The sequence below is a fragment of the Moschus berezovskii genome, chromosome 11 (genome assembly GCF_049115385.1).
Source record: "Moschus berezovskii isolate FMDL1 chromosome 11, NW_MosBer_1.0, whole genome shotgun sequence".
In the NCBI taxonomy this organism is placed as follows: Eukaryota; Metazoa; Chordata; class Mammalia; order Artiodactyla; family Moschidae; genus Moschus; species Moschus berezovskii.
In genome coordinates this window covers 34,581,297-34,821,588 of record NC_142470.1, presented here as the reverse complement: position 1 = coordinate 34,821,588, position 240,292 = coordinate 34,581,297, and the positions used below count along the sequence as shown (strand labels likewise).

At 46.6% G+C, this 240,292-nt stretch overlaps 14 protein-coding genes and 1 pseudogene across 39 annotated transcripts; 9 read left to right on the top strand and 6 right to left on the bottom strand.

Moving 5' to 3' along the window:
* Positions 1-37,493: 37,493 nt before the first annotated feature.
* On the top strand, positions 37,494-40,817 carry FNDC4 (fibronectin type III domain containing 4). Its single transcript, XM_055399912.2, has 7 exons — positions 37,494-37,866; positions 38,052-38,196; positions 38,283-38,398; positions 38,644-38,848; positions 39,328-39,417; positions 39,743-39,867; positions 40,027-40,817. The coding sequence occupies exons 2-7, from the start codon at positions 38,076-38,078 to the stop codon at positions 40,060-40,062; spliced, it is 693 nt and encodes a 230-aa protein (XP_055255887.1). The 5' UTR covers positions 37,494-37,866; positions 38,052-38,075; the 3' UTR covers positions 40,063-40,817.
* A 1,424-nt stretch (positions 40,818-42,241) lies between these two features.
* On the top strand, positions 42,242-80,872 carry IFT172 (intraflagellar transport 172). Its single transcript, XM_088841259.1, has 48 exons — positions 42,242-42,422; positions 45,701-45,844; positions 46,063-46,175; positions 46,604-46,643; positions 46,948-47,013; positions 47,227-47,306; positions 47,526-47,613; positions 48,617-48,831; positions 49,722-49,845; positions 50,261-50,356; positions 51,248-51,409; positions 51,769-51,822; positions 52,048-52,151; positions 52,327-52,412; positions 58,749-58,861; positions 59,716-59,883; positions 62,808-62,944; positions 63,182-63,289; positions 65,080-65,168; positions 65,441-65,553; positions 66,045-66,122; positions 66,362-66,610; positions 66,791-66,869; positions 67,033-67,153; positions 67,344-67,488; positions 68,608-68,697; positions 69,291-69,388; positions 69,553-69,688; positions 69,775-69,891; positions 70,229-70,371; positions 72,489-72,582; positions 72,744-72,808; positions 73,001-73,181; positions 73,413-73,522; positions 73,676-73,805; positions 76,416-76,514; positions 76,692-76,801; positions 76,928-76,991; positions 77,090-77,176; positions 77,476-77,592; positions 78,150-78,260; positions 78,526-78,645; positions 79,150-79,245; positions 79,467-79,526; positions 79,612-79,710; positions 80,014-80,167; positions 80,371-80,462; positions 80,684-80,872. Exons 1-48 carry the CDS (start codon positions 42,384-42,386, stop codon positions 80,771-80,773), a joined length of 5,274 nt encoding a protein of 1,757 aa, XP_088697385.1. The 5' UTR covers positions 42,242-42,383; the 3' UTR covers positions 80,774-80,872.
* LOC148776118 (small ribosomal subunit protein eS25 pseudogene) lies at positions 54,617-55,512 on the bottom strand (annotated as a pseudogene).
* Positions 80,873-80,902: 30 nt separating the features above from the next.
* Positions 80,903-82,623, bottom strand: KRTCAP3 (keratinocyte associated protein 3). Of its 4 annotated transcripts, none has more exons than XM_055399467.2 (7): positions 82,473-82,618; positions 82,148-82,332; positions 81,994-82,053; positions 81,598-81,804; positions 81,336-81,470; positions 81,118-81,231; positions 80,903-80,999 (listed from the first exon to the last, which is right to left on the bottom strand). In XM_055399467.2, exons 1-6 carry the CDS (start codon positions 82,498-82,500, stop codon positions 81,124-81,126), a joined length of 723 nt encoding a protein of 240 aa, XP_055255442.1. In that variant the 5' UTR covers positions 82,501-82,618; the 3' UTR covers positions 80,903-80,999; positions 81,118-81,123. The 4 variants fall into 4 exon arrangements, 2 of the variants coding, with proteins under 2 accessions (XP_055255442.1, XP_055255441.1); XM_055399466.2 differs by having other exon boundaries at positions 80,903-80,996; positions 82,473-82,617; XR_016038552.1 differs by having other exon boundaries at positions 81,336-81,804; positions 82,473-82,623.
* Positions 82,624-82,657: 34 nt separating this feature from the next.
* NRBP1 (nuclear receptor binding protein 1) lies at positions 82,658-94,276 on the bottom strand. The gene is made up of 18 exons (XM_088841258.1): positions 94,129-94,276; positions 91,085-91,314; positions 90,421-90,543; positions 90,130-90,231; positions 89,123-89,212; positions 88,940-88,980; positions 88,468-88,562; positions 86,897-86,980; positions 86,681-86,739; positions 86,421-86,519; positions 84,686-84,818; positions 84,395-84,500; positions 84,202-84,252; positions 83,970-84,105; positions 83,739-83,792; positions 83,594-83,657; positions 83,277-83,332; positions 82,658-83,199 (listed from the first exon to the last, which is right to left on the bottom strand). The coding sequence occupies exons 2-18, from the start codon at positions 91,292-91,294 to the stop codon at positions 83,095-83,097; spliced, it is 1,608 nt and encodes a 535-aa protein (XP_088697384.1). The 5' UTR covers positions 91,295-91,314; positions 94,129-94,276; the 3' UTR covers positions 82,658-83,094.
* A 17,645-nt stretch (positions 94,277-111,921) lies between these two features.
* On the top strand, positions 111,922-132,574 carry PPM1G (protein phosphatase, Mg2+/Mn2+ dependent 1G). Its single transcript, XM_055399026.2, has 10 exons — positions 111,922-112,239; positions 127,007-127,076; positions 127,553-127,638; positions 128,007-128,139; positions 128,835-129,250; positions 129,832-129,966; positions 130,304-130,538; positions 130,904-131,033; positions 131,545-131,647; positions 131,959-132,574. Exons 1-10 carry the CDS (start codon positions 112,120-112,122, stop codon positions 132,160-132,162), a joined length of 1,632 nt encoding a protein of 543 aa, XP_055255001.2. The 5' UTR covers positions 111,922-112,119; the 3' UTR covers positions 132,163-132,574.
* A 406-nt stretch (positions 132,575-132,980) lies between these two features.
* On the top strand, positions 132,981-136,513 carry ZNF513 (zinc finger protein 513). 4 transcript variants are annotated; one of them, XM_088841255.1, is made up of 5 exons: positions 133,094-133,351; positions 133,585-133,746; positions 134,650-135,237; positions 135,328-136,004; positions 136,216-136,513. In XM_088841255.1, exons 1-5 carry the CDS (start codon positions 133,297-133,299, stop codon positions 136,267-136,269), a joined length of 1,536 nt encoding a protein of 511 aa, XP_088697381.1. In that variant the 5' UTR covers positions 133,094-133,296; the 3' UTR covers positions 136,270-136,513. The 4 variants fall into 4 exon arrangements, with proteins under 4 accessions (XP_088697383.1, XP_088697381.1, XP_055255002.2 ...); XM_088841257.1 differs by lacking the exon at positions 133,094-133,351 and adding an exon at positions 132,981-133,067 and having other exon boundaries at positions 135,328-136,511; XM_055399027.2 differs by having other exon boundaries at positions 133,096-133,351; positions 135,328-136,511.
* Positions 136,514-136,598: 85 nt separating this feature from the next.
* SNX17 (sorting nexin 17) lies at positions 136,599-142,396 on the bottom strand. Of its 2 annotated transcripts, XM_055399028.2 has the most exons (15): positions 142,198-142,396; positions 141,661-141,735; positions 140,540-140,657; positions 139,852-139,916; positions 139,458-139,568; positions 139,250-139,340; positions 139,008-139,095; positions 138,687-138,756; positions 138,302-138,394; positions 138,003-138,206; positions 137,734-137,859; positions 137,539-137,616; positions 137,338-137,412; positions 137,205-137,246; positions 136,599-137,111 (listed from the first exon to the last, which is right to left on the bottom strand). In XM_055399028.2, the coding sequence occupies exons 1-15, from the start codon at positions 142,258-142,260 to the stop codon at positions 136,998-137,000; spliced, it is 1,413 nt and encodes a 470-aa protein (XP_055255003.1). In that variant the 5' UTR covers positions 142,261-142,396; the 3' UTR covers positions 136,599-136,997. The 2 variants fall into 2 exon arrangements, with proteins under 2 accessions (XP_055255003.1, XP_055255004.1); XM_055399029.2 differs by lacking the exon at positions 141,661-141,735.
* Positions 142,397-142,446: 50 nt separating this feature from the next.
* EIF2B4 (eukaryotic translation initiation factor 2B subunit delta) lies at positions 142,447-148,931 on the top strand. Of its 9 annotated transcripts, none has more exons than XM_055399022.2 (13): positions 142,447-142,667; positions 143,049-143,092; positions 143,418-143,553; positions 143,734-143,937; positions 144,202-144,284; positions 144,483-144,574; positions 144,809-144,923; positions 145,131-145,207; positions 145,398-145,500; positions 145,699-145,826; positions 145,965-146,142; positions 146,546-146,726; positions 146,853-148,928. In XM_055399022.2, exons 1-13 carry the CDS (start codon positions 142,637-142,639, stop codon positions 147,050-147,052), a joined length of 1,572 nt encoding a protein of 523 aa, XP_055254997.1. In that variant the 5' UTR covers positions 142,447-142,636; the 3' UTR covers positions 147,053-148,928. The 9 variants fall into 9 exon arrangements, 7 of the variants coding, with proteins under 7 accessions (XP_055254997.1, XP_055254996.1, XP_055254999.1 ...); XM_055399021.2 differs by having other exon boundaries at positions 142,456-142,667; positions 143,731-143,937; positions 146,853-148,926; XM_055399023.2 differs by lacking the exon at positions 142,447-142,667 and adding an exon at positions 142,768-142,843 and having other exon boundaries at positions 143,731-143,937; positions 146,853-148,926.
* A 2,107-nt stretch (positions 148,932-151,038) lies between these two features.
* Positions 151,039-171,032, top strand: GTF3C2 (general transcription factor IIIC subunit 2). Of its 2 annotated transcripts, none has more exons than XM_055399017.2 (19): positions 151,039-151,182; positions 158,825-159,095; positions 159,258-159,579; positions 160,171-160,450; positions 162,193-162,287; positions 162,709-162,786; positions 162,936-163,034; positions 164,150-164,377; positions 164,550-164,661; positions 164,875-164,983; positions 166,256-166,281; positions 166,466-166,595; positions 168,416-168,560; positions 168,659-168,820; positions 168,997-169,084; positions 169,343-169,471; positions 169,759-169,911; positions 170,062-170,169; positions 170,466-171,032. In XM_055399017.2, the coding sequence occupies exons 2-19, from the start codon at positions 158,849-158,851 to the stop codon at positions 170,682-170,684; spliced, it is 2,730 nt and encodes a 909-aa protein (XP_055254992.2). In that variant the 5' UTR covers positions 151,039-151,182; positions 158,825-158,848; the 3' UTR covers positions 170,685-171,032. The 2 variants fall into 2 exon arrangements, with proteins under 2 accessions (XP_055254992.2, XP_055254991.2); XM_055399016.2 differs by lacking the exon at positions 151,039-151,182 and adding an exon at positions 151,300-151,654.
* A 3,841-nt stretch (positions 171,033-174,873) lies between these two features.
* Positions 174,874-184,817, top strand: MPV17 (mitochondrial inner membrane protein MPV17). Of its 4 annotated transcripts, none has more exons than XM_055400572.2 (8): positions 174,874-174,923; positions 175,384-175,456; positions 181,668-181,783; positions 182,001-182,093; positions 182,188-182,283; positions 182,536-182,568; positions 182,825-182,877; positions 183,888-184,817. In XM_055400572.2, the coding sequence occupies exons 2-8, from the start codon at positions 175,387-175,389 to the stop codon at positions 183,955-183,957; spliced, it is 531 nt and encodes a 176-aa protein (XP_055256547.1). In that variant the 5' UTR covers positions 174,874-174,923; positions 175,384-175,386; the 3' UTR covers positions 183,958-184,817. The 4 variants fall into 4 exon arrangements, with proteins under 4 accessions (XP_055256547.1, XP_055256548.1, XP_055256549.1 ...); XM_055400573.2 differs by lacking the exon at positions 174,874-174,923 and adding an exon at positions 174,979-175,002; XM_055400574.2 differs by lacking the exons at positions 174,874-174,923; positions 175,384-175,456 and adding an exon at positions 176,124-176,213.
* A 1,198-nt stretch (positions 184,818-186,015) lies between these two features.
* Positions 186,016-186,405, top strand: UCN (urocortin). The gene has a single exon (XM_055400278.2). The coding sequence runs from the start codon at positions 186,016-186,018 to the stop codon at positions 186,403-186,405; it is 390 nt and encodes a 129-aa protein (XP_055256253.2).
* Positions 186,406-186,952: 547 nt separating this feature from the next.
* TRIM54 (tripartite motif containing 54) lies at positions 186,953-207,881 on the bottom strand. Of its 3 annotated transcripts, none has more exons than XM_055400276.2 (9): positions 207,340-207,881; positions 191,929-192,101; positions 191,245-191,416; positions 189,125-189,220; positions 188,199-188,432; positions 187,907-187,926; positions 187,650-187,774; positions 187,423-187,515; positions 186,953-187,086 (listed from the first exon to the last, which is right to left on the bottom strand). In XM_055400276.2, the coding sequence occupies exons 1-9, from the start codon at positions 207,505-207,507 to the stop codon at positions 186,977-186,979; spliced, it is 1,191 nt and encodes a 396-aa protein (XP_055256251.2). In that variant the 5' UTR covers positions 207,508-207,881; the 3' UTR covers positions 186,953-186,976. The 3 variants fall into 3 exon arrangements, with proteins under 3 accessions (XP_055256251.2, XP_055256250.2, XP_055256252.2); XM_055400275.2 differs by having other exon boundaries at positions 186,954-187,086; positions 187,907-187,929; XM_055400277.2 differs by having other exon boundaries at positions 186,960-187,119; positions 187,907-187,929; positions 207,340-207,880.
* Positions 207,882-209,710: 1,829 nt separating this feature from the next.
* Positions 209,711-218,726, bottom strand: DNAJC5G (DnaJ heat shock protein family (Hsp40) member C5 gamma). Its single transcript, XM_055400670.2, has 5 exons — positions 218,703-218,726; positions 211,804-211,919; positions 211,087-211,300; positions 210,744-210,888; positions 209,711-209,778 (listed from the first exon to the last, which is right to left on the bottom strand). The coding sequence occupies exons 1-5, from the start codon at positions 218,724-218,726 to the stop codon at positions 209,711-209,713; spliced, it is 567 nt and encodes a 188-aa protein (XP_055256645.2).
* Positions 218,727-227,308: 8,582 nt separating this feature from the next.
* On the top strand, positions 227,309-239,936 carry SLC30A3 (solute carrier family 30 member 3). Of its 5 annotated transcripts, none has more exons than XM_055400665.2 (11): positions 227,309-227,562; positions 231,032-231,213; positions 231,808-231,954; positions 232,051-232,204; positions 232,893-233,091; positions 233,319-233,424; positions 233,672-233,806; positions 234,977-237,011; positions 237,464-237,614; positions 237,994-238,210; positions 238,735-239,936. In XM_055400665.2, the coding sequence occupies exons 1-8, from the start codon at positions 227,468-227,470 to the stop codon at positions 235,123-235,125; spliced, it is 1,167 nt and encodes a 388-aa protein (XP_055256640.1). In that variant the 5' UTR covers positions 227,309-227,467; the 3' UTR covers positions 235,126-237,011; positions 237,464-237,614; positions 237,994-238,210; positions 238,735-239,936. The 5 variants fall into 5 exon arrangements, with proteins under 5 accessions (XP_055256640.1, XP_055256641.1, XP_055256642.1 ...); XM_055400666.2 differs by having other exon boundaries at positions 237,525-237,614; positions 238,735-239,935; XM_055400667.2 differs by having other exon boundaries at positions 238,148-238,210; positions 238,735-239,935.
* Positions 239,937-240,292: the final 356 nt, after the last annotated feature.

The window sequence follows — 240,292 nt, the reverse complement described above, 5'->3', positions numbered from 1 at the left end:
GGTCTTGATCCCTGTCTCCTATACAATGTCACGAACCTCCGTCCATAGTTCATCAGGCACTCTATCTATCAGATCTAGTCCCTTAAATCTATTTCTCACTTCCACTGTATAATCATAAGGGATTTGATTTAGGTCATACCTGAATGGTCTTCCAAGGAGTAAGCGTCTTTTAATTTCCTGGCTGCAATCAGCATCTGCAGTGATTTTGGAGCCCAAAAAAATAAAGTCTGACACTGTTTCCACTGTTTCCCCATCTATTTCCCATTAGGTAATGGGACCAGATGCCATGATCTTCGTTTTCTGAATGTTGGGCTTCAAGCATATTAAAAAGCAGAGACATTACTTTGCCAACAAAGGTCCGTCTAGTCAAGGCTATGGTTTTTCCTGTGGTCATGTATGGATGTGAGAGTTGGACTGTGAAGAAAGCTGATTGCCAAAGAATTGATGCTTTTGAACTGTGGTGCTGGAGAAGACTCTTGAGAGTCCCTTGGACTGCAAGGAGATCCAACCAGTCCATTCTAAAGGAGATCAATCCTGGGTGTTCATTGGAAGGACTGATGCTGAAGCTGAAACTGCAATACTTTGGCCACCTCATGCGACGAGTTGACTCACTGGAAAAGACTCTGATGCTAGGAAGGATTGGGGGTGGGAGGAGACGGGGGCGACAGAGAATGAGATGGCTGGATGGCATCACCGACTCGATGGACATGAGTTTGAGTGAACTCCAGGAGTTGGTGATGGACAGGGAGTCCTGGCGTGCTGTGATTCATGGGGTCGCAAAGAGTCGGACACGACTGAGCGACTGAACTGAACTGAATGGTCTAGTAGATAACAAAGATAAATAAAACTGGCCAGGGCATTTTTTTCTTAAAGGAAAATTCATTTGGAAAAACAATGCAAAACTGTTGAATAGTAGGCACTGTCTTAAAAGAAGACAGACATGGTCTCTCACCTCATAGAATTTTCAGTCTATTGAGGCAGCCAAAATAATATTCTTGAAAAGCCCATCAACAAGGACCTGGTTAAGTAAATGTGATATATCCGTATTATGAAATACTCTGCAGTCACCATAAAGATTATAAGGAATGAAGCCTGTCATAAGAGCACACATTACGTGACAGGTACTACATTTCTAAAAAAAAAAATATTAGGGGTGGAGGTACAGTTTTGGGGTCTTAACACATGTATATATTTCAACAAGAACTTTTTTCTACATAAATATATTATTATAAAAATATTTTTGTGTCTTAAATATTCACTCACCATTTTGAGTCATTCATGCTATTTTGTAAAGCTGATATTCATTCACATTATTATTGCATTGCATTATATAGCTAATATATATAGCATTATATAGCTATTCCATAATTTTTTAATCCATTTTGATGTTGATGGACATTTGGCTTGTTTTCCATTTTGGCCATTATCAACAATGCTATTAAAAACATCCTTGTCCATGTGTCTTAGTGAACATATATTTCTATTTCTCTATGGCAGTGGTTTAACATGTATCAGAATCATCTGAAGGGCTTGTTAAACCACAGATTCTGTGACACTGACTGCTGATTGAGTTGGACTGGAGCCCAGGAATTTCGCATTTCTAATAAGTTTCCAGGCGATGTTGGTCCAAACACTATACTTTGAGGATCTCTGATTGGAGGGACTGATGCTAAAGCTGAAGCTGCAATACTTTGGCCACCTCATGCGACGAGTTGACTCACTGGAAAAGACTCTGATGCTGGGAAAGGTTGGGGGTGGGAGGAGAAGGGGACGACAGAGAATGAGATGGCTGGATGGCATCACCGACTCTGTGGACATGAGTTTGAGTGAACTCAGGGAGTTGGTGATGGACAGGGAGGCCTGGCGTGCTGTGATTCATGGGGTCGCGGAGAGTCGGACACGACTGAGCGACTGAACTGAACTGATCAAAGCATAGATCTAGGAATGAAATTGCTAGTTTATGGTGTAGGTATAACTCAACCTTGTAGACATTGCCAAACTGTCTTTCCTAAGTGATTATGTAAATTAATAGTTCCACCAGTGGTGAATGGCAGTTCTTCTTGCTCTTTTTCATGACAACATGTGGTATTGTCAGGCTGTTTTTGTTTTGTGTCCTCAATCATGTTCAACCCTTTGTGGTACTGTGGACTGTAGCCCGCCAGGCTTCTCTGTCCATGGGATTGTCAGTCAGGCTGTTCCAGCTCATTTCAGTTGCTCAGTCATGTCTGACTCTTTGTGACTGTCAGGCTGTTTAATTTTGGCCATTTAGGTATATATGGTAATGATATTTCATAGTGGTTATAACATAAATATTTCTGATTACTAGTAATTACTAACTTGTGAACACATCTTCATGAGTAAATTGAGCATTCTGTCTTTAAATGCACTGCTGCATTCCAGTTGAATTTGTTTAGGATTTTTGTGACCTATTTGCAAGGATGAGGCCAGCCTGTGATTTTCTTCTCTTGTTCTGTCTCTGTCAGGCTTTTGATATCAAGGTTATGCTAGACTTATGAGTTGGAAAATGTTTCCTTTTTCTTTATACTGTGAAAGAATTTGTATGAGATGGAACTATTTGATACTTCAGTGATTGTACAACTTGTCAGCAAAGCCATACAAGCCTGGAGTTTTCTGTGAGTGAGGATTTTTGACTACAGATTCAATTTATTTGAAAGTTATAATACAACTGATAATTTGTTTGGGGATTTTTTTTTTTTTTTACTGAGCTTTGGAGAGCTGTTCATTTCAGTTCAGTTCAGTCACTCAGTTGTGTCCGACTCTTTGCAACCCCATGGACTTCAGCACGCTAGGCTTACCTGTCCATCACCAACTGCCGGAGCCTACTCAAACTTATATCCATCATGTCGGTGATGCCATCCAACCATCTCATCCTCTGTCATCCCCTTCTCTTCCTGCCCTCAATCTTTCCCAGCATAAGGCTCTTTTCCAATGAGTCAGTTCTTCACATCAGATAGCCAAAGTATGGAGTTTCAGCTTCAGCATCAGTCCTTCCAGTGAATATTAAGGACTGATTTTCTTTAGGACAGACAAGTTGGATCTCCTTGTAGTCCAAGGGGCTCTCAAGAGTCTTCTCCAACACCACAGTTCAAAAGCATCAATTATTCGGCGCTCAGCTTTCTTTATAGTCCAACTCTCACATCCATACATGACTACTGGAAAAACCATTGCTGTATTTTCTAGCAATTTTTCTATTTAATTTTCTCTTTCAAATGTATTGACATACAAGCTATTCAAATATAATACTGTCTCCTTTGTGTTTCTGATATTAGTTATTTGTACCTCCTATCCCTCTTCCTTTTCCTGTATCTATCTTGCTAGAAATTTGTCAAGTGATCTCTTCAAAGAACCAACTCTTCTGAATGTTTGTATTCTATTTCTGTATTTTGTGCTTTTGTCATTATTATTTCCTTACTTCTACTTTCTGCCACTCACCCCTCCCCAGCCTTGTTAAGATATAACTGACATATAATTACTTCTTTGTTCCTTGAATGTATTTTGCTGGATTTTTTTTCTAACTTGCTTCTTAAGATAAATGACTTGGTCATTCACTTTTAGCCCCTTTCCTCTAATTGTGCATATGAAGATACAAATTTCCTCCTACTTACTACTTTAGCTTCATGCCACAAGTTATGATATATAGAATTTTTTTTATCATCCTGTTCTATTTTCTAATTTCCATCATGATTTCTTATTTCATCCATGGATTATTTAGTAGTTTATTTAAACATTTCTAAACAAAGGGGAATTTTCTAGTTATCTAACAGCTGCATTGTGGTCAGAATATGTACTTTAATTCAATCCTTTGAAATGTTTTAAGACTTTATGATTTTATATATATATATAAGACTTATGATTATACAGTGGAAGTGAGAAATAGATTTAAGGGACTAGATCTGATAGATAGAGTGCCTGATGAACTATGTACGGAGGTTTGTAACATTGTACAGGAGACAGGGACCAAGACCATTCCCATGGAAAAGAAATGCAAAAAAGCAAAATGGCTGTCTGAGGAGGCCTTACAAATAGGTGTGAAAAGAAGAGAAGCGAAAAGCAAAGGAGAAAAGGAAAGATATACCCATTTGAATACAGAGTTCCAAAGAATAGCAAGGAGAGATAAGAAAGCCTTCCTCAGCAGTCAATGCAAAGAAATAGGGGAAAACAACAGAATAGGAAAGACAAGAGATATCTTTAAGAAAATTAGAGATACCAAGAGAACATTTCATGCAAAGAGGGGCTCGATAAAGGACAGAAATGGTATGGACCTAACAGAAGCAGAAGATATTAAGAAGAGGTGGCAAGAATACACAGAAGAACTGTACGAAAAAGATCTTCATGACCCAGATAATCACAATGGTGTGATCACTCACCTAGAGCCAGACATCTTAGAATGTGAAGTCAAGTGGGCCTTAGAAAGCATCACTACGAACAAAACTAGTGGAGGTGATGGAATTCCAGTTGAGCTATTTCAAATCCTGAAAGATGATGCTGTGAAAGTGCTGCACTCAATATGCCAGCAAATCTGGAAAACTCAGCAGTGGCCACAGTACTGGAAAAGGTCAGTCTTCATCCCAATCCCAAAGAAAGGGAATGGCAAAGAATGCTCAAACTACCGCACAATTGCACTCATCTCACACGCTAGTAAAGTCATGCTCAAAATTCTCCAAGCCAGGCTTCAGCAATACGTGAATCTTGAACTTCTAGATGTTCAGGATGGTTTTAGAAAAGGCAGAGGAACCAGAGATCAAATTGCCAACATCTGCTGGATCATGGAAAAAGCAAGAGAGTTCCAGAAAAACATCTATTTCTGCTTCATTGACGATGCCAAAGCCTTTGACTCTGTGGATCACAACAAACTGTGGAAAACTCTGAAAGAGACAGTAATACCAGACCACCTGACCTGCCTCTTGAGAAACCTATATGCAGGTCAGGAAGCAACAGTCAGAACTGTACATGGAAACAGACTGGTTCCAAATAGGAAAAGGAGTACATCAAGGCTGTATATTGTCACCCTGCTTATTTAACTTATATGCAGAGTACATCATGAGGAATGCTGGGCTGGAAGAAGCACAAGCTGGAATCAAGATTGCCGGGAGAAATATCAATAACCTCAGATATGCAGATGACACCACCCTTATGGCAGAAAGTGAAGAGGAACGCAAAAGCCTCTTGATGAAAGTGAAAGAGGAGAGTGAAAAGTTGGCTTAAAGCTCAACTTTCAGAAAACTAAGATCATGGCATCTGGTCCCATGACTTCATGGGAAATAGATGGGGAAACGGTGGAAACTGTGTCAGACTTTATTTTCTTGGGCTCCAAAATCACTGCGGATGCTGATTGCAGCCATAAAATTAAAAGATGCTTACTCCTTGGAAGGAAAGTTATGACCAACCTAGATAGCATATTAAAAAGCAGAGACATTACTTTGCCAACAAAGGTCCATCTAGTCAAGGCTATGGTTTTTCCAGTGGTCATGTATGGATGTGAGAGTTGGACTATGAAGAAAGCTAATCACCAAAGAATTGATGCTTTTGAACTGTGGTGTTGGAGAACACTCTTGAGAGTCTCTTGTTCTGTAAGGAGATCCAACCAGTCCATTCTAAAGGAGATCAGTCCTGGGTGTTCATTGGAAGGACGGATGCTAAAGCTGAAGCTCCAATACTTTGGCCACCTCATGCAAAGAGTTGACTCACTGGAAAAGACTCTGATGCTGGGAGGGATTGGGGGCAGGAGGAGAAGGGGACGACAGAGAATGAGATGGCTGGATGGCATCACCGACTCGATGGACATGAGTTTGAGTGAACTCCGGGAGTTGGTGATGGACAGGGAGGCCTGGCGTGCTGTGATTCATGGGGTCGCAGAGAGTCGGACACAACTGAGCAACTGAACTGAACTGAACTGAACTGAAGACTTTATTCCCAGTTTATGGTCAATTTTAAAATTTCTTTATGTGCCTAAAGATAAGATATATTCTGCAATTGTTAAAAATAGTGTCTCTCTAGAGCTTCCTCTTCTGCATATGAGACAAGGGGTAGGGTGGGAGGTGGTGAGGGTAGTGTCCCTCTGTGTCCATTTGGTCAATTCTGCTAATCTTAATGTTCAAATCCATATTATTCCTAAGCTTTTGGCTGCTATTTTCCACCACCTACTGAGACAAGGGGCTTCCCTGGTGGCTTAGGGGTAAAATTCACCCTGCCAATGCAGGAGACATGGGTTTAGTCTCTGGGTCAGATCCCCTGGAGAAGAGAATGGCAACCCACTCCAATAATTCTTGCCTGGGAAATCTCATGGACAGAGGAGCCTGGTGGGCTATAGTCTATGGGATTGTAAAGGGTCAGACACAACTTAGTCAATAAAAACAACTGAGACAAATGTGTGCAATTTCTTGTTGTGATTGTGAATCTGTTTCCTTTGAGTACTGTTCAGTCGCTCAGTCATGTCTGACTCTTTGCAGCCCCATGGACTGCAGCACACCAGGTTTCCCTATCCATCACCAACTCCTGGAGCTTGCTCAAACTCGTCCATTGAGTCGGTGATGCCATCCAACCATCTCATCCTCTGTTGTACTGTACTTTTTTTGAGTACTATAGTTTTTGCTCTAAATATTTTTTAATTGTTATTTAAAATCATAACTTATTCAGGGTGAATTATTTTATCACTATGGAGACCCTCTACTTCTAGTAATGCTTTTTGCCTTAAGTTATTGGGTCTGCTATTAATATTTCTATAGCAGTTTTATTTTGGTTGATATTTGCATGGTAATTCTGCATCCACTCTTTTACTTTCAACCTTTCTATATCCCTTTGTTGTAATATTGGATATAAAATAAACCAAAATATGAATATGCTACTTGTTACTCCATTTATATGTGGCATCTATTAATAAAATATGATACAAATGGACTTTCTGTGAAACAGAAACAGACTTACAGATATAGAGAACAGACTTGTGGTTTCTGGGGGAGGGAGAACAGGAGGAATGGAGTGGGAGTTTGGGATTGACATGTATACACTGCTATATTCAAAACATATAGCCAACACAGAAAAGAATAATAATATATTACAAATAATTTTATGACGATAAATTTGACCTTAAAAGAAAAAACACTTTATTTTGGAAATTTTAAATTTACAGAAAGGTTGCAAAGATAGAACAGTGAGTTCTTGTATGGCATTTATCCAGCTTCATTGAATGTTAACATCTCATCTAACTTCGGTATATTCAAAAATCTATGTGATTTGGTACATTCACTATTAACTAAACTCCAAACTTCATTTGAATTTCATCAGTTTTTCCACTAATGCCCCTTTTCTGCCCAGGATACAACCAAGGCATTATATTTTATTAACTTGTCATGCCCCCTTTACCTCTTCTGGCCTTGTGATGGACTTTATTTTTTCTGATAGTTTACATTCTTATTTCTTTTTTTAAAATTTTTGTTTTATTGAGGTATAGTTGATTTAAAATATGTTAATCATGAGTTCTATTTTTAAATATATTAAATATGAAGTGTATGCAATGTCCAGATATATTTTGCCTCTTCACCTCTTACTTTTGATCTAGCAAATGGATGTAGTGGGAAGTTGTTTCCATCATCTTTCACAATCCAACCCAGTCTTCTGGGATAGACTTTTAGTCATTTCAGGATAAATTACTGCCCTGTGTTATAGATTACTCTCCAGCTGTTCCTGACCTCAGAAATTTGCTTTTTTAAAATATAGTGGTAAAAATTATCATCTTTTGTTTCTGGATAGTTCTAAAAAAGATCTTTGAATCTCTTTAGCTCTTCCTAGAACTCAGGTTCCACTGACAATGACCTGACTCTCTGATGCTGGATCCACACACCCATGCAAGTCTCCAGACATTCCTAGGTTTTCTTTGAATGTTCCCTCACCCCACCCCAATCTTCTTTCAAAATTGTCCCTGACTCTTGGCCTACTCTGTAATCTCCTCAGGATAATTCTGGCAGTTCTCCGTACCTAGCCTGGTATTCTAATCCACTTCAGTGATCTCTGCCCTATACTGGAATTGCTCATATATGCTTGTGAGTTCCTATAGGGTAGGGATCAGATCTTAGTCATTTTTGTCTGCCTCTACAATGCCAGAGTATAGCCAAGCCACTAAATTTCCCAAGGTGAGTCATCAGTTCAGTTCAGTTCAGTTCAGTCGCTCAGTCGTGTCCAACTCTCTGCGACCCCATGAATCACAGCACGCCAGGCCTCCCTGTCCATCACCAACTCCCGGAGTTCACTCAAACTCATGTCCACAGAGTCGGTGATGCCATCCAGCCATCTCATTCTCTGTCGTCCCCTTCTCCTCCTGCCCCCAACCTTTCCCAGCATCAGAGTCTTTTCCAGTGAGTCAACTTGTCGCATGAGGTGGCCAAAGTATTGGAGTTTCAGCTTTAGCATCAGTCCCTCCAATGAACACCTAGGATTGATCTCCTTTAAAATGGACTAGTTGGATCTCCTTGCAGTCTAAGGGACTCTCAAGAGTCTTCTCCAGCACCACAGTTCAAAAGCATCAAATCTTCGGCGATCAGCTTTCTTCACAGTCCAACTCTCACATCCATACATGACCACGGGAAAAACCATAGCCTTGACTAGACGGACCTTGGTTGGCAAAGTAATGTCTCTGCTTTTTAATATACTATCTAGGTGGGTCATAACTTTCCTTCCAAGGAGTAAGCATCTTTTAATTTTATGGCTGCAATCAGCATCCACAGTGATTTTGGAGCCCAAGAAAATAAAGTCTGACACTGTTTCCACTGTTTTTCCATCTATCTCCTATGAAGTGATGGGACCAGATGCCATGATCTTTGTTTTCTGAATGTTGAGCTTCAAGCCAACCTTTTCACTCTCCTCTTTCACTTTCATCAAGAGGCTTTTGCGTTCCTCTTCACTTTCTGCCATAAGGGTGGTGTCATCTGCATATCTGAGGTTATTGATATTTCTCCCAGCAATCTTGATTCCAGCTTGTGCTTCTTCCAGCCCAGCGTTCCTCATGATGTACTCTGCATAGAAGTTAAATAAGCAAGGTGACAATATACAACCTTGACGTACTCCTTTTCCTATTTGGAACCAGTCTGTTGTTTCATGTACAGTTCTGACTGTTGCTTCCTGACCTGCATACAGGTTTCTCAAGAGGCAGGTCAGGTGGTCTGGGATTCCCATCTCTTTCAGAATTTTCCACAGTTTATTGTGATCCACAGAGTCAAAGGCTTTGGCATAGTCAATGAAGCAGAAATAGATGTTTTTCTGGAACTCTCTTGCTTTCTCCATGATCCAGCAGATGTTGGCAATTTGATCTCTGGTGCCTCTGCCTTTTCTAAAACCTGCTTGAACATCTGGGAGTTCACGGTTCGCATAACACGTGTCACATGCAACTGCACATGTAATGAATTCACTTGCTGTCTTTGCATCATCCAAGTACTTGGCAAGTAAACTAAAAACACAAAAAGGAAAACTTTCTAGACTTCCAGAGTAGTCCTGCATTCAGCCTTGGGGAAATCTGACCCTGTACTCTATCCATTCCACATGTGGGAGGAGGCCTACTGTACATGTTGGATTTGCCTCCTCCAGTCCTGGAAAGCTGGGTATCTTCTCTGACCTGACCCTGCTCATGAGGCCAAGAGGAGAGAAGAATTTACCCAACAGAGTGCATGGGAAAGCTGTGGGTAAAGAGAAACTGAAAGCCTTTGCAGGGCCTTTTCCTGACTTTACCAATCTTGACTTGTAGGGTTAGGAAAAGGTGTTTGTGGAGGATAAAAACCAAATGGATGATCATCAGAAGGCCCTATAGGAATGATGTTGAGGAAGGGGACATTGTTTAAAGACCTGAGGTAGCCACATAAATGTAGATGTAGAACAAGAAAAGGGAGTTCAAATAGACGCTGGAGGCCCAGCAGTATAGAGAGGGCCCTTATGGCTGTCTTTAAAGGGTTGAATACTCTATTCTCATAAAACTGAAATCTATTTGGCTCCTTAGCCAAAAGTTGTACCAAAAGTTTCAAGTGAGAGTTCCTGGGTATCTAGCGCCAAGGTACTCTCTGGCCACAAGGGGGAGCCAGCTCTCTATTACAGGGATCATACCTCATAGGCACTGAAAAGTTGGCAGGGGTCTAGGATGGGCCAGGGTGTCTCTGATTTGTCAAAACAGGTAGAGGTCTAAAATGTACTGGGGTTTCTAGTGTATGTTGGGTCCACCATCGAAAGGTGTTCAGCACTGCCAGAGTTCCCTACATTCCTTTGCAAACACTGCCTAGGAGATGCAATGCTCACTTCATGCTAAAATGTGTGGATGTAGCATTCATTATAGTGATGAGGATCCTGTTGTGCCTAACTAGGGTTGTTATTTTCTGGATGTCCTCTGTTGGGGACACAATTTCCTCTGCCTTTCCTTGGAATTATCTAAGTTCCTACTGCTTCTTCCTTGTGTGAGCCTGTGTAGGAATGAAATATGTGTGTGTGTGTGTGTATGTGTATGTGTGCGTGCACGCACATTTGTACCTACATGTTGGAGACAGGGGGATATAAAGAAGCTGGAATAAGATCTGGGTCAGTGGCCACTGAAAATGGAATTGTGAGGTAGGTGGAGAAGTACAGAAACAGCCTGTTGTTGGGACCAACACATGCCATTCTTCCTGTTCCCCTCTGATCTATTGACTCTGATTAACTGAGATGGAAAGTTAACTTTTCAGAAGAAGACATTCAGTTTTACTTCTGAAATTGGAATATGCCAGGGGAAGTGGAGACCACTGGCTGCAGAGCAAGCTCTCCCCAAAGGAGAGAAACCGTCTCCCCACCCCGGACAGCTGGTGTTCCTGAAGAGTGGGCCTCTCCTCCCACCACACTTGCTGCTGGCCCAGCAAGTCTCTAAGGGATGAACTGGGCTGGGCTGGCCCCCTCCACGCGCCCAGAAACACCAGTTCACGGCAGGGCAGGTGTTAGGGTCTCCAGGGGGTCCGCCTTGCGCTTCCGACTTGGCCCTGAGAGAGGGCGCTCCTGACAGCCCCACAGACGGAGCTGCAGGCAGGTGTGCCTGGGCCTCGGGGATGGAGCACTGGAGCACTGGAAGAGAGGCTCAGCAAGGCTATGGGGATCACCTGTAGGGAAGAGGCAGGGAGAACTGAAGCCTGGAAGAACCCTGGAGGAGCTTGCGTATTCAGTGTGGGAGTCAGAAGCTACTACGTTGGATATTCAGTGCGGGAGTCAGAAGCTACTACGTTGGATATTCAGTGCGGGAGTCAGAAGCTACCAGGTTGGATGAAAGAATAGAAGGGAGTTTCCAAAGATTAGAAGTTAGAATGAGGTGGGTCAAGAGCAGAGAGAAGCCTTCATCCTGACCCAGAAAACTCCTATTAATCCAGGCCTGGTTCATGACCCAGTTCAAAGACCCCTTCTCCCTCTCTTTCCTAACTCCCCTCCAGGCAAAACTGAAGACCCCTTTTCTGTACTCCTGTAGTACCTGTTTCACACTTCTGTGATACTTGTCACAGCCCATGTTGCCTCCATGAACAGGGAACTCCTGGCAGAGTGTCACTGAGCTTTGTAAATTCAGTGCCAAGTCAAGTTCCTGACACACCATAAGCACTCAGAAAAGTGAAAGTGAAGTTGCTTAGTTGTGTCTGGCTCTTTCTGACCCCAAGGACTGCAGCCTGCCACATTCCTCTGTCCATGGGATTCTCCAGGGAAGAATACTAGAGTGGGTTGCCATTGGTGTTTCCTAAATGATTAGCAGTTGGCGAGTTACCTGTTCCTTCTCGTGTGCAACCTGGATGTGGAAGATGAGAGCTTCCTGCATATCATCCAACAGTGGCTGAGGGAAGTGGATCACCTGAAGGAGGCTCTCAAACCATCATGCTTGGGCTGTCTGGAGAACCACTGTGGAAGAAGCGGTATGGTCAATGTTGGGCTAGAAGGCCAGGGGAGCTGAGAATGGGGTCAAGGAAGGAAAAGCAATCAGGAGATGGGGTGGCTGGGATCTCAAAGACCAGTCATAGAGAATTCATCCCTGTAAGCAATCCCAAACTCAAATCCCCAGATATAAAGGAAAATTGGGCTAAAAGCGGTGGTGGTGGGCCTTGATTGCTGGGTTAAACTGGAGAATTAATAGCAAATTGATCACATTTTTGGCCACGTCCCACCAACCCCAAAGGCTGGTCATCTTAAACTGAACTTATTCCCTCTGGTTTCTGCCCAAACCACATCCATCTTTTATGCTGCTGTAAGACTGTTCATCTGCAAACTTTGCTTCTGTTTTTTTTCACCACTCTTCTCCTCTCTATGTAGTTTAGCTCTGTTCAATAGAAATAAAATGTGAGTCACATATGTAATTTAAAATTTTATAGTACTGCATTAAAAAAGGAACAGGTGAAATAAATTTTGGTCATTTTATTTCATCCAATATATCAAAAATATTATTTCAACATGTAAACAGTATTAAAAATTAACTATGAGTGATATTTTATAATATTTTTGTACCATGTCTTTGAAATTCAGTTTTCATTTTACAATCACAGCACATTTCAGTTCAGGTGCTGAATTTCAATGCAAAAGTGAAATATAGTCCTACCAAAAGAATAAAGCTGTATTTAATGAAAACAATTACACTACTTCACTTTTTAAACAAAATGTAGAGTTCAGTTCAATTCAAGGGCTCCAATAGTCACATATGACCAGTGGCTGCCATCTTGGACAGCACAGATCTAGCTACATTTGGCAAGTCTAAAGTCCTGTCTGGTTTTCCACAATTTATCGCCTTCCTGCTCCCACATCACCCCTCACCACTCTGTGAAAATGACTCCAATCTGTTTCTCCCACATATCATGCCTAATCCCCATTCTGGGCCTTGGCTAATATTCCTTCTCACAAGAATGCCCTTCTGCCTTTCACCTCTCCCGAGCCATAACCTGTAGGCCTAGCTCAAACATCACTTCTTCTGTGAAACCTTCTGCTTTGCTGTAGTGCCTAGATTCTACTTTCTCTGACATTCCATTGGACTTCAGTAAGGATCATGCAATTTGACACTTAATTGTTCTCTGTTTCAAGTGTTGGCTTTGGCTCTCCTCTATTAGCTGGGCCATACTGGGGTGGCAAGGATTGGATCATATATACTCTGGCCCCCCTGACCTGCCCCAAATTTGGAAACGACAAAAGCATGAAGGATTTTTTTTTCCCAGTTGACTGGTTGGTTTTACTCATTTAAAAAAGTTGTTTTGGGGCCCTGGTGGTTGCTCACTAAATGACCGTTGATTGATTCCTTTCATGTAGAGTTACCAGATTTAGAATATTAAAATGTTGGATATCCAGCTAAATGGAATTTCAGATGGATAATAATAAATAAATAAATATATATATATATATATATATAGTGTAAGTATGTCTCAAATATTGCATGGAATATACTTACACTAAAAATTATTCTTTATTTATCTGAAATTCAAATTTAACCAGTGTCCTGTACTTTTCTTTGCTATATCTAGCAACCCTACTTTCAGGACCATCTGTTGTGCTATCTGCTCAGCATCCGTTTCTCCTCCTCCTGGCATCAGCACCTTGATTTTCCTCTGGGGAATTATTGTTCCCCCACTCTCATAGCCACGTGTGACCTATGTTTAATTGATGCTCACTTCCTGCCCCTTCCTCCACTGGAACACATGACCCAGGCCTGGGCAGAGGGCTGCTTTCCCCTAAAGAACAGTGAGTGATTGGCTAAGGGACAGGCATGTGAACCAAAACAAGTCGATGAGAACCCTCCCCCAGGTATTTGCAGGAATCACAGGGACAGATAAACTCTCCTTCCACCAGGGTTGCTGGATTGGTAGGATGTTAGGCTGGCACTGCAGGTGGCCAGTTTGCCACCTAGTGGAGAACACCTGCCTGAGAATAAGAATGACCCAGAGGAAAGCAGAGCTAAGGGCTGAAAGTTCTAGAGCACATCATTTTGCATATATGGATCTAGCTACCTTGGGACTCTTGCCTAATAGTTATAATTTCACACAGACTTCTTAGAGAGGAGGATGGACTTGAAAGAAGGAGGAGGAGAGGCACAGAAGAAAAGTCAGCCCTCACAACTACACAACTCCATACCTCTGAAATATGCTTCCTATGGCAGCCTAGGCACTGGGGCCAGGCCCCAACCAGCCCTACCCCATCACCTGCAGCATGGCCAGGGCTCACCAGAAGAGCTTGGAGTTATGAATGAGGAGGTCCAACATGTGGTTTTGGAGGATCTGCCCAAGAAGCACGTAGGCCCCTATACTCTTTGTATTCAGCACCCACTTGGTGCTTAGCTCATGCTGGAACTTCTAAATAGGGCAGATATATGGGGATATCGAAAATGAGGGATCAGTAAAGCAGCAGAATAAACAGGGCTTTATTATAAGACAGGAATCCAGGGATCAGAAGTGCAGACAAAATTTGCTTTGGTAGTGGCTGATACATGGTTACTGATTAATACCATGGTTGCTGTGATGTTTATTGAAAAATTAATTCAATTCTTAAAACAATCCTATGAAATAGATTTTTTCCTATACCCATTTCTACATATATGGAAACTAGAAGTCAGAAGTAAAATAACTCAATAGTGAAACAGAATCAGGACCTAAATCCAGGTCTTCTGATTTAGTGATGAGCCACAGTCATTTCCTGGATATGAAATCACAATGGAAATTGAAAAGTTGTACAAATACATGGGACTGTATTAATTATCACCTGTTCCTGGCCCTCATATCTTGCATTTGTAACATCTTTGAGGATACCGGGAGTCCAGTTAAGGAACTGAGGGGATTAAGTACTTGGTTCTAACCAGGCTGAGGAAACAGGCTACTACTACTACCTCCTTATTCTGTAACTCTATAAATAGCTGGTCACACAAACCCCTGGCAAGGCCTATACTGAAAATACTTAACAAGTGATCAACACTCTTGAGTTTAAGAACAGAAATCTGACCAATCAGAATAAAGCTGGCCAGTATGAACTACTGATGCTATTGGCTACATGTCAGACTATGCAGCTGGGGAGATATCAGTCAAATCTGAGTTAACCATTTGGAATAGGAAATGGCAACCCACTCTAGAATTCTTGCCTGGGAAATTCCATGGACAGAGGAGCCCGGACGGCTACAGTCCATGGGGTCGCAAAAAGTCCGACAGGACTGAGCACACACAAACAAACATAAAAATATTTTAACTTTTACATATTTGGACCTAGACAGGTTCATTTTATAGTTCATGTGGAGGGCTTCCCTGTAGGTCCAGTGGTTAAGAATCTGCCTCGCAATGCAAGGGATGCTAGTTTGATCCCTGGTCCAGGAAGATCCCACACACTAATCAGCTAAGTCCATGTGCCACAACTACTAAGCCTGTGCTCTAGAGCCCATGCTCGGCAACAAGAGAAACCACCAAAATGAGAAGCCCGTGCACTGCAACAAAGAGTAGCCCCAGCTTGCCGCAACTAGGGAAAGCGTGCAAATAGCAGCAAGGACCCACCATAGCCAAAAATAATAAAAATAAATAAATCTTCCAAAAAACTAAGTTCAGTGAAAAAAGGGCAGTAGTTATACAGAAGAGTATTGAAGGAAAGGACTAGCCCTTACAGACATTAAATATATCATAAAGTATCTATATTTAAACTATGATATCAGCACATCAATAGACAGACACAAATTTCCAGAAATAAACCATTGCACCTGGGAACTGAGTGTTTGATACAGATAGCACCTCAAATCACTTAGGAAAAGATTAACTTTAAAAATATATACTGGGACAATTGGATAGTCATTCAGAAAAATATAAAATTGAGTCTATACCTCACCCTATACACAAGAATAAGCTCCTAATGATAGTTTGAGATTAACATTTAGGCATGTCTATATATAAAGCAGATAAGCAACAGGGACCTACTGTATAGCACAGGGAACTACATTCAATATCTTTTAATGACCTATAATGGAAAAGAATATGAAAAGTAATTATATATACTATATAATCACTTTGTTGTATACCCAAAACTAACAAAACATTGTAAAATAAACAGACTTCCATTTAAAAAAATGATTTTGATAAAAGAGAGCAAGAGAAAGACCATTTTTACTAGAAGAAAACACATACTAAAAGAAAACACAAATGGAGTTCCTTTCTAGTCTGGGGTTGGGGGTAGGGTGAGGGGTGCTTTCTGTTCCTCAAGATACAGATTCAACAAAAGATAGATTGATAAGTTTTACCCCAGAAATATTAAAGCAAAGACTTTTGTATTGTTAAAACTCATAGAAAATATATAGAGCCCCTTGAACAACATGGGTTTAAACTTCAAGGGCCCACTTATACGCGCATTGTTTCAATGGTAAATACACAGTCCTACAATGTTCCTATCCCAGGAATGTGGATAAGGAGAAATCATGGATACACATAGTCGACTATAAGTTATACCATTTTCCACTGTACAGAGGGTCAGTGCCCCTAACCACGGCCTTGTTCAATTGTTAACTGTATATCAGAAGTAAAAGACTAACATCTCTAATTTAAAAAGAATTTACAATCAAGGGATCATCAAGACCACCATATCATTAGAAAATGAGTGTGTTTCATATATTTATAGGGCTTTCCAAGTGGCACTAGTGGTAAAGAACCTGCCTGCCAATGCAGCAGACAAAAGAGACTCCCTGGGTGGGGAAATCCCCTGAAGGAGGGCATAGCAACCCACTCCAGTATTCTTGCCTGGAGAACCCCATGGACAGAGGAGCCTGACAGGCTACTGTCCATAGGGTAGCAAAGAGTCAGACAGGACTAAAGTGACCTAGCAGCAGCAGCATGTATAGACATAAACACACAGTTCAAATACCCTGCAGAAGAGACTACCCGAGTAACCTTGCACATGTAGAGCACACCTGAATGTGAAAAGTAATGAGGAAGAGTTCTATGGGAACTTCCCTGGGAGTCCAGTAGTTAGGACTCCATGCTTTTCACTGCTAAGGGCCCGGGTTCAATCTCTGGTCTGAGAACTAACATCCCACAAGCCATACAGCATGGCCAAAATAGTTAAAAAATAAATTTATAAATAAACCACTTTCTTTTAAAAAATAAAAATAGAGATGCTTTTCAGAAAAGAGTTCTATAAACCAAAGTGCAGTTATTTTCAGTATGCCTCGCAAAAGCACAAAAGAGTATATATAGTAAGCTGCTTCCTGTATAAGAAAGAAGTGCAAAGCATACATGCACACACACACTTTTTTGGTAAAAACGACACAGGAGAAGTCAGTCACAAATGAAATTGTTACTTTCAGGGATGAGTGGGAATGGGAGGGAAGGAATAGAGAAGAAGACAACTTTTTAAGTTCCGACTTTTAAATCATGTTATATTTCCTTTGTGGCTCAGCTGGTAAAGAATCTGCCTGCAATGCAGGAGACCTGGGTTCAGTCCCTGGGTTGTGACGATCCCCTGGAGAAGGGAATAGCTACCCACTCCAGTATTCTGGCCTGGAGAATTCCATGGACTGTATAGTCCATGTGGGCGCAAAGAGTCAGACACAACTGAGTGACTTTTACTTTCACATTTTACGTATTCAAAAGACAAAATTAGATCAAACACTGAAAAAAATTTGAAATTGAAAACAAATAAAAACAAATGAACCTAACTGTATCTCACATTAATAACATAACCACAAAGAAAAAAAATTAATACAAGTGACTTTTGAACACTTTATCTATCTTAAGTGGATGTGACCAAAGGATAAAAAGAACTGCAAAAACCTTGACCACTTTTTGGTAAGTTTGCTAATGACAGTGGTATGAGGGTAGCAGTTCCAAAACTGGTATTCACTGCAGGACTGAACAGATGCATAAATATGCTGATGATGTTGGAGCAGAGTACATGTATATATATGTGTCTTTGAAAACATATGTCTTTATATATTTCCTTTTCTTTCTACTGAAAGGGCTTGGAGGCAAAACAAGCCAGGAGCAGTGAGCATACCAAGTACCTAGCTCTCTAAATATCAATTTCTACTAACAATCAGGGTTCCTTGGAAAATGATTGATTCCACGGCTGGAACCAGGGAAAGTATAAGGTGAACTTGGGCCAACATTTTTGTGCCCCTACATTTTGTGCTCCTACATGCGGAGAGGGGCTTTCCTGGTTGCTCATTGGTAAAGAATCTGCCTGCTAATGCAGGAGATGTGAGTTTGATCCCTGGGTTGGGAAGATCCCCCGGAGAAGGAAATGGCAACCCACTTCAGTATTCTTGTTTGGCAAATCCTGTGGACAGAGGAGCCTGGTGGGCTACAGTCCATAGGATCACAAAAGAGTCGGACACGACTAAGTTACTAACAACAACATGTGGGTAGGGAGAAACCATGGATACAGAGAGTCAACTGTAAGTTATACTATTCTCCCCTGGGTACATAAACACACACACACAAATGTAAATAATGAAGAAGAGATTTATAAACTGGAGAGATTTTCAGTATATCTTGTTAAGCAAAAATGCAAGGCATAAAAGAGTATGTATGTTGCATAAGAGAACAGGAAAAAATTTTTTTTGCAAAAAGCAGCACAGTAGAGTGTTTAAATGCTAATGTGGATAGATATGTCATAAGAACACAAGGGCCAGCTTGAATGAGCTCGCATTTTGAGCACTGAAATGAGTAATAACAGGAATAGATTAAAACACACTGAGCAACAAAAATTCATGAGTTCATATCAATACTAAACAAATGTAGATAAGATGGGGAGAGAAGAGAGATTTTCTTCACAGAAGAATGCCAACTAATAAATGTAGTCAGAAGGGTAGAAATAGAAAAATCACCATTTGAAAACTGTCAAAGTAATAATTGATTCAACCAAGAATCATCAGTGGATGCTAAAGTCATGGGTGAAAGATGCTGAGAAATAAGATAAAAAGAAACCTAACAGACGATCAAACAGCACCACCAAACAAAGGGACAAACTGATATCAGCAACCTCCCCAAGTGATACAGTGTTAAAGGAGCAGCCACATCTATGCAGGATTCCTGCCCCCAAATTTAAGGTGAATGTAATGAAAAAACAATCAGGCAAATCCAAAGTGAGGCACACCCTGGGAAACAATTGGTCTAGATTTCTAAAACATCACTGTTTTGATGAAAAACATAAAAAATGACTGAGGGACTCAGCCAGATTAAAGGAAACTAAAGAAACATAATGAAATGCAATGCAATGCATTGTTCTTGATCAGATCCTGGATCCGGAAGATAAAAACAATACAAGAATAATTGGGGGAATCTGAATATAGTCTGTATATGAGATAATCATGTTGTATTAATTGTCATTTTCTCAAGCAATAATTATGTGGTAATTATGGAGACAAATGCCCTTTGTTCTTAGGGAACACAGTAATTTGTGTCAAGCATCATATCTCCAATTACATTTCAAATGATTCAGGGGAAAAAAGAGATGAAGCAGATGTGGCAAAATGTTAATGACTGGTAATCTAGCGAAAAGCATATGGGTGTTCATTGTACTATTCTTGCAATTTTTATGCAGATTTGAAAGTTTTCAAAATAAAAGTGTGGGCAGATTTTACATCAAAAATATTTCTACAACTAAGATTTATAAGCTTTAAAAGAAGCCTCCTTATTTTAAACAATGTCAGCACATTTAAAAGATAAAAAACCAGAATCAAGCAAAAGACAAAAAACACACGAACACATAGAAAAAAACTGATAGATCTGATTATGTAAAAAAGTGTAAATAAAATGTCTCTACATTAGAAACATAGAAATTAAAGATAATAAACCAGGGGAAAATATAGAATGGGAAAAAAGGGCTACCATCCTTGCAATATACTCCCTCTTATAAATTAGTAAGAAAAAAATACCCTAAAAAAGAATGGGTGAATATGCCCAACGGATATGAAGAAGCAATACAAAAAGATAAAAATATTCAGGAAGCAATAAAAATTGCTTCTAATGCAGGGGGCGTGGGTTCAATCGCGGGTCTAGGAACTAAAATCCCACATGCTGCAGAGTGCAGTCAAAAAAAAAAAATACATATATACATATATATATATATATATATATATATTCAAAGGTCAACAGATATCTTCAAGCAGCCAATCTCCATAGTAATGAAATATAAATTCACACTTCAATGCCTTTTGTTTTTTCCTTTGCTGATTAGTGAAGGTTAAAAAGAACAATGCTACCCAGTATTTTAAGGGTGTGGGGGAACAACCAATTGTACCCTCTGTTTATAAACCTTTTTGGAGGTACCAATATGCATCAAAAAGCCTTAAAATTTTAGACATACTTTAACCCAGTGATTCCTCTTTTGGAAGTTTACACTAATGAGAGTCAAAACAGTGTCAGACTTTATTTTTGGGGGGCTCCAAAATCACTGTGGATGCTGATTGCAGCCAGGAAATTAAAAGACGCTTACTCCTTGAAAGGAAAGTTATGACCCAGCACAGCCATAAATAACTAAATAAGTAAATAAATACATTTTTAAATGATGAGGTAGGGACTTCCCTGGTGGTGCAGTGGATAAGAATCTGCCTGTCAAGGCAGGGGACACAGGTTCAAACCCTGGTCCGGGAAGATTCATGTGCCATGGATGCAGCTGGGCCCGTGGGCCACAACTATTGAGCCTGTGCTCTATAATCTCCACAAAAGGAGAGGCCACCACAATGAGAAGCTCATGCCCCACAACAAAGAGTGGCCCCGACTCGCCGCAACCGAGAAAACTCGTGCAAAGGAAACAAGACCCAGAACAGCCATAAATAGGTAAAGAAATAAAACTATGAGGTAAATAACATTAGTACAGAAAGGTGTTTATGATTTTAAATAAAGAGAAGCAAGTTAAAAACAGCATGCCGAGTATACTCAGTTCAGTTCAGTTGCTCAGTCGTGTCCGACTCTTTGCGACCCCATGAATCGCAGCACACCAGGCCTCCCTGTCCATCACCAACTCCCGGAGTTCACTCAAACTCATGTCCATCGAGTCGGTGATGCCATCCAGCCATCTCATTCTCTGTTGTCCCCTTCTCCTCCTGCCCCCAATCCCTCCCAGCATCAGGATCTTTTCCAATGAGTCAACTCTTCGCATGAGGCCGAGTATACTATTTTTATATAAATATTTTACATATGCACTAAAAAATAGAGGGATATTCTCTAAAATTTGTCTGAGGGGTTTTCCTGGAAGAAGATGGATTATGGATGGTTTCTTTCCTCTTTGATTTCTGTATTTCTGAAAGTTTTGACAATAAAAAAATATACTGCTATCATAGTTATAATTTTCTTTAAAAATATAGTTCCTTAAAATATCAGATTATCATTCCCTACTATATCTCCCACCCCTGGGATAGTACCTGGTATGTGACAGGTACTCTAAAACTATTTGCTGAATGAATGAATAAAAGAATCTCACACAACTCATAAACATGGTTGAAATTTATACCATATGGTGAAATAAACCATTAGATTTAGAGTCACAAAACCTGGGTTCAAACTGGGTTCAAATTCTGACTCCTGGACTTCCCTGATGGTGCAGTGGATAAGAATCCACCTGCCAGTGTAGGGTACATGGGTTTGATCCCTGGTCCAGGAAGATTCCACATGCTGTACAGCTTCTAAGCCCTCGCATCACGACTACTGAGCCTGCACTCTAGAGCCCACATGCTGCAACTACTGAGGCCTATAAGCCCAGATCCTGTGCTACACAACAAGAGAAGCCACAGCAATGAGAAAGCTGGATATCACAATGAAGAGTAGGCCCCACACGCCACAACTAGAGAAAGCCCACCTGCAGCAATGAAGACCCAGTGCAGCAAAAAACAAGAATAATTAATTTTTAAAAAGCCTGATTCCTGTCTTAGTTGTGTAGTCATGATTACAATCCCTTAATGTCTTCACTTCAGCTTTCTCATTTGGGAAATGGGGACATTGAACACACAATCCTTAGGAGGTTGTTAAGAGAATTGAAATAACATACATGAAATATTTTGTAAACTGCAGAGGCCTCTGTGCATGAGGTATTATGACTATGCAATGGAACCTATAAGTGTGAAGACGTATATAACATAAAAGGAAGGGGTCTAGACAAGGTGGGTGTAATTGGGAAAGACTTCCGAGAGATGTGACAGCTCAAAAGCAAAGTGAATGTGGAAAGAATGCCAACAGAAATAGGGACATGATAATGAAGGAAAGACAAAGATACACTCTGAAAGGAGTGTGGATTCCCTGATCACGGGGAGAGGGACTTCCTTTGAGTTCTGAGGGCAGGTAAGGAGCATGCCAGCTGTTTTCTGGTCAAGTTGGGAAGCTTCCTGGAGGAAGTGGTTTGAATAATGGATGAGACCACATCTCTCCAGCGCCACCCTTCAGGGGCCTGATTCTGCCCTCTGGAGGATAAGGGATGTTGTGTGCGAAAACTGAGGACCAGAGATATGTAAAACTGCTTTATCTTTTGGGCCACAAAGCAGAGCTGAAGTGGCATCCAGCCATCCTGGTGCTCACTCCAAACCCTAAACTGCAAAGTGATTATTATTTCTACAGTTACTACCAATGCTTGTACTGATCGTAATGTCATTAGTGAGCAGGGACTGTATCAGTGTACTGTTATCTACAGTGAACTCATAGGACAACTTGCAAAAAAATTATGCCTCAAAGGCTTCTGCATAGTGTAGATGACTTTAGTATTGATAATTAACCTGTGAAAAAGGACAAAAGAGTATCTGTCAGCTGATTGGTGGCCCATCCTGTATTTTTGCATTTTTCTCAAAAGAACTAAATGCAGCAGCCCATTGACTTGAAAACTCTGCTTAGTGACCTGGTAACATAAGAACTTGCCCAGCTGGCTTTGTGGAAGTCAAACAGCCCTTTCTACCCTCCAGCCCTGGGTTTTCCTTGTTTTTTTTTTTTTTGGCCATTCTACACAGCATAAGTAAGTGTTAATGGCTCAGTCATGTCTGACTCTTTGCAACCCCATGGACTGTAGCCCACCAGGCTCTCCTGTCCATGGGATTCTCCAGGCAAGCATACTGGAGTAGATTTCCATGTCGATTCCCCAGAGGATTTGCCTAACCCAGAGGTCAAACCCACATATCTTACGTCTCCTGTGTTGGCAGGTGGGTTCTTTACCACTAGGACCACCTACATGGCATGTGGGATCTTAATTCCTCAACCAGGGATTGAACCTGTGCTCTGCAGTAGAAGAGCAGAGTCTTAGCCACTGGACTGCCAGGGAAGTCCCAGCCCTGGGTTTTCTAATTCCTGGGATCCCTCCTTTTCTGTGCCCCTCACTGTAGACGTTACCTCTTCATCCCCCATACCTGGATGAAGTTCCCTTCATATGTGAAGAAAAGCCATGGCCATGTGATACTGATGATGGAGGGGAAGAGCTTCTTCAGAGGGAGCTGGAGAGAGAGAGAGGAACAGGAGCAGCATCTCCAGGAAGACCTGGCTGTCACTGTTCCCCGGGGTCTCCTCCTCAAGGCTGGTCCCTCACCGGCAGGGACTGCCCCACGGTGCTGTGTGCCAAGGCCTGGATGTTGGAGGTCTTCTCTTTCACCTGCTCCACCAGTGTCTGCACCTCCATGAGGCTGTGTAAGGAGAGGGAGAGGCCATCAGAGTGGAAGGGCTGGCTCTCTGGCAGTTATTCCTCCTCCCCTGGGCCCCAGTCAGGATATATACTGCTGCCCCCATCTCTGAGCAGGCACCCAAAGACCTGGAAAAATGACAGTTCCTCTGAGTCACTCTGCTGCCTCCAGCCCCTCACTCCACCATTCCCATCTTCCCTCTCACCACCCAGGGTGGAAATGAAGAGCACAGTGTCAGTTTCTGTGAGGGATGGCAGGATGGAAGTCAGGAAGTCTTCCTGGGAGAAGGAGAAAGGGGGACCCTGGGGCAGAAAAAGAGGAGAGAATCCCTCCCATGAAAAACTCTGGCACACAGACTTGGAGACCAAAGAGGCCCTTAGAGGACATTGAGTCCAGAGCTTTTATCTACAGATGTACAATAAAATACCAAGACTCAAAAAAGTAAAAAGTGTTTTGCCCAAGATAACGCAGCTGATGGAAGAGCACTGGACTAAAGCCAGGTTAGGGGGATGAATTCAGAGCTTCCCACACTGTCTCCATGTTGCCCCAAAGCCTCATGACCTTTGACTCATTTTCCCTTCTCTAGACAGGAATCCCATAGTATTCGCCTATCTGTTTCCACCTTCCTCTTTTCTCCCACCCTCTGCACACTAGTTATCTTCCCAACTTCCCCACATCCCATCATCTTTCAACCTGGTTGATAAGCTCAGCCTCCTGGTTAAATATGCCACTGTGATCAGCAATGAGAAAGCCATGGACATCTCGGAAATCTAGGAAGTTAGGGAGAGAGGAGGCTTCATAGGAGAGGAAGGTTCTAGGCTTGGGAAGGTGTTAGTGGGACTGGGAGGAAAGTGGCAAGTGGGTACAAAGTGTGGAGTGACACACATGGGAGGCCATAGCTAAGCAGGGATCAAGGACTGAGTGAAGTTTCAAAAGAAGGAGCGTCTGACTGAATGCCTATCTAGATAGAGCAGGATGGACACTGAATAAGGCGCCCCGCCATGGGTTGTAGCAGGAAAAAATTTGGATAGCAGACCGATTGGTTTGGATCAGGAAGAATCAGGAGGAAAGTCTGGACAGGAGTCCCATTGGCACCAAAGGTACGCATGCACTCTACTCCGTCCAGGATGGCAATGATGCCCAGGGTCTGCCAGCCAACCAGGTACACTCAGCCTTTCTCACCAAGCTGAGGATGGGTCAGAGGTCAGGACGTGAGAGGAGAGATTACGGTGAAAAAAATCCAGAGATCAGAGAAAAATACACCTGGAAGAGCACAGGAATAAATGAACCAAAAGCCTATCTTGACCCTCTAACACACAGGCCCCCATCCCCAGACCTTTCTATATTAACATATCCCATAGAGTCTCCCATGCTTTCAGAACATTCTCTGCCCAGGCCACTTTCTCCCTCCAAATATACATCTTCATACCTGGTGCTGGCCTGTTTCATCAGGGTGGTGATCTTGGGGCTTTGACCATAGGTCAACCTGATAAGCCCGCTCAAATGTCTGCAGGATTTCCAAAAGGCATCTGGGAGAAAGGTGACCATCTCCCAGGGCAGGCCCAATGCACCCTTCAGAAAACCTAGGTCCCTCCCACCCAATTCAAAGGAAGGCACAATTCCCTTGAAACTAAGTTCTGCTGGTCCCTGGTGGAGGTGCAGGAAGAAGGGCCAGACTGCATTCAAGAAGGGCAGGAAGGGCTTTGGTGGGAAGAAGACTAAAAAGCAGAGAGTGGGAGAGAGCATCCAGAGTGCTGAGAGGAGGATGGGATCAGAGAGTTGATGAGGAGGTAAGTGAACCACGTGGAAACCAGGCAAGAGACCCTGGGGAGGGGAGCAGGCACACAGCAATATGACCTCTACCCGACATGGCCTGGTCCATCCCCACAGCAAAGACTCTCAGAAGCCATGTTAGCTTTGGATGTCCCAGGTGGGCACAGGGATCAGGTCTGGACATGAAGAACCCAGGGTCCATTGGGAACAAGCCAGATGCTGTGACTGTGTCATGGGACCACCAGTGTCCCCAGCCAGCTCCCTTCTCAGGGAAGGACAAGCAGGGCCTCGGTCTTGCTGCTAAGCCCAGTCTCCAGGTATGGATCTGCCATTCCTCCACCTGCACTGTCCCCCCAGCTGCCTGACTCTGATCTCTCTCTGGTCCAGATCCTCCCTACCTTGGAGATGCTGCAATGCCCCATCTACAATGGTCCCATGGTCCTCATGCTACAATGGTCCACAGTCTTGTGAGCTGCTGGCAACAGGGCTTCCAGGAGGATCTTGGTGGCTCTTCAACCTTTCATCCAGAAGGAGTCACTGAGGCCCTCAGGTTGGGAAGTGATGATGACTCCCAGGAGAATCCGGGAGTGGAAAGAGGGTCCTGGAGTTCATTAGTTAGTGACCACTGTGCATGCAGGCTTGTTACAGTGGCTCTTGGACATGTGCTGTGGTTAGTGGCCACTGCACAGGTATTTGTAGGACTAGTGGCCCCCAGTGTGCTGTGAGGAGGAACGCTGGGTTGAGAGCTTAACTGAGAGAAGAGAAGAGACAGAGAAAGAGCCCCCCTTTGGTCATTTCCATGGTACATTCAGGACTTTGGAGATAAAGTCAGAATAATGGGTCTTCCATTACTTGGGGATAAGGGTTTTCAGAGAGGGTTTTTCTTTTTCCCAAGAACTTTCTCCCCCCTACATCCTTCCCTTTTTAAATCCCAGTTTACTAATCCAGACACCACATTTCCTGTTCTTTGGATAGACCAATGAAGCAGCCATAACATGATATGTAACATGACACACCAAACAGATAAAGAGATAACAGCAAAGAGAATGATAAAAAGCAGTGTTTGAGAAAAGGAGGTTAAAAGTAAGTAACTGCAGAGAGGAGGAGAAGTGAGTCCCTGGGAGATGAAAGATACAGAACTTGTAGGTGATATGGAATTCCTGCCTTCCAGTCTCGAAGAAGGAAGGTCAAGGAAATGTCACAGATGTGCCCATCCCTGGCAGAGAGGATCAGGGATTTGGTTAAAGTACTTTGTAAGGTGAAAAGAAGAGAAGATGATGCTAGTGAGATGCAGTCACAATCCAGAGACAAAAGGAACAGGAGCACAGGAGGCTTAGAAAGCCCAAGTCAATTTTGGAGACTTTTAGAAAGGCAGAAGAATGAAACTGCATCCTATTGTTTTTAAAATCCCATATTTGAAATTTAAACATATAAAAGAGACATAAAGCAGTTCACCAGTCTACTTGATACTTTCTATACGGTAAGATCCCCTGGAGAAGGAAACGGCAACTTAGTCCAGTATTTCTGTCTGAAGAATACCCACAGAGGAACCTGGCAGGTAACAACCACAAGGTTGCAAAGAGTTGGACATGACTGAAAGAACTTGGCAAAACAACACTCACACACACAGATGCAAAAGAATGTCTTTAAATAGAAACTTCCCCTAGACCATTTAGGTATTTAACAATTACTGATTTAAGAGACGGGGCCAGAATGGAAATAACACATCTTAAGATGAAAAACAAAATGAGAAAATAGGATGTGATTTACAACATTTCAGTAGACACACAATGCCAGGAATTCAGACAAGATGTAACGGAAACTAAAATCAGAGGCCCTCAATGGCAAACCATCCTGAGTTGGGGGAGGGTAGGGGCAGTGGCAGGTCTCACCCCAATTGCAGGATTGAGCACAAAAGATTCCTGTTTCTCTTGCAGTTTCTGCATCCGCTCCTCCGCTATTTGTCGGAATGTTGAACTCCAGTCTTCAATGGGATCATTTCTAGGGCCCAAAGAGAGACAGAGGGGGGATTGTCTGTAAGAACTTAAAGGAAGGCCCTCAGATGGGAGTTGAGATCAAAGACCACGTTGGGATTGGGGTCAGAGGTCTACAATTTCCTAGAAAGATGTGCTTTGATGCCCACAGGAGCACTGTGTCCCTGAACCTCAAGGATGAGTGTTAATAAAACATTCAGCAATTGAAGCCCAGAGCAAAACCGACACTCAAGTGTAAAGTTCCAGCCTGAGACCAGAACTTCCTCATGACCTGGTCCTTGCACAGGTCTCGTTGCCATGACCACACTAGCTATACCCTCTGCAGGTACCTGAGGGAATGGCCAACAACCAAATGTCAAAATCACCACCTATTCAGTTTTAGGGTCTGTCAGAAGCTTTTCCCATTCCTGGAAATGTATTCTGGAAATCTCTCCAAATAGTGAACCCCTCACTAGCTGAAGTTCCTACTGAGAGAATCAAGCTAGAAGATCTGAAGTGTAGCACCTAACAGCTGGGAATCTCCCTTGAATAAGTTAATCAGGAACAAGACAGAGTGTGATGAGGAGAGCAGCAGGTTTGTTATCTGCTTAGGTGCAACCACGGAATCTCAAAGAATGGGGATCTTCTGTGGTTGGCTCTCCAGGCTTTAAAAGGGGATAATTTGGGAATTACTCACCATGGCAAGAACTCAAAAAGTTATTTCTGTCTGTGGCTTCCCTAACTTCCTCTTATCATTGCATTCCTACAAAGGTTCCATCCCTTCTTGAACTATTTTAATATTTTTTTAATCTGCGTTACTTCTGGGTCAAACAAGTTTCATATGTTACATACCTACTGGGTAAAGTGTTTTCTATAACTTGTCCTCAAACTACTTCTGAAACTTTCTAGAGACCTCAGACAGAGTAGACCTAAGCAGAGAGAGGAGACAGTGTTTACTGTGTGGTTGAAAACTGAGATTCCCAGACTTGGCTGATCATCAAAATCACCTGGGGAGGTTTGTCTTTTTTAAAAAAAAAAAATAATAATTACCCATTTCTGGGTTCCATGCCCACTCTGAGAATATGCTTCAGAAGTTCTGGAGTGGAGCCCCCAAATCTGTATTTTTAAAAAGCTTCCCAGACGACTCTGAAGATCAGCCAAGTTTGGGAGCCACTGATTTAAGGAACAACTGGAAGATCTCCACGCCTACATTGTTTGAAATCCTTCATTTCACTTAGTCACAGTGCCTGAAATTAGCATCCACTGCAGCAGAAACATTTTTGGTTAAGGAAGGTCCTCCATTAAAAGAGATCATTTATACCTTCATATGAATTACACCACATGCCTGGAATCTGAGAGTTGAAAAAGTCTCCAAAAGAACTCAGCTGTCCCTCTCCCTAAGACCACCACCAGATACACAAAGCAGCTGCTGAGTAATCAACAAGCCTTTGCTGAAATACCTCCAGCAACAGGAAACCCTCCACTTCTTCAGGAGGCCCACTCCAATGGTTTATTTAGCAGAGTTTCCCCAGCCTGGCTGTACATCAGAATCTCCAAGGATGCTTCCAAAATTTAGATATTTCAGGACCTTACCTCAAGCCTACATCAGACCTCTCCTACAAAAATCTTTCTTACGTTTATTTAATACTCTCATGGTACTGCATCCACAGAATTACAATTAAGCATTATTGGTTTAATATGCTGACATTCTTGAGGTCAAAGTGGCCGTTTAGACAGAGAATAGGAGGGAGGTCATTTGGAAGCACAGGGATCTCAGGAAAGGGGAACAAGATGGGGATGTGAGTAGCCAGAGAGGGACCCAAGGGGCTCATGGAATGAAGGAGAAAGGGCTCTGAAATAAGAAAAATAGGCAAAGGAGAGAGAGTAGGAGGCCAGTCAGCACTCACTATTTCTTCTTTGAAAAGAGGCTCGGGGCCCACAGCGGATGAAAGTACTGGTGTTTGTGGGATCATTTTCCTGAGCTCATTCTGTCCTCTGACCTGTGTTTTTCTTGCCTCTTCACTCTGCTTTCAATGTATGCTTTCTTATATTTTATCCATCCTTTGTATCCTTTCTGAAATAAGAGAACAAACCAACCAACCAACCAAAAGCTTTCTAAGCTAGAAACACCCTTTATTTACTTTTTTATTCTGAGATTTTTCTCTTTTGTGATCGTCCTGTAATTTTCACAGGTTCCCTCCCAAACTCCCCCGGGGCTCTGGACAGGACTTTTCAATACAGAAGTCTCACCTGGCCATAGTCAATGGGTTGAAACCAACCAGGACTGACAAAAAAAGACGGCTGGGTTATCCATGCAGTAGTCCATCTGGCCTGCCACAAAGGGAGCCTAGAGAGGGAGGAGGGCACAATGAGGGGGTTACTCTAGTGCTGCCCGGGGCCCATGTGCATCAGAATACCCCCAAATGCTTGTTTAAATGCCATTTCCTGGGCCCAGTTAAAATCTACTGGATCTGAATTTGAAGGGGAGAACCCCATGAACCTACATTTTTTTGTATTATTATTTTTTATTTTTGGCTGCACTATGTAGCTTGCGGAATCTTAGTTCCCCAACCAAGGATGGAACTGTGGCCCCCAGCAATGGAAGCACTGAATCCTAACCACTGGACCACCAGGTAATCCCTGGTACTTACGTTTTTTAAATTTTCTTTTTCTTTTAAATTTTACTTATTTATTTTGGGCTGTGCTGGGTCTTTGTTGTTGTGAGGGCTTTTCTCCAGCCGCAGCAAGCAGCGGCTACTCTAGTTGTGGTGCGCAGGCCTCTTACCATGGTGGCTTCTCCCACTGGGGAGCACGGGCTCCAGGGCTCGCAGGCCTCAGTAATTGCAGCAAACGAGTTCAGCACCTGCGGCTCCCAGGCTCCAGAGCACAGGCTTGACAGTTATGGTGCACAAGCCCAGCCTCTCCACTGCATGTGGGATCCTCCCTGATCAGGGATCAAACCCACGGCTCCTGCGTTGGTAGGCTGATTCTTCACCACTGAGCCACCAGGGAAGCCCTGGACTTTATTTTTTAACAAGTTCCCCTGAGGAATCTGGAGGAAAGCTTGAAAATACTGAACTGAAAGCTCCATGAGGCCAGTGTCCTGCTCTCCTCATGTACCTCATTTCACATCCAGCCCTTGCTGGGGTCCAGGCTCTGCTGAGTGAATTCTGAGCCAGAGTCAGAGCTGTGGAGCTGAGAGAAAACTCAGGGTCCTCTAGGCCAGTGCTTCTCAAACTACCTGGGAATCTTGTTAAAATGTAGATTCAGGCTCAGTAAATCCCAGGTGGGGAGGCCTGATATTCTGCATTTCTAACAAACCCTGGGTAATACTGATGCTGCTGGTGTAAGGACCACACTTTAAGTAGCAAGGGACTAGTCCTGGGTCAGCTTTTTCTGTAAAGAGCCAGAAGGCAAATTTTTTTAGGCTTTATGGGCCCTATGACCTCTGTTCCACAACTCAGTCTTTAAGCATGAGAGTGGCCATAGACAATACGTAAACAAAAATGGCTGTTTCAATAAAACTTTATTTACAAAAACAGGCAGCAGTTGGACTGACCTACCAACATAGTTGGCTGACCCCTGGACTTCTCTGTTTTGGTTGTGAAATGGATTGGTACACAGTTATTCTAATATAGGATCCCTTCCCCTTGATCCACATTCATACAACTGGATCCTAATTAATCATAAAATCAAACTTCCTTACGTAAATCCTTTCTGTTTTCAAGCTAAATCTACATAAATCTTGTCACTATCTCTTCCATGCTATTCCACTTCTATGCCTGCCTTCCTGTAAAATTGATCCACACAACCCATCTTCATACTCACAGAGTCCCACCGAAACGCCAATAACAATCACCCTCTTCTTCCCAGCAGCAACCTAGGAGGGGAGGCCACCAAGAGGATTCCAGATCCAAACCTACTGTGAGGATGTCAGGGCAGGGATTTGGGGTGGGGAGGTGGGGGAGTGGTGGGGGAGGGGCTTTGGCTGGATGTTGGGGGTTTGATGTTCCCAGGAGAAGGAATGGACAGAGGTCTCTGGCTGAGTGTCAGTGGAAAACACAGACCTTCTTCAGTTCCTCAATCCTGTCCAGGGCACTATCTTCTGTCCCCTCCCTAGAGGCCACCACAGACCTAAAAGAACACATGCAAGGTCAGTGGCACTGCTTGAGAAGCAGAAGCCTATGGTTTATTAAGGCTGCTCATGAGGGGAGGAAATGAAGGGAGACTATCGCTGAAGAGCACCTATTTGTTGGGCACCATGATAAACACTCAGTAGGTCTGAAAAACTTGAAATACCCAAGAGGGTTAGTCAGGCAACATAAGAATGCAAAATGGAAAGCAGACTGACACAATCTCCACCCAAGAGCATTCAAATTCAATTTCTAAAGGACGTTATTCAGGTCAAGCACAGTAGTCATAGGCCAACTTGGCTTCCCTGTCGCTTTCGGCAATGAGGTAGGTTTCTGTCCTAGACCTTTCATCAGCTGGTTAAAGGAGACCTGCCAAGGGGGAGAGAACAACAGGGAAGGAACAATTATCTTGGATTTTCAACACCTGGAAAGGAGAGGTTGTATAATGCTTCTCTTAGGTTATCGTTTAGCCAGTACTGCTTGGAATCTGACACTTAAAGACACTGCTTGGAGATGACTGACTGGGGGTGTGTGGGCCATAGAGACACTGACAATAGACTGGTGGGGCTCAGATGGGCTTGGAAGAAATGGGGCTCCATAGTAAGATCTAGCTTTCAGAGAAGAAAGAGAGTCAGAGCTGGAGGGGGTCTGCCTGGGAGCTGAGCCATGATGAGCTTTATGGTCCTGAGGGTCACCCCAAGAAGGCAGAGAGAGCAAAACCGGGGACTGAAATACTCATGGACATGAGGAATGCCATCCTGCCAGAGGTGCCCCCTCCACTCAGCACCACCAGCCCCCCACCCCGCCCCAGGCTCCTGAGAAAAGAAAAATATCTAGGTCTCCAGGCCCCAGCCCAATGGGAAAAGTATGCTTTTTTCTTTGTCGGTAAGAGAACTCTCCTGTTATCACAAAAGTGAACAGAACACAGAGAGTGCAGTGCAGTAGAGAGAACCTCGGATTTGAGAAATTTCATTCTGACCCAAACTCTCGCTTAGCTACTTATTCAAACCCTTACTTAACCCAAAAAAGGACTGAAAGCAGCTTTGTCCTAGATAGGTAGATAGATAGACAGAAGTGCATTATCCAGCAATTATTAGCTGGGTGTATTTGGGCAAGCTACTATGGGCATCCCTGGTAGCTCAGTTGGTAAAGAATCTGCCTGCAGTGCAGGAAACCTGGGTTCAATCCCTGTGATGGGAAGATTCCCCTGGAGAAGGGAATGGCAATCCACTCCAGCATTCTTGCTTGGAAAATCCTATGGACAGAATCCTATGGACAGAGAAGCCTGGCGAGCTACAGTCCAAGAGGTCGCAAGAGTTGGCCGTGTCTTAGAGACTAACCACTACCACTATGATTATCGTAAGTCTTCGTTTTCCCATCTGAAAAAAAAATGGAGACAATAACACCAATTTCACAGGTTTTTGTGAGGGTAATGGATGTGAAAGTGCATGGTCAATCATAAAGTAGTATGCAATAATATTTATTATAATTACTATTAATTGATAAGATGACAATAAGGATCCAAGAGGGAGGACTGGAAGAAAGGAGGACTAAAATCTATAAAAGTGAAACATAGAGACCAAGAAAATAGAAATGTAGAGGGAAACGCAGGGAGGAGATGGAGAGCTGGTACCTTCAGCACTTTCTGAACTTTTTCAGCTACTTGTTCCATGGTGGTCAGAGTTGACTCATTGTAGAGTTGCTGGAGGCAACAGGTAGGCATCAGCAGCCAAGGAAAGGACAGTGGATTGGGGGTGGGGGGTGGAGAGGCTCTCAGAGTTTCAAAAATAAGGAACCATGGCCTGAGAGGGCAGAGGCTGAGCTGGGGTTGGGGTTGGCGTCTTTATTTGCAGTGTCCAGGGGATGGGTCTGGGTCATCTGGTATGTGGGCATGACCTGCCCCTCCTCCTGGAAGAGCTCAGCATCACATTGCCCCAGCAATCGAACAATTTGCTCAGCATCAGCTTTGTCCAGATCCTGGGTCAATGATTTGACTTCACTGTGATTGGCAGGGCTGCCTCATACCCAGACAAGGAGGGGAAGCGGGGACAAGGGTAAGGGCAGGGAGCCAAAGCTTCATTCACGCCTGCTGAACTGGAGGTGGGAGTGGCTGCAGGCACAGTGTTGAGGCAAACATACACACATGCGCACACACACACACGCACACAGCATTTAGCCTGCAGTTGGTACTCTGGGCCTATCAACGAAAGAAAATCAGGAAGGAAGATAGGAAGGAGGGCAGGAACAGCAGAAACTCAGGGGGAAGGGAAGCCTAGAACAGACAGGATTCTAGGAATCAGCACAGAAGGCCAACATGGAGAAAGTGTCTCACCTCCCACTTGCCAGGCTCCGGGGTCTCGATTACAAGTTGAAACCGTTTTGTGCCTGGCATGGTCTGATGCTGTGGACACACTGTCTTGCGTGCCTTTTCAGCCACACAACCCCTTGTGTCACATTAACTGTTCTTCCAGTTGGCAGGGCCTTACCTGAGGCACAGACAGTTCAGTCGCTCAGTGGAGTCCAACTCTTTGCGACCCCATGGACTGCAGCATGCCAGCCTTCCCTGTCCATCACTAAGTCCCAGAGGTTGCTCAAACTCAGGTCCATTGAGTCGGTGATGCCATCCGACCATCTCATCAAGCACAGTGATAATGAGGCACAGTGATGATTAACCCAAGTATCCTGGTCTGAACACCACCCCCTCTGAACACCTCTGCCTGCACCCTTTCCTGATCACTAGTCCCCCAGCCTTCTGGTCACCCCCAGGGAGCTCCCCAGGTCCCTCTCTAGAGGCACCCGGAGTCCCCAGCCTCTGCTTTGCTCCTGAAGAGGAAGACCCAAGGTTCATTACTCTCGCCCTTCAGACAATGGCCTCTTCTCTGGGAGGGCCTGGAGCCTGGAAGGACAATACACAGGCCCAGGGCAGAGAGAATCCCTGGGCATCAGTGCTCTGGAACTAGGATGCATCAGGAAGCCAGAGATCAGGGGCCTCAGGGTCAGCAAAGGTCAGAAGACCAGGTCACACAGTCTTCCCTGATCACAGAGTCCTCCCTGCCCCACATAACCCATTTCACTCTCCTCTCAGAAAGAAGGCAACAGAAGCTTCTGAGCCCCAGGGGTGCACACACTGAACTGGATATTACAAGGGAAAGGGCCACAGAAATAGAAGTACTGCAGTGAGAATTAGAAACCAAAGTATCTGCCCTAAATACAAGTTTAGCCAACATTTATTTACACTGAACAATGCACTTTTCACATACAGTATCTCACTTGATACATTAAGAAGTGATATTGAAAAGAATGAAATAATGTCATTTGCATCTAGAGATTATCTTACTAAGTGAAGTAAGTCAGACAAAGACAGATATCATATGATATCACTTATGCATGGAATCTAAAAAGAAAATGATACAAATGAACTTACAAAATGGAGACTCACAGATGTAGAAAACAAACTTACATGCTTGGGGCTGGTGCACAGGGATGACCTGGAGGGAGGATATGGGGAAGAGGGAGGTGGGAGGGGGGTTCAAGAAAGGGAACACGTGTACACCCGGGGCGGATTCGTGTCAATGTATGGCAAAACCAACCAATATATTAATGTAAGGTAATTTGCCTCCAATAAAATAAGTTAAAAAATTAAAAAAAAAAAAGAAAGAAAACAAACTTACGGTTACCAAAGGGGAGGGGAGGGATAAATTAGGAGTTTGGGATTAACAGACACACACTACTGTATATAAAATAGAAAAATAATAAAGACCTACTATATAGCACAGGGAACTATATTCAATATCTTTTGATAACCTATAAAGGAATATATATTAACGTGACACACACAGTGAAGTTGCTCAGTCGTGTCTGACTCTCTGTGACACCATGGACTGTAGCCTGTCAGGCTCCTCTCTCCATGGAATTTTCCAGGCAAGAATACTGGAGTGGGTTGCTGTTTCCTTCTCCTGGCAACCCACTGCAGTACTCTTGCTTGGGACAATTCCATGGAGAGAGGAGCCTGACAGGCTACAGTCCATGGGATCACAGAGAGACAGACACGACTTGACTGAGTGACTGAGCACACTGGCTCATATACATATATATATATATGAATCACTTTGTTGTACACCTGAAACTAACACATTGTAAGTCAACTATAATTCATTTTAAAAAAAAGATGATGATTTTATTATATGTCAAGGCTGTATATTGTCACCCTGCTTATTTAACTTATATGCAGAGTACATCATGTGAAATGCTGGGCTGGATGAAGCACAAGCTAGAATCAAGATTGCTGGGAGAAATATCAATAACCTCAGATATGCAGACAATACCACCCTCATGGCAGAAAGCGAAGCACTAAAGAGCCTCTTGATGAAAGTGAAAGAGGAGAGTGAAAAAGTTGGCTTAAAACTCAGCATTCAGAAAACTAAGATCATGGCATCTGGCCCCATCACTTCATGGCAAATAGTTGGAGAAACAATGGAAACAGTTACAGACTTTATTTTTAGGGGCTCCAAAATCACTGCAGATGGTGACTGTAGCTATGAAATCAAGAAACGCTTGCTCCATGAAAGAAAAGCTATGACCAACCTAGACAGCAAATTAAAAAGCTTAGACATTACTTTGCCAGCAAAGGTCCACCCAGTCAAAGCTATGGATTTTCCAGTAGTCATGTATGGATGTGAGAGTTGGACTATAAAGAAAGCTGAGCACCAAAGAACTGATGCTTTTGAACTGTGGTGTTGGAGAAGACTCTTGAGGGTCCCTTGGACTGCAAGGAGATCCAACCAGTCCATCCTAAAGAAAATCAGTCCTGAATATTCATTGAAAAACTGATGCTGAAGCTGAAACTCCAATACTTTGGCCACCAGATACAAAGAACTGACTCATTGGAAAAGACCCTGATGCTGGGAAAGATTGAAGGCTGCGGAGAAGGGGATTACAGAGGATGAGATGTGTGGATGGTATCACCAACTAGATGGACATGAGTTTCAGCAAGTTCCAGGAGTTGGTGATGGAAAGGGAAGCCTGGCGTGCTGCAGTCCATGGGGTCGAAAAGAGTAGGATACAACTCACCTATTGAACTGAACTGATAATTCAATTTTAAAAAAAGGTGATATTGACACGCTCATTTTTCAGATGATGAAACTGAAGCTCAGAGAAGTTAAGTTAGTTGCTAAAGATTACACAGCAGAGAGAACTGGGACTCACACCCAGGTTCTCACTTCAGGTCTCATGCTCAACCAAAGCACGAAATAACTTAAGGATTTACATGATTATTGAATAAATGAAGTAACTAACAAACTGGTGCAAATTAAGAATAATCTCTCTTCATACAGTGTTGTGAGATTTTTAAAGATCGTTCCCCAATATTGTGTCGTTTGATCCTCACAGCAGCCCTGTGAGGTTTTGCATGCCCTGATTTACAGGTGGGAAACCTGAAACTTAGATTAACCTATTGGCCTAAGGCCACACAGTAAGTCGCAGAGCTGAGACAGATCGTTGCTCTTTAAATTTCCCCTATAAACCCAGAACCCTTAATAATCGCTGTATCTCCAGCTATTAACATGTCAGACACATAGAGAAAACTCTATAAATATTTGCCTAATAAGTGGAAGAATGAATGAGAGAAGAAAGAGAATAAATATCAGATCATGAATGGGGAAGAGACTTAAAAGCTGACGCAGTCTACAAGTAGGAGATTGTCAAAATAATTATTATCTCCATGACTGTCCCCTCGCGCACCGGAGGTGGAATTTCTCTTCCCAACTTGGCTAATTCCATCTGGGGAGGAGGGGCCTCTCAGATCCCGAGACCCTCGCACCTGAGCCTCTCCGGACGTTCCTTCCCCCCACCCCCCTGCGGGGGCTCAGCAGACGGGAGCCGGGATCAGGAGGGATGGGGGGCCCTGGAGGCCGCCAATGAGAGGGTCGTGGGAGGAGCCCCGAAAGAACCGGGTTGGGGGGGCGGTGATGACGGCGGCGAGAACCCCAGCGGGGCGGGGCGGGCCCGCACGTCCCGGCCCGGCTGCGGCTGAGCGACTGAGGCCAGCTCTGCAGAAGACGGCGGCTGGCGCGCCGGGACGGTCACATCGCGCTGCAGGGGCCGGCGGGAGCAGCCGCACTGCCTCGCGCCCCGGGGACCCAGGCCAGCCGCCAGGCCGCGCGGGCACCGCCCCCTGCTCCCGGACAGACTGCGCGGCCGGTCCGAGCTCTGGGGGCTCCGGGGCCCCGCGGCCCGCACCCGCTACGCCTCCGCTCTCTGCCCGCAGCTCGGTCCCGCGCTGCCCGCCTGGCCGGGCCCGCGCCGGGATGGGGTAGGGACAGCACCACGGAGTCGGCGATGGGCCGCCCTCTGGGCACCGAGCAGCCCCCCGAGGCCTGACCCACCGCGAGGACCGGCGGAGGTGGGTGTGGGCAGAGCAGAGGCGCGAACTGAGGGCGCCGGGGTGCTGGTGGGGTGGACAAGGCAAGGGGAAAGCGGGGTTCTGGGGCTGCTGTGGGGTGTGGGGAGCAGGGAGAGCGGCTGCCCGCTTGTGCTTAGTGGCAAGTCCTTGACCCCCGCCCCCCCCACAACTCCTGCCACCTCCAGGAGCCCCGCCTGGATGTCAAACGGATGCCCGGGTGCCTCCCAGCGGACTCGGTGGGGACCATGGCTTCGCTAATGCCCCTCTCCCCATATCTAAGCCCCACGGTCCTCCTGCTGGTCAGTTGTGACCTGGGCTTTGTGCGAGCAGGTGAGTAAAAAGGGAGCAGGTGAGGAGTCACCAGAGCTAGTCTGGGGGTGGACCCTGGTAACCTGTTCACACACTGGCGCCCGCAGACCGGCCTCCGTCTCCTGTGAATGTGACAGTCACTCACCTCAGAGCCAACTCGGCCACTGTGTCCTGGGACGTCCCAGAAGGCAACATCGTCATTGGCTACTCCATTTCCCAGCAAGTATGAATCACCCTTCTGCTGCCCCAACCTGTGTCCTTGGATCTCTGAACATTCCCTCTGGTCGCCACCCCCCACCCCCCATCAGCTCCCCTCCCTGCCCTGGGAGACAGGTAGCTGGGGTTCCCTGGCTCAAGCTACCCTTTCCACCCCAGTCCTCCGGAGTGCTTGGGTGTTCAAGAAACCCGGGCTAAGCCTTGTGGCGTGGGACCAGGGTGAGGCTGTCCTCTCTCATCATCTCCCTGCAGCGACAGAATGGCCCTGGGCAACGTGTGATCCGAGAGGTGAACACCACGACTCGGGCCTGTGCTCTCTGGGGCCTGGCTGAAGACAGTGACTACACAGTGCAGGTCAGGAGCATCGGCCTCCGGGGAGAAAGCCCCCCAGGGCCACGGGTGCACTTCCGAACTCTCAAGGGGTCTGACCGGCTACCCTCCAACAGCTCAAACCCAGGTGAGAGTCTCGATTATCCCTCACTCCCTAAAGCTTTGGATTCTCTGACTGTTTACCTGGTCTTTGGTCTCCTGTTTACTTCTGCAAAGCAAGCAGCAGTCTAGCTTAGATGAATAGAAGGATGATATAATTCATTGTACTGCCAGGAAAGGAAGGAAAGCAGGTTGGCAGGAGACTGAGTATAGACAGACTGGTAAGGAATTGTTTGGGGGGAAGGGCTTTAAAGCTTCCTTTTACCCAGCCTCAGTTCATAGCAGCTGCAGCCTGCATGAGCGAGCACCTGACCTGCAGCCCTCCTGCTGTTTGGTCTCTAACCACCTGTCCACCAACAGCTTCCCAGAGAGGGGGCTACCAGCAACAGTGCTGCGACAGGTCTACACTGGCTCTAGTCCCTAGCATCTCCATCCTGAACTGTCTGCACAGGCATAGCTCTCTAGTTGCTCCCCAGAACCAGGGGTCTGTCTTCTTTTCCTTCTCAGGTGACATCACAGTGGAGGGTCTGGATGGAGAGCGACCACTGCAGACGGGGGAGGTGGTCATCATTGTGGTGGTGTTGCTCATGTGGGCTGGTGAGTAAGCAGCTGGACAGGGGACCGTGGATTGAGTGGGGCTGAGTGAAGGTGGGAGTTGGTGAAGGTTGTCGGGAGAAAACAGAGTGAGAACAACGGTGTGGGAGATGTTCAGCTGCAGGAGATAAGCAGGAAAAGTTTGAAGAAAGGGAGAGGAGGCTGTTGGGAGCCCAAAGAGGATGATGAAGAATGTAATGTGCATGGGAAACAGGAATTCAAAGATTTTCTTCTTTGATTTTCTAGAAACAGCGGGTATCTCACTGCCCTTCAGGGCTATGAGTGGGGAGGTCAAGATTAAGGCTCAGATTGTATGATTGTGTTTCAGCTGTAATCGGGCTATTCTGCCGTCAGTATGACATCATCAAGGACAATGACTCCAACAACAACCCCAAGGAGAAGGGGAAGGGACCGGAGCAGAGTCCTCAGGGAAGGCCAGTGGGGACAAGACAGGTGATGTGCTGCCAGTGAGGGCGGGAAGGGGAGGGGTGTGTCCAGAAGTGTCGAGGGAAAGGGAGAAGGGTCACAGGGGGGCAAGAGAAGAGGGAGAATGGAAATTTGGGAAACTATCACTTTCCTGAAATTAGAGACTCAGGCCATCTTCTTTCACAGAAAAAGTCACCATCCATCAATACTATTGACATATGAGTGAAGAAGCAGAACCAGAAGACGGATGCACTAATAATCTGGGGCTGGGGCTGGGGTCAGGGAGAGCCCAAGATGGTGATCTGCCCAAGACTGAAGGATCCCACAGTCTCCCAGATGGTAATGGCACTCCCACAATCTCAGGCCTGGTATCCATCCTCTTTCCACTGTGAGCAGAGCCAGAAGGTAGGTCTGTTAGGCTCTGAGCCCCTGGACTTGGGGAGTGGATATCAGATGGGACATATCCTTCCACCCCCCAGGTCCAGAGGAGAGTCACTTGTTCAACGCTATTCCATTAGGTCCCAAATGGGGCCCCCATTTCACCTGCATCAGGACCCTTGGCATCCCCAGCTACCCCCACTTCTTGCCTCCGGGTCTCAGAGAGCAGTATTTCTGTGGGTACTCCTCCTCCCCCAGAAAATAAAAGGAACTGCCTGGATCTGGAGGCAGACGCTGCACTGCACTACTCCAACGTCTTCCACGGAGCCTCAGGTGCTCCCCCTCTCACAGGCAGCCCCTCCAGCTGCTGGTGGTCTCACCCCTTGGACATTTTTCCAATAAAGGTTCTTGGACAAACTGCAGCTGACTGTATGCGATACTGTCTAGTATGCTGAAGACACTTCACTGCCTCTCCCCTGACCACAAGGGCCTCTCACACCGCCACTACCAACTTGACAGGAGCAGACTCTTATCTGAAAATGTTTGCTTTGATTCTTCAGTCTAGAATGGGTGGAGAGGGGCCAGAAAGGGGCACAGAAAACTAGGGCCCTTGATTCTTTTGCTTTGTTGGGTAAGAAGGAGGAGCAGGGGGAAAAAATGGAGGATATAAATTCTTTGTACACCAGTGGAAAATAAAGTTATGTTACATGAGAGGGCCAGGAGCCTTTTTATCTTCACTGCCCACATTAGCAGCCCAACTCTTCATCATTTATTCCACTGACTTCATCAACCCTGAGCTAGTAATCAGTAAAGGACTGAACAGGATTTTGGAACAAATGATAGATTAATGGATCCCCAGGGGGGCCAAGTGTTCCTCTCCTGTGCATTTCTGTGCCTATTCTTCCCTGTCCTTGCTTTCCCTTTTCTCTGTCTGTATGTCTCTCTGTTCATTCAGTCAAAGCCAATAATAATTATAAAGAATAAATGAGTTTATATTTACTCTCTGCCATTATATCCAGAGGAACATTCTAGAAATAAAACTGGGGTTGGAACTTTCCTGTCAAAAGAATTATAATTTGGGCTCTGGGGGCTACTTGTTTCCTGTGAAAATAGGGACTGTCCTCCACTTTTTCCCAAGTTCCAAGGGGAGGTTAGTGCCAGTGAAAGAAATACCTGTTGACATCTGTAACCACTAAGGGGGAAAGACTTCAGAACCCAGAATCTCTCTGGACAGCACAAGCTACACTGTCTGGAAGGTAACAGTCTTTGTGTGATCAGTCAAGGTATGACCCTCCCAGCGGAAACTTATGAATAACTTCCCTTTTCTGCATCTTGATCACTCTACTTTGTTATAAGAAATTACATCAATAACTCTGAAAGGGACCCCAATCCAAAGTCAAGAAGTATCTGGATACATCATTTCTGGGGATGAGAGTGTGACACGATATATAGTAGCATGGCACGGAGATAGGGAGCTAGACACTGAGAAGGAATCCAAACGTACCAGCTCTGGCTTGAATCCCAGTTCGTCCTTAACCCGCTGCGTTAGGTTAGACAAGTGAGCCCTCTAATCTTGAGTCTCCTGTTATGTAAAGTGGGACTAATAATGCTATCCCCGTCAAAAGGTGGCTTTGAGATTAAGTGAGACATGTACAGCACTTCGCACGGTACCTAGCAGACACATACTGAGTATTCATTATCAGCCTTGTGATCCTGTGCAAGTTATATAACCTATTTGGGTTCAATTCTGTCAACTGTAAAAGGCCTATAAGAGCAGCTGCCCTGCTTTCCTCCAGGGTTGTGAGGATTAAAAGAAAGCGCTCAGCCGCGTTTACGTACATCAAACACCGAGAGAGACTACGATTACGTAGGACCCCGGAGTTTGCGGAAGGCTTGTGGGCGTGGCTGGAGTTTGAGTTTGCATGCCGCGACGGGATTGGTCGAGGAGAGAATTCAGCAAACCCTTTCAGGGTCCCGCCCTAGATCTCAACGCGCCTGCGCGCGCTCTGTTTGCTAGGCTGCGAAACTGCGTGGTGACCTTGCGACGCGTGTCGCGCTCAGGTCGCTAGTGCGTCAGCGGCCGTCGCTGCGGCTGCGTGGCGGGTTGTCCAGGTAACCACGGGAGTTGTCGCTGTCTGTAGGCATCTGAGAGACAGGTGTTCGTCATGCAGTTGAAGCACCTGAGAACGCTGCTGAGCCCTCAGGTGAGGAGTCGCGTGCCTCTTCCCTTCCTCGCCCGGCTTAGTGTTCCACGAAAAGTGGGGGATTGAAGTTCAAAAACGGTGAGCGCCTACTGTGTGCAGAAGACCGAAGGCTTTAGCGGTGATACGGACTCTGCTCCGTCGATAGAGTGTGAAGTAGGCGAGATGGGCTGCTGAGCACCGTAGCTTTCATTTCATTTAACGGATTAGTTGTGTACCAGTTCCCATGCTGGGGCTCCAGGGGCTCCAGAACTTCCTCATTTGTTGCCTTTGCCTTCGAGAGGCTCGTACTAGAGGAAAGGCGCTTGTGTAAACAACTAACAATAATCTGCATCGCTTAAATGAGCGCTCTAGGTGCATGTCCCACCGAGGGGAGTGCAGGCGACCACACCGTTCGTTCTGATGGTGAAAATCTCAGATTCAGAAGAAGCTGGGTACTAGGGATGTAACTCTAGAACAACATGTTGAAGAAAGGCTGGGTTTTGGAGTTAGGAGACCAGAATTCAAGTCCTAGTGCACTTTAAATAAATGACCAGATACCCCTGACTTTAGCCTTTCTCGCACAGGCTCTTTAAGCACTCATCCAAACTTATACATTTGGAAAATGGGAATAATATTAATCGCAGCTTTAGGGGATTAGGGGAAAGAGTTAAAGGCAGTAGTATACACAAGGGCTTCCCTGGTGGCTCAGAGGTTAAGGCATCAGGAGACCCGGGTTCGATCCCTGGGTCGGGAAGATCCCCTGGTTTAGGAAATGGCAACCCACTCCATTATTCTTGCCTGGAGAATCCTATGGATAGAGGAACCTGGTGGGCTACAGTCCACGGGGTCGCAAAGAGTCGGACACGACTGAGCGACTTCACTCACTCACTCACTCACTCAGTATACACAAGAGAACCTTGTAAACTAAAAAGCAGTGTGAAAACTGTTAGACAAGAGAGAACGATATTCAAAATTCAAAGGACAAAAAAAATTCAAAGGACAAAATAATACAAAGCAAGAATATCTGCCATTACTGAATGTTTAATGTGTACCAGGGCGGCATAAATAAAGAAGTTGGGGTTGTGGATTATAGAATCAGATACACTTGGATTTAAATCTTGATACTGCCACTTAAACTATGTTTGTAAACTTGAGCAAATTACTTAGACTTTCTGTGCTTCCATCTGGAAAAGATGCATAAGAGTAGCATCTACCTCAGTAATGAGATAAACTGGGATAAGTGCCTAATCTGTAGTGCTCATTAAAACTTATCCTCTTCTCTACCTCATTTAATCCTCACAACAGTCCTGTGAGGTACATATTGTAGAAAAAGGAGAATTGATTGATTGTGGGAATCAGGAAGGCTTCACAGAGCATGTGGCTTTAGGAAAATAGAAGGAAACTAGAACAAAGGAGAGGTGTACTCATTGCTTTGAATCTGTATTTTGAAAAGTCCTTTACCCTAATGGAATAATTGGAAATGAAATCTCCCTTCAATCTTTCAAAATAAGATGATGTCAGATGCAGGAAAGGACTGAGTGCCCAGTCTGGGGCAAAATGATGAAGGAAGATGGTCAGCAACAATTGATGAGGAGCCCTCAACACTCCTAACCTAATTTAGTCAAGAGTTGGAAAGGTTAAAGGTGGTGGGGTGACTATTTTCTGATTCTGGTTTGAGGATTTTGATGGAAAAAAGGCCCTTTTAACCTCTGACGTTGAAAGTGGGTAGGTTAGGAGTAAAAATTAACAATGTTTTAAACCAGGGCTCTACAGCCCAAGTAGTTAATCAAATGGAGAAGAAGCTAGATTTTTTTTTATTTCTAGGAGGGAAATCCTTAGTGCAGAACCTGCTGCATAGACCACCAGGGCTGGTGGTGGAAGGGACAGACATGGCAAGAATAATTCACCAGGAGTTGATCACTTCTAATTTGGGCCTCTGTGAAGTGAATTGTTAAGGGAAAAAACAACAATGACAGAAATAAAAATAAAAAACAAAGGCATTTTTTCAATCCTAAGTCTCAACAGTGATTATTTTACTTCCCATTCCAGAACTTTTACTCTCTCCCTTTCCTCCCAAATAAGTCCAAACTCAGCCTAGCTTCAAAGAACCTTCCTGAACTGGCCTCCATCTGTTTTTCCTGCCTTACCCCTTCTGTTCTGCTATTAACAATATAGTGTCAGCTAAATTAAATGACTGTTTATTCACCAGAACTTGTTACCGCTCATGCCATTTCTTCTACCTCAGAGAATTTCCCTCCTTAACTATATCCATTCTTCAAAGCTTACAGTTGATCTTTTTTTTTTTTTTCTGAACAACTTGTATAACTTTATTCATTTCCATAGATTTTAATTTCTTTTTTTTTTTTACGGTATCTTTGTGTTTTTTTTTTGGTAATTAATTTATTTTTTATTGGAGGCAAATTATTTTACAATATTATATTGGTTGGTTTTGCCATACATTGACATGAATTCGCCCCGGGTTTACATAAGTTCCCCCTCCTGAACCCCCCTCCCACCTCCCTCCTCCCTTTATCCTCCCTCTGGGTCATCCCCGCATGCTAGCCCCGAGCATCCTGTAACATGCATTGACCCTGAACTAGTGATTCGTTTCACATATGACAACATACGTGTTTCAATGCCATTCTCCCAAATCATCCCACCCTCACCCTCTCCCACAGAGTCCCAAAGACTGTTCTATACATCTGTGTCTCTTTTGCTGTCTCGAATACAGGGTTATCATTTGTATCTTTCTAAATTCCATATATATGCGTTAGTACTGTTGATCTTTTAAATGGAAAATTATCTCAGGCTTTTCCAAACTGTTGTAATGCTTTGTATATGCTGCCCTTATGGGACTTTTTCCATTTTTAGATCTTTGGGCAGGGACAACGTTTTGCTCTTTGTCTCTATCTCTCAGCCCTTGGCCACTTGCCTTTTTCAGTATGGTACTCAAAAACATTAATTGAATTAATGGCTAAAGACCAAAACTTAATCAGACCAGTTGCATTTATTTCAGTAGCAGAATGAGGGAATAAGAAGGCCACTGTAGGAACACACGGGTACTTACTTACTGTGTCACCTCCTAGTGCGTTTGCATTATGGTTTCTAGAAGCAGTTTGTTCTCACCATCCAGGGCTCTGAGGCCTCAGAGACCTGGATAGATCATGGGCATCTCTTTGTTTTAAGGACTGTGCTAGAAGGAAAATTGACCAAAGTCACACTAGAAGTAATGGAACTAGAAATGCTAATGGCATTCTCCGCCAGCATCTGGATTATTTTTGTCCCCTTTACCTCTGCAGGATGGAGCTGCAAAGGTCACCTGCATGGCATGGTCCCAGAACAATGCCAAATTTGCTGTCTGCACAGTGGACCGTGTGGTCTTACTGTATGATGAACATGGGGAGCGAAGAGATAAATTCTCCACCAAACCAGCTGACATGAAGGTGAAGAGAATACTCATGTATACCTTAATCTGTTAATGGGACCTTATAAACCTGGAAGGCTTCCTAGCCACATGCATAGGAAATGGCCCGCCCTTCCTTTTCTCAATACAAAGCCCCTCAAGCCCACTACCATCACACATGCACCTTTTCAGTATGCTCATTACTTCTTTTTTCTGTCCTTTTCTTTCTTTTTTAATTTTTTCTTTTTTGACTCTTAGTATGGCAGGAAGAGCTATATGGTGAAGGGCATGGCTTTTTCTCCTGATTCCACTAAGATTGCCATAGGACAAACTGACAACATCATCTATGTCTACAAGATTGGAGAAGACTGGTGAGGATAGAGATTGGGAGATGGGGTGTTCCAGAGAAGAAGGGAAATGCGGGAAGAAATGCCTCACTGGGAAGGGGGAATGGAGAGGATAAGGAGCCGAGCTGGGGCTTGGAAGGCAGGGGCCTTCTGGAGTCTGTTGCTGTTGTGGCCCTCCCTTTGCTTGCACTGTGTTTCCAGTGATCCCATCCCTGGAAGAATCAGTCTTAGATCACAAGGAGGCCCTCTGAGATCCTGGGGGGCCAGGAGTGATGTTCTGTTTTTATTGTTCTTCCAAAGCTACTATGGCTCCTTCTTATGCCTCCTCTGAGAGCTTCCGTGGAGTGACAGGCAACACTGGTGGGCCAAGGATGGTGTCTGCAACTCCTTCCCCTCCCCCAGCATCATTTGTGGATGTGGTTTTTAATATGCTTCTCTCCTTTATTTGGCAGGGGTGACAAGAAAGTCATTTGTAACAAGTTCATCCAGACGGTAATGTTCTAACCAGTCCCTGAGAGATTAGGAGGAACAAACGTATCAGTATATCTGCTTATAAATACAGCCAGAAGTTGACATTTGTTAATATGTGGCTCTGACTTTTCCTGTTGCGTGAATGGTGCTGCCTGGCTGCTTACCCCCTGTGCCTTCCTCCTTAGAGCCCAGTCATGTCCCCTCCTCTCCTTCCCTATGGGCGGTTGGGGTGGTGGCATGTGATAGGCTGTTCAGGATTAGATTATCTATCTGTGTGGTCATATACATAGACAGGCTTATCCTTTTCCTTCTTGCTTTCTTCTAGAGTGCTGTTACTTGCCTGCAGTGGCCAGCAGAATACATCATTGTCTTTGGACTGGCTGAAGGAAAGGTAGAGGAGGGAAGAGAAACACAGGAGAGGTTGTAGATGGGGATAATGGCTCTGGAAAGAGGTATATGGTTAATCTTCTCCCTGAGGGTCAGGTTATGTACTGGGGAGAGACCACACAGGGAACAGTTTTTGTGTTTTTATTTCTCGTTCCTTAGGTCCTGGATAAAGTTGAAAGTAGCCTAACCAGACTTGTGTCCACTCTCCCATTTTCAGGTTCGTTTAGCAAACACCAAAACTAACAAATCATCTACCATCTATGGGACAGATTCTTATGTGGTGTCCTTGACAACAAAGTGAGTAAGGAAGAATGGTATCCCAGGAGCTTGGAAATGGTAGGAAAAACTCTAGGGGAGTCTTGGCTTGGGGGACCATAGAGTGAACGATGGAGAGGGCTGGGAGCGGGAACCACAGGTAGAGTAGTGTCTAATGAGGAAGGGGACTTTCTTGGGGAGACAGGATGTTCTCACTGCTTCCTTTCTGTCTCTCCTTTCTTCCTTTTCCCCTTTTTTTAGTTACTCTGGGAAAGGGATTCTCTCTGGTCATGCAGATGGCACCATTGTTAGGTATTTCTTTGATGACGAAGGCTCAGGAGAGTCACAGGTATGAATAAAGGGTGCTCTGGGAGAGGGGAGAAGGAAATCCCAAGCACTGTCCTAGGGGAGGTTGGACATCTAAGGAATTTAGGTTATGGTGCTCAGGGAGAAGGCTGGAAGGGTGAGGCCTCAGGCAGAGACACCTGGATGTGGCCACAGAAGAGGATTTGTTTTCAGGAGGCCAGAGCTTAATAGTTATAGTAAAGGATGAATCAAGTGCAAGGGACCTTGAGGCAAAGGGAAATAAAGACTCTGAGATAAATGAAAATTGAAAATTATTCTCATTTATGTAAAATGTTTTACATATGTATATAAACTCAAAGAAAAAAAGGGTTGTTTATGCTTGAAAGGGAAAATATAGAGGAATAAAGGAAAGTTCATGTTTTAATCCTCTATTGTTTGAATCATTTACAATAAGAATTAATGGTATAATAATTAAATGTGCCCTTCCTAAAATAAAGGAGTCATATATTCCCTGTGGGCCTATACAGTGTTGGTTGATGTATAGGTCAGCTTCCTTTGGGGGCCTTATTAGGTGAGTATTGAAGATCTCCAAACAAGTATTTTGAGGTTTCCTTTTGAACATAAGGGCTTCCCTTGTGGCTTCTCTGGTAAAGAATCTGCCTGCAATGTGGGAGACCTGGGTTCAGTCACTGGGTTGGGAAGATCCCCTGGAGAAGGGGAAGGCTACCCACTCTGGTATTCTGGCCTGGAAAATTCCATGGACTATGTAGTTCATAGGGTCGTAAAGAGTCAGACATGACTGAGCGACTTTCACTTTGAACATAAAATTGATTAGTGCATATATATTAAAATGTCATAGAGGATGTGTGTGTGAGTATAATACAGATAATTTGTGAAGTCTTCAGATTAGGATGTGTTATGGCAGGAAAATGTTGGGGAAAAGATTTCCTCGAGTAGACTGATCCAAGGGAGTGTGTCAGATGCTAGGAATGAGAAACTTCTGAGGTGGTGTCCTCAGAGTGACGGAAATCCTCTTCTACTCTTAGGGAAAGTTGGTGAACCATCCGTGCCCACCCTATGCCTTGGCTTGGGCAACCAACAGCATTGTGGCTGCAGGCTGTGACCGGAGGATTGTGGCCTATGGAAAGGAAGGCCATGTGCTACAAACTTTTGATTACAGCCGTGACCCTCTGGAGCGGGAGTTCACCACAGCTGCAGCAAGTCCTGGGGGCCAGTCGGTTGTGCTGGGAAGCTATGACAGGTGGGTCCCTGTCCAGCTGTGGCTTCTGCCTACCTTCCCTGTGTACACTCTTCTTTAGCCCAGTTTTGCTTCCCAACCAGAGCAGAAGAATGGTTGAGCGTCAGAATCAAGTGATTCTCAAGTTTTAATTCATGTACATTTACTCCCACCATCCATCAGCATGCCAGCAGTTCCAAGATGCACCGTGCTCTGGTTGTGTGTCTCTGTCTCTCCCCAGGACTCCACAGCAGACTTCATCTCTACTTACTTTGTATTCCCGTTGCGCCTTTTCAGACTACTGGCTTTGTGTTTATCACACTATATTATCCTTTGGTGTTTGTATCTAACCGGCTAATTTGAAGAGCCCTTAAGAAGAGAGTCTCTATTATTTTTTTTTTTTTAAGTCTCCAGAACCTTGATTAGCATCTAGTGTATCACAGGTGCTCATCTGTTCGTGAATGAATGCATGAATGGTGGAGCGGAGCATAAACAGCTGGAGTCTGGGTCCCATCTCTTCCTGGAGTGCTTTTAACCGCAGCTTTGTCCGTGCTGTCTTTGTCCCTTTCAGTCTCATGTATGTCTCTTCCTTTCTTTCTTCTCTGACTCCTAGCAATTCTCTTTTCTTTTTCTGTATTTCTCTATACTAACAGCTCATTTTTCTAAATATCCACAATCTTTCTTTTTCACTCCTATCTCTCTTACTCTATTTTACTTTTGACTTGATTTTCCCAGTTTACTTCCCTCGAACATTTTTGTCCTCTCCTACTAGACACCCCACCCTCGCCACCTTGTCTGTTCTCTTTTATTTCCTCTGTTCTCTGATAGAGCAAAACTCATTTCCTTCCATTACAAGCCCATTTTCACTTTTTCTCAGCCTCCATCTCTTCTGAAAGCCACATACTTAATTTCAGACTTCGGGTGCTCAATTGGAGTCCTCGGAGAAACATCTGGGAAGAGGCAAAGCCCAAGGAGATTGCCAACTTATACACCATCACTGCCTTGGCCTGGAAGCGGGATGGCTCACGACTCTGTGCGGTATGCAACTAGTAACCCCTTTCTGCTTTGGTGACTTTCTTCAAATTAAGAAAAATCCCACCTATTCTGAAGCACTCTCCTAACACTGGAGAATCTCCTTTTCTCTTTTGATCACAGTCTAAAACTCCGATGTTCCAGGCAGGAAAGAGAAATCCATACTTTATTGGAGGTCACATGGTTAAGAGTTTTATAGGCAGGGCTAGTTTCTCGCTCATATCCCATCACTAACTATGTGATGCTCTTGAGTCCTGCAAGTGCCACCTCTTTTCTGCTGGTACTTCCAAAAACTACCAGCCCTTTCACTGCCAACTCTTCTGTAGATTCTAGAACCTAGGGTTTGAGAGTATCTCTAAATACCCTCTTCACACCTCTATACTGTGTGTATTACCCTTTATACGGCCACTTTCCCTTCCAGGGCACACTCTGTGGTGGAGTGGAGCAGTTTGACTGCTGCCTCCGAAGGAGCATTTACAAGAATAAGTTTGAATTGACGTATGTGGGACCTAGCCAGGTAAGCAGTTGATAGCCTACCACACTGAGGTCATGCCATGGCTCAGTCATCCTTGCAGTACTGCCCTGTGGTCTGGCCACAACAGAGACTCAAATTTAACCTCTGGCAGAGCTGTTCCGAGGAACAGAATGTGTCTGACAACTCTCCCACTGTAGTTCTTCCAGCTTATTGTAAGAGGAGGATTAAATAATCCTAGATTTAAGGGGTACAGAGATTGCTATTTACGTCTTCCTGGTTTAAAACTTGACTCCCTATAGGATGTCAACTGGGGAAGTTGACAAATAGGATTATAATTCTGAATTCCTTTGTTTTAGGGCCTCTGAACTCACTGTGTATGGTGTTGCAAGCTCATGCCTTAGTTCCTGAACCCAGTTTTATCTTTTCTCTATCTCGACCCGCCTTTCCTTCATTTATTATTCGTTGATTCCTTCAGTCTTTCAGTTTCTCCAGAAATATTTGTCCTTTCTTTATCTGTCAGCACTGTTAGGCGTTGAGAATTCAAAGATGGTTATCTGTAATACATTGTCCCTTAATCGAGAAGATCATTCTAGTGAAGGAGACACATGTATCAAAAAATAATATAGCACACATGGTAAAGTTATAAAAGTTTGCACAGAGAGAGAGCTACAGGAACATAGGGTGAGTGATTAGTTTAACCCAGTGGAACTTTCAGAATCATTTGTATTATAAGCATCAAAAGAGATAATAGATGAAAGCGTTTTATAAATAGTAAAAGCATTAGAAATATGAGATGTCCTTTTTACCAAGAATATCCCAGGCCAGGCAAGGAAACAAGATGTGCTTTTGGTTAGCAGTGTGGCGGTAGGCAAAGGGCACAGCCCATTCTCCCCACTTTCGGACTGGGGGAGCTGAGACTCATGTCCTACCAAGGTGATTGTGAAGAACCTCTCATCGGGGACCCGAGTGGTACTCAAGTCACACTATGGCTACGAGGTGGAAGAAGTGAAAATCCTGGGAAAGGAACGCTACCTGGTAGCCCATACGTCAGACACACTGCTGCTGGGGGACCTGAACACAAATCGCCTTAGTGAGGTAGGAACCAAACATGGAGAGGTGGGGAATGGGGCATCATGAGGTGCTGCCCAGGTGAGCCAGGGTCCCTGGGGAAGGTCTCCATGGGATGCTCTAACATTCCTGTGTTGGGGACCTGGTTTCAGGGAGTGAGACCCAGGAGGTTTAGAATCCTGGAATATGAATCACCGCTGTTGGACTTTTTTTTTTAACACCTTCTCCCAGAAGCACAGGGACCAAGGCAGACTCTGACATAGCGTCTCTCTTGTGCAGTGTCAAACCTCTCCAGGTCGATCTCTCTGTGTCCCACCCTGTTGTTCTTGCAGCATTGCCTCGGGTGGTTATCCACAGCTTCCTTATGTCTTCTTCCCCCTTAACAGGTTGCTTGGCAGGGATCTGGTGGCAATGAGAAGTATTTCTTTGAAAATGAAAATGTGAGTAGAGCTTGATTCACCATAAACCTCCTTCTAGCTTCTGTGTCATAGGATGGCAAGTGGCAAGGGGTTGAGGAAACAGCAGATAAAATGGGAGGGTGAAATAGAGGAACAGAGTAAAGAGAAAAGTGGGCTTTGCTGTAAACTCACAATGTACCTCCCTCGACTGTTTGTCTCTTTCTTCATGCAATCTTTCTGCCATATAACAATCCCATTCATCCCCAGGTGTGCATGATCTTCAATGCTGGAGAGCTCACCCTGGTGGAATATGGGAGTAATGATACCCTGGGTTCTGTGCGTACTGAATTCATGAACCCCCATCTCATCAGGTAACCCCACCTAGTTCTCTAAATTTTTGAAACCCAAAAGAATTCCTTTTTGACTTCTAACTCCTGTATCCTCGACTTAATCTAAAACCTTCATCCCATGTCTTGTTTCAGAGCTCTTGTTAAACATCCTAGCTACCTAAGCCCATTTTGCCTTACCTGACCTTTCATATTTCAGTGTCCGTATTAATGAGAGGCGTCAGCGAGGAATGGAGGATAATAAGAAATTGGCTTATCTTGTTGATATCAAGACTATTGCTATAGGTGAGTAAGACTCCCTCATAATTGTAATAACAAAATTGATGTTTATAAAGCACTTCCATATCACAGGATTGTGTGCAGTGGAGAATCCAAAACTCTGAGAGACAGCAGGTAAATGTGTGTCTTCCTTCTTACAGTGGATATGTGAAATGTTTGAATTCACGTGTGTATCTGTGTCTAGAAATCTAGATATAGATACCTTGATGTGTATAGGTCTGCCCATATAATTATTCATGTTCTCTAGGCATTTATCTTAGGGCTGGAAAATTGTGAATTGTAGAGAAGAACCATTAGAAAATTTAGGAATTTTCCCGTATAGACTTCATAAGATCACAGATTCTTAGAACTGGTAAGTCCCCTCAGGAAGGCGGGCACTATACTTTCTGTATAGTTTGTCATTAATAAGTAGTGATGACAAATTTTATGTACATGTCACAAGTGTTCACATTTATAAATTGTACTTTATACATTAATAGTTTTGTATCATGAAATGTTTCAAACATAGGGAAAAAGTATAACAAATAGCATGATAGTCTCTAAAAAGCTCATTCAGTTCAGTTCAGTCGCTCAGTCGTGTCCGACTCTCCGCGACCCCATGAATCACAGCACGCCAGGCCTCCCTGTCCATCACCAACTCCCGGAGTACACTCAAACTCATGTCCACAGAGTCGGTGATGCCATCCAGCCATCTCATTCTCCGTCGTCCCCTTCTCCTCCCGCCCCCAACCTTTCCCAGCATCAGAGTCTTTTCCAGTGAGTCAACTCGTCTCATGAGGTGGCCAAAGTATTGGAGTTTCAGCTTTAGCATCAGTCCCTCCAATGAACATCCAGGATTGATCTCTTTTAGAATGGACTGGTTGGATCTCCTTGCAGTATAAGGGACTCTCAAGAGTCTTCTCCAACACCACAGTTCAAAAGCATCGATTCTTCGGCGATCAGCTTTCTTCACAGTCCAACTCTCACATCCATACATGACCACGGGAAAAACCATTGCCTTGACTAGACGGACCTTGGTCGGCAAAGTAATGTCTCTGCTTTTTAATATACTATCAAGGTTGGTCATAACTTTCCTTCCAAGGAGCAAGCGTCTTTTAATTTCATGGCTGCAATCAGCATCTGCAGTGATTTTGGAGCCCAAAAAAACAAAGTCTGACACTGTTTCCACTGTTTTTCCATCTATTTCCCATGAAGTGATGGGACCAGATGCCATGATCTTTGTTTTCTGAATGTTGAGCTTCAAGCCAACCTTTTCACTCTCCTCTTTCACTTTCATCAAGAGGCTTTTGAGTTCCTCTTCACTTTCTGCCATAAGGGTAGTGTCATCTGCATATCTGAGGTTATTGATATTTCTCCCAGCAATCATTAGAAAATACCATAGCCAGGTAGTGTAGTTGTTAACAGCAGAGCTCTGGAGTCAAACCTCCCCACTTCTCTACTTACTACCTGTGTGATCTTCAGGTAACTTACTTATCCTTTCTGTATCTCAAATTCCTCATCTACAGAGTGGGGATAAAAATAGCACATAATTCATATGAAAAGCACTTAGACTAGTGCCTGGTATATGATAAGTGCTTAATAAATGTTAGCTATTCATAATAATAACATTATTATTACTTGTATACCCATAATAATATCTCTATTATGAATAGCTAACATTTGTGACATACTTATTATATACCAAGCAGTAGTCTAAGTGCTTTTCTTATTATTATTACTTGTACACCCATGGGCTTCCCTGATGGCTGAGTGGGTGAAGAATCTGCCTGCAGTGCAGGAGCCATAGGAGACAGGGTTCAATCCCTATGTTGGGAAGATTCCCTGGAGAAGGAAATGGCAACCCACTCTAGTATTCTTGCCTGGAAACTCCCATGGACAGAGGAGCCTGACAGGCTACAGTCCATGGGGTAGCAGAAGGGTCAGATATGACTTAGTGACAGGCAAGAGCTCTATACTCCTACCAAATTCTGTCAAATCCTTAACGTTCCATTATATTTTCTTTGGTTTTGGTTCTTTTATCTCTTCTTTTATTGGTGGACATTTAAGTTGTTGGTTTTTCCCTGATGCAGTATTTTAGTTCTCTAAGGTTTACACCCAGCATGGAATTGCTGAATCGTAAAAGAGGTGCATCCTCAATTTCACTAAATATTTCCAAATTGCTCTGTGAAGAGGTTGTACCAATTTACAGTCCCACCAGCAGTTACAGTTCCACATCCTCTCCAATGCCTGAAATTGCCTGACTTCGTAATTGGCTCAATCTGATGTATTCAATATATGAAAATATTTTTCATTGTATTAATTTTTTGTTCATTTGTTTGTTGGCATTTTGGATTTCTTCTTCTGTTAATTGCCAGTTTATATCCATTGCCTCTTTTTAAAATTAGATTGTCTTTTCCTTGTTTGGGCTTCCCTTGTGGCTCAGCTGGTAAAGAATCCACCTGAAATGCGGGAGACCTGGGTTCGATCACTGGGTTGGGAAGATCCCCTGGAGAAGGGAAAGGCTACCCACTCTAGTGTGCTGGCCTGGATAATTCCATGGACTGTATAGTCCATGGGGTTGCAAAGAGTCGGACATGACTGAGTGACTTTCACTTACTTTCCTGGTTACTTGAAGGAGTTCTGTGTGTGTACAGGTATAGACTTTGATGGTTATTTGCATTGCAGTTATTATTTTTTTTTCAATTTAATAAAGTTTTATTTTTCAAAATATACATCTGGTGGGACCTGTTCATGCATCTTCACCAGCAGCTGGGGCATCTCCACCCTTGGTGTTTCTGGTGTAAATCACTTGAGCTCTGTGCTTTGAAACCAATTTAATAAGTCCTTTACTAAGGAGTTCCTGAAGGGCTGCTCTGGCCAGGGAACCACGAATCTTCAGTCTCTCAGAGACGACAGCTGGAGTTATAAGCTTATAGTTGGAAACTTCTTTACAGAGTTTGTCATATGTTGCTTTGTCAAACAAGACTAGGTTATTGAGCTTGTCCCGAACTTTGCCTTTGGACCACTTCTTCTTTTTGGCCTTGTCCCCAGATTTGTTCACTGGATCCTTGTCTTTCTTGGCCGACTTTCCAGCATCTTTCTTTTTCTTGTCATCCTTGGGTGGCATAGCGAAGCCCGGAGAGAAGCTGCGACCACTGCTGCCTTGCTAAGATGTCGGACACAAAGCTGCATTACAGTTATTTTGTCTCAACCTTTGGCTTGTATTTTCTCTCCTTGTCAGCATCTTTTAGTGTTTAGACATTTTTAAGTTTAATGTAATTCATTTCATCACTTTTTAAAAACTGAAGTATAGTTGATTTACAGTGTTGTGTTATCACTTTTTAATAAATAGTTTGTGGGTTTTGAGGTCTTATTTAGGAAATCCCTTTCTACTCCCTCCTGTATTTTGGCACTTAAAATTTTTGCCTTTTACCTGAAATTTATTTTTGTGCATAATATAAGTAGGAATCTAATTTTATTTTTCCGTATATGTAACCGTTTATTGAAAAGCCATTCTTCACCTAATAATATATTATGTCATCTCTCATAAATCAAATTTCCATATACATATGGGTCTGTCCTTAAGATATTTTTACATTTCAAGAATTTTATATTTCATACGAGGTTTCTGAGCTCAGAAATATAAGTATAATGCAAATAATAACACAGTCCACTGGCCTAAGTTCTAATAGCAATAGTGAGCCATATGACTTTGGACAAGTCACCTCACTCTGTAGGTCTCATCTTCAGTGTACATTGACAGAGTTTATCTCTTAACTTTTCTGGGTCACCAACCCCTTTGAGTATCTAATTAAAAGCATAAATCCTTTCCCAGAAAAATATCTACACACATAATTTTGTATGTAATTTCAGGGTGCTCATAGAAATAGGGTCCCCACAGCTTCAGCATTTTCTAATTGTACTTATAATTGAGGTGTTAAAACATGGATTTACTATTTTGCTTTTGAATTAAAGAAAAATTCATTTTTAAGTTGGTCTTCCCAGTTGTGGATATCAGCTGGCATTTGATCTTTAGCTTAAGCATATATAACAAAAGCAGGCACATTGCTCATTGATAATGTATAAGATAATTGACAATGTACTGCTGCTGCTAAGTCGCTTCAGTCATGTCCAACTCTGTGCAACCCCATAGAAGGCAGCCAACCAGGCTCCCCAATCCCTGGGATTCTCCAGGCAAGAACACTGGAGTGGGTTGCAATTGCCTTCTCCGGAATTGACAATGTATCAGTTCAGTTCAGTCGCTCAGTCGTGTCCGACTCTTTGTGACCCCATGAACCGCAGCACACCAGGCCTCCCTGTCCATCACCAACCCCTGGAGTCCACCCAAACCCATGTCCATTGAGTTGGTGATGCCACCCAACCATCTTATCCTCTGTCATCCCCTTCTCCTCCTGCCCTCAATCTTTCCCAGCATCATGGTCTTTTCAAATGAGTCAGCTCTTTGCATCAGGTGGCCAAAGTATTGGACTTTCAGCTTCAAATCAGTCCTTCCAATGAACACCCAGGACTGATCTCCTTTAGGATGGACTGGTTGGATCTCCTTGCAGTCCAAGGGACTCTCAAAAGTCTTCTCCTACACCACAGTTCAAAAGCATCAATTCTTCAGTGAAAGCTTTCTTTATAGTCCAACTGTCACATCCATACATGATCACTGGAAAAACCGTAGCCTTGACTGGATGGACCTTTGTTGACAAAGTAATGTCTGCTTTTTCATATGCTATCTAGGTTGGTCATAACTTTCCTTCCAAGGAGTAAGCGTCTTTTAATTTCATGGCTGCAGTCACCATCTGCAGTGATTTTGGAGCCCAGAAAAATAAAGTCAGCCACTGTTTCCACTGTTTCCCCATCTATTTGCCATGAAATGATGGGACCAGATGTCATGATTTTAGTTTTATGAATGTTGTTTTAAGCCAACTTTTTCACTGTCCTCTTCCAATTTCATCAAGAGGCTCTTTAGTTCTTCTTCACTTTCGGCCTTAAGGGTGGTATCATCTGCGTACCTGAGGTTATTGATATTTCTCCCAGCAATCTTATCTTGATTCCAGCTTGTGCTTCCTCCAGCCCAGCGTTTCTCATGATGTACTCTGCATATAAGTTAAATAAGCAGGGTGACAATATACAGCCTTGACGTACTCCTTTTCCTATTTGGAACCAGTCTGTTGTTCCATGTCCAGTTCTAACTGTTGCTTCCTGACCTGCATACAGGTTTCTCAAGAGGCAGGTCAGGTGGTCTGGTAGTCCCATCTCTTTCAGAATTTTCCACAGTTTATTGTGATCCACACAGTCAAAGGTTTTGGCATGATCAATAAAGCAGAAATGATGCTGTGAAAGCGCTGCACTCAATATGCCAGCAAATTTGGAAAACTCAGCAGTGGCCACAAGACTGGAAAAGGTCAGTTTTCATTCCAATCTCAAAGAAAGGCAATGCCAAAGAATGCTCAAACTACTGCAGAATTGCACTCTTCTCACACGCTAGTAAAGTGATGCTTAAAATTCTCCAAGCCAGGCTTCAGCAATATGTGAACTGTGAACTTCCACATGTTCAAGCTGGTTTGAGAAAAGGCAAAGGAACCAGAGATCAAATTGCCATCATCCGCTGGATCATTGAAAAAGCAAGAGAGTTCCAGAAAACATCTATTTCTGCTTTATTGATTATGCCAAAGCCTTTGACTGTGTGGGTCACAATGTATAAGATAGTATATAAGAGCTGTGAATGGGCTTTGTTCAGGAGACTCCCTGAAAGCATCCTAGCCAACCTTGAGTGGTCTGTTCTAAGCATGATTGTTTCTTAATGTTGTCTACAAAATTCAGACCCAACTAATATTTATCCTCTTCACTTACCCACCTAACTTTAGCCAGAGGTTCCTCCTATTATGTCTGTGCACCTTCAGCACTGATGGACCCTCTGTGTTTTTATGTCGTCTGTACACTCAGGTGTACAGGTAACTCCTTGGAGGACCTGTGATCACTGAGGTCATTTCATTCATCAGCTTTCTCTCATTGGTATGCTTGCTGTAACTGGGGCTTATCATGAGTAACAGAAGCCATAGTTCTGACCTGCTATGAGACAAGTCCCAGAGGCCCAGAGAGGAATCAGATTTCTTGGTGGGTCTGGATCTTCTAACTTAACTGTGGAGTTAAATGAAATCTCTGTAAATTTAGAAGAAACACAGCATCTGAAACAACTTAGCAAAATTATATTATACTGATCATTTGTGCTCCTGAGTGACGTGCTCTAGGCTAATACAACATTCTTAAAACCAAACTTTCATAAGCCACCTCATGCTTGGGACGTGATTATGTGGACTCTCCCTTTTTCACCCTGTTTCCTTTACTCTCTAGTGGACCTGATTGGCGGCTACAACATTGGCACCATCAGCCATGAGAGCCGTGTGGATTGGCTGGAACTTAATGAGACTGGGCACAAGCTTCTCTTCAGGGACCGGAAACTTCGTGTGAGAAGGCTTACTAAGGCCTTAACCACTGACTGGTCCATAAAGGATGTGGTACTAGCTGCCACCAGGGACGGTGGGAGGCAGAACGGGACAAGATTTCTTGGGGCTGTGCCATAAGCATAGTGAACAGCACAGAAGGATCAACATTTTTTACATCTAATATCACCACCCATCCCATTTTACCCTGAGAGATTGTATCACGCAGGCACCAAAGTCACGAGGGGAATTTGGGAGTTGGTGTGTCTCTTACTATTCACAAATCTGTGACTTCATGAACCATCCTCACCCCTGCAGTCCTATTCCTCAACGCCCAGCTGACCTTCCCACACCTACTGTTCCAGCGCTCTTCGGCCACACTTACCTGACAGCGCTGACACTGACTTGAGGACAGTGTCCCCAGCCCTTTATTGATTCTGATCTCAGTGTGGTATCACCAATGAGTTCGACCTCAGGGACTGCCTGGTGATTTTTCATTTCATTTTCACTATGATGTAAAAGCCACATCACATATTTTCAGGCCATTTAATTTGTCTCATGACCTTATTTTTGTAATCCAGACCGATAACCCGATAACTCTGGCCCAGAGTTATTCTAGGAATGAAAGTCTGACCTTCACCTAACTTAAATTCCTAGGGTGTAGCCCTTTGCTCTTTTGGTCATCTCTTATTTGGCCAGTGTCAGAATATACCAACTGAGCATGAACTTGAAGGGTTTATGGTTGAAGTTCAGTAAGCTTTGAAATTCAGCATGTACCTGACTAGTGGGCTAGCTCACCATATTTCCCCATTAGGAAATGGTCCAGATGGGAAGACACCCACATCTTTTCTTAATTGTGTATCTACTTCCTCCTCCAGTTGCATCTATATGATATTGAAAGCTGCTCTAAGACGATGATCCTCAACTTCTGCTCCTACGTGCAGTGGGTCCCAGGAAGTGATGTGCTGGTGGCTCAGAACCGAAACAACTTGTGTGTGTGGTACAACATTGAGGCACCTGAGAGGGTCACCACGTCCTCTATCAGGGTATGTCAACATCAGGGCACCTCACACGTAGTGTCAAGCTGATTAATCGGAACCCAAGGAAACTCTAAAGGCTGCTTGGCTTCTCTGCCTGCCACCCATAACCTCTCTGATGGAGTTGGCAGGTGACACTTAGACTGCTTCCCACAGTGGTCTGGGCCCCAGAACCATCCTTGTTCAAATTCCTGACATTAGACCCTCAGAGTACTGGTCCCTATTGTAGTGGGAATTCACCAAGTCAAACTGTGGAGTTCCCTTAGCCTGGAAGATCCCCAATTGAGGAGGAGTTCCATATCACACCTCCTTATGTGCTGTTTCTCTGTTACAAGCCATTCGGAATTCTGTTTTTTTAAGACTGCTGATCACACTCTGTCCTACCCCATGACAACATCACACACACAGTAATATCCCAAATCTGGGAGGAGCCTAGGAAACAGAAAAGAGGCCCCTGTGCTAGGCTAGGATGACTGCCACAGGTGTATGTAGAGCACTTGATGCTTTCTTTTTATTCTTATCTCAGTCTCTTTTTTTCCCTTCCTTTTTTGCTTCATTTTAGACTGATTAAGGTTGGATTGGGGGAGTGGGGAGCTTGTGCTTTTCTAAATACCTTTTTTTTGGTTTGAAGATTATATATCCTGTTTCTATAGTAATTACCCTTAAAAGTTCACTATGTATTTAAATTAGCAAAGCCTGAAGTTAAGCAGCATCCACCCACCCTCCACTGCACTGCAGACAAGGATCATAAAAGGCTTCAACTTTGATTGCCTCCCCTTTGCCATTGTTGTTTAGTGTTGCTGTTATTTTCAATGTTTATTTTATTTACTTATTTGGCTGCGCCAGGTCTTGGTTGTGGCATCTTTTGGTTGCAGCATGTGAACTATTAATTATGGCATGTGGGATCTAGTTCCCTGACCGGGGATCAAACCCAGGCACTCTGCACTGGGAGTGTGGAGTCTTAGCCACTGGACCACCAGGGAAGACCTTGTTGTCTAGTATTCTGTTCCTTTCTGTCATCCCCAAAGCTAGACATTATTGTTTTACACAGACAGAATTTGTTTAGATTTACCATTATAGTGCCAGTTTCCCCATTCACCTTTTCCTTGTTGATCTTCCCTCGGGAGTTATTTTTCTTCCTCTTCTTGAAGAGTAACATTTAGAAGATTCTTTAAAGTCTTTTGATGATAAAATGATCAGGTTTTGATTATCTGAAATTATCTTTACTTAGAGCTTTGCCTTTGAAAGATACTTGGACTCACTACCCAATTCTAGATTGACAGTTAATGTTCCTTAACCTTTTGCAAATGTTGTCCCATTGATTGACTTCTTTTGTTCTGGCAGGTTTACTAATAGCCCTTTCTGTATAGGGAGTCTGTCTTTTCTCTCTGGTTGCTTTTAAAATCTTTCTTTTTTAACCTTTTTTTTTTTTTTGATGTGTTAAAATTTCACTACAATATGTCTGGATATAAATTTCTTTTTATTTACCTTGCTTGGTGTATATTGTGCTTCCTGTATTTGTAAGTACACATATTTACATCAGTCTTGGAAATTTCTCAACCATAATCTCCTTAAACATTGCTGCTTCTCTCATATTCTCTAGTTTCTCCATCAAAACTCTAATTCGGCATATGTTAGATTTCTTGTCCTGTCTTCTGTGCTTTTCTAACCTCTCTTTCATGCTAAATTTTTTTTTAGCTCCATGCTAAATTCTGGATAATTAAAAAAAAAAAAAACTTTTTACTTTATATTGGATTACAGCTGATGAACCATGTTGTGATTGTTTCAGGTGTATAGCAAAGCCATACAAATATAAACATCCATTCTCCCCCAAACTCCCCTCCCATTCTGGATAATTTCTTAAGATATATCTTTCAGTTCATCAATTCACTTTCATCATTGTCTAATCTACTATTTAAACCATCTATATTGTATTGTTTTTCCACTTCAAAAATTAAAGGCTTTACTTGGTTCTTTCTCCAACCTGCCTATTTTTTGATAGTCTCTTGTTCCTGACTTAATATTTCATCTTTTGGGTCTCTAATGTTTCACACATAATTATTTTATATTCCATAACTGTCTTTTTTCCTATTATTTTTTATATCCTAGATCCATGGAGGTCTGAAACTGTTGTCTGTGGTTATTGTTTACTCCCTGCTAGTGGTTTGTTAAGTGGTATTTTGGTAGTTATTAATTGTGAGCTCATGTTACATTGAATGTCATCTTTTGGAATCCTGAGGGCCTTAGTTGGACGTGCTTTCCTCCAGGGATGATCTGTATTTGCTTATGCAGGAATCAGGCATGTTAATGATCTATATACTCCTTCGATTTCCTTTACTGAATCGAGGATCCACGTTTAATGAGAAATCCTCAGATTTGGCCTCCCCATTCTGCTGAAGGACCCAAAGTTTACTCTCCTAATACTATGTTTGCCTTAGGGCAACTATAGTTTTCCCATTTGCTCACCTTCCATTTTTTCCTGCTCTTTTTTTTGTTTGTTTGTTTTTAACTTACTTTTTCTTTTGTGGAGGGGAAGGGTGGGAGAGGGAGCAGGAAGCTTTCCTAGTGATTTCTTCAGTTGAACTCAGCAATACATTAAAAAGGATGTTCCAGGTTCAAGTTGAATTTTAGCTGGAGAATCTTTACGAATACCGAGTCATGGTACTGCTGGCAGCAGAAGTGGATACCACACTTTGTCAACTTATCCCTAGCCACTGGTGCTATCATAGCTATGGTGTACTTTAACCTAAGGATATTACCATAGATGGGGAATTTTTATCTGCCTGAGAGAAGTGTCAGAAAAACAGAGAGTACAGTCATTCCCTCAGGGTGTGAGCAGTAGGGTTGGATGAAGGTGGGTCTTTTCTTCAGTTGAGCCTGTGTCAACACTCACCTGGAATTCCGGTGGGGTTGGGGGGATTGAATTTTTACAGGGTGATGTTGTAGGTCTGGAGCGAGGTGGGGGAAAGACAGAGGTGATGGTGACTGAAGGTGTGACTACAGTTGCCTACACGCTGGATGAGGGCCTTATTGAGTTTGGAACAGCCATTGATGACGGCAACTACACCCGGTGAGACACGAGGCTGATAACCAGCATGGTGGTGGGAAAGTCTGGGTCTGAGGACCTGCCTGAGGTGGGTAGTAAAACCAGCCATGTTTGAAAAGGACCTGGTGGTCCTGGGAGGAGATTAGACAAAAAGGGCAAATAATTGCCTCCCCCATCCTCTTCCTGCCCCATCAACAATATTCCTTAGTGTCTTCCTGACCTTGGATTCATTCCTAGTGCTTTGCTTCCTTCCCTCTGCAGGGCCACAGCCTTCTTGGAAACACTGGAAATGACCCCAGAAACAGAAGCAATGTGGAAAACCTTGAGTAAGCTGTCACTGGAAGCAAAGCAGCTACACATTGCTGAGAGGTGAGCCGGGCTGTGGAACCCAGGTGCCAGGCAGCTCGGAGGGAGAAATGGCCACACAGTGTCTTCCCCGTGGGCTGCTCCTCCTCAGGGTTAGGGCACCTCTTGCCTTCCCATGCCAACAGATGTCATAGAACCCTTCCACAGAGCAGTTATTCCAAACATCCTTCCATCCTAGAGTATGAGTATGGCTTTTATCTATTTTTAAAAATTTTTATTGGACTATAGTTGCTTTACAATGTTGTGTTAGTTTCTTGCTGTACAGCAAAGTGAATCAGGTATTCATATACATATTTCCCCTCTTTTTTAGATTTCCTTCCCATTTAGGTCACCACAGAACACTGAGTAGAGTTCCCTGTGCTATACAGTGGGCTCTCATTAGTTATCTGTTTGATTGGGTACATTAGTAGTGTATATATGTCAATCCCAATCTCCCAATTCATCCCATCCCCTCTTCTTCCTTTGGTAACCATAAGTTTGTTCTCTGCAACTGAGACTGTATTTCTGCTTTGCAAATAAGTTCATCTCTGCCATTTTCTAGATTCTATATATAAGCAATATTATATATATGTTTTTCTCTGACTTCCTATAAGAGTCTGTCTTTTATTGTTTTCACTCCCCCACCTTGTAACTAGGTGCTGCTTCCAAGTGTTTAACGCTCCTACCCTACAATCTATGTGTCGATGTGTAAAATCCAATAATGGTATAGGAGTGTAATTAACAGGAAAAACATGGGACTCCAGACTCTCCTATTTCACATCCTGATTCCATTTACCAACTGTGTAACTTTAGAGAGATTAACTTAACCTTCTCAAGCCTTGGCTTCTCCATTTTCTCTATGAAATGAGGATAATAACAGCATTCACCTTGCAGGATGATAAAGAAGAGTGGCAGAGTGGCAGTGATAGGGGAGACTTAATGAAAGGATCTGTGCAAAGAGCACAGACCAGAAGTGCTAATTAAACATCAGCTGCTGTGGCTTTGGCAAGGATTCATCCTTGGTCCCTTTTATCCCATCCCCCCACAGCTAGACTCAGTGCAAGTCATAGGGACAGTGAGCCAGGGTCTTTATAACATACCCCAAATCTCTTATTTGTTCAACCCTACTGTCTCCACCCTAGAACAGACCACCACCACCTCTTGTATACAGTGGTGCAAAAACCTCTTAATTAGTCTCTTAATTAGTTAGAAACTGCTACTTAGACCCCTATAATCCTTACAAACTATACAGCTGTTGAAATTTTTTAAAAACATAGATTAAATCATTTTCTTGCTTTTGTGCTTTGTATAAAACACAAACTCCTAAGGCCCCACAAGATTTGACCCCGCTTCCTTCTCATATCAGGTACTTGCCCATTAGTCTCCAGCCACACAGGCATCCTTTGTCCCTTTGAGCACACCAAGCTCACTCCTGCCTTGGCCCCTTTATACTAGCTTCTCCCTCTGCCTGGAATAATTTTCCTCCATCTTTCCATGATTGGCTCTTTCTTGGATTCAGGTCTCAGCTCAGATGACAGCTCCTGGAACAGGCCTTCTCTGACAACCAACTTAAATAGTCCCCTTAGTTTCATTTTCCATTATTTCAATTAATCTTTGTTTATTTGTTTGCTAATTATCTGTTTCCACTAGAAAGTAAGTTCCCTGAGAGCCAGGCCCTCATCTTTGTTTTTGTGTCCCCAGTGGCAAGAACAAGTGCCTGGCATATAATGGATGCTCATCATATATCTGCTAAATCAATGAATTAATGATGATTCTATAATAATATTATTATTGTTATTGCTTCCATACTTTAGGTGCTTTTCTGCTTTGGGACATGTTGCAAAAGCTCGGTTCCTCCATGAAACCAATGAGATTGCAGATCAAGTGTCTTGGGAATATGCAAGTATTCTCCTGATTCGTTCACTTTTTGAGCTGAGATTTCTCTTGGCACTCAGACCCATGACTTAGCTTTCCAGCCATGGCTAATTTCCTCTACCGTGCCTTCCCCATTGCCACTTTGAAGTCAGGCCATTTTGGAGTTGTTTGCCAAACCTCAAGCCTCTAAGCCCCAAGAAGTTTTTCAGCTTCCTAAGCCTTTAGCCTCCACATCTCTCTGACCTTCCTGTCTCCGCTTACACAGACAGAATTGTTCCTGGGCACCAACAGAACAACCAGAACCTTCTTTTTTTCCACAGGGTGGAGAGGGAACAGACTTTTATCAGGTCCGAGCGCGACTAGCCATGCTGGAGAAGAACTACAAGCTGGCAGAAATGATCTTCTTAGAACAGGTAATAGGAGCAGAGGAGCTGGATGGAAGTGGGGATCAGAGAGGAAAAAAGTGAGGCAAACTCAAAGGAAGAATGAGCGCTGGTCAACTGGGCTATCAGAGGCCTGGAGAGAAACTTTAAAAAGGTTTATACAGTGAATTTCACTGCTCCATAATTTCCTCCTCTGGGTTCGTTCTGACAATCACTTCTTTACTTCACAGAAAGTCTACCATCTCCCTCTATTCCCCACAATTCTTGTGCATGGAGGTAGATCCCAATTTTGTGAGGCCCAAAGCTTATTCAGTTTGAGGAGCCCTCTTTAAGAAAAGTTGCTTTGGAAGGAGCCTGTGCAAATAAGGTGCCCTGAAGTTTAAGCTTCTTTTAGTTTCATTCTAAGGATGAGGCTTTCAACCCACACAGGCTGGCATCTCAGCCAGGCTGAGGAGAGCTTGCTAATTTCTGATCCTCGTGTCTTCCTGGTGTCCCTCCTCCCTCTGCCCGGCCTCCCCTAGAATGCTGTTGAGGAGGCCATGGACATGTACCAGGAACTACACCGCTGGGATGAATGTATCGCTGTGGCTGAGGCCAAGGTACTGGTTCTGTCTTCCCCACAGTTGTTCAGAACTAGGGCCCCCCAGTATCAGAAACCCCTTCTTGTCAAGGAGGCTGCAGGAGCTGGAACAGTGTTGGGGCTGGACCTCATAGTGTGGGGAGTTGGGCCGCTGGTGACTGGGAGGATTTTGGCTGTTATAGTGGGATTGGACATGATGGGAAGCAGCGGGGCAGGAAGGAAGGGCATGACTCCTGGTTCTGTTCTGCTGCATGTCAGGGGCACCCGGCCCTAGAGAAGCTGCGCCGGGGTTACTACCAGTGGCTGATGGACACACAGCAAGAGGAGCGAGCAGGCGAACTTCAGGAGAGCCAAGGGGATGGACTAGCAGCCATCAGCCTCTACCTCAAAGCTGGGCTCCCCGCCAAGGCTGCTCGGCTGGTGCTGAACCGAGAGGAATTGCTGGCCAACACAGAGCTGGTGGAGCACATCACCACTGCCCTGATCAAGGGCGAGCTGTATGAACGGGTACCCTGGCTTCCAGTTCCCATCCCTTAGCCCCCAGAGCTCAGTGCCCTCTCCTATCCAACGGTGTCTTGGAGTGCACAGCCCTCCCTGACTGCTGGCTGAATCCCCCACCTTGGGGGGCTGAGAGTTGATTTTTGTGTAGTTGGGGTATCTTTTAAGTTACATGGAATGTGTTAACAGGCAGGTGATCTCTTTGAGAAGATTCGAAATCCACAGCGGGCCCTGGAGTGCTACTGTAAAGGCAGCGCATTCATGAAAGGTACTGGTCAGTCCACAGTGTTGCAGACTTCTGCCCTAGCAGTCCCCCGACACCTGGCTTCAGGGGTCCCCCACCCCTCCACTTCTCCCTTGTACTCCATGCCTCACTTCTCTGCCTCACTGTGCCCGAAGCCTGCACTGAGTGCCCTCTCTGTCTCTGGCAGCGGTGGAGCTGGCTCGGTTGGCATTCCCAGTGGAAGTGGTGAGACTAGAGGAGGCGTGGGGGGACCACTTGGTACAGCAGAAGCAGCTCGACGCGGCTATTAATCACTACATCGAAGCCAGGTGTGGTGGTCCAGGGGTGCAGAGGGCATTTGGGCATGAGGTGAGAGGTGATGGGACAGGCAAGGGCACCAAGGCCTTACTAAAACAAGGGAAACCTCCGAATTTGGGCTGAAGTATACTTGAGCTATCTCTGCCTCCATCCATTTTCCTCTTTCCTCATACACATTTACCCCTTTTCCAACTATGCCAGGTGCTCCATTAAGGCAATTGAGGCTGCCCTGGGTGCCCGCCAGTGGAAGAAGGCAATTTATATATTAGATCTGCAGGACCAGAACACTGCGTCCAAATACTATCCTCGCGTGGCCCAACACTACGCATCTCTGCAGGAGTATGAGGTGAGGAGAGAGCCCAGAAGAGGGAGTGGGGGCCACCTCACCAGATCCTTCTTACTGGGGCCCAACAGTGTCACCACCCTAAATGAAACATACCACCATTTCATTCTGACATGACACAGAACCCTCTCCCAGACATATAAAGCAGGTCTGTAGCATGAGAGATGCTTCAAGAATAACTTCAACATTAGCATATACAATATAGGATGGATAAACAAGGTCCTATTGTATAGCACAGGGAACTACATTCAATATCCTGTAATAAACCATAATGGAAAAGAATATATATATCTATATATATAACTGAAGAAGTTAATACAACATTGTAAATTAACTATACCTCAGTACAATTTTTTTTAATTAAAAAAAAAAAGAGTATTGCCAACATATTTACAGTATAGAATCATCATGGACTGCAAAAACATGAGGCCATCTTAAATTCAGTTCAGCCGCTCAGTCGTGTCCAACTCTTTGCAACCCCATAGACTGCAGCATGCCAGGCCTCCCTGTCCATCACCAACTCCCGGAGTTTACTCAAAACTCATGTTCATTAAGTTGGTGATGCCATCCAACCATCTCATCCCCTTCTCCTCATGCCTTCAATCTTTCCCAGCATCAGGGTCTTTTCCAGTGAGTCAGTTCTTTGCATCAGGTGGCCAAAGTATTGGAGTTTCAGCTTCAACATCAGTCCTTCCAATGAATATTCATGACTGATTTCCTTTAGGATTGACTGCTTGGATCTCCTTGCAGTCCAAGGGAATCTCAAGAGTCTTCTCCAACACCACAGTTGAAAAGCATCAAAGAAAGTTCAAAAACTTTCTTTGTAGTCCAACTCTCACATCCATACATGACTGCTGGAAAAACCATAGCTTTGACTATACAGACCTTTGTTGGCAAAGTAATCTTAAACTCCCATTGTATTGTCCTCATACTGTTTGGGGCTGGTTTTTTATCAAAACAGAAGAAAGCCTGAGACACCTACAGTCACCTTGTCTTCTCTGTGACTGTACGCTAATGGAGTCCCAGGCTCTGCTCCCTCCCAGCTGAGGTTTGTTCTTTCCTCCTCCAGGCTGCTTCCACTCTGTCACTCTGACCTTTTGCCTGTCCCTGTCTCACCCGCAGATTGCAGAAGAGCTCTACACTAAGGGAGACCGGACGAAAGACGCCATAGACATGTACACCCAGGCTGGCCGCTGGGAGCAAGCCCACAAGGTGGGCACCAGGTGACATTGATGAGAAGAGAATGCCACCTTTGTAGCTGTGTTGTCCCTTCCCCTAGTCGCCAATCTCCCCACTTCACTGGGCTCCCTGGAAGCCGAGGAAGAGTACGAGTATGGTCTGGGTAACTGATGCCTAGCCAAAAGGAAAGGCAAGGATCGTGAGAGGCTCTAGTTCCCAAACCTGCAATTCTGAAGAGAGCAGATGGCCTTGGGAGCTGGGTATCTGAAATACCTCTGCTGGAGCTCTAGTCACACTGGTAACTGTTCTCGTTTGTGCTCCCAGAGCCTAGTGGGTGCAGTAGGAGTAAGTTAGTGGGATCGGGTGCCCCCACCCAGCACAGGGCATCTCTGACCCTCCTGCCTTAGCAGAATGTAGTTCTTACTCTGCTCCTCATGGACTTGGGATCCCTGAGCTGAGTAGGAGAGTGGCAGTAACCAAACTCCTGTGCTTATTGGGAAAGTTCAGAGTTCCTGTGAAAACAGGCTTCCTTGAAGAAACCCCACTTCCCTGTCCGCTCTGTGTTGCCCTCTGCTTCCCTTGGGAATTAGTGCCTGAGGCCGCCCTGACCCTGTGTGTCTGCACAGCTGGCCATGAAGTGCATGAGACCAGAAGACGTCTCGGTGCTGTACATTACTCAGGCTCAGGAGATGGAGAAACAGGGCAAGTACCGAGAGGCTGAAAGGTGAGCCGTGGCCCCAGGGGAGGTGTAGCGGGATATGGGGCTTGAGGACTGGGATCTGCAGATATGTGCCCTCTGCCCAGAAGACAGAGACAGAATTCCTTAGGAACAACTCTCACAGCAGGAATCTGGGTCTAGGAGGCCACAGGTGTTTCTCCTGTCCCCAGGCTATATGTGACCGTGGAAGAGCCTGATCTTGCCATCACCATGTTCAAAAAGCACAAGTTGTATGATGATATGATCCGCTTAGTAGGGAAGCACCACCCAGATCTCCTCAGCGACACACACCTGCACCTGGGCAAGGTGAGTCCTTCTGCTGCTGCCCATCTCTCCCCCAAAGAGGCGCCATCTGCCCCTCTCCCCATCCTGACTTGCCTCTCCCTCCCCAGGAGCTGGAGGCTGAGGGCCGACTCCAGGAGGCTGAGTATCACTACCTTGAGGCCCAGGAGTGGAAGGCGACAGTGAACATGTACCGGTCCAATGGGCTTTGGGAGGAGGCTTACCGGGTAAGGAGGCCTTCCCCTTACTGGGTAAGGATGCACAGGGTCTGTCCATCCTGCTTTCCCATGCTGAAGTAACCGTCTAATTTTAAACTGGTTATGGGTGTCTTTGAAAAAAGTCCACACCTACACACAAAATTTCACATGCAATTTTAATGGTTTGTGAATGACTTGAAATCCATCCTTGGACCCTAATCAGGTTAATAAGGCTGAAATTTACCCCTCTTCCTACTGCTCTGGAGAGGTACCTGATCTTTTTCCAAGCTGAGATCAAGTCAGAGATGACAAGGGAGCAGCCATGTACCCCTGTGTGGGACAGTTGCCAAGGGGCTTTGCCTTTCAGGTGGCCAAGGCTCATGGAGGAGCTAATGCCCACAAACACGTGGCCTATCTGTGGGCCAAGAGCCTAGGAGGAGAGGCTGCCGTTAGACTGCTCAACAAGCTGGGACTCCTGGAAGCTGCTGTTGACCATGCTGCTGACAACTGGTGAGGCCCCAAGCCTTCTCTCTGGGGGCCCCATTCCAGACATCCTCTATATAGAGAAAGAAAATTGATGTATAGCTGAAAAGCATTTCTAGAGGCAGAAGCAAGAATGAAGAAATGTGGTAAGGAGAGATCCTTGGAAGAGCTTGATAGAGAGGCAAGAATGAATTAGTAATTCTGTTCCTGTTCCCCCGAGGGCTCAGGAGGGTGTTTAATCTTTGGCTGTTCTAAGGAGAAAGGAGGAAAGAGAACAATTTTTAAAGCTAAAATGCTCTAAGCCAGTAATTTACTGCTGAGTAATGTAGTCCATTCTAAAGGAGATCAATCCTGGGTGTTCATTGGAAGGACTGATGCTAAAGCTGAAACTACAATACTTTGGCCACCTCATGCGACAAGTTGACTCACTGGAAAAGACTCTGATGCTGGGAAAGGTTGGGGGTGGGAGGAGAAGGGGACGACAGAGAATGAGATGGCTGGATGGCATCACCGACTCTGTGGACATGAGTTTGAGTGAACTCCGGGAGTTGGTGATGGACAGGGAGGCCTGGCGTGCTGTGATTCATGGGGTCGTGGAGAGTCGGACACGACTGAGCGACTGAACTGAACTGAATGTGTGATGTGAGTAAAGTGTGGGTCTCTCCAGTGGTTCAGATGGTAAAGAATCTACCTGCAATGCAGGAGACTTGGTTTTGATCCCTGAGTTGGGAAGATTCCCCTGGAGAAGAAAATGGCAACCTACTCCAATATTCTTGCCCAGAGAATCCTATGGACAGAGGAGCCTAGTGGGCTGCAGTCTGTAGGGTCAGCAAGAGTTGGACATGACTGAGCAACTAAGCACATACACACACAATGGAAATGTGATTCCATTAAATGCAAAATAAGCTTTTCTTTTTTTTAATTAAGTTAAATTATTAATTTTTTGAAGTGTAGTTGATTTACAATATTAAGTTTCAGGTGTCCAACATGGTGATTCAATATTTTTTATATATTATATTCCATTTAAGGTTATTATAAAACACTGGCTGTATTCCCTGTGCTGTGTAATGTATCCTTGTAGTTTATTTATACCGAGTAGTTTGTGCCTCTTAATCTCCTATCCCTGTCTTGCCCTTTCCCCTTTTCCTCTCCTCACTGATAACTACTGGTTTGTTCTCTATATCTGTGAGTCTGTTTCTGTTTTGTTATATTCATTTGTTTGTTTCATTTTTTAGATTTCATATATAAGTAATAACCTATAGTATTTGTCTTTATCTGACTTATTTTACTAAGCATAATACCCTCCTGGTCCATCCATGTTGTTGGAAATGGCAAAATTTTCATTTTTTATGACTGAGTAATATTCATGTGTGTGTGTGTGACATCTTTATTAATTTATCTGTTGATGGACACTTGGTTGCCTCCATATCTTGGCTATTCTAAATAATGCTACCATGAACATTGGAGTTCCTGTATCTTTAGTGTTTTTGTTTTCTTCAGCTATATACCCAGGAGTGTAATTGTTGGATCTTACGGTAGTTCTGTTTTTCAGTTTTCTGAGGAACCTCCATACTGTATTCCATAGTGGCTACACCAAATTACATTCCCACCAACATTGCATAAGGTTTCCCTTCTCTCCACATCCTCACCAGCATTTGTTATTTGTAGGTCTTTTTTGATGATAGCCATGCTGACAGATGTGAGTTGTTATCTCGTTGTGGTTTTGACTTGCATTTCTCCGATGATTATTGCTGTTAAGCATCTTTTCATGTTTTCATGTTAGCCATCTGTATATCCTCTTTTGGAAAACATCTATTCAAGACTTATGCCTAAAAGTGAGGTTTTCTTAAGCAAATGTTAAGAACACCAGTAGGAATCCTGCAGTGAGTCAGTTTGCTATGGGTGGTTTTACTTGTTTCCGGAAGATTATTTCCTGCTAGTGCAGATGTGGCTCTGTGGGAGGTGGTGGAAGCACCAGGGGTCCTTCCTGCCTGTTGGTATAGTGCCCTCTCTGCTTCTCTTATCATTTCATTGATTTTTAAAAATCTGTCCCTTTTCTTCCCCTCAATCCTTGCCCTCTGTTTCTCTTCTCTTATAAAACGAAGTACAGTGTAGACAAACCTTGTTTGCACCTCCCATTTCAGCTCCTTTGAATTTGCTTTTGAACTCTCTCGGCTGGCCCTCAAGCACAAAACCCCTGAGATCCATCTCCGATACGCTATGTACCTGGAGGATGAGGTATGGATGTGGTTCTTCCCCATTGCTTTTGACTCTGACCACAGAGCCCTCCTTCCCATGCCCTGGTCCACTGCTGCCAGGCATTCAGACCTCCTGTCTCACGGCTGCCTGGGGTGCCAGTCTCTTCCTCATTGTGTATGACTGTTTCCCTCTCCCTCTAGGGAAAATTTGAAGAGGCTGAAGCTGAATTTATCAAGGCCGGTAAACCCAAGGAAGCAGTCCTCATGTGAGTTACCCCATAAATTCCCTAATCTTGTCCTCCCAGACTCAGCCCCAGGACCTCTCATTGTCATTTTCACCTTCATCTAAACCTAGTACCAATAACTCTTATCCCCCCTCAGTGACACAGTGGTTTGCCTCTCATCATTGAGGCCTCAGTCCTATACTCAGCCTCCTCTCTGTCCTCATCTGGGAACAGGTTTGTCCATAACCAGGACTGGGAGGCAGCTCAGCGTGTGGCCGAGGCCCATGACCCTGACAGTGTCGCTGAGGTGCTCGTGGGGCAGGCTCGGGGGGCCTTGGAGGAGAAGGACTTCCAGAAAGCAGAAGGGCTGCTGCTTCGGGCCCAGAGACCAGGCCTGGCCCTCAATTACTATAAGGTGGGGCAGCAGATTCAGGGGAGGAATCCTATGAGGGAGGGTGAGAGGTAAGAGAGCCCATAGCACACTACACTGAACCCTTGTTTTGAGAAGGTTAACCCTGGGGAAGGGGGAGGAGCAGAGAGAAGGAGGAAAAGAGGTCCAAGGACCCAGGGACCAATGGGCTATAGTGATGGGCCTGTGTGCAGTGGGAAGCTGTCATGCTATCCTGATACCTGGAAATCTGAGCAGGAGGCTGGACTATGGAGCGATGCCCTGCGGATCTGCAAGGACTACGTGCCCGGCCAGCTGGAGGCACTGCAGGAAGAGTATGAACGGGAAGCTACCAAGAAGGGGGCCAGGTATGAAGCCAGGGCTCCAGGAAAGAAGGGGCCAGGTATGAAGCCAGGGGACCAGGAAATGTTGGCAGGACTGGGGGTGGGTCAGAAGGTGCATACCGGCTCAGCCACACTGCCCCTCCCGTGTCCTGCTCACAAGGGCTCTCGTCCACACAGGGGCATGGAGGGTCTGGTGGAACAGGCTCGACAGTGGGAACAGGCTGGAGAGTACAGCCGTGCAGTCGACTGCTACCTCAAAGTGCAGGACGCAGGAAGCAGCAGCCTGGTGGAGAAGTGCTGGCTGAAGGTGAGGTGCCACACCCGCCGGGCTCCCCGCCTCCATTCACACCCAGCATTCCTTCTCAGACATTCAGCGTTTTCCTCCTGTGTCTTTGTTTTCAGTCAGGTAGCAGGTGTCTACTGAGTGCCTGATGGATGCTAGACCAGAATCTATGAAGGCTATAAAAAGGGATATAAGTCAGAACCCGGAGAGGTGGAAATTGGGGGAAGGTAGACTAACATGTGGCTCAGTTGGTTAATATTGCAACTTTGTGAAGACGGAAGTTCACTAGTGAAGTTCAAGTAGAGTTCAGAGAAGGGCGAGATCTCTGTGGCCTGGAGGGGTCAGGGAGGCCTTGTGAGGGCAGAGTAGGCCTAAGTCCAGAGTTGGAAGGGCAAATCCAGACCCTGAAAGTGGGCCAGATGGAGGCCATGAGAAAAGCAGAGGCCCCTCCTCCACTCAGCAGCTTCTGAAAAAAAGCCTCTGGCAGATTAAGCCAAGCTAGTATGTTTCATCAATTCTAAGATGGATTCTTAGGGTCTTTGTGATGGGGATACATGTATATTTTAATGATGTGCCTCAGACGCAGGGAAATAGGGTATTAGAAGTTATGAAGGTGTGAGACTGATCAGCCCCTGAATAAAATGTTGTGCAGATGCCCCTGCAGAATTTCCCAAAGGTTTGTGAGGCCTTGTCATTGAATAGCCTCTTGAAGTTTGAAGGGAAGGAAGTAGAAAGGACTGAGGTTGGTTATGAGAGTTTAGCAAGTTTTATTAGGTATTAAGCATCTGCAAGCTGGAATCAAGATTGCTGGGAGAAATATCAATAACCTCAGATATACAGATGACACCACCCTTGTGGCAGAAAGTGAAGAACTATACAGCCTTTTGATGAAAGTGAAGGAAGAGAGTGAAAAATCTGGCTAACACTCAACATTCAGAAAACTAAGATCATGGCATCTGGTCCCATCACTTCATGGCCAATAGATGGGGAAACAATGGAAACAGTGACAGACTTTATTTTGGGGGGCTCCAAAATCACTGCAGCCATGAAATTAAAAGATGCTTGCTCCTTGGAAGAAAAACTATGACCCACCTAGACAGCATTAAAAAGCAGAGACATTACTTGGCCAACAAAGGTCCATCTAGTCAAAGCTATGGTTTTTCTAGTAGTCATGTATGGATGTGAGAGTTGGACTACAAAGAAAGCTCTGGAACTTTCTTTGATGCTTTTGAACTGTGGTGTTGGAGAAGACTCTTGAGAATCCCTTGGACTGCAAGGAGATCCAAGCAGTCAATCCTAAAGGAAATCAGTCGTGAATATTCATTGGAAGGACTGATGTTGAAGCTGAAACTCTAATACTTTGGCTACCTGATGTGAAGAACTGACTCATTGGAAAAGAGCCTGATGCTGGGAAAGATTGAAGGCGGGAAGAGAAGGGGATGACAGAGGATGAGATGGTTGGATGGCATCACTGACTCGATGTACATGAGTTTGAGCAAGCTCTCGGAGTTGGTGAAGGACAGGGAAGCCTGGTGTGCTGCAGTCCATGGGGTTGCAAAGAGTTGGACGTGACTGAGTGACTGAACTGAACTGAAGCATCTGCTGTACCTTACTCTAGGGCATTGTTTACCCAGGTCTGTGCATGACTGTACCTTCTTTAGGTTAGTCAGAGGGTGGGCTTTCTGGATGGGAGCACTTTAAGCTCCCATGAAGGGTTTGACAGGTAAAGAAGAAAGGCAAGAACAGGTGGGGAAAGACCAGGAGGATTCACATAGACTATAGCTGAAGTGGACTCTGTAGAAGTAAGATCTGGTGAGGATGTCAGCATCACAGCATAAACAGTGAGCTCACGGAACACTTGGATTTGTAGAATTCCTGAATTTTGGAGTTGAAAGGGGTCTCCAAAGTCATCTAGACCAACACCGTCAGTAGAAATACAATGCAGTCACAAAGGTCTAAGTCATATATGTAATTTAAAAATTTTCCAGTAGCCACACTCAATTAAGTGTAAAGAAAAACGTGAAAATAATTATATTCTGCTTAACCTGTTATACCAAATCTGTTATCAATATTTCAACGCTAAATCAATGTAAAAATCTATAAAGGTAGTCTGCATTCCTTTTTTCATACTAAGTCTTTGAAATATGTCAGGCTATAGCACATCTCAGGACTAGCCACATGTGGCTCGTGGCTGCTGTTCTGGACAGTACGAATCTAGACCAACCATCACTCTGATGGGTGAAGAAACTGAAACTCAGAAATGCCCAACACAAATAGTTGCAGAATGTCCTGGGCTCCTGCTTTATTTAGGGTTTTTTTCTCTACACCATGCTACCAGGGTTCTGTTTGTGACAAAGACTTTGAGAAACCAGTTTGTGAAAGGTGACAGAACCAGATGCAGTGCTCTCAGGCAGCAGTGAGTGTCTGAAAGAGGAAGAGCTGAGAGGAACAGATAGGTCCTCTGATGGTCATGTAAAAGCTCTGATGGACCATGAGGCCGGATTTGCCCCAGAGGGCGGAAGGTGAGGGAAAAGGCAAGAAAGTTGGCATCTGGAGGTAAAAATAGAGCAGGTCGAGGACCCCTGGGCAGTATTTGTCTCTCTGCCCACTTCCATCTTCTGCTCAACCACTCAGGCAGCTGAACTCTCCATCAAGTTTCTACCTCCCCCACGCAGTCTGGAAGTAGTTCGGGCTGTGGGACCCCAGCTGATTGGAATTGGAAAGCACAGTGCAGTAAGTAGGGTCCTGGGACCGAACAGAAATAGATTCCCCAGAGATGGGTAGAAGCCGTGTGAAGTGGGGGGTGGGGGGTCTCCTGGTGGGCTTGGCATGCATTTCTGTTTCCCCAGAGTTTCCAGGAGGGAAGGAGGGGAGAGAGACATCTCCAGTCTCAGATTTTCCCCTCTGCAGGCTGCAGAGCTCTATCTGAACCTGGACCTCGTCAAGGAAGCGATCGATGCTTTCATTGAGGGTGAGGAATGGAACAAGGCCAAACGTGTAGCTAAGGAGCTAGATCCCCGGTAAGCTCATGACCCCTTCTCACTGGAAATTCTTTTACTTCCTTTTGTAAAGACTGGGAGGAAGTTCTCATGAGAAGGGTGTGCTTCTGGGGCTTTGATGTGCAAGCTTTCTGCATCCCTTCACAGGTATGAAGACTATGTGGACCAGTGTTATAAAGAGTTCCTCAAGAGCCAGGGCAAAGTGGACTCGGTGAGACTGGCACAGGCAGCAGAAGGCGAGCACAGGGAGGCTCAGAGACTTTCCCTCTTCTTCCCTCGTGTAACTCTGTCTTTTTAACTGGTCCATAGCTAGTGGGTGTGGACGTGGTGGCTGCTTTGGACCTCTATGTGGAGCAGGGCCAGTGGGACAAGTGCATTGAAACAGCCACCAAGCAGGTACTTGTCCCTTCCTCCCACACCAGTCCCTCTGGGTATTTCCTCTGACTCCCCACCTGTCCCAGAGAGTCTCTCTTCCTCCAAAGCCCAAACCCCAAAGATCCCTAATCAGCATTGGAGAGCTCAGTCTTCATGCTGTGACATCAGGTCAGAGCATGGCACGCACATGCCCTTCACCTCCTAAACACATCCATGGCCTCAAGTCAGGACCCCACCCTCAAGGACTCAAGTTATGACCCCACCCTCACAGCCTGGTCTGACCCCAACTTCCCCCTGATTTTCCTGCACCCCTCAAACAGAACTACAAGATTCTGCACAAATACGTGGCGTTGTATGCAACTCACCTGATCCGGGAGGGTGGCTGTGCCCAGGCACTGGCCCTGTATGTGCAGCACGGAGCCCCTGCCAACCCACAGGTACCAGCCTGCTCCTCAGGGTGAACGTTTCCCCAAAGAAATTCTTACCTTCTCCTCGACAGCTGCTAACCCCACTCAGGATCTGTCTTCTCAAAGGATTCCTTCATTAGAGAGTGTCATGCCCAGAGACTCCACCCAGGCTCTTCTGAACTGCACAGCCTCTCTGGAGGATTTACCCTCTGAAGGCTAACACAGGGAACAGTCTTTCAGAGCTGAGCCCTGCACACACCTCGAGGGCCTGACTAACTTCCTCTAGAGTGTGAACACCCCTCTCCTGTCTGAGCATCACAGCTCTCCGGGGTTATGCTGTTAACACTGTGACTGTGCATTCACAGTCACACATCTGCCCACACCCACAGAGCACCCGTTAGGAAGAAGTGGGTGTTTTCTTACCCTCCTCCTTTCTCTTCCCTGAAAAACAGCACTTTCTCCAGCAGCGTCCCGTAGCTCCTCCACACGCCATTTCCAGCCCAGTCTTCCTCTTTGGCCCCACTTCCCTGACTTTCTCTTGTAGTTGTATTCCTCTCGCTCAGTTCCCCTTCCCCCTCTGCCTCCAGAACTTCAACATCTACAAAAGGATCTTCACGGACATGGTGAGCTCTCCTGGGACCAACAGTGCCGAGGCCTATCACAACTGGGCTGACCTCCGGGATGTCCTCTTCAACCTGGTGAGGAAGCCGGGTGGACAGGAGTGGGAAGGCTGCTCGGTCCACCTGGGCCTGCCCTCGTCTCTCCTTTGACACCCAGAATCTTTCACCCTCAAGCTCTGCCTTCCTCTGGGCAGCTGTCCATTGACCACTCTGGCCCTCCCTGGCACTCCTCTGACCCACCCTCAGGCTCTACCTTCCTCTGTCCAGACGGCTGACTGTTGACCACTCTGGCTCTGGCACTCCTCTGACCCCTGACCCAGGCTGTGTATTCCTCCCGCTCTAGTGTGAAAACCTGGTGAAGTCCAGTGAGGCCAACTCTCCAGCCCACGAAGAGTTCGAGACCATGCTGTTGATTGCTCATTACTACGCCACCCGCTCCGCAGCCCAGAGCGTCAAAGAGCTGGTGAGATGGAGCAGGGAGGGGCACTCAGCTTCAAATGTGTGAAGCTGAATGAATACAAGTCCAGGACAGTCTCAAGCTTGGCCCACTTCTCTCCTAGTCTCTCTTCCATTTAAAGAAATCTTTAGCCCTTGCTGAGATGGTTTCCTTTCTGTATCCCTTTGACCTTCTTAGGGCTCTGTGCCCACACAGCTCCAGCCTCCTTATGCTCAAACATTCCAATTCTATGATTTCTGCATTGACCTCTTATAATAGATACCTACTTTTAGCTTATTCACGATACAATATTGAGTTACTGTAGTCGGATGATGGAATTCTAGAGGTGGGAGGAAATAACCTAGACCCAGTTCTCTTGTACAGATGAAAAAAACTCAGACCATGACCCAGAGCCATTTAATATTGATCGCTGATCTTCTGGTTCTATGGCTGCTTTAGTTATAAGATCATTGGTCTGGTAGCTCAGTCACTATAGTGCCAGAATCATAATGCTTTAACTTTAATTCACAGGAAACTGTAGCTGCCAGGCTTTCTGTTTCACTCTTGCGTCACACCCAACTACTACCTGCAGATAAGGCCTTCTATGAAGCAGGCATTGCTGCCAAGGTGAGCAATAGGGCCAACCAGGGGTGGCCGAGGAGAGAAGGAAGTAAAAGTTGGAAGGTAGACTGTCCCAGCTGCTCAAATTAGAGCAGAGCTGAGTGTGGGGCTAATGTCGTGGAGGATACCATTTTCCTCCATCTTCCTGGATTCTCCCCCCTGCATCCTGGAAAAACAACAGCCAAGGCCAGCTGCTCACTCTTACTGACAACATTTCTCTATTGCAGGCAGTTGGCTGGGAGAACATGGCCTTCATCTTCCTCAACCGCTTTTTGGATCTGACTGATGTGAGTAGGGCAGTTGTGCCCAGAAGTTGTAAGGTTTGGCCTGTCACAAGCTGTGCCCATCTCATGGCTGCCCGCTCTGCCACAGGCAATTGAAGAAGGGACCCTGGACGGCCTTGACCACTCTGACTTTCAGGACACAGACATTCCCTTTGAGGTGCCACTCCCAGCCAAGCAGCATGTCCCGGTAAGGTCACAGAAACAGGAGGCCTCAAGAGCATGCCTGCACTGGAAGGGAGGACACTCTTAAGGATGGTCCTCCCAACACTCTAATGGCATCAGAGAGCAATGTCTTTGGAAGGGCCCCAGCCCTCACTATTCCTTCAGTGAAAGTAGAAGCAGAGGAAAAAGCTAAGGCTGCGATTGGCCGCCAATGCAAGGAGTTTCATTCGTGGGTGAAAGATGGTACATGGGATGACAGCTTAGCAAACCCCTTCCTTATCACCCTCCACTTGCCCTGCCCTGTGTGAAGCTGCTCTGTCCTTCCCAGGAGGCTCAGCGAGAAGAGGTTCGAGACTGGGTTCTCACAGTCTCAATGGACCAGCGGCTGGAGCAGGTTCTACCTCGGGATGAGCGTGGGGCCTATGAGGCTTCCCTGGTGGCGGCCAGCACTGGGGTTCGGGCTCTGCCCTGCCTCATTACAGGTACAGGACCCTAGAGCACCATATTCTGTTCTGGGTGGAAAGGAGGGGGAAACAGCAGGATCCAGAAACTGTTTTACTGTGATTCAGCAAAGGATGCAGAAGACAAGAACATCCTACTTTCTACCCCCTCACTTGCTCTTTGTTATTCCCTCTCAATCCCTCTCGTACTCCAATTCATCTTTTACTCTCCTTCCAACCCCCAGGATACCCCATTCTGAGGAACAAAATTGAATTTAAGCGGCCAGGGAAGGCAGCTAACAAGAAGAACTGGAACAAGTTCCTTATGGCTATCAAGGTTAGAGAGGAAGGCTTGAGGGATGAGGGCAGGGAGAACAACACTGAAGACCAACCAGCACCAACCACTGGGGTGGTATGGGGGAGGCGGGGTGGACTGTCAAGAAGGCAGGTGCAGGCCCCACAGCCTGCTCCCCACACTGAGATGGAGCTGGTTTTCCTTATATCGGGAATGTTCTTCCCAGTACTGCTGAGTCCCTCTCGTGCTCTGTTTGCTCACAGACCTCCCACAGCCCCTTGTGCCAAGATGTGCTGAAGTTCATCAGTCAGTGGTGCGGGGGACTGCCCAGCACCAGCTTCTCTTTCCAGTAACTGGGAGAGTCAGTAGGTTCCATCCTTCATTAAAGTCTTGTAAGTAACCGAGACCACTGTATTCTTTGAACAAGGTCACCCCCAACACTAGCCCAGCACCCCTTTCCCCCAAAAGGAAACATAATCAAGTAGAAGAGATGTCCTTTTATTACAGCTGTTACTATATAAACATATCCTAGGGGTCAGTGGAAAACCCTTGTGGACGGAGCCTTCGGACCTGCACCTGCTTGACAGAAGGAAGAGCCTGGTCAGAGGGCCAGCAGCATAGCAAAGGACTCAGCCCAGTTCTAGGCATGCTCCCTACCACTGCCCTTTCCCAGACCACAGTCCTCCTGGCTCATTACCTGGCCCTAAACCCAACTCTTCTGTGAGGTCCGGATTTCTTGCGTTTGGTCCAGTAGCTGCACATTTTCCTGCCATTTACGTTTAGGAAATTCAAGTTCTGTCAGCTCCTCCAGCTACAGAAGAGGGTGGGGTTAGTGCTCCAGCCCTCAGCTATATAATCCAGCGTCTCTTCAACACAGTCTGTGTTGAATGAACCCTTCCTGTTCATCTTCCTTACCTGCTCCTGTAGCCCATCCTTCCTGCAGGGCCCTACCCCACGCAGGGTGAGCGCAGCCACACAGCAGTAACCAGAGAGAGCAGCCTCGGCTGCAGACATGAACACAGAAGGGATCCAGAGAGCCAAGGCTGTGTCCTAAAAGGTGAAGGAAGGGCGGGAGACAAGGAGAGGAAGCCAGGCAGGAGTGGCAAGTGTGGGCAATTAAAGGGCAGGACCCAGGCTCTGTGGACTGCAAAAAAGCTGGGGAGAGAACTGGACTCACATAGATTTTCGTGGGGTCAAAGGGGCAGTCAGCATGTCCAGACCCCTGGTCCAGTGGTACCAAAGGATCCAGCAGTCCTGGGTGGCAGTCGGCAATAAGACGGCGGCCGCCATTGGCCACAGTGAGGGACACAGCCAGGAGGAGGCCCAGGGAGCAGGCAGCAGACAAGAGAAGGTTCACCAGCGCTAGCGCCAGCAGGGCCCAGTGCTGGCAGGGGCAGGAGGTCAGGTTGAGCAGCCTGGGGGGTGGCTGCCTCGCCCACTGACCAGACCCCTCGATTACTCTTATTTGGGGCTCCCTCTCTCACAAAAGACGAAGCTGAATCCGCACCCCCCATCACCACCCTCCCCGCTTCCCTGCCACCAGGCCTCCTCCTTAAAGCTCCAGAAATCTCACCAGTCGTGGGCGAAAAAGATTCCTGGACGCCAAAAGGGCCACAAGTCCCAAGGAAACGCTCTGGAAGAAACGAAACCTGAGGCCCGCGCCGCCCGGCGGCCCCCACCGCCCGCGCCCGGGCCCCGTCCGCCCCGCCCCGCCCCGCCGCGCTCACCAGCAGCCCTGAGCCCACGGAGATGACATTGGCGGTGGTGTACTCCGGGGTGACGGCGCCACGGGGGTTGGCTACGTGCCGCAGGACGGTGCCGTGCAGCACGGCCCCCAGCAGCAGGTTCACGTGGCCCACCAGGATCAGCGCCAGGCCCACCCGCATGAGCCGCCGGGGGCCCCGGGCCGCGTCTGCAAGGCACGGGCGAGGGGGCGCTGAGCCGGCTGAGGAGCCGGAGGCCCCGCACGGCCACCCCAGGTCGGCCACCGACCCGAGGGCGGATCCAGGGTGGGCCCTCGGGGGAAACAGGACCGAAGGGGCCGGAAATTACCGAAAGCACAGAGGCGGCGGCACTTCATCCGGTCCGTCGGCGCTCGCCGCGGGGCAGCTCTTACCTGCCAGCCCCGGCTCCGCCCCCGCACCCCCGCGGGTTCCGCCCGCAGCACGGCACACCTGCGGCCCGGCCTCCGCGCCCCCTGGCGGACAGCGGGACACACCACACACACACTACGCGCGTAGCAAAAAGTAGACTTTTATTACAGCAGCAACTGAGGCGAATCGAATGGCCCCCCGGGGCCACCCCTGCAGCACCACCCTTCTCTCCCGCCCCGTCCGCCCCAGCGGGATGGTAGAACTCAGCTCCCCACGCCCGTGCGCCTCCTTCCACACAGGCTGGGCGGGAGCGGCATTTCGGCTACTAGCCCCCGACTAGAAGGCGGCTGCTGAGAAGGCCAAGGCCCAGGCCCACGTCTGTGCAAAACAAGTAAACAAAGTGCAGAGGGATGGAAGAGAAGGGGAGGGCTGGGGAGGGTGATGCTCAGAACCAGGGAGCCCAGAGCCCTCCTGAATAACAGAGGAGAGCGGGGCTTCACGGGGTAATACTGACTGGGGGGCGGGGCGGGAGCCACAGCCTCTCCGGAGGCCACAGCGCGGAGGGGCCGGGCCGAGTGGCTCTAAGAGGAGACGGTGACAGCGGCTGAGTTGAGGGTGCTGTTCCTGGCGAAATTGAACTTGTTCAGGGTCTCCTCCAGCAGAGAAGTCAGTCGGCTCTGGTCAGCCTGGAGGGGAAGGGTTCAGTGAGATCCGGCCAAGAGGAGACAGCGGAGGAGCCGCCCGGGGAAGGCAGACGCCTCACCTCACTAATGAAGCCCAGCTGCACCAGCTCAGCCGCCAGCTCCGGGATGTTCTCATCTGACAGAGAAACAGGAGAGGGTGAGCACTGTGCGAAACTGAGGGTCGCAGGAGCCCTTCCAACAGCCCCGGCCAGGGGACCCTGGCTAGGACACAAGCAAAACTGTCAAATCAGATCCACCCTCCAGTTTTAGGGGCGAAGATACTCATTCTAAGTGAGTCCGCGTGTTGCTGCCAGGTCACCTTCCCCACCCCTGAATGTGTCCCTCACAGATGAGGCTCACAGACTCTCCCATCCTCTGAGGGACAGGAGAGACTCACTTGGCATCAGGTCACAGCTCAGGTGCCGGTTCAGTTTGTCCTCCAGCTTCAGCAGAAGCGTCAGCTGGAGAATAGGACAGTCAGAAAATGAGGCTCCCCTTCCCCACCCTCTGGCCACCCAGCGCTACACAGCCCTGGGCCTTACGTGGTGTTTGACTCCCTCCTCCACCGACTCAATGTTGCACTGCATCAGCACTACCTAGGGAGAGGAGGCAGAGAGGGTCACAAGAGTAGAGCCCAATGAGCAAAAAGCCCCCAAGAGCTGGGGTTTCTAGCCCACAAGACACAGGTGCCAGGGAGCAGACACACATTCCTATCTTTACAGGACAAAGCCTTATTTGAGATGTCCCTCTCTGCTACACCCACACAGCTGTACCTTGCGGGTCTCCACCTCAGCCGGCTCTGGTGTTGGAGTCTTGACAGAGGGGGGCACCACAGGTGATGTCACCTCCTCCTGCTGCGGCTGCTGGGGCCGAGGCAGCCCAAAGGCAGTCAGGGGGTAGATCCCATTCCTAAATGGAGATCAGACAGGTCAGATGGGCTCTGGATGCCTTCGGACACCCACCCCTACCTTCTAAAGCAAGTATTTTTTCTTATTCTTCTCTCACCTGACATCTTCAAGGAATTTATCCAGTTCCAGAGCTGGAGACTGAGAGTACCTGGAGAAAAAAAAAAAAGAAGATGGAAGGAAAGAAGCATAATAGCAGGTTCAACCATTCCCAGAGAAAGGACAGCTGACGGAAACCGCCAGGTGGGAGTGACCCATCTGTCCCTTTCAGAACCTCTCAGCCAGTTACTCACAGAGTCTGAACTGGTTCTCTTCCTGGTCCTGCAGGGATTTCAGCCAGTACAGCACTGGTATCCATGTTTTTGGTGATCTCCTCCAGAGCATTCTCTGGGATCATGTCTGGAGGGCAAGATGGAATGGGAAGTTATGGAAGGATAGTTAAGATTAATATTATAGAAGGCACAGGGGTCCTGGGGGAGGGTGGGAAAGAATCCTTTTGGAAGTAGAAGAGGAAAAAGAACATGCCAGTGAGAGTTACAAGGCTCCAGACTGGAAAAAAATTCTTAGGAGGGTCAAGGACTCACGCTGGTGTCCCACAATGCAGTGGGCAGCAAGGAGTTTGAGCGAGGGCACTTCAAACAGTGCTGGGTGAAACAGAAGTTCTCTGGCTGTTGGTCTGCGAGCAGGCTCAGACTGCAGGCACTTTTGAATGAACTCCTAGAAAAGGGAACAAGGGAGTGGAGCAGGCATCTGGTAAGCAGCCCACTGTGTTTGTCTTTATCTCTCTCACTATATCTAGCACAAGACTTTGTTCATACTAGGTGCTCAGCAATGGCTAAGGCAACAAATTGCTAAATGCATTTGAAAAGACTTTGAAAACTATAATGTATATGAAATATCATTCACCATCTTTCTGATTTTAATTATTTTGCTTCCTAGCCACAAGCTTTCTCTTTCCTTTGCTGTTCAAACTTATGATATCTTTTTCCTTATTTTCTATCTCTCTGCTTTATTAGCCCACTCACTGTCTACCTTCTTCTCCAACTCTCGCCAAATTTACCTCTCTCTTCCCAAACTCATCCACTGTGGACAGTAATATTCACCATCTTTTTATTTCACAAGCCTACTATCACAATTTTCTTTGTCCACTACATCATTTATTCACTGGATTTCCCTATGTTTCTCTAACCCCTACTTATTTACCTCTCCTAGGTCCCATGACAATTAACCTGCTTTCCTCCTTTCCCTGTGGAAGGCCAAAAAGCCATACACCTAATCTTTTACTTGAACACTGCACCCTGAAACTGAACTAGAAACTTATTCCACACTAGCCTCAAGATCCCACTAGTCTTCCTTCTTTTCTCTTCGGTCCCTTTTAAATGCATGTAATGACGTACAGTGGCTCAGGTTAAAGCATCTGCCTCCAAGGCGGGAGACCCGGGTTCGATCCCTGGGTCGGGAAGATCCCCTGGAGAAGGAAACGGTAACCCACTCCAGTATTCTTGCCTGGAGAATCCCATGGACGGAGAAGCCTGTAGGCTACAGTCCACAAGGTCGCATAGAGTCAGACACGACTGAGTGACGGAACGGAACGGAACTGAATGGAATGACGTACAAACTAACCTCCTCTTTGGACCTTTCTTCCCAGACTCTACTCACCATATCTATTACCCAATTCAAAACCCTGATATCTTTTCAATCTCAGCTCATTTATTTCAGGATACTTTCCCTAACTGTATAAATATAAAACCCCAAATGACTGGTTTGAGCAATTCACACTGATTAATTTGTTTAAAAATATCAAGATGGTTGTTTAAGAGTATTTATCCATTACCTGAGGTAACCATCAAATCAGTTTGCCTTCATGTAGAGATACCTAAGTTAACATACAACCTTAAGACTCAACCTTATTACCCATCTTAAACCCCTGACCTGAGAGAGAGAGAGAGAATGTGTATGTGTATCAAAAACACCTAGGGAAATGCTCACTACTTTGCCTTTCTGCTTTATATTCTCTTGCTCTTAGAAGAGAGCATATTCCCAGCGGGTGAAGTCAAAGTCGCTCAGTCATGTCTTACTCTTTGCGACCCCATGGACTATACAGTGCATGGAATTCTCCAGGCCAGAATACTGGAGTAGGTAGCCTTTCCCTTCTCCAGGGGATCTTCCCAACCGAGGGATTCAACCCAGGTCTTCGGCATTACAGGCGGATTCTTTATCAGCTGAGCCACAAAGGAAGCCCGCCCAGTGGCTAGAAGGAAGAAGAACCTAAAAACATTTCAAAGTCTGTTAAGGAGAAGTGATCCTAAAGATCCTCACCCTCTGTAATGGGTCTTCTAGAAGCTGAATGGCACTGCTGATGGCTTCCTGTGGCACATATGAGGACTCTCCATTGCCCTGAATCTCCAACACTGCCATCTGCAGAGAGAGGGAATAAAAAGGAAAAAAAGAGACCTAAGAAACCTCAGTGTTTCCACAATCACTCCCCCAGACCAGTTACCTCTCTTGTCAACCCTCCATTTCCCCTTCTGACTTCTCATTTGACCCCTTCCCACTACCCAGCCTTCTGGTCTCCTCACCTCCAGTGCACACATGCCAAAGGAGTAGATGTCCACTGCTGTTGTCACATTAGTGACTTCTAGGGAAAACAGAGCAGCTTTGGTCAATCAGAGATTTGGGGCAGGGCATGCCAGTAGAGAAGGACAGCGGTTTCAGTTATGTTACCGCTGACCCTAAGGTTATAAACGGGAGAATCTGGGGGATGGGCACAGGGCAGAGAAACTGAGATGCCTCACCTCCATATTCCGGTGCAAAGAAGTGGAGGTTCTTTTGCTCTTCCCGACAAGTCTTCACATGATTGTTGATAGTGTCAGGAGCCACTGGGAGTAGGGGAGATACCCACAATCTGACCACCGTCAACAAAGCACAGCTTTGCTCCAGAGAGAGGCCCCCAAAAGACAAATTCTCTCCCAAAGTCTCTAACCCTCAACAGGCATAAACTGAGTCCTTTCCCATCAAGAAGTCCAGACTAATAAACATGAACACCACCTACCTCCCCTTTCTCAATCTACCACTTATCTAAGGTCCCTAACTCAGTAGCAGCAAAAGCTCCACACTAAACTAACAGGTACCTAGGGGCTTTGGGCTGGCAAGGTACAACACTGCCTAAGGAAAAGCTTTCACTTGTGACCTGCTTACCAGCCCCAAAGCCCAGGTACATCTAACCCCTGATCTCATGAAAATGTTTGGTCTAGTTCTTTCATCCACCCTGCATACAGCATAAAAACACTGGCAGCCCTTCCTAATCTGGAACAATTAAGAGACCTCAGAAACTAGGATGAAGATGGGCAAAAAGGATCAACATACAACCATAAGAAGGAGAGCCTCCTTCTTATCCACCTTAACTGACTGAAACTTAAAACGAGCTCAAAATTGAACCAATAAAGTTTCACTTGGAATCCACCAAAAACTTTAGACCCCTGCTCTACCCTCAACACTGCCTGCCACAGGGCGGAACGAGGAACCAGGGCCAGGCCCAGTTTGGACTCACTCGGATCATAAACAATGACTACAAGTCACAGAGGGTCTGGGAGCACAGTATGACTTAAGGAACCAGCCTGATGATAAGGGGGGAGTAAGAATCCAGGACATAAGTGACCAGCCAGGCAGAATCCAGAGGAAACAAGCGGTTATGGAAGGGCAAGCAAGCGAAGGGTTGGTAGGGCAGAAGCCAAGCAGGCATAATTAGGCAGGGGGACAGGGTTTGCTCCCACGACTGCATGCACTGGGCAGCCGCAAAGGGGAGCAGAGGAAGCACAAACAGTGCCCCACGTAGGGCAGAGGGGGCTCTCACCATTAGCAAAAATCCTATGAAAGACTGTTGGGAACAGAGCAGCCCGTAAGCGGGAGGGAGGAAAACAGAGAAAAGTTGTGAGCGATGGAGCAGCCAAGCCCCAGACAAATGGACACAAAACAACACACAGACACGGCACACAGAAATGTTAAACACTGCACACATGTACACAGCAAATGAAAGCACTCACAGCAGGCACAGCCTGGAACCTCCGTTGGTAGGTCTAGCCCCAGGGGCTCAAGTCAGACCTTACACCCAACTTTGCCCTTTCCCAACCTTCTATCGAGATCTCTGTATTAACCCCAAGTTTCCTCCAGAAAAGTTCAAGATTAGGCCCTACCCCTTTTTCCACTACTTAACTGGCCTCTCTATAAATTGCCCCTAGTAAGGTCCTTTCTCTTATCACTAGCCCACACCTCAGGATTTTGCTCTTTACCCCCATTCCTTTCATCTTACCCCCATGGTTCCCAAATTCCCGAGGCTCCCCTGCCCAGAACCTCTCCCTCCCCTCACCAGAGCCAATCTTGATGAGTCCGTTGTGCTGGATGAAGATGGTGTCACAGGTCAGGTTCCCATGGATGATGGGGGGGTCACACGAGTGCAGGTAGCTGTGGGGGCACTGGGCTGTTAGAGGGGCCAGTGGGAAATTAGGGCAGGGGGAACCCAAGGGTTAAGAAGAGCAAGGGCCTGGTCTCCTGCTGGTCATCACAAAGGTAATACCCACACTCTGAATCTCTATTATGCCTGATGAGTTAAATAGCTGGATAAGAACTAGGAGAAAGAGGTGGGAGACAGTATCATGGTCAAGGCATTGGGATGAACCCTTTAAAAGACCCATAGGGGCCTAATCTTGAGAATATGGTTCAAAGAAAGTGGGGAAGAAAAGAAGTGGGGCAGAAAAGAACGGCAGAGTATTGTCCTGAAATTTGTTTGGAGGAACTAATCAGGAATAAATATGAGAAAGACACTACCAGATCGTGCTTACCTTAGAGCAGAGAGGATTTGTGTGCACCAACGCTTCCAAGCCTGGAACAGAGTTTGATCCAAGGGTCAGCAGTTATCCACTCTCTTCACCCTCCACAGTTCCCTCCATCCCTTTCCTGATCAGCTTCATAATCTTTGTAAACTTCCAAACCAGCCTAAAGCTTTGTCTGCTCTCTCTCTGTACCTTTTCATTCATAGTCTTGTGGTTTTTTTTGGTCTTCTTCAGAAATTGCTTAAGACTCCCAGATGACATGTATTCTGTGATAAAAATGACCTGGAGAGGCAGAACACACAAATAAAGCCTTACAACAGAAATGATCTCTTATCTAGGTAACTTTTATATGACATACATGTAAAATTTGGAAGTCTGGTGTTTTTCTTTTTTCCATCTCCCATCCCATCCCACCCCTCTAGGTTGTCACAGAGCACCAGGTTGGGCTCCCTGTGTCACACAGCAAATTCCCACTGGCTATCTCTTTTATACATGATAATGTGTATGTTTCCATGCTACTCTCTCAATTCGTCCCACCCTCTCCTTCCCCTACTGTGTCCACAAGTCTGCTCTCGATGTCTGAGTGGAAGCCTTGTATTTTTAATAGTTTCTCTCTTTTGCTCTTAGTATTACTTCCTTAGATTTAATAGGGCAATGAAAATTACTGAGCAATATGAGCTATGTCAAGGAAGAAACAAAAATTCACTCATTTTTGTCCTGACTATAACCAGACAAAAGGCACAGGTAATAGTCATAGGCATACCCTTGGACTGCAAGAAGATGAAACCAATCAATCCTAAAGGAAATCAACCCTGAATATTCACTGGAAGGGCTGGTGCTGAAGCTGAAGCTCCAATACTTTGGCCACCTGATGCGAAGAGCTGACTTACTGGAAAAGACCCTGATGCTGGGAAAGACTGACGCCAAGAGAAGGAGGTGACAGAGGATGAGATGGTTGGATGGCATCACTGACTCAAAGGACGTAAGTCTGAGAAAACTTGGAGATAGTGAAGGACAGGGAAGCCTGGTGTGCTGCAGTTCATGAGGTCGCAAAGAGTCGGACACAACTTAGGGACCAAACAGCAACATCTCACCACCAGCTGATTTCAGCTCTGTTTCAATACTACCTTTTTCTGAATGTAAAAAGAACAATAAATGTAGCTAGTCTGTTTCCATTAAGCTCAGGAAAAAGTTCTTACCCTGGCCTTGTTCTCTTTAATGTCAGCCCAATACTTATGAAACTTGACAATGTTGAGATGTTCCAACTGAATCAGATTATCAAACACAGCACGGACCTTTTCCTGGAAGCAGGAGAGACACTGGGATTACAATGTTCAGAAAGCATTATCATCCTAAAAAGCCATTTCCTGTCCCCACTAAAAATGATCTAACCCCAACATACTCTTCTCCTAGTAGCTTCCCAACATCAATTCCTCTTTAACACCAGCATTCTAACAACCCACAGGCTGCATCCTTTCACCATTGCTTACCTCCTGCAGCTTGTAGTTCTTGCGCTCTGAGAACTGTACCTCATTCCACACAACCTCTACACCCTCCTCTGTATCCATGGCCAGGTATGCGCTGTCAATACCTGGTACATTCCGCTGATTAACCTGAGAAGAAATTCAAATGAAAGGGAATTAAAGTTACCACATGAACTGTCTATTGTAATACTCCATACGATCATCTTCTCCCTGCCTCTGACCTGTTCAAGTCTGGTCTGCCCCTTTGAGACTCTGTCCCTCCACTTCTCACCTCTTAGAATTCACTATGAAGTAACACTCCCACTGTGTTGTGCTGTACTTAGTTGCTCAGTCATGTCCAATTCTTTGCGACCCATGAACTGTAGCCCACCAGGCTCCTCTGTCCATGGGGATTCTCCAGGCAAGAAAACTGGAGTGGGTTGTCATGCCCTCTTCCAGGGGATCTTCCCAACCCAGGAAGCAAACCCAGGTCTCCCGCATTGCAGGCAGATTCTTTGCCATCTGAGCCAGCAGGGAAGCCCGAGAATACTGGAATGGGTAGCCTATCCCTTCTCCAGGGGATCTTCCTGACCCAGGAATCGAACCGGGGTCTCCTGCCTTGTAGGCGGATTCTTTACCAGCTGAGCTACCAGGGAAACAACACTCCTACTAAACACTCCCACTGCCTTACCTCTTCTCGCCTCTTCTGCCAGCGCCCACAGGGTGACTCTTCCAAGATCTCAGACTCATCTTCACTTTCTTCTTCTTCCTCTGGGGAAGCAGCCGAGGTTGTGGAGGTCACAGGAGGTGACACTGACGTCAAGCCAGGAGTTGAGGATGAGGATTCTACCTTTGGGTCCGAACCACTGCTGAGTACTGTCTGGGGTTCGCCTTCCGACATGCTGGAACAAACACTCAGGCCTGCATTGGTTGGAGCAAGGGTGAAGGGAGAAGGTGGAGAGGCTTAGAATAGATTCTATAAAGATTCCATCCTAACAACCTAATCTGGGGTTTAAAAGTAAATAAAACATACGCTTCCCCTGTTTCCTTTAAGTTCAAAATCAGAATTAGTCCTGTATGAACCCTAAACATTAACTACTCTCCTAGTCTGGAGAAGGGGAGCTATCTCGGCTGACGATGACTCACCCAGGTCAGTGACCAACTGAAGTATACATCAAGCTTAAAGAATATGCTGCTATGCATAAACATGTTAATAAACATATTTTATCATGTAAAAAGATGATTCACCCAAGACTGGCAAACGAAAGATTTATGGTTGTACAACTTATGTTTAGTAAGGTCCAAATGGAACAGGAAAATCAGGGGCCTCATTCCTTCTCAGCAAATACCTACCCAATAGCCTTCCCTTTGAATTCACATCTACCTCATCTGCACTATGCTCAAGAACCAAGCTACACAGGCACTATGCAGGGCAGATGACTCCAGATCCCCAAATGTTCCAATGAACCAGCTCGAGAGTTAGAGCTGTAGTATTCTCAACCAATTTGTCCAACTGAAACCCTAAAATGATTTATTCCACTTGGACTAACCCTGGCATCCACTCTCCATCCCTCCTATGCACAGAATAAGCCTGCCAGTCCATGATGAGGCTACCCTTGGGCCAGGTAACTGGCAGTGGTTAGTGACTTCATTCCTGATGACCTCACCTTCCCTGTGATGTGAGTATGGCAAATGGGTGGGTACTGGTTAGCAACATTTTTTTTCTATTCACTCATTCAACAAATGTTTATTAAGCACCTATTGTGGGCCAAGCACTTAGCTAGGTGCTTGAGATACCACAGTGAACAATATAAATAAGATGCCAACACTCATAAAGCCTAAATTTAAGGCACAGCTAAGATTTTAATCTTTCAGTTTTCATTTCATTCACATGGCTCAAAGGCTCCATCCTTTGAGGCACTGGATCTGACACAGGTATCCCTTTTAAGCACAAATAATTCAAGACAAAGCCATTACAGGAAAAGTACTATATTACACTAAATAGTGTATAGTATTATACATGGACATGGCTTCTTGAAAAAAAAGAATTCTCAAAAGCTAAATGTCACGAAATTCAGAGAGTCATAGGACAACTGCTGAATGTTATTACATATCTCTAAAAATGAAGGCTGTCAAGAAGTTGGAACCTGTGTGTGCTGGGCTCAAGGGGATGCTCCCCATGATGAAAATATCCTGTAGATTTGCTCCTGTAAGTCGGTTCAAAATACAGAAGCTTCTGATCAGGATCTTTTGAAAAGCCCTCACTTCTTTTTAAAACTCAGATGGCCTCTTCTGCTCATCTCTGCCACCAACCTACACTATGTTTAACTCAAGTCAGGAGATTTCCTTGGTCTTTTTACAAGTTTTTTTTCATTTTGGAGGAGATTTTTATTAGATGACATTCCAGTAAATATCAGAGAGCAACAAAGCACTACACAGAAAATCTGGCAAGATGCTTTTTCACCTGTTTTTTTCTCAGTCCTTGCCTATCATGGATTTCAATCAATAGTTTTAGTAATCTACCAGAAAATTCAAGTTACAGATCATTTTCCTTCTCCCCCTGAAAAGTAGCTAAAAGCTCACAGGGATTACTTTCTAGGGTAACTTTATTTATAGAATGTATACTGAATCTGAACAGCTAAGGAAAGTTCCCAGCTACATTATAAGAAATATCAGTGGAATTGTAATACAGGAAGTCTGTGGCCAGTGGGCTCTAAAGAAACTTCTGGACCCAGGGCACAGACAGTTAATCCACAGTATGGCACAAGATGCCAAACCTTCATCAGTCATAGACGCTCTTCGAATGTGCTTGTCTTCTCCCTCCCCAAACTCTCCCCAGTAGGCAAGATGATGGCAATGCCCAAGAATCTCCAGGACCCCTCCTGCTGATGAAGAAACCTTCGCAACGCTGGGAGTTTTTGTCTCAGGGTCAGTCGTTCAGAAATTTAAATGAAACCACAGACGGAAAAAGGGAATCTCCTCGCCGCCTCCAGCCACCCCAAGATGCACAGTTTTCACTTCTGAGCCGTGCAGGTAAAACACTGCAAAGTTTTTCATTTTTTGGAATGCAGCTCCTCAGCATCTCACCTTCTCAGCATCTCAACTCCTCAGCAACAGCTCGCAGGCCACACAGGCCTCTCGCCCGCTCTCATCCTGAGCGGACCGAAAAGGACCTGAGACCTGCAGGACTGACCAGTCAGATAGATATAAACTCGAGGAGGAATTTAACACTCCAACAGGTCGCCTAGCCCGCTGACTGAGAGGGAGCGTCGGGCCCCCACGCAGGCCCTGTAGCCAGCGGCGGCCACCTCACCAGAGGCCGGCCCCGCGGCGCCGTCAGGGGCGCAGGCCACGCCCCCGCGCAGTAGGCGCGCCGGCCCCGCGAGCAGGCGCGGCCCCGACGCTGCGCTTCCGCAGGCCTCCGGGCCTGCGACCGTCGCCCCCGCCCCCGCCGCCGGCCCCGCCTCTCGTCAGGCCAAGTTCTACACGAACGCCGGGGCCTCGCGCCCCGCGCCCGCAGAATTCCGGGCGCCCTGCCGCCACTCGGGGGCAGTCGGGGAGGGTCGGGCAGGAAGTGTGGGGCCGAGGCGGCCCCCCGGCTCCGGCGGACCGGGCCTTGGCCACCGAGTGAGCAGGGCCGCCTCCATACACTCGCCTGCTGGGGTCCCAGATCCGGGCCCTAGAGGCTGATCCTTCAGTCCTCTCGCTGAAACCTTCCCTCCCCTAGGCGCTCACCTCCTGACTCCGCTCCCCGCAGCCTGCGCTTCAGTTCCAGCTCGGGTTCCGTGGCCCCGGATCAGAAAGACTCGCTCACAGCTGCGCTCCGCGGCGCAACCGAACTGCGGGCCCCGCCCTCGCGGCGTCCGGACCAACAGTGGGCGGTGCCGCACTGCCGTTGCGTTTCCATTGGACAGGGCGGCCAGGGTGGGTGGTGCCCAGAGTGTACTGTCGCTCGTAGAGGTAGCCTTCAACCCGGTCTCCTCCCGCTGCGCCTGTCCGGCTGAGACCTCTCGGAGGGATCGGTATTTTCGGTCTCAATGAGGCTCGTCTCTCTGTCTATTCCTCGGTCCGGTCCTGGTGCCCCGGATGATTCTGCTGGGCGAAAGGAAGGCCTTGACCCTTTTCTTGAAGGCGCCATGACAGTTCTAGTACGACTGAAAGACAAAAGGAGCGAAAGACGTAGCCACAATCCGAGAGGAGAGCCCACCCGCTTTCAGTATTTGGGGGTGAGACTGTGCAGGACACCTATTCAGAAAACTTTCTTTAAATTACTGTGTACATTAAAACTGAAAATTAATAGTTAACGCTTCGTAAGTGAATAGTACTGACGTTGGCCAAAACTTCGCAAGAGGTTTTCACAGATGTTATCTCTTTTGGTCCTCATAAGAAATTGAAATTGTCTTTCAGCAGTAGTTGTCAAATGGAAAAATAGTGAATCAGAGGCATTAAGCTATTCACCGAAAGTTGGTAAGAACTAAATTAGGATCCGAAACAGTAAGGTTTATCACAGATTTCCTTGAAAAGATGTTTGGAAAAATTTAGATTGAAGAGAGCCCAAAGGAAAGAAGTGAACTCGGCTCTTAGACACGTATTGTGGAGGGAGAAGGGTGAATCAATCTGTACTTTGGAATGTCATAATCATCAAATTTCACTATCCTTAAAGGGCATCTGTAGTCCTGTTTAACTGATAGAAGATTGGCAAAAGTCTCATTTTCCATCTCTTCACTTCAAAATTTTTAAAATCAAACACTCTTTGTTCTTTGATGCTTTCATCTTTGAAAGAAAGGGCTCCAACACGCTTAGAAATCTGGACCTTGTTATGGATATTTTAAGAAAGCATTTGCCCACCAAATTTAGCATATAATTTCAGGGAGTTGAGGTTAAGAATCTTTGTTCTCATCTCAAAGAAAGAATGTTCCTCCTCCTACCCAGATTAATCTCTTCACTTTGTAAATTCCAAAGCACCGACTACCTGGCCCACAGTAAACATTAAATAGCAGTTGATACTACTATTGCAGTTTCCCATTATCTCCTGTCTGGGTCTTAGTATCATTGACCTTTACCTTTAAACTGTTCGTTCCGTTCCATCCCTCAGTCGTGTCCGACTCTATGCGACCCCGTGGACTGCAGCCTACCAGGCTTCTCCGTCCATGAGATTCTCCAGGCAAGAATACTGGAGTGGGTTACCGTTTCCTTCTCCAGGGGATCTTCCCGACCCAGGGATCGAACCCGGGTCTCCCGCATTGGAGGCAGACGCTTTAACCTACCTTTAAACTAGCTCCTTTCAAATCTGCATAAAGGATCTATTGGCATCCTCAAGCTTTTATTTGTTTTTAACCTTTCATTCATGTTTTCTTTTATTTTTTGCCTAGCTGCGTTCCCCACTGCCCTTGCAGTGGAATTTGAAGTCTTTACCACTAGATTGCCAGAAAAGTCCATTTTCATTCATATTTAAAATGCCCAAGGGGGCTTCTCTGCCAGACCAGGGGTTAAAACTGCCCTTCCAATTCAGGGGGCATGTGTTCCAATCCTGGTCAGGGAACTAAGATTCCCATCGTGTTGCAGCTGTGCTGCCAAAATAAAAATGGTCAAATGTTGCCCGTCTTTATACCACACTATTTTTTATTATCTCTTTTTTCTGCTTACGGAAATAATATGTTCAGTTCAGTTCAGTTCAGTCGCTCAGTCGTGTCCGACTCTCCGCGACCCCATGAATCACAGCAGGCCAGGCCTCCCTGTCCATCACCAACTCCCGGAGTACCTATTGTAAAAGACTATTTCAAAAATAACAGTGTAGAGTAACTATATGGTAACTTGTATGTGCTATATTCCACTGTTTTAATTCCTTATGACATATTAAATAATTTAATACAACTATCCTGTGAATATTGTGAATTAATTGCTATAGAAAGTGAAAACTTCTTATCTTCACTAAAATAATTAAAAGACTGATGTATATTTCTCCGTATTTATTTTCCTATGTATATATTAATATATATAGTTTAAAATAAAAGCAAGCTTATACCACATCTTTTTCAGTTTACTCTTTTTACTTTTTTTCCCCCACAGCAGCACATATAGCATTACTTTAATTTTTCAACCATTGTAGAGTATTCCATTATCCAAATATGCCACGTTTGATTAATAACTACCAGGGAATTTTCAGATTATCTCCAACATTACTTATTTTAGATAAAGCTGTAATGAACATTCTGCTACATACACGTTTGCCTACTTGCGAAAATGATTTCACTCATTCTTAAAAGGGGAAGGAAATGGCAACCCACTCCAGTATTCTTGCCTGGAGAGTCCCATGGACAGAGGAGCCTGGTAGGCTGCTGTCCATGGGTTCGCACAGAGTCGGACACGACTGAAGTGACTTAGCACGCATGCATGCATTGGAGAAGGAAATGGCAGCCCACTCCAGTGTTCTTGCCTGGAGAATCCCAGGGACGGCGGAGCCTGGTGGGCTGCCGTTTATGGGGTCGCACAGAGTCAGACATGACTGAAGTGACTTAGCAGCAGCAGCAGCATTCTTAAAAACGGAATTGCTAAGTCAAAGACTAAGAACATTTTGAGTAGATATTGCCAAGTTGCCCTTCAGAAAGATATCAAATGATAATACCACCAAGAGTATGTTAGGGTTCCTGCTTCCCACCATCCTTACCAACATTGGGTATTACTGATCTTTTCAATTTTGTCATATATTAAGGGAAAATCAGATATCTTACTTTTTGATTTGCATATAATAAGTAGTGAAGTTAAACATTCTTCTATAAAAACTTTTTAGAACAATTTTGTAACAAAATTGAGAAGAAGGTACAGAGATTGCCCACATACCCCCAATCCATTTGCACAGCTTCCCCATTATCAAATCACCAGAGTGGTATATGTTGTATCAAAGATGAATCCATCATCATCACACAAGCCCATAGAACCTTAAGGTTCTTGGTGTTGTACATTCTGTGGGTTTGGACAAGTGTCTCATGGCATACAGAGTGTTTTTACAGCCCTAAAAGTCCTCTGTGCTCTGCCTACCTATTCCTCAGTCCAGTTCAGTTCAGTCGCTCAGTCGTATCTGACTCTTTGCGGCCCCATGAATCACAGCATACCAGGCCTCCCTGTCCATCACCAACTCCTGGAGTTCACTCAAACTCATGTCCATCGAGTTGCTGATGCCATCCATCCAGCCATCTCATTCTCTGTCGTCCCCTTCTCCTCCTGCCGCCAATCCCTCCCAGCATCAGAGTCTTTTCCAGTGGTGCCCATTCCTGGCAACCACTAATCTTGTCTCCATAGTTTTGCCTTTTCCAAAATGTCATAGAGTTGGAATCATATAGTATGCAGTCTTTTCAGAATAGCTTCTTTCTCTTAGTAATACACCTTTAAGTTTCCTCCATGTCTTTTTATGGCTTGATAGAACATTCCTTTTTAGTGCTAGATAATATTCTATTGTTTGGACGAACCATAGTTTGTTTATCCATGTATCTATTGAAAGACATCTTGGTTGCTTCTTTCAAGTTCTGGCAATTATGAATAAAGCTCCTATACACATTTGTATACAGGTTTTTGTGTGGGCATAAGTTTTCATCTACCTTGAGTAGATACCAAGGAGTGCAGTTTCTGGATCATACATTAAGAGTGTGTTTAGTCTTATAAGAAACCACCAAACAGTCTTCCAAAGTGGTTGCACCATTTTGCACCTCCACCAGGAATGTATGAGAGTTCCCATTGCTCCACATTCTCACCAGCATTTGTCTTTTGTTCTATTTTTGGCCATTCCAGTAGGTGTGTAGTAGTATCGCCTTGGTTTTTGTTGTGTTGTTGTTTGGTGGTATCTCTTTAATTTTCATTTCCCTGGTGACATATGATGTGGAGTATCTTTTCATATGCTTAATTGGCATCTGTATATTTTCTTTGCTAAGGTGTCTCTTAAGATCTTTGGCCCAATTTTCAGTTGAGTTGTTTTCTTAATGTTGAGTTCCAAGGGTTCTTTGTGTATTTTGGATAACAGTCCTTTATCATATGTGTCTTTACCAAGTAATATCTTCTCCCAGTTTGTGTTGTCTTCTTACTCTCTTGACACTGTCTTTCACAGAGAAGGAATTTTTAACTTTACCGAAGTTCAGCTTATCAATTCATCTAAAAAAGGCCTCATCACACCCAAGATCATCTAGATTTTCTCCTATGTTATCTTCTAGGAGTTTTATAATTCACATTTAGGACTGTCATCCATTGTGAGTTAATTTTTGTGACGTGTATACAGCCTGGGTCTAAATTCAATTTTTTGCATGTACATGTGTATGTGAATGTCCAATTGCTCCAATACCATTGTTTTCACGCATTTACTGCCCAAAAGCATTTCATTTTCAGTTTCTTGCCTGTATATGTTCTTTGCATAGTATTTTTAACTGGGTTGATCATTTTTTTCTTATTGGCTTTTAAGAGTTCTTTGTATATTAGGAAAATCCCATTGTTTTCCCAATCTTCTACAATGTGAATCCCATCCTTTGTCTATCTCTACTGAAACTTTACACTCAGTTTATTATAAACCTCCATTCGAAAATCCCTTTCTCATTTCCCATTCTCCATAACTTCTTTGGGCTTCCCTTGTGGCTCAGCTGGTAAAGAATCCACCTGCAGTGTGGGAGGGAGAAGGCAATGGCACCCCACTCCAGTACTCTTGCCTGGAAAATCCCATGGACGGAGGAGCCTGGTAGGCTGCAGTCCATGGGGTCGCTAAGAGGTGGACATGACTGAGCGACTTCACTTTCACTTTTCAGTTTCATGGATTGGAGAAGGAAATGGCAACCCACTCCAGTGTTCTTGCCTGGAGAATCCCAGGGACTGGGGAGCCTGGTGGGCTGCTGTCTATGGGGTCGCACAGAGTTGGACACGACTGAAGTGATTTAGCAGCAGCAGCAATGTGGGAGACCTGGGTTCAATCCCTGGGTTGGGAAGATGCCCTGGAGAAGGGAAAGGCTACTCACTCCAGTATTCTGCCCTGGAGAATTTCAGTCGGACAGGACTGAGAGACTTTCACTCACATGACCTCTTTAGCATATGGGACCACTCAATAGCACATTCTTAAAATGCCTCTCTTTTCATAATACTAATTTATTTTATTTCTCTCTCAACTTCTATTGTTTTTTTCTCCTTTACTTTCTGTTCTTTCCGTTTTTTTTTTTTTTTTATTCCACACCACGTGGCTTGTGGGATCTTAGTTCCCTGATCAGGGATCAAACCTGGGGTCCTGGCAGTGAGCATGCCGAGTACTAACTACTGGATTGCCAGGAAATTCCCCCCATAACTATTAATGTGCCTATCAGTGTGTCCAAAGTTATATTTTTTGTTCTTTCTACACCATCCTTTAGAAAATACGTCCATTGATGACCTTCTAATATATCACCAGGATGACAGTTATCGTGCCCAGCCTCCAAGATAATATTGGATGCTCCACTGTTACTTAAGACTTAACTTGCCTAAAGATTTTTATTTCAGGTTAGTAATCCACCTCAAGAACTCATTTATTAGGAGTAGAAACCAGATGGCTGGGTGACAGAGTGGGAGGGAAACTTCTCGTATGGTCATTTATGCCTTTGAACTTTGCACCATATGTACTTTTTTAAGTTTATTTTTGGCTGCGCTGGCTCTTGGTTGCTGTGTGTGGGCTTCTCACTGTGGTGACTTCTCTTGTTGCAGAGCACGGGCTCTAGGACACATGGACTTCAGTAGTTGGGGCGCACAGGGTTAGCTGCCCTGCAGCATGTGGAATCTTCCTGGACCAGGGATTGAACCTGTGTCCCCTACATTGGCAAGTGGAATCTTAACCACTGAACCACCAAGGAAGTCCCCATATGTATGTCTTTTTTATTCAAAAAAGAATATTTAACAAATAATTTATTAAATAATTATGGGACAGAGAAAGACAATGCCTCTAGACTATCCATATCTAAACTTCCCAAATGACCTACTGACCTCATCTCCTAAGTGGACTATAGCTTGGATTGTAACACAATGGTTGCAAAACTCTGTACATTTACTAAAAAAGTCACTGAGTTAACAATGAGTGAATCTTGAAATGTAATAATCGTAACTCAATAAAACTGTCCAGAATCTTTCAGATATTGGTTTCCATAGATCAGGGCAATTAGAAAATCAGCTAGTTTCTGCTCAAAGCTTTTCTTCCTCAGTGTGCAACTCACCGGTCACACATCCAACCTGGTCATTCTTCTAGGGATGCGATGTGAATTCTTTCTTCCAAAACAGCCTCTTTCAGAATGAAGGCATAATCAAAGGTATAGAAATGTTCCTTTGCCTCAATCTTGGCATTTACACTTCTGTAGGACCTCTTAACTATAAACCTAGATATTGTGATAACTGAATTACCTATGGTGGTTTAAGTGGGGCTTCCCAGGTGGCTCAGCAGGTAAAGAATCCACCTGCAATGCAGGAGACACAGGACATGCGGGTTCGATCCCTGGGTAGGGAAGATCCCCTGGAGAAGAGAATGGCACCCCACTCCAGTATGCTTGCCTGGAGAATCTCATGGACAGAGGAGCCTGGTGGATTATAGTCCATAGGGTTGCAAAGAGTTGAACACGACTGAAGAGACTGAGCACACAAAAGGTGATTTAAAACATATACCTTCCCAGGACCCTACCTAAATCAACTGAATCTGAATCCAGAGGACAGGGAGGATTTGAGTATCTGTATGCCTAAGAATCTGCCCAGGTGATTCTGATGTAGGTAGCCTGGCTCATCACTAGGCTGAAGGGTGGTAACCATCATTCCAGCTCATGTTTATTCCTGTCCAGGAATGATTCCTGGAGACATTGCCTCATAACTTAGGCCTCTGAGCTTCATTATTTAAGTTATGAAATGGAAACATGATTTAGATCTACACCTTCACATCATGTCATAAGAAATTGAGTCAACTCCTAAAATAAACATAGGGCCCTGGGAAATTAAGAAAAAAAAAAACACAGCTAGCTCACCTAAATTAAGAATTCATCTGTGATTATTAGATGTCTGCAACTATATTCAATTATGTTCAAATCAAGTTTCTTTATTATTTATTTTGCTCTGTGTTTTACTGGACTAAAGGTAATACCTATTTTATCTCACAGGGATGTTGTGAGTTTAAAATAATTATCAAGTCATTCCACAGCTTTTTCTGGGCTAAAACTCCTAATGTAAACCTTTTGTTTGTTTTCATACACTTAATTTACCTTTGTTGTAGCAATAGAGAGAACTTTTCTAAATCTAAAATTATTTCCTGAAAAAAGAGATTCAGACTTTAAGGAAAGACCTTTGGAGATCCCTTTTAGCACTAATAATGAAACTAGATTTCATTATTTCACAGCTCACAATTAGGCTGGAATCAGAGAACAAAATACAATTTAACTAAGCAAATATCTATTGGCTTGTAAGAGTACATGCCAGGTGCCTAGGCAGACAAATGAATAAGACAAAGTTCCTATCTTTAAAGAGCTCAGATGTATTTAGGAAGATATCTGTGTAAATAAAAAAGTGACTACTTAACAGGTACATCAGAAGTATGTATAAAGTTCCGTAGGCTGAATAGAGAAGACCTGCTTGACTTCACAGAAGGAAAATACAGGGGAAGTTGTGGAAGGCTGAATAATGGTCCCAAAGATATCAAGGTCCTAATCCTTGGAATTTGTGAGTGTCACCTCATATGGCAAAAATTACTTTAGATGCAATTAAATGAAACATTTTGAGATGGAGAGATTATCCTGGATTATCAGGACAGGCCCTTAAATATAATCACAAGTGCCCATGAAAGAGGGTGGCAGGGGGAAATTTGACTACAGAAAAGAAAAAAATGTAACCACAGAAGCAAGAGATTGTTATTATGCCAAGGAATGCAAGCAGCCTCCAAAAGCTAGGAAAGGAGAGGAAATAGATTCTTCCCTAGAGCCCTTAGAAGGAACCAGGACTGCTGACACCTTAACTTTAAACTAGTGAAACCAGTTTCAACCATCTGACCTCCGGAACTGTAAGAAAATAAATTTGTGGGGTTTCAAGTCACCAAGTTTGTGGTAACTTGTTTCAGCTGTCAAAGGAAACTAGTACATAAGTTTTCCCAGGGAACAAGAGTGATGTCTGCCTGACCTGGGTTTTCAAGGATGAACAGGAATGTTAAAAGAAAAAAGAGAGACTTTCCTGGTGGCGCAGTGGATAAGAATCCACCTGCCAATGCAGGCTCCTGGTCTGGGTAGATTCCACATGCCAAGGAGCAACTAAGCCCGTGTGCCACAACTACTGAGACCACATGCTGCAACTACTGAAGCCTGAGTGCCTACGTTTTTGCTGCACAAGAGAAATAGAGAAATATTGCTCTCCGCAATAGAGAAAGCCCGTGCAAGACAACAAAGGCCTAGTACAACCATGAATTTTAAAAAAAGAGAGAGAAGGAAGAACAGTCCGAAGAAGACTGAACCCTCCTTTTCTCTGACTCTCCAGTCTAAGATAGGAAGTTGGACCGTAAGATTTATGATTTTCCACCCCAAGTTTTGTGACATATGCCTCATTTTTTTTTTATATGCCTCATTTTTTAGCAGTAAGAAGAATGAAAGATTTCCAACATAGATGTTATTTTTTTTCCCTTCACATCACCTCTGGCTTTTCAGTTTGAATTTTAATCTTTGTTTTTACAAAATTTCTTACATCTCAGAGAGAAGAGACTTTAGGAGAAACATTCCTCAGAGAGCAAATGAAAAGACTAGAGAATCTGATAATAATAATAATAATCCAATTGTTTATTATTGGAGAAAGCTTGGAAAGAAAGTGACAAAACGCTCTCCAAAAACAAGCAAAGAAAGAGACTCCTTGCTTCATTTGTTTGGGACTAAGAGAAACAAGATAGTGAAAATAAAAAGTTAGCAAGAGCTCTAAACTGGGTATAATTGAATAGAGAATAAGTTACCCAGAATATAGCACAGACACGAGGATATATAGTTAAGAGAGAGGGCAGATAGATGGAAAGCCCCAACATGTATATTGAGAGTTCTAGAAGAAAATAGCAGAATGATGGTGAAACAGCGTTTGAAAATGTAAGAGAGAAAATTTTTAAGTATTGATGAAAGACATCAGTCACCAAATTTTAAAAATAAGCTTTTAGTATTAATAAAACAAACACATGCTGAGGCACGTTATAGGAATATTTATACAACATTAAAGATAAAGAGAAAATTATAAAAAGCTACCAGAGAAGAGAGGGGAAAAAACAAAACAGATTATGAAACAACAGTGATGACTGATAAAGGACTTCCCTATAAACTTAGAATTTTATCCCCAGATAAGATATCATTAAAGAGTGGGAGCAAAGTACATTTTGATATACCAGAAAGAATTAACGACATTTTTTAAAACCACCCATGCAGTCTCACTGAAAAACATAAATGACAATTTATAAAACTGCTTGGGAGACTTCCCTGGTTGGGACTCTGTGCTGCCAGCGCAGGGGGTGTGGGTTCAATCCCTGTTCGGGGAACTAAGATCCCACATGTGGTGCAGCACAGCCAAAAGATTTTAAACAGAAGTTTAAAACTGCTTCGGAAACTCTCATTTATGGCCATGATGGTATTACAGGGACCACATTTACCCTCCTGCCTTAATCATCTAGAAAACTGGACAAAATATATGAAGCAACAGTTTTCAGACACTGGACAACAGGCAGCACAGGACACTGATCCCTGAGAGAAGGGAAACAAATGAAGTGAATTCTATGGGTACCCCCTCTTCAGGCTACTTTGTAGAAAGAGGAAACCCAAACAGAGCCTGACAATCTCATTGCATTGGGAAGACAGAGTTTGGAGTTCAGGGAAGCCAAGGTGGCTAACATTTTCAGAGAAGTACTTGTGCCTAAAAGCATGGAGATAAACATGGAAAGAGCTACGGAGCTCTACAGGAGCCTCCCAAGATCTTGGCTAAACATACTTATGATGAAACTATCAAGGCTGAGGAAAGAAACATTTGAAAGGAGGAGTTGGAACAATCTTCCAGTGGTGCGAAAGCCATTTTGGTGGAGAGGGTAGCAGGATTCCAACTGGCAGGTTTCCTATTACTACTGGGTGTATATGTGTGTGTCTGTTCACTCACTCAGTCATGTCCTACTCTGCGACCCCATGGACTGTAGCCCACACCAGGCTTCTCTGTCCATGCAATTTTCTAGACAAGAATACTGAAGTGGGTTGCCATTTCCTACTTCAAAGGGATCTTCCTGACCCAGGGATCAGACCCACATCTCTTGCGTCATTGGCATGTGAATTCTTTACCACTGTGCTACCTAGGAAGCCTCTTAGCAAATCACAGAACCAAGAGATTACAAACGTGAGGTCATTTGTTACTTTGCATGTGAGTCTCAGTTAAGAACTTCTGTCCTCATGGTGACTACAAGAACCAGCAGGACTTTTCTAAGTGACACTCTGGTTCTCTTGGGACAATCTGTCAGACTCAGCGTGTAAGTCCTCAGTTCTCAGTAGCCAACAGAGCAAAGGAGTTCTTTAAAGGATACTGGGGAATCTATAAGGAATGTTTAAGTGTGACAGAGATCCTCCCTGGAAATTACTATCACTTTTGCCAGCTGTCCCTGCTCCAAACCACTGTGGCTCTTAATTTTACCACCACCTCTTCAGTCTCCCCACATGGCCCCATCCCAATGAATACATATCTTCTTACTTGATTCCTCAAAGCTCAGTTTAGTCCAGACACAGAGGCACAGATACGAAACACAAAGAGTAGTCTATCACTGCCAATCAGTTCAGTTCAGTCACTCAGTCATGTCCAGCTCTTTGCAACCCCATGAACTGCAGCACGCCAGGCCTCCCTGTCCATCATCAAGTCCTGGAGTCCACCCAAACCCACGTCCATTGAGTCGGTGATGCCATCCAACCATCTCATCCTCTGTCGTCCCTTTCTCCTGCCCTCAATCTTTCCCAGCATCACGGTCTTTTCAAATAAGTCAGCTCTTCGCATCAGGCGGCCAAAGTATTGGAGTTTCAGCTTCAACATCAGTCCTACCAATGAACACCCAGGACTGATCTCCTTTAGGATGGACTGGTTGGATCTCCTTGCAGTCCAAGGGACCCTCAAGAGTCTTCTCTAACACCACAGTTCAAAAGCATCAATTCTTTGGCGCTCAGCTTTCTTTATAGTTCAACTCTCACATCCATACATGACCACTGGAAAAACCATAGCCCTTGACTAGACGGACTTTTGTTGACAAAGTAATGTCTCTGTTTTTTAATATGCTGTCTAGGTTGGTCATAACGTTCCTTCCAAGGAATAAGCCATTAGAAGTGTCTATTCTTCAAATTCCCGATAAGGCAGAGCCAGCTCAGCCTACCCATATTCCCCAACAGGAATCTTTAGATTGTGCCACATCTTGGAGTCTTCATGCAAGCAAGAGGCACGAGTCTGAAGAGAATCTTTCTTTTCCAGTTCAAGGCCTGCTTATATTCACTTTAGAATGTATGACTGAAGCACTATCCGTTTCCTTAGGGGGAAACACTCACCTCCACTTTGGCCTGGTTGACACAGTCCCAGGAATCATGGACACTTTCCAGGCTTCTGATAATCCAGCTCTACCACCACTTTGTAAGATATCAGTTGTTCAGACCAGTCTGTCCTGTGTGAGGTACAAAGAAAAGACTGGCACACTCCTCAGGGTGGCTCCAGTTTTGTGATCATCTGTGAGCAAACACTGGATAAAAACAAACAATGGTCTCCTAAGAACAAATAAGGATTTTAAGAAATGTTCCAGTCTATATTCTTATTTAGGGGGAAACAGATCTCTCTCTCTCTGCAAGTGTGCAATCCTGTGAAAGACATAATTTATAACACAAATATATTAATCCCTGCAACTCAGTCAGAAATATCTGGATTTTGGTTAATGATAATTTCATGATTTTCTTTAGGATAAAAGTGAGTATTTGTTTTACGTATGTGTAGTGGGCCCATCCTGGTGATTTTCCTAAGTAAAGGCAGACTGCTTCAAAATGAATTTACATCTTGCCTTCTAGAAATATAAAACTGAAACTGAAATTTTAAAAACTGACTTTAAAAAATGTTTCATTTATTGGGCAAATTTAAATTTATTTAAAATTTATGAGTACAATGAGGAGCATGGACTGGACCAGATCTCAGAAAATGGACTCCTTCCCTCCTCTTTTCTACTAACTTCAAAATATCTGTGTTTCTTTTTTCTTAGCCTTAAATCTTGCCCCCACACTTTTTTCCACCTCCATAGACCAATCTTTCACATTTAATCCCACATGGGGGAAAGTGGGAGGGAGGCTCAAGAAGAAGGGGATATATATATATATATATATATATATATATATACACACATATGTACTTATGCTGATTCGCACTGTTGTATAGCAGAAACAAACACAACATTGTAAAGCAATTATCTATCCTCCAGTTAAAAATTAAAAAAAAAAATCACACACAGAAAGGAATGTAGCATAAAATCTGTTGAGCTTCCAAAGGTAATATTTATCAATAGTAAATGTCATCAGAAACTGGATGTGAAGGAAGTACATGCACAGTCAAAAGTAGAATTAGAATCCCCCAGAAAAGCTTGGATGTGGGTTAGCCTGGGAGAACTTATGTCTCAACTTCTTGGTTTTTTCTAATTCTCCCCTCACTAAACATCTTTCACATGCAGGTTAAGTTTCTCAATCTGTGGTCTGTTACCATCTGGGGGTCTTGAATTTTCAAGGTACTCTGAGTCTTCTACAAGAATTTGATTTTTTTTTCTTTTTAAATTTTTATTGGAGTATAGTTGATTTACAATATTGTGTTAGTTTCTGCTGTACAGCAAAGCGAATCAGTTATACATACATCCACTACTTTTTAGATTATTTTCCCATATGGATCATCACAGAGTATTAAGTAGAGTCCCCTGTGCTATATAGTAGGTCTTTATTAGTTATCTATTTTATACATAGTAGTATGTATATGTCGGAGAAGGCAATGGCAAGCCACTCCAGTACTCTTGCCTAGAAAATCCCATGGATGGAGGAGCCTGGTAGGCTGCAGTACGTGGGGTCGCTAAGGGTCGGACATGACTGAGTGACTTCACTTTCACTTTTCACTTTCACACATTGGAGAAGGAAATGGCAACCCACTCCAGTGTTCCTGTCTGGAGAATCCCAGGGAAGGGGGAGCCTGGTGGGCTTCCGTCTATGGGGTCACACAGAGTCGGACATGACTAAAGTGACTTAGCAGCAGCAGCAGCAGCAGCAGCAGTATGTATATGTCAATCCCAATCTCCCAATTCATCCCTCCCCCCTTTCCTCTTGGTTACCATAAGTTATTTTCTATATCTGTGACTCTTTCTGTTTTATAAATAAAGTTCATTTGTACCTTTTTTAGATTCCACATATACACGAGCTCATGTGATATTTGTCTTTCTCTGACTTACTTCACTTAGTATGGTAATCTCTAGGTCCATTCATGTTGCTGCAAATTGCATTATTTCATCCTTTTTAAAGGCTGAGGACATGAGTTTGAGTGAACTCCGGGAGTTGGTGATGGACAGGGAGGCCTGGCGTGCTGTGATTCATGGGGTCGCGGAGAGTCGGACACGACTGAGCGACTGAACTGAACTGAACTGAACTGAATATTCCATCGCATATGTACCACATCTTCTTTAACTATTCCTCTGTCAATGAATATTTAGGTTGCTTCTATATCTTGACTGCTGTGAACAGTGCTTCAGTGAACATTGGGGTGCATGTAACCTTTCAGATTGTGGTTTTCTCTGGGTGTATGTTCAGGAGTGGGATTACTGTTGAAGCGAGCACTTTTATAAGAATTTCAAAACATTGTGCTTTAAGTTTACAATAAAAGCTTGTTAGCATATTTTGGATCATCTGGATTAACATCTGACATTTTTGAGTGATCCTGAATTAATGCTTAAGTTTACAGTTTAACTAGTGTCACATTATACTCTGAAATTAGCATCTAAATTTTAAGGCAATGTTGTCCAACCTTGGCAGTGTGTGTGGGGTCCCTTAAATCCCTCAAAATCTGCAGATATGTCTCTGCTGCTGCTAAGTCACTTCAGTCGTGTCCGACCCTTAGCGACCCCACAGACTGCAGCCCACCAGGCTCCTCCATCCATGGGACTTTTTAGGCAAGAGTACTGGAGTGGCTTGCCATTGCCTTCTCCGGCAGATATGTCTCAGTGGTAGACAATTACTCATGCTTGAAAAACTGGCTTAAACTACTTTCTTCTCTTTCCTTACGAGACATAACTGGAAAGAAGCTCATGAGAGGCTAACAGAAACAAACAAAAGTTTTAAAATGACAAGTATTTGTCAGTTTATTTTCAACATTTGACCAATTTGAGGGACAAGAGAATATAAGCAATCTAATTTTAAATATAAAAGTTGAGAATTCCCAGGCAGTCCAGTGGTTAGGCACCTCACTTCAGTACTCTTGCCTGGAAAATCCCATGGACGGAGGAGCCTGGTAAGCTGCAGTCCATGGGGTTGCTCAGAGTCGGACACGACTGAAGTGACTTAGCATTAGCAGCAGCCAGTGGTTAAGAACTCAGTGCTTTCAGTGCTGTGGCCAGGCTTCAATCCATCCCTGGTCAGGGAACTAAGATCCCACAGGCAGTGAAGCAAAAAACAAAACCCCAAAACCTATTATTTTAAAAAATAAGTCAAATTCAATACTGTGATACTGTGAATACGTAAAGAAATTGCCAAATTCTTAGAATTAGTTATTTTCTACCTACAACAAACTAATTCCATGCCTTTATCCCTTTTTATTGAGTGAACTTGGTATATATTTTAGAGATCTTTTTTACATTCAGGCCAGCCCCTAAAGTACATGTTCAGAAGCTGCTTCTGCTACCATGTGTGATTGGCCAGATTTTTGAGGCTCACAGTTTACGAACTCAGGTAAATCAATCTGAAAATACAGTGTTTTGGACTATTTTTGGTAAAAAAAATTTTTTTTTGCTCCCTATCAAAGCATGAAACCTTTGTGTCCTCAGAATTGTAATGTGGTGGTTTGGGTGTAAATGGAGGTGAAGGAGGGAGAAGATAATCTTCATATTCATTGCCTCTTCCCTATCTCCTTCCATGAGCCACTTAGTCTCCCCCATTTCTCCTCTCAGGGTTACCACTACCCTCCCAGTGCCTTACTTTTTCTTTGAATCATATTTTCTTTCCCACATTTTTCCTTATCTGTTTTTCTCCCATTTTGTTTCAGGCTTTCTTCTATTTTTGTAAACATAATTTAATGTTATTTCCATTCTATATTTAGCTTGTATATATGTATACTTAATAAATGGTAGATTTGGTTGACTAATAATACAACATTTATGCAAACTTGGCATTTTAAATTTGGCTCCTCTTAGCCTTAAAGCAATCTGGAAAAGTAGATACTGTATGTCTTTTACAGATGAGGAACTGAGTCTGAGACAGAATAAGTAACTAGTGAAAGACCACATAGACAGGCATTATATATCAAAACTGTTTTTTTTTTCTTTTCACAATGTCACACTCCATTCTTAGAGGAAAAAAAAAAAGAGGTTGAGTAATTTTTACATTCCCTTTACACTGCCCTAGTAAGAGACCTCATCCAGGTTCATGATGACCAACCGGCCTAATTAACATCTTCTACCCTCATAGCTTAACTTCAAGCCAATGTTTCCGAAGTTTGCATATCTAGTTGTTACCTTAAATCAAACCATTTTCTCCCCAAATTAGCACTACCCCCCCTTCCCCATCACATCATTTTCTGTTAATGGCTGCACCAATTTTTGTCATCCAGGGTCAAAACCTTGGTTATATTCATTCATTCAGTTCAGTTCAGTTCAACAACTATTTAAATGCTATTGAGCACAGATACGAAGTGTGCTAGGGATGCTGGGGTATAGAATGTCAAAAGTTTGACAAGAGTTTCTGCCTTCCTGAAGGCTTATAGTCTATCAGGAAAAGACAAGTGGGGATCCAAACCAATGTAGGGATATTAGAGAATTCCTAAAGGAAGCAAAGATGGGGGTGGGTGGGGAGGTGTATTCCATGGGTGAAAACACAGGAAGAGAAAGCATGGAGAAACCCAAAGACATACTGCTGGAGCACTGGGTGGCACAAACAGAGAGGAAGTGGGAGAGACACGCAGTAATTGAATCAAGTATGAAAGGTCTGGTAAACTATGTTAAGGCATTAGAACTTTCTGAAGAGCAGGAGGAAGCCATGATTAGTTTTTTTTTTTTTAAATAATCTGTTTCTCCTTTGAGAATTTTTCCTTTCTCTACCATCCCCTGAATCCAACCTATTACTAAATCCTGTCCATTTCTTTTTGTCTAATTTGTTTTTATCCCTGTTCCCATTGCCACCAATTTAGTCCCAGCCTTTATCTCTCACGCTTAGATTAAGAGCCCTTTAACCAGTTAGTCTCCAGGCTTTCTCTCTGCACACAAAGACTAGGCCAATAAACTCCAAAGGCTCCACCAGAATAACACCGAAGTGCAAGCCACCCATTTTGGCACTTACCACCATTCTCTATCCTATCTAATGTTACTACTTAAAATCACTCTCCAACGAGGCAAGCAGCTTCCTCAAAAACCCTCCGCAAAGCAGTTGACTTTCTTCACCCCTGTAACCCCTTAACATTTTCCCCTTCTCCCCGGGCATAATGCACGTCTGGGGCATCCTGAGGACCTCAAGCAATAGCTCTTCCACTCCCTTTTCATTTCTTCTCCACCCGCACAGGCTGGGTCAGAGAGAGGTCTTCATTTTCTTTGGTCAGAAAGACGATCTCACATCCTACTCGCATAGGCCTCACAAGGGTACTTCATGCGCTCAGAACAAATTATTAATACTAGTCCGGAGAAGGCAATGGCAAGCCACTCCAGTACTCTTGCCTGGAAAATCCCATGGATGGAGCAACCTGGTAGGCTGCAGTCCGTGGGGTCGCTAAGGGTCGGACACGACTGAGCGACTTCACTTTCACACACTGGAGAAGGAAATGGCAAAAATGGCAACCCACTCCAGTGTTCTTGCCTGGAGAATCCCAGGGACGGGGGAGCCTGGTGGGCTGCCGTCTATGGGGTCACACAGAGTCGGACACGACTGAAGTGACTTAGCAGCAGCATTAATACTAGTCAACTCTAATTGAACCGCATCGGGACGATTTGTGGGAGTTCGAGGGCGCGGCGGAGAGAGAACTGACACTTTAGAGGATGAACCGGAAATGCCCAGTCCCACACAAAAGAGCCTCAGACAAAACGCGAGAGGCCAGGCTAGGGGAACGGAGGTGGGGGACAGCAGGGAACAGTAAGACCTACTGGCTAGGAGCAACCTACCAGGCCACCCCAGGCGGGCAGCGGCCGTTGGTGGGCGTGACTACGCCAATCTCGCGGGAGCGGCGGTTGGGCGGGCCGTTGTCCCCGCGGGCGGGGCGAGTTGCTAAGGAAATGACTGCCCGCAGCGCCGCGCCGCGCCGCGCCGACCGGGCGGGGTCTGAAGCGGCGCCGTTTCCGCTTCCGCTCCCTCTCAGCTCCCGTCCCGTTACCGCCTCCTGGCCCGCCTCGCGCCTTTCACCGGCACCTTGCGTCGGCCGCGCAGTTCAGCTAGCTCTTGCCACGCGCGCACCCGGGGCCCCGGCTCCGGCGCCGGCACGGGTCGCGCTTCGTTCGCCTGCCCCTGAGGCCGCCGGTCAGCCGCCGCCATGGGTGCCTACCTCTCTCAGCCCAACACGGTGAAGTGCTCTGGGGACGGGGTCGGCGCCTCGCGCCTGCCGCTGCCGTACGGCTTCTCCGCCATGCAAGGCTGGCGCGTCTCCATGGAGGTGAGGCGGGAGGGGCCCATAGGCTGGCGGCTGCAGGGCGGGAACCCGACGGAGAAAGGGAGCGGGGGGATGGGGTCATCCCCGGGGGAGGGTCTTAAACGGGAGGCCGTGGCCGCAGCGGCAGTTTGTGAGGCGACAGCGAGAGCGGGGCCGGGGCCGAGAGCGACCTGCTGGTGCTAGGGGACCGTGTGACGGTGGCCAGCTTGGCGGCGAGCGCTCAGCCATGTGGGGAGAGGCACCTTCCGCCAACTGACCGACCTCCCCGTGCCTTCGCGCCATCCTCTCGTGCCAACCCAGCTTTCCAGGCTCGTAAACGGCGTGAGGTTTAGTGTAGGAGTAAAGAAGAGAGGGACTATTTATCCATTGACTTGCTCGAGAGAGGCGGATAGATGTGAATGACTGTACTTTAAGAAAAAAATGTATGAGAGCTCTTTCTGGACGAGAAGTTTGACAGTGAAAGGAAGCCAGGCAAATAGTCTGTTTCAAATTCATATTACCTAGTTGCCTGGTTCTGGGCACCACCACTTGTTAATTTCAGAGGTTTGACTAGACCTCCAAGAATTGTCACTCGTTTGTTTTTTCCCTCAGGGCCTTTCCTAGCCTTTGGAAAACTTGAATTGTGTCAGTCACTCTAATTTCTTTTAAAATTATGCCTAATTATTTTTTTCTTACTCGGAATTCCTCTACAGCTTAGTAGTTGTCATTTGCCTGTGCTTGTTGTAGTTTATAATTTCCTTGATTTTCAATCAAAAGTTTTTTTTAATCTTAATCTATAGAAAACTTATTATCCTTTTATAGAAAATTGCACTGTTGATAAAATGGAAAAATTCTGGATTAAAAGGAATAGTGTTGGGCAAATGGATATAAAAGTACAAAGGAGAATAGAGAAAACTGTGGCAGGAGGGAAAGGGAGAAAGACATGTGTAAGATCTGTTTTTGTGAAGAGTATTGTGAGGTCTAGGCAGAGGAGCCAGGGAAATGCTCTAATTATGTCTGGGATGGAGGGTTTAACCACTTAAACTAGGTGGGCTTCAGGTAGCAGCCAAATACTGTCTCCCTTGGGAATTTCTTCAAATCCCTCGCTCCTCCCTGTGGTTAGCTCTGGAATGACAGTATAAATGGTTTGTTCTCAGACTCAAATTTTATACCTCTAGGAGACTTTATCATTAGGCATAAAATCGTGAAAAACAGAGAGGATCCTATAGTTCATCTCACCAAATTTGGCTCCCACATTTTACAGCTTAGAGGAATTGAGGCCCAAAAAAATTAGGATAGCTGTGCCTTGGTGGAAAGAATCTGTAGGATAGAAATTGTTCGAGACACTGTTTTCATCTGTGTCAACCTGAAATGAAGCATTTATGTTTCTCTATGGTACGGGGAAACAGTGGAAACAGTGTCAGACTTTATTTTGGGGGGCTCCAAAATCACTGCAGATGCTGATTGCAGCCATGAAATTAGAAGACGCTTGCTCCTTGGAAGGAAAGTTATGACCAACCTAGACAGCATATGAAAAAGCAAAGACATTCCTTTGCCAACCAAGGTCCGTCTAGTCAAGGCTATGTTTCTTCCCGTGGTCATGTATGGATGTGAGAGTTGGACTGTGAAGAAAGCTGATCGCTGAAGAATTGATGCTTTTGAACTGTGGTGCTGGAGAAGACTCTTGAGAGTCCCTTGGACTGCAAGGAGATCCAACCAGTCCATTCTAGAGGAGATCAATCTTGGGTGTTCATTGGAAGGACTGATGCTAAAGCTGAAACTCCAATACTTTGGCCATCTCATGCGACAAGTTGACTCAATGGAAAAGAGTCTGATGCTGGGAGGGATTGGGGGTGGGAGGAGACGGGGACGACAGAGAATGAGATGGCTGGATGGCATCACCGACTCGGTGGACATGAGTTTGTGTGAACTCCGGGAGTTGGTGATGGACAGGGAGGCCTGGCGTGCTGTGATTCATGGGGTCGCAAGGAGTCGGACACGACTGAGCCACTGAACTGAACTGAACTGATGGTGCACTGTATGGAGCTTACCAATTCAGCCGGGTGCTTGGAAAATGTAATTATCTGGCTGGTGGAAATATCTTGATGGAGCTTAAGGAAAGGCTTAATGTCAATCTTGTTTTTGGGTTAGTTGGTAATTTGGAGGTTCCAGTTCTATGGCATATTGTAAGATTTGAGGTGACTGTCTCAGGGTAAGGCTTTTCCTTTGAGTTTCTTATTCCATAGTTTCCACTTTTCCTCTCTGCTGTGGTTTTTTCCCACTTCTTTGATATTCTTTCTAGTTTTCTTTATGAATTGAGTTGCTTGGATATTCTGTTTTCCAAGTCATTTGCCCAGTGATTCTGTACTATTTGCTTCTCTGTAGGGCATTTCCTTTTATTTTTGGTTTCTCCTCTGGTAATTGGAATGTAAGTGTTTCATGAGAGGCTGTTTGGTTTGTAGAAATCTTGCTAGACTATTCCTTATATCCTAACCTTCCTCCTGAGAGATAACCACTTATGGTTTTAAAATCGTATTATGCTGTTTCTGAATTTTCCTTTGGTTGAATAGTTAAATATACCTAATCAAATCCTGCTGAAGTCCTGTTTGGGATCCTGTTCTGCATCCATAACATTTGCTTCTGGCCTTGTTTCCTTTCTCCCTGAAGTATAATAGTTTCTTTGCTATGGCAAGAAAAGAAGTTTGACTTCAACCTCTTGAGTGAAGCGCTACCTCTTAGCTTTTCAGAAAGTATACTCCTGTTCCTCTTAACCTTTGGGGCTTAATTCCACCAGTTTATTAATTCTGTTGACCTTATTTGCTTAGTCCTAATGATTTAGTTGAGGTAAGTTTATCATAGCGGCACATATAATAAAGGTTACTGAAATCCTGATTGATGCATAGATTCAGCCTTAAAGAGTACTATTTATCCCTTCTCTTGAGGCAAGATGGCAACTACCAGTAGCTGGCATTTTATACTTTCTGCCCCTCTCTAGCCCCTCTTGCTGTGGAACCAGGGTGTTTTGAGGAGGGGTAATGAGATTATTACAGTTCATGTTCCCTTCCCGTCTTCCTTCTCCATGATTTGGAGGGACCCTTAAGCTGGTGGTGGTGGTGGTGGTGGTGGTGGTTGTTCAGTCACGTCCAACTCTTTGCGACTGCATGGACTGCAGCACTCCAGGCTTCCCTGTCCATCATCTCACGGAATTTGCTCAAACTCATGTCCATTGAGTCGGTGATGCCATCCAACCATCTCATCATCTGTCATCCCCGTCTCTTCTGTCTTCAATCTTTTCCAGCATCAGAATCTTTTCCAATGAGTCGGCCGTTCACATCAGGTGGCCAGAGTATTGGACCATCAGCTTCAGTATCAGTCCTTCCAGTGAATATTCAGGGTTGATTTCCTTTAGGATTGACTGTTTTGATCTTCCTGCTGTCCAGGGGACTCTCAAGAGTCTTCTCCAACACCATGATTCGAAAGCATCAATTCTTTGGCACTCAGCCTTTTTTATTGTCCAGCTCTCACATCTGTACATGACTACTGGAAAAATCATAGCTTTAACTATACGGGCCTTTGTGGCAAAGTAATATCTCTGCTTTTTAATATACTGTCTAGGTTTGTCATTGGTTTTCTTCCAAGGAGCAAGCGTCTTTTAATTTCATGGCTGCAATCACTGTCCGCAGTGATTTTGGAGCCCAAGAAAAGAAAGTCTGTCACTGTCTTCATTGGTTCCCCATCTATTTGCCATGAAGTGATGGGACCGGATGCCATGATCTTAGTTTTTTGAATATTGAGTTTTGGTGTTTTTTCTTTAATTCTACCAGTTTATTGCTACCAGTCCGTCTCCCTCCACCCTCATGCATGCGTGTTCAGTCATGTAACCCCACGGACTGTATCCCGCCAGGCAAGAATACTGGGAGTGGGTTACCATTTCCTTCTCTAGGGTGAATATTGAGTTTTAAGCCAGCTTTTTCACACTCTTCTTTCACTTTCATCAAGAGGCTCTTTGATTCCTGTTCGCTTTCTGCCATAAGGGTGGTGTCATCTGCATATCTGAGATTATTGATATTACTCCCTGCAACCTTGATTCCAGCTTGTATTTTGGGAGTTAACAGGTATGTTGTGGAAGGGTGCCTGAGAAATATTTATGGAAAGGCTCTTGAGTTTCCGGTGTCAAAGAGACTAGGGTAATTTTAGTTTTTGGTTATGAGGGTTTCTGAAGTGACAAGATTGTTTCCAGTTAGGAAGTTAAGATGTATATGTTTATATATGTGTGTATGTGTATATTATAAACGCTTATATTTACCCCCTTTTAAAGGCAGCATCAATGCATAACGTATAATTTTGAGTGGGATAGCTCTTGCCATATAGAAGCTGGCTTATTAACGGTCAGAGTGGGTCATCTAGAATTGAATGTACATAATGTTGAGCATAAAGTATCTTAAGATACATGCATGACAGTTTCAATCATTATATTAATAGGGGGAATGTAAAGTGAAATATCACAGGCATGCTATGGGGTTCCACTGGAGAGCAGGCATCTGAAGCTGAGGAGCATTTATTGTTTGATCCTCAGATTAGTGTCTCATCTCTGTGACTTAAAGCACTTTTTACTTATTGAACCAGATCAGAATTCCTTTGTCTAGGACATGGTTAAGCAACTTAAATAAAAGGGCATTCTTTTCATTTGATCAGCAGGCAGTACCTATTCTTCACAATTCAAAGATAGTATGAAATGATTTAAAATGTATGCCCTTGAGTACAGAGAAGTTGTTTCCTACTATTCCTTTATAAGTTTTCAAACAGTTGTAAGTTACAATCAGAATGTATTTCTCAAGATTTCAAGAATATTTTACATAAATTATTTCTATTGCCCAGTCCTCTAGCAATTAATACTTCTCTCAACCCCTGACCACCCTTTATTGCGTTACCTGCTTAGAATTGTACGGCTTGAATCTGAGTGTAGAAATTAGATCGGATCAGTAGTGCTTGCCATTATTAGCAATCATTAAATTTGTGCTGTCTGGAAGGACTGTTCTTTCGAACTGAACTAATAGCATCTCTGATGTTTAATGACACATTGTCATCTCAGTACCAATTACAGTGGAGTTTTCTGTTTCTCTCTAGATCTAGTTCAAAGATGGAATATATCAGCTTTAATCATGTGTAATCCTTGAAAATGTATATTCAGGTTCTTTTTAAACAACTTTATTGTGCCATGTCCATTTAAAGTATACATTTCAAGGATCATTCAGGTTGTACATGGATCAATCACTACTTCATTCCTTTTTATGGCTGAATCATCTTCCATTGTATGCACATTTTGTTTATTCATCAGTTGATGGACATTGGGATTTCCACATTTTTACTTTTTTGAATAATGATGCTATGAAAATCATGTTCCAACTTTTGTGTGGAAATAGGTTTTATTTCTTTTGAATGTATCCCTAGGAGTTGAATTGCTGGGTCATATAGTAACTCTCATGTTTAACATTTTGAGGAACTGCCTAACTATTTTCCAAAGTGGTGGTTCTGTTTACATTTCTACCAGCAATATATGAGGGTGTCAGTTTCTCTACCTCCTCCTTATACCTGTTGCCCTTTTTTCCCCTGATTATAGCCATTCTTATGGGTGTAAAATGATATTCCATTGTGATTTTGATTGTATTTCTGTGACGGCTAATGATGTTTGACATTTTCCTTGAGCTTATTGGCCATTTAGATATCCTTGGAGAAATGTCTATTCATATCCTTTGTCTTTTTTTTTTTGCCATGCTTAGTGGCATGTGGGCATTCAGGATCTTAGTTCCCTGACCAGGGATCAAACCTTTGCCCTGTGGAAGCACGCAGAGTCTTAACCACTGGACCACCAAGGAAGTCCCTGTTGGTGGCCTTTTAGGCACCAGAGTTGTTAATTTTGATGAAGTCCATTTAGGTAATCCATTTTGAGTTAATTCTTGTGTATGGTGTAAAGAAGGGGTCCAACTTCATACTTTTGTATCTGGATATGTGTTTGTCCCAGCATGATTTATTTAGGATCCTATTCTTTTCCCTCTTTGAGTTATCTTGGCATAGAATGGACTGGTTGGATCTCCTTGCAGTCCAAGGGACCCTCAGGAGTCTTCTCCAACACCACAGTTCAAAAGCATCAATTCTTCGGCGCTCAGCTTTCTTCACAGTCCAACTCTCACATCCATACATGACCACTGGAAAAACTATAGCTTTGACTAGACGGACCTTTGTTGGCAAAGCAGTGTCTCTGCTTTTAATATGCTATCTAGGTTGGTCATAACTTTCCTTCCAAGGAGTAAGCATCTTTTAATTTCATGGCTGCAGTCACCATTTGGAGTGATTTTGGAGCCCAAAGAAATAAAGTCTGCCACTGTTTTCCACCGTTTTCCCCATCTATTTCCCATGAAGTGATGGGACCAGATGCCATGATCTTAGTTTTCTGAATGTTGAGCTTTTTAAGTCAACTTTTTCATTCTCTTCTTTCATCAAGAGGCTCTTTAGTTCTTCTTCACTTTATGCCATAAGGGTGGTGTCGTCTGCATATCTGAGGTTATTGATATTTCTCCCGGCAATCTTGATTCCATCTTGTGCTTCTTCCAGCCCAGCGTTTCTCATGATGTACTCTGCATGTAAGTTGAATAAGCAGGGTGACAATATACAGCCTTGACGTACTCCTTTTACTATTTGGAACCAGTTTGTTGTTCCATGTCCAGTTCTGATTGTTGCTTCCTGACCTGCATATAGGTTTCTCAAGAGGCACAGTTGACCATAAATATGAGGGTTTATTTCTGGACTCTTCATTCCATTCCATTGATCTGTGTACCACACTGTCTTGGTTACTATAGCTATTTTTTTTCATTTCGTCTTTTTGAGTCCCTTGTATATCTGTATGAACTTTAGGATCAGTTTGTCAGTTTCACTGCAAAAGGCACCAGGGATTTTGATAGGGCTTATTCTGAATTTGTGTATCAGTTCATGAGTCTTGCTGTCTAAAGAGCCTCTTGATGAAAGTGAAAGAGGAGAGTGAAAAAGCTGGCTTAAAACTCAACATTCAAAACACTTAAGATCATGACATCCGGTCCCATCACTTCATGGCAAATAGATGGGGAACCAATGGAAACAGAGACAGACTATTTTCTTGGGCTCCAAAATCACTGCAGATGGTGACTGCAGCCATGAAATTAAAAAACAGTTGCTCTTGACAAACCCAGACAGCATATTAAAAAGCAGAGACATTACTTTACTGACAAAGGTCTGTATAGTCAAAGCTGATTTTTCTGGTAGTCATGTATGTATGGAAGTGAGAGTTGGAGCATAAAGAAGGTTGAGTGCCAAAGAATTGATGCTTTTGAACTGTGGTGTTGGAGAAAACTCTTGAGAGTCCCTTGGACTGCTAGGACATCCAACCAGTCAATCATAAAGGAAGTCAGTCCAGAATATTCATTGGAAGGACTGATGCTGAAACTGAAGCTTCAATACTTTGGCCACCTGATGCAAAGAACTGACTCATGAGTAAAGACCCTCATGCTGGGAAAGATTGAAGGCAGGAGGAGAAGGGGATGACAGAGGACGAGATGGTTGGATGGCATCACCAACTCGATGGACATGAGTTTGAGCAAGCTCCGGGAGTTGGTGATGGACAGGGAAGCATAGTCCATGGGGTTGCAAAGAGTCGGATATGACTGAGTTTCTGAACTGAACTATCTTAATGATATTAAGCCTATAGTTTTCTTGTGATGTCTGTCTGGTTTTGGTATCAGAATAATGTTGGCCTCATAGAATGAGTTGGGAAGTGTTATCCTTTCTTCTTTATTTTGGAAGAGTTTGTGAAGAATTCATACTAATTTTTTAAATATTTGGTAGAGCTCACTGGTGATGCCATCTGAGCCTGGGCTCTTGGTAGGAAGTTTGTTTTTCTGGTAAACTACACATAACATGAAATTTGCCATCTTAACCATTTAAAACGTACAGATCAGTAGTGTTAAGTAAATTCACTTTGTTGTGCAACCAATCTCCAGAACTCTTTTCATCCTCCTCCCACCCTGTACCTGGCTGCTAGCAATCACTACTATTCTACTTTCTGTCTATGAATTTGACTGCTCTGGATACCAAAGTACTGGCTGGCTTATTTCACTTAGCATCATGTTCTCAAGGTTCATCCATGTTGTAGCATGTGTCAGAATTTCCTTTTTAAAGCTGAATGATATTCCTTGGCCCATATATATCACATTTTTAAAATTCATTCCTCTGTTGGTGAACACATGAGTTTTTCTACTTTTGGGCTATTGTGAACAAAGCTGCTATGAACACAGGTGTGTCAATACCTCTTTGAGACCCTAATGGGAAGATTAAGATCAAGTTGTCTGGAGAAGGCCCACTTGGTGCTAGTTCACAGTGGCTGTGTTTAGGTGTGTCCTCACAAGGCAAAGGACTCCGCTGGTGTCTCTTATTATAAGAGTACTAATCTCATTCAGGAGAGCTCCTTCCTCATGACTTAATTGCCTCTCAAAGCCTGCACCTCTAAATACCATCACATTGGCAATGAAGCTTCAATATATGAATGTTGGAGGGACATAAAACATTCAGTCTGTAACACAGTGGTAATACATGCATATGATTTTTAAAATCAGACAGTAATACATGACTTTTAAAAATAAAAAATGTAGTTCTTTTTCCAACCACTTTCAAAATTTTTTCCTTGAATTGCAAAGATTTAGATAAATTTAAGTATCAGAAATCTAAATGGTTGATCCAGTAACAAAGGAGCGTTCATGATTGTATTTGTAACCTTAGGAGATTGACATCAGGAATAATAAAGTGAAAGTGAAAATTGCTGAGTCGTCTCGGACTCTTTGCAACCACGTGGACTGTAGCCTGCCAGGCTCCTCTGTCCATGGAATTCTCCAGGCAGTTCTGCTGGAGTGGGTAGCCATTCCCTTCTCCAAGGGTCTTTCCAACCCAGGGATTGAACCAGCTCTCCCACATGCAGGTGGATTCTTTACTGTCTGAGCCACTAGGGAAGCCCACAGGAAAGGTAAGCAGTTTATTAATAACAGATCCATTGTTTGTCTAGATGGTCAGAGGGGCTTTGTGATCTATGATCTAATAAGGCAAGACCTGAGAGTCCTGATTCAGGTGACCTGTGTATTCTACATCATTTCTTTCAGATCATCTCGGTTATTGTGTTATGACATATCTCTAGGTTTAGAGTAGTAAACGAAGGAGGAGTTATCCCTAAGATATTTGTAAAACAGCGTGTTTTCATGCTGTTTTGGACCTACGACACTTTTCCCCTATGGGATTTGGATAATAATACAGGATAATATATGCTGAATGCCAAATTACTGGTACGGACAGTCAATATTAAGAGTTCAGAAGGGGAATGATCACAGAGTGTTGGTGTGATTGAGAACGATCTCTTGGAGGTGGTGAGACTAACTGGACCTTTAGAAAACAGTATAAATGGTAACAAATGGGGAGGCGAAAAATGAGAGACGGAAAAATACTAGAAGAGATAAGAGGAAAGATTGAGGTAGGCATGCTTACTATGCCAGGGTAGAGTGTTTTAGTATCAAGAGTGCCAAGAGTAGTTTCTTTTGGGGAATGGCATGAGTTAAAGAGATTATAGGTTATGGAGATGGATAGAAATGATTATTGAGTGCCTTTAATTGCCAGTAAGTTGTATGGACAGGGAGGCCTGGCGTGCTGTGCTTCATGGGGTCGCGGAGAGTTGGACACGACTGAACTGAACTGAACTGAAGTTGTATGGAATTAATCTAATGCAGTAGGGAATTAATCTCACCACCTCCAAGAGATCACTGAAGGGCCTGACAGTAAAACGTCATATTAGGGAGATTAATCTGGCAACTGGATGTTTGTGGGCTGGATTACAGGAGATAGAGAGTAGAGACAGGAGAGGAGTTAAAATATTGAATAAAGTAATCCAGGATCATAGTTATGAGGGAAAAGTTAGCAGGATTCAGTGATAGATGTTGATAGATGGAAGTCAGGGAGGACTGATACTAGGTGTTGTCTAGGAGAGAGTTAAGATTCCATCCACAGGAATAAGACATGTAGGAGAAGCTGTGATTTTTTTGGGGGGGTGTGGGGCAGGGGGAGACTGCTAAATTCCTGTTTACATACATTAAGTTTCAGGTGGAGAAGGGACATCCTGTGGAAACAGACAATTGGAGGTATAGGATTACAGTTCTTCACAGAACCCAGGAGAACTTTTGAGAAAGCTGACATGGTTTGCACTATTTAATTTCATACAGTGGTTGGGGAGAATGAAGCCTGCAAAATGGCTGATTTGGTTACTGTTATGGTTATTGCCTGTTCTGTGACGTATGATCTTGAGGGAGAAGGGTTTGTGTTTGAGAGAAAATGTTAATCTAGAAAGAGAAGAAATATGCTGCTGAGGAAGACGTGAAGAAGAGGTTAGACACTGCTATGGAGAAATTAGAAGTCTTCCTAGGGAAGATGAGATATATCTTGAAATAAGACCTCAATCTAAGTAAAGTAAGAGGTTAGCTCATCTGCTAAGTTGTTGTTTTGTCGCTAAGTTCCATCTGACTCTTTGCAACCCTGTGGACTGTATCCCACCCACCAGGCTCCTCTCTCCATGGAATTTCCCGGGCAAGAATACTGGAGTGGGTTGCCATTTCCTTCTCTAGGGGACCTTCTCCACCCAGAGATCAAACCTGTGTCTCCTGCATTGGCGGGCAGATTCTTTACTGCTGAGCCACCAGGGAAGCCTTTTTTCTGCTAAGAGTGAACAGAAAATGTCCATGAGAACTTCAGTAGTGTGGAAAAGGTTTGTGACTAACTGTGGTTCATATGTTTAAGAGTCAGTGCAGAATAGAGAAAAAAATTCTAAATGGAAATAGTCACTGCAGTCAACATGATTTCATGACATTTTTATGACTAGCAATACTTAGTGGCTCAGATTCAAGGGTAAAGAAAGCAGTTGGTCGGGTTATACAAGGATGGATGAGTTTTTCTAGATCGCTAAGAGACAGTGTTGAAATGCTTCACTCTGACTCAGAAAGGGACAGAAAGACAAGGGTAAAGGTAGGGAGGCTATGGTTGAAGACACAAGGGGGGAATTGAAGTGCTTAGAGAAGGTAGAACAGTTCCAAGTGACATAGATGCAAAGCTCTACCAAAAAGTGGAGGGGAATATAGTGTGGAGAGTTCTAGGAACTGAAACCTCAAGGCAGGAAATGAATCTTTATTGTGGGCATTCCTTTTTGAGAAAAAGGGTAGAGAAGACAAATGTGAACCGGTACAACATTTCAGAGCAGAATATGTGTATATACTTACGTACTATGTACCAATTTTCAAAGAATTTTTACGCATTTTACATCATCCTCATGATTGTCCTGTGAGGATATGAATAATGCAGATACTCTCATTCCATATTATAGAAACAATTATTACCCAAATTTCACCTTCCACTGTTTGATATGCGATCTTACAGATTTCTTACATACAGATAATTTATGTTTTGCTTTTTATCACTTAATATGTTGTGAACTCATTTCTAAATGAACACATATTCATCATTTCTAACAACTGCATATATTCCGTTGGAGAGATGTACTGTTTGTGATCTATTCATGGAAATTTAGATGGTTATAATTTTTTTATTGTAAGTAATGCTATAATGAGCATTCTTTGTATCTTTTTATCCTTATGTTAGTACTCCCATAAGATAAATCTAGAAGTCAAATTTCTAGATCAAAAGACATGCACATTTTAATACATATTACCAAATTGCCGTCCAGGAAAAGTGCTAATTTATATTCTTGTTGATCAGAGTATGAGAATGTGTTTTTATCTTCACTGTTATTACTACTGGATACTGTTAATCTTTTTCATCATTCTAATTTGCACAAAAAGATAATTCCTTTTTTTTTTTTTAATGTCCATTTGATTACTGTAGAGGGTAATTATTTTTCCAGTGTTCACTGATGGCTAGATCTTCTGCTTCGAAATCACATGATCTTGTGAAGAGCGATGAGAAGTCAGAGATTTTTTAAATAGAAGTGTGGGTTCAAAAGAGACAACACAGCTGTGATTTATTAGAGTGGTGTTGCAGGACAGAGAAAGACCAGTTGATTCTCTTGTCCACTGGGAAGTAGTGGACAGGAAGAGTGCTACGCTCCTCTACCAAAAAAGTGCAATTAAAAGACATTTAATTTACTTTTGAAAAGCTAAACGTTCCCATGGTTCCCTCTTGCTCCCATTCATCTGTTTGCACCCTCATGCCCTCCCACAGTTTATTTTTATTAGTTTTCTGTGTGTCCTTGTAGTATTAAAGTATGAGAAGACAAATGTCTATTCCTGTACTCCCTCTTACACAAAAAACGGCTTACTAAATAAATATGTTATTATATGCTTTGCTTGCTTTATTTAACAAAATACCTTGGAGATTGTCCATGGATTTTTTTTTTTTTTTTTATAAGGAAAGCAGTATTTGTGGGTCTCTGATGCTGGGAAAGGTTGGGGGCGGGAGGAGAAGGGGACGACCGAGAATGAGATGGCTGGATGGCATCACCGACTCTGTGGACATGAGTTTGAGTGAACTCCGGGAGTTGGTGATGGACAGGGAGGCCTGGTGTTCTGTGATTCATGGGGTTGCGGAGAGTCGGATACGACTGAGCGACTGAACTGAACTGAACTGAAGTATTCACTAACATGATTTTAATTTACTGTTACTTCAGTGTGTACAAACATAGACCTGGACATAAATTCCATGCCAACAAACCAAACTGCAAAATCAGCGGAACTGAAATCAACATTAATGTGACACAGCTGTATTGCTGAAACTAATCAGACAGAGCACATCTTGGCACATAATGGATACTCAGATATTTGAATGAACGAACGAATGAATGAATTCTTAGGCATGTTAAAGTCTGAGAACCACTGTAAAGACAATCATGAAAGGCAAGAAAGATGTTGGTGAAAGGAGAGGAGGGGGCAGTATGATAAACCCTGGCTTAGAGGGATGGTAGTTCAGCATGTCTGGTGGTAGAGTCATTGGTAAAGTGGGGGAGAGGAGGAAGATGACTTTGGTGTGGGGTTCTCTAGATCTCAGGGATGAGGCTAAGAGGCAGTTCTGTAGATGACCACACAGGCCATCAAAGGCCTTCTGAGGATGCCCATTAGCTTCTGGGGCCCTTTCTCCTGGAGACAATCAGAGGGAAATAAAAGAGTACCTCCTTTTCAGTGCTCTTTGCCTATCTTAAAACCCTAAGTTTAATTTTCTAGCAGACTTGTATAATGACAGCATAGTCTTATTTTAGGGACAGCAGAACTGATACATTCAGATTTCCTCTAACAATATAATTTTTAAAATGTAAGTACTAAATACCTGAAAGATGAGAACTATTAACTTTACTGATTAAACAATAAATAGTTACATCCTTTTTGTCTGTAGAGAATATACCTATAAGACCATTGCAAATTTCTTTTCAGATGTGCTGTGCCTTCAGAATTAGATGGTGTCTCAGTTTCAGCTGGGGGTGGGAGGTGGGACGACTCTTTGCGACCCCATGGACTATAGCCCTCCATGCTCCTCTGTCCATGGGATTATCTACGCAAGAATACTGGAGTGGATTGCCATTTCCTTCTCCATGGGATCTTCCCGATAAAGGGATCTAGCCTACGTCTCCTCCATCAGCAGGCGGATTCTTTACCGCTGAGCTGCCTGGGAAGTGGCTGATTTAATTGTAAATTCCAGTTAACAAGTACTGCACACAGTGTAGTTTAATAACTGTTTGTTGGAAAGATTATCTTTTGTAACTGTATTCTCCACCTGTATTACTGTATTACTCCAGCCTGGTGGGGTAATCTGTTTTGGTGGTGCTTTTCTGGGGTTGGGGGTGGGGTGGGGATGCTTCCACTCAGGCTGTCTTAGGATTCTCCTAGAAATTTTGCAGGTAGGAGAAGACTCTCGAGAGTCCCTTGGACTGCAGGGAGATCCAACCAGTCCGTTCTAAAGGAGATCGATCCTGGGTGTTCATTGGAAGGACTGATGCTAAAGCTGAAATTCCAATACTTTGGCCACCTTATGCGACGAGTTGACTCACTGGAAAAGAGTCTGATGCTGGGAGGGATTGGGGGTGGGAGGAGACGGGGACGACAGAGAATGAGATGGCTGGATGGCATCACCGACTCGATGGACATGAGTCTGAGTGAACTCCGGGAGTTGGTGATGGACAGGGAGGCCTGGCGTGCTGTGATTCATGGGGTCGCAAGGAATCGGACACGACTGAGCAACTGAACTGAACTGAAGGCTCTCGGGTCACTTTGTCACCTTTTGCTATCTTCCCTAGCATTTTCTCTCTTAAAGTTCACTGATTTCATAGAATGGGTCTGGAAGTGACTTTAAAGATCCTTTATTCTGGTTCTTCCCATAGTTGCCACAAATCCAAAAGGGTCAGGTCTAGAGTTCCAACAGCCAAACATTCTGCCATCTGGACTGAGATCTTCTAGGCTGAGGCTGCTAGACTGCAGAGGTAGTGACCTGATTCATCTCTTCCCTTCTTCCCTCCCGCCTTCCTTTCCTTTTGCTCTCTCCCTCCCTTCCCTCCTTCCTCCCACCCTTGTGCTGTTCTTATCATCCCATCTTCCTTTCTTATTTCTAGGCCATGTAGGTCAGCCAGGGAAGGGTTTAGTGAGATTAAGATGTGAAGGTGATCCTTCTGACCTGAGATGCACAAGGAAGAATATCCTTTGACCTTAAGAAATGCTAATTATGCTCTTTTTCGTAGGATGCTCACAACTGTATTCCTGAGCTGGACAGTGAGACAGCCATGTTTTCTGTCTATGATGGACATGGAGGTAACTTTAGCAGATCATATTGGTAACATTCTGGGAACCCCAATTCCAGGTCCTTTGTTCTTTTCTTTTCCAGAGTTCTGGTCCTCAGATACCATTTCCTGCCTAGTGCTGTTTTTCTATATTCTGTCATTCCTTCCCCCAGTAGGATATTTTGATTTGTTCTTAATCTCACCAGGCCTTGTTTTAATACAAGAAGCCTTTCCCTATATTAGCATTTGTCTCTTTTTCACTGAAAACTAAGTATACACTAAGTATACAGTGAGAAAACACCTGGGCAGTATTAACATAGCCCTGAGAGAGGTGATGGTGAAATCAATTTTCTTGGTCAAAACTTCCCAAAACATTGTCGTTCAGATAGGTTTCTGATATGCTAAGATATTCATCTCCTTAAGCTTTGGGAGTCACTGGTATGTTGATATTATATCACTTTATGTGTGTGCAAAGCTGTGCTCTGGATGATTTTACCTTTATTCTAGGGGAGGAAGTTGCCTTGTACTGTGCCAAATATCTTCCTGATATCATCAAAGATCAGAAGGCCTACAAAGAAGGCAAGCTACAGAAGGTCTGTCTTCCCACACTGTTCATTCTCCACTTCTGCAGACTTTCTGTTTTTCTCCCCCCTCCGCCAATCCTTGGCTTTTCTTTTTTGATTGCCACCCAGCTGCTTCTTACTATATTTCTTAAAGAATTCTGTACCTAATTTCTTAAAAGAATTCTGTACCTAAAATGAGCGTATTCCCACTTGGTCCTTTTTAGAGTGTCTTATTGATTCCCAAGTTCCTGAACTGTTTGTCTCTGAGTTATCGCACAGCTTGGTGGATCACTCTGATTTGCATCCCATCCTTGTGCCCAGGATTGTGTACAGGCAATTCATTTTGTACCTGCATAGTTTTTCCTACACTTTCTTTATACTGTTTTGCTTATATTTAGGCTTTGGAAGATGCCTTCTTGGCTATTGATGCCAAACTAACCACTGAGGAAGTCATTAAGGAGCTGGCACAGATTGCAGGGCGACCCACTGAAGATGAGGATGAAAAAGAAAAAGTTGCTGATGAAGATGATGGTGAGTGTGGCACCTTTTGTTTGAGAGGAAATTGGCATATTAAAGAACTGTTTAATAGACATATAAATTATGTGTCAACTCTGAGAGAAGATGGTTTCCTCGGGACCTGGGAAATCCCCTGTACGTTAAGAATCCCCTGTACTACAGGTGGTAATGAACAGGAGAGAGAGGATTAACCTTTGCTGAGTCCATAGTGTTGTAAGCATTTTTGTATACATTATCTTTTGTCATTGTGATGGGGTCTTTCTGGTTGCTTTTAATGTTTATGTGATCTTTTTTTTTTTTAAGATTGGAACTGCTGTTAGCCATACCAGCCAGTCATTAAGCCTAGGCCCTAGGCCTGGACTGGCATTGTGGACTTCCTGGGTCCTCAGTCAGAATAGGGTTTCCAGCTTACCCATAAAACATGAGAGGTGATAGGCGACACATACAGTGACTAGTATTCCTTTGACTAAGAAGGGAGTGAAACACAAAGACCAAAGGAAATAATCTGGAGGCTGATGTTGCTTGAGGAAAAGGAAGCAAAGGGCTGTTTTTCTGTTTTTCTGAGTTGTGATAAGAGACAGGAGCTACTTGAGAAGGGGAGGTGGTGGGCAAGTAAGTCGGAACTCAGGTCACAAGGGCTGTGGAGGTAGTAAGGGACTGCTTCCCGGAGAAGTCTGGCATGGGGCGCTGATGTAGCATCTCCCCTGCAGTGGACAATGAGGAGGCTGCACTGCTGCATGAAGAGGCTACCATGACTATTGAAGAGCTGCTGACACGCTACGGGCAGAACTGTCACAAGGGTGCTCCCCACAGCAAATCTGGAGCTGGGACAGGCGAGGAACCAGGGTCCCAGGGCCTCAATGGGGAGGCAGGACCTGAGGACCCATCTAGGGAAACTTCTGCAGAGGAAAATGGCCCCACAGCCAAGGCTCACACAGGCCTTTCCTCCAACTCGGAATGTGGGACTGAGGCAGGCCAAGGTGGGGAGCCTGGCACTCCCACTGGTGAGGCTGGGCCTTCCTGCTCTTCAGCCTCCGACAAGCTGCCTCGAGTTGCTAAGTCCAAGTTCTTTGAGGACAGTGAGGATGAGTCAGATGAGGCGGAGGAGGAAGAGGAAGACAGCGAGGTAAGGGCCCATGGGGTCAGACAGATGCTGAAGTTGTAGAGAGGGCCTGGTTGATCGCAGTGCATAATTGCTTTCTATTCTTTTCTGTCTCCTATTTTTGACAGCATCCTGCAAATATAGTTTAAGCTTTTTAAAAATTCATTATCTCTGCTAACACAGGTACCATTAGAGCCCTCTTACCTCTTCTTTTGTTGACATTGTAACAAATAGATCTAGTTCTAGCCTTTCAGAGTCTGTCTCCTAGAGAAATAACAAGATGGTGTTCCTTTTGGATAGTTGGGTGTTTCTTTTTTCTGGGCAGCTTATTCTCTGGTCATGTTGCTGGAAGGTGCATTTGGCTAGCAGCCCTGGCCTTCCCCAAGGTTTCCTTCTAGTGACCACTGAACCTAGTTCAGGAAACCAGTATATCCACGCTAGCCCTCTCTCCCTTCCGCCACATTTTTCCATCAGGATCTTATATGCATCTACTAGTGGTTTGAGAATCTGTGTTCAGTAAAGGCCTCTTGGTTCTGAGTGTGAGTTAGGGGGAGGGGCAAGGGGGTCACCCCAGCCTCAGTAGCCTGGGGTCGTCCCTCTGGCAGGAATGCAGTGAGGAGGAAGATGGCTACAGCAGTGAAGAGGCAGAGAATGAGGAAGACGAGGATGACACTGAGGAGGCGGAAGAGGATGACGAAGAAGAAGAGATGATGGTGCCTGGGATGGAAGGCAAAGAGGAGGTGTGTGGGGAAAGGGTGGGCAATGAGTCTGAGAAAGCCAAGAGTCTAGGTGTGGGGAATTCTCTGATAGTGATTATGGGAGAAGGATCCCCTTTCTATCTTCTCACTGAAGTCAGTGGTCATGGGGGGGATTTACTCTACAAGGGGAACTAGGTCTTTTGGGTAGAATTGTCTCAGAAAAGGGGGAGAGCATGCTGTAGTTTCTGGAAAGATTAAATCTGTGTTCCTCCTGTCTGTTAAAACCCTCTTGGTGGTCCTAGTGAGAGGAGAAAATATAGGAGAATGATGAGAACTGTTACCCAGGAGCTCCTATGATGCCCCCTTTCTTCCTTTTAAGCCTGGCTCTGACAGTGGTACAACAGCGGTGGTGGCTCTGATACGAGGGAAGCAGTTGATTGTAGCCAATGCAGGAGACTCCCGCTGTGTGGTGTCTGAGGCTGGCAAAGCTTTAGACATGTCCTATGACCACAAACCGGAGGATGAAGTGGAGCTAGCACGCATCAAGAATGCTGGGGGCAAGGTTACCATGGATGGGCGAGTCAATGGTGGCCTCAACCTCTCCAGAGCCATTGGTAAGGGCCAAGAAACTATGGGGAAGACTTCTGGGGTCTTGTTTTCTGTTCCAGATGCTTATAGCAAACTTTAATCTTCGTAGCCCTTTTATTTTTCAAACTACTTTTGTATCTACTACCTCTGTCCCTTAAACATCTCTGTGAAATAGGTAAGATAGGTATTGAAAAAGACAGGTTAGTGACTGACCTAAAGTTCAACAACCCAAAGACCAGGCTGAAACCAGAAAAATTAGAACTCACTTCATCCCACCAGAATGGAACTTTGTAAAGAATAGAAATGAACGGCAGGGTTTGACTGGCCTCAAACACAAATCTGGGAGGTGCTCAGACTACTTACTCATCAACCAGCCATTCCTTTACTTCAGGAGACCACTTTTACAAGAGAAACAAGAACTTGCCACCAGAGGAACAGATGATTTCGGCCCTTCCTGACATCAAGGTGCTGACTCTCACAGACGATCATGAATTCATGGTCATTGCCTGTGATGGCATATGGTGAGCACTGGCAGAACACCCTAAAATTCCCTTTTTCTCCTGCAGCATTACTTCTTCTGTGGGGCTCTGAGCTTCTTTATCTTCTTACCAATGACTGTAGTCAGCCCCTTTTCTCGGGTTGCTCTAACATTAGAGCCTATATAGGCAACTTGGTGTCAAGATCCCCAAGCAGAAGGCAGAGCTGACAGCAGTCTCTGTGGGTGTTTACATTGGCCTGGGGCTTCTGTCGGGCTTCCCAGGTGGCGCAGTGGTCAAGAATACACCGGTCAGTGCAGGAGATGGGTTCAATCCCTTGTTTGGGAAGATCCTCCTGGAAGAGATATTGGCAGCCCACTCTAGTATTCTTGCCTGGAGAATGCCATGGACAGAGGAGCCTGGTGGGTCCATAAGAGTTGGACACACTTGAGCAATTGAGCATGCACACATGGGGCATTTGTCACCTCTATCCATATTCTTCTACTCTGCCTTGGTGGGACTAAAAAAGATTCTTAACTGTTGTTTATGAACCCAGGAATGTGATGAGCAGCCAGGAAGTTATAGACTTTATTCAATCGAAGATCAGCCAGCGCGATGAAAATGGGGAGCTTCGGTTATTGTCATCCATTGTGGAAGAGGTAAGTCCCAGGATGGAAAGAGGGTGTCTGGTTTGTGTATCCAAAATTTTCTCTTTTAGCCTGAATTAAAATCAGAGCCTGGGAATATCACTATTTACTGACATACTGAACTCTGACTAGAAAGATCCACTTTCCCTCATTTCCCTGACTTATCCTTATGCCTTATGGACTAGCATGTAGCCTGTTTTGTGGCACCTGTTGCCTGTTCCCTTCCTTCTGCCACCCTGTCTCAGCAAGGCCAGCCCTCTAAGACTTTAGGTTCCCAGGAAGTTTTCAAACCCTGCAGCTGAGCTACCCCTTCCCTTTTGTAGCTGCTGGATCAATGCCTGGCACCAGACACTTCTGGGGACGGTACAGGGTGTGACAACATGACCTGCATCATCATTTGCTTCAAGCCCCGAAACACAGCAGCGCCTCAGCCAGAGAGTGGCAAGCGGAAACTGGAGGAGGTGCTGTCTACCGAGGGGGCTGAAGAAAATGGCAACAGCGACAAGAAGAAGGCCAAGCGGGACTAGCAGTTGTCCAGATCTCTGCCCACCTAGACTGTTTTCTGAGCCCTCCAGACTGAGAATGACTGAGTTTTGTCTTTTTCCTTTAGCCTTAGCAGTGGTTATCAGGTGTGCAGGGGGAGCTGGGTGGCTTGGCTCAGCCCATTCCAAAGAGGGCTCTCCCTCCACACAGCAGCCTGGGAGCCTCTGCTGTCCTCCCCAGCCTCCTCCTTGCTCCTTGGGGCTCATCACCGGTTCTGTGCCTGTGCTCTGTTGTGTTGGAGGGAAGGACTGGTGGCTCTGGTTTTTACTCTGTGAACTTTATTTAAGGACATTCTTTTTTATTGGCGGCTCCATGGCCCCTAGCCGCTTGCACCTGCTCTCTGTTGTACACTTTCAGTCAACACTTTTTCAGACTAAAGGCCAAAACCTAATTGTGCCCATGGTGTCCTTTTTTTTCTCTACTGCCATCTTCATTCACCCAGGGTGCCCTGGCTCCGTACTTATTCCCACCAGAGTAGCTTCTACGTAGCCCTTTTCCTGCGCGCTTGATTGTGTGTGTGTGCGTGTTTGCCTGCCTGTAGTAGTGTAAGTTGGGGAGAAGGGGCCTGGGTATTGTAACTCCCTGAGCTGCTGACAGGCTGGCCTGGCGTCGCAGCTCATTCTTACCCCCTCTTAGAGTTAGGAATGATTTCCTTGTTCCTCCTGCGAGGAGTCAAGATCGGGCTGGTGGCCTTTTAAGTCTAAAGCCGGGGCAGGGTTAGACCTGCCTTCCTTGCCGGCCAGGTTCCATCTGATTCCTAATTGGCTCTTCCGCTTGCTTTCGTCACAATCACTTCCTGGTCACACTGGACGCTTTAGCTTCTTCTACTTTTCACGGACTACGCGTCCCGTGTGGCTCTGCGGCAGCGGAAGCGGAAGCGAGTACGGAGGTACCAGCTGGTCTCCGTAGGGGGGTAGGGGGCTCCATGAATGGACGCGGCGGTGGCGGCGGGAGCGGCCTGAGCTGGGCGCTGGGGCCAGGGCAGGGGGCTGCCCGGGGCCCGCGCCGCTGTATGGGGGCTGCCTGCGGGCCCTGAGAGGAAGGGCGGGCGGGCCGAATTGGGAGGGCGGGGCCGGGCGGCCGCAGGCCGGAGGCGCGTCGGGCTGGAGCCGGTCACGATGCCCCGAAGGAAGCAAAGCCACCCGCAGCCCGTGAAATGCGAGGGGGTCAAAGGTCAGGGGTTAGGGGCCGTGAGGTGGGGAGGAGTGGGGGTGGGGTCAGTGTCGAGGGTTCAGGTCTGGGTGGAGGGCGACTCCTGAGGGATGGGGTGGACTCCTAGCTTCCCATCAAGGTACGCGAGAGGGTCTGCGAGTGAGGGAAGTACGGTCTGCGAGGGTTGGCTCCCCGGGTGCGGATGATGGGCACGGTTCCTGAGGGAGAAGCTACAAGCCCCCTCCCCTCTTCAGTGGATACGGAAGACTCCCTCGACGAAGGACCCGGGGCCCTGGTATTGGAGAGTGATTTGCTACTAGGCCAGGATCTGGAGTTTGAAGAAGAGGAGGAAGAGGAAGAGGAGGAAGGTGACCGCAACAACGACCAGCTCATGGGCTTCGAGAGAGACTCTGAAGGTGGGTTTGGGGGCACTTACTTAAAAAAGTGACCATTGGAACCCCAACCTTTAGAAGGCGGCTTAGGTTTAGTGCTTGTGAGCAAAACAAGCTTTCCTGCCAGTGCGACTGGTTTAGTGTAAGTTTAGATTTGAGCTAGATTTCATTTGTCTGATGGTCCTTCACTTTGTTGAGGTGAAGTTTTGGGGCCTGGTTCAAAGATGTTATGAATAATACAGTGGAGGAATCACAGAGCAACTGATCACAAGTAAATGCCCTTTTAATAACCTTGTCTTGCTCCCTAGCCCATTCATTCATTAAGAGTTTAAGCAACCTTATTCACGCTGGTAATTCTAACCCCGTTTCACCTGCAACATAAACTCCTTTTGCACTGAGGTTTTAATCTCTACCCTCAAATACCCTTCCACAGTCTTCCCTGCGATCTTAGCCTCACCCCATCCTAAGTTGCTGCACTACCTATCCACTTAATGCCACTTCTGGAAGATGCTTTTGAAAGTCATTGAAGGGATCCACTTAAAAGGGAATCCATCCTTTAGGCTTAGAAGTGGTATTACATGCATTACTTTGTTTCTTCCCTCCAAATTTTGCCTCTTGAGGTAGTATGGAGCTGATTATAAATTAAAAACAGTCCTCCCTGATGGAGGAATTAGAAAAAGGTCTCAGGCCTCTGCCTTGTCTATTTTTGCTTTCTTATCCCAAGAATTACTTGATTGATTTCAATCTGTGGTCCACTGTGAACCACACATTGTTTTCCATTCCATGAACCTATATACAACTCTGTCATCACTGGGTTAGTTCAGGCTCAGAGGTAGCTAATTCATGTTGAGGCCAAAGTGAGAAAAAGGGAGTTTTGAGTCTGGTTTTGCCCTGTGTTGATGTCTCTTCTCATGTCTGTCTCACCAGGAGACTCTCTGGGGGCCAGGCCTGGGCTTCCCTACGGGCTGAGCGACGAGGAGTCTGGGGGCGGCCGCGCACTAAGTGCGGAGAGTGAAGTTGAGGAGCCAGCCAGGGGTCCAGGGGAGGCCAGGGGTGAGAGGCCAGGCCCAGCCTGCCAGCTGTGTGGGGGGCCCACAGGTGAGGGGCCGTGTTGTGGGGCAGGAGGACCGGGTGGGGGGCCCCCGCTGCCCCCACGGCTACTGTACTCATGCCGCCTCTGCGCCTTCGTGTCCCACTACTCGAGCCACCTGAAGCGGCACATGCAGACACACAGCGGGGAGAAGCCGTTCCGCTGTGGCCGCTGCCCCTACGCCTCAGCCCAGCTCGTCAACCTGACACGACACACCCGCACCCACACTGGCGAGAAGCCCTACCGCTGTCCCCACTGCCCCTTTGCCTGCAGCAGCCTGGGCAACCTGAGGCGGCATCAGCGCACCCATGCAGGGCCCCCCACTCCTCCCTGCCCGACCTGTGGCTTCCGCTGCTGTGCTCCACGTCCTGCCCAGCCTCCCAGCCCCACAGAGCAGGAGGGGGCAGTGCCTCGGCGACCCGAAGGTAAAAAGCCAGGACTAAAGAACCTGGGACGTGGGTGGGTGGCCTTAGGGGGTACCTGCGTTCATAGCCCAGGTCTCACTGTCCCCACAGATGCCCTGCTGCTTCCAGATCTAAGCCTCCATGTGTCACCAGGCGGTGCCAGCTTCCTGCCGGACTGTGGGCAGCTGCGGGGTGAAGGGGAAGGCCTATGTGGGACTGGGTCAGAACCACTGCCAGAGCTGCTATTCCCTTGGACCTGCCGGAACTGTGGGCAAGAGCTGGAGGAGGGGGAGGGCAGTCGGCTGGGAGCAGCCACATGTGGGCGCTGCATGCGAGGAGAGACTGGAGGTGGTGCCAGTGGGGGACCCCAGGGCCCCAGTGACAAAGGCTTCGCCTGCAGTCTCTGCCCCTTTGCCACTCATTATCCCAACCACTTGGCTCGGCACATGAAGACGCACAGCGGTGAGAAGCCCTTCCGCTGTGCCCGCTGTCCCTACGCCTCTGCTCACCTGGACAACCTGAAACGGCACCAGCGCGTCCACACGGGAGAGAAACCCTACAAGTGCCCCCTCTGCCCCTATGCCTGTGGTAACCTGGCCAACCTCAAACGTCATGGTCGGATCCACTCTGGGGACAAACCTTTTCGGTGTAGCCTTTGCAACTACAGCTGCAATCAGAGTATGAACCTCAAACGCCACATGCTGCGGCATACAGGCGAGAAGCCCTTCCGCTGTGCCACCTGCGCCTATACCACGGGCCACTGGGACAACTACAAGCGCCACCAAAAGGTGCATGGTCACGGCGGGGCGGGAGGGCCTGGCCTCTCTGCCTCTGAGGGCTGGGCCCCACCTCACAGTCCTCCCCCTGTTTTGAGCTCTCGGGGCCCAACAGCCCTGGGTGCCACCAGTAGCCGAGCTCTCCATACAGACTCACCCTGAACTAGGTCCTTCTGTCTCAGGGCTCCATGCAATAGTCCTGACCCTCCTGTGTTTTATACAGACGGACCAGAAGCCACCTCCTTTCTCCCCCGCTGGCCAGGGGGTTCCACACTGACTCACCTAGGCACTGTATGGACCAGCCCAAACGCCATGGGCAGGGGACCCATATGGACCAGGGGGCCTTGCCTTGACTGATGCACTTCATAAGATCAGTATGAGGGGCCCTGTATTCATCTCCACTGCTCCCAGGGGCAGTGGAGGAACTGGCTGGGGGACTGTCCAGCCTTGCACCTGTTTAACTTATTTCAGTGCTTTATAATAAAGGAAACACTAACAAAGCCATGTCTATGCTGAGTTGGCAGCGACAAGCACGGCTCAGGCTCACCCTTAGCACAGCAGTGCGTGCTGTGATGGGGGGAGCAGGGGCAGAGAGGGAACCAGAGGTAGGCAGCAATCAGGCTGAGTTTAATGATGGGGAACTGGGCCAGACCATACACAGACCTCTGCCCATCCCCTTGGCTCATGGCCCTGAGAAGCCAGAAGCAGCCTGGAGGGAACTGTGGTTCCTCCCCAGGCAGGTAGCCATGGTCCCGTGGACTTTGTGCAAAATACTAAATGCTAATTTGGCATTGAGGGCCAGCTCTGGGTGATCCTTTGTGTAGCCAGCCCCACGATGGGGGGGGAGGGGTGGGAGAGGTGGGTTAAGAGGCCCCTGGCTGAGAGGAGAAAAGGGGATAAGAGAAAGGAAAATGCCCCCAGTTTGGGGGCAGGGCGGGATACAGGCACAGGGCAAGTTTCTGAACATTCTCCCAAGGCAGAGGGCAGACATCTGAGCACTGGAGATCACAGGTCCTCGTCTCCAATGCCCTCAAAGGCAAAATTGCCATGGACGTCACTGGCACTGGCATCTGTACCGGGAGTGCCAATCCCCCGCAGGCTCACAGCACTCAGCTTGCTCTGGAATAAAGGCAGGGTTGGGGGTCAGAGGGCTTGAGCCTCCCTGAGGTCCCCTACGAACACCAACCTCACCAAGCCTCGTGGGAAACTCACTGAGAGTTTGACCATGGACTCCCGGCTGGTGTCCGGTGACTCCTGGGGAAGAGGAGGCAGCAGCATCAGAGACCTCGTGGGGAGGTGAGGCAAGGGCTGAGGGCTGGGGCACCGATCAGGGAGCAGTACTTACAAGCAACGGTGGTGACTTCACGGCTTGCTGGCTGTCTGAGCGTCTCAGGCTGCCCCCCACCCGCCGGCGCAGCATCTGGGGATGGACATGTGAGGCACTGGTAAGGGCATGATCACTCCCATGGGAATCCTGAGCCTTTCCCCTCCCTCTCAGAAGCGTCAGCCCTAGGGCAAAAGGCAGGGAAAGCACAGCCACACATACCTTCCTGATACTGCCGCCAGATTTCTTCACCATCAGTTCATCTACCATGGACTGCAAGCAGATACTCATCATGATAGCCTGAGGGCAAGGGGAGAGCTCAGCCTGACTAGAGTGGTCACCCTGAGCCCAGCACCCCTAGGACAAGGGCTCCCACTCACAATGGGCTCCAGAGGAGGCCTGAGGGTAGGCTCACACCTGGGGGCTGGAGATGGTGACCCACTGCAGCCGGTCCTTGCTCATGAGGTATTCAAAAGCCAGTTCCAGGCGCACCTCGCCCCGGGCCCGGCCGGGGCTGCTTGCGCCTCCACTGGGCAGTGGCACCTGGAGAGGAATTAGAACCAGATTGAGTTCGTTCTCAGCCCGAGAGGCTGTGCCTCTTGCCTTGACCTACTCCAGCCCATTCCCAAAGCTCAACGCTTGCCAGGCCTCCATCCCGAAGGCTTCCCCCTCCTACCCCAACTCACAGAGGAGGTGACCCGCCAGCACCGCATGCGGGTGACCCGGAAGGAGCCTTCACGGAGTTGCTGGCCAGGCAGGCGGAGCTGGAGGCTGAGCTCACTGTTGCCTGCGCTCACCACCACCGGACAGTCCTTCTCTGGGAAGTCAGCCACACAGGCATCGAAGCGCAAGTAGCCATAGTGCCGCAGTGTCTGGGCCAGTCGCAGGAACTGAAACCCAGTCACCATGTGGGCGAGTCAGGAGGGGAAGTAGGACAGCCCAGAGGAAGCAACCCCTTGGAGGGAGATGGGGAGGCAAGGCTCACCTCCTTCTTGGAGACCTTCTCCTGCAGTGATTTGAGCTGCCGGTGCTGCTCCTTGGTGACCAGGATCCATCCACGCTCAATGTCTGCTACCGTCTAGAGTGGAGACATGGTATGAGGGGCTGCTCCCAGTCAGAGGTCCAAAGAAAGTGTCCAGTTACCTCTGTCCAGCCTGACCCCTAGCCCCACATCTGAGCCAGCTCTTTGCAATGAGTCTTCTTGACCAATCGGCTTACAATGCAGGGAGAGTACAGGCTGTGCCAGATGCCCTCAGAGTATGCTAGGAATATCCCCGTGAACTGGCAGTAAAGACACGAAAGTTTTCTCGGCAGAGTGGGACACTAGAGCCATTTTCAGGGGAAGGGTTCTGAGGCAGCTCCAAGCTCACCTGAGCATAAAGCAGGTTCAGGCCAACCCGGTTCTCCATGACATCGTCATCATAGGCAGAGTCCCAGTAACTGTGAGGCCAAGGGGTGGAAAGGGGTAGGTAATGGGGCTAAGCTGAGGGAAGGCAAGAGGTAGAAAGGAAGGTGGGGGGCAAAACGGAAGCAATCTGGAACTATGGGGTGAACGGTGATAAAGTCGGAAGAAGCTTGGGAGGCCTCGTAGAAAAACCCAGCACTAACCCCTTACCCAGGTCACTCTGTCTCATTACATGGCCCCATAATCCAACCCAGCACTCTCCCCCTCCTCCCAGCCCACCCCTGACCTCTTCCTTAGCACAATCTTATACTCTTGACTCCGAAGACTGGTAACAGACACATAAGGCAGCTCAAACTCTTGCAACTTCCGTACAACTATGGGTTTTAAAAAAAAATGAAAATGTCAGACTCAGGGGAGGGAAAGCAAGAGGGAAGCCCTGGGGAAATGCCTGCCACATTCTTAGGGGAGACAGGGAGACAAATTCACTACTTGAAACAGAGGGAAGTTGTAAAGTCCAGAGAAACTCACATGAAAAGGCTCCATCCTCTTTTTCTCGAACTAGAAAAAGACTGAAGTAGCCAATCAAGTCATCTGGAAGATCCAGCTTTGCAGCCACAGCCTGGGGACAAGGAAGGAAGTACAGCTCATCAAATCAGGTGGTTCCAATCACCTCAAACCTGGGAAGGAGTGCAGGGGGCACAGGGGAAGGAAGACCAGTGCAGAACAAGTGCCTCACCTCCAGGACATCCTCAGTCTGATCTGAAGTTAGGACGTTGACCAGAACTTTCTGTCCGTTGCTGAGCAGCACTTCCAAAGAGACCTCTTCTGTGGGGACCTGCTGTGTCTCCTGGTAGTGAACAAACATGGGAATGGAAAGGGAGCACCTCCTTGTTAACCACATGCCCGGCATCCAGCTGTGACCCCTTCCCAACTATGTATTTCTAGGTCCCTCCAGTGCCTTTATTCTCAGCTGCTTAATTATAAGCTGTTTCCTTGATTTCACTGGTACAGCAGAAGCCCCCTTCCATGAAGAAAGGTGCCAGAATAACTCCTCTGTACCGACCTGATTAAAATGATGTGGCCCTACAGGAAGGTGCTTAACCTTAAATCTTGGTCCCCCAAAGCCTTACCTGCTGTGCCCGACGCAGGAAACTATTGAAGGTCTCACTGCTCCCAAGCAATGGGTCTTGCCGAACTGTGGGGACAAGAGAATGATGTTCTAGTAACTTACGGTTCCCTCTTGGCTCCCTCCAGCTCTCTTCTTGGTAGGCTCCCTATCCTTGGCTGATGGTGGCCTATCACATCTCCCAGCTGGCCTCACCCCACTCACTGTTTGCATTATTTTTTTAACTTAATTTTTATTTTTGGCTGACCGTGTAGTATGTGGGATCTTGGGTTCCCAACCAGGGATAAAACCAGAACCCCCAGCCTTGGAAGTGCAGTCTTAACCACTGGATTGCCAGGGAAGTCCCCTGCATAAACTCACCAGCCCTACCCTTAGCTACCATCTAGTTAAGTACTGTTTATAGAACTTAATGTTCATCTAAAGCACATCAGACACAAATGAAGTATGAAGTTCTCCCCACTAACTGAAAATGCTTTAAGACTGTTTAATGCCGTCTTAGTACTTCTTATAGATGTCAGGGCCAAAACTGCTTTTCTGGTACCCAGATGCTAAAGCATCCTTGCATGTTATTTACTTTTGCTTATTAAATCAAACAAGAGGCTTCCCAGCAGGGACTTCTACAGAATCAGCTGTTTTGATTCTCTCCCCATAATCCTCTATAGAGTCAGCCTCTGTTCCCTCGAGCCACTCACCAGCTTGCATGTACTTCTCTAACTGCTCTCTCCTCTGTTCCACCTCAGCAGGTGTCAGAGAGAAAAGCTTCTTTGGGGGAAATGCAGGAAGCACATTCGCCCCATATTCCTTCCGAAGCTATTTGGAGAAAGAGATACAACTCTTTACATAAACATCACAAGTGACAATAGGCAATCCACATTCATAATGTTCTCTTGGGCTACCCTTCCTTTTCCTTAATCCCTGCTCCCCTACTGGCCCTGGTCACCCAGGAAATGATTCCTTTGGCAGGGGCAGCCATTCCTTTATCCTAGATATATGTCCTTTCCAATCTTACAGTGTGTGAATCAGCTCCTTCACAGGGTGGGAAGGGTTTATATAGGGCCAGGGCCTAGTGAGCCCCTTGATTATCTAGCAAGGCTGTATTCACTGAACCCCTACAGGAAGCAAAGGGTTTTGTAAGGAGAGTTTATGTGCACAGTGAAGTAATTACGAAGTATATTCACGAAGCATCTTAGGACTTAAAGGGACACTGCAGATCAATGAATCCATTTTTCAGTTGGAGTAGCTGAGGCCCAAAGAAATCAGGCAGCTTGCTCAGGGTTGCACAACTGGTTATCAGTAGAATCAAGACTCTACTGAATTAAATACAGAGCTCACAATCTGGTGAAAACAGAAACATTACATCATAAGACATAGGATAACTGGAACAGCTACACCTACTCAGGTGCGTCAAGGAACACAGACCCAAACTGATGAATGGTTTGTATGAACCGGGAAAAGAATTTCAAGTTGCAGCTCAGCTGACAGAAGGAAAGTGCTTTGGCAGCGGAGGGGGAAGGGTGGGCGATCTCTCCATGCACAGGCACAGGCAGTGTACAGGCTGTGTAAGACGGGGCCAGAGAAGCAGGAAGGAGAATGTGAGTACAGACAGGGGTAGTTAGAGTGGCAGACATTAAGCTTCCTAGGGAGTTCCCCGGAAATGTCACAAGACCAGATAAAGCACTAAATCCTCCCCTGCGGCTGTGATTAAAAGGGAACTACAGCCTACGGATAAGCGACGAGGCGGGAAATGGAGATGCTGGTGCCCAGGTGGAGGAAAGGGCTTGACGCTGCCTCAAGGCAGGGGTGCCAGTCCCACCTGCTCGTGCAGCCCCAGGAGCTGGCTGTAGCGCACCCGACAGTGCAGGACTCCATTCACGTGAATGTTATAGGCCTGAGGACACAAAAGCAGGCAAGCATTTTAGGGCTGCGGTCTGGGCGGTCCCCTTGCGAACCCTGGCCGGAAGTGGCCTGGCACAGTTGCGCTGAGGAACGCGCCGAGGTCTTCCGAGGATTGCCAGTCTATCTCACCCAGAGCCTGGTCCCAAAGCAGAAGGACCAGTCTGGGCAAACTCGGGCGCTCGGGCTGCAGTCTTCTTCCCCAAGAGGCCAGTGACGCCCACCAGAGTAGCCGCGGCCCAGCCGAGGGAGGCGATGCGGCCGAACAAAGAACCTACAAGAGCTGGGGCGACCTCTGGACGAATCTCAGACGTAATATAAGCTCCCAGCGAGGCCGTCGGGAGTCGGCGGCCTGTCACCAGGCCTGAAAGGTGGCAGCCAGACCTCGGGGGCCGCTCGGAGAGGCTCCGGCCCGTTATCCCCGCCCCTGCCCGATCGGGCTCCGGCCGCTCCTCACCACGTAGGCGGAGCCGCCGCTGTCCCCGCTGCGGGACTCGGTTTCAGGAATGGAAAAGTGCATATTCCCTGCAGCAGGGCCCGGCCGGGCTCCGGACTATGAATGCCGCAGCGGCTTTGCACGCTCGCCTCCGCTTCTCAGCGCGTCCCCGCAGCCTCGCTCGCCATTTTGGGGGGTGGAGGGTGGGCGCTAGACCGGCGGTGGGAAGGGCTTGGAACGTCCGCTCTGGGACGCAGCGCCGCCTGGCATCCTGGGAACTGTAGTCTAAGGGATTAGGAGGCTAAAATTGAGATGGCCCTTACCGCGACCCGTAGTCCGGGGCGGGGCCCCAGTGCTCGCAGGGGTTTGTAGTCGGCCTGGGGCTTCGCGCCTCGGCTCTCTACCCAGGGGGCGCTCTAGTCGCGGTGACCCCGGCGGGCGGAGCCTAGAACGGAGGGTGATGGCTACCGTAGCTGTGGCTGTTCGTGAGGGTGAGTGAAGCGCCGGGCGTACAAATAAGTACATGAGCCAACGGGCTCCAGACGGCTATTGCTGGGCCCTGGGTCCCTCTGGGCCCCGTCATTTGTCTCCCGCGCCACGACGGACTCTGGTCGGCACTGCCTCGGACGCATTCTGCGCCGCGCACCGGCTTGTTTCTCCGGGAAGAGTGCGTGCTCGCTTCTTTACCCCGCCCGGCTTCCCTTTGATCCGGCCGCGCACTGCGTCCCCACGCGGATCCCAGGCTCATCCCGCCTGGTGGCGGAGCCGAGCTCCGGTCATGCCGAGCCAGCAGCCAGCTGTGCCGAGTACGAGTCCCCCCAAACCCTCCCGGAGCCTCTCTAGTTCACTTTGTGCCCTGTTTTCTGATGCAGACTCGGGATCTGGGATGAAGGCGGAGCTTGCTCCTCGGCCTGGGGTAAGTGAGGGCGCCCGCACAAGCTACCCTGTCAGGCGGTACGCAGGAGCCTGTATCAACTTCATTCCGCCCCAGCCTCCATCCTCGTTAAACTTCATTTTTCGGTAAAGCCAGGAGATTTTTACAGAGTTTTGTCAGCCTTAATGGTAGTGTGACTCTGACTTGAGGGAGAAACTTCTTTCCCTGTGGGCTCTTAGCTTGTAACAGGGAGCTGGTGAGACTCAGGAAGGATTAGTATACTTACTGGATACTAGTAATTATCCAGTAGTGTTTATTCATTTTTGGAATTATTGGGGAAGAGCAGTATTGTGTGTCTGTGTCTTAGGCAGGGGGGAGGGAGATGACCCAAGAAGAAAAGCTGCAGCTTCGGAAGGAAAAGAAACAGCAGAAGAAGAAACGGAAGGAGGAAAAGGGGGCAGAAGCAGAAACTGGCTCCGCTGTGTCTGCAGCCCAGTGTCAAGGTGCGGGGGCTTTTCAGAGGGCTGGGGTGTGAAGCTGGTAAAGGGATGTGGTGGGGGGAAAGGGGAAGACAGGACAAAGTTGGTTTGAACAATTGAAAAGGAAAAGAGGCTTTGGTTGGGGCATAGCTATTACTTACCTGCCCAAGAGGCTTGGGCACCTCCTTCTTCTACCTTTAGTAGGCCCAGCCAAACACCTGGCAGGACCAGACAGTCAGTTGGGCACTGCCAAGGAGAAAGTTCCAGCAGGTAGGAGTAAAGCTGAACTTCGAGCTGAACGGCGGGCCAAGCAAGAGGCTGAGCGGGCCCTGAAGCAGGCAAGAAAAGGGGACCAAGGAGGGTCACCTCCTCAAGCCTGTCCCAGCACAGCTGGAGAAACCCCCTCAGGTATTGTCCCTTCATTTCAAGATCTCCGGTGATTCAAAGGCCTATATTAGCTCAGTCTTTCCCACCAGAGAACAGCTGCCAGTTTTTACCTTGGTTCCCAGAGTTCACAGTTCTGTCAGCCTCTTCCTACCCCTGTTTCTTCATCTACGTTTTTTCTCTGATTTTCTACCCTGCCTCAAATTTCTCTTGATGTCCCTTATGCCCTGAAAGCAGATTTCTCTTTATCACCTTCAGTGTCTTGAGGACACGATTGTTATCTTCTAGGAGTGAAGCGTCTACCTGAGCATAGTCAGGTTGATGACCCCACACTTCTGAGAAAACTTGTGAAAAAACCAGAGCGACAGCAGGTAAGAAGTGGGTTTGGAGTATGGCCAGAAAGAGCCTAGGGAGATGGAATAGAGGGAGGAAAGTTGCTCAGGGCAAAGTGAGACCTTGGAAAAGGATGAGTATCTGGGTCAAAGCGGGCTCACTGTCTTCTTCCTTCCCAGCATCATCCTACAGTTTTAAACTCTGGGCCCTTTGTCCTATCTCCTTGTTTTGTCAAGGTTCCTACACGAAAGGATTATGGATCCAAAGTCAGTCTCTTCTCCCACCTACCCCAGTACAGCAGACAGAACTCTTTGACCCAGTTTATGAGGTAGGATTTTAGAAGCTGTCATAACTTTTAAGTCTGAGGAGTTTTAGTAATTCTGTTTTCAAAATGACTGGAAACTGGAGGTTGGATCTGTGGAAAGAAGTATGAACACAAGGCAGAACTCTTGAGGAAATGGGGGTGTCTTTGCTAGTGAAGGAAGTTCATTTTCATCAGGGGCAGGTGGGCGGTAGGTGCTCAAGTTCCCTTGCAAAGTGTGTGACACTGCCATCCCATCAGCATCCCATCCTCTGTGATCCACCCAGCCATGGTGCGGCTCGGCCTGCAGTACTCCCAGGGCCTGGTCAGTGGCTCCAATGCCCGGTGCATCACCCTGCTTCGTGCCTTGCAGCAGGTATGTCCCATCTTATTCCCTCTTATGACCTAGCCTCACCTTCCCCAACACTACCCCAGCTTCTCTCAGCCAGTCATCTCTAGGGGAAGATGAAATGACATCATCCTAGAAGACTCTCCTCAGAGAAGCTTACTCTATCCCCCTTTCAGAGACTTTTGTTGCGGGGGCGGGGGGGGCATTGTGCCAATCAACTTGTATACCCTATAGGTGATTCAGGACTACACAACACCTCCCAATGAAGAATTGTCAAGGGACCTAGTGAATAAACTAAAACCCTACTTCAGGTAAGGATGACCACTGCACGTCTGCTCCCACTCTTTACCTTGCTCCGTCCTTTTCTTGAATCTTTTTCTTGCTCTTCTATCTCTGTTTTTAAACTTTCTGTCTTCTCTTTCAAAAGATGTTTTTAAATATAAAAGCTTTGTGAGCTGTGAAGCGTTGCACGGATGCAAGATGTTGTTGTTGTTGTTGTAGTTTCCTGACTCAGTGCCGTCCCCTGTCAGCGAGCATGTACAACGCCATCAAGTTCCTTAACAAGGAGATCACGGGTGTGAGCACCTCCAAGCGGGAAGAGGAGGTGATGAGTATGAGGCATGAGCAAGGCATGCATGGGAGGATGGAGCTGGAAACATATTTGGGACTCCCAGGAAGGACAACTATCTGGTCTACTTGGGCCCCCTTTAGTCTCATTGTTATACACATGTTCAAGTATCTGGCATGATAATCAAAGGAAAAAATGTCCATTTCTTGTTCCTTAAGTGTCTTACTCTATTAGGCCAAGTCAGAACTACGGGCAGCTGTTGACAGATATATAAAAGAGAAGATTGTGCTTGCAGCTCAGGCAATCTCACGCTTTGCTTATGAGAAGATCAGTAATGGAGATGTGATCCTGGTATATGGATGGTATGGGCCAGACCCTATGACTGAGAAAACTGGGAAGTGAAATGATCTGAAGAAGGGACTGCCCCTTTGCCCTTTAGCAATGAGCTGACCATCAGTCAGTGACATTTATAACTGAATCCTCCTCTCCCTTCGCTCCAGCTCATCTCTGGTATCACAAATTCTTCAGGAGGCTTGGGCTAAGGGCCGGCAATTTCGCGTGGTAGTGGTGGACAGCCGGCCACGGCTGGAGGGGAAGCACACACTACGTTCTCTGGTCCGTGCTGGGGTCCCTGCCTCCTACCTGCTGATTCCTGCAGCTTCCTATGTGCTCCCAGAGGTGAGGGCAGAGTAAAGGGACTCCAAAGTGGAGTAAAAGGGTACAGTAGTATAGACATAATCTCACCTTCCCCACATTGCAGTTACCTAGAAATCCTAAAACTCTGTAACCTTGTTGATAGCTAATAGGAAGAACATCTCCAGCACATTACACAACACGTCTAGCTATGACAGGAACTTTGTATTAAACTAGCAGCCACCAGGAGGGAACCAGACAAAAATAACTTCATAGTTTATTCTTCCTGTGGGTGGTGTGTGAATCAGTGGTCAGGTGTTTTCCAAGGGCCATTACTAGGATTTGTTACTCATTGTCTTAATGTTGCTATCCTGGGTAGGAGTTGAAAACTTTATTCTGCATTGGTCACACATGATTTTTTTTTCCTTCTCTCTACTCTTCAAAATAGGTTTCTAAGGTGCTATTGGGAGCTCATGCTCTCCTGGCGAACGGGTCTGTGATGTCCCGGGTAGGGACAGCACAGCTGGCCCTGGTGGCACGGGCCCATAATGTACCAGTGCTGGTCTGCTGTGAAACATACAAGTTCTGTGAGCGTGTGCAGACTGATGCCTTTGTTTCTAATGAGCTAGGTAAGGAGGCCCAGGCGGGCAGAAGAGGGAGTTCCGGGGACCTGAGAAGATTTGGGAGGGAGAAGGGAGGTTGAACTACCAACTTATTTTTTAAAAGTACATAAAAGGGTGCACCTCTCATTGCAGATGACCCTGACGACCTGCTGTGTGAGCGAGGAGAACATGTGGCCCTGGCTAACTGGCAGAACCACTCGTCCCTGCGGTTGTTGAATCTGGTCTATGATGTGACCCCTCCAGAACTGGTGGACCTGGTGATCACAGAGCTGGGGATGATCCCTTGCAGTTCTGTACCTGTTGTCCTACGAGTCAAGAGTAGTGACCAGTGAGTGGCGGAACAAGGGTCAATAAATGACATACTCCCTACACTCAGCAACTCTGCTGCCTGTTATACCTCTTTTAGCATCACTACCACCTAGGGGTCCAGATTCCCCAGTCCCTCTTAGCACCCTCTGTGAACCTCTAGACAAACCTTTATGGAAATGTTCTCAGGTGATTAGGTCCATGCCAGTGCTTTGGGGCCAAAGTGAAGGTCATTATGGAGACCAAAAATTATCCCAAGTCATCAACCATTTATTGAGCATCTATGTGCCAGACACCGAGCTAGATAGGAGCAGTACAATAAGGACAAGTAAGAGTCCTATCCTTAGTATTTAGTGTTATTATTATATTAATGTTAAGTGAATACAATGATATTTGTATTAAATAATGTTACACATTAATACATTAATATTTTGTATTCTTAGTACTCAGTACTTAACGTGTTGGAAACTGTTGGCCCTTTCTTGTCATTTACAGAGATTAATACCATCCTATGAAGTGAGATTTTACAGATGAGAAAACTGAGGCACAGAGAGTTGAAGTTACTTGCCGAATGTAATGCTAAGTAGACTGGCATGCGATCTCAGGCATTCTGGATCTAGAGTCTGTGCCTTTAATTTTTGTGCTGTGTGCTGTTAGGGAGTACTCATCATGATGGAGGAAGACAGACAGTATCTACAGTATGAGATAAATTCTACTAGTAGTAATGAACAGAGTTCATTGGAAGCAACTCAGGAGATCTAGTGAGGTTGGGCAAGACTTCATAGCTAACATCTGAGCTAGGCCTTGAAGGAGAAGAGATTTCCCAATTTTAAAAAGGATGAGAAGGCAGATCAGCAGAGGAAATAACTTAGACTACAGAATAGGCCTTAAAATGATCAGCCAGTTGCAAAGTGTCAAATCATGTGGTAAAGCTAGAATGGAGGCTTATGTGGAGAATTAGTGATAAAGCTGTTAACATAGGTTGGATTAGGTTCAGATTGTGAGAGTCTGATCATTATGGTTAGCCTAAAAAAACAGAAGTCATCCATTTTGTGTGTGTATATGTGTGTGTTTTATTGAAAAATTTCAAGCAGCATAGAAGTACAGTGAACTATACAAAGAATCCCCCTCACCAAATGCAGTAATTATCAAGATTTCCCATGAATGCTTTCTTTTTGTTTCCCTTTTTTTTTCCTTGCCAAAGATGCATTAGAGCAAATCCAATTCATTATATCATTTTACTCCTTCAAATATCAGCATATCTCTAAAAATTATAGAAACTTACCATGTTATTACACTTATTAAATTCTTATCTTTGTCTAATCCATAATCAAATTTCCTTGATTGTCTCAAAAGTGACTTTTTACAGTTGAATCAGGATCCATACATTACCTGTGGTTACTATGTCTTGAATTTTTTGTAATCAAAAGCAGTCTCCTCAGCCTTCCTTCTTTTCTCATGACATTTAACTTGTTCCAGGAACCAGGCTGATTATGTTTCATACTGCCTCACATCAGGTTGGTTAGTCCATTTTCAGTGATGAATGGATCCGTTTTTGATTGTTGCCTGAATTATTTCATTAGAGGATGCAACATGGTAAATTTTTTTTCCTAATTACATCATTCCACGCTTAGTAGCTGATAATCTTCTATAAAGAACTCTCTCATCAGTTCATTTCAGTTGCTAAGTCGTGTCTAAAGTTGTTGAACCCATGGACTGCAGCATGCCAGGCTTCCCTGTCCATCACCAACTCCTGGAACTTCCTCAAACTCATGTTCATTGAGTCGGTGATGCCATCCAACCATCTCATCCTCTGTCTGTCATCCCCTTTTCCTCCTGCCTTCAATCTTTCCCAGCATCAGGGTCTTTTCCAATGAGTCACTTCTTTGCATCAAGTGGCCAAAGAATTGGAGCTTCAGCATTAGTCATCAGTTACTATTCTGAATTACTAATTCATACTGGAAAGGCAAATAAAGGCTTAATTTTTTTAATTGTCAATTTTCAGGAATTGATCACTAGTTACTTCCAATGGCATGCAATGAGAAGTTGTTGAATTTTTGCTTTTTCTCTATAAAAATCATGAATTCATGTTTTTTTTTTTTATATTCAGCATAGCACTCAATCATCAAAATTAAGCATTGGTTCAACAGGATCAGCTCCGTGCTTTAGAAAGCTAACTGGTAGAGATTAGAGATGGAGAAACAGATCAGTAAAAAAGATTGCCCATCAATCAAAATCACAAGTGCGCCTAAATTTTGTTCCAGCAGTTCTAGGAATTCACACATATGAAGTAACTTAGATACAAGGTTATTTACAGCAGCATCTTCTTTTCCCCCTTTTTGGCCCCTGTGAGGCATGCCCCCTACAGTGGAAGCAGGGAGCCTTAACCACTGAACCTACAGGGAAGTCCATATGTAACAGAGCAGGACACCATGGGACCTTCCCAGACAGGCTTTCCCCTGCATCCTCTGCTTTAGCTCCTCTCTCAGATAACTCGATAGTAGTATTTGATGCACATTTCCCAAGTTGTTTCTCAGATGTAAAAAATCTTCCTTCTCCAACAGATGGAAGATGTTAACTACCATGAGCACACAGTTGGAACCTGTTGGGGCATTCAGGGCTTTTAGGCATGAGCCACTCAGCTCCTTGTATGGCCCTGCAGTAAACCTTTTGTTGTTCCAAACTCCGACATTTCAGTTTGTTTGGCTTCATTGTGTATCAGGTACATGAACTTGCACTAACATATACAGCAGCATTGTTTATAATAGCAAAAGACTGGAAACCACCTAGATACCCATTGATATAACAAGAACTAACACTACATTTATATAATTACATACTAAGCAATCAGGGGCTTCCCAGGTGACTCTGTGGTAAAGAATCTGGCTACCAATTCAGGAGACTGCAGGTTCTATCCCTGGGTCAGGAAGATTCCCTAGAGAAGGAAGTGGGAAACCCACTCAAGTATTTCTTGCCTGGGAAATCCCATGAACAGAGAAGCCTGGTGGGCTACAGTCTATGGGGTCTCGAAGAGTTGGTCACAACTTAACAACTGAGCACACACAAGAAATCATAACAATAAGGCAGGTTTTTATATATAGCAATGGAATAGTCTCCAAGGTACACTCAGTTAAAAGTAAGATGCAGGACAGCGTAGATGCTGTCTGAACTAAAATGGGGAAAGATGTATATGTATTTGCATGAATATAAATACAGAAAATGTCTTGGACCTGTAACAAGAAACTGCCTAGGTCGATGTGGTCTAGGAGACTGGAGAGAGAAATGGAAAAGACTCTTCACTATTCCCTATGCATCTTTTGAATTTCGAATCATGTGAATGTCTTATCCCTCAAATAGATACAATTATTAATATGAGAAAGATTTTGCAATAGTTGAAGTAAAAGATAATCGAATCTGAGGCAACAGGAATGGAAAAGAGTCAGGTTTGTTCATTAGAGAAATAAATGCTTAAAACAAATTTTTTAATGAAGAGAGAAATGCTTGAAATTGAGAGGAAACATTGAACATATGTATTAGAGGAACCACGGCCTCCACTGCACCCAGTTCAGCACTCTCACAAAGCCTGTCCTAAGCCACAGCACAGCCTTAGCTTGTCTTAGGCCACTTAAGACGAATGGGATGGGAGTCCCCTTGCTCTAGCTTTTAAATCTTGGCTAGCTTCTCCCTTGCTTTTCATAAATATTTTGTGTAACCAAGGGAATTTAATAGATGAGATTATCTGGGAAAAGACTGGTTTACCCCATCCTTTCCTGTCCATATTTCTACATCCTGAACTCTCCTATTCGGTATATGCAGACCTGTGTGATTTACAGCTTTAAATGCCTCAGGAAACAGCAGAAGTTTGTTACATTCTTTCTCCAACCACAACCGACCACCCAGGGAGGGAGTGGGGAGAGGCCTACGACCAAGGGGAGGGTCCAAGCCTGAGGATCATTTGAGTAGAGCGTCTCCAAGCCAGGCTTTTCTTCTGCTCCTCCCCTTCACTGTGTTTCGGTCTCGGGTCCATCCCTGGCTTCACTAGTGGCTGGATCTGCTGGGGGCTGCCCTGGGGCGGAAGCCGGAGTCGTCCCCCCGCGGCCCGAGGCACGGATTCCTTTGTCTCTCAGGCTTCCGCTCGACGGCGCAGGGGTTGCGGGTAAGTACTCTCTGGTCTGCCCGGCCCTGCCCGCCACGGGCCAGTAGTCTCCACACAAAGCCAGGATTCAGCGCTCGGGAGCGACACTCGGGCCTGGGCGCCCGCACTCTCGAGGCTCGCATAGAAGCCGCGTGGGAACCCGCGGGGGCGCGACGGCCGTCACCGCGCAGGCGCCAGTCTTCCCTTCGGGACACTGCAATTCCCATAAGGCCGTGTCGCGTCCCCCGCGCCTCGGAGGCCCGGGAGCGGCGCCCGCTGCGACGGGCTCGGGGACGCTCGCCGCACTGCATTATGGAATACATAGTCTAATAGAAAACGTCCTGGGGCACAAATTCCCGACCAAGCCCACGTGTTTACCTTGTGCACTGGGGGGGACGTCAATGAAGAGTAGCTACTAGATTTCGTCATAAAACGGCGACCAGACAGGCGGCGCCATCTTCGAACTTGGACTTCCGGAAGGACTTTGGTGAGGGTGAGTGTACCGCAGCGGGGTGTGAGGGGCCCCACGATTACTACCCCCCCTTCTTTTTTTGGTAGCACTAAGACATTGGGAACCAATTCCGGCTCCGCTTTTCCGCCTCTGCTCAGCATCGCGACTTCCAGCCCCCGAGCTCCTACGGAAACCGCCGTGCTCCCCACCTCCCTAACCCACGGTGGCAGCCCCTATCTCTGATCTCCTCGGGGTTCACCTTTCCCAGTGAGGTGTCCGTAACATCTTATCCTGTGTCCGGGCCCCGGCGCTGCGAACATTGCAAACCTCGAACTCTGCGAACCTACTGTAGTCCTCAGCCTTAGGAAACTCACGGCTCACTTCCCGAACAGGCTAGTGGTGAAAGCTGACCCCACGCCCAGGACTGAGAAAGGGCAAGCGGTCACCCCTAAAGTGGTGGCAGGCCAGTCTAATCATTGTAGTGTGTTCAGCCTCTTCCTCGGCGAGGTCCTTCTAACCCTGGGGGTTGTGCCCCGCGCGCTGCAACCCCATTGGCGCAGCCAGGGGCCAGTTATGTTTCCCAATCTAGTCCTTTTATCACGCAGCAGCTTGGCTTTCTGTTCGGGAAGGGAGAGGTGGCGACTTCAGCTTCACCCGCGAAACTCACTTTGTTAAAAGTGTGCAGGGTGCAAGCCCCATGGCCCTAGCGGCATATTGTTACACAAACGTCGTTCCTGTGCCTTCGTTCCTTTTTGCCACCCTTTCTTATCAACTGTAGTACTTTCTTAATTGTTTTCTTTAAATTGATTTAATTTTAAGGTTTAAGTGCTTTAGTCTTGATCTAACTATTCCATGGATTTCATGGACTAGTTACAGTTTTTTAAAATACAAGTTAAAATAAAAACATAATTAAATAAAATTGTTCAGTTTTGTATCAGAAGTCATCTTGCAGACCACCAGTTGTACCATAGGAATACTTTGGAAATAATGTATTAGACCATGCAGTGTGTGTAAAATAATTCCATACCTGCAGAACAGTGTTACCTAATCATTTTCTGTGGTTGGGGAAATCAGGCTGGCAGCCTTAGAGCAGCATGGGAACCAATTTGGGGTGCAGATGTAAAATTTTATAAATCCTGGTACAAATTTACTAAGCCTCTTTTGCTTGTGTCCAAAATTTGTAAAGTCAAAAATGGAAATTAACCACCACACCCTGCTGCTACCTTCTCTGAGAAGTGAATCCTTATAGAGATTCTTGGACCTTGAGAAATTAGTCCTTAAATCAACAAAGGTTAATTATTGCACTTACCATGTACCAGTTTCTGGAGACAGTAATGAATCAGACAGACAAGGTCCCTATCTTATGAAACGTATAAAGAAAATAGATATGGAATAAGTAAATATCCATATCTGTTATTAAAAAATTCCAGATGGACTAAAGAGCTACATGTAAGATCTAAAACTAGAAAAATCATTAGAAAAAAATAAAAGAAGATTTTTATATTCTTTTATTATTATCAATGGGGTAGGAAATACCTTTTTAAAGACAGAGGAATTTCCTGGTGGTTTAGTGGTTAGGACTCTCCACTTCCACTGCAGGAGGCAGGGGTTCAATCCCTGGTCTGCAGCTGAGATCCTCTGTGAGGCAGGGTGGCCACAAAGACACAGAAGCCATAAAGGAGAAGACTGAGAAATTTAACTTATAAAATTTAACCTTAGTTTTGCAAGAAACATAAAGTTTAAAAAGGTAGATACAGAGAAAATATTCACAACATAAATAACATAACTCCACAGATCAATAAGAAAATGATCAATTTGTCCTACAGAAATGGGCAATTCATAAAAGACATAGATGTCCAACATATAGAAAAGAAGTTGCTAACCTCAGTTATTATCAGGAAAATGCAAATAAATGGGCTTCCCTAGTGGGTAAAGAATCTGCCTGCAATGAGGGAGACTTCAAATGGGTTGGCCCTTGGTCAGGAAAATCCCCTGAGGGCGGGCATGGCAACCCATTCCAGTATGCTTGCCTGGAGAACCCACATGGACAGAGGAGCCTGGCAGGCTATAGTCCATGGGATCGCAAAGAGTCCGACATGACTGAGTGACTAAAAGCACACACAGGAGGAATTTTTTCACCCATCAGACTGGCAAAAATCGAAGATTGACAAGGGTAGTAAAATGGTATACCCGTTTTTACAGTTAGTGGGAGTATAAATTGATTTTCATCTTGGCGACCTATTTGGAAATATCAAATATTGAAATGTGTGTACCCTTTAACCCAGTAATGTCACTTCAGATGATTATTCTAGAAAAATAATTTCTCATTACTGAAGAGATCTATACTTGAATATTCATTGCAATAGTATTTGTAATAGTATTATAATCCAATTGTTCATTAAATGGGAAATATCCAAATAAACTATAATCCTATGGAACACCACATAGTAACCCAGAAGAATGAGATAGATGTATGTGTACAGATATGGAGAAATCTTCAAGACATGTAGTTCTCTTAACTGATCTTCATTTAACTAACTCCCTCTGTTAACTTTCTCCATTTCCTCTATAAAGCATACAAACTGATGCCCATGGCACACTGAATTCTCATAGCCTATAGGTTTTTTTCCTGTAGGTCTGATTACTCTCACTAGTTGATCTGAATGCTTGCCAAGAGTTATTGTTTCCCATCATTTTTAATGTCAGTTGATTTGTCATTATATTTATATATTTGTGACGTTTAAATTTTAAGGAAATTTGAGTATGTACAAGTTACGTTTCTATTAAAACTGAGTTGAAATATGGCAGATACACAGGTGTTTTATTGTCATTTACATTCTACACGTATTTAAAAGTATTTTGTATCAACTCAAGGTTTTATACAAACCTAAAAAAGAAAAGAAAGCAAACTAAATTGAATACTTTGGAAGGACAAAAGCAGTGAGTTTGCAAATAAGCAAAAAAGCTGCCAAGTAGGTGTCTTTACACCTACTTGGTGTAAAGAAACAAGTGAATTGTTAAATTTTGGAAGGCGTTTACTCTAGTTGAGAAGGAGGCAAGAGAAAGGAAAAGGATAAGCATCTCTAGTTCCCTTGGGTGGGCCCAGAGGGGACATGGAGCTAGAACACAACTGGAAAGCTTGACTTCAGAAAGTGGGTGAGGGACTCAGAAGCAGGGAGTGTTAAGTTATTTGACAAGAAATTGAAGTATGGCTTTTGGTTGTTTTTTCTTCTTAAATATTTATTTGACTGTGTCAGGTCTTAGTTGCAGCACACAAAATCTTCCGTGTGGTGCACAGATTCTCTAGTTGTGGCACAGGGGCTCAGTTGCTCTTTGACAGGTAGAGTCTTAGTTCCTTGACTAGGGATCGAACCTGCCCCCTCATTGCAAGGCAAGTTCTTGACCGCTGGTTTTTAGTTTTTTATTTCTTGTTTCAGAAATCTAAGACTTAGTCATTTGCTGAAGACTATGGGATTAGACACTAAAGGAGAGGGTATGGGAGCTGACAGAAAGAAAGTGTGACTTTAGTGCCCAACCAGCTTAGATGTGCTGGTTGCAATAGGTGATTGGTTCATCCAGGGTTTGAGTTTTGCCAGGCCTATGAAACAAAAAGATGAAAAGAAAGGAAGTTTGTAATATCAACAAGAATCTGACTAAAATAAAGGAGTCTAAACCGGATGGGATATGACTGACACAGGGAGAAACTGGAGTGATCAGTGGATAGTGGAGTAATTAACATGGTGAAGAGTAGATACAGTGATCATAGTTGGGCACCCTGGCTGCAATGATGGGAGGTCGTGATCAGATAGTGGGTGTCTTAGTGATTTTGGAGGTTAAAAAATGGTATTATATGTTGCAAGGTCCAGGGTGTGACAGTGGAGTGGACCAGTGATTTAGCCAAATGTTACAGGCTTAGAAGGAACAAGGTTTTACAAGATGGGGAGGACTTTTTGGTCAAGAATTGGCACTGGAGAGGAACTGAGAAAACACTGATCCCGCTTTCTACCCTGGGGTAAGTGGGATTCGAGGGAATGAGCACCCTCAACTTGAGAGCCTGGAAAGCTAGAAACTTCATTTCCTGGAATTTTTCCATTCAAGATTCTGAATATGATTTAGATCTTGCAAATCAAATGTGCTCTTGAAGAACTCAAATTTAGACTTTAATTTAGAGAGGAGGCAGGCCAGAGGGCATGCATTTTGCTATTGCAGATTGTAACAGTGACACAGTTCTGGATCTGCAAGCCAGAGAAGAGTCTGCCTGGTTACTTTCTGATTATTGCAGAGGTATGGAGCCATCACCTATGGCAGGGGCTTCTTGATTCAGCTGTGACTCCCTGCCATGGCAGAGGAGAGGCCAGGTGTTTCTTGAACCAGCAGCTATGAACCACTTCTCAGTTTGACAAGTACTTGTTCCTAAACTTTTTTTTCCCCTAACCCTTCCTCTATTCAGGGGATTACTTTTGTAATTTCTAGAAACTTGTATATTTAGAATGTCATCCTGTTACCTTTACATGAATGACAATTAAAGAATTCTCTTGATCCTTTTGTTTCTTTATCCTCTGGCATCAAAAGTTTCTAAGAACTCCCAGGCTGACTTGATTCCCTCCCACCCCAACTTGTAGGAGAAATTTAGTCTTCATTCAGATATTTCTTGATGAGTCTTTATTGACTTTTGTGTCCTTTTTATACGATAAGCCCTTTTTACTTTAGGCTGACATCTTCCTTTACTTCAGGAAAGTACACATTCTGTTTTTCATTTCAGGAAATTTTCTTTTGTTAGGTCTTTGAACTTTTTTTTCTGTTCCCATTTTTCTTCTCTGTTCTTTAGAAATAGCAATTATTCCTATATTGGCTCCCCACTTTCTCTTTTCACACATACCATCTTCTCACTGGTCACCGTTATCTATTTATAGTCTGCATGCCTGGTTTCTCTCAAATGCCTTTCATACCACTGATTGTCTTTTCAGTAGTTTCAGCATTTTGCTTCTCCTCTGATTTTCATTTCTTTGATTTTATTCTTTTATTCAGTTTCTTTCCTTATGACCACCAACTCTTTTTTTTTTTTTTTTTGCCTTGCCATTGTTTTATCTCTTCGTTGATCTCTTATTTCTTGGATTTCACAGTCTCTGGCTTTTTTGAAAGTATAGAAGTTTTTGTTGGAAAATTTCTTGTTTTCTGGAGACATTCTTTGGAACAGTACTTTTCACCTTTTTCATTTGAGTCCTTTTTATTCTTTTTGTAGCAGCTATGCATAGGTCCCATTGGATCATTTTTGCTTATTCCTGATTTTGAATGGAGTAGTTCTCTCAGGGTTTACTGTTTACCAGAGAACAATGTGGGCTTCCCTGGTGGCTCAGTGGTAAAGAACCTGCCTGCCAATGCTAGAGATGCAGGTTCAATCCCTGGGTCAGGAAGATCCACTGGAGAAGGAAATAGCAACTCACTCTGGTCTTTGGGAAATCCCAGGGAAGGAGAAGCCTGGTGGGCTACTGTCCATGGGGTTGCAAAGAACAGAATACCACTTGGCAACTAAACAGCAACAAAGAGAACAATGTAGGTGGAGTCTCATTGACCTCTGTTTACCTTGATATTGTTATATTGTATCTTTAGCATATGGTGTTATAATGTATCCTTAGCACCTGAGTTAGAGAGTTGGCTGTTGCTGCTGCTGCTGCTGCTAAGTCACTTCAGTCGTGTCCGACTCTGTGTGACCCCATAGACGGAAGCCCACCAGGCTCCCCGGTCCCTGGGATTCTCCAGGCAAGAACACTGGAGTGGGTTGCCATTTCCTTCTCCAGTGTGTGAAAGTGGAAAGTGAAAAGTGAAAGTGAAGTCGCTCAGTCGTGTCCGACCCTTAGCGACCCCACGGACTGCAGCCTACCAGGCTCCTCCATCCATGGGATTTTCTAGGCAATAATGTATCCTTAGCACCTGAGTTAGAGAGTTGGCTGTTACTATAGTTTATAAGGATATCTTCTTCAAGAGAGACAGTTGGAAATTTTAATTTGTATGATATTTCTTATGGTATTTGTATTAGCACACTTTCCACTGAGGCTGATGAATTCTTCATCCTTAAGACATATACAGATCTATGGAGGGATTCCTCCTTTGATCTGAGTTATTTCTTCCCTTTTGTCACAGACAGGTAGGTTATTCTGGATGCAAACTGAGCCCTTGCAGAGTTCTCTGTTGCTCAGGTTTTTGGTTTGGCAGTCAGTGTTTTGTTTATCTCTGTCAGTTTACTTTGGTCCGTGGTTGCATAGCTGACTTTTTGGGTTTGAAGAAAATGAAGATCCATGATTATTTTTTAGTCTATTCGTCAATGTCTAAATAGTTTCTTAATGTAGTGGGATGTTCCTTAATTGTCTCATAGGCTACCACCTCCCCCATCCAGCTGAAAGATTGCTAGCAGGACACTAGAAATTACTTATCCTTAAATAAATTACACCTTGACTAATATTCACAAAGATGGATGTTAGCTCTAGTCATCCTGTCCTCCTCCTTCTGCTGCTGCTGCTGCTAAGTCACTTCAGTCGTGTCCGACTCTGTGTGACCCCATTAAATTTTATAGTATCTGGCAGCTGTACTTTATAGTTTATTTTAGAAACTTGTGGCTCTTCCTGCATTCGTAACAGGTGATTTTTTTTCTTTCTCTTTTTTTTTTAAAGAGAGGAGTGATTCATTTCATTGGGTTTCAGGGAAAGGGGTTAAATAATTGTTCATTCACTTTAAATCATCTGAATAAAGCACTTAGAGTAGTATTTGGCACGACTGAACTGAACTGAACTGAAGCATTTACTAAATGGTAGGAGAAGGCAATGGCACCCCACTCCAGTACTCTTGCCTGGAGAATCCCATGGACGGAGGAGCCTGGTAGGCTGCAGTCCGTGAGGTCGCTAAGAGTCGGACACGACTGAAGCGACTTAGCAGCAGCAGCCTGTTTGTTCATTGTCAGTTCCATGAGGTCAGGCACCTTGTCTGCCTTGCTTATTGTCATGTTACCAGTTCTTGGAATAGTGCCTGTTATATAGAAGATGCTTAGGAATTACTGCTGAATGAATGAATGACCAGAGTTTGAGTTTCTGGTTGGTGGGGAAGGTGGGAGGAGGTTGGAGGAACAATGATAAGAAGAGAAAGACAGGAAAGTGGAAAAATCTGAGCTCTTACCAGAAGCTTTTTCTTTCTAGTCATTTGTATGTCTCTTGCATGCAGGGGCAGCCATTTTTTGGGGTGCTGATGGATACCTACGGGGTCGGCTATATGGCTCTGGAGGAGGCCGGCCCCGTGGGGAACATGACTGTGGTAGACTCTCCTGGACAAGAGGTGCTAAACCAGCTTGACGTCAAGACCTCCTCAGAAACAACCAGTGTGGAGGCTTCCATAGAGATGTCATTACCTACCCCTTTCCCTGGATATGAGGATTCTCTTGATGAGAGGAGGCTCCTTCCAGAACAGGAAAGCCTCTCCAGGCTGCACCAGCAAGGTATGTCCCTTGACCTTTCAGCCTTTTAGCCCCCCATGCTCAGCTTAAGATGAATGAGAGCAGGTCAAGCTCATAGGACTTTACAACCTGGGTATGGTGTAACCTGTTCCAAAGAAGTTTGAGCTCTGGTCCCATCTCACAGACCCATATTCTTCTCTACAGATCTTTCTTCAGAGATGTCAAAGGTCCCAAAGCCTAGGGCCTCAAAGCCTGGCCCGAAGAGAGGTGGTAGGACACGGAAAGGCCCCAAAAGGCCCCAGCAGCCTAATTCTCCATCAGCCCCTCGGGTTCCTGGTCTCTTAGATCAATCCAACCCTCTGTCCACCCCCATGCCTAAGAAACGAGGTCGAAAGTCCAAGGCAGACCTGCTACTGCTGAAGTTGTCCAAAGGCCTAGATCAGCCAGAGTCTCCACATCCAAAGATGCCCCCTGAGGACTTTGAGACCCCTCCTGGGGAACGACCCCGCCGAAGGGCTGCCCAAGTGTAAGGATTGTGGGGTGCAGCTTGGTGGAGGGGGGCTGGGGTGAAGCGGTGGGGGTGGGGCAGATGCTGGAGAGATGAGTGGACTGTGGTGAGGTGTCAGGTAAGCAGGGGTGGTGCTGGGTTCTGGGCACTTGAGCAATCTTCTAGGTCTTACAACAGCAGATTCTGTCTGTGGTTAAATTCTGTCTGTGGGCGGTTTCTTTCTGTACCTCATCCTATCACATTTTCCGCTATTTCCTCCGAGTCTCCACTGCAGTTTTACTGCACTGTATACGTCAGCATATATGTGTCCTTCCATCCTTTCCATTGTCCCTCAATGATTTCTGACTGTGGTAGAGTGTGAAGTGCTTCAGACTTGGAGTCAGAAGACCTGGGTTCAGATTCCACATATGTGATCTGAATCATCTTGGCCAAGTCACCTAACTTTCTTGGATTTCTGTTTCTACATCTGTCAAAGGGGAAGGGAAATTAATAGCCATTTCACACGGTCACTGGGAGGATCTAGTGAGATGAGAATCAGCGAAGTGTCAGGCAGAGTGGGCTCTGGGTGAAGTGGCTGTGCTGTGGCTCTGACTCTGCCCTGTCCTGCAGGGCACTTCTGTATCTGCAGGAACTAGCGGAAGAGCTCTCAACAGCCCTACCTACTCCAGTGTCTGGTCCTGAGGGCCCCCAGGTGAGCAGCCCTACCCAACCGAAGATAATCCAGCCGCAGGCAGCCAGTCTCCGTGGAGAAGGGGATAACACCACACGGGATGAAGACTTTGTTCTCCAGGTTGAGGCTGAAGAAGCAGAAGAAAGCGAGGCCCCGAGTGAGAACTCTTCTGACCCTGAGCCTGCAGCGCCCCGAAGCACTGCCCGAGGATCTACTCAGGTAACCTGAGAGGACAAGAAAGTGGAGGGGGAAATAGGAGGATTATGGGGGGATCAGCAGGGTGCCCAGAAGGAAGGCTGTAGCTTGGTAACTAGGATGGCCAAAACAGGGGAAAGTTAAGAAAGAGCAACTTCAAGCACAGTTGAGATTCTGGGAGCTGAGGGTGTAACTAATAAGATTATTTGTTCATACATTGAGCATCTCCTCTGTGCTAGGAAACACAATCTTGAATAAGACAGGGTCCTCCGTTACAAAGCTTACAGTGTAATAAATGCTGCACCAGGAGTGAGCAGAATGCTTTAGGCATATAGAGGAAGGATGGTTAACTGCTTAGACTTCATAAAGAAATGCTAGTTGAGTTAACAGAAGTTTGCCAGAGAGGATGATTTCCCAGGAATTGGTTGTGGCTGCAGCATAGGGCCTGGGTTAAAGTGGGGAAGATTAGACTAGAGAGGATGAAAGAAATGAAACTGGTAGGAGCCAACAAAGAGTATGTGCATGTATAATTATGGTAAAATAGATATAACAAAATTTACTGTTTTAAAACGTACAATTCAGTAGATTCACAATGTAGTGTAACCATCACCACTATCCATTTCTAAAACTTTTGTCATCCCAAACAAAAACTCTATATAACAATGGTTTTTAGGTAGGAAAAGAACATGATCGGTGAGGAAAATAGGTTAATTGCAGTTGACAATGAGAAGACAGCTTCAGTTCTCTCGGTGAGAGGTGGTAAGGGCCTAAACTAAGCAGTGGAGGAAGACAAGATGAGGAGACAGATGCGAGAGATGTGTAAGAGAATTAATAGCAGTTCGGAGTTGGAGACGAAAGGGTAGGAGTTTCCAACTTTGATGGTGCTCTCATACATTGAACTTGGGAACACAAAAAGGGTGGGGGATGCAGGAAGGGTGAAGGTTGGCAGGCGAAGTGATGAGTTTACTTTCTGACATGTCGAGTTGGAGGGGCCAGTGGGTCAAGGGCCATCCTTCTGGAGACATCTGGTTGCCAGTCAGATATACAGGACCAGTGCTTCACTCCTCCCAGGTGCAACATTTAAGGGAACACCAAAACCCTCTAATAAAGATAAATGTATCAACGCAACATTTTAAAAATCAAAATTAATGCAACAAATCTATGATGAAGAAAATATAAACATTTTCAATAAAGGCAGGAAGTATACTAGTGATACTCACTTTTGCCTCAAGTTCTGATATGGCTCAGCACATTGTATAAGTCTAGATTTTGTAGAAAAGTTGAGACTGAGGAAAGGTTGCACTTGCTGAGACGCAGTCAGGCATTAAGTGGGGGTCAAAGGATAAGAGTACCAGGAGTACATGTATCGAGGGTTGAGGAGACAGAGGAACTCTAGGAAATCCCGCCAGTGACTTAACATCCAAGGAGGGAGAGACTACGAAGGTATAGCAGTGGGAGGAATAGGGGGAGACTAGCCCAGGGCGGGAGCTGCAGGAAGCAAATAGGGGTGCTCTGAATTACGTGCTGTAGAGACGCACCACGGAAGAGAAACAGAAAGTGGAGAGCAGGTTTTGCTGGAGAAGTAAGAGCAAAAGATGGAGAGATCATTGTAATGGTTAAGATACAAATCTTTTAAGATGCCGATAGGGGAAAAATTAGAGAACAAGTAGTACGAGGAGAAGAAAAAGCTGGGAAAGCTCTCTCCTGGGGACTTTCTCTAGCCTGTAAAATTCTCTAACTTCCACTTTCTTCAATTTGATCCTCAGAAGCAGAAGCCACACGTCCGGGGAATGGCTCACAATGGCTTACCAAATCACATCATGGCCCCTGTTTGGAAGTGCCTTCATCTCACCAAGGATATGTGAGACTTGGGGAACGGGAGCTGGGGATGAAAGGTAGGGGTGGAGAGCAAAGGAAGACCGAGGACCCAGCCTAGCAGTGGGGCTGGGAGAAGGGGGCAGGCACCTGCAGGGTAGAACACGGGGAAGACATTTGTAACTCAAAGGTACTGCTCCAAAGGCAGAAGCTCTCAAGCTGTGCTGTCTGATATGGTAGCCACGAGCTGCACGAAGCCATTTAAATTTCATTTAAAATTAATGAAATATAATTAAAAGTCCAGTTTCTCAGTTGCTCTAGCCACATTAAGTGCCCAATAGCTACTTGCAGCTTGTGTGTTAGAGTAGCACAGAAAACAGATCGCTTCCATCCTCACAGAAAGTTATTGGGCAGCACTGCTCTGGAATTTCTCTCCTCCTTCACTAATGCTACTTCTGTTCCTCCAGCCGAGATCAGAAGCATTCATACTGGGAGTTTGCGGAATGGATTCCTTTAGCCTGGAAGTGGCGCTTGTTATCTGAACTGTAAGTTGAAGGGGCATCTTTGAAATCTAGGAGCGGGTGACAGCCTGGAGACAGAAGGGTAACTAAGAACTCTAGATTGATCATGGGAATCCCAGTATAGGTGAAACTTTTCCTCATTTAGACTGTTTGTTCCCTTTGCCATCCGCCAGTGAGGCAGCTCCCTACCTGCCCCAGGAGGAGAAGTCCCCGCTGTTTTCTGTACAACGTGAAGGACTTCCTGAAGATGGCACCCTCTATAGAATAAACAGGTAATGATCACATCTCTTTTTTCTGATTCTGGGAGACAGAAGTAGGAAAAATGGATGTCAAAAGGGATGGCAGATTGGCCCTGTTCTTCCCTGAATGCTGGTCCACTTGGTCCCAAGGCTAGGAGAGCTGCCTATATTTGCTCAGCCCCTTCTAATCTGCAGCACTTATCTCTGCTGGCCAGACTTAGGGATCCTAGGGAGGTTGAGGGTGGAACAAGTTTTCAAGGTCACATCTACTCAGCTAGACGTGGACACACTGGCCCTAGAGTGAACAATGTAGTGAACCAGAATGCGTGGCCTGTCACCTTTGAAGGTGAGCCTGGAGCTAGACAGACTTCAGGAAGGAAAGGAGGAGGATAACATGGTGGCTAGGACTGGTCTCACTTGTGGACTGTGAGTGATGTTCTGGTGCTTGCTTAAGTCAGGAGCTCCAGGTGGCACTCCCATTCTGTCTGCGTTCCTTTTTTTTTTTTCCTTTTTTAAGAGCACAACAAAACTGAGAGGGAGGTACAGAGAGTTCCCATATACTCCCTAACTCCACATCACTGCCTGCCCACCCTGCCCGCCAGCAAGCACAGCCTTCCCCATTATCAACAATCCCTCACCAGAATGGCTCATTTGTTATGATTGATGAACCTGCACCAACACATCACAATCGCTCAAAGTCCATAGTTTACCTTTGGGTTCACTCTTACTGTAGTACATTTTATGGGTTTGGTTAAAGGTTTAATGACAGGTATCCATCATTATGGTATCATACAGAGTATTTTCACTGCCCTAAAAATACTCTGTGTTCTGCCTATTCATCCCCTACCTCTCCCACCCTCAACCTCTGGTTATCACTGATCTTTTTACTGTTTCCTTAGTTTTACCTTTTCCAGAATGTCTTATAGTTGGAATCATACAGTATGTAGCCTTTTCAGGTGGGCTTCTTTCACTTAGTAATGTGCATTCAAGTTTCCTTCATGCCTTTTCATGGCTTGATAGGTCATTTTTTTTTAGTGCCAAATAATATTCCGTTGTCTGGATGTATCACAGTTTATTTATCCATTCATCTACTGAAGTCCTTACTGCCTTTTACTAGCTCCTTTTTTTCATCTTTGCCTTTTCCCTAGATTTAGCTCTATCACAGCACACCCAGAGCGCTTGGATGTGTCTTTCTTCACGGGGGGCCCACTCTGGGCTCTAGACTGGTGCCCGGTGCCAGAGGGGTCAGTAGCCTCGCAGTATGTGGCTCTTTTCTCCAGCCCTGACATGAATGAGACACACTCACTGAGCCAGCTGTATTCGGGCCCTGGGCTGCTCCAGCTCTGGGACCTTGGGACCTTGCAGCAAGAAAGCTGGTGAGGTGGGGCTGGGACACTGCCAGGGGAGAGTGGTGGAGGAGGAAAGAAGGGTGGGTCTGGGCTGGGGGCAGGGGAAGGCTCAGACTGGGTTGAGACAAGGGGAACATAGATTCTGGAAGCTCTAGACCCTTCCTTCCTACCCATTCTCTGCACATGCTCTCTCTCTCAGTCTTGGCAACAGAGCCCACTTTGTCTACGGAATAGCTTGTGACCACGGCTGCATCTGGGACCTCAAGTTCTGCCCCAGTGGAGCATGGGAGCTTCCAGGCACCCCTCGGAAGGTACTTCCCACTTGACTGTGGGATGGCCTTTGGCCTCAGCCAGAACAAAGGGGCCCTGGGTCTTCCCAGAGTTGGAGAAAGGGAAGTTGAAGAGTGGGGGTGGAGTTTTTCCAGCAACTCCATATCAGATTTTCAGGGACCAGAAGCTCACACATTTTCTGAGACATGCCTGCCAGCAGCAAGTCTCAGTGCAGATCTGGTGTCACCCTCTAGGCTCCTCTCCTGCCCCGACTGGGTCTCCTCGCTCTTGCCTGCTCAGATGGGAAGGTGCTGCTGTTCAGCCTGCCCCATCCCGAGGCCCTGCTGGCTCAGCAGCCCCTAGGTGAGTATCACAGCAAGGAGGATGGGGCTGCTGGAGTTGTGGCCAGAGCTTAGAAGGGCCTGTCCACCCCCTCCCCACACACCCCGAAGCTTCTCCAGGCCCAGTGTCTCCAGTGCAGAGCCTTATCCAGTCACTCCTCCCATTCTGACTTCACTCTTCCCCATTCTTTTACTTCTCTCGTTGGCAGCCTGCAAGCGGTCCTCTCTTTTGCAGTCTTGTAACTGCCCTCTTTCAGCACATGGTCTTTGATCTCCCCACTTCCATGCGCTCCTGTGCTCTCAGGTCTTCCCCCTCTCACTGCCCCAGTTAACTGGCTGTGTGAGGAACTGCCGCAGGCTGAGGCTGGTGCCTAGGGCTTGTCTCCTGCCATACTCCTCGTCCTCCCCCAACCCTGTCCTCACCTCTCCTACCCTCACCACCAAACATACACGAGAACATGCTCTCTTTGTTGTGAAGGGAAGGAGAATATGGCGCTGAAGGTGAGCATGAAGAGGAAGGGGCAGAGAAAGGCAGCTCCCATTTGATTAAATTTGTTTTTCAACAGTACTGCATGTTTAAAGAAGAGGGCCCCTAGGTTTGAACCCTGAGAAATCCCCTATTTAGTGGTTTCTGGTGTTAGGCATGGATTGAGGAGGGAGTGGAATTAAGGAAGTGAGGACAGAGGTGTACAGACAGTTCTTTCAGGGTGTTCGTCTGTGAAGGAGATCATAATAAATGAGGGCGGTGGCTGGAAGTGAATGAGGGGTAAAGGGGGAGGGTTCCTTTGCAGCCCAGTGGTTAAGAAGCCACCCTTCCAGTGCAAGGGGGCACAGGTTCAATCCCTGGTCAGAGAACTAAGGTCTCACATTCCATGCGGTGTGGCCAAAATAAGGGGTAAAGGAAGGCTTTGGTTTGTTCATTTGATTAACTAGAGACAAGAGTGCATGTTTTACTTCTGTGCTTGCGAGTGACCCAATAGCGGGAGAAAAAGTGGAGAGTGCAGAAGGGGAGATCAGATGAGCCACACTCTGGACAAGGAAAGAGAGGATGAGAAGAGAGCAGAGTGGAGAGATTAGCCATTCTCATAGGAGGAAGGGCACAGTCAGGTAGGACAGGAAGAAAGAAGGATCTTGGGGCAGGCAGAGGCAAATGTGCACACTGATGGTGGCAAGAGAAAAGTGAGAGGGAAGGGGCACTGTTGAGGGGGCAGGGGTGCTGGTCTGCGAGCTCAGCCTGGTTGGGACACCAGCCGTCTGGATCTGGAACTTCAGTTTCTGCTCTTTCTCCTCGCAGATGCAGTGAAGCCTGCCATCTATAAGGTGAGTGAGGAGCCTGCTCCCTTAGCCGAGGCTCCATCTTCCAGAGCCTCCCTTACCGATTCCACAGTGAGTCTCCTTCCACCTCTGGAAAATCTCCCACCCCATGCTGACTAAACACTGATTTGAGCCTTCATTCCAGATAGTAGTTATTCCTAATCCTGGTCTTGTCTCTCTGTCCCTGCAGGTTCAATGTGTGGCAACCCTCCAGGTAGGGTCTATGCAAGCTTCAGACCCCTCTGAGTGTGGTCAGTGCCTTAGCCTGGCTTGGATGCCCACCCGGCCCCACCACCACCTGGCTGCTGGATATTACAATGGTAAAAAACAAAACATAGAGAACTATTGCTCTTTAAATTTTTGTATATGCTTGTTTTTTGGTTGTTGTTTCCCTTTTGGTTCAGTGTTCAACATTATATAGTTATAAATATTCATGCTTGTAGAAAAAATACAGAGAAGAGAAAAATATCACTAGACTTTTTCCACTCAGAAAAAAATATTAAGAATAGATAAACATCATTTCTTGCTGTTCTCTATGCATGTATAAAGATAAAAAGATTAGATGGAAAGAGAAAGAATTCTATAAAAATGGGATCATAAAGATACCTTTAAGATTAAAAAGGAAAAGAATAAAAAATTATAAATAACATTAAGTAATTGGTATCATTGTTACTGTTTTTAATTTTTTGTTTGAATTAGATCTTAGTTGCATCATATGGGATCCTTCCCTGTGATGCACGGACTCTCTAGCTGTGCCACGAGGGCTCAACTAAGTTGCTGTGTGGCATGTGGTGTCTTAATTCCCCAACCAGGGGTCGAACCTGAATCCCCAGCATTGCAGAGTGAATCCTTAACCACTGGACCAGCTGGGAAGTCCCCGTTGTTGCTGTCTTTAAATAACAGTTTCACTTTTAGGTACACCAGTAGACTTTGTGCTGGGGATGAGGAAGTTAGCACTCTTACCCTGCTTCCTCTCATCCCTCTCACCATCTCCTGTGTCCCTTTTGGTGGTCTTATTCTTACATTGTCAAGGTATGTGATACTTGATGCTGTTTTGCCATCTTAAATCCCAGAATTACTTAATCTTAACTCTATATTGAAAAGAGTGTCTGTCTCCACCAGACCTTTCATCTCAGGTTCCCCCTCCATTGCTCTGTTATTTATATTGTTTAGCTGTAATTCACTGTCAAGTTTTTTTAAGAAAGGCTCATAGGTGTTACATTTACTGAGTTTCTGTATAAAAAGGGGATGTCTTTTACATTGATCAAAGTTACACTTTTGATTACCTCATCCTCTGCTAGGCTGGTCAGCTTGTTTTGAATCAGCCCAGTTTATTTGTCCCGTTGTGTTCTGTTCCTCTACATGTTGCTTTTGGCTCTTTGCCTGTTCTCTTTGCCTTAGAGTACAGTTGGCAAACATTTCTGTTCAGGTTCAGACAGTGAATATTTTATGTTTTGTGGGCTGTTTGGCCATTGTTGGAGCTATCCAACTCTGCCATTGTAAAGTGAAAGCAGTCACAGACCTCAGGGAAACAAATGGGTGTGGTCGTGTTCCAGTCAAACTTACTTACCAAAACAGGCAGCAAGCTATGTTTGGCCCACGGGCTATAGTTTGTCAACCCTTGTCCTAAAGGGTTTATCCTTAAAAAAAAAAAATACCCTTGACTTTTATTTACTGGGTGCATTCTACCTATCTTTCATTGGTAGATCTCAGACTAAGTTATTACTTGTATGTTGATGAGCACTAGAACTAAAGATATCAGGTTGAGTCTTTAAACCATGGAGGGAATGTTGGCTAGCTAATCAAGATCCCTCCAGTCTTTCATAAGGGATCCGATCTGAGAGTAGAAGACATAGATCCTAGGAGCCAGAGAAAGAAATTAGAGCAAGGAAAAGAGATTATTATGTGCTGTGCTCAGTGATGTTCAACTCTTTGCCACCCTATGGACTGTAGCCTGCCAGGCTCCTCTGTCCATGGGATTTTCCAGGCAAGAAGACGAGTCGGTTGCCATTTCTTCCTCCAGAGGGTCAAACCCATGTCACCTGCATCTTCTGCATTGGCAGGTGGATTCTTTACCACTGAGCCACCTGGGAAGCAATAACCTGACTTTAACACCTACACATTCTTTCCTGACCCTCAGGCATGGTGGTTTTATGGAACCTTCCCACGAACTCACCCCTGCAGCGGATACGGCTCTCTGATGGCTCCTTGAAGCTCTACCCCTTCCAGTGCTTCCTAGCCCATGACCAGGCTGTGCGTACTCTTCAGTGGTGCAAAGCTAACAGGTATTGAACAGGGGGGTTGCGGAGGTGGGAGGTGAGGACAGGCTGACTCTTCCAGAGTTGTTCAGATTTGATCTTCTCCTTCTCTCATCTTTCCACAGTCATTTCCTAGCCTCTGCAGGGAGTGACCGGAAAATCAAATTCTGGGACCTTCGACGACCTTATGAACCAATAAACTCTATCAAGCGCTTCTTGAGTACAGAGCTGGCCTGGCTGCTCCCCTACAATGGTGTCACTGTGGCTCAGGACAACTGCTATGCCTCGTACGGCAGGATGGAGAGAGGATGAGCTCTGGGGATGGGCCCTCAGGGTTGGAGTGCACTGTGCCAGATTGTTGTGGGGAGAGGAGGGTTGTTTCACTGAGGGAGTCTGGATTCTGGGGGAAGAAATGAGTCTAATCTTACAAAAAGGAAGATTTTCTTTTCTTATTCTCTTACAGTTATGGGCTCTGTGGAATTCACTACATTGATGCTGGTTACCTTGGTTTCAAGGCCTATTTCACTGCTCCTCGAAAAGGCACTGTCTGGGTGAGCCCCTCTCTTCCAAACCTTCAGTACACAGGCAAACAGTTCCTAGTGGTGGTCAGAAAGAGGAGATAGGTTTGGAAAGAAAGAGAAGATAGGTGTGTGGTAATTGTCATCAAGCATATGGATTATGTTAAACTTATTTATGCTTGTTTATGCGAATATGTCTCTCCCGCCTCAGACTGTGCAGTTATTACCAGTTCACAGAACTGAATTAATGAGTGAGTGAGTGAATGACAAATATCTGTCTCTTCCTATTAGAGTCTTTCAGGATCTGACTGGCTCGGGACAATAGCTGCAGGAGATATATCTGGAGAGCTCATTGCAGCTATATTGCCTGATATGGCATTGAACCCAACAAATGTCAAGCGACCTTTAGATCGAAGATTCGTACGTATATGAATATTTAATAGCACCATCTGTTGGGTCCTAATCCACCTGACCTCCCAAATTAGTGCTGCCAAGTAGCAGAAGAGTCTCCCAGCCCCAGTATTCTCCCTAGAAGTCTTCACATAGAGTTGTACATAATCTCCCCTACCCTTGTGTATCTGAACATAGGTTTAAACATACCCCTTTCTTCTACCTTAAAGTCTTTCCTGCTTTAAACTAATTTTCTCTCTTTTACTTTTATTTGCTCTTCAGTATTACAGGATCTAATCTCACATTCTTCTTTCTAGCCTATATATAAAGCAGATCTGATACCATATCAGGACAGTCCTGAAGGTCAAGACCACACTTCGGCTTCATCTGGGGCCCCCAACCCTCCCAAGGCTCGAACTTACGCTGAAACGGTCAACCATCACTACTTGCTGTTTCAAGACACAGATTTGGTAAATTGAGGCCAGGAGAATGGGTGCAGCATTAGAAAACATAGAAGATGTGAGTCCTTGTGTAGCAGGGGGTCTGGAGGAGTTGCAGCAGAAAGATGCAAAACTAAGAATCCGCTCGCTCTCTCTCTCCTCTCATACCCTCGTCCCCAGCGTTCGTTCCACGGTCTGCCCCACAGAGAACCCATGCTGCGCATGCAGGAGGGAGAGGGGCAAACGCGGCTCTGCCTGGACCGGCTGCAGCTGGAAGCTATTCATAAGGTAGGAACCTTACCTCTCTTCTTCCCATCCTTATCTCATCTCCTCCCAACTCTGAGGTTGTAAGCCATGAAATCGGAGAGGAAAAGGTAACAGAGATGGCAGAGGAGGGGAAACAGCTCCACACCCTCATCCTCCAGAGCACAACAGACACCTCATTCATGGTCTTCTCATCCTGCTTCTCACTCCATCATGGTCCTGTTCTTTCAGATTGCGGCCCTTCTTTTTGCTCTTACAGCTAGGACTCACCCTGAAGTACCAACTCTGAGCATCGCTTTTGTTTTCTGTTCTTTTCACAGGTACGTTTCAGTCCAAACCTGGACTCCTACGGATGGCTGGTCTCTGGAGGGCAGTCGGGGCTGGTTCGGATCCATTTTGTCCGTGGACTCACCTGTCCACTGGGCCACCGTATGCAGCTTGAAAGCCGAGCCCATTTCAGTGCTATGTTCCAGCTGGCCTCCCCCTCTCCAGGGCCTGGCTTTCCTCCAACCAGCCATTGCCTTCTGCCCGGTCCCTAGTCATGGTCCCCACAGGATCCTTGGAATGAAGTCTGCCGAGAACAGTTGGCTCCGAGCACACAGCCATAGGAACTGGGGCCTTCCTGGACAGTGATGCTACCAGGCCTGGATCTTTAGACCTGCCTCCCCAGGACCCCTTAGATCCCTCTCCTTCCACAGACTTCTCCTGTCATCATGGCCCCCCGCGGGCAGGGGGGTTCTCCCTCCACAAACTCTCAAGTCTCAGCATAAAACTATGACTCACAAGAAACACTCAGCCTGACCTAGGCTTGGGAGTCAAATTGCTCATATTGAGCATATTGTGAAGTGGGTAAAGCTAAGTAAAGGTACTGGGTGTTTTCGAGACCACATGTGAGTGGGTGTTTGGAGAACTGGAAAGGGTATCTGCATGAAGGCTCCTGTCTGACTATATTCTGGATCCAATATTACTGCCTTCCTAACTTCCTCTTTAGAGTACCCAACACACAGGCCCCACGAGCAGGTGATGGTAACTCATTGGACTGAAGCTGCTTATAGGACTTCCTTAACTAAGGAACACACCACAAACGCCCTGCCAATAGAAGAGTGGCTCAGATCTTACTTGCTCCTGCTTATGAAATATTCCCAGTCACTGGTCATCTGACCCTTCTTGAGCACTCCTAGACAGTCATGTTTTTAAAATCTTCCTTTATATCAAGTCAAAGAGTATACCTCTATACATTTTACCATGGGTGTTAGGAAATCTAGTCACTCTTCCCTGTGATTGCTCTTTTAAGTATTTAAAAATAGCTATCATGTGTTTCCCAAGTCTTTTCTTCTCTAGATTAAATATCATCAATTACTTTAACCATTCTTTTACACGTCATGATTTGTGATCCTTCTGTCACATTGTTGACTTATTAAACATATTTAGCTACTTTATTTCAATTCTCTGTATAGGAAGTATTTAAAATCCAAGCATAGTAGTATATTATATCTCATCTTGTTAAGAGTCCTCTTGTGGGATGTTGCAGACTCACAGTGACTGCAATATTGCCTGTTAAGCAAGGATGGACCACCCTCCCACCCCACCCCACCCCTGCCACCAAGGAGAACTAGGCAAACAATAGTCTTCGAATATATGAGTATAACCTGAGGTTTGGTTGTGGGGAGCAGGGGAAGAGTCAAATGACTTCAGGAAGTAGAGAAAAGCACACAGCCAGCTCCTACTGAAGGGAGTGGAGATTAGTTCAGTGCCTTCTTGGAACAAAACCTGCTGGCACTTTAGACTGATTGGCCAAATATCTGGGAAGAACTTTCTGCCTCTTCAGTGGAGAATTTATCACATGTCAGAAAATTTCCTTTAAGAGGAAAGGAATCAAATAGTTCAATTCCTTCCCTGTGCAGAAGAGGAAACAGACCTGGAGGCAACCCAGACCATTAGCAGCAGTGGGACCACAACTCACGTCCGTGCCAAGTATTGCACCATCCTATTGTGCTAGCTCAGATTATGCTGGTTTGTTTTTGTGACAGTTGGTAGGGAAGTGCTTTCCATTGCAGCGTTGCTTTGCTCATTCTGCACAGCAGCTCCTTGGCACTGCATCATGAGATCCCACTTTTGGTGGTAGAAAGATGGGGCCTGGGGACCCTGTCATTGAGGCTGTAGGCTGGTATTGGCAGCCCTGCCCCTGCTGCTGGTTCTGCCCTCATCTCAGCCTCCAAAAGAAAGTCAGGAAAATGCTCTCAGCCCTTGCTTGCTTTCTCTACCATAAACCATTTACTCCCCAGGCCACTCCCCTTCCAACCGTTCCTCATCCATGGGTTCCTGCACTTTTCTTCCTTTGTGCCTTTGCTCTTAGTAGTCCCTCCTCCTGGAATGTCCCTTTCCACCATCTCCATACTATTCATTGTTCAAGGTCCCAGCTCAAATTCCAACCTTCACCAAAGGGCTTCCCAGATTTTTCCAGTAAAAATTATTCTCTCCCGTGTGTTCCCAAGAGGAAGGAAACGAGTCTAAATGAATATATATTAGGCACTTGATCTATTTCAAGTATTTTAACATATATTACTTAATTTAACCCTAAAAAGTCAATATTGCCCCATTTTACTTGATAAAGATTCTGAGAGCTTAAACAGTCTGATGGAGAAGGAAACGGTAACCCACTCCAGTATTCTTGCCTGGAGAATCCCATGGACGGAGAAGCCTGGTAGGCTACAGTCCACGGGGTCGCAAAGAGTCGGACACGACTGAGCTACTGAACAGAATGGAAACAGTCTGAAGAAGGTCATAGAACTGCTAAGTGGTGGTAGTCTGACTTCAAACTACAACTTTCCAATTTGGCACATTTCGTCTCCTATTACATTTACTAGTGTAAATCTACTCCTCTAGCATGGTGTTTTGTGTATAGAAACCTTTAGTTAAAAGTTTGTGACATTGAATTCTCTTGCTTCCTAACTGCATTTCTCCAGTATATCTCTTACAGGATTCTCCCTGCCTTAATCATACAGGAATTGTGTAAATGGGGGGCTGGAGCTAGTCAGGTAAAAAGCCTGAGTCAGACAAGGCTGCCTCCTGAAGTGTGAGCTCCCTGGGGATAATTAAGCAAAGGGTGCCAGGCTGACATCTGCCAGGGATCTTGCAAAAGTTTCCACTACCCTAGAAAGAATGTTGCAGTATATTCAAAAACTGTTACAAATGTTAGAGCTGGAAAGGGATTAGGAAATCACCTAATCTCTTGGTTTCCAAACACTTAACAGTTGTGGACCCCTTTGTTTAAATGTGGGTTTTTCTAGAAATATATACATATTTTTATGTAGGTAGCCTTTCCCTTCTCCAGTGGATCTTCCCAACCCAGGAATCTAACTGGGGTATCCTGCATTGCAGGCAGATTCTTTACCAACTGAGCTATCAGGGAGGTCCTTAGAAGTATATACATATTTTTTAAAGTTGAGATAAAGAACAACCTGTGATACCCCTCTCCCCAAACATCTATAAATTCCTAAAACTGAAGAGCCCTTGGATTGCAAGGAGATCCAAGCAGTCCATCCTAAAGGAAACCAGTCCTGAATATTCATTGGAAGGGCTGATGCTGAAGCTGAAATTCCAATACTTTGGCCACCTGATGAAAAAACTGACTCATTTGAAAAGACCCTGATGCAGGGAAAGATTGAAGGTGGGAGAAGGGGTTGACAGGGTGAGATGGTTGGATGGCATCACTGACTCAATGGACACGAGTTTGAGTAAACTCTGGGAGTTGGTGGATGGACAGGGAGGCCTGGCATGCTGCAGTCCATGGGGTTGCAAAGAGTCGGACACGACTGAGTGACTGAAGTGAACTGAACTGAAGAGCCCAGTGTGAAAACCACTTCACAGATGAGGAACTTCAAGTCTAGGGATGACCAAGGCTGCAAGCCCTCTTAGTTATGAAACCAGCGCCTAAAACTGAGGTTCTGTAATCCTAATGCTTTCCATGGAAGAGTCATCTTTACGCAGCATTTCTAAAGGCTGCTGCTACTAAGTCGCTTCAGTCGTGTCCTATTCTGTGCGACCCCATAGACGACAGCCCACCAGGCTCCGCCGTCCCTGGGATTCTCCAGGCAAGAACACGAGTGGGTTGCCATTTCCTTCTCCAATGCATGAAAGTGAAAAGCAAAAGTGAAGTCGCTCAGTCGTGTCCGACTCTTAGCGACCCTGTGGACTGCAGCCTACCAGGCTCCTCCGTCCATGGGATTTTCCAGGCAAGAGGACTGGAGTGGGGTGCCATTGCCTTCTCCGTTCTAAAGGCTATTGTGGACAAAACATTGAACTAGTTGGCTAGGAGGACGACGAACCCGAAACAAGACCCAGTTTCACCCATTCAGGAGCTCACAGTTGAGGCTAGTGAAGAACTTACATTTTTCAAAAAGTAACACACACACATATAATTATGGCTAACAACTTTACAAACTCTGATTCCTGAGACCTAGAATTTCGTCTGGACCTTGGCCAGTTCCAGGACACAGGAAAGGTGAGGGTCTATTCAGGTTAAGAGGCCCTGACACAGAGGAGAGAAGAGGCAGAAGGATGTAGAGGGACCCTGGTGGGCTAGCGGGCTCAGCAGCGAGACCCGGCGCAGAAAGGGGTCTGAACCCCTCTCCGCGGTTTCAGAGGCTGGGTCCACTCCTGTTCCCGCCCTGGACGCAGGGAAAGCCTAGCAGGCAGCCGAGCGGACAGGGCGGGACTTGGGGCGGAAGTCTCTCCGCCCGCTCAGGTCACGTGGGAGAGGCCGCGCTCGCGCCCAGGTGAGTAGCTGGAGATCCTCGGTCACCGGTTCAAAGAGATGCGTCCCGCGAGCGCCCAGGGTGCCTGGGGCCGTGGCAGGTTCAGGGAGTCAGGGAGTTTATTTCCGGCGTGAAGTTGGGCTCTGGAAGGATGCGGGCTGTTGCCAACTAAGAGTCTGAATCTGAGGACCCACAAGGCTCTGGGTGAAAGTCTGAGCAGACGTGTCCTGTGTGGTCCGGACGGAGACCCCAGATAGCTCTGCTTCAGGGATGGGGGTGGCAGCCCCCGGGATTCCATAGCCGCCTATAGCTTTCTTCTCTTGCCCGATTGTCAAAGGCGACCCCTGTGACAGGAAGCTGTCCAGGAAGCCTCTGCCCCTTTAGAGCGGGAGGGAGGAGTGGGCACAAGGGAGAAACAAAAGTCTCTTTAACTGTGAGAAGGGGCAGTGGGAGTGACCCTCCTCTCCTCTCCGCTTGGCAGGAAATGGCACTTTGGCGGGCCTACCAGCGGGCTCTGACTGCTCACCCGTGGAAGGTACAGGTCCTGACAGCTGGTGAGTGTCCTGTGGGACCTACGTGATACCAGAGCAGGCTGATTTGGGAGACAGAAGCTTGCTGCACACACTCCCTCACCTCATTTCTTGCTTCTATTCAACCTCTTTGAAAGATTGACTCTCATCCCAGTCTGTTTTGGAGGTAGGGTCCCCAAGGCTGTTTATAAGGAAAGGAGTATGCATAGGTGACCTCGCTATAGCTATAACGTAGGATCTGAAAGTCCTCACAAACCTGAAGGGTCATCCCTTTAGGCAAAGGCATTGGCCCCAGGAGCCCTTAACTTAGAAAACAAACAGTAACAAAGGCTCCTTTAACAATTCACAGTGTGCAAAGCACTTACAACACACATTATCTTACAGGCTCCTCACAAAGTCAGTGTGTTAAGATTACTTGAGTCCATGTTAGATCCCACACCTGATAAGTGCTAGAATCAGACTCTTAACCCAGTTTATTTTTGTTAGTATTGTTCTTATTGGGAAATATATCTTAACACACAAAAGAATGATGAAGATATGTGTGTAGCATTTAAATAAAACTAAACTGAAAACTCCTGAATCTGTTCCCAGCTTTGAGACCCCTTGAATGCCTGTCCCTAATTCATACACCCAAGAGATAATTACTTCCCTGAATTTTGTTTAATATCACTCTTTTGCTTGTCTTATAGTTTTACTGTCTATGGATGTATCCTCAAACAATATACTAATCGAGGATTTATTATTACTCTAAATCCAGTGATTGAGTAGCGACCTCACAAAGGTAACCCAGTGATTTACTTGTATTTGTTATCATCTTTATTTTGCAGATTAGCTACCATGAGAGGTGATGTCATGAAGCTTTGTTTTATAGTGACTGTCGGGGCAGTGCAAGGGTCACAAGGTTATGGTGACATCTTGCCTGTGTTTAGAGGAAGAGAGCAAGGTTCTAATGAGGACCGTGGGCTTCTGAGAGGAAGATTGTTAAAAAGGGTTGGGGGGTGGGAGGACTGCTGAAAGCCAGAGAGCAAAAGCAGTCCTTCTACTGGAATAGCCCCACGTCAGCACTGGAAGCTTCATTGAGCGACTAGCCAAGGAGTCTTGCCCCTCCCTGGGCCCCTCTCCAGCCTCCTGTGCCCAGCTAGCCTCCATCCTGTCCTCGGAGTGTCCGTCAGCCAGCATGACTCACCTGGCTGCGCGTGTGGTGACTCATGCTGGGCCGGATGGCTGTGATGGGAACTGACACGCTGGGCCCTTTGCCCAGCCTCAGATTCCCTCGGGGACCCTAACTGCCGGAAGGAAGGTTCTCCCTCTCTCCCTCATGGCCATCGGGAATAGGGAGGGGAAGGACCGCCCTTGTGTTTCCCTCCCCAAGGGATCTGCAGCGGATCAAGGTAGGAGCTAGAGCTCCAAGAGGTCCAAGTGCAGCTGTATAGCTGAGCTGGGGGTACTGGTGGTTGGTGCTGGAGCCCTGGGGCTCCACACTCCCAGTCTTCCTGAGGCTGTACCAACATCTCAACCTGAAGCAGCCTCTAGTTAACACTTTTCTCAGACTTTCCCAAACCTTTCAGACTCTTCCTTCCCTGCCGCTCAGTGTATTCAAATCAAACTGCAAATAAAGGGGGGAGGTGGATTTAGCTCACTGAGCTGTTTTTAGATCCCAGCACAGTAGTTCCTAAGGTCCCTTGGGATAGCTCATCACCCTGGAAAACAGAGTAGAGATTTCAGACTTGGAGCTCAAAGGCCAAGATTTGAATCTCCAAGCCATAACTCTTAGTAGCTTTGTGAGTCAAGACAAGACAATAAACCTCTCTGAGCCTTCATTCCCTCGTTTAGAATTTGAATTTAGTTATATGACCTCACAGAGTCAGTGTAGGGATTATCTCTGTGAAAAGGCTTTAGAAATCAAAAAATGTTCAAGAAACTTAAAAGGTTCTAGGAGTTGGGCCTTTCTATGAGTATTGGCAAGCCAAGCACAACAAGCTCTTCTTTTTGTAGTGGTGTTTGGGTTGGGCTTGTTCCACTTGCTGTAAAGTTGGACTTGGATAGCCTTCTACCTTGGTTCTCCAGAAAGTAGGGTCTGAAGCTTCAGTGCAGGTAGTTTGGTAGGAAATAATCCCATGAGGGGAGAAGGGGAAAAGGGACAGTCAATATAAGGATGTTTTATCAAATTCTTTAGGACCCATGGCTACTCACCCCCTTAAAACTGACTGAAAGGCTGTTTTGAAATGCCTCTTAGGGTCTGTGGGTGAATAGTCTTTTCTGGAGACAAAGGAGAAACCTTTACCCACCGGCTCCATCCTACATTGGTCAGAGGTTTGCCACATGGAGTATGGATGCCCGTGTCCTGTGCTCTACCACACTGCCCAGGCATCATCCCCATCAGTAGCTCTGCCCGAGGTATGGGGCTTGTCTCAGATGTGAGCGCCTCGTCTCAGGACAAGGACCTATCAGGTGAACTGCAGTGGTGACTGAAAGAGATGATTGAATCAAAAAGATCCGAGTTGGTTCAAAAGAAGTGTCTGATACACCCAGTGTGGGCCAAGTCAGAGTCAGGAACAGGGCAGCTGGGGCAGAGTCTGAATCAACCCTCTCCCCTCCTTTTTTGAGGGTCCTTCCAGCCTCCAGTGGGCCCAGGGCCCCACTCCATCCATCTCAGGCCACTCTAGTGCTGCTGTGGAAGCTTCTGCAGACACTGGTTTCCCTGGTGTCTGAATGTGCGAGCTCAGCAGACATAAGAGACCATTAAACCCAGCCCCTGAAACCAAGAAGGAAACCGAGGCATGAGAGAGGAGTGACATGCGTTTAGGTTTGTGGTCAGTGGTAGAGCTGCCATTAGAAGCAGGGCACCCCCAGGGCACTAACCCTGCTTGGTCTGGGCTTAGGTACCTGAGAAGCTGTGGAACTCTCCGTGTTGTCTTATTTTCTAGCAGTGAGAAGGGCTCAGGCCACGGTGGGAAGAGCATTGCCCTCTCACTGCTGGGCCTCAGCTCCCTCAGGGTTCTGCCAGACCAAGCCCCTACCCCCAGGCAGCTATTTAATTGTTGGAGGAGACTTCTGGAGAGAAGTGAGACAGCCCTTGGGCCCCCTGCTGGCAGCTCTACCTGCCAACCCAGGCCTCTCATAGTCAAGGACAGCTTCCTGCTCCTTATTCCAACACCCTGCCCCTTGGTTTCTTCATTTTCCATTCATACTTTAGTTTCCTGCATCTAAGATTCTACACACAAAAGCAGGAGAGGAACAAAACAGGGGGAGTAGATAATTTACCCCGACCTGTGCCTGGGAAGAGGGCATGGGAAGTTGGGGCTTTTTCACTCGCTGGCAGAGGGTGGTCCCAGATAGATCTGTGCTCAGGCAGGCGCTCCCAACCCCTACCCCCTCACCCCACTAAATCTGATGGCGAGTGACGGCATGAGAACTGGCACCTACCCAGGGGCATGATGTCACAGCTGCGCCAGCGTCTGCCTGCTGGGCTCTGCGCCCAGCCTGGCATTGGGGCATCACTGCCCTGCAGCCCCTTGTCCTGCCCCATCGGGGCTCAGGCATTATGTCTCTGCAGGCCTCCAGCTCCAATCCCCCAGAAACAAGTCCAAGGAAAGGGAAGCCAGAGCACTGGAGGGTCCAGACTAACCAGATGAGTCCAAGAGGACACCCTGAGCCGAGGATGGTTTGGGTCTGTTTCAGTTTTGGGTTGGGGAAGGTGGGATGAGGAATCCGAAATGCCAGCCCTTCCTGCTCACACAATCACTTTGACCAGAAATGCAGGCTTAGACTAGAGCCTTAGACTGCGCTAGAGCTGCTGTTGGCCCAGGGGGCCTGATGATCTGTAGGCAGAGAAGGAACTGGGCATGGTTCTGTCTGAAATGGACAGAACAGACAGGGCTACAGGCTCTATACTACCCCCTCCTGCTGCTGCCCTTTCCCTTGGTAATATCTCAGGCCTCATGGTCATGGTTTGGGGGCCTGGAATCCACTTCTCTCCAAGGCTGCAGGCTTCGGGGACCTGGCTACAAGTCAGGGACTTTGGTTTTCACTCCTGCTGTGCCTTTAGCGTGTTGTGTGACTATGGTAAGCCATGAAGAGTGAAAACACATGTCTCTTTGCGACTCTTTCCTTCCCAAGGGTATTGCTGCTTGCCCTCCCCAAAGGGTGACAAGAGGCAGAGGTGATCACATTCTGGGGAATAGAAGACAGGAAGTGTATTAATCCAGGAAATGTCTGATATGCGGGCCTTTGGGCCCTTATTTGGGCAGGAAGCTCCTGTGAGTCGAAGCCACAGTAGCCTCTCTCTGCCCACTGGCACCCGAGCCCAGGTCTCTGCCTCTGCTGGGAATTCCTGGCCTCCCATTTCCCCTTGAGAGAAGGCCTGTGTTCAGGCCCCAGCTCCCTTCCTTACCAAGTTGCCTCATCTCTCAGACATTTAGTGGAGAGGTAACCTCTATCTTCCAGACCTTTTGTGAAGATTAAATGTGTGAGAGTCCTTTGTATATTGTAAACATCTTGCCAAAGTAAAATGTCAAACTGTTAGTCCTTTCATTTAAGCAGTGACTCTAGTCCTGTTCCACCCTCCCTGGGCCTTTTCAGGGTCACATGGCCACAGCAGCTCCCTCCTTTTCTTGAGTGTTCAGCTGGTGACCCCAAGTTGTTAGAGGGGACAGGGAGCTAAGTGCTAACTGCATGGAGGGGGAGAAACCTTCAGCCCCACTGCTTCTCACATGTTGAGCTGGTGTGCACCCTTCAGGCCAGACTTAGCATTCTCCATGTCCTTCCCAGGGTGGTCCTGTTGTCTGGGGTGGTCCATTTGATATTTCTCCTTGGCTATTCTCTGAGTCCCTGCCAGGCTTGATGTGGTGGGGGATAAAAGAACAAACACGTCTAGGATTCTGTCCCTACTAGCCATGTTTTGGGAAGAGCCTCTACCACTTCGGGAGTTTCAGGGAGAGGAGAGGCAGGGCTCCCTTGATGGGTGTGCTCAGGGTCCCAGCAGCTGAAACCAGCAGCCTCAGTCACTGTGGGTGCCCCAGCTCTCAGCCTTACTCAGCTGCCTCTGACGAGGCTGCATGGGCAGGGCTGTTCCGGGGGTGCAGGGCGAGGGGAGCAGTGAGTATGCAGCCAGCACAGACGTCAGCACCAGCTCCGGGCCAAGGAGTGGGGTTGAAGGATGAGAATGTGTTTGCCCAGGGCTAATTGAGGGCACAGGGAAAGTGGTGGCTGCGGGGCTGGATGGGGCTCTCATTACTCAGTGAGATGGACGGGCAAGCTGGAGGTCATGCGGTTGCTCGCAAGTGGCCCTAGAAGTGTGTGTTTGCTAGAAACCATCACCCACCATCACCGACGGGGGGGCTCTATAAACAGTGATGATTTCTTTGGTTTCTGGATGTAGGTGTCCAACTAGTGCTGCTTGGAGCTGGGTGTCTATGCAAGTGAGGGGAGGGCAAGCGGGTGTGAAGACCTGAGGAGAGATGGCCTTCATGCCTGTTGGCGGCTCAGTTTGAGGCTGTGAATGGGAAATCTGGGTCGACCTGCCTGTGCTGGGAGGTGACCGGACCCTTCCTTGCAAGGTCTCTTAGCAGCTCAGCCAGTCATCCCCTGCCTGGGATCTTTTGAGTACTTCAGTTTTAGAAAGAGTTATTCTTGCTGTTCTCCACAAAGAGAACTCCCAAAATCAAGATGAAGGACATTGGCCAGGGTCCTGCCTTCAGTGGAGGAGAAAAAACCTCAGGGTTCCTTACCATTCTGCACATGATCTGTTCATAGTACAGCATTCTGGAAGGAATACTGTCTAGGAAATCAAGCCACCTGGTGGTTCTTGGCTCTTCCCCTTACTGACTATGTGCCACTTCCAAGCCTCTTTAATAAGGGGTTTGCACAAAAATATCTGGAAGGCTTTTCCAGTTCTGACAGTCAGTGCTTCTCAGCCCTCAGCACCTCGGATTTCCTTCCTCTATCTGCGGTTTCTGAGGCTAACTTCCCTTCACTGCTCACTGTAGAGTTCTTGGCCCTGGCCTGCTCTAGGCTGCTCACCCCAGTTTCTAACAGGACACGTGTGAAGTGTCACCATCCTTGGGGAGGTGTCACCATCCTAGAAGCAGTGGGAAGGGACTGGCCATTTGCACCAGATTGAAGCCCTTGGCCTCAGCGTGCCAGAGCCTCATTCATTCAGTAGACTTACCTCCCTCCTCGGGATGGCAGCTTGCCCCTGGGAAGTGTCCTGATGACACCTCTGTACCCCGCACAGGGTCTCTGATGGGCCTGGGTGACGTGCTCTCACAGCAACTGGTGGAGAGGCGAGGTCTGCGGTCACACCAGGCTGGCCGGACCCTGACAATGGCCTCCTTGGGCTGTGGCTTTGTGGTAAGTTTTGCCAACAGCAGGGCTGCCGGTGGATTGGATAGCAGTCTCAGTTCCTTGTCATCCTTTGGTTTCCATTGGCCCCTCTTACATCTAAGCCAGCCTTGAGTGTCTGCTCCCCCTGGGGGCTGGTTTCTAATACTTGAGGGTGCAGCTTTGTGATATACAATCCTGGTGTCCCCTCCACATCCCTGCTCACCTTGCTGGGGGTTCCTTTCAGGGCCCAGTGGTAGGAGGCTGGTACAGAGTTTTGGACCGGCTCATTCCTGGCGCCACCAAGGCAGATGCACTGAAGAAGATGCTGCTGGATCAGGTGAGCGGAAGGAAAAGGGATTTGGGAAGGGTGAACTGTGCTGCAGGAGGGCGAGGGTTTAGATGCTCACAGCACTTTAATTTCTCTTCCCTAGGGGGGCTTTGCCCCATGTTTTCTGGGCTGTTTCCTCCCACTGGTTGGGACCCTCAATGGACTGTCAGCCCAGGACAACTGGGCCAAACTCCAGCGGGTGAGCTGGCCCAGTGTGGGGATGCTTTCTGGCTGGTGGACTGGCAGACCCGGGGGAATGAGGCAGTGAGGGGTGGAGATGAAGGCAGAGCCCAGCTCTGGAGGAGAGGAGCCGGGGGGAGCTGTGGGACGGCGCTGTCTTCTCTGAGCAGAAGTCTGTGTGTGATACTCATGCCAGTTGACAGTTGGCACCGGGAGGTCCGAGGTGCCCGGAAGTGCTGGTGTTCACTTGTTCCTTCTCTTGTCTCCTCAGGATTTTCCTGATGCTCTCATCACCAACTACTATGTAAGAGCTGGCTCCTCAGCTGCCTCTTCTGCTTTCTTGAGTCCAGAAATGCCCAGGGGTCAGGGGTCCTCCTGACACAGAAATCCCTCCATCGGGATTACTCCCTCATGCCCATGTGGGCACCGTAATCAGGAAAGCACTCACCCAGTGCCATGTGTTCCTGTCTGGAGATGCTGGAGTCAGACCAGGCAAGGCCGTGAGTCTGGCTTTGGGTGATGGAGGCAGCCCCCCAACCTTTGCCTTCTCTCTCTCGTAGCTCTGGCCTGCCGTGCAGTTGGCCAACTTCTACCTGGTTCCTCTTCATTACAGGTATGGCAGATCCCCACCCCACCCTTCAAGGAAGATGCATATTACGAACAGTTGGAGACAAAGTGATTCTCATTTTTAACCTTGAACTACCTTAGAATACCCCCCCCCCAACCCAGAAGACCCTGCCCTGGTCAGAGCTCCTCAGACTCCTGAGCACTTTGTTCAGAATCTCTTATGTTATAGAACATCCCAGAGCATCTGGCTACTGACCTCTCATCTTCCTAGGGAGGATCTTGCTCCACAGCCCTTGTCTCCATCCCACCTGGGCTCTCTGCCTTTGATGGCCTGACTGTAGGGACAGTACTACAGCCTAGGTTGTTAGGCAGAAAGGTAGACCAGAGTCAAGTAGGAACATGGTCAGGTTAGTCCACGGAAAAATATTATTTTACCCTAAATAATCAGGGTAGTGGCTGAAAACGCAATAAAAATAAATATAGTGGAAACAAGATGAGTGGTTAAAATTATTGGAGGTGAGGGGGCCCTGGGAACAGGGGAAATCATGAAACTCTTCAGAGGAGACAAGGTCAGAATGGACATGAATAGCGTAACTAAAAGGAATACAGACTTATGAACCAAATCAAACTTTAGAGTCCTGGCAATTTTCTTTGAAACTAGAGTGAATTATATGTAAAATAAAGAGAAGGAGGTACTGCTTTAAATGGCAGGCAGCACATTTTTGGAAGATGAGATCTCAGCTGTACAAGACAGATGTGTATTTAGAAGGAGCTTGGATGGAGTATGGATAAAGAGCCATGCCTGGCAAAACATATGCTGGGGGGCAGTTAACTTTGAGGCTCTTGTCCAGGCGACAGAGCTCTAGGTCAGCACAAGCACCTGAGCTGGTTGTCCTCCCATCTGAGCCACATACCCCTCCGTGGGGGCTGAAGGAAGGAGACCTACATCTGGACATTCTTGGAGATATTCGCTCTTTGTCTGCTGCACTTTCCCTCCTCTCCCCTTGGCTTCCTCCTTATACTTCCTCTTCTTCATGGCACCATCCTGTTCCTTAGGTTGGCTGTGGTCCAGTGTGTTGCTGTTATCTGGAACTCCTACCTGTCCTGGAAGGCACATCGGCTCTAAGTCGGCTTTATCACTTCCACGTTGGAGTGATGCACCTTGACCCTGGAAGGGTCAGACCACCTCCTCAAATCGGGCACATTGGTCTTCACAGGGTTCGGTGGCTGGTCAGAACTTAATGGGGTTAGCACCCTGAAATGGCCCATTTCACTCTAAAATGTAACCTGACTCCTATTGAAATGGCTAAAACCCACTACACAGTAGACACTCCATAAATATTTGTTGAAACACATCATTTTGTCAACTTTAGATTATATGCACATCCCGGCAGACGCCACTTTCCCCACTCTTCATAGACAAGTGTTTTCCTAACCCTTCCCAGCCCCAGAGTAGCTCTAATTTCGGGGAGATCCCCTCAAACTCTTTGTATGATGCCTCTGTAAATATATTTCTAAATAGGTAATCTGGAAGCTGCAGAGGCAATGAATAAGACCCAGCAGAAAATGACTGGGGAGTCTCATTTTCCAGGGTTTGGAAAGAAGTCTGGAGACCCCCAAACCCCAATCTTCTTTTACAGATGAGGACACTGAGGTCCATAGAAGTGAAGTGACCTGTCCACACTGTGAGTTAGTGGCAGAGTATAAACACAACATGTGCTATCATCATTTGAATGTTTGTATCTCCCCTAGTTCATATGGTGAAAACCTAATGCCCAAGGTGATGGTATTAGAGGTGAGACCTTTGGGAAGTGATTCAGTCATGAGGGTAAGGACCTGGTGGGATCCGTATGCTTACAAAAGAGGCCACCTGAGGAGACAGCAAGAAGCAGGTCCTCAGCAGACAGTAAACCTACTGGCACCGTGATGTTGGACTTCTCAGCCTCAAGAACTGTGAGGAAATAAATGCTTGTTGTTTATAAACCACCCAGCTTATGGTATTTTTGTTATAGCAGCTCAAACAGACTAAGAAACCAAGTTTTCTTACTTCCTACTTGTGATCTTAACCTGGGGGTCAGTGATAAAATAATATTGCTGCTGTGATTCCCAAGAGAAAATTTAACTTGGCTAAACTTCAGCTTTGAGGCAAACCAAGAAGCAGATGGACCAGCCTTTGTTATCTGAAAGCACCCTGAATCGAGAGGCCCTCTTTTTGGAGCGTCAGTCAGACAGCCCTAGGATTTAGATCCTGGGGCTGGAAGAAGATCAAGAATCCCTGCAGCTCAAACTGCCTCTTGGGTAGGGTACTATGGTGGTAGCTGAATGCCAGCAGTGCCATCCTGATTGCCTCCATTTATAGAACAGATAGCTAGGGCAAGGGACTGGATCTGAGCAGCACAGCATTTCCCCCAAGGTCTGTGGCCCTTTTCAGAGGCTGAGCACAAGGTCAGCACCACGGACAGCACCACCGTCCTGCCTCCCTTTCCTGTGCCAGAGAAGGTTGGAGGTCTGGACTAGTCAGATCTGGGGACTGGTCAGCCCCCCTAGTCCCTGCTGGCTGTTCTAAGTGAGTGAAGGACTCTCTTGGCTCCCAGTGCAATCTTTACGCCCCAGAAGGCTTCTCTTTCTCTTGAGTCCGGTGTCATTTCCAGAGACACAAAATCTGGTGTCCTCTGGCGCACTCCTGGGGTCTCGCAGCCATAGGGTCGGACTCAGAGTTGCGGCCGTCATTGCTCTACAATCAGTGCATGTTCCTCGCTGACGTCAGCCGGAGCTGTTCTGGCGCTATATAAGGCTGGCGAAGGTCCCGGGACAGACCCCGTGTTCCCCGAGGCGCCCTCAGCCATCCCCGAGGGACAGACTGGAGCTCCGTCCTGCAGGGTGCAGAGGCTCTGCTCTCCTGCGAACTGTGAGTGGCTCTGCGCGTCTGCTCATACTCCCTCAGCAAAGGACAGCGCTCAGCTCACCTAACGCGACATCCCAAGAGGGAGGCAGGGAGGGAGAAAAGGGTGGCACAGGCCTGGGAGCGGCTGGGGCTGGCGGGAAGGCTGTGGGCACCGGACGGCAGTCGCAGGGGCCGGGCAGGGTCGCTGGACGTGCTCGAGAAGGGGAGCGGCGTCCCCTGAGACTGCCCGAGGCGCACCTCACACTGCGCTGCGCCTGTGTGTCCAGGGCCGGCGGGACCATGAGGCCGGGGGGACGTGGGGCGTTGCTGGCCGCGCTGCTGCTCCTGGCACAGCTGCGCCCGGGAAGCAGCCAGTGGAGCCCGGAGGAGGAGGCGGCGGCCGCCGGGGTCCGAGATCCGAGTCTGCGATGGAGCCCCGAGACACGGAACCACGGCGGCGGGGCCCGCGCGCTCCTCTTGCTGCTGGCAGAGCGCTTCCCGCGCCGCCGGGCCGAGCAGGGCCGATGGGGATCCGGGACCGCAGGCGAGCGGCCGCGACGGGACGACCCTCCCCTGTCCATTGACCTCACCTTCCACCTGCTACGGACTCTGCTGGAACTCGCGCGGACGCAGAGCCAGAGGGAGCGCGCCGAGCAGAACCGCATCATATTCGACTCGGTGGGCAAGTGATCGGCGGGTCTGGGGCCCCGAGAATCTCAACCCCCAATGATCCACCTTAGGGTTGAGACGTGAGCGACGGGAACTGACCATGTCCTGCGGGGCTAGAGCGACCTAGGGATACCCTGAGCACTCTCCGCGTTACTGGTTTTTAATAAAAGTGCTGAAGAGCCGTTGGCCTCTGTTGTGGGGGCGCGGGGAGCCACAGCAGGGTGTGAGCTTGTGGGAAAGTGGGGTCTCCCAGGCCGGCGAGAGGGAACCAGATGCTGTGGGAGGGCTCCGTGAGAACTGCTTTCGGCCAGGGTCCTGGGGTCCCCATCGTCTCCAAGTCTCCCAGGAAGTCAAGCCCCAGTGCAGCCGCACCACCCCCGACCCTCTTCTCTTGGCACTGGGCTCGCGAATCCGTGCCTAATATCAAGGAGGTGCCCCCAAAGGGTTCGTTCTGCTTCACAGCAGCCCCCCACACCCGTCTCCGCCTCAAGAGGTCCCAGATTTGGAGAAGGGCGGGATGGATGGTGATGCTATGTCTCCGAAACACAGGCTCAGAGAGTGAGCAGTGAAAGGAGCTGCGGGTCGGGAAGCACTAGCTCTTTATTGAACCCCTCCCCCGCGGCGGGGCGCCGGGCTGGGTGGCACGGTGGTCTCTGTTCAGGTCGTTCACCATCCGAGGGCCGGGACCCGGGTGCGCAGGATCTGCAACAGGAGCGAGTCAGTGCTGGCCTGTGCCTGGGAAAGAAAGCTCAGTGGGCGGGCGCGCCCAAGAAACAAGGCAATTCCGAAGCCCAGCTCACTCGTTTCTCTAGGCAGGAGGGTTTCTCCTCCATTTCCCCACCTAACCCGGTCTCCCACCAGCCCAGAGAGATGGATCGTGTTAAAGAAAGTTGTACTTCGGCCGGCGCGCTAGGGGGCGCGCCCCTCCTGGTTGAGGTTGGGAGTAGCGGCTCCAAGCGATCCCTGATGCCCCCGAGAGTATGCTGGCCCGACGGTGGAAGGGGGTCCCCGCCAGGCCCCGCCGATGTCCACACTCACTTTCCCGCCCATCCGTCCGCTCTTCCTCTGGTCCTGCGTTGCCCTCTTCCCCTTCTACCGCGACCTCCTCATCCTCTTCCTCCCCAGAAGTGCCTAGGCCAGGAGAAGAATGGGTGAGTTGGGGTCCCTTATTCTCTGGCCGTCTTACCCCCATCCCTCCCCGACCCAGAGGGTCTGGACACCCAGTCTTAGCGGCCGGCCGCTCCCTCCCATCCTGGCTTCCTCACCTGGCTGGAAGTCGATGGTTCTCAGCATTTCGGCCACATGCTCCACGCTCACGGTGAACTGATCCATTCTTTCATAGCCCGGCTCCGGCCGGCCGGCCAGCTCCACCTTCGAAATCGTTCCGACCCTGCAGCAGCGCAGCGGCTCAGCTGGAGACTCCCAGCACCAACACCCCCGCCCCCCACCTTCCCCGCTTCCCACTCTTGTCAGTGGAGTCCCCGCCCACCCCTTCCTCTCCCTTCCCGCTCCACCTACTCACTTATTGATCAACTCCTTGGCCTGCTGCAGGGAATAAAGGAGGGTGAGAGTAAGCACTGTGCCAACCTCCAGCAATATCCCATTTCTGATGCCCACCACTGTCCTGCGGGTTAGGGGGGATGCATGTCCCAATTTGTTAAGGAAAAAAATGGATAGAGAGGGTGACTTGCCCAAAGCCATGGGGCAAGTAGGAGCCAGAGGTAAGACTTGAATCGGGCTTCCCACTGCAAAGGCCCCCACTCCAGCCACTAGGTGGCCTGCCACTGCCCGCCCCCCCTCCCCCCAGGGCCCACCTGCAGGTAGAGCGCCATCTGCGGCTCCTCCATGGACTGGATGGCAGACTCCACCAGCTTAGAGGAGGCCTCCAGGTGGTCTCCGTACTGGCGGATGAGGCCCCTGACTCGCTGCAGCTTCTCCTCCTGCTCCCGGGCCAGCGCCTGCAGCAGCTCACCCTTCCGCTCCTCCAGCACTGCACACAGGCCCTCAAATCTCTGGTTCAGCAACTGCTTCTGCCTCCGGCTGTTTTCCTGAAAAACCAGGAGTAAGCATGAGACCTCATAGCTTGGAGAGCATCAGGCTACTTGTCCCACTCCCCACTTAATGGAAGTCACCGGGAGCCAAGAAGAGATGTGACCTGTCAATTGCAACCACAAATTAGTGGCAGAGACTGGACTCCACCCAAGGGTTGCTGGTTCCCAGATCTTTTCAGTAATAATACTGATATATACTTTGTTGAGGTTTAATTGACATATAACATATTAGCTTTAGGTGTACAACATAATGATCCAATATTTGTATATATTGTGAACTGATCACCACAATATGTCTAGTTAACATTCAGCACCATACATAGTGGACCAAAATTTTTCCCTGTGATGGGAACTTTTAGGATCTAATCTCTCAGATGATAACACTATATATTTAAAGGAGTTTCATGAGTGCTGCTGCCTAATTCTCTGACTCTGGTTTTTATTTGTATTATCTCACTTAATTCTCAAAAAGATCCATGGAGGTAGCCATCATATTACTATCATCATCACTCTTTTACGTAGTTAAAAACAAGCAAACCCAAACACTGAGAAGTTAAGTCCCTGGACCAAAGTCACAGAGGAGGGCAGAGCTGGGATTCAAACCTAGCAGTCTGGGTAAGCACATTCTACTATTTGTGATTCACTTCTAGGAGCCCAGCAACTTTCCCTCCCTCCCTGTCCAGGCTCACCTCGATGGTCTGGCACACCTCCTCCATCTGTGTGATCACTGCTTGCACACGGTCATTGCCGGCCACCAGCATCGCGATGCCATCGCTGAGCTCACTCTGCCACACACAGAGGCCAGCACTGAGGGCTGGAGGACCTGGTCTGGAGCTAAGCCCCTCCCTCCCTGGCCAGGGCTACCCAGAAGAGGACTGTCCCCTCCACTCCACCATCAGGGCATCTTCAGGGCAACTCTGACAGAGATCTAGAGAGTTAGGTACCATTCAAAAAGTTTGGAAGCACAGTCTATAAAGTCTGGAAGGAAGTGGAGAGGGGAAGTCCTCCACCACCAAGTGAGAAAGAGACATTCACCAAATATCCATCAAATGCCAGGCACTGGGCTGCATGCTTTATCTTCCATCAATTTTGGAAAGGTCTTCAGGATTATCCATTAAGATAATATTGCCTCTTCTCCATTCTCTTTATTCTCTCATTCTGGGACTCTGATTAGATATATGTTAGACCTTCTCATTCCCAACCTCCTCATCTCCCAGTGCTATATCTAAGCTATTTTTTCAGTCCTCTCTTTCCCTTAAAAAATTTTTTTATGTGAAAAAAAAATGTGTTTTTTTCTGGCCATGCTGTGTGGCTTGTGGCATCTTAGTTCCCCAACTCAGGCCCTCAAGAGTGAAAGCACAGAGTGCTAACCACTGGACAGCCAGGGAATTCCCCAGTCCTCTCTTACTGAGAGAAAGTTGTCATTTAATTCGTCCCTTGAAAGTCTTGTTTTCTACAATTATATTTTCATTTCTAAAAGCTCTGTTTGGTTCTTTGTAAAATCTGTACTTTTGATAGTCTGCTGCTGCTGCTAAGTCGCTTCAGTAGTGTCCAACTCTGTGTGACCCCATAGACGGCAGCCCACCAGGCTCCCCCGTCCCTGGGATTCTCCAGGCAAGAACACTGGAGTGGGCCATTTCCTTCTCCAATGCGTGAAAGTGAAAAGTGCAAGTGAAGTCGCTCAGTCTTGTCCAACTCTTAACAACCCCATGGGCTGCAGCCCACCAGGCTCCTCCGTCCATGGGCTTTTCCAGGCAAGAGTACTGGAGTGGGGTGCCCTTGCCTTCTCCTTTGATAGTCTATTATTGCTTATTTTTAAATTCCATTTTTAAAGCATTTTATACAAAGCTGACTTTACATTCTTTAATAATTCCAGTATTTTAATTTCTTGAGGGTCTAAATCTGAAAATTTTGTTTCTGCTGACTTCACTCATGAGTACATTTCTTTGTGTATCTTCAATTGTGAGCTCATCTTATGTTGATCTTAATCTAAGAAAAACCCAAGGCCTAAACTGAGAGTTTTTACACCAGGCAGAATTTGCATTTGCTTTTGTTAAAAGCCAGGTGGCACAACTGACCACTTTAGGGATTCCTGGGATTCCAGTGTATCCTGTGATCCTCGGGGGTCTTTGTTGTAGGTCCCCCAAGTTTCAGGAGTTTGTAGGCATAGCCTCATCTGTCTAGTTCAGTAATAATTTGCCCTGTGGGAAATCCTGACGTTTCCATGCTTATCATTCAGGGTTCTGTTCACATCTCACCCCCCCTCCTTCTCTCCCTACTGTACCCACACTTGGAGCTTTCCTTTACTTTCCACCTGTCTATCAATTTAATTTTTATTTTATTTTTCAATTATTTTTTTAAAAATTAACTGATTAATTTCTTTTTTGGCCATACTGCATGGCATGTGGAATCTTGGTTCCCCAACCAGGGATTGAACCAGTGCCCCCTGCATTGGAAGCTTAACCACCAGACCTCCAGAGGAGTCCCTTAATTTTTAAATAATGTTTTATGTAGAAACTACTTGTATGACAGTGAGATGGCCTTGAGAGTTCACCATACTGCACCCGTTTCTTGTATGATCCTTACAACTCTCAAGTGTAAGCATTTTCATCCCCATTTTACAAGGGAGGAAGGACGTCAGGGCCAGAGAGGTCAAGTGACTTACCCAAGGTCACACACTGAGCTGGGACTTCAGCCCTGATCTGCCTGCCTTTGAAGTCAAGTGGAGTAAGAGGCTGCAGTTTGGGATCCCATCCTGTGTCCCCACCTCCACGCTCCCCCCCATCTTGCTCCCTCTGCTGTTTGATACCTTCTGGCGTTTGTAAATGGTGGGCAGTGGGGCCACCTCACAGTCCTTGTGGGCACCAAAGACCTTGCAGAGAGAGCAGGTGGGCACTTCACAGCTCAGACAGTAGATATTGATCTTCTCGTCTTCATGCTCCTCACACATGAGGTGCTGCTCAGCCTTGGAATGCAGTGGCCTGCAGGGAGGTGGGCAGTGTGAGAGTGGGGGTCAGGAGCCAGGTAGGGGGGCAAGCATGTGAGGCCCCCTGAGCAATTTTTCTTCAGCCTCCACCAGCCACTGCCACCCTCTGTGCCCCGACAGCTGCTGCTGTGGCTGGGCAGGCGGGTGACTTCCTCTTCACTTGAGGAAGAGCTACATACAGGATACAGGAGGCCTAGATCCAAGAGTAGCTTCTATTCCAGGGGGCAGGGAAGTCCCACAGGGAGCGAGGTCATGGGGGGTTGGCAAGGACCTTGCTGATGGATGGCCAGCCCCTCCCAGGTGAAGAGGGGGAAGCGCTGACCAGGAATCGGAGGCCGCCCAAGCTGGTGACCTACTGAACTGGGGGCAAGTCCCTCCTCCCCTCAGGTCCACTCCCCTCGTCACTAAACTGAAGAGGCAGGTTGATTGTTTCAGCTTCTCCCTGATGGGCTCCCTGGCTGTGTCCCAGGCCCTGCACTTTAGAGAAATTAGACCCTAACAGCTCACCGGGAGGACTCCTGCTTGTAAATGTCGATAATGTTCTCCACGAGCAGGTTCCGCTGCAGACCATAGACGCCATGTCGGTCCAGGACCACCTCGTGCCTGCAAGATGGGCAGCGGAAACGGCCCCCTGAAGACACAGTGGTGGAGCTCCGAGACTGCCACAGAGGGTTCGAGGCCTGTGGGTGCAGAGAGTGAGAGGAAGGCCCAGTGAGTTATGGGGGAACTGGAGGGGGCGGGAAGGAAGGTGACGGGGGCTGGGAAGTAGGACAGTGACGGAGGGGGAGGAAGCAGCTATTTTTTTTGGCCATGGTGTGCTGCGTGGCATGTGGGATCTTAGTTCCCCAAGCAGGGATTGAACCCGTGTCCCATGCACTGGGAGCACATAGTCTTAACCACTGGACCGCCAAGGAAGTTCCCACCCGCTCTTTTCTATGGCTGGGCGCTCCTCTGAGAGCAGCCCCAGGTGGGTGGCCATGGAAATCTCTCCCACCTTTGTCTCGTTACTCAGCCCAGCCCTTTGAGTGTCGCTGCATCCAGAGCCTAGCTTGATCAAGCCTTGTCAGGGCAAGACCTCCTCAAAGGGGCCCAGCTTGGAGCTGTGGGGAGACATTGGCCTCAGGAAGACCGAAAAGGGAAATGGACTCTGAGTGGTGCAGCCAATAGCCTCCAGCCTAGGGTGCTCGTGGGCCACTTGTGGGGGAGATTCTTTGCAACCCCTGGCAGGGGCACAGGGACAAATGCTGAACAACAGAGCAGACACATGGAGCCGGGTAATCCTGGGAAATCTCTCCAGGCACAGGGAATCAGGGCTCCTGGGTTCTGCTCCTGTAGTGCCTTACTGTGCATGTCTGGGCAAGCATTCAACCTCTGCACAATTAAGGACTAGACTGGATTATTCACTCTACCACAAATATTGAGTGTGCCAAGTAATTGCTAGACTCTGGGGAAAAGATGACTATCCCTGCCCTCAGGAAGAGCAAACTGACAACTCCATCCAGTGGGCTGGGTGTTACGACAGGAGGAAGCTTGGAAGGAGGACTCACCAGATGGGATCAACAGTTCCTCCCATTTATACCCCTGAGAGAATCTGCTCCATCCCATCCTAAAAGGGAGAGCCCTGCCATGGCTGCGGCCACAGAGGGTTGACTCAGAATTGAGGACATGATCGATCATCTGACCCAATAGGACCAATCAGTTTTTCTCTCTAGGAAATTGGAATGGAGACACAGAGGCTGAGGTGACTAGACCATGTGCAGCTTTTGAACTGAAAAAAGACCTGTGGAGTTGAGCTAAGAGCCGACATTGTGTCCATCCCGAAATCTGTACAAATGGGCAGTGTGAGGGGTCAGACACTGTGAACAGAGAAGCCTGGTCTGCAGGGAAGAGAAAGAATTGGTCTGGGTAGAGAAGTAGAGATGAAAGACTGGTGCAGACTGCTTGTTGTCCCTCAATATCTACCTCTTCTTCTTCTTCAATAATAAAGACCCTAGATTTTTAGTAAGACACACGGAATAAAGACCATGCAACCGAGCCTCCCTTCCAGCTGGGTGTGACGAGATGACTGTGTTCTGGCCAATGGGATATAGATAGAAATGTTTTGTGCAGTTTCTAGGAAGTATCTTCAATGTGAAAGGCATGCCCTACTTTTCCTCTTTTCTCCTTCCTGCTGACTGGAATGAAGATGAAATGGCGTTGGCTGAAGCAGCCATCTAGAGCCATGCAGTAGCCACATGCTGAGAATGGCAAGATAAAAGGAGTCTCTGATGAGGCAGGACTGGACTGCCCACTTTCACTGGAGAGAAGAAAAAATTTTACCTACTTGAATTCACTGTTATTTTTGGTTTTCTGTCTTTTACAGCTGAACCTAATTGGCTGGAAGAACACTCACTCAAGAGAGTGATGGAGAGGGTAGTTACCTGTGACTTTGTGTTTTTAGATGTATCTCCCACAGTTGGGTTCTATAAACTTTTCCAAATCCTTATCATATTTTGGCGGGATTTCTTTTTTTTAATTTTATCTGTTTATTTATTTTGGGGTTTGCTGGGTCTCTGCTGCTGTGCGGGTTTTTCTCTAGTTGTGGCAAGAGGGGCTACTCTCTAGTTGTAATGCCCAGGCTTCTCATTGCAGAAGCCTCTCTGGTTGCAGAGCACAGGCTCTAGAGTGCTTGGGCTTCAGGAGTTGTGGCTCCCGGGCTCTAGAGTACAGGCTCAGTAGTTGTGGTGCATGGGCTTAGTTGCTCGGAAGCATGTGAGATCTTCCTGGACCAGGCATTGAACCTGAGTCTCCTGCATTGGCCAGCAGATTCTTTACCACTGAGCCTTGACGGAAGCCTTTGGTGGGATTTCTTGAAAATTATAAGAAGTTAATACTTTAGCCCATCATAAAGCTAAAAAGATTAGCATGAGATTATCCCAAGGCTGTGTTTGTGTAAATAAACATAAATCCTTCTTAGTAACTGGAATTGTATGCATACTGTTAAGTTTAGCTTAAAGACTGGGTTAAAGTATGAGATCCCTGGGCTTTTGTTTGCTTGATACAATTATCTTTCAGTATTTAGAATCCAAGTGAACAAGGTGGTGTTAGGAAAACTCTAAGCCTGCAAACTCCTGGAATCGTACTTCTTTTTGATTTGCTGATGGCAAGCATTTAAATATGCTCGGTGTCTGAATGGGAGGAAAGGGGGCGTATTATTTTTTATATAATTAAATTATTTTATTTTATTTTTGGCTGTGCTCGGTCTTCACTGCTGCACTTGGGTTTTCTCTAGTTGCAGAGGGCAGAGCATTCTTCGTTGTGGTGTGTGGTCTTCTCATTTCAGCGGCTTCTCTTGTTGCGGAGCACAGGCTATTGCATGGGCCTCAGTCGTCGCAGCTCGAAGGCTCTAGAGCACAGGCTCAATAGCTGTGTTGCATGGGCCTAGTTGCCCTGTGGCGTGTGGAGTCTTCCCAGACCAGGAATCCAACCCGTGTCCCTTGCATTGGCAGGTGGATTCTTAACCACTGGACTACCAGGGAAGTCCAGGGGGCATATTCTAAAGTCTTGGCCCAGAGCAGACAGACTCCTAAAGCTTCTGCTAATTTCTGCCCCTCACAATGCACCCTTCCTCCATACTCATTATTTAACAGTCAACACATGTTTTGAGGACCTATTATGTGTCAAGCACTGTGCTAGGGGTTTTCCACACATTCTTGAATTGAACTCTCAAGAATTTCTTGTAAAGATAGTGGAAAAGGGACTTCCCTGGTGGTCCAGTGGCTAAGACTCTGAGCTCCCAAGGCAGGGGCCCAGGTTCCATCCCTGGTCAGGGAACTAGATCCTACATGCCCCAGCGAAGACTGAATGATCCCGTGTGCTGCATCTAAGACTCAGAGCAGCCAAATAAATAAATAAATATTTTTTTAAGAAGATGGTGGAGGAGATGAACATTTCCCCTATATCCTGGACTACAAGAAATATAGTAAGAAATATACAAGTCTAACACCTATCGAACACTTAGTTTATGCCAGGCTTTGCTCTAAATCCTTTTATTTGTATTAATTCATTTCATATCATTAGCTCCATTTCAAAGATGGAAACTTGTAGCCCAGAAAAGTTTAATAAATTTGCACATGGTCATCAGCCATTTGGTGGCAAAATCAATATCTGAACTCAGGCACTCTGACCTCAGGGTCAGAGTAATCATTATACTCAGAATAATCATTATACTACACTGTCAGATACAATAAAGTTTAGGTCCATTGAAGAATGATGCCCAAAACTAACATTTTTCTCTCTGAGCCTTAAGTGAAGTATTTTAGTAAAAGAGTCATGAAGGACCAAGCATCATCCTTTCATATAGAAACCTTTCACATAGGAAAGAGAGGACACCCTAAAAGTCAACTGTGCAACTGTGGATTGAAGTTATTTCAACAGAAATAAACAGAAGATGACTCATCATACCAAAACCCCTTGTGCCACAGAATGCTAGCTGGCAACCAGAGTGACCTTCTTGTCTGTGGAGAGATAGTTCAAATCTCACAGGAGAACTCCTCCCATGGCTACACATGCCCCCAGGGTAGATAATTCATCAGATTCATGTGAAAAATATTCTGAGGCAACATAACCAAGCTGAGACACTCGGCTGCCTACTAATTCAGGTCATACCCCTCTATTCATCCAAGAAGCCAAAGAGGTAAACAGAGATTACAAACCAATGACAACATTCAGAGAGCCAGTCTGCTTTTGGAAGGAAGCCAAGGTCAACAGGGTTGAGTGACGAATTTAACCTCAGTACCAGATAAAGCTACCCCTATTTAAAGAGGACTGATAAACAGAAGAGATGCAACAGGAGATGCAAGCCAAGATAATACAAAAAGGAAATGGAAAAGAAAGCATGATGAACAAGGGACAAAGATACCTTCTGGAAGAACTGCTTCAACAAACAATTCAATTTTGATTAAAGAAATGAAGAAAACAACTCTCAAATCCGTACATAAGTAGTGGAAAAATCATAGCTTTGGCTAAACAGATCTTTGTCAGTAAAGTGATGTCTCTGCTTTTAATATGCTGTCTAGGTTTGTCATAGCTTTTCTTCCAAGAAGCAAGCACCTTTTAATTTCATGGCTGCAGTTACCATCTGCAGTGATTTTGGAGCCCAAGAAAATAAAATCTGTCACTGTTTTTCCATTTCCCACACATCTATTTGCCATGAAGTAATGAGACCGGATGCCATGATCTTTGTTTTTAGAATGTTGGGTTTTAAGCCAGGTTTTTCACTCTCCTCTTTTACCCTCATCAAGAGGCTGTTTAGTTCCTCTTCACTTTCTGCCATTAGTGTGGCATCATCTGCATATGTGAGATTGTTGCTATTTCTCCCGGCAATCTTGATTCCAGCTTGTGCTTCCTCCAGTCCAGCATTTCACATGATGTACTCTGCATATTAAGTTAAATAAGCAGGGTGACACTATACAGCCTTGATTTACTCCTTTCCCAATTTTGAACCAGTCTGTTGTTCATGTCCAGTTCTAACTGTTGCTTCTTGACCTGCATACAGATTTCTTAGGAGGCAGGTAAGGTGGTCTTATATTCCCATCTCTTTAAGAATTTTCCACAGTTTGTTGTGATTCACACAGTCAAGAGCTTTAGTGTAGACAATGAAGCAGAAATAGATATTTTTTTGTAATTCCCTTGCTTTTACTGTGTCCAATGGGTGTTGGCAATTTGATCTCTAGTTCCTCTGCCTTTACTAAATCCAACTTGTACATCTGGAAGTTCTCAGTTCACATACTGTTGAAGCCTAGCTTGAAGGATTTTGAGCATTACCTTGCTAGTAAGGGAAGTGAGTAGAACTGTATGGTTCTTGGAACATTCTTTGGCATCACCTTTCTTTGGGACTGGAATGAAAACTGACCTTTTCCAGTCCTGCATCCACTGCTAAGTTTCCAAACTTGCTGGCATATTGAGTGCAGCACTTTCACAGGATTTTCGATTGCTCAGCTGGAACTCCATCACTTCTACTAGTTTTGTTCATAGTAATGCTTCCTAAGACCCACCTGACTTCACACTCCAGGATGTCTGGCTCTAGGTGAGTGACCAAACCATTATGGTTATCCAGGGCATTAAGACCTTTTTTGTATAGTTCTTCTGTGTATTCTTGCCATCTCTTCTTAATCTTTTCTGCTTCTGCTAGGTCCTTGTTTCTGTCCTTTATTGTGCCCATCTTTGCATGAAATGCCCTTGGTATCTCCAATTTTCTTGAAGAGATCTCTAGTCTTTCCCATTCTACTATTTTCCTCTATTTCTTTGCATCGTTCACTTAAGAAGAAAGCATAGTCTCCTTGATTAAAGAAGAACCAGTCACAAAAGGACAAATACTGTATGACCCCTCTTATATGAGGTACCTAGAATGGTCAAACTCACAGAGATAGAAGGGTGGTTGCCAGGGGTTGGGGGAAGGGAAATGAGGAGTTATTATTTAATAGGTACGGAGTCTCCATTTGGGATGATGAGGGTTCTGGAGATGGATAGTGGTGATGGTTGAAAACAATGTGAATATTCTTAATGCCACTGAACTGCACACTTAAGGATGGTTAAGATAGTAAATATTTACTTTATGTGTACTTTACCACAGTGCTACAAAAGAGAAGAAGTAATCAAGGGTTATCTTGGTCAAGGGTCCTACTTCAGATTCCCCACAGTGAGGACTCACCGCAGAGATTGACCTGAGGTGGGTTGGTGAGGCACGGTACCTCATCACCACTTCCACACCTGCCAAAGAAATTTCCTTGGTGGCTCATCCCACTGGCTAATCCTGGCTAAACCATGCTCCCAGGACCAGGGGCTCTGAGAAGCAATCAATGCTTAGGCAGTCAACCTCAGTCCCTTGTTTGAAGAGCAGCTTTCTTGGAAGCTGGAGAGCACCCAGGGCCACAGGCTGGTGCTGCTCCCTGGAGTAGATGCCACAGCTGAGCACAGCTTTGCCACTCATCCCCAGGTCCTGGAGTCCTCCCCTCTTCCACAGCTCAACTCCTCCTGCCATATTCTACCTCTGGTTGGCTTTCCTCCTAACCTCGAGGGCACCTCTTCCTTTTTGTAATGGCTTTAGCAATGTTTCCCCTACCCAACTCCACATCCAACTTCCTTTGCTAGAGTAGACCCTGAAGCGTATATGTGTGTGTGTGTGTGTGTGTATACAGACACATACGTGTGTGTATATATGTCCTTTGGTATTAGGGCTAAACTTGACTACTAATAAACAGTAAAGTTTTTCTTTTGGATTTTCGGAGTCTTCTAGCTCATGGCATGACATGTTGCTAGCTTATGTAGCTCAGACACCCTCACTGTGCTACCCCAGTGTGCGTTGTTTCCCAAAATGTTGTATCCATACTGGAAAGATTCCAGGCGGCATGGGGATGGTCATAAAAATTTCTTAGGTGTTTGTCGTTTAGTTGCTAAGTTGTGTCTGACTCTTTTGCGACCCCATGGACTCTAGCCCAACAGATTCCTCTGTCCATGGGATTTTAAAGGCAAGAATTCTGGAGTGGGTTGACATTTTCTTCTCCAGGGGATCTTCCCAACCCAGGGATTGAACCTGTATTGACAGGCGGGTTCTTTACCACTAAGACACCAGGGAAGCCCTCTTATGTGTTTACCTTAATGTATATTAGAAAAAAATAACCAGCCTATAAAACTGGTGATTTCTTGTGGATTTTGTCATTTAGAATTATAAATATTTCATCTTTAAAGGTGAGTTCCTTTTTACAAAATTATTTATTTGACTGTACCAGATTTTGGTTGCGGCATGCAGGTTCTTGGTACATGCAAGATCTAGTTCCCTGACCAAGGAATCCCTGCATTGGGAGCTCTGGGTCTGAACCACCATGGAAGTCCCCAAAGTGAGTTCTTTTAAGTAGAAATACTCAAGCATAGTACGGTGGTGTACACAGTTTTGGCAAAAATCAGGAAGATGACAGAGAATGAAGTTTGGGACATTTGCTCTAACCCTTTCCTAACTCCCTCCCCTAATCAAAACTTGTGTGTCTTGTGTCCTAAACGGTTTGCAAATGCCGAGTGACTACCTTGAGAAAGTCATCTGTACTAGATATGCAGATAAAATTATTCCCCATTCTTGGTAGCATCTCTGTATTTTAATTGAAAGCATTTAATGCAAGATGATATAGGGAAAGTAGCAGTGATCTGAAGATGTGGTTTGGGATTTGCCATTTATGACCTTGGGAAAATAATTTCTCTTATGGCTCAGATTTCCTCAGATCTAAAAAGAGGATTTGTACTTAGCAGTAGTTCCATTCAAAGACTGACGTTCTCTGAGCAATAAGCCTTAATGGATATATTTATGGTAAGAACACTGACCAGTGTAGGGGAAGAGCGTTGTTGGTTTTTATAGCAACCTTCTCCTCTCACATCTTGCTGGGCACCATGTCCCTGTTTTGAATCCACCATCTCTCGTTTGTGCCTTCCTCTAGCTGTCCCTGGATTGCCCTCTTCCTGTTTGGTATTGACAGTTCCTGAAATCCCATCTTCTCTGAAATAGCCCTACTGTGTTTAGATGGATTTATACATTTTACAATTTTATATTATTGATGAGGCTTAAAATTTACATAATAGGAGCTCCCTGGTGGTCCAGTGGCTAAGACTCTGAGATCCTAATGCAGGGGACTTGGGTTCCATCCCTGGTCAGGGAACTAGATCCCATATGCTGCAACTAAGCCCCAGCGCAGCCAAAAAAAAAAAAAAAATTCACAACACACCTGTATTATTTTTGTAACCAGAATAAACAGTAAAATTGTTTTTTCAGATATTAACATGCTGGTTATTTAACGCTGCTGCTTAGTTGCTTCGGTTGAGTCTGATTCCACAGACTGTAGCCTGCCAGGCTCCTCTGTCCATGGGGATTCTCCAGGCAAGAGTACTGGAGTGCGTTGTCATGCCCTCATCCTGGGGATCTTCCTGACCCAGGGATCGAACCCAGGTCTCCCGAACTGTAGGCAGATTCTTTACCACCTGAGCTACCAGGGAAGCCCAGTTATTTAATAGTAAAGACTAAATGAGCTACAATGGTATTACAATGCAACTATCTTTAACATGTTCTTAACACAGGGAGAGACTCATGAAAAAAGCAGGATGGAAGTCTATATAGACAGCAGGATCCAAATTTTGAAATGGGTGATGGGAGTTATAGGATTTTAAAATTTTTTACTTGTATTCATCTACGTTTCCCAAATTTCTTTGTATAAACCATGAATTACTTTATAAGATGCATAAAATCAAAGCTAAATATTTTTGCAAGAATTTCCACTGAGTGATAGAATTGTGGGTGATTCCTTCCTTCTTCTTTTTTTTTTAAATATAATTTTGAAATTTTGTACAAGGACCTTGTGTTTGGGGGAATAAATGTTTACTTTTTAAAAATACAGTGCTCAGTCCTGCCGTGAATGAACAGGGGGCGTTAGAGAGCCAGAAGCATTAACAGGAGAAAAGATACTAGGCAGACCTACGTTAGTTTACTCCTGAGTTCACACACTAAAGCTGCCCTGTCTGCTGGGCAGGGGATTCAGACTCCATCACTCCATTACCTCCCTAAGGGGTTCTTATGGTCAACCTCATCCCTGGGGCCATTTCCCCATTAACTACCCCTCAGCCCAAGGAAGGGTGAGGGGAGGAAGGGCTGTCAGTTATATTAACGGGGTTGTTCTTGTTGTTTTAAACAAACTGGAGAAGCATAAATAAATAAAAGGTTTATCTTAAAAAAAAAAACAACTGTGTTAGTTTAAGACAAGTGTTTAAGAAAATACCACTTGAAGACAGGGTAGACAGGAAGCAGGAGATGGTTATTAGAAAGAGTTTCAGGAAACCAAAGATACTAGAGGCATTCAAATTACAGGTAGAAGAGTGAGTCATGGGACAGAGGGAACTTGAAAGGTAGATTTTACCATGAAGGGCTTTAAAAAAAAAATTGTAAAACCTTAGAGGGTTTTGAATCCAAGGGTAAAGAGCTGAACTTAATTTTGTAGGCAAGGCTTCTAAACTGCAAGAGAAAATCAGAGTGAATATTAATCTAACAGTAGTGATTTGGATACACAGGAGAGAAGACTGGCCATTGCTTCTGATGTAAAGGCCCAGGCTTCCCTGGTGGTCCAGTGGTGAAGACTCTGCGCTTCCACTGCAGGGGGCACCCTTGGTCAGGGAAGTAAGATCTCCCACGCTTCCATGCTGCCAGATAGACACAAAGATCAGAAGCAAGTCACAAGCAAGTCACCGTCTTGCCCTCAGACAGAAGCAGAAAACCCTGCAAAGACCAGTGATGCCAGAGGTGGAATCTGGCCAATTGCGTGGATGTAAGTGGGCTGCCTGGGAGAAGAGGGAGTCAAAAAAAATTCAGACCTTCCAAGGCTGGTGCTTGCGAAGACATTGGTGCCTGTGACGCTGGAGAACTTAAACCTGGGGGCCACTGTTCCCCAAATGAGTAGAATTCAAGGGTTCTGTGAACCTTGATAGGAAAAATGACATCTTTATTTTCACTAACGTCTAGAAATTGAGCACTTTCCTTTATTATGAAGGTAGGAAGTGGGGTGTGGAATTGGGTGGGGGAAACATTGCCGAAGCCATGAGCTGTCTCTCTTTTAAGCTGTATTTCTTTGGTAATGGTCTGCAGCATCCAATGGAAACATTCCATCTAGAAAGATGCTCTGTGAATGCAGTTCCTTGATTGAATCTACACTTCTCTCAGAATGTTTTCCCTCTTTCCTGGCTACCCAGAGTGATACTGATTTGGGATACTTGCCCAGGATGTAAGGAGGGTTGTTGGCAGCTATTTCCCCTAAACTGTTGACCTGGCCAATGATGAATAGTGGACCATGCGGGTCCTCTGAGACAGAACCTCAGAATATACTAGAGAAACTGTGGGCAAACAGGGGCAGAAGACCACACATTCGAAGCAAGTTGAAGACCTTTAGAAGAATCCAGGCATTGGCAGCAAAAGCTGAGTTGTGGGTGGGGGAGGGGTTTTGAGGGGAGGGCTGCTCTGCCCAACAGAACCTAGCAGTGAGTGTGACACAGGGATTTGTGAAAGGAGGCTGGCTCAGAGGAGGACTGGTAAGCAGGAGAGTGAGCCACGGGACTTCCCTACTCGGTCCAGCAGTTAAGATGCCATGCTGCCAATACAGGGGGCGTGGGTTTGATCCCTGGTCGGGGAACTTAGATCCCACATGCCAGTGGTGCAGCCAGGAAAAACAAGAAACAAAACAAAAAGAAAGAGTGAGCCAGGATGGGCCGCTAGAAACTGAATGCAAAGTCCTGAAGGAATGGAAACACGTGATGACGTTTCTTCAGTTTGTGAAATCGGATTGCTAGAATTACAAGGATGTTAAACAGCAATTTAAAAGCCCTGTTTATCCATGTGTGTGTCAACAGGCTTGAAGAGGTGAAACAACCTGCTTTACAGTCATGGCCACTTAAGGAAGAAACTGGTAGGACTAGAGCCCAGGAGTGCTGGTCTCAGTCTATGATTTTGTTTCCCAGTAAACCCAGTTTCTTCCCTCAAATAAGATCCAAACAAGATTAACATAGTTCATAAAATTTCAATCAACCAATTTCCCGTAAAAGAGACCTGCCCAAGGCTGGGCTGGGGAGGGGACACCTCAGTGCCCTCAGTAGCAGGTGGAAGTGGCTGAAGAGGAAGGCTGTGTAGGGTTTTCACCAGCTGGCCTGTGCTTGATAACAGCAGCCCTAACAATTAGACTGTAAAGAACTGGAATTTGGGGGACTTCCCTGGCGGTCCAGTGGTTAAGAATCTGCCTTGTGATGCAGGAGTCAAGGGTTTGCTCCCTGGTCAGGGAACTAAGATCCCACACGCCATGGAGCAATTAAGTCCTGCAAACCACTGAGCCTGCGCACCACTACTGGGGAGTCTGTGCACCATATTGAAAGATCTCACATGCTGCAACTAAGACCCAAAGCAACCTAAAGACTAAAAGAAAGAAAGAAAATAAAAGAAAAAAGGAACTTGAATTTGGGATGAAATAAAAGAGGTCATTTCTTTCCCAGTTTGCCCTTTATGATAGAAGGAGGCCCCTTTCTTGCTATTCCTATCTCTGTAACTCTCTCCCTACATGGACACCCTCCAGAAAAGCTGTTTCTGAACAACCTTCTCACAAGGCCTTCTGGTTGTCTGTTAAATTACAACAGGTTGCAGCTCATAAACAAGTGCCCACAGTGAAGTGGGGGCAGGTATAAAAATAAACCGCAGGCTGTTTTAAAGCAGTTTAGGAAGGAATAGAGTTTACAAATTCAGAAACACATGGGAAGATGTTTGTGTCAAATTCCCACACCGACAGCTTTCCCCTAGCCAAAATGCTCGGTTGCTGAGTGGGTGCAAAGAGAAAGAGAGAAATTAAAGGGGGTTAATGTGGTGTTTTGGTGTTTTATTCTGTTTAAATTCAGAGAGAGAGGGAGAGAGAAAGAGAACTGTATCACAGCTCTAAAGAAAATGAGTTAAATTGTGATGGCAACTATGTAAAAATATGTATAGAGACAACCATAATATGCAAACACGAAAACAATTGCATTGGGGAAGGTGGGATTATGGATGATTTCCTCCCAAACCTTTAATACTGTTCAACGTTTTCAATGAAATTTTTTTTTTTTTTTTTGGTCCTGCCATGGGATCTTAATTCCCCATCCAGGGATTGAACCCAGGCTCTCAACAGTGAAAGAGTGGAGTCCTAGCCACCGGACCGGCAAGTAATTACCTCAAAGAAGTATTTTAATTTTTAAAATTTTGTTTCCTGACTCTTTTTGTTAACCTGATGTTCAGTTGCATCCGACTCTTTGCGACCCTATGGACTGCAGCATGCCAGGCCTCCCTGTCCAGCACCAACTCCTGGAGTTTACTCAAACTCATGTCCATGGAGTCAGTGATGCCATCCAACCATCTCATCCTCTGTCATCCCCTTCTCCTCCCACCTTCAATCTTTCTCAGCATCAGGGTCTTTTCAAATGAGTCAGTTTATATAACCTGATGTTTTAAGGTCACAATCCCTCCAAATTATTTTTTTTTCATATTTTTAAAATTATTTGGTTGTGCTGGGTCTTAGTTGTGGCATGTGGGATCTTGTTCCCTGACCAGGGACCAAATGCAGGCCCCTTGCATTGAGAGTGCAGAGTCTTAGCCACTGGACCACCAGGGAAGTTTCTCCTTCCAAATTATTTTTTGTTGTCCATGACAGTAGTTTTTTAGGACAGCAAAGCACTGAGCATCATCTAAATGCTTCAGAGTATGGGTAAAATAGACCGTGGCTCAGTCATAACAATGGACTGCTATATAGCCATTAAAAAGGAGGGTGCATGTTGGAATGTGTGGCTATGGAACGGCCAAGAAAGTAAACCAAGGCAGGTATAGGATAAATTTATCTTAAATATGTGCATAAACACACACACACACACACACACACACACACACACACACACGTGTTTACCTAACCATGGAAAATTTCTGCAAGCGTACCCAAGAAAGTTGGTAATGGCTACTTCCATCTGGAGAAGGGAATTAGAGAGGGTCCAAGGTGAAGATTCACTTTTCATAATATAAATTTCTTATAGTGTTTGAAAAAAATATGTGTGTGGGTGTGTAATATACTGGTATCACTTTTATAAGTCCTATTAACTTTCTAGGCAATGTTCTAAGTGTGTTCTTCCTAAGTAGTTTAAGATATAGAAGTCCTATTCTTGTCCCCATACTTAGAAAACAGACAATCTGATTATGCCTAGAGTTGTCAAAATGTGGAGGCAACGTGTGAAAAAACTAAATATGCTCATCTTTCAGAGGGAGGTTTGCTGAGATGTATATACATAAGTTCAGCCAAAGAACTGGGTCAGCCTCCCACCAGGCCATCCCAAATAAAGCAGCAAGGAAATGAGCTGCTTCATTCTTCTCTCCTTGGAGGGCCAGGGGTGCCCTGCACTAAAAGATACACATTAGTCCAGATCCATAGAACCATCCCGAAGCCCTGGGAATCATGTTATCTCCCAAACATTCTGCACAGGGTTCGACCCAAACAATTCCCAAGTCTCTCTGGGCTCAGATCAGCATTCCAGACCTTCAGGGAACCAAAACAGTGTGTCTGGATACAGAAGACTGACTTGAACATCTTCTGGTGATGGTTTAGTTGCTAAGTTGTGTCTGACTCTTGCAACCCTATGGACTGTAACCCGCCAGGCTCCTCTGTCCATGGGATTTTCCAGGCAAGAATACTGAAGTGGGTTGCCATTTCCTTCTCCAGGGGATCTTCCTGACCCAGGGATGCACATCTTCTAGTCTCCATATATAGGACCCCTCCCTGCATCCCTCTGCCCAGTGACACTGTGTGCCATGCACTTGAATATTCTGACCACTCTTTTATTTTACAGAACATGTTACCTTCACTTTCAAAAGTTTTCTTTGCTTTCACATATTTCAGGCTCTAATGAAAGAATGTTTAACTACGAATTCATGAGAAGGGATGGCAAAATCTTTCTGTCATTCCCTCCTGGGCATCTCAGCCTGAAGGATGTTCAGAGTTAATCAGACCAAGGGAAAACCTAAGATGTGGGTTGTGCATGACTGAATGCCTGGGATGATCAGACCCCAGAGAGGGAAAACCACTGGCTCCGAGGTTCTCTGGAGCCAAATAATGACAGGTTTGGACACTTAGAGGAATAGGAGATGGCAAAAGGCCTTGATGGGAAGATGGCAGGAGAGACCATGGAGCTCAGCGAAGGCAGCAGGCAACAAAGGGTGGGTTGTGGGCACAGCTGTAGAATGATCTGAATTAGCCAGTCCATTATTTCCCCCCAAACATGCTGCCCCAAAGAACTTAAAAGGGAAGCATTCTCTTGGTTAAGTTAAAAATCACTGTGCTCAACACGTTTCCTTATAATTTCTGATACAGATGAAGACTGCGTGTTCATGATGTTCCTTATCGCTGCCATGCCTACTAAGTCAGCCAGCTCTGGTCTATTCTGAGCTTTTACTTCACTGGTAAGCACACGTGTGTTCGTGTGTGTGTGTGTGTGTGTGTGTGCCTTTAGCCCTCACTCTCCCTGATCTTTGTTCCGTTTGAGAGATTACTAGAACCTACACCAGGGCATGGGGCAAGAAAGCAAGCCAATTTTATAAACCATTCTGATACATGCTGCTTTTAGTTCTGAAACCAGGAGCTAAAATGAGATCTGTGAATTTGATTAGCTATGCTTTGCTCCGTGACCACACACAAGCCAAAATTGGTTCCATTTGGGAGAAGTAAAATGTATTCTCTGCCTTCTCCGGCTTAAGTGACCTCGATCCATTTTAACCAGCAGGTCTCTTGACTCACCAATCTGGGGAGGGACACAAGTGTCACCTCTAGTGAGGATGAATGCCCAGTGTTCTGTCCACTAACTTTGCCTGCCACCCCCTCCAAGATGGATGTGCTCAGTCTTTTGCTTTAAATACAAATAATTTCACTGTCATCATGGACTTTTCTCACAGTCCATTTTTTAATGTTGCATTATCTCATTGCTATTTTCTCCAGATTCTCCATATTATTCTTGAAATCTCAACTCCAAGCTGGAATGCAGAGTCCAGCACAGACTGTCACACAGCCTGGTTAGAGGATCACTTCCCTGTCCAGTTTCCATGCGGGTCTCCTTTTCTCTTTAGAGACCAGCATCCCAGGGCTGTCCATGCTCAGGCTGTATGCTCGCCAGCCTGCAGAGCAGCTGCTGACTCATGCTTACTTTGGGATCTGCTAGGACCCCTGGCTCTCCTCTGCCCTTTGGCCAGGACAGCCACCACCAGCCTCCTTGTAGCGCCTTCCTCCCATCACCTTCTGGGTGCTCGGCGCTGACCTGACAAAGAAGCCTCTCACCAGCCTGCCCTGCCCCGGCCCGGCCCCGGCCCACCTGGAAGACATCGTTGGCGCACTTGCGGCACAGGTTGTGCTGGCAGGGTAGGATCACCACCGGTTTGGAGAACATCTCCAGGCAGATGGGGCAAATAAGCTGCTTCTCCAGGTTGTCCATGCTGTGTGCATCCCCTAGCAGCGGCTTGAAACCCACCGTGAAGTTCATCCCCTCAGCGATTGTGCCTACCCCGGCCTTGGCCCTGGTCTTGGCCTTCTCTCACTGCCTCTGGACCCTTCCTCGTGTACTTTCGACAGTCTTCCGACTCTGTGTGTTCCCTTCTGTTGCTCACTCCTGAAACAGCTCTGCTATGTCTCCTGTCCCTTCCTCAAGACAGTTTGCCTCGTCCTTAGATCTGTTTTCAGACACTTCTCTGCCTCGCTTTAGTTTCTGCTCTGTACCCTGGCCAGACACACGTAGCTCTTTCTCTTCCTCTCTCCCTGGCTCTGTCCCTGGAAATTTCTCCTTTTGTTTCCCAAACCCCTCTTGTCCACTCTGGGCAGTGCTGTTTGTCTCTCACTCCCCAGAGAGGATATTAGCTTTTAACGTGGGGGTGGGGAACAAGGGGCATGTGTGTGTGACATTCCAACTCCCAATTTAGCTCCTGTAAGGCGAGCCACAGCTGTCACTGGTTGAGTGACCCTGAGTCATTTGGGAACGGGTGACTCCCAAGAGCAAGAATGGGGTGAGCTTCACTGCTGTGGTGGAAGCTGAGGTGGGCAACTGAGGTGCTCTCACTCAGAGGGCTCCTGTGGGCCCCCGACCCCCATGCTTGGGACTGGGTGCCTCTTCCAGGTAGTGACACAGAATCTGAACTGGCCTGTGTGACAGGCACCATACATGGCCTGGGTGAAAGGAGAGATCCCGCTGAACCTATAGTTAGAGACAATGAAAGTTTTTGTCTCCAAGGCTTAGTCAGTGACTCTGACCATCTTCCTTTGAATCCTATGATTCAAACAAGGGCACCAGAGATGAGAGAGAGGCTCTTTTTTGTACTTGCCCAGATCTTTCTTATATCCCCCTGCCCTAGGAAAAGAAGCCCAGGAGGCTGGAGCTGGCAGGTGTGCCAGGGCCTGAAACGACCTCATGAGCATACCCCTGAGAAAACACAGGATTCTAGTCCCTGAACACATCACTGGAGCCATGCCAGAACATCTCTTGATTTGTTAGGAAATCTAGAGAGCTGAGTTGGGCAGAAAGGACCTGGATGCCAGGGACCTATTTTGGGCACCGAGGGACTCCATCTCCAGGGGAAATTTGGAGCACTGACAAAGTCGTCATCACAAGGCTCTGGGAAGCTCTGCCCCAGCTCCACACATTTCCTGATCTCTGGCTCCCTGAGGCAGGCTGGTCTCAGATATGCCCACTGGTCCTCTACCTTTTTCTCCTTCTTCTTCTCTATCCCAGGCATGATTTGTCTTTTGGGGGCCCAACATATGCACTGGGATTGGATTTTAAAAAGCTCTTTTATTCACTGACATTCCTTAGCCTTTCTCCCAGTCAGGAGAGAGAAGTTTGAGGAGTTACTAGGTTCTGACCCTGCGAAGAATGGTGTGATGAGGATACCAGACAGACAGTGCGATGAGGCACACAGGGGGAAAGGGTCTGGAAATGTTCAGTCTTTACCCGATCACATTTTTCATGCCCCTGTTTTAAGCACAAAACATCTAGTGATCAGCTTGTACAACATGAGACCAGAAGGATGAGAGCCGGCAGGCACTGCTGTGTGATGAACTTCGGTCAATCCACAGGCCCCATGCTCACGGAGGCTGTGCTAGCAGCTGCAGTCCAGGGAGAATCAAAAGGTGGGACAACCACCTCTAAGCCTCAAATGCACTTATGCTCTTCCTGAGTTGTCTCATGGTGGTACGGGATGAGGCTGGCAATGCCAAGGGCATGGGCACCAGAAGAAAATGAGATCAGCCCCCAGAAAGGTGAACTCGCTTGGGAATGAGGCTGAACGAAGAGTTCTTGGCACACAGAGTTGCAACAAAGGCGGGTCACCTGACACAGCAGCTCCAGGACAGGATCCATCCTGCTTGGTTTTCAGGATCCTGATGGAAGTTTCGTGACTGACACTACCGCTGACACTGGCTCAAATTCCAAGGAAGGCACAGGAAAAACAGTGTTCAGGAAAAGACTGTCACTCCTGCCAAAGCCCTCACAAGGGTTGTGTAGGAGGGCTGCTCTCTAACAGGTTAAAATTGGGACTAGAGCTAAAAAGAACAGCTGGGTGACCCTGTATGGCCAGGGTCAGTGACAGCATCAAGGACAAAGATGGTGTCCTCACTGGGATGGAGGCCATCAATGCTTCTGAAGACAGGAGTCTTACACATAGAAGGGGCAAATCAGGGTCAATGTCAGGACAGGGCTACTTGCTCCTCTCTTCACTGAGTCCAGTGGCCTGGGCAGCAGAAGGCACCCTCACTGGGTCAGCATCTAAGGGCAGAAGATGGCATCTTATTAACTAGAAGGAATGATCATGCAGAATTTAAAGCAAACCCCCTACAGGTAAGGATACAATACCTGTGGTCCACACTATAAAGATAAAACTTTCCATTAAAGACTCAGCTGAATTGTTTTTAGTGTGTTTTTTTTTCTTACCCTTTAATTATTGCTGCATTTCAGTTTTCATACCTCACTCTTCTTCATCTTTTACTAATTATCATCACTAGAACCATCTTCCCCTCTTCTAAAATATTCTCTGCGTCCTATGATGGATTGAAAAACACATATGTAAATATCTAGCAACAATTTTTTAGTGTGTTGTGTAGTTGCTAAGTTATGTCTGACTCTTTTGCGACACCATGGGCTGTAGCCCACCAGGTTCCTCTGCCCTTGAGATTTCCCAGGCAAGAATACTGTAGTGGGTTGACATTTCCTTCTCCAGGGGATCTTCCTGACCCAGGGATCAACCTGAATCTCCTGCCTTAGCAGGCAGATTCTTGACCACTGCGCCACCAGGGAAGCCCATTTTTTAGTCCATCAGTGAGAAAAGGGTTACCTTGAAGTTATGTATTCCTGTCACAAGATGGCACTGGTGTGAATTTCAGTCAACCCACACCTCCGCGGATAATCTCAGACACTACCTCTCTCTTGAGTAAATGCAAAGAACTGCATCCTCTAACTTGTCTTCAACTACTGCCTTTTCTAGGCAGTCTCCCACCCCATTCCTTACCTTAATGCTCACCCCATTCATTAAGCTTAACAGTCATGGAAAGCGAACATTACATTTAAACTGTCAGTTTTTGGCATAAGCCCCTCAGAAACCAAGTGTACCCTCTTGTCTTTCTTCACTTGGCCCCAATACTGACTTGAGAGTTGGGGGTTCACAGCTGAGAGTTCAGGGTCTCACCCACAACCCTAATTCAGCTCTCACCCCCGTCCATGCCTGTGGTTCTCACCTGACCTTGGAGGCTGATGCTGGACATTTGACGCATATTTTTTGTTAGTTGCTTCCTCGGGTGGTGGCTTAAGTGCTCCACAGCAAAAACAGCAGCAGCAGCAGCAACAGCAACAGGTGAGCAGAGCACACAGGAGGATAAGTGTCTACAAGGTGGGAAAGAATGGCTTCAATCCAGCAGTTCCTGTGTATTTCCATTCAAGCTCCACCCCGCCTCACTTCTTCCAGCACCCAGTATATGAGACAATAGAAGCATTTGTTCTAGGAGAGGAGAATCAGCCATCCTAAGAGTGGAGGATTGCCCCTTCTTCCTTGTTTTTAAGGGACCAGAAGGAATTGTGTACCTTGAACCAACAACTATTCATCGTAAAATAGTATGTGACGCCTTCTTCGCCAAAGTGATCGTATATATATATTCCCAATGAGCCATGCCGGTCATAAATTTTCCGCTTCTTAGGGTCACTCAGTATGGAGTGGGCTGTGTTGATCTCCTTGAAGATTTCTGCTGCTTGAGCGTCCCCTGGATTCTTGTCTGGATGATACTTCAAGGCCAGTCTCCTAGCCAGGCAATACCCAAAAGAAGTGTGGGCAGAGGATGGGAGTGGTGGGGGTGGGAGGTTTACGACGAATGACAGGGCTAAGTCTCTACAGGGTGAAGAAAGAATGCATGAGAGGATGGCGGCAAGCAGCCCAAGTCTACATTCCTTCACACGGAAGAGGATGATGGCCCTATCTGGCCCCAAAGTGGAGGTCTGGGTATTTAAAAATTGGGTCAGGGGACTTCCCTGGTGAATGAGTGGTTAAGAATCTGCTTTCCAATGCAGAGGACGTGGGTTTGATCCCTGGTCAGGGAACTAAGATCCCACATGGCACAGGGCAACTAAGCCAGTGCCTTCCAGAGCCTGCAAGCCCAAATGAAAGATCCTACATGCCACAACAAAGACCTGATGCAGCCAAATAAATAAACATTTTTTTTTTTAAAAAGGGTCAGAAAGCAAGGCAGGAGGAGAAGGGTTTAAAGAGGAGAACTGTGAGATTTAATAAGGGGCTGATGTCTGAACCTGTAGGCCTTCTTGACGTCTTCAGGTGAGGCACCCTTCTTAAGCTCCAGCACTGCATAGAGGGTTGACCCAGACTTGGACAACTGGCGGGCGGCCTCGTCCACATGAGCCATGATCTGGATGGGAGGAGGGGAAGCGTTTGTAAAAACTTCCAGGGGTGGGGGCCACAGAGAAGTGAAAGTCCAGTGACAGGAAACTCATCACCTTCAGGGGCGAGGCAGGAAAATGGCTACCATGGGACAAATATCAAACAGCGGTGAGTGGCACCTGTGACTCTCAGGAGAGCACAGGTGACAAGACATCTGAATTCAAATTTTACAGAGGAAACGTCTTCTCAGCTTCCCCAGTGTCCATCAGATACACAGAGCTCCAGACACCCCACATTCTACAGAGGTGAAGTAAGAGGAGGTCTGAACCCTGCAAAAAGATCCATTTTGTCCAGAGCTACAAGGACTGTACAGAAGAAGTCCTGAGCCTGTCCAAGCCCTTGTTGGGTCTGAAAGCCCAGCAGGATCCGTCTTGGAACAGGCTGGGTGGGGAATCCTGGCGGTCCACAATCTCCAAGGGAAGAACAAGTCAGACCAAACCATGAGCTGCCTAAGAGAAGCCAGGCATCTAGAAACCAGGCCGGAAGGCAGTGCCTGCACCCAGGCCAGACACTTTCCCCCTTCTAGCCTCCCCTCTCAAACCATCTCACCCCTGTCCCTCAGGGAGAACAGGGAGATGACTCAAGGGATGAAGGAAGAAGTGAAAACCGGGAGCTGTTGGGGCTGATCAGAGAGGTAGCAGGGAGCAGGACCCCAGGGAGTAGGAGAGAGCCTGGGAGGCCCTGTTCTGGGAGAACCAAGGTGACAGCTCAGAAGGGAGTGCTCTGGTTCCTCAGGTCCCCTCTGGCTCTGTGTGGACCCCTCATCCGGCCTGGCATCTACCTTGTAGTCACTCTATTCAGCCGGGAGGCCTCACGCAACCTCCATGAAGATGTGAAACTTCACACGGCATCGGTCCAGTGGCCGACCGAGCCTGCGCACTGCGTCAACACTACGGGTCACTTTTTGGCGCTGCCGGAAGGTCTTGGTTGGGGCTGGGGTGGGACTTATTTCGCTTGCGGGAAGCCAGAGCGTAGGGATCTGCCTGGTGCCCGCGGCCAAAGGCTGTGGGGTGTCAGTTTCTGCCCCACCCGCGGGTGCAGCCTCCAGGGGCTTCCCTTCTCCCGTGGGAGGAGGAATCATTCATCCTGATCGGGGACATGACTCATCGACTCACTTAAGGAAAGATAACAGGGCTTGCAGACCGTGGCTGTATGGTTGCTGCGAACCTTTCTCAAGAGGTGTGTTACCTTCCTAGTCTTCTTTCACAGAATTTAGAGGTCGCCACTTGGTCCTTTTTTTCTCGTCCACGGGAAACTCCTACACATGCTTTAAGATCTACATCAAATGTCAGTATTCCTAAGAGACTTTCCTTCATTCCCTCAATTGTTCCCACCTTCCTCTATAAAAGCATTTATCCTATCGTTTTGTAATTTACCTTGCATCTTCCTTTGAAATGATATCTTGAACATTTGCAAAAGTCATGCCTGTTCTTCAGAAAATTCCTTTAAATACTATTAGATAAGAAGGATGTACCATAATATAATTACATAATCCAGATTGGATAATTGTTTCTAATCATGATATTAATAGTATAATGACTTTATGAAAATTCTTATCTTTAATCTTTAAGAAAATCTTTTTCTTTTCTTTAGTGCAGATTTCTGGAAGTGGAATTATTGGGTCAAAGCGAATTTTTTTTGAGGTTTTTGATCCGTATCACTTTCTTTCCAGAAAGTTACCAAAAGTACCAATATACCTCCTTAACTAATTTACATGCCTCTTGCAGTGCATGAGGGCACCTATGGGTGCTTGGCCTCACTTCCTGTAATCTCCGACAGGCTTGCATACCCTGTAGTTTACTACTTCATGATGTTGGTTTTCATAACTAAGGAACACCCAGTGGTACCTGTAATGTGTAACTGAAAGAACTTTATTGTTTCAATACTATCTCTGTCACCTGTCTTTTGGCTTTTATTATCTCTTCCCTTTGTTGCTGTTGCTGCTGCTACTGCTGCTAAGTCACTTCAGTCGTGTCCGACTCTGTGCGACCCCATAGACGGAAGCCCACCAGGCTCCCCCGTCCCTGGGATTCTCCAGGCAAGAACACTGGAGTGGGTTGCCATTTCCCTCTCCAGTGTGTGAAAGTGAAAAGTGAAATTGAAATTGCTCGGTCGTGTCCGACTCTTACTTATGCACATTTACCTCCTCTTCTGCAGATATTAATCCAGCGGCCATTGTGCCGGTTGCACACGGATTCAGTTGCATGCCAAAGATGTGAGTCATCTGAACAAACTAGAGTCCATTTTCAACATGCACAGCTACCACTGAATTAATTTATTTCTGTAGATCTGTGATCAGTGCAGGGGTGGGGATGAAAACCTCTGGTATCATGCACCAGTTCATAGGTTCTGGGTTAGATGAGTTTAGGGGTTAGTCACCCAAAGGAGCTAAAGTTGACAATTTTTTTTTTTTACTATAGTATATTGTTTCAATATATTGTTCTATTTTATTACTGTTGTTAATTTTTTTAAAATTTAAATTCTTTTAACACTAAAAACATTTTGTATTGGGGTATAGCTGACTAACAATGTTGTGGTAGTTTCAGGAGAACAACAGAGGGACTCAGATAGACATGTACATGTATCCATTCTCCCCCAAGTCCTCCTCCCATCCAGGCTGGCACAAAACATTGATAAAGTTGGCAATTTTTTGATGGTTTGTTCTCTAACTAACCTCCAGCTTTTTGTTACCATCATGGGATGACAGAACTAGTAGAACAGCCCAAGTCGTTTCTTCACCAGTACTGAGAAGAGAGCAGAAGGCACTGGCAGTTCACTGTACTTACTCGAAATCCTTCTCTCAGTCTACAGGCCCAGTGTGGTCTGGCCCCTGCCTCTCCCTCCAGCTCCATGAGTACCACTGTCTTGCTCGCTCAGGTCACCCCTGCACCACTTCTCTGTCAGTTCTTTGAAGACATTGTGTTCCTTCCCCCTCCTCTGCATGGAGGACTCCTCCCCAGGCTACATGCATGGCTGACTTCTCATCCTTTGTGGCTCTCAGCTTCATGCCTCCTTGGAGAGTCCTTCTAAATTGAGTTCTACTTCTCTCTCCCCATCTCAAAACAACCTCACCATCCTTTGTGAATATATATTTATTTGTACGTTGATTTGTTTAAGGTCTGCCTTCACCAGTAGACAGTGAACTCCACGAGCCCAGGACCTTGTCCATTTGTTCACCATTGTGCCTCCAACACCTGGAACCATGCCCGCTCATAATAAGTGAATTAATGATTTGCGAGGGGGCATCAGAGGGCAGACACACTGAAATCATAATCACAGGAAACTAGTCGATCTGATCACATGGACCACAGCCGAATGTGGTCCACTGGAGAAGGGAATGGCAAACCACTTCAGTATACTTGCCTTGAGAACCCCATGAACAGTATCAAAGGGCAAAATGATAGGATACTGAATGAGGAATTCCCCAGGTCGGTAGGTGCCCAGTATGCTACTGGAGATCAGTGGAGAAATAACTCTAGAAGGAATGAAGGGGGAGCAAAAGCAAAACCAATACCCAGTTGTAGTTGTGACCGGTGATAGAAGCAAGGTCCAGTGCTGTAAAGAGCAATATTGCAAAGGAACCTGGAATGTTAGGTCCATGAATCAAGGCAAATTGGAAGTGGTCAAACAGGAGATGGCAAAAGTGAACATAGACATTCTAGGAATCAGTGAACTAAAATGGACTGGAATGGGTGAATTTAACTCAGATGACCATTATATCTACTACTGTGGGCAGGAATCCCTTAGAAGAAATGGAGTAGCCATCATGGTCAACAAAAGAGTCCGAAATGCAGTACTTGGATGCAATCTTAAAAATAACAGAATGATTTCTGTTCGTTTCCAACGCAAACCATTCAGTATTACAGTAATCCAGGCCTATGCCCCAACCAGTAATGCTGAAGAAGCTGAAGTTGAACGGTTCTATGAAGACCTACAAAACCTTTTAGAACTAACACCCAAAAAAGATGTCCTTTTCATTATAGGGGATGGGATGCAAAAGTAGGAAGTCAAGAAACACCTAGAGTAACAGGCAAATTTGGCCTTGGAGCACAGAATGAAGCAGGGCAAAGGCTAATAGAGTTTTGTCAAGAGAATGCACTGGTCATAGCAAACACCCTCTTCCAACAACACAAGAGAAGACTCTACACATGGACATCACCAGATGGTCAACACCGAAATCAGATTGATTATATTCTCTGCAGCCAAAGATGGAGAAGCTATATACAGTTAGCAAAAACAAGACCAGGAGCTGACTGTGGCTCAGATCATGAACTCCTTATTGCCAAATTCAGACTTAAATGAAAGAAAGTAGGGAAAACCACTAGACCATTCAGATATGACCTCAATCAAATCCCTTATGATTATACAGTGGAAGTGAGAAATAGATTTAAGGGACTAGATCTGATAGATAGAGTGCCTGATGAACTCTGGACAGAGGTTCGTGACATTGTACAGGAGACAGGGACCAAGACCATCCTCATGGAAAAGAAATGCAAAAAAGCAAAATGGCTGTCTGAGGAGGCCTTACAAATAGCTGTGAAAAGAAGAGAAGCGAAAAGCAAAGGAGAAAAGGAAAGATATAAGTATCTGAATGCAGAGTTCCAAAGAATAGCAAGGAGAGATAAGAAAGCCTTCCTCAGTGATCAATGCAAAGAAATAGAGGAAAACAACAGAATAGGAAAAACAAGAGATCTCTTCAAGAAAATTAGATTCCAAGGGAACATTTCATGCAAAGATGGGCTCGATAAAGGACAGAAATGGTATGGACTTAACAGAAGCAGAAGATATTAAGAAGAGGTGGCAAGAATACACAGAAGAACTGTACAAAAAGATCTTCATGACCAAGATAGTCACGATAATGTGATCACTGAGCTAGAGCCAGACATCTTGGAATGTGAAGTCAAGTGGGCCTTAGAAAGCATCACTACGAACAAAGCTAGTGGAGGTGATGGAATTCCAGTTGAGCTATTTCAAATCTTGAAATATGATGCTGTGAAAGTGCTGCACTCAATATGCCAGCAAATTTGGAAAACTCAGCAGTGGCCACAGGACTGGAAAAGGTCAGTCTTCATTCCAATCCCAAAGAAAGACAATGCCAAAGAATGCTCAAACTACTGCACAATTGCACTCATCTCACACGCTAGTAAAGTCATGCTCAAAATTCTCCAAGCCAGGCTTCAGCAATATGTGAACCGTGAACTCCCAGATGTTCAAGCAGGTTTTAGAAAAGGCAGAGGCACCAGAGATCAAATTGCCAACATCTGCTGGATCATGGAGAAAGCAAGAGAGTTCCAGAAAAACATCTATTTCTGCTTCATTGACTATGCCAAAGCCTTTGACTGTGTGGATCACAATAAACTGTGGAACATTCTAAAAGAGATGGGACTACCAGACCACCTGACCTGCCTCTTGAGAAACCTGTATGCAGGTCAGGAAGCAACAGTCAGAACTGGACATGGAACAACAGACTGGTTCCAAATAGGTAAAGGAGTACGTCAAGGCTGTATATTGTCACCTTGCTTATTTAACTTATATGTAGAGTACATCATGAGGAACGCTGGGCTGGAAGAAGCACAAGCTGGAATCAAGATTGCTGGGAGAAATATCAATAACCTCAGATATGCAGATGACACTACCCTTATGGCAGAAAGTGAAGAGAAACTCAAAAGCCTCTTGATGAAAGTGAAAGAGGAGAGTGAAAAGGTTGGCTTGAAGCTCAACATTCAGAAAACAAAGATCATGGCATCTGGTCCCATCACTTCATGGGAAATAGATGGAAAAACAGTGGAAACAGTGTCAGACTTTATTTTTTGGGGCTCCAAAATCACTACAGATGCTGATTGCAGCCATGAAATTAAAAGACGCTTACTCCTTGGAAGGAAAGTTATGACCAACCTTGATAGTATATTAAAAAGCAGAAACATTACCTTGCCAACAAAGGTCCGTCTATCAAGGCTATGGTTTTTCCCGTGGTCATGTATGGATGTGAGAGTTGGACTGTGAAGAAAGCTGATTGCTGAAGAATTGGTGCTTTTGAACTGTGGTGTTGGAGAAGACTCTTGAGAGTCCCTTGTACTGCAAGGAGATCCATCCAGTCCTTTCTAAAGGGAGGTCAATCCTGGGTGTTCATTGGAAGGACTGATGCTAAAGCTGAAACTGCAATACTTTGGCCACCTCATGCGACGAGTTGACTCACTGGAAAAGACTCCGATGCTGGGAAAGATTGGGGGCGGGAGGAGAAGGGGACGACTGAGAATGAGATGGCTGGATGGCATCGCCGACTCTGTGGACGTGAGTTTGAGTGAACTCCGGGAGTTGGTGATGGACAGGGAGGCCTGGCGTGCTGTGATTCATGGGGTCGCAGAGAGTCGGACACGACTGAGCGACTGAACTGAACTGAACTGAACTGAATGAGCAATAGCAGAGGGAGCCCTCTGCTGGTCCAATGGAGGTCCAGAGTTTGGGCCATAGCAAGAATTCCCTGGGACAGAAATGCTTAGCTGGGGAATTGGACGGGACTCAGAGTCAGCCTTTCCTCATACAACCTGAGACAAGGAGACAGACACATGAGGGGTAAAGAGACAGAAGCATTAGGAGAGAGAGTAACGGCAATTCTGGTCTCATTGTTTCTCGTTTGTCTTAGTTTTCCTCCAGTTCTTAACATAGTTTCTGGAATATTGTAGATGCTCAGTAAATGTTGGTTAAATTGAAAGAACAAATACACTTGTGTATCTTTTCAAAGCACTTTTACCTTATTGTCTCCTTTGATCCTCATAACCCTGGGAGGTGGTGTGATCACACCCCTGCTTTATAGAAGTGAGCCTGAGAAAGAGGACAAATTGTGTTCTGAAAAGAGTTAGTAAACATCTTTCACCTCTTGTCAGAGGCTCCAGAATGTTATTACTTCTTATCACTGCCCTCTGACATTCTAATTAATTCTAATCATAGTTTTTGGCTCTTGAAATAGCCATTATCTTTAAGCCCTCTGCTCTCAAGGAGATGACATGGCAGCCAGCAGGCTGCAGAGATGGGAACAGAGCAGTCAGGCTGCTCTGGCACTCTCTGGCCAGTGGCCCTCCCCTAGAAACAGAGCCCTTTGCACGGGGTCTCTTCTAACACCCAGCACAGAACTAGAAAGAACATTCAAGCCAGGAGTCTGAAGCCCTAGGTCTTTGTTTTGGCTCTGGCTCTAAAAGGCTGTGTGATCTTGGACAAGTCACTTAATCTCTGAGTCTCTTCCCTCTTCTGTGAAGTCCTGAGCTGTTTCACAGAGTTGAGATCAAGTCTAAGTTAAATTTGGTTGTAAAAGTAGTGGAAACAATTTAAATAACCGCTAAAGGGTGATGATGGACTCAATTTTTTTCTGAAATCATTTGCCCTCCCAACATATCTTGAGTCAATGATCTTAGAAATTTACTACCTCATAGAGTCATGTGGTCTTTCCTGGAGAAAACCAAGAAGCATCCCTTATTTACCCACAAACAACTGAAGTTTTAGTCATATAGCTGGAATATACACATACAGACAGCACACACTGGCATATTTATACCCAAAATATCACGCTCTCGAACATATGTGGTGGGAGAGAGAGATTGTAATTTGTCATACCCAATTCCCAGGTTCTAGAATTGTACAGATTTTGAGCTGGAAGGGACCTCAGAGACTTAACTCTTAACCAATGCCTTGATTTTTTAATGAGAGAAGTGTGGCCCAGAGAGGATTAACCTGTACAAGGTCAATCTGTGAGTTCTAGACCTGTCTTCTGACTCCAAGTTCAGTGCATATACCATGTCGACTCCTTATACACACCAGCTCCCTCCCCACTTTAAAATCTAGGTGTAGAAATGGACCAAAGTTGTAGTTCATGTTCACTTGCTTTCATGATGATGTTAAAGCAGGTAATGTCCTGCTTTCGCTCCCCCCAGTTGAAGGCATATGTACTACATGTGACTGAAAACACCCTTGGCCCAGTTTGTTTGCTGGTCCTCCCCAGGGCCATCTCCCATCCTCCCAACATCTCCTGGTGGGAGGTGGAGGGCTTCCAACTGGAGAAGCTGCTTTATACCCCTGTCCTCTCTGCCCTGCAGCCTCAGGCTCTGCAGACATAAGGGCAGGCTAACAGGGCACATGGACAAAGGAGCCTGGTGGGCTATAGTCCATGGGGTCGCAAAGAGTTGGATGACTGAGATACTAACACTTTCACTTTCACAGTAACAGGGCACACCTGCCTTACCTGTAAAATGGAGATAATAGTCTGCCTCTTGGGGTTGTTAGGAAGATTAAAATTTGATTTGAACACTGTTGGGCACGTGGTGAGTGCTATGTCATTGTGGTCATCATCACTGTTGTACTTTCTATCCTGTCTCCTCCCAATTGTGTAAAGAGAGAAATTGCTTTTCATTCTGTCTCTGGAAATAAGGGGAAAATCAAGATCCTCCCTCTAAGAAGATTTGGAAATCGCCATTGGGATCCTTCCATTCCCTTTCTACATCCTTTCTCAGCCTCTCAGAACTCTGTTTTCTCATTCACTCTACCCATTGCCCTCTGGCTATCCAAAATATCCCCCACACTTCCACAGTGTTCCCCAAGCAGTCAAAACTCCAAAATTACCCCTCTCACTTCCTCTCCTTTAAATGTTTCTAATAAAAACGATCCCCTCCCTAACATGATCTCATCCCTAAAGGTTAGGTGGGAAGCAATTTGATTAAAACCCTGTAATTCAGCTTACAGTGAGAGCAACTATTAGAACCTCACCCCCTTAATTCTTATTAACACAAAAGGAATAACTGGCAGAGTTTCAGGCAGTGTGACTGAATGAAGTGAAAAATATCAGGCTATGTTTCGGAAGGTGACTTTGGGCCTTAAAGCACTTCTTTCTGTTCAACTCTACCAATTTCATGTCTTTTCAACTCTGGGGCTGTGCGTTGTTCTGAGTCTCCTCTTCCATCTCCGATAAGTTTCCTGTCCCCTTTGCTGGCTCCTCTCCCTTCCTTCATCTCCTGATTGTGGGTATTCTGTATGGTTTGGTCCTTAAGCTCCTGCTTCTGCACTTTCCTCTCTACTTCAGAGAGCAGTCTATGGGTGTGGCTTCAGCTGGTACTGCTCTGTTTTAGCTCACCTTAGAGCCATCCACACACTAGTCTTCCATTGCCTCAAAACCACACTCTGCAATCTGAGCTCATGACCTTGTCCCCAGACTGGTTGTTCCTCTTGTTTTCTCCATTTGCAGTAATATTACGACTCTTTCCAAGATAATGCTGCTCAAAACCCAAACATCAGTGGGCTGTGGACCGTTATTTCCCCCAAATTCAGGCAAAAAATTCTCACTCATTTCTTCTTTTGTTTTAAAATTTTTATTTATTTATTTTGGCTGTGCTGGGTCTTCATTGCTGTGTGGGCTTTTCTCTAGTTACAGTGAGCAGGGCTACTCTCCAGTTGCAGTGTGAGGGCTTCTCGTTGCAGAGGCTTCTCTTGTTGCAGAGCCCTGGCTCTAGGGCTCTTGAGCTTCAGTAGCCGTGGTATAGGGGCTCAGTAGTTGTGGCTTCCAGGCTTTAGAGCACTGGCTCAGTAGCTGTGGCCCACGGGCTTAGTTGCTCCGCGGCATGTTGAGTCTTCCCAAACTACAGATCAAACCCATGTCTCCTGCATTGGCAGGTGGATTCTTTACCACTGAGCCATCCGGGGAGCCCAGTTCTTAATCATTTTTTTCAAAATTGCTCTCTAATTTTTTTCTTCTTTTCAGCTTCCACAACCTTGAAGCACCTCAAGTTAGAGGGTTTCCATGTCACACTAACTGCTGTTCTAGCCTCCTAACTGTTTTTGCTGCTGCCAGTCTCATGGTGTATACTGCTACCAGATCTTTGTTTGTAAAGCAGTGCCTCCATCATTACTCCTCCTTTGCTCATAGGGTGCAAAACACCCCTTTAAGTATGACAATGGGAACTTCCCTGGTGGTCCAGTGACTAGGACCCTGAGCTCCCAATGCAGGGGCCTGGTCAGGGAACTAGATCCTACCTGCCACAGCTAAAAGATCCTGCATGCCCCAGTGAAGACTGAAGATTCTTTGTACTGCACCTAAGATCTAGTGCAGCCAAATAAATAAATAGAGACGTCTATAAATTATGGCAATGAACTCTCCGATTTGCCACCAAGTTGCCCATCCAAATGCATTGCGTGCTATTGCCCTAAACCTTCTGTAACACCATGCTTTTTTCCCTCCCTGTTCTTTCTATCCTCTATACCATTGCCCTCACACCAGTTCCCCTCATGAACTGTCCTTTTAATTAATCAGTTCACTTACTCAACAAACACCTATTTAGCATCGCTGTATGACTAGTACCTTAGATACAATGATAATCAGTTCTCATAGATTATAGCTTATTATGGAAGACAGACATTCATTAATATCTTCAACAAATTATTTATTAGGTGCTATCAGGTGCCAGATACTCTTTTAGGTACTGGGGATATAGCAGCATACATAATAGACAAAAATTTCTGACATCAGGTAGCTGAAATTCTGGTGAGAGGAGATAGACAGTAAACAAGTAAAACATTCAGTATGTTGGGCGGTAATCATCACTGTAGAGAAACATAAAGCAGGGGGTGGAAATGGAAAATTTTTGAGGGAAGAATACAATTTTTAAAAAGAAAAACAGAGAAGGCCTGTAAAAGTGATATTTAAGTTAGGACCTGAAGCAGGTCCTCAGTGAGTCTTGAAGACATCTGTCAGAGTGTACCTGGTGTATTATAGGACCCACCTGCCCAAAGGCCAGGTTGGCTGGGGATTGAGGTGGGAGCAGTATGAAATGAGATCAGAGGGGCTGGACTGCATAGGGCTTTGTGGGCCAGTGGAAGCCCTTTAATACTGAGTGAGATGGAGAGTGAGGAAATAGGTCTAGTTGCCTAGCCTGGATTGAGGCTAGACGACAGGGCAACAAAAGCAGAAAAAGGAAGACAACTAGGAGGCTAATGCAATAATCAAGAAGGCAGACGATGGTGGTTTGGACAAGGATGGGAGCAGGATTTGCTGACAGATTGGATGTGGAGTAAAAATAGAGAAGTCAAGGATGAACCTAAGGTTTCTGGTCTGTGCAAGTGGAAGGATGGAGTTCCCATGTTCTGCCCAGGGAGGACTGCTAGAAGGGAACATTTGGGATGGGTTGATGATCAGGAGCTTGGTTTTAGATGAATCTTGAGATGCTTTTAGACATTAAAGAGGAGAAGTCAAGTTGACTTGGGTATATGAGATCAGAGTCCAAGTGAGAGAGAGATCTGGGAATCATCACGTGAGATGCCACTTATTTTTTTAAGTTTTTTTTAAATAGAAAGTTTCAAACACATATAAAAACAGAATAGTCCAATGAGCCTCCATGTACCCATCCCCCAGCCTCAACAATCGTTTCTTGCTGTCTCCAGGTAGTCTTTAGAACCTGTAGACAGGATGGTATCTCCATGGGACTGAACGTAGAAAGGTAAGGAAAGGGGGTGACCAAGTCCTGGACTATTCCAGCATTAAAAGGTTGGGAAGATGAGGAGGAACCAGCAAAGAAGACTGAAAATAAGCAGTCAGTGAAACAAGAGGAAAACTAGATTATGGCATCCTGGAAGCCAAGTGAAGAAATAAATAATCCCTGAATAACAATTTAATTATGGTAAAAGTGCTAAGGAAGAAAAAGAAGTGTGCAATGAAAATGTATAACCTGCACTAGCCTGGTTTGGGGGGAATCAGGGAAGGCTTCTTTGAGGAGGTGACATTTAAGCTGCAGCCTTCCTTCATCCTCTATATCTCCAACTAAATCCTGCTTCCTTCATCCTGCTTCCACTCTGACAATCAGCTCTTTCTTTCTGGGATGGCTTTACGGAGGACTGTGTATCAAGCCCTGGGGACACAGTGGTGAGAAAGACAACACCTGTCTTCAGGGAGCTCATGCTTTAGTGAAGAGACAAACAAATGATTTTGTTATCGTGTGGTGAGTGCTCCGAGCACCTAAGCACAGTGTGGCCTTGAGATCACCAGGGAAGAGCAGGTAACCCACCTGGGACAGGGGGTGGGGGGATCAGGAAAGGCTTTCTGGGGGTAAACCTCTGTATATACCCTTCAGCCTGACTTGGCCCTTTCACACATTAACCCTTGCCCACAGGCTTGGACTCCAAATCTTGCCTGAGATCTCTGGCTCAGCCTACATGCTGACCTCAGCATTGGGCCTTGCTGTCCTTCTCTCCCAATGTGAACTGGTCCAGCCTGAGGCCCCCTGAAGCCCCCTTTTCAGCTGCTCTGTCACCATGTGCTCTGGAAGCTGGCACTGACCTGTTCTTTTGAGAACCTCCAGGGCTCCCTGCCTTATCTCCGTTGGGACTAAGAATAGCCTAAGGACATACCTTAGGGAAAATCAGTATGAGGAAGAAGTAAGAGCATCAAGAGTGGGTAAATCAGTAACCCAAAACTGCAGAAGAGAAATCAAGTCAAAGCCAGGAGGGGAGAAAACATCCATCTTTTTCACCAGGGATCCCCAGGTGGGAGAGCAAGGTGTGTGGCAGGAAATTAATGTTCAGTGAAAGTTGAATGAAGTGTTCCATACAGGGCACCAGCCCTAAGCTGTCCTAACTCCTGCACAATCTTCCAATCTCTTGTCCAGGTGCAGAATGTCTTCCTCAGACCTGGCATTCGAGGACACTTTGCAAAGATTTTCACAGGGCCACTTGATGGTTTCTTGAGAAACAGGTGCAAGCTGTCTGTTTCAAAGCCAAGCTTTTCTTGCATAAATTTCCAAGCAAAAGAAACTGTTGGTATTCTCCCAACCCGTTGCACTCGGCTTCCCCAGGCAGCATGTTCCAAGGCCAGGGAGCCGAGGGGAAGGGCAACCCAGTGATCCAACTGCTCCGACGCCCCTTTCCCTTCCTGCTTTCTCGCTCCCTGCAGGGTGGCGTGTGAGCACATGCCAGCGTCTGCGCCCCCTCCCGGGCACCCGGGGCTGCTGTCCCTGAGCCATGCAGGGGCTGCCCAGGAAAGGAAATCCCAGAGGAAGCCATTGTTGTTATTATCACATCCCCTCTGTTGTCGTCATTGGCTGAGGCGTGCCTAGCGGCCCCTGTCCCGCACAGGCTCCCGCGGTGTCTGCCCATTTTCCAGCTCGCCGGCGCCGGCCGCTCCGGGCGAGGCTACAGCATCCGAGCCCTGGAGGGAGCGGTGGCCCCCGCGTTCCCTCTCCAAGACTGTCAGAGTTGGCCAAGTCCCAGGCCCGGTGCGGAGTTTCAAAAAAAAAAACCCAAAAAACCCGACGGCGCCAGGCGGGACGTGCCCAGGGACCTGAGGGAGGACATGAGTTGCACCCTGATTATGACACGGACGAACAAGGTGACCTTGGCAGGTGGCTTCCCCTCGCGCCGATTCAGTTTGCCTCCCCATAACCCACAGAGGAAGCTGAGGCCCCATGCTTCTCGGAGAGATTGAGGGAAGAAAGCCACCCCACCCTCGCTGCCTTGCCGCGCGTGGACTGTGGGCCGGGACTCGCGCGGAGAGCTGGGGAGAGGCGAGCGCGTGGAGTAGAGGCTGGCGCCGGCCCCGCGCAGGGCGTGGGTGGAGGCGCGGCGCCCAGGGCGAGCGCAGACCCTTTAGTGCTTCCGTTCCTCACCGCTCCCCAGCGCAGTACAGTCCCTCAGCACTCGCCGCCCGCAAACCTTGGCACGAGCCGCACTTTCCCCCGCCAGAACAGCCAGCCCGCCGCCCAGTTTGCCTAATCCGTTCAAGCCTCACCTCCTCCGCGAAGCTCTCCCGGGTTAACCCCATCACTTCCAACCACTCAGTCTGGCATGTACTCCAGTTTTTTTCGTTGTTGTTTTAGGAAGCGCACATGCAGTCTCATTGTCTGGAAAAACAGTGTTGGGGTTAGATGTCTATCACCAGAACCCTAAATTCATTCTGACGGGTGTTCACCAGTCCGGTGTATTCCGAAGGGTGCGTTTGATGGATTTCTTGCCAGGGCTAACTAACCACTCCCACCCTCCACCTTCCGCATCCATGCTCACTCTTCCCCCCTCTCCTACGACGAACCCTCCTCTTCACAGAGTGTCACAGCTTGGAGTGCACAATCCATCACCATCCCCTTTTCATTCCACACTGGTGGCAGGTGTGAGGGGCAGGGAACATTGTGCATTTGAAGTTTTAACTCCCAGCTCAGCCACCGACTTCACTGTAAGCCACTTCTTCCCCTGTGCTTTAGTTTAAATGAGGCAAAATGAGGTAATGCCTGGGAAGGTGCTATAGCTTTGCAAGTAAGGAATCCACCTGCTGGCAAGCTGAGCGCTGCCTCCATGAACTTGGGGCTTGTGACCACTGAGAGGTGGCGCGCTCTTCCCTCCAGCTACCCCAGCCTCTGAGCGACAGAACTGCTGCTAGTCTCTGTCCAGTCGCCAGTGAAGCCCCCTGACCTGGGAGGGAGAGGGGATGGGGTTCCAGTCCCGGTCCTTTATTCATTGGCCGCATGATTTTGGACACCTCTTCCTCTGGGATTCAGTTTACTCATCTGAAAAAATAGGGATAACAATTGATTGAAGGAGAGTTGGAAACTTTTTGTCATCCCGTGTCTCTGTATAAAAATAATCATGAGCAGTATAGTGTTTGGCAGCAGGCTTTGCTCGCGAATTCCGACCTCACATGCTTCACAGAGGGGTTCTGGCCTGAGTCCCCATGTCCTTTCTCTGGTTCTCTCCTCCACACCTGTTTCTGCCTCCGTGTGTGGGGAGCTGGGGCCACGAGGTGACGGGTGGTGGAGAGAGGGGTTGAGATGCCCTGGGGTGGACATGCACAAGTCGGTGTTCCTCGGGCGAAGATTGGTTGGGAGGCCTCCAAACTTGAAAGTGAAAGTCGCTCAGTCGTGTCTGACTCTTTGTAACCCCATGGACTGTAGCCTACCTGGCTGCTCTGTCCATGGGAGTCTCCAGGCAAGAATACTGGAGTGGGTAGTTGTTCCCTCCTCCAGGGGTATCTTCCCAACCAAGGGGTCGAATGCAGGTCTGCCGCATTGCAGGCAGATTCTTTAGTATCTGAACCATCAGGGAAGCCCCCCAAGCTTGAGGAGCTCCGCTTAGGACTGGTGGGCGGGGCTGAGGGCGGGACTAGTCAGGCTAGGGGCGGGGCTATGAGATTAGCATTCTCTAGAACAGGGTCTGGGCTCAGAGCGCTCCCACCGACCCACCTGGCTGCTCCGGCGCGGGGAAATAGAGCCATGTCTATGGGGACAGGTCCCCGGAGGCGGGGCTTAGGCGTGGGGGGGAGAGGCTGGGGAGCCTGGAGGCGGGGCTTGGGGAGCTCGCCCCACGCGGGGCGGGGCTCCGGCAGCCGCGGGAGCCGCAGTTCGGACTCCCAGCGCCACAGCCGCCGCAGTTGCCTTCACTCTGGTGGCCCCACGGCCCTGCGGGGAGTCTGGGGGTCGGCCCGCCGCTCGGACTTGGCGCGGGGTCCGCCACGCCTCTCCCTCCCTCGGTGGGGCCTAGACGGTCGGGGGCCGCGGAGAAATGGAGCCGTCTCCCACTACTGGGGGCTCGGAGACCACTCGCCTGGTGGGCCCCCGAGACCGCGGCGGCGCTGGTGGCGGCCTGCGTTTGAAGAGGTAGGGCGGATCTGGGTCGGCCCTCGGCCGAGGAGGGGCGCTACCCTTCTGCTTTCCGTCTATTTCGTTGTCTCTCTCGGCCGGCTGGCCTTCCCAGAGCACCGCGACCCCCTTGGCTTCGTGGCGGGGGCTCTGCCTCTCTGGCTGCGCAGACGCCCCCAGCTCGCACAGCCAGCCCCGGCCCCCGCAGGTGGACACCCCGCTCTGGCTCCTCTCGGCCGCCCTCCTCCCGGTCCCGAGAAACTGCTCCCAGGCCCGTCCCCCCAAGCCCCTCGACCTTCCCCGCGAGGGACTGCCCCTCCGTCGGGCCGGAGTCCGCTCCAGGAACCCCGATGTACCCATTGCTCCGGGGGCCCTGCTGTGGGAGCCCCTCGGAGTCCCATCTGCAGGCCCCCGGCCCTACCCTCCGAGCGCCCGGGCTCGGGGAGCCGCCTCCAGCTGTGGACACCCGGGCCGAGGACGGGCCCGGGCTCCGCAGCGGGTCTTGTCGGCTCCTGGCGGGGCGGGCGGCCGCGGGGAAGCGAGGGGGCGGTAAGGAAGGAGCAGGTGCGGTCTGGGCGGCGGGGGTATTCCCGGCTCCGCACAGACGGGGCCGGGGGCGGCGAGGTGTGAAATGAGGCGCGCCGAGCAGTCGGGACAGCGGGCCGGGGGCGGTCGGAGAACCGCCTCCGCGTCCCGCCGGCTCCGTCCGCCTTGTCCCTCCGAGCGGCCGCGCCAGGCCCTCCCTGGTCACCTCTGCCGGCCTTTTTGTCTGTTGGCCCACCGTCTGTTTATCTCGGGAATTTGACAGAGTCTCCGGCTTTTTCCCTTTCCTCATCTCTCCTTTTCCTTCCCAACCCCTGTCCCTTTGTCTCTGATGCGGTGACTCTGTGTATTTCTCGCTCCTTCCCTGGGTGGAGGCCGTAAACCTGGATGGGTGGGCGAGTGGATCAGAAGGGAGGGAAGACCCCCCTCTGAATCCCTCCCACGGAGGACCTCAGTTGTGGGGGCTCAGCCGTGTTCCTAGCATGTCTTCACATCCCTTTTGACTCTGCTTCAAGACAGTCTCCCCTCTCTACCTATCCCCTCAACCCCACTCAATATTATTTGTTTTTTGTCTGGGGTTTCAGAGGGCCAGGGAGAGAGAATTGTCTTTCCTTCTCTCTAAACAGCAGGTAGCCCCACTACCACCCACACACCAACAATGAGGCTTCTTTTAGTGCCCAGTTAACGCCAAACAAAAGGGAGCAGCCTGTTGATGGCTGACTACCTTGATGCCTGGCTGCACTGGGTCTTCCTAGGCCAGGAAGGGCATCTTGCCCACTGCCCCAAAGCCACTTACCCTCTGTTTGCTCTTCAGACCCGCATCTCTGACTCCCAATTTCGCCTCATTCTCATATGACCATTAGTCACCAAATCCTGCAGTATTTTCTGAAAGAGCTTCTTCCCTATCTACCTGCCCCTCCTCTAAAATTCTGCGCAGGGAGCCTTCGGCCTGGTCTGCTCTGGACCACTCCATCTCCTCTCCTCTCTTCCTCCTGTCTCTTCCTCCCAGACTAGTGCATCAGCAAGGTCATTCATCTCACGGCTCAGGAAAGATCAGATCAATCAGTGCATCTCCCTTTATTTTGTGTTCCTTGGAGCCCATCACTTTCCTCCTCAGTCCTTCCCTTGGCTCCTCACACTTAAGCTCCAAGCTGCGTATCTTGTCATTGTCATCCCACATGTCTGGAACCCCGTTGTTTACCTCTGTGAGGTTCTTCTTATTCCCATTAGAGTTGGTCACTCCTTCCCCTGTGATCTGAAGTCCTTTGTTCATAACCCTTCCGGCCCCAGCCTCTCCTTGCATAGTAAGTCATTTGTGACACATGTCTCCCACCAGCCTGAGCTTCAGCACATGTACACTGCCTGGTATATCTTGCTGAAGAATGAGGACAGATTTCAAAGCCACCCTCATCTCCCGTCTCCTCTGGAAACACACCTGTATCATACCCATCTAGATTCTAAGTCTTAGAAGGGGATTCCAAGAAGTTAATCTTCCTGCCAGCCCTCCACTTTTCCATAGAAGCACCAAATGTACCCTCTCCTCCCTCCCACCTAAATTCACTCATTGGCAGAGCTTTCCTCAACCAGAAGACCCCCAGGCACCCCTCCCCATTTTACTACTGGGATTGCCTTTCTATCATCTGGAGCCTTCATCTTCTCTCAAGGTTTTTCTTGTCACACCTCCATAGAATTCCCAGGACTGTACTTTTCTACTTAGGTCCTTTATGCTGTGGAAGGTTCTATTCTCCCCCCACCCCCCACACCACCCCCCGGACTTTAAGTTGGGTGGTATCAGGGTCGAGAATTAGGCCAGAATGGACTGAAAATTTAGTCAGTCTGAGCTCAGCCTCTCGAATCCCCAGGTGATGCTAGAGGTGAGGCACCCCCCAGACCCATTCACTGGTCCAGGGAGGCTTACAGTCCTGTGCAGTTAAGGCGGCCTCTGCTGGGTGCTTATGGTCCCACTGGTCCAGCTAACGCGTGACAGACTCGCAACCCAGGGCTCTTGCTGCTGCCACTCCAGCCACAGCAGTCTACACTGTCTCCTCCCCATGACAACCCAGCTCTGGAATCTGGCCAGTAATTCTCCTTGCCAAGAACTTCAGACTTTTTGGGTCCCCACATTCTACTCTTCTCTTAAAGGGCCACATTCAGCTGCATGTCTAGAGAGGGAAGTGGAAGGACTGGGAATGGAGGCATCCGGAGGTAGGTCCAGGAAGGAGGCCAGGTCTGAGCCCCACCCGTCACTTTGACATCACTTTCCCATCGTACTGCCTTCGCTGGTACGTGCACCTCCTCTTTATCAAAAGCCTCTCTATCTGCCCAGGCCCTTCTCAGGGGCCTCCTTCGGTTGTTTCCCTGATGTCCTCATTAGAGTCAGTGTATCCCTCTATCTGAGCCCTGATAGCACTTTGTTTTCGCTGCTCTAAGGCAATAGCTACCTTCTAAAACATCTCACAGTACTTATGTAGACATTTGTCTTGTTCACCAAAGGCTCCCAGAGATTAGAAAGGATACCCAGTTCGTTTGTATTCCTTTTGATGCCTATCATAATGATTTGATTTGGTTGGAGTCGAACCTCAGCTCGACCACTAACTAGCTGTGTGGCCTCCATAAATCCACTCCCTCTCCAAGCCTCGTCCGTCTAATTCCTTAGTAAGTGGTAGACTCGCTCATCTCTAAGGTGCTTTCCTTTGTGCTGTGAGACTCTGTGGCTCCGTATATGAAAAGAAAAGGGAGGCTGCGATCTGAGTCGTCCATTCAGCCCCCATCTCTCCTGCAGCCCTCTGTGTACAAGGCTCCTGGTTTTGACCAGGACTCAGAAAAGGAGAGAGAGATGGGACATCTGATGAAGCTAATCTAGGGGACCCAGGACCTGGGAGTGAGGAAGGAGCAGGTGAGCCCTTGAGCCAGGCCCCAGATTGAACTGTGTTGCCTGCCTCAGTCTCTTCACAGAGGCCCCCGAGCCCCTCCCCGAGGAGCCCAAACCCGTGGAGATGTCCTTCCACCACTGCCACCGGGACCCCCTGCCACAGCCGGGTCTCACCCCGGAAAGGATGCAGGCGCAAAGGCAGCTGTGCACCGCCTGTGCTGTGTGCTGCGTCTTCATGGCCGGGGAGGTGGTTGGTAAGTTAAAGAGCAGATCCTCCAACTCCATCCTCAGGATTCCTGCCTAAGTTCCTGGGTGGAGATGCAGACAAGATAGAGTTGGCTGGGACGGGGGAGCCAGGTGCCCAGGACTCAGGAAGTAGGAGATGGTGAGGGACAGGCAGTACCAGGGGGACTCAGGACTGGCTTGTCAGTATAAACTGGTCCTTTAAAAGCCCTATTTCTTATTAAAACATGTTATTGTTGGGACTTCCCTGGTGGTCCAGTGGCTAAGACTCCATGCTCCCAGTGCAGGGGGCCTGGGTTCAATCCCTGTCAGGGAACCAGAGCCCACATGTTGCAGCCAAAGATCCCTCATGCCACAACAAAGATGGAAGATCCTGCGTGCTGCCCCTAAGACCTGGTGCAGCTGAATGTTTTAAAAGAATCTGTTACTGTAGAAAAACTAGAAAACGCGAATGAGTGAAAAGAAGATGTGTGATCCCATCACCAGAGAAAAACAACCATTCACATTTTGGTATATGTCCCCCCCGATCTCTTTTCCATGCCTCCACACGCACAGCATGATATTTGCTTAATGGAACCAGATGATACGTCACTTCACCCTTGCAGGTGGGTACTTGGCGCACAGCCTGGCCATTATGACTGACGCGGCCCACCTGTTGGCGGACGTGGGCAGCATGATGGGCAGCCTCTTCTCCCTCTGGCTCTCTACCCGTCCAGCCACCCGCACCATGACCTTTGGCTGGCACCGCTCAGGTAAGGTGCCTGCATGGCCTGAGGACCCTTCGACCTGGCCGGAAGGTACCTCTCAGGGTCCTGGGCCGCTCTCTGACAGCTTGTCTCCCCCTGCAGAGACTCTGGGGGCTCTGGCCTCTGTGGTCTCCCTCTGGATGGTCACTGGCATCCTCCTGTACCTGGCCTTCATCCGCCTGCTGCACAGCGACTACCACATCGAGGGGGGTGCCATGCTGCTGACCGCCAGCATCGCAGTCTGTGCCAATCTGCTGTACGTTCCAGTATGGAGCAGGCACCTTGTCGGAGTGGGGTTGAGGGGTCCTCCTGCAGGCTGGGAGAGCAGGCTCTCTCCGCCCAGCAGACCCGCAGCACACGCACACAATTCTCGCCTTGCTGCCCTGGGGATGTCTGAGAAGGGGCTGGGGTGGAGACCTAAACTTCAGGGTCAACAGACCTTGGTTAAAGACCTGCTGAGTCCTGGCCCCTCTGCTGGGGACCATCATCAATGTTGTCGCATTTAAAGCACACAACCACTCCTACGAGGTAGGTAGAGTCACCCCTGGCATTCAGTTAATGAGAGATGGTCGAGCGGTTAGGATTCCAGCTCTCATGGATGAGAGCCTGGGGTTTGATACCCGTTCGGGTGCTGAGATTCTGCAAACTGCGCAGTGTGGCCAAAACAAATAACGAGAGGTGGCAAGGGACCTTGCTTGCCCAGGGCACGTAGCGATTCCAGTAGCAGGGCCAAGATCTGAATCTACATCTCTGGTACCACATATTCCTCCCCGCCAGGCGGCTCTCTTTGTCTCTCTTGGACAGTATTGCTTTCTTCTGGGGACTGGGAAAATAGAAAACAGGTAGAGAAAGGGCTCCTGGGAGGTGCGAGGAGGGGGCATGGAAGTGGGTGGAGGAGGCTGGGAGCAGGACACCGGGGCTGAGCTACTCTGCTTCCCCCTCAGAATGGCTTTTGTGCTGCACCAGGCTGGGCCCCCCCACAGCCACGGGTCTAGGGGGGCAGAGTATGCACCACTGGAGGAGGGGTCCGGGGAGCCCTTGCCCCTGGGGAACACCAGCGTCCGGGCAGCCTTTGTGCACGTGCTGGGAGACCTCCTGCAGAGCCTTGGGGTGCTGATTGCCTCCATCCTCATCTACTTCAAGGTACCATGTGTGCAAGCCTGCCCCAGCCTTCCCCTCATGTCTCTACACTCCAGCCCTGCCTTCCCTGGGTCCCCATCCCCACCCTACTCCACCTCCCAGCTCCATGGGACCCCTGGCCCAAGGTTGTGGTCCCTTTCCCCTCTCAGGTCCTGTTTGTCCACGGTGCCCCTAGATCTTCCCCTAAAAGGTTCCCAATTCCCAGGCTCTTAGGGCTTTCTTCTGTGCAGCCTCAGTACAAAGCAGCTGACCCCATCAGCACCTTCCTCTTCTCCATCTGTGCCCTTGGATCCACAGCACCCACCCTGCGAGATGTTCTCCGTGTCCTCATGGAAGGTGAGTCCGATGATGCTGCTTCCCTTCATCCCCCGTACCGGGCCCTCCCTGACCCCACTCCAGGACTAGGCGCCCCTCTTACCTCTGAAGAGTGTGTGGGGAGAAGGCTTATTGCTGGAAGGAGGATTCAGGGTTGGGGTGAACTGTGGGGATCTACAGGGTGAGTGGTACAGGATGGGGGAGGTGGGGTCCTGACCTCTGGGCAGGAGCAGCTTTGGCAGTAAGGCGTGGTGGGTGCTACTTGCAGGGACCCCCCGAAGTGTGGGTTTTGAACCCGTGCGGGACACCTTGTTGTCGGTGCCGGGAGTCCGGGCAACCCATGAGCTGCACCTGTGGTCCCTGACGTTCACGCACTACGTTGCCTCCGCACACCTGGCCATTGGTGAGTCCACGCTAGCCTCAGCCAGTTACTTCTCAGAAACATTTCTCCTTTCCCCTCCCACCCTCCAAACACAGAGAGCTGGTTTAAATTACTGGGGCTGTTCCCATATCTCTGGCTTTCTCGACCTCTATCTATTTTTCGGAGAAGGCAGTGGCAACCCACTCCAGTACTCTTGCCTGGAAAATCCCATGGACGAAGGAGCCTGGTAGGCTGCAGTCTATGGGGTCGCTGAGAGTCGTACACGACTGAGCGACTTCACTTTCACTTTTCACTTTCACATATTGGAGAAGGAAATGGCAACCCACTCCAGTGTTCTTGCCTGGTGGGCTGCCGTCTATGGGGTCGCACAGAGTCGGACATGACTGAAGCGACTTAGCAGCAGCAGCGGCTCTGTTTTTGTATCTCTCTCTCTCTCTCTAATGCATGTTGTAGCCCTAAACAGGGTGTGTTCCGGGGGAGGTTTCACCCTCTTTAAAGTAGTACAGGGCACCAGTAACCCTTTAAAAGATCACTGGTACCCATAGGTCTAAGTGATGGGGCACAGCGAGGTAAATTGTGGCTCCTCCACTCCATATAACTTTTAAAAATGATGATTATGAAGACTGTATGTCAACTAGGAAAAATGTTTATGGTATAATGCTAAGAGAGAAAGCTGAATATAAAATTATAGCCACATTATGATTCAACTATTTAAAATATATAGGGTGACTCACAAGCTGACAAAGGATTTTTGAGTTTCTTCCAGATGCAAGAAGCAATCAGAGACTTGCAATTTGGATGCCAAAAATATTATACTCTGTAGGATATTTGATGGTAACGCTAGAGGGACAATGGGAACAGAATATTGACATCTGGATCGTTGTGGAAAATCGGGTGGTTGTGGCTGCTGAAATACACAGCTGTACACTGACACCCAAAGAGAAGAAGCGAACAGCAAAATAAGAACAGTTTAGCGTGTTAGCCCAGTCAGTTAGGGATGAGTCTCCCCAACCTTTTCTTTGAACTGTTGTATACTGTTTGTACAACAGAGAGAGAAAATAAAGCTCCCATTCAATTCTGGCTTTCATGCCATGCAAAACCCCTGGGTCCCCCTTCACCCATCCTTATCTGGACCCCGGCCTGGTTCCGCACTCCCCAGGGAGCTTGCTGCTTCTTATCACTCCCCCGCAGACTCCACAGCCGACCCCGAAGCTGTCCTAGCTGAAGCTACATCCCGGCTCCACTCCCGGTTTGGATTCTCCAGCTGCACCCTGCAGGTCGAGCAATACCAGCCCGAGATGGCCCAGTGCCTGCGCTGCCAGGAGCCCCCCCAAGCCTGAGCCCCGGCCCCAGCCTCACCCCACTGCCAGGCCCAGGCTCTGCCCTGGACTCTCCTGCCTCCCTGCTCACGGAGAAGGGACAGAGCTGGGCCCGCACCCTTCCCCTCTCTCCTGCTTCCACCTGCGCCCCCCAGCCCCAGTGGGCAAGACCAAAGTGTGTGTGTCGGGGAGTGGGTCAGAGTCAGGCTGAGCAGGGAAATCAGTGCAGAGGTGGGGAGGGGTTAGAAGTCCCATGGTCCCTGCTCCCCATGGTCTGGGGAATCCCCAGTGTCCTTTCTGTGCAGTTCATTTGTCTGCGTGGCAACCTGGCTGGCTGGGGGCATCTGCCTGTCTGTGTGCTGTCCGTGTGCCTATGCCTGGGGGAGGTCAGCAGGGGCCCCTCCCCACGTGGCCCTTGCTCTGTCTATGCAGGAGCCCCAAAGCCCGCACTTTGTCCGTGTGTTCTAGCCCTGTGGTTCTGTGTCTGTGTGTGTTTCTTGGTGCTGTGGCCTGTGTGTCTCTGTGCCTTGCGTGGCTGTGCTGTGATCTTTATGAGTCTGCACCATCTGTGTGTCCATGTGGGATTCTGTCTGTCCATCCTTCTGTTGGTGCTGTGCCCTCGGCTGTCTCAGAGAGAGGGAGACTCCGCCGAAGCTCCGCCAATAAACTTGTGTCAACTGCACCTCTCAGCCCGGTGCCGACTCCTCGGGAGGGGGACGTAGAATCGGTCATCTGGGAACTGAGGGAATCCCTTGGCCAGAGTGACCTTGCACAGCCCCCCTGCCCCCTTCCCAATCCCTCCACCCTCAAGGATCTGTTGCAATGTCGTGTAGGCCGAAACCCACCAGTCTCTTTACTACCTTCCCCTACTTGGCAGTATGGAGTCTGGGTCCTTGACACAGGGGGACACCCACACATTCTGGGCTTGGTTGTAGGAGAAAGCCAGATGGCGAGGGGTCAGGAGATCCCAGAGAGTCATTCTGACAGGGGTGGCTGGTGGGCTGGAAGCTGTGGCCGTGTGGGGGAGTGAATGGACCATAGTGCTGACCTGGCTGTGTGCTCAAGCTGTGGGAGGTGCTGGGGACCAGCCTCCAGTCCTGGCTGCCCCAACTCTGACTCCCAGCAACCAACTTGAGTCTAGGTTTAAGCTGGGGACCCCAAGGACCTCATTCATCATTACCCTCCCTTTGCCTTAAGAATCATGTATTTTGACCAATTTGATCTTAAAAGTCAGTCTCATTAAGGGATTGTTCATTTTCTCTTTAAAAAAAAAATCAAACTCTGTACTTTGATTTCGGATCTAGTGCAAGAGTCCACTAGCCTTCCCATCCTAGGTTGATATAAATTCCAACCTGCAGCAGAGACCTGGAGCAATTTCATTAGCCCATGCAAATTTCTCCAAGGCTTCTCCCCCTCAATGGAAATACCTTTATTATTAAGTTATCTTGATTTTTCACAATCAGGAAAGCAATACACGTTTGCTTTAAAAACCTGTCAAAAGAGGGACTTCCCTGACGGTCCAGTGGTTTAGATTCTGCACATCCATTGCAGGGTGCCCCGGTTCCATCCCTGGCTGGGAAACTAAGACCCCACAATCCATGTGACCCATCCAAAATCAAAACCCATCAGAGGAAAATGTATAAAGTGAATCATTCCCCTAAAATCTCACTCCCAGAGAGAATGGAGTCTGGAGTTTGGAGTCTGCTCACATTTTCTCATCTTCTACGAGAACATTACAGGATCACTTTACAGTGAGAACATGTAACCTGCTTCTGTGATTCAGCTGTCCATCTGGGTGCATCTTTCCAAGTCAATACACAGAGATTTCATCACTCATTTTAAGGTGTAGCCTTTGAAGATAGGCCTTCTCACTCTGCTCTCCAGCTGGGGGCCTTGGACCAGGCTGGGTGAGTTGTTCGCTGCCGGCCAGCTGGCCTGAGTCGAGCACGGGAGGGTGGGCTGGCAGTCCATCACACTCGGCGCCATGGCTGCCCCAGCTGCAGTCTATGCTTTGCTAGTTCCTGATACTTTCTCATTTTACGACTCATTGACTATAGGCCCCAAGTGACAGAATGGGGGTGGGGAAGAGGGAGGAAATGAAGAGCGGAAAAAACGAGGACTAGATTTTTACACTAGGAACAGCCTTAAACGGCAGCCCTGCCCTATGTGTACCAGGCTGTGTCCCCTTGCAGGGGAGGGGACAGACCTCACACAGCAAGCAATCCATCTCAGCCCCCCACCCATCCACTCCTGCAAAAGAGAAAATGGAGGCTCAGAGAGGGAATGGGACCTTCTGCAAGGTCACCCAGCAAGTGATGGGGCAGGTGCAGAGCCTGGGCTCTCACTTGCTCCCATTCAGGCCCTTGGAAGCTCTCGCCCAGTTGAGTTTCTCAGCAAAACTCTTGCCCGCTCCCTCCCAGCAACCTGCTGCTGCTGACTCGCCCATCCTGGCACTCTGTGCTCAGACCCCTTGGTTCTGCCTCGGCCTTCTGCTCATACTGTGGCCACTGGTAACCCCACTGCATTCCAGCTTTCCCAATTACTAAAAGAGGGGTGATGTGACATTGTGGGTGTGAGTGTGCCTGGTATAGAGAGGGCACGGAGGAAAGGGTTACCTTTTGTGTCGAATCTGAGAATCAGGGGAGGCATTTCAGGGCAAACGGTGACCTGGCACCCTGACAGCGGGGACAGGAGCCCACATTTGTTGAGCTTTTACTTGGCGCCAGGCACTGCGAGGCAGAAAGTGTGATCTGTGCTTTATAGATGGCGAATCTGAGGCTGACCCTGCCCGTGCAGCTAGTCACTGTCAGAGTTGAGTCAAATTCAGCAATGGCTGCACTAAGTCCCCAGCCCTTTTCCACACCGCCCTGCCTTTCCACCCTCCTCCAGGCGTTGCTCTGCCGGGGACAGGGAAGGACAGAAGAATCAGGAGCGTTTGCCTATTCGTAGGGCGCTCCCGAGGGAGTCCAGGAAACCCTTATCTGCAGGAGCTGCCTGTCCTCCCGATTATCTCCCCAACCCACCTCTCCATGTGCTTACCCAGCAGGCCCGTTCCGTTCCTCTCAGTGTCCTTCCTCGATGATAAAAATGAACGGTGGAGGAAGAGGTGAGGAGAAAGGGGCGGGGACCAAGGGGAGGCTTGAGGAAGAGCAAAGCAGAGGAGGGCCCATCCGTCAACCCAGCCCTGGCAGCTCTTTACACGGCTGGTTAATAATACCAGGGGAGGAGAGGGGAGAGGGCCCCTCTGGAGGCCCAGAGGGGCCAGGAACAAGGGAGAACCAAAGGAATAGGAGGTGGACCGGAGGGTCAGAGTGCAGTTGTAGGAGAGTTCGAGAGAGGCCAAGGAGCTAGAAGGAAAAACCAGAGTGGGAGGCGGTGCGTTGAAGGGCCTCCTGCTTTGGAGACACAGGGGGGATGTTGGGGGGGAGGCGGGCGGGATCGGGGCAGCTGGGCTGGCCCTGCCCTCCTCACAGAGCCGCTCACCTGGGAGCAGCCAGACCAGCTGGCCACAGGCGGGACCAGGCCTTCCTGTCTGAGGGGCAAGGGCTGAGGACTCAGGGAGCAAGGGGGCAGCATGTCTGTGGCCAAGAGCAAGCTCAGAGTGATAAAGCGGTGTCCTCCTCCCTCCAGGGACGCTGCCGCCCCTTCCAGCACTTCCCTAAGATGTGGGCCCATCCTGGCTGCCTTGAGCCATGCTGTCTGTAACAAAAGGGGGAGCAGCGTCCCCCTGTGGCCTGTGGTAGTAGCCCAGGCAGCCGGAAGATTCTGGAGGGACTGGCAGGATCTCAAGTCATGCTGGGAAGACCCCTGCCCCTCTTCCTGGCAGATTCCCCTACCTCTGTGGGGAACTGCTTAGGGAGTTCCTTTTATGGCTTTTTAGGGGATTTTGGGGATTTTTCTTTTTCTTTTTTTTGGCCACACCACGCAGCTTGCTGGATCTTAATTCCCCAAGAATGGAATCTGGTCCCAGTAGTGAAAACACCAAGTCCTAACCACTAGGCAAACCAGGGAATTCCCAAGAGAATTTCTTTTATATTTGAAAGACTTTTCCTCCGCAACTGTGAGAGCTCCCTGGGCCTCCCTGTCCCAGCTCTGAACCCCCAAACCATCCCCATGAGCACCTGGTCAACACCTTCCAAAGGGTGCTGGGCAGTTCCCAAAGTGCCTGTGGAGCAGAGCCTGGGGCTACACATGCAGCTCTGATCTCAAAGGCTCCCGCAAAGTGTGTCCTGTTGGCGGGACAGGTGAGAGAGAGTTGGGTGGGGAGCATGGGGAGGAGGAGGGACCAAGGGTTGCCAGAGCCTGAGTCCCACTCCTGCAGCTGCACTCCCCACCCTCCCTTTGCCCCAGCCCTCCTCCCTCTGCCCCCTGGCTACAGCATCTGCAGCCCCTTGTGTGGGTGATGCCCACTCAGAGGACAAGTCTCCTCTTGTCTGGGCTGAACTTCTGCACCTGGCACCAATCTAGAGGCCATGGTGGCCACCCTGGACCACCCTCACACCTCACCTGTGGGTTATTCCTGGCCTCTCCTCATGAGCTAGAACTCCCAGTCCCTTTGTTATCAAGCTTCTACTTGCTTTCTACACAACACGCCAATAAAATTGAGAAATGAATTGTTGGGTCAGGAAATAGTGACTTTATTCAGAAAGTCAGAAGACTGAGAAGATGGTGGACTAGTGCCCCAAAGAATCATCACACTGGAGTTAGAATTGAGGCCCTGTTTATTGTTTATGGCTGTGCCACATGGGGTGTGGGGTCTTAGCTCCTTGAAGGGATAGGACTCATGCCTACCCCTTGTGTTGACCACTAGACTGCCATAGAAGTCCCTTAGGCTTCTTCTGTCCTAAAAGGGGAGGACACGTGCTTGGCTGTTACAGATTACTTGGTGCTGGAATCTTTTGTTCTTGGCAGCTGTTTAGGTAGGTCTGGTCACAATGTTCCTATAAACCTCCAACAAGACAAATATTATTCTCTGTTCTGCAACTTTTTATCTCTGTGTGAATGGAAAAGTGTTAAACCTTTAAAGATCAGAACCTTGAGACTATCCTGTATATTTTAGGCTACAGGCAACCTTCTTAATTTGTAGCAAAGGTAATATGTGTATGTTAGTCGCAGTGGTATCCAACTCTTTGTGAGTCCATGGACTGTAGCCCACCAGGCTTCTCTTCCATGGATTTCTCCAAGCAAG

Coding starts and splice junctions, on each gene's coding strand:
- FNDC4 (XM_055399912.2), top strand. CDS start 38,076: ATGCCCGGGTGCCTCCCAGCGGACTCGGTGGGGACCATGGCTTCGCTA. Junction 38,197..38,282: donor CCTGGGCTTTGTGCGAGCAG/GTGAGTAAAAAG, acceptor TGGCGCCCGCAG/ACCGGCCTCCGTCTCCTGTG. Junction 39,868..40,026: donor GGCCAGTGGGGACAAGACAG/GTGATGTGCTGC, acceptor CTTCTTTCACAG/AAAAAGTCACCATCCATCAA.
- IFT172 (XM_088841259.1), top strand. CDS start 42,384: ATGCAGTTGAAGCACCTGAGAACGCTGCTGAGCCCTCAG. Junction 52,413..58,748: donor TATCAAGACTATTGCTATAG/GTGAGTAAGACT, acceptor TTTACTCTCTAG/TGGACCTGATTGGCGGCTAC. Junction 62,945..63,181: donor GATGACGGCAACTACACCCG/GTGAGACACGAG, acceptor TTCCCTCTGCAG/GGCCACAGCCTTCTTGGAAA.
- KRTCAP3 (XM_055399467.2), bottom strand. CDS start 82,500: ATGAAGTGCCGCCGCCTCTGTGCTTTCG. Junction 82,054..82,147: donor CCGTGGGCTCAGGGCTGCTG/GTGAGCGCGGCG, acceptor CGTTTCTTCCAG/AGCGTTTCCTTGGGACTTGT. Junction 81,232..81,335: donor AGGATGGGCTACAGGAGCAG/GTAAGGAAGATG, acceptor CCTCTTCTGTAG/CTGGAGGAGCTGACAGAACT.
- NRBP1 (XM_088841258.1), bottom strand. CDS start 91,294: ATGTCGGAAGGCGAACCCCAGACAGTACTCAGCAGTGGTTCGGACCCA. Junction 89,213..90,129: donor TTAAAGAGAACAAGGCCAGG/GTAAGAACTTTT, acceptor CTGCCTCTCCAG/GTCATTTTTATCACAGAATA. Junction 84,253..84,394: donor AGAGAACCAGTTCAGACTCT/GTGAGTAACTGG, acceptor TTTTTTCTCCAG/GTACTCTCAGTCTCCAGCTC.
- PPM1G (XM_055399026.2), top strand. CDS start 112,120: ATGGGTGCCTACCTCTCTCAGCCCAACACGGTGAAGTGCTCTGGGGAC. Junction 127,077..127,552: donor TGTCTATGATGGACATGGAG/GTAACTTTAGCA, acceptor CCTTTATTCTAG/GGGAGGAAGTTGCCTTGTAC. Junction 129,251..129,831: donor AGGAAGAGGAAGACAGCGAG/GTAAGGGCCCAT, acceptor TCCCTCTGGCAG/GAATGCAGTGAGGAGGAAGA.
- ZNF513 (XM_055399027.2), top strand. CDS start 133,297: ATGCCCCGAAGGAAGCAAAGCCACCCGCAGCCCGTGAAATGCGAGGGG. Junction 133,747..134,649: donor CTTCGAGAGAGACTCTGAAG/GTGGGTTTGGGG, acceptor CTGTCTCACCAG/GAGACTCTCTGGGGGCCAGG. Junction 135,238..135,327: donor AGTGCCTCGGCGACCCGAAG/GTAAAAAGCCAG, acceptor CTGTCCCCACAG/ATGCCCTGCTGCTTCCAGAT.
- SNX17 (XM_055399028.2), bottom strand. CDS start 142,260: ATGCACTTTTCCATTCCTGAAACCGAGTCCCGCAGCGGGGACAGCGGC. Junction 139,096..139,249: donor AGAGGATGGAGCCTTTTCAT/GTGAGTTTCTCT, acceptor TAAAACCCATAG/TTGTACGGAAGTTGCAAGAG. Junction 138,395..138,686: donor TGAACCTGCTTTATGCTCAG/GTGAGCTTGGAG, acceptor TCTCCACTCTAG/ACGGTAGCAGACATTGAGCG.
- EIF2B4 (XM_055399019.2), top strand. CDS start 142,700: ATGAGCCAACGGGCTCCAGACGGCTATTGCTGGGCCCTGGGTCCCTCT. Junction 145,208..145,397: donor AAACTAAAACCCTACTTCAG/GTAAGGATGACC, acceptor TTGTTGTTGTAG/TTTCCTGACTCAGTGCCGTC. Junction 146,143..146,545: donor CTTCCTATGTGCTCCCAGAG/GTGAGGGCAGAG, acceptor TCTTCAAAATAG/GTTTCTAAGGTGCTATTGGG.
- GTF3C2 (XM_055399017.2), top strand. CDS start 158,849: ATGGATACCTACGGGGTCGGCTATATGGCTCTGGAGGAGGCCGGCCCC. Junction 160,451..162,192: donor CTGCCCGAGGATCTACTCAG/GTAACCTGAGAG, acceptor TTTGATCCTCAG/AAGCAGAAGCCACACGTCCG. Junction 169,085..169,342: donor CTCGAAAAGGCACTGTCTGG/GTGAGCCCCTCT, acceptor TCTTCCTATTAG/AGTCTTTCAGGATCTGACTG.
- MPV17 (XM_055400572.2), top strand. CDS start 175,387: ATGGCACTTTGGCGGGCCTACCAGCGGGCTCTGACTGCTCACCCGTGG. Junction 175,457..181,667: donor GGTACAGGTCCTGACAGCTG/GTGAGTGTCCTG, acceptor TACCCCGCACAG/GGTCTCTGATGGGCCTGGGT. Junction 182,094..182,187: donor AGAAGATGCTGCTGGATCAG/GTGAGCGGAAGG, acceptor TCTCTTCCCTAG/GGGGGCTTTGCCCCATGTTT.
- UCN (XM_055400278.2), top strand. CDS start 186,016: ATGAGGCCGGGGGGACGTGGGGCGTTGCTGGCCGCGCTGCTGCTCCTG.
- TRIM54 (XM_055400275.2), bottom strand. CDS start 207,507: ATGAACTTCACGGTGGGTTTCAAGCCGCTGCTAGGGGATGCACACAGC. Junction 189,221..191,244: donor CCATTTACAAACGCCAGAAG/GTATCAAACAGC, acceptor TGTGTGTGGCAG/AGTGAGCTCAGCGATGGCAT. Junction 187,087..187,422: donor GCGGACGGATGGGCGGGAAA/GTGAGTGTGGAC, acceptor CTCCTGTTGCAG/ATCCTGCGCACCCGGGTCCC.
- DNAJC5G (XM_055400670.2), bottom strand. CDS start 218,726: ATGAGGATCAAAGGAGACAATAAG. Junction 211,920..218,702: donor GGATCAAAGGAGACAATAAG/GTAAAAGTGCTT, acceptor CCTCCCATCCAG/ATCATGGCTCATGTGGACGA. Junction 211,301..211,803: donor GACGTCAAGAAGGCCTACAG/GTTCAGACATCA, acceptor TTGCCTGGCTAG/GAGACTGGCCTTGAAGTATC.
- SLC30A3 (XM_055400664.2), top strand. CDS start 227,468: ATGGAGCCGTCTCCCACTACTGGGGGCTCGGAGACCACTCGCCTGGTG. Junction 231,955..232,050: donor CTTTGGCTGGCACCGCTCAG/GTAAGGTGCCTG, acceptor CTCCCCCTGCAG/AGACTCTGGGGGCTCTGGCC. Junction 233,092..233,318: donor CCATCCTCATCTACTTCAAG/GTACCATGTGTG, acceptor TCTTCTGTGCAG/CCTCAGTACAAAGCAGCTGA.